Below are 235,612 nucleotides of genomic sequence, written 5' to 3'. Positions count from 1 at the left end.
CTAAATTTCCAAGACCTCTTTCTGTGTTAAAGATACAAAAACGGACTCCTGCACATGTACATTCCAAGTCCAGACATTCAGAATCCTCCCTTCAGGGCCATTTAATTTAACCTTAAATAGATGAACGGATTTTAAAATATGTGCATTGAACCTGCCAACAAGTTATGAGCTGTAAGTGTTTAAATATAAAGGTCAAACTCACACAGCACAGCAAGACTTTTTCTGCCACTTTATCTTTTAATATGTTTTCCTTATGCCTCAATTTTCCCTTCTGAAGAGATAACAGACTGTAAAAGTCGTTACACTCTATGCTAAAGTGAAGCATTAATTGGGATTTAAGCAAAGGTAAAATGACCTGAAAGAGAGTAACAGGTTTAACCCCAAGCACAAGGGAGGTGTGAGGGGCAGAAAAGGCCTGTGCCCAATGACAAAAATTAACTCCACCACAGCCCAAAGTGGCACATTTCCTTTAATAATATTTAAAAATAAATCCATTATTTGTAATGCAAATGCCCATCTGACAACCAGATTTCTTTTAACCAGTGTAACAGTGTGGATTTGGCATTTTCAGTGTACCTGAAATTTCTGTAGTGCAACATTTCATTAATAAAGTGCATTCAAAATCTTCACAAGACACAGGAATTAGGATTAAATTATTTCACTGTAAGGTTTAACCACTTAAACAGATAAGACTTCCACCCAAACCTTTTCCCACCTTCCCCTTGGCTTTCCTTCGCGTCTGGATGAGAAGCCTTTTCCATCAGAGCCTCGTAAGTCTTTTGTGCTCGAACGATTTCCTTCTCTGGGCTGAAATGCACCATCTGCCTGCTCAGGATGGGGACGACCAGGTTGAAGTTGTCAACTCTCTTGTTTAGTTTCCTGATGTCTTCCATGAACTGCTCGCAGATGCGATTCCACTGCTTCTGCTCCAGCGGCGTCATGGGCTCCCTCAGCTTCCTCCTCGAGGCCACCACGCTCTTCCTCAGCCGCTCGATGGTCTCCCGGATCTCCTTCTGCAGCAGGATCCACTCGGGCTGGTACCCGTTGTCAATCAGGATCCTGTTGAGGTTGTGGGTCATGGGGTCGATGTGGGGACAGTCCGAGAATTTCTGCAGAGGTTTTCCTTTGCCCCTGAGGTTGTCGAAGTCTCCTTTGGCCATGGACTCCTGGATGAGGTCCTCCACCAGCCGTTCCACCGCTTGAGTTATTTTCACCTTCTTGCTCTCCCTCACATCTTTGGCTCTCATCAGGTCAGTCCCAGCAGAGCTGCTCTCCAGCCTGTGCTGCCGGTACTCCAGCACCTGCTCCGTGGCGCGGTCCACCCGGAACTGCCTGTACTGCTTTTCCCTCTGGCTCGGCGTTCCGATGCCGACCCCTTCGAAACTCAAGTAGTGCCTGTGCTGCAGGGATTTCACTTTGAACTGGTCCTCCTCCTCTTCGCCGCTCTCGCCGGGTTTCTGCTTGGCTGCCACGTCGCTGAGCACAACCCTGTAGGCCTCCTCCACCCTGATGAAGGCGGCGGGGTCGGCCGTGCCGGAGCTGCTGTCGGGGTGGTACTTCTTGGCGAGGGTTCGGTACGAGTTCCTGACCTCATCGAGGGAACATCCTTCCTCGAGCTCCAGGATTTTGTAGGAGTCCTTGACATCGCCTGTGGGTTTGTAAGCCGACAACATCCTGCAGAGAAACGGCTTCAGCTTTCTCGGGATCATGGCTCCCTGTGCCCAGGAAACGGTGCCCCATGGTGTTGGTCAGCACGGCACAAAGACACGGGGTATTTCTTCAGGTTACATTATAAACAGCCTACAAACACATTTGTGTTTGAACTGTGTTAAATATGCTTCTCTAAAGAACTCCCAGGATTTAAGTCTTATCTTTATCATATCATAGAATCATGGAATCACAGCACTTGGGTTAAAAAGGACCTTAAAAATCATCTCATCCCACCCCGCTCATTAAAACTACCACAAATGTAAATGAAAATTAATTCGCACTATAGTTTTCTTCTACAATGGCAGCACTGATTTGTTTTGCAGTGCAGAATTCCCACAAAGCATTTTTATTGCCTTTCATTTTTTGATTAATTATTTTATTGCCTATCAGCCAACTCAGAGCAGGGTAAACCAGAAATAGCCTCTATGCTGAGTGGTAACTGCTGAAACAAATCCTTCCCTCTTCCCCTCTGTACCCGCATTCAGCATTAACTGAATTTCCCACTCCTGTGGATCCCAGTGCCTCAACATGTACAACCTGGAACATTCCCAAAGGATGTCAGCACAGCACATTTTTGGTACTTCCCAGGAACGTCTGTAGCAGTGTTGAGGTTATACATTCATTTAGACCGGCTCTTGTACCCCAGCAGGGGCCAAACTCCTTCGCTGGTTCCAGGTAAGGCTGGAAACCTGGAAATGAGAACAGATCAATAGCGGTCAGTATTTCCCTCCGTCAGCAATTCCAATGCTTCGGGATTATTTGGGAAAAGAGCAAAAGGAACAGCTTATAAATCAGGTCTTTATGTAGGATCAAAGTAGAAGAATGTAACACAAACTGCACTCACCATTTAAACATAGCTAACTCCTCCTTTATTCACAGAAATAAACCCTAAGGGAAACGCTGGATCACTGGTGCTAAAGACTCGGGGAGGGCAACATCCCCTTTGCTGACTCAATTTCCAAACAAAAAACTAGGTCAAATCGAGGTTAATTAAGGACTGAACAGTACTTCTGTGTCCTGTCTATAAAAAACTGCCCTTTTGCCCCAATCCAGAGAAGGAAAAGGGGGAGTTCTTGGGAATGGATCAATCCTAAATGCTTTCAGCTGATTTTGATCTATGTCACTTGTTGAATCATCAGCTTCTGATAATGGACTTCATTAACAAGTGGGTTTTTTAATTTATGATATAGAGTAGCGATTTCTTTCGTTCTAAGTGTCAGACAAAGATAATAATTGAGTTTTATATAACCATATAAACCTGCGTCACTACTACTTAAACGGAGAGAACAGTGACTACATTCTTTAAATCAATTACTGATCAGCGACCTTCTCGCAGCTCTGCAGCTATTACTTTAATATATCTGCGCTTAAAGAACCGTGCGTGGAACCCCCGTTCCACCCAAAGGGAGGTTATCCCCGGCGGGGACCGGGAAGGGGAACCGGGCTGAGCCTCCCAGGACCCCCATCCTTCCCTCCCTCCCGGTCCCGCAGGGCGGGGGGGTCTCCCCGCAGCGCCCCCGCACCTGAGACCCCCGAGCCCCCTCGGCCTCACCTGAGACCCCCGAGCCCCCCCGGCCTCACCTGGAGCCGCCGCCCGGCCCGGGGCGAACAGGCCGCTAACGGCGGCGGGCAGGAGGAGGAGGAGGAGGAGGACGAGGAGCAGCAGCAGGAACGGCGCTGCCGCTCTCACCCCGCGCTCAAGGACGGGAGGGAGGACGGGAGGGAAAGGGGCGGGAACGGGGAGGGACGCAGGGAGGGAACGAGGGGGAAGGAGAGGAGACGGGGAAGGATAGAAGAGGCAGGGAAGGAGGAAAGAAGGGGGAAGGAAAGGACGAAGTAGAAAAGGAGGGAGGAAGGGAGGGAAGAATGGCGGGGGAGTGACAAGGAGGGCGGCGGGAGAGGGAACAGGAGAAGAGGAGCGGGAGGCAGAGGATCCCCCGCTGCCCCCGTTCCCCGCCGGGGGCCGCCCGAGAGCCGCGGGCAGGGCCGAGAGGGGCGGGCGCTGTGAGGGGACGGGCGGGCCGGGAGGGTGCCCGCGCTCGGGTCTATACACGTCCACTCCCACAGACAGACCCCAACCCCTTTTTAGGCTTTGTCCTCCCGAGGGTGTTCCACCTGAGCGGGGGAAGGATTCGCTGCCTCGTCCCGGGCTCGTAAAACAGCTTTGCCCGCACTGCGGGGCACGGTTCTCCACAGCCCTCGCCCCATAAGGCTTCCAGCTGCTGCGAGGGGCTCTGAGAGTCCATCAGGCAGCGACAGATGGAATATGGGGAAGAAATCCTTCCCTGTCAGGGTGGGGAGCCCCTGGCAGAGGTCGCCCAGAGAAGGTGTAGATGCCCCATCCCTGGAAGCATTCAAGCTGGGAACCTCTGGACCAAGGGAAGAGGGACTGGGATAAAAGGCAAACCTCTCCAGGCTCACCCTGCTCTCTGGAATTGAAGTGTGTGAGCAGTGAGGAAACGGCTCAGCCCCACCAAGCTGAACATCTTTCTGCAAGGAGGGTTTTGATACCCAGCAGAGACTTGTCAAAAATTAAAGCTGTTCCTCCCATTTTAGTCTCTCAGGTCCTGCTTTTTATTGCTGTGTGTGAAGCCAGGGGGTGATAAAAGTCAGCCTGGGCTGCACACAGAGGTGTGGCCTGAGCCTGCCCTGGCACAGCTCCTGTCCCTGTCCCAGCCAGCAGAGATGGGGGCCGGAGGGAAGAGAGACTCATCTCCAGATTTCCTGACCCTGTCTGCCCCTTGTCCAGCACCTCTCAGGAACGGGACAGCACCCAGGGAAACGGTAAAAGCCCTGGATTTCTTCTTGCCTCATTTCCCTGGCGCAACCACAATCTCCTGTGTGTCCAACACTGCCCGGCCCAAACCCGGCAGGGCCCCCGTGGTGACCGAGGCTGGACCTGCCCAATTCCTCACCCACGGGGACACCTTTGAAGCACTTTGGCCTAACTGGAAAATGTTCGGGAGTAGAATTATTTCACCCGGTGTGTCTGAGGAAACAAGATGTTCACAGCAACTGAAAGAAGGCGACCTTGTCTTAGGAGAAACAGTGTGGCCTGATGCGTAATGATTCATTATTGCAAAGGCTTTGAAAAACCAAAAGCAGCAACTTCCCAGTACGAATATTTTACTGAGGAAGAGTTCAATGGGATGTAAATGGACAATACATTCATTCTTAATTCCTTCTCAGCAACTTGAGGACAGGAATAGGGGAATTCTGCACAAGCTTTTCCCAGCGCCAAAGCCTTCCTGGAAAACCTGGCGCAGGTTCTGTGGCTGCGCCTGGACCCCTGGAAGTGGCCAAGGCCAGGTTGGACAGGGCTGGGAGCACCCTGTGCTGGTGGAAGGTGTCCCTGCCCATGGCAGGGGTGGCACTGGACGCGCACGGGGGGGGTGGGACCCGCCCCGGGGTCTGAGAGTCTGAGGGTGTGGGGAGCGGGTTTGGGCATGCAAGGAAACGTTCCAGAGAAGGGATGGCTCATTTAAAAGGAATTGGATCAGGAACAGGACAGAGCAAGGATGTCCAGGAAAGAAAGGGAAAGATGAAAAGCACTTTGTCTGGACTAGACCTCTTAAGTCCTCTTTCTGTTTTCAAGCCTCCTTTCTTGCCTTCTCTCTTCTTTTTCTCTGCTTTTGTTCCCGCAGGTGGTGGTAATTTGGGCTTCTAAATTTGTAAAACACTGAGGTTTAATACTGGTTTGAGAAATGCAAAGGTGGTGTGGGATAAAGGATTGTGCCAGTGCTTATTTGCTGCCTGAAATAAAAGCTCTCAGAAATGTTTCTGGTCTGAATTCAGTTTAGCCCTTATCATTGGTTTGAAACCAAGGGAATGTTCACCCGCAAAGTGAAAACTTGAGAGGCTCAGCTTTGAAAAACTGGTTGGTTTGAAATAATCTTGATGAAAATTTAAACTGCATCACTTTTTTGTTGGTTTATGGGAGTCCCATCTGGAGCCTTTCCAGTCTGGGCTATCTGTCTGGCTTGGTCAGATGAAGAGCTCTGTACTGGGACACAGAACTCCATCTTCATCTACTCCTCTGGAATTCTTTCTCCCCAGCCTGAAACTGCACTCTCTCGAGTGAACGTTGCACAACTTCTGAGCTGGACCTGCAGCAAGGGAATGATGTCGTGGGGGAAACGCCAGGGTGAGTTATAGAACAAATGCATGAGATCAGGAGGACTTCTGAGGCAGAACAGGGCCATGTGTGCAGGTTTAAGTGGAGTGTTTCTGTTGAGCTGGACACCAGAAAGCTGTGTTTTATCTTCATCCCTGAGTTCCTTTACCTGCCAGAGCACATGCAATTGCTCTCCCATGGGATCTGAGTGATAAACTCAGCTTTGTGACACCAAACTGGAGCTGTTTTTTCCTTTTTTCCCCCTAGCATTGAATCCTATTTACAGGGTGTTGGAGAGGGGCTGTTTGTGCTGTGAATGAAAGAAAATGAAGAGAGAGGAGGAGGAGGATCCACGTTGCCGAGGCTGTGGGGAGGACTCGAAGGGTGGGAGGCACTGAGGGATCCTGCTGGGGATCCTCCTGGAGGTGGGAGGATCCAGGGGCACAGGACGCAGGTGTGGCTGCTTCCTTCACTCACTCCCTCTCATCCTTGGCTTTAGGAGGTCAGCAATCACTTGCATCTGCAGCAGGAACTCAAGGAAGACCTCAAATCCTTCTGAAGGACTCCTCAGCCTTTTGTGTGGACAAACAGCAGAGTGTGAGGTGGTAAGAGAAAATAATCCAGGGATTCGTCCCTCTCCACAGCCTTTCCTCTGGACCAGCTGTCTCTCTGGCTTTCTTTTCTCCCAGCATTTTCTGCCCCTCTCTCCAGCATTTCCTCTGGACCAGCTGTCTCTCCAGCTTTCTTTTCTTCCAGCTTTTGCTTTGCTTTGCAAAAAGCATCCTCAGTGTCCTCGCTCTGATGTGGGATGGGAATGGGAGTTTTTCCAAGGGACTGGAGGCACTGCCTGGTTTCACTCTCTACCCAGTTAGGAACTTAAATTCAGGGACTTGAGAAATTAAGGGGGGAAATTGCTTTTTATGAGTAGCAGTTGTAGCGTACTGGAGCTTTGCAGACAATGCCTGCATTAGAGGCAGAGCAGTTGTAACCCTTTGCTTTTAAATTCACAGCAACTTCCAGCAATTATTTGTCAAACAGTGACAAGAGCAAGGACAAAGCCTGAAACAGTGGTTTAGTTACACAAGATAAAGTGTATATATTAGATATATTAGAAAATTAAGATTATAAATTAAATTAATAATAAAATATTATAAAATATAAGAAATTAAATAACCCCCGGAAGTCTTCAGTCCAATGTACTTGGGCAGTTCAAGAATGATGAAAGCTATGGAGTTAAATCTGATTTTGTGTTGGGGTAAGCTGTTGTAAAACTGTCTGAGGAGCTCCAGAGATGCCTCTTGATTTGTCACAGTTCTCTGAGCATCTTTGCTGGAACATCATCCCTCGGTGTTGCCATTCAGCTGCCTTTGGGAGCTGTGCGATGAATTTCCCAGTGGCTGATTCCCTGGGAGAGCAGAGCGGGCAGTGCCTGCCAAGCTGGGCTTTATGGGCCCTGGGATTTACGATCCCTGTCCTGGGCAGGGACTGGTGCATCCACCAGCATCTCCCTCAAAGGCCACGTTCGGGGGGGCTCTGCCTGACATTTGCCCGCGGTCAGCACATGCAGAAAATGGAGTTTGCAGATGTGACCTGTGATAACATTGCTGAAATAAAGCCCAGCTCATTTGCCAAGGAACGTTCTGAGGAGCTGCTTTAAATGTCACTGTGGCAGTGAGATGAACAGTGGTGATTTTATGGAGCTGCTGCTCTGCTGGGGTTTCTTCTCAGCAACTGTCAGGGTGTAAAATCTGCCCTGAAATCCCTCTGCCATTCATTCCCAGGATGCTTGCACTCTTCAGATCTCCAGGGTTGACCCCAGTGGTCAGATTGAAATAGATTTATTAAATATTAAGTGGAGTTATAAATGATACATTTCTTTACTGTGTATTTCTTTATTTATAATTTCTTTATTATATATTTATTGATTCTGTATTTATGTATTCTATATTTATTATAAAATAGTATAAAAATATGTAATAAATGTATTTATTAGAGCTTTTGCACTCTTAAAAGCTCCTAGGCTGATCCTAGTGTTCACATTGAAATAGACTTATGAATATATCTCACCTAAAAAATCCAATGCGCAGGCTGGAAGGTGGAAAGACTTCTACATTTCTTTGTCGCGTATAGACTATGCTACATTTATTAATTCTATATATAATTCTTATTTATTTGTGTAGGAATTTATAATAAATGTATTTGTTAGAGCATTTGTAGGACACTTTTAGTCCTGTCCGGTGTAGTTGTGCAGAGGACTTGATGAGACCTACTGATGGCAAGATAATGTCCAGCCTGGGGACACTGAAGAGATGAAATCTTGACTATGTTAGAACAAGAGGGGAAAAATTCCCAGTGGTTTTGTTGACAGTTTTTAAACCAGATGTGCCCGATGTGTCCACCCAGTGGCACTGCTGGTCAGTGCCTTTTGGGATCGATGGCCAACAGGTGCCTCTCTAACTCCAACTGAGTTGATATCGCTTCAAAATCCCAACTGGGAGGTCCAATCCATAGACTGGGGGGTTTTTACCTGAGTTTGTACAATAAATAGTGATGTCACTGAACAGTTGTGGTCACACAGGTTGATGGAGGTGATGGTTGTGTCCCACAGTTGATGGAGGTGATGGTTGTGTCCCACAGGTTGATGGCCCATCGGGTGCTGGTGATCGGCAGTGGGGGCAGAGAACACGCCCTGGCCTGGAAGTTGGCGCAGTCCCCGCACGTTAAACACGTGTTTGTGGCTCCAGGGAATGCGGGCACGGCCAATGATGGAAAAATCTCCAACTCAGGTAATAGGGGGGATATCAAATAAAATCTTGTGCCAGGCCACCAGTGCTGCTGGTGCAGGAACTGAATCAAAGCTGCCCACAGTGGTCTTGAGGTGGTGTGAGGTAACAGTTACTCTTTCCTTTTACTGGTGCCACAGATTATTTACAGGCCCATATTTATTTTTTTCAGCGCTTTTTTTTCTGGAAAACCCTGGAATAGAGGGCTGAAAGCTCTAAATTCTGCATAGAAACTCCCCTGGTGTTTGCCCAGGCTGCCCAGCTGAATTCAGCTCCTGCCCTGGCTTTGAGTAAACCTTGGCTCAGATGTTGACATGGAATTTCCTTCTGAACTTTTATTTTTCAATGCTGTTATTGCTATGATAAGCAGCTTTTAAAAGTTTATCTTGATTACATGTGACAAATAAATAAAATAGATTTAATAAGTTAGCAATGTGTATTAAAAACTGCAATGCAAAGTGGAAATGTTCACCGTTCCTTTTGGACTCTAATTATTAAATTGTTGTTTTATTTTGCCTTTCATGGGCTGTTTCATTATTTTAATCACACTTTTAGGGAGATGGAACAAAGGTATTCTCAGCTCCTATCTCTTATTTAGGCTTTACAGTGATCATTTCATTATATTCCCTTTTCCTTTTCAGCTGTCTTGGTGAGCAATCACACAATTGTCACCCAGTTCTGCAAAGATCACAACATTGGACTCGTGTTGGTTGGAGAGGAAGCTCTGCTGGCAGCTGGTAAGGCTGAATAAATTCGTTTGACACAACAAATCAGTACCCTAAATTCTGGCTTGGAATGGGGGGGTAACTGTGGCAGTGCTTGGTAACGTACAGAGCTAAAGACCTCTTAAACTGCGCCACAAAGCGGGTCATGGGCGTTCAGAGCCTCATTTTAAGGATTAATTAATTATTTGAGACAAGGAAAAGTGTACCAGAGCTGGAATGATGGTGGGAGTTTCCTTTTGTCAAGTGACTTCATGTTTGCAAGGGCTCCCCTTGGCTCCTGTGCTGTTTTTGCTGCTTAGGGATTGTTGATGACTTGAGGGCAGCAGGAGTTCGGTGTTTTGGCCCGTCTGCCAAGGCGGCCCAGCTGGCATCCAACACCAGTCTGACTAAAGCCTTTCTGGAGCGGCACGGGATCCCAACAGCGCGATGGAAAGCCTTCAGCAACGCCCAGGAAGCCTGCAGGTTTATCATCAGGTGAGTTTGGGCCACTGGAAGCTCCTCTGACAAGTTCTCTGTGCGTCTGGCCTTCACTGGGGTGGTGGAAGGCCCTGCAAGTGTCCCAGGCCAGGATGGACGGGCTTGGAGCAGCCTGGGCGAGTGGAGGGTGTCCCTGCCCATGGCAGGGGGTGGAGCTGGATGATCTTTAGGGTCCCTCCAAACCCAAACCAGTCTGTGACTTTATGATTCTGTGAACTGAAGCAGGTTGGTTTTGTGTTCACAGATCCCAGATCTACTTCCCTTCCATCAGCTCCTTCAGGATGCTTAACAAGCCATTTAAAAGACAAAAAAATTACATTTTTCTGATATGTTCTTGTTCTTCAAGCACTTGGGGGGGAAAAAAGTAAGGCTATGGGAGGCACTGAGGTGCAAAATGAGGGTCTCTCTGGATGCAGAAGCGGTGCCTGAACCTCCCTTTGCTTTCCTAAAGCACGGACTTCCCTGCGCGAGTGGTGCGGGCGAGGGGCCCTGCGGCCAGGAAGGAGGTGACTGTCACAGCCAGCAAGGAGGAAGCCTGCAGAGCTGCCCAGGAGATCATGCAGGTGGATGAATCCCCAGTTAACCACCGGGAATCCAAGTCAGGATGTTCTGTAGTCTGTGAGTTTGTCATTCCAGCTACAGGAGGCAAATACTTTGGGGAGGAACCTGCCCATTTGAGAATCTCTCTGGGTGTCCTCCTCAGATTCCTCCTGTGTGCTCCAGACAGGGCTTGGAGATTTTGGGACTGAACTCCTGCTCCAGTCCCGAGTCCCACTGCCCTGCTCCTCCAAATTTGAGTCTTTCCTTGGCTCCCAGGGCCTGCCAAAGTGCATTTCAGTGTGGCTTCCTTGTCTCTCAGTGAAATGCCATTGGCTTTGCCCAACACAAATGGGGACTTCTAAGATACCCTGTTTTTTCTGTTGAAAAGAAACTGAAGAGAGAATTTGGCCAATGGATTCATGTTTGCTAACTGGGCATTTGTTTGGTTTTGGTTTGTTTTTTGTAGGACAGAATGTTTGGAGAGATGGTTGTTATCGAAGAACTTCTTCAAGGGGAAGAACTTTCTGTATGTGATCGATGGGGTGATGTTGTGCTTTTTTTTTTTTTCATCATTGCTCTGCTCCTGCATAAACACATGAGTTTTTTGTTTCAAATAGTTGGTCTTTTGTTTTATTTGCACTTTGAGAAATATATACATGCATACATTGCTTAGATTGCATGTTATATGTATGCAGTGTGGTGTCATACTAATCAATGCACGCTGTCCTAGGTTTCTCTTCTACATTAACCATAAAATGGCAAGTATAGCGATAATTTTCAGTGGGAAATGATCTTTTTTTTTTCCCCTAAAGAAACCTAAAATATGTTTGTGTGGACTTTGTCTTGGTAATTGGAACAACTTGGAGCAGCCTGGTGTAGTGGAAGATGTCCCTGCTCGTGGCAGGGAATGGAACAAGATGAGCTCTAAGGTCCTGTCAACCCAAACCAGTGTGGGGTGCTGTGATTGCTGCTTTCCCAGCAGCACTGAGCTCCAGGCTGTGAGCAGCAGTGGGTGTGGCTCAGGCCAGGACACTGTCACAGTTGCTGTTGTGTTTCTCCTCGCAGTGCTCGTGTTTCACAGACGGCGTCACCATCGCTCCCATGCCCCCGGCACAGGCCCACAAGCGGCTGCTGGATGGGGACCAGGGCCCCAACACTGGAGGGATGGGAGCCTATTGTCCAGTGCCTCAGGTAGGGCCCTGCTCCTGCTCAGCCTGTGCTCCAGGGGTTTCCTTTAGGCCCCAATCTTACAATCACCGAATGTCCTGAGCTGAGGGGGGCCCTAAGGATCATCCAGTCCAAGCCCTGACCCTGCCCAGGACACCCCAACAATCCCCCCTGTCCCTGAGAGCATTGTTGAAACGCTCCTGGAGCTTTGGGGCTGTGCCCACTGTCCTGGGGAGCCTGTTCCAGTTCTTGTTTCTATGCAGATTTCTTCTGGGATTGATTACAGGGCTCAAACATTAATAATTATTCTTTAGGATTTAATTAATGTAGCCAGTGTCCTGTGGAATGGCCTCTCTTCTACCTCTTCCAATATTCCCAGCCTTGGTGTTTCTCTGCTCCCGTTTGCATCACTTCAAAAATTCCTGCCAACTTCCTTGTGTGCCCAGGGTCTCTGTGGACATAACCTCGGGGTTCTTGGTGCTTCCCAAGGCTTTGCAGCCTTGCTCTAAGAACGCTGCTCGCACACATTGTTGGTGTGGCTTTCTCCAAGCCTTCCTGTGTACAGCCCAGATTGCCAGTCTCAAAGCTCCTTAAGAACCAACCACCAAACCTTGGGAGGCAGAGGATTGGTGTGTCCATCCTTCAGGCAGCAGCAGCCTGAGGGAAGGAGCTCACAGTTCGGGGTGGGACAGCAGCAAACAGGCCGTTCTTCCCCTCAGTCCTTCCAGGACTGAGCAAGTCCAGCCGATGTCACCACTGTCCCAACCAGTTTGATGTTGTTTTCAGGTTCCAGAAGATCTTCTCGAGCAGATCAGGGGTGCAATCCTCCAGCACGTCGTTGATAGCATGAGGCAAGAAGGAACAGCCTATGTGGGTGAGTAACCACTCAGCTGAAAACCAAGGTAAATCCCACCCAGGTAAGTTCCGTTGTCAGAGGTTGCTTCTGAACTCCAAATAATATTGGTTTAGAAACCAAACCAGTAGCAGTTCATTTTTCATGCACTATTAAACCTCGCTCATTTGGTTTATAACTCTTCCTTTGGAGAGAAGAACCTTGGTCTTTTCTCCATGAAACGCACTAAATTTTATTGAATATTTTTAATTAAAACATATTTGTGGTTCAGGACATAACATATACTTAAGTTCAGTCATACTGTTCACTCCAGTGTACATTTTCTTCACATCTTTATGTGAAAGTTGCTCTGACAAAGGCAGGTGATTCCCACAGAGGTCACTCAGTGCCTTGCTCCTAATTCCTTATGATTTGATTTGATTTTAATTTATGATAAATTATGATTATTAATTTATGAACTTAATCCCACATTCCAAAATACTGTGTTGCATTCCAAGGAGTCCTTGAAAACAATAAATATTTCAATCCCTTTGCTTGGCTGTGTTCCCTCTATCCAGGTGTGCTGCAAACAAGTTTAATGCTGACCAAAGAGGGGGTGAAGATTTTAAACTTCAAGTGTCAGTTTGGGGATCCCCAGTGCCAGGTAAGTGGAACATACCGGAAAATTAAAGATGCTTCACACTTTTATCTCTGCCTGTTGTGACATCTCTAGGGAAAGACCTCAATACAAACATCTTAGACGATGTATGAGATAACTTTAAATTTTGGCCGATCAGCTCCTGTGAATTATTAGTTAAAGGCTTTAAGTTAAAGAACTGTTCCTCAAATTTTTGTTTTTCTGAGTAGAAGCAGAATGGGAGAGGCCTAAATTCATGTTCCTTCGGCACAAGTTCGCATCTCATGTGTCCAAACTTATGGTGCCAAAAGGTGCTGCAAATCAAACGCTCACCCGGTTTCCCTGGTTCTGCTGGTTCGGCACACGCAGATTTTATTCCACTGACTGAATTTCCCCTAAGCTGAACTTCGGCAAGTCGGCAAAGTAAAACTTTGAAAATAAAAATAAAACTGTGAAAATTTTCAACAGGTAATTCTTCCTCTGCTCAAAAACGATCTTTACGAGGTGATTCAAGCAGCGATTGATGGCAGACTGTGCAGCTTCACGCCAGCCTGGTCCGAGAGCAGCACGGCCGTGTGCGTGGTCATGGCCAGCGCGGGATACCCCGGGGATTGCGACAGGGGCAGGGAGGTCACAGGTAACCCTGGCAGGGCGTTCGGTACTGGGGGGAAAAACGTCACATTTGGGGTGTGGGGCTGGTTGGGAGGGCGAAAGGGCAGATTTCGGAGGCTGAGGCAGGTTTGGGGGTGAAAAGGCGGATTGGGGGGGGGGGAACTTTGGAGTCAGAAGTGTGGGTTTTGGCGATCTGGGGCAGATTTTAGGGGGAGAAGAGCAGATCTGGGGGTGGGAGGAAATCCTGAAGTAAAAGGGGCAGATTTGGAGGTGAAAAAGGCAGGTTTGCAAAGGGAATCCTGAGGTAAAAACCAATGCAAATTTTAGAGTGTGGGGGCAGATTTTGGGGTGCAAAATGCTTATTTGGGGGGTCTGAGGTGGATTTGGGGTGAGAGGCAGATTTTGGGGTGTTACGAGACATTCGTGAGGTAAAAGAATTCAGATTTGGGGCTGAAAAGGGGAGGTGTGAAGGGTGAGGAAATCCTGAAGTAAATGGGTCAACTTTAGGGGTAAAAAGGGTAAATTTGGCAATGTGGGGGGACCTTTCTGAGATAAAAATGCAGATTTTGGGGTGTTGAGGCAGATTTGTGGGTGAAAGGGGCAGATTTTGGAGTGTGGAAAGACATTTCTGAGGTAAAAAATTCCAGTTTTGGGGTCTGTGGCAGATTTTGGGTGGAAGAGGCTGATTCTGGGGAGTGGAAGGAAGTCCTGAGGTAAAAGGGGCTTATTTTGTGGTAAAAAAGGCAAATTTGGGATGTGGGGGACACTTTTGAGGTAAAAAAAGATTTTTAAGTGAGAAGAACAAAACTGGGGGGTGGGGACATTTCTGTGGTGAAAGGGCAGATTTGGGGAGGTGAGAGGAAATTCTGAGGTAAAAGGGGCAGATTTTTGGGTTAAAAAAGACAAATTGGGGGTTTTGGTGACCCTCCTGAGGTAAAAAATTCAGATTTTGGGGTGTGGGGCAAATTTAGAGTGGAAAAAGGCAGATTTTGGGGAGTTAGAGGAAATTCTGGGGTAAAAGGGGCAGATTTGGGGGTAAAAGAGGCAAAATTTAGGGGTGTGTGGGACATTCCTGAGGTAAAAATTTCAGATTTTGGGGTCTGTGGCAGATGTTGGACTGGGAAAGGCTGATTTTGGGGGTGGGAGGAAATCCTGAGGTAAAAGGGGCAGAGTTTTTGATAAAAAATCAGATGTTGGGGTGCTGCAGCAGGTTTGGAGTTGAAAGGGGCAGATTTCAGGGTGTGGAGAGACATTTCTGAGATAAGAAATTCCCATTTTGGGATCTGGGACAGATTTTGGGGTGAAAGAGACTGGGGAAGCTGGAGGGATATTTTGAGGTGGAAAAGGCAAACGTGGGGTGAAAATAGCAGGTTTTGATGTCTGGGTGGAGGTTTGGGGTTGAAAGGGGAAGATTTTGGGGTGCGAAGGGCAGATTTTTGTGCCTGGAGGGAGATTTTGAGGTAAAACAGGCAAATATTGTGGTGAAAAAGGTGGATTTGGGGTGAAAATGGCATGTTTTGGGGTCTGGCAGGAGATTCGTGACTAAAAAAGTTGACTTTGATGCCTGGAAGGAGATCTTGGGACAAAAATAGGCAAATTTGAGGCAAAAAGAGTCAGATTTGGGTTAAAAAAGGCAAAATTAGGGAGAAAAGAAGCAGATTTGGGCTGAAAAGGGGCTGATTAGGTGTAAAAATGGCATTACTGGGGTGAAAAGGGCAGATTTTGGGGTCTGGAGTCAGATTTGGGATTTAAAAGGCTGATTTTGATGTCTGGAGGGAGATTTTGGTGGTGAAAATTTCAGATTTGAGGGTGAAAAAGGCCAAGTTGGGGTGACAGAGACCGATTTGCTATTCATACAACTATTCAATATAACTATTCAATATTCCTATAGATATCCAATATTCATTTGCTCTGTTAAAATTCTGGTGGTTCAGCATCTCATGAAGATTATTAAGAAGTTTAAAAGCTGTTGCAGAACTCCTGCCTTGCCAGTCCCACAATATCCTTGTGAAAGGATCTTCTGTCAAGGCCACCTGCTTTTTGGCAGCACAGCAGTGACCCTCGGTGCTCCTGGGAGAAGGTTGTTGTGTCCATTTTCCCTGTCAGGATTCCTGCTGCCACCTTCTCCTCCCTCACTCTCCTTCTCTCCCAGGTCCCTCACTGTTTCCTTTGGTTTGTCAGTGAAATCCTGGGGAATTCTGCATTTCTGTGACTGTAAAATCCAAGCCACAGACCCGAATGAATCCTGCTGTTCCCGAACTGCCTCCCACTGCTGGGGTGTCCTGTGCAAGGCCAGGACTTGGACGGGATGAGCATTCTTGTGGGTCCCTTGCAGCTCAGGGTATTCTGTGATTCTATGATTTTAATGGCTCGACAAACATTTTATTCTGGAGTATTCCATAAAAAAACAACGGGAAGGGGATGGATTTCCATTGCAGCAAGGCCAGCTGGGGCAGTGTCACACACTGTGCCTTCCCCAGGTATTTAAGGTCCTTTTTATTGCTTAGAGAATCTGTTGAGCTGTAGTGATGAGAAAACTGTGTTTGGTTTTGCTTTTTCCAGGTGATGGCAGCAGTTCCTCCTTTTCCTTTCTCCTCTCCTCAAAATAAGAATATAAAAACTCCCCTGTTTTGCTTTTTTGTCACAGAGCTGTGAGTGTCTGTGGAGCACCAGGGGTTGTAGGGATCTTGTGCAGTGGGTACCATTGCCACTGATGGTTTAATGCCAGGGAGAGGGGAGAATCCAGGCAGTAAATGGCTCTGGGTTGTGATTTCCTCCAGGCAAGCCCTGCTCCAGTTACTCACAATTCAACACACAGCACAGCTTTCCCTGGCACAGGGCAGGGATACGTCCTGAGGTGGCTCCTGGATCCCTCATTTCTGCTCCGGTGGGATCTGTGAGTCCCCAGCACAGGGAGCACAGGGAGCTGCTGGAGAGAGCCCAGAGGAGGCACCAAGAGGATCCCAGGGCTGGAGCAGCTCTGCTGGGAGGAAAGGCTGGCACAGCTGGGATTGTTCAACTGGACAAGAGAAGCTCTGGGGGGACCTGAGTGTGGCCTTGCAGGGCCTGAAGGAGCTCCAGGAAAGATGGAGAGAGACTATTTCCAAGGGCTGGAGGGACAGGACAAGGGAATGGCTTCCCACTGCCAGAGGGCAGGGACAGATGGGATATTGGGAAGGAATTGCTGGCTGGGAGGGTGGGCAGGCCCTGGCACAGGTTGAATCCCAGAGAAGCTGTGGCTGCCCCTGGGTCCCTGGAAGTGTCCCAGGCCTATTCAAATGTCTGCCCTGGATTTATTTATGGCCTCCAGCTGATTGTACAGCGTTTCCAGCATTCTTCTTAGGTTTAGGTCCAGTCAGCAGAACAGAATGAGTTTGGAATGTCTCCTTAGCAGTACAGGCAGGGCAGGTGTTGGAGGGGCTTTTTCTCAACAGAGCAAGACAGCTCAGTTAACTCTTTTAGGCCTTGCTCTCGATCCAGTAGAAGCTTTATTGTTGTCCTCCCCTGACTGAAAAAAGGACTTCAGTCATCACTGTTTTGCCCAAAGAAGGGCACTGGAGCTGGGAAAGGGGCTGGAGAACATGCCCTGTGAGGAGCAGCTGAGGGAGCTGGGGGGGTTTATCTGGAGCAGAGGAGGCTCAGGGGGGACCTCATTGCTCTCTGCAACTCCCTGACAGGAGGGGGCAGGGAGGGGGGGTCGGGCTCTGCTGCCACATCCCAAGGGAAAGGAGGAGAGGAAATGGCCTCAAAGTGCCCCAGGGCAGGGTCAGAGCAGAGATCAGAAACAATTTCTCCCTGCAGGAGTGGTCAGGGCTTGCAAGAAGTGTCCCAGGGAGGTGGTGGAGTCCCTGTGTGTGGGAGTGTCCCAGAGGTGTCTGCATGTGGCCCTTGGGGACGTGGATTAGGGGTGATCCTGGTGGTGCTGGGGTGGGACTGGGTGATCCCGAAGGGCTGTCCGAGCCTTGTTTCTGTGTTTCTGTCAGCAGAGTGTGTGATCTGAAATAGTCAGCGGGTTCCTCTTGTTTTGCAGGGCTGCTGCAGGCCGAGGCGCTGGGGCTGCAGGTGTTCCATGGTGGCACGGTGCTGAGGGACGGCAGGGTGCTGACGAGCGGTGGCAGGGTGCTCTCCATCACCGCTGTCAGGGAGGAGCTGCTGGAAGCCCTGGCAGAAGCCAACAGGGGTGCAGCCACCATACACTTCCAGGGAGCCACGTACAGGAGGGACGTTGGCCAGCGGGGCCTGCGGCTGCTCAGACAGCCCCTGTACGTGAGCAAAGGCCCTGGCACGGATGGGCCAGTGCAGATGTTGCTCTCTGCTGTTCTGGGGGGGATGGCCCTTGCAGAAAATGTCCCTGCTGCTGCCAGCACGTCCCTTGCTCCCCACAGGGCTCTGATGTACAAAGAGCGACGCGTGGAAGCCGCAGCCAGGGACGTTCTGTTTCCCCTGCCACAAACATCAGTTGGAAGTGGTACCAGATCAGGTAAGACTGGGAAGAATATTTGAATTTCCTCAGTATTTTGGATGAAACAACAATTTTTTTCTCCCCAGGAAGTGAGCAGTGCATTCGTGGCACTGAACTTGAGCTGGGGAAGCTGGGCTGGGGTCACCACAAAGACAGAAAAGTCTCATTTCTTTCTTGTCACTCCTCTTAGGATTAATTAAAAAATACTTGGCTTCCCATGGAGGTGATTGTGCTTTGTCAAGGTGCTAAATAGAAAAGAATAAAATAGAAATAACAGAATAAATAAATAAATAAATAATAGTTTTAAAAAAAAATGGAGCAAAGGAGGCTTAGGGGGACCTTCTGGCTCTGCAACTCTCTGACAGGAGGGGGGAGCCGGGGGGGGTCGGGCTCTGCTCCCAGGGAACAGGGACAGGAGGAGAGGGAACGGCCTCCAGCTGTGCCAGGGGAGGCTCAGGTTGGCCAGGAGGAGGAATTTGTTGCTGGCAAGGGTGGTCAGGCCTTGGCAGGGGCTGCCCAGGGAGGTTTGGAGTGCCCAGCCCTGGAGGTGTCCAAGGCAGGCCTGGCCGTGGCACTCAGTGCTCTGGGCTGGGGGACAAGGTGGGGATGGGGCACAGGGGGATCCATGGGCTGGGAGGGCTTTTCCAGCCCCAGTGACTCTGGGATTCTGTGCTAATTTGCAATTCTTGTCTTGATGAGGGTCTTGGGTCTTTTTATTTCCCGTGGAAATGATCTTGGTGTGTTTGTACTTGGCAGGCAGTCGCTCAGGACTGGGAGGCTTTGCTGGTTTCTTTGACTTGAAGGCATCTGGTTATGAGGATCCCATCCTGGTGTGCCAAACTAAAGGCCTTGGAGCTAAACTGCAGGTAACTTGTAACTCAGCCAGTCAGACAATCTGCACCCTCCTGAGCACCCTAAATACACCTGAGCCCACTGCAGTGGGCATCTGAACTTTGGAAGTGATCATTTGAGCAAGGCCTGTTCCTGAGAATGTGGATATTTGGTGATGAAATTCTGATAAACCAAACATTTAGCTGAGCATTTGAGGCTCTAAGAACCAGGATTTCTGTCCCTTGGCTTTGAGAGAGATCCGTTCAGGGAGGGTTGAAATGAGAGCTGCCAGACTCAGCTCAGCAAACTGTGTGTGGAGAGGGAGCACAGGTACCTCTGTCAGGGCACTGGGGAAAGAAAGGAGGGAGGAAATAAACATTAAAGGGGAATAGGAGCCCAGAGATGAAGAGTTTTAGTAACCCAAGGACACGTAGGATAAGTTGAACCAGGGATATATCTTTATATTGAGTCAGGATAAGCTGAGCCAGGGATATCTTTATGTATTGAACCAGAAGGTTTTCAGCCACCGGAAGAGTGGGGACTTGAAGCTGCTCTCACTGGTCAAGCCCAGCAGCATCACATGTTTGAAGTTGGTGTTTGTCCCTTTAGTAACAGGGTGATAAACAGCAGGAGACTGCAGGGAATCATCCAGAAGGTCTTTTGCAGTCTTACATCCCTGGACACCTCTGAGCATGAAAAAGGGATCAGTGCTGGCTCTTGTGAGTCTTTGTTCCAACTGCTTGGCAGAGAGACATTCCCAACTGTGTTTCCACAGGCTGTTCCCAAGATTCTTCCTTGACCAAAAAAAAAAGTTGGCCAATGGCTTTAGGAATTGTTCCTGGAGCAGTGGGAGGGAGGTGTTGTAATGTACCAAAGCATGAGTGGTTTCCATAGCACTCCTCCATCCAGCAGCCAGGGAGATCAACCAGGCCTCTCATCCCACCCCAGACTTTGTTCAGGGCCTGCTCTGTCACACTTTGAGCTCACTGATATTTATGTGTGTCTTCCCCGTGTCCATCTTCCTGCACAGGGGAAACCAGCTTTCCTGAGGGAAATGTTTGTGCTTTGTGCAAGACCTTCCAGTGCCCAAAGGGGCTCCAGGAGAGCTGGAGAGGGACTTTGGATGAGGGCCTGTGGGGACAGGACACAGGGAATGGCTTCCCACTGCCACAGGGCAGGGACAGATGGGATATTGGGAAGGAATCCTGGAAGTGTCCAAGGCCAGGTTGGACGGGGCTTGGAGCAACCTGGGCTGGTGGAAGGTGTCCCTGCCCATGGCAGGGGGTGGAAGGAGATGAGCTTTAAGGCCCCTCCCAAACCAAACCATTCTGTATAACCATCTAATATATGATAATATTCCAAAAAGCAAACAAAAAACCCCAACCCAAAATGATGATTTCTGGGTAGCTGGAGCCAGAATTTGAACCAATGTTTAAAATAGCAAAACAGGTTTTCCTTTTTGTCTGCAAGAAATGGAGCAGTTTTCTCTTGAGGAGCGGTTTTCTCTTGATTTCAAGTGGTGATGCACCAGGCTCTGCCCTGCACTGGTGTTCTGTGGTGGCTCCTCTCAGGCACAGGAAGGTTTGTGCTGCTTTGCCTGGTTAATACGTGAGTTCTGCCTGTTCCTCCTTCCTGTGTTTTGCAGATGGCACAAGCCTGTCAGAGACACAGCACCCTGGGGCAGGACCTGGTGGCTCTGTGTGTCAATGCCCTGCTGGCCCGGGGAGCAGAGCCCCTCTTCTTCCTCAGTTATTTCACCTGTGGCAAACTCGATGCTGAAGTGACTGAAACGATCCAGGAAGGAATAGCTGAAGCCTGCAGGAGTGCGGGATGTGCTTTCCTGGGTAAGAACACTCCTCTCCTTTGGGATTTGAAGGTTGGGGTTGAAATTATCACCAGAGAAATGGACTCTGGAGGCAGAGGTAGCACATGGCACTGGAATTGTTGGGTTGTGTTTGGTGCAAAACCAGCTTTTGTGCTTAAATTCTTTCTTATTTGTAAAAAGGGTCAGTGCAGAGGGATGGTTTTCACTATTTGTGCATTTGGACCCCAGTTCTTGCTCCTTTATCCTTGTAAAAAGCAGAACAGAACTGGAGGCTTCCCATTCTTCAAGTGTTAATGTTCTCATTCCCTCTCTGATACTCAGTCCTAACCAGGAGGTGCCACATAAGTACATGAAATAATAATTTTAAAAAAATGTTTCTTCTTTCCTGGAGCTTTGTTGGAGTCTTGAGGTGAAGTAAGAAATCAAGAAGGACTTTTAAAATTTTTCTGAAAGTGCTTCTTTGGCTGCGTGTCCTGTGGCTCTCCTGGATATCCTGGTGCTTTAGGAGGTGCCATAAATTTAAAATGGTCTTAAAATAATGGCCTTAAGCTGAAGGAGGGCAGGGTTAGATGGGATATTAGGAAGGAATTCTTCCTGTGAGGGTGGTGAGGGACTGGAATGGGATTCCCAGAGAAGCTGTGGCTGCCCCTGGATCCCTGGAAGTGTCCCAGGCCAGGTTGGACGGGGCTTGGAGCACCCTGTGCTGGTGGAAGGTGTCCCTGCCCATGGCAGGGGTGGCACTGGGTGGCTTTCAGGTCCCTGCCAGCCCAAACCCTTGGTGGTTCTCTGAGTGGGAGATGAACCCCCTCCTTGCAGGCAGTGCTGATGCCTCTCCCCGCAGGCCTGGAGGTGTCTGAGCTGCCGGGCTCGTTTTCCACGGGGGACTCGGACCTGGCCGGCTTCGTGGTGGGCGCGGTGGAGCGAGGGCAGGTGGCCCTGGGGCTGCAGAGAGCAGAGGAGGACGATGTGCTCCTTGGAGTGGCCTCCCCCGGGATCCACGGCCGTGGCTTCGGCGCCGTCCGGAAGGTTCTCCTCGCGTCCTCCCTGCGCTGCTCGGCCCCCGCCCCTGGCGGCTGCGGGGACACCACACTGGGTACGGGGGGTGTTCCACGGCCAGAGGGGTTTCACAGCAGGGGCTGATCGGTCCGTGGGGCTGGCACGGGGGTTGTGTCTGGCTTTGGAAGTGGGCCAGCACTTTTTTCTACTGCCCAGCTTTGTCTACCACAAGGACTGGGAGAGAACCTGGGCAGGGGAGCACTTCCAAAAAACACGTTGTGACCCTTCAGATAAATGGACTGAGTTCAGCCTGGAGAAGAGAAGGCTCTGGGAAGATCTTAGAGCCCCTTCCAGAGCCTAAAGGGGATTATAAAAAGGAGGGAGAAGGGACTGTTTATATGGCCAGAGAGAGACGGGATGAGGGGGAATGGCTTCCTACTGCCAGAGGGCAGGGATAGGTGGGATATTGGGAAGAAATTCTTCCCTGTGAGGGTGGGGAAGCCCTGGCACAGGTTGGGCAGAGAAGCTGTGGCTGCCCCTGGATCCCTGGAAGTTTCCAAGGCCAGGTTGGATGGGGCTTGGAGCACCCTGGGCTGGTGGAAGGTGTCCCTGCCCATGGCAGGGGTGGCACTGGGTGGGCTTTGAGGTCCCTCCCAACCAAAGTGTTCCATGACTGATTCCATCCAGCTGCAGACCTTTCAGACCAAGGCACTGAGCTGGCACTGTTGTCTGCAGGAGAGGCCCTGCTGAGCCCAGCCAGGCTGTACAGCCCAGCCCTGCTGCCCGTGCTGCGCTCGGGCCACGTGAAGGCCTTTGCCCCCATCGCTGAGGAGGGGCTGCTGGGAGGCATCTCCAGGATCCTGCCGGAGCACGTCAGCGCTGTGCTGGGTACGTGTTGGAGCTCAGCGCTGTGCTGGGTACGTGTTGGAGCTCAGCGCTGTGCTGGGTACGTGTTGGAGCTCAGGGCTGTGCTGGGTACGTGTTGGAGCTCAGCGCTGTGCTGGGTACGTGTTGGAGCTCAGCGCTGTGCTGGGTACGTGGAGGAGCTCAGCGCTGTGCTGGGTACGTGGCAGAGCTCAGGGCTGTGCTGGGTACGTGGCAGAGCTCAGGGCTGTGCTGGGTACGTGGCAGAGCTCAGCGCTGTGCTGGGTACGTGTTGGAGCTCAGGGCTGTGCTGGGTACGTGGCAGAGCTCAGGGCTGTGCTGGGTACGTGGCAGAGCTCAGTGAGCCTGCTTGGCAGAACTCAGCCTTGGCTCCCCAGCTTCCCTCCTACAGACACTCAGAAACGGCGCTGTCTGAAGAGCTGCGGGTGGGATGACCCCAAGTCAGTGCCCTTCCAAAGGTCCCACCAAATCCATTCCCATTTCAAGTGCCATCAGCTTGTGAGCACAGCTCTTGCTGGAGAGGGGAAATTCCTGAGGAGTTTGAAGGCAGCCTATCTGTAGGACAAGGGGTGTTGGGGAAGATGGTGCTCCACAGGACACTCCACCCTGAACGCTGTGACCAGAGAGGCTTGTGGAGAGCGTTCATTTGCACCACTTGCTCCATGGTACTTGTGCTCACACACGTTTGGTGCAGGTTTTGGGGAGGCAGCACCTCCCACAACAGCCTCTGACATCCCTAAGTAAGGCAGAACTTCTTCTGTTGAAGCCAAAATTGGGCAAAGTATTCAGAAGTTCAAAACAGTAAAGAAAACCATGTTCATGTGAGTCCAGAAATACTGTGGGGATGGGCAGGGGGAGGGAAGGTGTCTGTACATCTGACTGGATCTCTCTAGAATGAAATGAGAATTTTCAAGGCCAGGTTGGACGGGGCTTGGAGCAACCTGGGCTGGTGGAAGGTGTCCCTGCCCAGGGCAGGGGTGGCACTGGATGGGCTTTGGCGTCCCTTCCAACCCAAACCATTCAGATTGGACACCAGGAAGAATTTTTCCATGGAAAGGGTGGTCAGGCCTTGGGAGGGGCTGCCCAGGGAGGTTTGGAGTGCCCAGCCCTGGAGGTGTCCAAGGCAGGCCTGGCCGTGGCACTCAGTGCTCTGGGCTGGGGGACAAGGTGGGGATGGGGCACAGGGGGATCCATGGGCTGGGAGGGCTTTTCCAGCCTTGGGGATTCTGTTCCAGCAAGAATGAGTCTCTCAGCTCTTGTAACACCCCACTATCCTGGCAGATAATAAATAATAGCTCGTGGCAGATATTTGTGCTGCTGACACACAAATTTCACTCATTTTCAGACGCTCTCAGCTGGAAGATCCCTGAAATCTTCTGCTGGCTTTACAAGGAGGGGAACCTCTCTGCAGAGGAGATGGCCCAGAGCTTTCCCTGCGGGCTGGGGGCGGTGCTGGTGGTGCAGCAGGACCTGGCCCAGCACGTGCTCGGGGCCCTCCGGCGGCGTGAGGAGGCCTGGCTCATCGGGAAGGTGGTTGCCCCTTGTCACACAGGTTAGCAGGGGCCAAGTGGGAAGTGAAGCCCCAGAAACGACCCAGAGCATGGTTTGCTCTCACTTCAGAGGGGTTTGCACTTTGGGAGGTGTCATTTGGTTTCAGAGTGGTGAGTTGTTTTGAGGGTGGTTCTGGGAAGTGCTGAGTGAATTGCCCTGGGAGGCATCAGGAGTCTGCAGCTCTGGAGGCCCTGGGACTCCCTGCTGCAAAAGCTGTGTGGTTCACATCTCCTTCCCGTTGTTTCACCAGGCTGGAGGCTCTTTGACACCTCCACATCCACATTTCCTTACCAAATAGTGAGGGGTGAGTGTTGCTTCAGAGTGACAGCACCTGGGTAAGAGGTTACCCAGGTACCTTCTGGAGGCTCCAGAAAACCCCTCACATGTTAGTTGATATTTTACCACAGTCCTGGTAATCAATTAATTTCCTTCCCAACCCACACAGATCCATGTAAAGGTTGAGGATCTGTGTGTCTGATGAGCTGTGTGTGGTCTGTGTGACAGCAGCTCTGAAGACTGAATTCTGGTGTGTCCACTGGCTGACATCCAGCATGGTGTGAGCCAAAATCCCTCTGGAAACCATTTGGGCAGCCAAAATGTCACCTCAGCTCCACCAGCATGGGTTTTAGTGCTACATGAGGGGAAGATGGGAATAGCAGATGGGGCCAAGCCTTGAGAGGACCAGGCCATGCCCAGGCCCTTTGAACAGCTCTGGGAGTGAGTAACACAAAAGGGATCAGCACAACCCCTGTGAGCTGGGCTGGCCAAGCAGTGAAAGCCTTTGTAGTTCCAGCAGTGCCAGCAGAAATTCACTGCTGATACACCTTCTTGTCCTTGAAACTTATTGTTAATAAACCCTATTCAAGGTTATATTCAACAGGGTGAACTCAGGCTGCAAAGTCAAGCCTAACTCTTTGCTCCTGTGTTAGGAGGAGGTTCCCACATCCAAGTGGAGAACCTGGTGCAGGCCCTGCAGCTGGGCAGCCCCCAGGGCCTGCTGGGGGACACCACAGTGCACACTCAGCACCAGCCCAGGAAGGAGAAGGTGAAAGTCGCAGTTCTCGTCTCTGGAACAGGTGAGCTCCCATCTTCTGACACAGGAGAGCTTGGGCTCAGCCCTGACCCAGGTGCACCCACCTTGGCTTGCCTTCGGTAGAGCCTCCAGACCTTGTAGAACCAGGGTTGCTCTTTGGCTGGAGTGCAGGGTGTGTGTTGTGCTGCTTCCATGAGCTGTGTCAGTGCTGCAGTTCCTTTGTGCTGCCTGGACAGTTGGGAAAACCACAGTTCTGTTGGCTGAGCGGGCTGGGAGCTCGTCCCAGTGCCTGGGGGCTCACGTGTGTCCCCCCTGTCTGCTCTGTGTGTCTGAGGCACGGCCCTCCCTGCGCTCATCGCTTACACCAGGGAGCCAGGCAGCTGTGCCCAGCTTGTCCTCGTCATCTCCAACAAGTCTGGTGTGGAGGAACTCCGGAATGCAGCCCGGGCTGGAATTCCCACCAGGGTAAAGACACCCCACCCTTTTCCTTTTCCTTTTCCTTTTCCTTTTCCTTTTCCTTTTCCTTTTCCTTTTCCTTTTCCTTTTCCCTCTACCACCCCTGCCATGGGCAGGGACACCTTCCACCAGCACAGGGTGCTCCAAGCCCCGTCCAACCTGGCCTTGAACACTTCCAGGGATCCAGGGGCAGCCACAGCCTCTCTGCCCAACCTGTGCCAGGGCCTGCCCACCCTCCCAGCCAGCAATTCCTTCCCAATCTCCCATCCCACCCTGCCCTCTGGCAGTGGGAAGCCATTCCCCTTGTCCTGTCCCTCCAGGCCCTTGTCCAAAGTCCACCAAAGTGCCTCTCCAGCTCTCCTGGAACCCCTTCAGACACTGGAAGGGGCTCTGAGGTCTCCCCAGAGCCTTCTCTTCTCCAGGATGAAAACCTGTGTCTCATGTTGTGCTGAATAATCCCAGAATCACCAAGGTTGGGAGAACCCTTCACTGTGATTCACCCAGCACCACCAGGATCCCCCCTAATCCATGTCCCCAAGGGCCACATCCAGACACCTCTGGGACACTCCCACACACAGGGACTCCACCACCTCCCTGGGACACTTCTTGCAAGGCCTGACCACTCCTGCAGGGAGAAATTGTTTCTGACCTCTGCTCTGACCCTGCCCTGGGGCACTTTGAGGCCATTTCCTCTCCTCCTTTCCCTTGGGATGTGGCAGCAGAGCCCGACCCCCACCCTCACTGCAAGCCCTTTTTAAATCCTGGAGTGCCTGGAATGGATCCAGTTTGTTTCTCTTGGCTGCCCAGGTTGTTCTCTCAGTCCCACCAGTCCCTCCCCTCATGGTTTTGCTCTGGGCTGTTCCAGGTGATTGACCACAAGTTATACGGGAGCCGCTCGGAGTTCGACGGCACCATCGACCAAGTGCTGCAGGAGTTCGCTGTGGAGCTGATCTGTCTCTCAGGGTTTAGGAGGATTTTGTCCAGCCCTTTTCTTCGGAAATGGAGAGGTAAGAAAGTGTAAGTGTAGAAGAGAAACTAAGCCAGGGATGGGGGTTCTCCCCAGGACTGCCCTGCCACAGTTCTGTCCTTTGGTTAATCCCTCGGCCTTGCTGGCACTGAGGGCATTCCCTGTGCTTCCATTCCTGCTGGCAGTGGGATTGTGGCTCTGGATTGGCACAGAACCCCCTTGTGCTGCAGCAGGAGTGACAGAGGGGCAGAGTCAGGGCATGGAGTGGCTCTGCTGCCTCCCCTGGGAAGGGCTTTGATCCCATCCTTTGCCAAGGAGCTGTGCTGGGGGGGTCCTTCTGAACTCACTCCCTGCAGTTCCCCCTCAGAAAAAATGGGAGAGGGACTGATTTTCCCTGGAAAAGCAGGATTCCCTCAGACCAGACCAGAGGTGACTGAGTACTTTATCTCATCTCGCTTATATTTTTTAAGGAAATTCAATTCAAATTATAATTTTTTCTCTTTTTCTTCTTTTTTCTCCTCTCTGATGTCCAGGGAAAATTTTGAATGCTTCTCCATCCCTTTTCCCACTCATCAAGGATGGAAATGCCCCTCAGGAGCCCCCACAGAGTGGATTCAAGGTCACAGGCTGCACCGTGCATTTTGTCCTGGTGAGTGTCCTTAGGGAAAGGACTTGGCTTTTTCCCTTTCTGCTGCAGGCAGAGGTGGCAGGAACAGCTGGAAACCTCAGCGTGGGTACCACTGGAAGATGTGGGTTGTGTTGTAGTTGGGGTTTCTTCCTTTGTATTTTGGGGTGATTTTTGCAGTTTCTCCCGCTCTCAGCACTGCCCAGAGTCTCCAGCCACGTCTCTCCCTGTCCCGCTGCAGGAGGAGCCGGGCCCCAGGGCCGTGATCCACCAGGAGCCCATCGCGGTGCGTGCCGAGGAGCCGGAGCAGTCGCTGTGGGAGCGGCGGAGGGAGGCCGAGAGCCGGGCCCTGCCCGTGGCCCTGCAGCTCGTGGCCAGCGGGGCCGTGAGCCTGGCAGCCGATGGGAGAACCTCCTGGAAGCGGGAGAGCCGAGGTCTGGGAGTGCCCGGGGACAAGGGAGACCGCACGTCCTCCCTCGTGGCTCCGGAGCCTCCGGAACGCGGCGGGGAGTAGGCAGGGCACGAGGGGCTCGTTCCTGCTCACCTTCCCTCCTCCCTCCTGCTCCTGAGCTTCTCTCTGATGTATCCACCTCTCAGGTCTCCTCTCCCAACCTTTTCCCTCAGCTCACAGCTTTCCTTACACTCCTCTTGCAAAACCGGTGGTGGAAGCCAAGCTGAGTTTTCAGATCTGGAATTTCTTGGTTGTGTTCTCTGGTCTGTGAAGGACAGGACGAGTCACAGGGAGGGCTCTGGCTGTGAAACTGCTCCGCTGCTTCCCAGGGAAACTCCTTCTTCCAAGGGATCCGCTTTTGTGGCTGCAGCACCCAGCAGAGCCCAGGGGGCTTCACAGAACAGCCCCAGACAGGGACTGCTGCTCTGAGAGCAGGAGAGAGATGTGGAGCTGCTGGAGAAAGTCCAGAGGAGGCCAGAGTTGATCCCAGAGCTGGATTCCTCTGCTCTGGGACACACAGGGAGAGCTGGGGGGGCTCACCTGGAGAAGGGAAGGATCCAGGGAGACCTGAGAGCCCCTTGCAGGGCCTAAAGGAGAGCTGGAGAGGGACTGGGGACAAGGCATGGAGGGACAGGACACAGAGAATGGCTTCCACTGCCAGAGGGTAGGGTTAGATGGGATACTGGGAAGGAATTCCTGACTGTGAGGGCAGGGAGACCCTGGCACAGGTTGCCCAGAGAAGCTGTGCTTGCCCCAACCCAAACCATTCCATGATTGTCGGTGTATCTGCCAGAATTGTGACCTTCATGCAGGTAGCAAATCAGGAGGAAAGCCAGAAAAGCCAAAACAGAAATGAAGTAGCCAGAGCTGAATTTCCAGAGGAGTCATTTGATGCAGTGGGAAGGATACATTCCTGTTGTGGTGGTGTGTCCTGGCAGGGCCCTGCTGTGCCTGTGCTCGTGGCTGTGTGGGAGCAGCATCAGCTCCAGTTCCAAAGGCTGAATTTTCCCTTTTAATTCTATGTTGTGGCTTTACTGTGCCACGTGGGGTTTGATCCTCGGGGAGGGCAGGAATTCAGGTCCCTCCTGTCAACTGCCATTCCTGGGCAGAAAGCTGGATTTGTCCCTTGCACTGCAACCACTGGAGCGAGGAAGGGGCGTTTTTCAGGATGTGGGAGAAATAGGAAGAGCTGCACCCAGGCAAGGTTATGAAATGTTTGGTATAGAGGTAACTTTGCTCATCAAAGCACTGCTTGGTTTGTGTTTGGTCTGTTGTGACTGTGGAGGAGCTTCCTGCTGTATTGACGGGACTGCATGGCTGTTCCCAAGCACAAATAAAATGCTAAAGGAAGAGGGTGCTGGTTGTGCTCTGCTGGGTCTGCAGCTGATCCCAGGGCTGAACAGCTGGGATTCCTGTGCTCCTGGCTCCCCTGGGGTGGGTCTGGTGAGACTTCACTTAACAGTTTGTTCTTTTTCTGCATTTGTAGAAATACAGAGAGGTCAGAGGGGCTTGGGACAAGGGATGGAGGGACAGGACACAGGGAATGGCTTCAAACTGCCAGAGGGCAGGGATAGATGGGATATTGGGAAGGAATTGCTGGCTGGGAGGGTGGGCAGGCCCTGGCACAGGGTGCCCAGAGAAGCTGTGGCTGCCCCTGGATCCCTGGAAGTGTCCAAGGCCAGGTTGGACAGGGCTTGGAGCAGCCTGTGCTGGTGGAAGGTGTCCCTGCCCATGGCAGGGGTGGCACTGGATGGGCTTTGAGGTCCCTCCCAACCCAGACCAGTCTGGGATTCCCTGAAATCCCATTTGCCATCGGCCTTAGGTGGCAAAATATCTGTGTGGATCAATGTGCCTGTGAGGCAGTGGAGTGTTGGACTGGGGGTGGTGGATTTGGGGGTGATGCAGTGGGGTGATGGATTTGGAGCCTGTGTATGTCTTGCCTTTCTGGCAGTGATCAAACACCTTTGATCAATAATGTGATGCTGGTTTAAGGTGATATTTATTCACTGCACAGGCAGTGATTTCAGCCCTCCAAGCCTTTGTTTCTCCTGACTCCCCTCCCTGCCTGGAGCAGGCCTGATGCTGTGTGACCTCCCCTGCCCTGCTCTCCAGCAACATCCCCTTTCCCAAACTCCTCCAGCTTCCTGGTAAAGGAATTCCAAGCAAATATTTCTGGATTGATTTTTTTTTTCCCTTTATTAGACCTTATTTTAAATCCAAAGGAGATTATGCCAACATGGAAGTACCATCAGGACATGAGAGCCCAGACTAAAATCAGCTTTCTCTGTACTAAGGGGGAGCTCTAAAGCACATCCTCAGCTCCCTCTGCTGTGGGAGGGAAGGCTGGTTCCTTTAGTGAGTACATTAAAATGGTTCCAGAACTGCACTAAATGTGGAAAGAAAACCACAGGGGTTGAGCTGCCCCAAAACCCAGACTGTTTTCCAGTGGTCACAGTCACCTCCTGGAACAGCCTCAGCAGTCCCATGTGTGGCTTTCTCTGGATTTGATTTGAATTTGATTTGAACTGGGTGTCCATCAGTGTTACTCCAGGTGAAAGCACTGCTCCAAGAATAAAGGCATTTCGGAATTCCTGAGGAATGTCTCACAAACCAAGGAGAGGTTTTTGTGTCAGGTCTTTCTGCTCATTTTAGAAACCCAGAAACCCGAGTGGTTTGGTGCTGGGCAAATCTCTGAGGGGAATTCCTGGGCCTTCCCGTGGGAATGCAGAGGGAAAAGGGGCAGCAGACACTGAATCCCATTGGCATCTGACTGACAGCAGTGCTTGGAATTCCGGGATGTATCAAAGAGCTGGGCCAGACAAGATCTCCCACCATCAAACCCAGAACTAGGTGTAAGGAACCCAAGAGCTGGTGTTTTGGGGGGTCGGTTTTTCTTGGTTTGCCCGAGGTTTTTAGGAGTGAAAGTTTCTGCCTTTCCCTTCCATTGTACTTTTCCCCCAAACACTGCCCAGCAGAGCCCAGGAGAGCCCCTGGCCCAGGCTGTGGCTCTGCCAGGGCAGCCCTGCTGTCCCCACGTCAGTGCCAGAGGGCTCAGCTCTCCCTGGAACCACTGGGGGGGTTTGGTTTGTTAGGAAAGCAACGGAGACCTGAAATGTTGGCCAAGGAAGTGATTAAAATGAGGAAGCACCAGAGCCATTGCTGCACCTCCTGGAACAGCCTCAGCAGTCCCATGTGTGGCTTTCTCTGGATTTGATTTGAATCTTTACCCTGGTGAGTGAAGGGAACGCTGTCCGTGCTGTGGGTCGCTCAGGGCCCCCAGGACATCCCTGGACGTGCTGCTGCTCCTACTTCCAGGAGATCTTGCCCGCCTCCCCCACGCTGACAGCCCCGCTGGCCACGAGCTGCAGGGCGGCGGGGAAGGCCCTGTGCTCTGCCTCCTTCACCCGCTCCGCCAGCGTCTGCTCCGTGTCCCCCACCTTCACCGGCACCGCCTCCTGGAAGATGATGGCTCCGGCATCCACCTCCTCCTGCGGGAACAGCCACGCAGGGCACGGGCTGTCACGGGGGTGACACGCACTGGGGTGATGGCAGGGGGAGGAGAAGGTGCTGGAGCCCATTTGGGCCTGGGAAGGGTCCAAGGGAAAGGAGGAGGGAGCGGAACCCCAGGAACAACAGCTGTGCTCCAGAACCCCCAAAGGCCTGTCAAGCAGGGACACGAGGGGCTGGAGTGGGCAGGATGGTGGCATTTCAATCCACAAGGGGAAGGAGCCAGGCCCTGGCACAGAGCTGGGAAGGATCCAGCAGATCCTGGGGGAAGATCCCTGCGGGTCAGGGATTGTTCCTCAGGGCGCTGCCACGCACAGAAACCCCAGGCCATGGCCCGGAGAAAGGGATGCAGTTTTCCCTTCCAGCTGGAAAAATAACTCAGGCCTCTTTTACCCAGAGAAAGGAAAAGTCCTGAGGAGAGATTCCAGCAGCAGTGGAAGAGGGAGCAGGAGGGGGGAACCGAGTTCCCCTGAACCCTGAGCTGAACAGGGTGGAACAAAAGCTCCCCTGCCTGAGAAAAACGTGTCTGAAGCTGAGACATCTCTGGGCTTGGTTTGATGAAGTTCTGACCCACAGAAAGTGTCAAGTTTTCCAGCTTCTCACAACGTTTCCAGTGGGGTTTTTTGGGGGGTTTATTTTGGGAGGTTTTCTTTTGTGGTGTTTTGGTTTTTGTTTGTGGGGTTTGTTTGTTTGGGGTTTTTGTTTTGTTTGTTATAGTTTCTCTTTTTTTTTTTTTGAAAGCAACAACCAAGGCAGGTTGTAGGAGAAAATCCAAGCAGTTGGGGCTGTGTTCTGTAAAGACTCTGGCTTAGCCAAGGCCTTACATGAATTAGTCCCCCCACTCCACAGGGTGGAGGGGAGCAGTGGGAAGCTCAGGGAAGAGTTCCCTTGGGGAGAGCTTAAACTCCCAGCCAGCCTCTTCCCTTCCAGTCCCTTCTGCAGGGCCAGCAAACCAAAGCACTGCCCTGCTCTCTGAATCGCTGTCAGACAGAGCTACAACACCCTGGGGGAACAGAGGGGTGAGGGGCGTCACACTCGGGGGCTGAGGGGGCTCCAGGCAGGCCCTGAGGGGCCCTGGTGGGTGGGTGGGCTCAGGGAGGGGTACTCTGAGGGTCCCTGGCAGGGGTGGGCTCAGGGGGGGGTACTCTGAGGGTCCCTGGGGGGTGGGCTCAGGGGGGGTACTCACAGCCACGAAGTGCACGGTGCAGCCGGTGACGCGCACCCCCGCCTGCAGCACCAGCCGGTGCGCGTTGGCCCCCTTGAAGGACGGCAGCAGGGACGGGTGGATGTTCAGGATCTTCCCTGCAAGAGCACGGGGGGTTTTACTGGCCCTGAGCACTGACCAGGGTGTGCAAAGCCCCATAAACCACAGAGGGGTCAAATCAGGCCAGGTTCTGATATCCCAAACTGCAGTGCTGCCCAGTTGGGTGGGTTTACGCAGACCCAAGGCAGCTCCTCTGTCAGGAAGGGATTCCCAGGGGCTGGAAGATCACCTCTCCCCAGCCAACACCTGCCCTGCACCTCGTGTTTGCAGAGCTCTAAAGTCTTCACAGCCTTCTTTTAAATACTTTCTGATAAATCGAGGACTACAAGACCTTACAAGATGGAAGGGTCTCATTTCATGGGATCACAGAAGGGTTTGGGTTGGGAGGGACCCCGAAGATCATCTTGTTTCCTGCACACCCAGACCTAATCCGGTCCCCTCTCTGTATTTATCTGATGATAAAATGGCGTTGTTGAAGTGCCCCAGCCCCCAGCTGTGCTCACCTTCCCACTTCTTGACGAAGGGGCCCGACAGGATCCTCATGAAGCCGGCCAGGCAGACGAGCTCCACGGAGAACTCGCGCAGCGCGGCGTCGATGGCGCTGTCGAAGTCGCAGCGGGTGGGGAAGGCCGTGTGCTCGATCACCTGCCGACCAACACAGCACCTGGATGGGCAGCTCCACAGCAGGAGCAGATCCTGAACGCTCCCAGCTGCCACAAACATTCCCTCCTGGCTCCCAGGGGACCCCTGGAGTGAACAGAGCTCGGCCAGGGCAGCGGCCCCAGCGCTGGGGGCTCCTCAGAGCTCAGGGGGGAGCTGTAAATACTGAACCTTGGCAACAACTGAACCACAAACCTCCAGGAAAGGGCTAATCCCACACTCCTAAAGCAGCCCCAGTGCAGATCCAGGGAGTCACAGAGTCCTGGGAGGGGCTGTGCAGCTGGGTTTGGGTTGGGAGGGACCTCAAAGCCCATCCAGTGCCACCCCTGCCATGGGCAGGGACACCTTCCACCAGCCCAGGGTGCTCCAAGCCCCGTCCAACCTGGCCTTGGACACTGCCAGGGATCCAGGGGCAGCCACAGCTTCTCTGGGAATTTTATCCCAGCCCCTCCCCACCCTCCCAGCCAGCAATTCCTTCCCAATCTCCCATCTATCCCTGCCCTCTGGCAGTGGGAAGCCATTCCCTGTGTTCTGTCCCTCCATCCCTTGTCCCCAGTCCCTCTCCAGCTCTCCTGGAGCCCCTTTAGGCCCTGGCAAGGGGCTCTCAGGTCTCCCTGGATCCTTCTCTTCTCCAGGTGAACCCCTCAGCTGTCCCAGCCTGAGTTCTGTGTTTTCCATGCAGGATGAATCCCTAATTTAGGCAGGAGAAAGGCAGTACTAACTCACTGAAAGCATCCACTCCCTTAAATAAAGGGACCTGTGAATCCCCAGCAGGGTTACCAGCACTGCTCAGGGGCCCATCAGCTCCCCCACACTCCAATCTTTTTCCTCATAAAAGCCTGAGGGTGGCACTGGATGAGCTTTAAGTTCCCTCCCAACCCAGAGCAGTCTGTGACTGTGGCTCTGTTTGCTCTTGCCCTGCACACCATGGACATGTTTCACTCGGGACTTTTGTGTCCTCCCAAACAAGAGCCAGATCCCCAAGCTCAGAGCAGAATTAAAGTTATTAGCAAATTATTACAGTTACAGCAACGCTTTGGGCCCCAATTTCCCAGTGAAAAAGGACTGTAAAATGCTTCTACATCAGAACAGGAGCATTTCAGGTCTGGAATACGAGAGACAAGGCAGCCCTGGATCCATGGACACCCAGGGAATGAACCCTGGGGAGCCTGAAGCAGTGTCAGGGAGTCAGTGGAAGGTCCCACTGCTGTCACCTCTCTGCTTCATTCAGTGGAACCACCACGTCATTTTAAAGCTCAATTCAGATAAAACAGGTTGTTCCTTCAGTGTCAGTGCACTCAAGTTAAATAAATGGCAAAGCTGAAGCTGTGGCTGGGAATGTTTTGTGCTGGTTTAACACAAAACTGCTCCCCAAAGCCCCAGGATTGCTGGCAGAGCAGGAGAAAAGCAGGCATTGTGAGTTTGCCCGAGGGCACAAGTTCCTGACAGACCAGGAGAGAAAAGCCAAGAAAGACTCCCTGTCCACCCCCCTCCTATCCCATCAGACCCACAGCACCCTCCTGCTGGAGTCAGAGCTGCTGGGGGCTGATTTTCCAAGAGGGAATCCTCACCCTTGTAGGAATGCCAGCTCTCTCAGCCTTCCTCAGCCCCTCCACACCAGCCTTGTTGGAAACCACCAGAACAATCTGCGCGAAACTCGTGGGTTTCTTGGTGCTCTCGATCAGGGCCTCCAGGTTTGTGCCTGGGGGGGAAAGAATTCAGGGATAGCAAGTCTCTCCTGGACAACAAACACACTGACAGCTGGGAGAGGCTTTAACTAAGCAGCAACGTGGGGGAGACCAAAGCAAACAGCTCTGATGTAACATTAATCCTGCTTTAATTGATCTCCCTGATCTTCACTGCCACAGCTGAAGGCTCCAGGGCCTTTCCTGGCAACTGCCCTTGGAAAGTGGAATTTACAGCACTGGAATGATGGTGTGAGTAATGGGAATACTGGAAACACACATGGCAGGAAGAGATTCTGCTCTGTCTGTGAAATGAGGGTGCTGTTCTACGGGGTGTTTGGGGCTGGACACGGGCAGGGATTTGGGTTAAACTGAGCACAGCTGCAATTCCTGGTTTGCAGCAGAGGGTAAAAATCCTCCTCTTTGTGACTCAAACTAATCCAAGGGCAAAATCTCTCCTGCCTGTTGGAAGCCTCTCAGATCTGTCCAGGCAGAACTCCGAGGGCTTTGAAGCTGAGCTGAATTCCTTCTCAACAGTCTGGATTACAGCGTGGTAAGAGTGTCATCCTCACCTGTTCCCGAGATCAGCACAGCCACCTTCACCTTGCCAGGCTGCACCCTGCCCTGGATGTGGCTGTGCACACACAGGGACCTGTTGGCCTGCAGGGCTCGCTGCAGGTTGTGGACTGTGACGCTGTCAGAGCCTGAGCGAGGACGAGAGAACACCCAAAACCAACAAAACGTGTAAATAAGGACAAGAGAACACCCCAAACCAACAAAACAACGTGTAAATACAGGAACAAGCAGAGAGGGGAGGAAAGCACCCCTGAGAGGGGTGAATGAAAGGAAATGTCACTTAACACATCCCGAGACAAAAGTCAGGGAGGTGCCAGATCTGCAGCTGATCCCCTGGAACACTCCCCGCAGGGGGAATTCAGCTCTGCTTTTTTGATTTTTCCAAGGAAAAAAAAAAAAGTTGAATAACCTTTTTGCAGGGGGACAACCTTCCCAATGAGCCAGGCTGTCTCGTGCCTCTGGACATCCTGCAGGACCTGCTGAGCCATCTCCTTCTGCACCACCAGCACGGCGCCGACGCCGCAGTTGAACGTGCGGGCCATCTCCTCCTCCGACAGGTTCCCTTCCTTGTGGAGCCAGCAGAAGATCTCAGGGATCTTCCACGTCAGAGCATCTGCAGGGAATTGGAAACACAGGCCAAGAGCGGAAATCACCACCAATGGACAAACAGTACAATTGTTGGGGTATCAGGAGGTAAAATCTGTCCCAAGAGCCTCCCATTGCCCCCAGTTCCAGCCGGGTGAGGATGATTCCCAGCAGCACAAAAATGCTGCTGGACAAGGCACTGGGGAGGAACTCCAAGGACAGGAGCTTTGTTTCTTGTCATGTTCTCTTTAAAATGGTTCTATTCCATTTCTACAGGGTATGAAATCATGAAATGGTTTGGGTGGGAGGGACCTTAAAGCCCACCCAGTGCCACCCCTGCCATGGGCAGGGACACCTTCCACCAGCCCAGGGTGCTCCAAGCCCTGTCCAACATGGCCTGGGACACTTCCAGGGATCCAGGGGCAGCCACAGCTTCTCTGGACAACCTGTGCCAGGGCCTGCCCACCCTCCCAGCCAGGAATTCCTTCCCAATATCCCATCTATCCCTGCCCTCTGGCAGTGGGAAGCCATTCCCTGTGTCCTGTCCCTCCATCCCTTGTCCCCAGTCCCTCTCCAGCTCTCCTGGAGCCCCTTTAGGCCCTGGGAGGGGCTCTCAGGTCTCCCTGGATCCTCCTCTTCTCCAGGTGAGCCCCCCCAGCTCTCCCAGAGCAGAGGTGTGAATACACACACACACATATATATACATATATATACACACAAGATCTATATTAGTGTCACTGGGGACAAGTGGCAGAATGATTTACATGCAGTTCTGGAGTTCAAAACTCAGTCTCAGCTTCCTTATTTTACTCTCCAATCCCCAGAACTCTCACGACCTGTAGTGAGTCATTTCCCTCTCCATATCCCAGCTTCTCCCCCAGGGAAAATCTCTTCCCAGCACACCTGAGCAGGTGCTGGTGAGGGTGAATGATGCTGAGCAGCAGGAGATGTCCCTGAGCTCAGAACCCCCTGTGAATGCCATCTGAACACCCCATGAGTTATCAATTAACCAGCAGTAACTTCGTAGGTGATTGCAAATGGCAAGAGCTCACTTGGGATTGCTTTTAGGGTTGTTTTCTTTCTGGAAGGGTCCTGAGAAGTCCAATCACAAGCAGCACCAGGGAAGGGAATGCAGTGGGGAGCAGCCCTCCCACTGCAGTGTTTTGCCTGGCCCTGGCTCAGGCACAAGGACAAACTCAGCCATTTCTGGACAGGCACGTCCAGATCCTCCAGCACCCACAGACCCCCCAGCAGCAGCAGGGCCCTCCCTGAGCTGCCTTTTCCTCTCACCTAGAACGACACCGCAGCAGTCTGGGAGCACCCTGGGGATGTTCTCCAGCAGCCCCCCGCCGGTGATGTGGGCGTAGGCCTTGACGTGGCCCGAGCGCAGCACGGGCAGCAGGGTCTTGCTGTACAGCTTGGTTGGGGTCAGCAGGAGCTCTCCTGGAAGAGCAGGGGAGAAGCCCAGTGACAGCACAGGAAGAAAAGGCCCATCAGCATAAAGTGGGGGAAATGAATGCCCACTGTGCCACAGGGAGAAACCCAGCGTGCTGCCTCTCTCAGCACACGAGTGGCTGTTTATCCCCCTCCCTTATCTCCTGTCCGTGGGACTCACAGGAGACAAAAAAAAAAGATGAAACCACTTTAAAGATGGAACATCTTATTTTTTTGGTGCCTTTGAAAAGCTACAAAAGCAAAGGCACAGCCAAAACAGTTGTGTGAGGTGTCGGTCAGCTCAGGTTCCGCCGGTACCTAAAGTCTGGTCCCCGGAGACGCCCACGGGAGAGGAGAAGTCCAAGGAGGACTTTTCCACGATCTTCCTGACGAGGCTGTAGCCGTTGCTGTGGACCCCAGAGGATGCCACCCCGATGACCACGTCCCCCTCAGAGATCCTGTCCAGCTGGGGCAGCATCTGCCCCCTCTCCACGGCCCCCACGGCGAAGCCGGCCAGGTCGTACTCGCCGGGCGGGTACATCCCCGGCATCTCGGCCGTCTCTCCTCCTGCAGCCAAAAACACACAAGGGGGGTTGAAGAGCCACAGAAATGCGATTTTCCCAAGTTTGAAGCTCAGGAGGCATTCACAGAGTAGCTTTTTGAATTATAGAACCACAGAATCCCAGACTGGTCTGGGTCGGGAGGGACCTTAAAGCTCATCCTGTCCCACCTTCCACTAGACCAGGGTGCCCCAGGCCCTGCCCAACACTCAACCCCACATTTAATGAACTTTGTGCACATCCAGGCAGCAGAGAAACTCTCAACAAGCTCAGGTTTGTGGAGCTGAATGTTCAGCTGCTGCAGAAAGGCCTTTGGAGTGGGAATTCTGCAGCTGGAATCAGGCCTTGCAGGGCTCCATCCCAGCAGCTCCCACAGCGGCACCAGGAACGCTCTGGGTGTGTTTGATAAACACACAGAACACCTCAAAACAAACAACAGCCTGAGCAAGAGTTCATCCAGCAAAAAACTAAACCAGGGCATAAAGGACCTCCTGTTCAAAGCTGGTGAACGGCCCCAAAGCCACACATTCCCACTGAGAGAGGGCTCTGTTCCCAACTTTCTTAAGGAATTGGAAAAAAAGGACTGAATTACTTCATTACCAACTACAAGGTGTTACCTAAAGACATTTGAACTGTCATTTTTTTGTCTCAAAGGTCTTTTTTGAAACATCAGGGTCATTCTACCTGTCTGATTTTATAAAAAAAGAAGGAAAAGCAAAAAGCTTTGTGAGAAAACAGAACTTTCTGGGTTCCACTGCTTTAAAATTTAACCCTGCCTTGAAGTCCTTTCATAAGAATTATACAAAAGAATGTGGGTTTCACTGACCTAGAAATACTCTCCTTGAGCTGAGCAGTGACAAGGGTGCATTTTTAATGATTCAAGAGGGGAAATATTGCCTTGTGTCCGTGGTTAACCAGGTCACTGAACAGCACAGCATGCACACAGCTCAGCACTAAAATACTGCATGGACTTGTGTTCTAGGGCTGAAAAAAAACATCTAAATTTGAGTCTTAACACCTTGGAATATGTTCATCTTGGGGAAATCATCGTGGTTGGAAGCTGATCAGAGGGATGGAGCAGCTCTGCTGGGAGGCAAGGCTGGGAGAGGGAAATGTTTGTGCTTTGTGCAAGACCTTCCAGTGCCCCAAGGGGCTCCAGGAGAGCTGGAGAGGGACTTTGGATGAGAGCCTGTAGGGACAGGACACAGGGAATGGCTTCCCACTGCCACAGGGCAGGGACAGATGGGATATTGGGAAGGAATTCTTCCCTGGGAGGGTGGGCAGGCCCTGGCACAGGTTGCCCAGAGAAGCTGTGGCTGCCCCTGGATCCCTGGAAGTGTCCCAGGCCAGGTTGGATGGGGCTTGGAGCACCCTGGGCTGGTGGAAGGTGTCCCTGCCCATGGCAGGGGTGGCACTGGATGGTTTTTAAGGTTCCTCCCAACCCAAACCTTCTGGGATTCTTTCTTTTGACTGCTCTAAGATTCTTCAATAGAGCAGAAAAACCACCACACTAAAACCAGCTGTAAAGCTCCTGCATCAGCTCTTGCACCCCCTCCAGAGGGGCTGTCCCTACCCAGCAGAGCAACCCTCCAGAGGGGCTGTCCCTACCCAGCAGAGCACCCCTCCAGAGGGGCTGTCCCTACCCAGCAGAGCACCCTTCCAGAGGGGCTGTCCCTACCCAGCAGAGCACCCCTCCAGAGGGGCTGTCCCTACCCAGCAGAGCACCCCTCCAGAGGGGCTGTCCCTACCCAGCAGAGCACAGCCAGCCTTCTTGCAGGCATCAGCAATGCCCGCGATGACCCCTCGAGCCACGTCCACGTCCAGTTTGCCGCAGGCGAAGTAGTCGAGGAAGAAGAGGGGCTCTGCTCCCTGGGCCAGGATGTCGTTGACACACATGGCCACCAGGTCCTGCCCGATGGTGTCGTGTTTGTGACACTCCTGTGCGATCTGCAAGACACACAAAGAGAGAGAGAGAACCTCTGGGGCGGCCTGGGGACCTGGAACACGGGTGGGAGGCTGGGCCGGGCCAAGAGCACCAACGGCCCCACGTCCCTCCCGCCCTCCAGGGGCTGCTTGAGGGGCAGCCCCATCTGTCCCCATCCCTCATCACCCCCTCTCCAGGGCTTATCCCTGTCCCCCTGGCTCGTCCAACACACACTCAGGAGGGGACTGAGCTGCAAGGGGTTTCCTTGCCGTGGCCCAAACACACCAGGACTGTGGGGTAAATGGTTTTCCCTGTAAGTGATTTCTGGAGGGTGGAGATTCTGCCCTCACGAAACAGAGCTCCTGATGGCATAATTAATATTTAAAACCCACCTATCTCAGGCATCATATCAACTTCTGGCTATTTACAGGCCACAAGTGAGATGTGTGTTCAGTTCTTTTGCCTGAAAAAGGGCAATTTCAGCCTTCATCCCCTTTTTTTGAAAGACAAATAGGTATTTTTACCAGACAACTGATAATTTCTGTTCAAACACTTTCCCTTCTGTGCTATTTTTCCGTCCTTTACATGGCTTTTCCCCTTACCTTGAGTTTTGTGCCAACCCCATCAGTTCCAGACACCAAGATGGGATCTCTGTAACCGGCTGCTTTCAGGTCAAAGAGCCCAGCAAAGCCCCCGAGTTCTGCATTGCAGCCTGGCAGGAAAGAGGAGCAAACAGCCCAGCTGTACTTCCAGGGGCCTCTCCAGCACCTCCAACACAAATTCTCTCCAAGAGTTGGCAACACAACTTTGCTCTGTCACCAGGAAACTTTTCTGTGCCATTTACAGCCTCTTCCCAGGGGCACAGGAGCTCCTCATCTGCTTGGGTTGGCTTTGTCTCTAATTCATCATTACCTTAAGCCTAAAAATCCCAGACCTGGTGATGGCACAGTCACTAATTACTGTGACTGACATGATTCACCCTTGCTCTGAGTGTTTTCCGAAAAACAGAGGAGGAATTGTGGCAACAGACTGTTACTGGTTGTACTGGTGTGTGGATCTCTGTTTTTCTACCTGTGTACATCTGACTTTATCAGGAGGTTCTCAGCTACTCTGAAGTAAAAGGGCTTTTTAGTATATATTTTTTATAATTTATACCTATCCAAAGAATTACAAGGACTTGCTAGAGCAAAAAAAAAAAGGGACAAATTGATGCTGTTTTAACCAAGCAAGAGATGTGTCTTCCACACCTGTCTGAGGAATTGTAACCTTTCTACACATTCATCCCCCAAATTACATGGTTCACTTTGCAAGAAATAACAACCCATGTAATCAAACCCAGCAGGAAATGGTGGGATTTTTGCTGGCATTTGGCCAGTGCTCTCTAACACCCCTGGCATCCAGGAGACGTAGTTTAGAGTCATTTGGGGATGAAAATCCATCTGCCTGGAGGAAATCCCAGGCATTTGCTTCCCACCCATATTTGCTGGGTCATCTGGAAACACCCAGGACACACAAACAGGAGGGTGAGATCAAGACCAAATGACCACCCCCATTCCATGGCACAGGAGCAGGAGGTCCATGTCTTACCTGACCTGGACGTGGCTGCAGCCAAGGGCTTGATTTTCTGAACCAAAGTGTTCCCTGCTGCAATGTCCACCCCACTGTTCTTGTAGGTCAGGCCTCTGGAAATAGGGAAAAGAGGTTATGGGAGTGACTGATTGATTGGGGAATCACAACCATCTGTGCCCAAACAGGACTGGACTGGGGAATCACAACCATCTGTGTCCAAAGACAATTCCCTTCTCCCCGTCACCAAGGGGATCAGCCCTTTGGGATCCCCCCCTGCCCTCCCACACCACTGTTTCCCCCTGACAGGGACTGTTCCTGGGACTCACTGCAGGCAGGTTCAGCAGCTCAAGCAGCAAACCCCCCCAGCAAGGCAAACCAGGCAGAAATAAAGCAATAACCTCGATACTCCTGAGTTTTACAGCTCAAGGGTGGCCTCTCCTTCTCCCCTGGAATCCCACCACACAACCAGCCCTTTTCAACTAAATGGACTTCCTAAATGGACAATACAACCAAACAACTGAAACTCATTTAAAATCGACTCAACTGAACAAAAAAATACAGTTAATTCCCAAAACCCGTCACAGGAACCAGGTTGAGAATTCACTAAATATTGAAAACCAGTAAGAGACAGACACAAAAGCCTAAAATTGCATAAAGTGGAGCAAATATTTTTGTACTCTGACTATTAAATCTAATTTTAAGATGTGGGAATTCTTTTTAGTGTCTAGGACACAGTTTCTCCCGTGAAGATCATTGCTGGAATACCTGGCACTGACCAAGGCAGACTAAAATCCCAGAACAACTGGCCCAAGAGTGGTGCTACCAGGAAAACAGCGAGGTGCCTGCACTGCCAGCACAGCCCTGTCAGAAGCTGGCATGAGGAAAACAATTATCCCGAGCAGCTGTGAGGGGGACCTGAGGAACACTGGCCTGCAACAACCAGGGAGCAAAGTCAAGCCCTGTCCTGATAAACACTCACCAGATTTTCACCTCGTTTTTAAAAGTATTCTAATTTTTTAATATATTTTTTTTTTATCTCCTTTGATCCTTTAAACGAATCTCTAATTATTTAGAATTATTTATCTTCTGAAACACTAAGTAACTGTCCTGGCTATTTTCCTGAAGTGAAATGCCTTGGGACTGAATCCTCCTGGTAAGGCCCCAACTTTCCAGGCCAACCTTTCCCCTTCCTTCTCTGTGGGCAGCAGAATCCAATGGGAAAGGGCCTGGAGCAACCTGATCTGCTGGGAGGTGCCCCTGCCCATGGCAGGGGTGGCACTGGATGATCCCTAAGGTCCCTTCCAAGCCAAACCAGTCTGGGACCGTGGGATTGACACATTCCCGACTGTTCTGCCAGTGCAGGAGCAGGCCCTGGGGCAGAGTGCAGGGCACTGGAACCTGCACAGAGCTCCCAGGAGGCTCCTTGACAAGCCAGGGATCCTCCCAGCCAGGCATTCCAGGCAGGAATCTTGCTGGCTGTGGCCCCTGAACTCGGCGCTGCAGGAACTGCTCGTTAAAAGCCTCCTCTTGCCTCACACACCGACCTCGTTATTCCCTCCTACCAACACGAACCCCCACTCCACCCCCACTCCACGGGGCCACAGCCACTTCCCAAGGCATGCCGAGCACTTGGGAGAGAAAGAAGAGTAAACACCACCCCCCTTGCTCATTCAGGAAGTTTACTGACCACCGTTCTACAAACTCCTCACAGGACCCCCTGTCAGCACCGCTGGAAGTCCCTGATGTGCCCCCAGGCTACAGAATGACCCATCAGCCACAGGGGAGTTTGGAGCTAACTGGGGACAGGCAGAGCTGCTTCACACCAGGGAAAGAGGAGTCTAAAAACCTGCAAGGGGCTTTCAGAGACATGGGAGAGACAACTGCTGTAAACAAAAACCCCACGCCCACCTGACCTCCAGACTGTTCAAACTAAACACTGGGAAAATTAAAGGAATAAGGATGAAAAGGAAGGATAAACCCCATCATGTTGCTGGCCAGCTATTCCAGTAAAATGTGTATCCCAGCAAGGGGGAGGTTTCAGGATAACTTTAACCCTTTCTAAAAACTGGAAAATGAACCAACAGATCAGCTCAAACTTTGTTCATATTTAGAATCCTGGAACGTCCCGAGTGGGAAGGGACCCACGAGGATCATCCAGTCCAACCCCCGGCCCTGACCGGGACACCCCAGCAATCCCACCCTGTCTCCTGGGGCTGTGGCCGCATTTCCTGATACTAATATTGACATCAGACTTCTGGACAACGCAAATCCAGAGCAAAAGCTGTGCTTTCAGGCCCAAGAACCAGAAGTTCACCTTCCCCAAAGCGGCTCTAACAGCCAGGAGCAGCACAGATGATTCCCGTGCAGTTTAACTGATTAGTTTAACTGGTATTTGGGAATAAGAACATGGAAGAGAGTCCTGCAAAAGCCTGTTCCTCCCCGGGTGGCCTTGCTGAGGTTGAGCACAAGGGCAGTGGTTAAAGCTTGCCGAGAGAGGCACGGACCATCCCCCCCGTCGTGAATGCGGAGCAGGGTGTGCTCCCAGTTTGCACTGGGAGCGTTTGGAGCACCTACCTGGATTGCCTGAGGAACGCTATGGCCCGGGAGCCGATGTCCTTCCTGTAAATGGCGCCCTGGAAGTGGATGGAGGCCACGCCGCCGTTGGCCTGGCGCAGGGCGGCGGGCAGGTCGCTGCCCAGCGCGGTGACGGTCAGCACGCGGCCCCCGCTGGTCACCACGCGGCCGTCCCGCAGCGCCGTGCCCGCGTGGAACACCTGCAGCCCCAGCTGCCGGGCCTTGGCCAGCCCTGCCAGGGGCACGGGAGAGAGGCACAGAGAGCTGGGGGTTAGGACGTGCTCAGAGAACACATGTTCAGAAAGCACGCTCTGGGAAACGGGAACGCATTTAGAAAACCCCTCGGAGGAGACGAGTCCATCTGCGTGCTCAGGGAAGGGGAATCACCTGACACACCTCATCCAACGTCTAATTCCAGCTGGCTTTTGTGCCCCAGTGCCACACAGACCACAAACAGCAGCATCAGTGTGAGGAGCAGTGAGCAGAACCCCCTGACTGCAGCAGATATTCAGTGGCACTGTGCCGGTGTTAAATAAAGGTGGAAGTGGAAAACACAACAAACCCACAGGGGTGACAATGCAGCTGCTCCTTGCTGCCCATAACCACAGCCGGTGTGAGCCTCACCTAGGGATTCCCTCCCTCCAGAAAAGAGAGAACAGCAGAGGAATGGAGCCTCCTGGGGTTCCCCCTGCTGCAGTTACCTGTTATTTCCAAGCCCTTGGGATATGTCCCCGGATAGCCCTGGCTGGCCATGACCACGGTCACAGCCGCCCTGTCCTCCAGCCAGACTGGCAGGGAGCTGGAGAGCCTTTTGTCGACCACTGCCTGCATGACCTCGTACAGATCACTCTTCAGCAGGGGCAGAATCACCTGCAAACACACAGAGCAGCAGGTCAGACCCAGCACTGCTCTGTTCCCTTCCCTGGCCTTTCAGGAGACACTAATGCAGCTGTAAGAATAACATGAAATATTTCACACATACTGGGCATGACCTGGGCATTAAAAATATTAAAAATACCCTCCCCTGGAGGTAATTCCTCTGGGTAAAACAAAAGAATTGTTACATCTGGAGGGGAAAAGGTACAGGACACAGAACCCTATTTATTCTGGAGAATAGAAATTAGGAGAGGTTTTTCCGCTTTTGAAGTGGGAGTGGGGAAAAGAAGTGTTGGCTTCTTTTATAAATTTAAAAAAAAATCCAACTCCATCCCAGAAAAGATAGGGAAGTGCTGAATTCCACTCAAGCTGGCCCCTGTGAAGGCCAGATTTGAGTCCAGCCTGCTGAAACCTTCTCTGGAATGGACCAATTTCCGAACAGATCTTCTGTCCTGGATAAATAACCCAAATATTTTAAGTCTTGGTGCAATTAGCTAATTATTCCCCCCAAAGCTGGTTAACAACAGTGGTAAAGGGTCACAGATTTTTCCCCCTAATGCCAAACTGTATCTACCCCCAAAACAACTCACCTGACACTCTGGGTCACCAAATCTGCAGTTAAACTCCAGAACTTTAGGCCCATCTTTGGTGAGCATTAACCCAGCATAAAGCACACCTAGGACAGAAAATGATAGGAAAAACTCGCCTCAGCAACTGCCCAGCTCATTTGTTTTGAGTCTGTTGATAACAGGGTTTAGAAGGAAGTCCCCTGTGCTCTCTGAACTGGAGAAATGTAACAATAAATCAGGCAGAAACAGCTGTGGTTACAATTTTGCTGTTCCTTGCTGCTCTTCCTCGCTTGACAGTCATCCCCCATTAATGAAATGACACCTCCTGATTTCCACGGACTCTGAACCGAGCCACTGACACCAAACCCAGCTGCCAAACAAATCAAAGCTACCTCCCTTAACTTCCAGGCTGAGTTAGGCCTTCAAAGAGGAAAAAGCAAGATAAAAGGTCTTTCTCCTTATGATGAAAAATCCCAGACTTCTGTACCTACCCGAATAGGGGACCCCTTCTTTCCTCATGCCATCAACAGTCTTCTGAAGCACAGTGTCTCTGATCTGCTGCAGCAAATCTTTGGAAATCTAAGAAAACAGGAGCAGAAAACAGGGTTTGTGAAACGGGAGGGCACGATTTTGTGTTTTTAACACAGAGCACTTGGATGGTCCCCTGCTCACTCCAAGACATTTCATCCAATGGAAAGCTAATAATTCTTCTCCCTCTATTTTTGCAGATAGAAGTTCCTTGTCAAACAGACACCAAACTAAGGCACAGCAGAAATTCATCACCAGCTTTGTGTGGCACACAGTAAAAGTGGGGCTTTCAAGCACTTGGTGCTAACGATCAGCACTTCAGAACACTGACAAGCCAGGCTCCAGAAACAACACTTCCACCTTTCAAATTCAAAGGAACTCAGGAGAAATGTCCTCCTCTTCGGGGAAATTTACCAAGTAATGGACTTTACTCGGCCTTGGATGTTTCAGGCAGCTCTTTCCATCCACAGGAGCCCATTCCCTCCTGTTCATCCTGGTGGAACTAAACATTCCCCGTGCTCTCAGTACAGCTGCAGTGGAACATCTCCTCATCCATCCATTGTTCCCTTCCCTGCCATCCCATTTTTACCTGAGGAGCTGGACAATAAGCTCCCATCCCTCCGGTGTTGGGCCCCTCGTCCCCATCCATCAGCCTCTTGTGGTCCTGGGCCGGAGGCATCGGAGCGACGGTGACGCCGTCGGTGAAACACAGGCACTGGAAAAGATGGGATGGTTGGAATTGCAGCCTGGGGGTGCAGTGAAACACAGGCACTGGAAAAGATGGGATGGTTGGAATTGCAGCCTGGGGGTGCGGTGAAACACAGGCACTGGGAAACATGGGATGGTTGGAATTGCAGCCTGGGGGTGCGGTGAAACACAGGCACTGGAAAAGATGGGATGGTTGGAATTGCAGCCTGGGGGTGCAGGTGAAACACAGGCACTGGAAAAGATGGGATGGTTGGAATTGCAGCCTGGGGGTGCGGTGAAACACAGGCACTGGAAAAGATGGGATGGTTGGAATTGCAGCCTGGGGGTGCAGTGAAACACAGGCACTGGAAAAGATGGGATGGTTGGAATTGCAGCCTGGGGGTGCAGGTGAAACACAGGCACTGGAAAAGATGGGATGGTTGGAATTGCAGCCTGGGGTGCGGTGAAACACAGGCACTGGAAAAGATGGGATGGTTGGAATTGCAGCCTGGGGGTGCAGTGAAACACAGGCACTGGAAAAGATGGGATGGTTGGAATTGCAGCCTGGGGGTGCAGCTGAAGGCAGACAGTGTAGCTGATCTGCAGGGGACACTGAGGAGCAGTGACCCTGCCTCCCTCACACAGCAAACCATGAGGTCCCAAAGAGCTGCCCTGCCCTCGTTTTGTACGACCTTCCTCCAGAAAACACTTCACCAACACCTGTAAAAACGGCCCCCCCAGCACCTGCACCAAAAGCAAATACTCCAAAGTCTAAATAAAAAATGAAAAATTAAAATACAGCCCGCTGGAAATTCCTTCTCCCCTCCCCCCTGCCCCTGCCCCGGAAGGAAGGCATTCCATTGCTTCCAAGACTTCCTTCTCCTCACTGAGAAAGCTGCTTGCTTGTGAATTATTTATAAATTATTCACACAACAGCTGCTTTTATCCTCAATACCTTCATAATTACAGGCCTGCTGGCAGCTTCTGCAACAGGCTGATGTTGCCCACTGGAGCTGGGTAAGGTTGTTCAGTGAACAGCACTGAAAGCCATTTCATAATGCCCGTTATAAAAATGATAGATCAAGCAAGGATTCTGCTAATCAAAAAAAAAAAAAAAAAAAGCTAAAATATTAAGATATATTAAAAAATAAGTAATTTGTGGGAGGTGAGTTATCTTGCTGGGCAAGGAAAGCAGTGCATTTTCTTCACTGCTGTCAGTCAGCACACAAAAAAACCAACCTTAAAGTGGATTTTGTTTTATTGTGCTGTGTTAAGCAAGTCTGCTGGGTATTCCAGGTTCTAGTTTTTAAATGAAGGAGCTGAATCAGCTTAAAATGAAGGAAAAGTTCTCTCAGCCTCTGCTGAGTAAACCAACACTGTCAAATTAAGGATAGATTTCTTTCCATGTGGCAACAGCTGTTTGAGTTACTCTTATTTGATGTGATTTATTTTAACAGACCATAGGGAGTTGGGTTCTTAGCACAGCTGTCTCTAATTAATACCACTTTATTTATAACAGGTAACTGGTTTTAAACGGAACAGTAATCTTTTTAATTTATTAACTAACAAATGTCTCCACTTTGCAGGTGGAGTTGCTCCTCTAGTGTGTCCCAAGTGGTTCAGAGCAGGTGCAATCGAGGTGTTACCGTGGGATGCACTTACAGAAATCTCCTCTCCTTCAAGAAGCTCTTCAACAACAACGGTTTCCCCAGCTGTGCCAAAGCTCTTATCCTACAGGAAAACAAAATCTCTTCAGTCCTCTTTCCATTGTTTTAAGCTACCGAAAATGCAACAAAAAATAAATACTTTTAACACAGCCAAAAAAATTCAGCACAGGTTTGAGACTCTGAATCCCTTCTGCCCCTGGGGGGTGTCAGCAGTGGGAAATTCCTCGTTCCTCTTTTCTGTTTATTCTTAAATAAGTGCAGGTTTTCTTACTGGGTATTTTGAAATGGCAGGGGATATTTATGACTCCTGAGCCATTCCACAGGCTGAATAATTTTTGGGTCTATAAGACTCCCTGACACACAAATTTCTGTGCACGACACTGGACCACATGTCGACATTTATTGTCCAATAAAGACATTTACTGTCCAATAACCAATAACCAAAATGGGACTGCAGAGCCCATGTTGAAACCCCTGCTGAAATCCAGGTTTGTCAGATCTCCTCTCCTGTGGATCAGCAATGCTCCAGGAATTTCAGATTGCTCTTCTGCTGGCACCAGCTGAGGGCCTGACCTGGCAGCCTCAGCTCTGTGCTCCTCACTGCTCAGGTAAAATCACTTCATTTTGCCTCACTTCTGATTTTGATGCTCCCAATACATCTGTGGAATATCCCACCTCATTGTATACCTCACTTGGAATAATTCCACTAGAATTTTACAGCACATTTCAGTGCTGTGTGGTGAGTCCTAAAGCCAGTGGTGCTTGTAAAGATCCTCCCTCGATCCCACAGCTCCTGCTCCTGCACTGTGGGACCTGCTTGGCTGCAGCAGCCTCAAGTGGTGTCATAAAACCAGGAAATGCATGTACAAATAAGTGAAATCAGGGTGGGTTTTCATGAAGAATGGTTTTACTTGAGCCTACAGGAACTGTGCCCCCAGCAATAAACATAACAGAGCTGTAGCTGTCCCAGCCCTGGGTAGAAGGTTTGATGTCTCGCAGCCAAGCTCCTGGCACACAGAGATAAGGAGGATCTTTGAGGCTCTGAGAGGGTTCCCAGCCCGGTTTGTGTTCCCAGGTGAGTGTGTGACAGCCCTGCTCACCTGCATGATCTCAGTGACAGCTTTGCAGGCCTCTGCCTTGGTTGAGGCCACGATGACTCCTTTGCCAGCTGCCAGGCCACTGGCTTTCACCACCAGAGCGGGGAAGCTTGCACTGCAAAGGCACAGCACACAGTCAATACTAAACAATCTCAGCAAAGACACTCTGAGCATTTCAGGAGTTGAGAGATCAAAAGATCAGAATAATTCTGTGTTTTTGCAGCATCCTTATTGAGTAACACCCAAATCAAACCAGGCTCCTCCTGGCACGCTCTGCCTGAGAAGGGTTTGTGCTTCTTTGCCCCACCACTGAATTTCATGAGTGTTCATTCCTGCTTTCCATGCAGTAATTCCCTCCTGTATCATCTGGGGTCACCTGGGCTGTACCCTGATGAGCAGACCATCAGTTGCTGGGTAAGACTCCAAGTATATTCCTGGAGAAGAGCCCAAGCTCCAGAACAGATGGTTCTCAGGCTGCTCGCTGGGTCTCCACAGCAGGAGTTCGAAAAGAAATAAAACCTGTCCTACATTCTCCTGTAAACTGAACACTGAGCTGTAAATTCACCTTGGAGCAGTTGGTAAGAACCATTTTATCACCTGCTGCACTTTGACAGTGGTAGGTGATCCTTTAAAACCTTCCCAGATGCTCCATCACAAAGGCATTGATACATCAGCAATCACTTGACTGGTCTGGATATCCAGCACACTGCAAACAAAGTCTGATGCCTGAACTGGCCAGAGCTGTACCTGTTGATGAAGCTGCAGGCTGCCTTGGGGTCAGTGAAGGCTTTCCACCTGGCAGTTGGGATGCCATGACGGTCGAAGAAGGCCTTGGAAAAGCTCTTGCTGGACTCCAGCTGAGCTGCCTTTGCTGTGGGGCCAAAACACCTTATCCCAGCTGCTGTCAGGTCATCCACGACCCCTAAAAACAACACGAGCCACGTTATGAGCAGCAGATGATTTGTGGCAGGCAGGCCAAGCCCCCTGGGTGTCAGGGCTAAGGAGTCCCACGTGTCTCTGCAGTGCTCCCAGGATGTGGTGAGAGGTGACAACCCCCTTTGCTTGAGTGGATCTTTTAGCTCACCAGCCAACATCAGCCTTTTGGGAAGGTGCCAGTGACTGGACAGGTAAAAGGTTTAAACAGAAACATTACCAGCACCTTTATATGTATTTTGTTTTCACCAAGACTCAAATGATAATTATTTCAAAACATGAAAGCTCCACAGGAAAACCAAACCTGCTTTTATTGCTCACACAATATCCTTCAGAAACTCATTTTCACCTCAGCACAACCCTGAGTTTCAGGGAAAGTGTCCCAGAGGATCTGTTTCCATTCCCACTGGAGACACTCAGACAGTGCTGAGTGACGACAGAGGAGGACTAAAATTTCCCTTTCTTCCTAAAAGCGGAAGGCTGTGATTTTTAGCTTGTTTCTCTTACCAGCAGCAAGAGGGACCTCTGGACCGACCACCACCAGCCTGATGTCTTGATCTCTGCAGAACTGGGCAAGGGCAGCGTGGTCACTGACTGGAACAGCTGGGGAGACACAAAGTGGGGGAGATCCCATCAGGAGTGTTGGTCAGCACTGACTTCTCCCAGGATACAACCTTCTTTTCAGCCAGTCCCCTCCCTCTGCAGAGTCACCACGGAGCTTTACAGATGTAAGGCCAGGTTGGATGGGGCTTGGAGCAGCCTGGGCTGCTGGAAGGTGTCCCTGCCCATGGCAAGGGGTGGGGCTGGATGGGCTTTGAGGTCCCTTCCATCCCAAACCATTCCATGATCCTGTGATCTTAGGATATTCGTGCCAGCAGAGTGTGGGGAATAAAGCAAGTGGTTGGTGGTGGATTTCTAACTTACTATTTTCTTTTTTATCTTCTTTTTGTAGTGCAGCCAAAAACTGCTGCACTCAGTGAGACCAAGGGGAATCAGAACATTTTTGGGTTTACATTAAGCTGAACTTAATTAAGAAGGGCCAGTGCTGTGACTGTGGACAAGAGGAGGTGGGCTCAGGCTGCTACAGCCATTACCTTTCCATAAACAAACAATCCATGTGACCACACTTGGAATGCCCCAAACTGTGCAAACAGAAGGAGAGGCTGCCCCAAAGACAGTCATGACAAGGCTCCTGATAACAATGTTACGCAAAGGGCCTGCAATTCCACGGATTTATCTCAAACAAACAAAGCCAAGGTCTGAGAGGATGAGCCCTGAGAGCCAAGGAAGGGACAGCCTGGTGTGGATTGGCTGGTTGGGCTGGGAGGAGACAACACAACAGGGCACCACAGGCAAAGGGGGCACAGAATCCCAGTCATCAGGGCTGGCAGAGCCCTCCAGGCTCACCCAGTGCCACCCCAGCACCACCAGGATCACCCCAATCCATGTCCCCAAGGGCCACATCCAGACACCTCTGGGACACTCCCACACACAGGGACTCCACCACCTCCCTGGGACACTTCTTGCAAGGCCTGAGCACTCCTGCAGGGAGAAATTGTTTCTGATCTCTGCTCTGACCCTGCCCTGGGGCACTTTGAGGCCATTTCCTCTCATCTCTTCCCTTGGGATGTGGCAGAAGACTGGAAAACACACCAAGAGCTGATGGGCTGCCCTGAACAGTTTCTGGGAAGTGATGAGACAGGAGAGGACGAGATTTTGTGTCAGTGCCCACTGTGCTCCTGCCATCCTGGTTGGATAAATCCATAGAAACATGGAATCCCAGACTGGTTTGGCTTGGGAGGGACCTTAAACTCCATCCAATCCCATCCCTGCCATGGGCAGGGACACCTTCCACCAGCACAGGCTGCTCCAAGCCCCGTCCAGCCTGGCCTTGGACACTTCCAGGGATCCAGGGGCAGCCACAGCTTCTCTGCCCAACCTGTGCCAGGGCCTGCCCACCCTTCCAGCTGGGAATTCCTTCCCAATATCCCATCTATCCCTGCCCTCTGGCAGTGGGAAGCCATTCCCTGTGTCCTGTCCCTCCATCCCTTGTGCAAGGTGCCCCTCCAGGCAGGGAAAGGAAGAGCCTGGAATTCCCCCCAGACCACCTTGCTGCAGGTCTGATCTGCTCCTGGCACGAGCAGTGAACGTGGCCCAGGATTCCCAGCGTGTGGAAATGTCCTTCCAACACCCAGGAGGAGACAAATCCCGGTGTTTTAACTCAGGATGTTGAGTGAAAGGGGGCATTTTGGCAGCTTAAAACAACAGCTGAGCCTTCTCTGCAACCAGAGGGACCTTGGACCAAGGTTTTCAAAGCTCCAACTTACAGATTAGACCACAAGTCAAATGTAGATACCTCAAAGGGAGGTAAAATGTGACAGGAGGAGGTGTCAGGATGGTGAGGTCCCTTCACAGACACACAGATTTCTATCTCTGTGTTCACCAAGCCATTTAGATGCTTCTGGCACCAAAGCTGCCCCGATAATTCAATGTAAATCGAACATAAACCTCTATTTAGTCACTCAACCTAAATCCCTCTATTGACAGAAATGATTTCTGGCTCAGATTAACCATGACAACTTTTATTTTTGACTTGGATACTGGCTAGGTTTTAAACATTTAAGCTTAGTTATCATTTTAAGCTCACAGGGCAGGAGTTTCCCAGCACTGCTGCCCACCCCAGCGAACAGGGCTCATGTGCTCCTGGGAAGCTGTTTCCCATTTTCCCCCCCTGAGCTACAATCCAGTGACAGCACTGGAATTCCTGAGCTGAGACAAACTGTTCCTTAAAATCCACGAATTCTGGATTCCTCCTGGCTGGCTGAGTTTCCCTCCCAAAGTACAGGTGGTGCCACAGTCCAGGGTTAAAGGATTTGATTACACACGGGGGATTTCATGGGCCTGGCTCCAGCTCCACCACCTTCCACTGCTGCTGCAACGTTTTTTATGGAATAACAAGAGCAGAGAGCTTTGGAAATGACACAGCTTGCAAAGCTTTGAAATGGCACACCTTACCACATGTTCTGAAGTGCAAACTGAAGTCTTAGGTTGGTTCAAGCCCCCAGTTCAGGATTTGTTATATAAAGGACACAGGAATCTGAGTAATTCCTCCAAGGCTTTTTTTGGAATGCAGCCCCTAATTTTGGATGCTTAATTTGAAACATCTTAAGCTTGATTTCTCCAAACTAATATCTATGAAAAATTTCAATTACAGCCACTCAGAGCTTAATGTGTTCAGCCAAGAGCTCCAAACAGGCAGCCAGTACACAGAGAGAAGTACCTGAAAATAACCTGAATTTCTTAAGGTCCCTCAGACAAAGGAATTGATTTGTTTTCACGGTGACAGAGTGTTCTTGTCACAGGCTGTGGGGATCACAGGGCTTCAACACACTGCTGAGAACACAGGAGTGAATTTAGTGGCAACCACAGCAACTATCCTGGGCTGCATTCCCAGAGGAGCAGCTTTGGCTGAATCCTCCAGCCCCAAACCTAAAGAATTTGATATCACAGCTGAGCTCTCATAAAATGAACTACACAAGTTACACAAGGCTTCATCAGACACTTTTTGTCTTTGTAACTGCATCTGAAATCTACTCCACAGGCCCAAACCCTTCAAAAATAGTAACAGGAATAATAATAATAATAACAATAATAACAACAACTTCACATGACTCTGACTTCAGCTCGGGGATACAACAACTCACTGGTTGAGTTATGGAATTTAAAGCAGCACATTTTTCTTGGTTTTACCTGAGTTGGAGATTTTTCCATCGTCGGCCGTGCCCGCATTCCCTGGAGCCACAAACACGTGTTTCACCTGCGGGGACTGCGCCAACTTCCAGGCCAGGGCGTGTTCTCTGCCCCCACTGCCGATCACCAGCACCCGCTCAGCCATGGCTCTGCAGCACAGGGGACAGGGACAGTCAGTCAGCTGAACACAGAGCTCCAGGGACAGCCATGGCTCTGCAGCACAGGGGACAGGGACAGGCACAGTCAGTCAGAGCTCCAGGGACCATGAGGTGCTGCAGAACCTCATCAGAGGAGACACACCCGAAACACCAGAGACTGAACCACCCCAGAGCACAGCAGGAACCCCTGAGGAAACCCAGCCTGGGTTTCAGTGACAATGGAAACTGCTCCTGCTTTTAAAGAAGTCCAGGATAAAGGAAGAACCTTGATGATTCACAGCCTAGAGAATCCCAGATTGGCTTGGGTTGGGAGGGACCTTAAAGCCCATCCCATTCCACCCCTGCCATGGGCAGGGACACCTTCCACCAGCACAGGCTGCTCCAAGCCCCCTCCAACCTGGCCTTGGACACTTCCAGGGATCCAGGGGCAGCCACAGCTTCTCTGGGCACCCTGTGCCAGGGCCTGCCCACCCTCCCAGCCAGCAATTCCTTCCCAATATCCCATCTATCCCTGCCCTCTGGCAGTGGGAAGCCATTCCCTGTGTCCTGTCCCTCCAGGCCTTGTCCCCAGTCCCTCTCCAGCTCTCCTGGAGCCCCTTTAGGCCCTGGAAGGGACTCTCAGGTCTCCCTGGAGCCTCCTCTTCTCCAGGTGAGCCCCCCAGCTGTCCAGGCTGTCCCAGAGCAGAGGCTGCAGGAGCATTCCCAGGAGCAGGAACAGAGCCCAGATAAGAGGTTTGGGCAAGAGGAACACGCCGTGTCCCTGATGTAATCCCAGCACACGTCACCCCCGGCTCCCTCCCCTCACACAGGTCACCGACCTGCCCTCATGGCCAGGGCTCCAAGGTGAGCTCAGACACCCCCCTGGCAGGGACAGCAGAGGGGGACACACCAAATACACCTCAGGAAAGGCAAAAAACACAACCCAACCCAGCACATTTGTAAGGGAAAAGTAGAATGATCAAAAGCAGATTTTCAGATAGGACAGGGATGTCACGTCAGCTGCTACAGCTCGACCTGGATAAAGCTGCTCTGGTAAGGCAAAATGTCTGGATTAGGGAAAATACCCAGTCAGAATAAAGTCAAAATAGACATGAAGAGAAGGGTAAGATACAGAACATTACCACTGAGTCCTTCACTATCATAGAATATCATCATATCACATACCCATCACTGTTATATACCACATCATATCACATACCCATCACTGTTATATACCACATCACATCACTCTCATACCAGAGAGGAAATTCAACAGTGGGTTCATGCTGGGGGAGACCAACAGGTTTCTAATCAAGTCTTGCACAAAATATACACGTTGCAACATTGAGAAAGGTTTTAGCTCCAGAACTCCAGGATGACTTGCAATAAAAAAAAACCCACCCTGGGCTAAAAATGATCACTTATGGTGGAGATATTTGGGATGTTCTGCTTAACCTCTTGTATATTACAAATCAAGCAAAAATAAAAGAATAAGGGACACGGCAAAGGGATGAATTACAGAGAGTAACAGGAGTAATAAAGAACATTTATCAGCTGTCTCTTCCACTGAGGTTAAGCCAAATGTTGTCAGTGGTGTCCAGAGCCAGCTGCCATTAAACAGTAATATTTAAGGCAAATTTTTAGCAATAATAGGTTGAATTATACCCAACATAATTATGTGGGTAAAAAAAAAAAAATCAGAACTTTTAACTCTAAACCTTTTAAATTACAAAAAAACAAGCCCAGACTTACTGTGTCCTCCGTGCTGCACACCCAGAGCTCAAAAGGAAGGGGAGCAGCAGCAGCCCCTGGTTAAAATGTGGTGCCCTGGCCCAACATTCCCGCCCCACTGCTGACACTGCAGCAGCCAATGGCCAGGGAACTCCAGCCATTCCAGCTGGGAACAGGGGGCAGGAACCTGCCTACCAACCGTGCAGCAGTGAGAGGCAAAAGCTTGGCAGAGCAGAAGCTGCACATCCTGCTGCCTTGAAACAAGACAAATTCTGTCCCATCCCAGGTATTTTCCTGCAGTGAAAACTGTTCACCAGTTTGGGAACAGGCTCTTTTTATCTAAAACTGAGGCTCTGCATTGTGGCTGTAAATAAAAATGACCCTTGTACATGAACAGGATGAGAGAATAAGGGGTACAGTGCAAATTATCCCAGAAGGTTTGGGCTGGGAGAGACCCTTTAGTCCCTCCAGTGCCACTGCTGCCATGGGCAGGGACACCTTCCACCAGCCCAGGCTGCTCCAAGCCCCGTCCAACCCAGCCTGGGACACTTCCAGGGATCCAGGGGCAGCCACAGCTTCTCTGGGCACCCTTCCCTGCAGTGATATATTCTCATACCACTGTCAGCTGCAAGCTCATTAATGACACACAAAGCTTGATAGGGCAGCAGGAAGTAGAACCAGCCATGTTTCCTATGCCCAAACAATATTTAATCCTTTCAGAATAAAATGTGAATGAAAAGTAAGTCTCAGACATTTGTTCTGAAGCTCCATGTTATTGGTGCATCCCACTCTGGTATCCTAGCAGCTTTTCTGTAGGAATGTGGCTTGAGAAGAACTCCTGGTGGCAATCCCAGTTTAGGATTTAGCAGTGGCAGCTTCTTTTCCACACTGACACAGAAGGATGTCGTGGAGGCCCCTCTGCTGCCCACCAGGATCTGGCTTTAACAGTGACAATTCCAAGAGGCAACATTTCTTTTTATTTCTGTCACCAACCCAGGAGTCAAAAATTTGTTTTCAAGAGTCCTAAAGATAGAAAGGCAAGGTAGATATTCCCTACTGTCAGGACTATCACACACCCAGGATTTTTGGGAGCAATTCCTGAAAGGTTCCAAACCATGGGATGCAATTACCTTTGGCAGCCATCGTCTGCTTTGGCAAAGGAGGAAGGAGTGTTTGTTTAAAAGATGTTTGAAAATAAAGAGCAGTGACATTTCAGGAAAGGAGCTGTTAGTAGGTCCTTCTGTGAAGGGAGAACAGGGAAGAAGAAACTAATCCCTCCAAGGATCCAAGAGGGGAGGAGGCAAGGAGAGAGTGAAGAAGAGGTGATTCCCAGAGCTTATCCCAGAGGTTGCCAGGAGAAAGCCTGCAGGAGGAGCAGCAGCCCAGAGACCTTTATCCTCCAGGGCAGGTGGAGTCACCGCCAATCCAGGGAACTCTTCCACTCCAGCAGGGCCTGTGGGGCAGAGAAAATGCAGTGAAGAAGGAAATCCCAACGGTCCCGAGAGGTCTCAAACACTGGGAGCGCTGGGATGAGGCCACTCAGGAGCTGCCCTTTCCTGTGAACAGCAGGGACAGGAGCCCCCCACATTCCCGGCCTGGCCCTGTGCCCGAGGCTGTTAAACCCTGGCTGCATCTGTGGAGAGAGCTCTGGAAGGAAACACCAACTCCTGAAGCACTTCTTCCCAAGCTGCAGTTTCACAAGCGTGGTGCAAGCTACTTAATTAGGTTATCTCGACTGGGTGGAGTATTTTAATACTTATCACCTCGTCACCTCACCCTAATTGCAGCTATGAAAGGTGCAATTAAAATCAGACCTCTGCACTCCAGCACAAACACAAAGGGTCCCACTGCTGGCACCTCGCTGCTTCAGACAGTGATTTTTTGTTTTAATTAAGCTCCAGTGCTGTTGGTTTTCTCTGTGCTCCTTGATATCCTGGCTTTCCAACACTGGGAATCAGGAAACTTGATGCAGCATTCCAGTTTCTTCAGACCAAGGACACGGCTCTTGCCCAGTGTCTTAATCCAAGGCCAGGCTGGACGGGGCTCTGAGGAACTGGTCTAGTGGAAGGTGTCCCTGCCCATGGAATGGGTCCCTTCCAACCCCAACTAGTCTGGGATTCTATGAATTCCACCTTTCCTAGAGCACAGGCTGAAAAAGGACCCAGCAGTGACAGCAGTGACCCAAACACAGGGAACCCAAGCCCAGTGTCACCGTGAAGGTTCAAACCCACCAGCCCCAGCCCCTGGAGAGAAGCTCTAATCACCTGGCTTGGGACTAAAGGACAAGGTTCACTCCTCCCCTTGGAGTCAGGCAGGGGAAAAAAATAAATGAATTCTCCCAGGGACAGGAAAAGCCCCAAACTGGGAAGGCTGTGCAATTCCCAGCCCGTGCTGTGCTGTGTTTCTACCCTCAGCAGCCAGAGCTGTTTATGTGGTTTCTTTCATAGACCTCCCATGGGCTAAAACAAATCAAAAGAAGGGACTGGAGAAGAACCAGGACTTCCTCCTCCCAACTTCCACTCGCTCCCAGGATCTTGCCATCCTTTCCTTGGCTCCCAAGCTCGTGTGGTCCCAAACCCCACAGGCTGATCCCCGATCTCCTGCTCTCTGAATCAATCCATGGGCTGAGTCCCTCCTTTGGAGCCCCCTGCACACTCCCTGCTCTCTGAATCCATCCATGGGCTGAGTCCCTCCTTTGGAGCTCCCTGCACACTCCCAGCCCCCCAGAGCTGGGCACACACGGGGAGCTCCTCGTGGGATCTGTGCCAGGGGCTGGAGCCCGTTCAGGCTCGGACTGCACAAGGTTCAGCCCCTGTGGTTTCACAAGTGGCTCGTGCTGCCCTTGGCCGGAGCAGCTGCCCATTGGTCCCACCAACTTCTCCACCTCCAGGCTCTCCTTCCCCCTCCCTCCCACGCGTGCCAAGGGTCACTGGGATCAGCACTGTAACGCTGGAAAGCTGACACCACAACAGCAGCCAACGCAGCAAAGTAAATATGGATGTATGGATATATAAGGGAATCCCTGCGTTCCACCCCAGTGAGCTGAAGTGGCTGCCTGAGGGATGCAGGATCACGGGCAGGACAAGGGAAGCAGCAGCCAGGGCAGCCAGGGAGGGGCAGAAGAGCAAAGCCAGCCATGCCCTGCCCCCTGGGATCAGCGGGATTCATGGAGTGAATTCATGGACCACAACACATCCTGTGGCCAGGACTGCTGCAATTTACCTTCTCATTCCCATCTCCCACCCCAGCCTGTTCCTGATCGCAGGGAGAGATCTGGGAATTGGGCTGGGGAGGGGAAGAGCTCCACGTCTCTCCGTGGTTTTCTGCCCCGTGGCTCAGTTTCCAGAGGGAACTCCCTGTGCCAGGAGTGCAGGGACAGCAACAGCCACGGCAACTACACCTGCAAACCGGCCACAGGCCCACGGGGCAACTGCAAGGCTGGCCCAAGGCAGGACTGGGTCAGCCTGAAGGAAAACACGGCCCTTGAGAACTCTGCACTTCCTCAGGCTCCAGCACCGTCAGGAGTTGCTTAAGAAGCTCAGAGGCCTCCAGAACCCGGGGCAGTTCTGATTTGGAATTAGAGCTTTGGGTTTAAACCAGCTCCCTCTGCTCCTGGGGTTTATTTAGGACAAAGGGCTGGCTCTCGCCTGGCCACACAGAACCATGGAATTGGTTTGGGCTGGAAGGGATTAAAGATCATCTCATTCCAGGTGTGACTCTCCAAACAGCTGGACTGGGCACTTTCCGAGGCAAAACATGCACTCAGGTTTTGTTGCTAAAAATAAACAGGATCATAAAGTTTGACAACCACCCCCAAAGTACTAAATTTGACACTTCAAAGGACGTAGGATGCTGGAAGTGCTTGGTGTTTTCCACCACAGTGAGGGGGAGAAATGCCCTTGAAATGCCCTTTCTGTGTTACCATTTCAGTTACACACACAAAACAGTGAAGCAAGTATTAATTCTGCTCATTAATCCCAATTATCTAGTGGAGAAATTAAAATATAACAAAAGAGAGGGCCAATGTTCAAGTTGGTAAAGCCCCCAACTCTGCAAACAGCAGAAAAAGAGCCCAACTGAGTCAAAGTCCAAAAGGAGGGGTTTGAAGTTCAGTATTTACTTGAAGCAAATATTTCACCACTTTTTCAAAGCCAAACAGAGCAGAGAGGGGAAAAAAAAGCCACGTGCATTTTAAATACTTAAAAGTGCAGTAGAACTGAAAATGCTGCATGTTGAGTAACCCTGAGGAGACACAGAATTTGTGTGTATATATATATATATATAATGGGGGGGAGAGAAACATAGATAGACAGAAAGATAGATAGACACATTCATATAATGGCATATATATACATATTATGGTGTATTCATATGTATATATATATATATGTATGAATAAGCTGTTAAGGACCACATCTCCACATGCCCCTCCACTGTCATGGGTGGAGACATAGTTTGTGTATCTAGATTTATGTATACAAATTTATGTACATAAATATATATGTGTGTGTGCATGTGTATTAAAAACATGTGCATATATACACATATAATGGCACATGAAGGCATGCAATAGCTTAATCACATATACATATATATAAATACATACATATTCATATATACTCATGCATACAAAGTCATATATATAAGTATATATATAAATAAGCTGTTATTATATATTATATATATAATGTATATATATATTACGAATAAGCTGCCATTGGTGGAGACACATAGTTTTTGTGAATATAAATATATATATGTGTGTACGTATATATAGATGTATGTATATGTATGTGTGTATATACATGTGTGCATATATGAATATATATGTACATGTATATATATATGCAGACCCATAATGGATATACACACACACACATATAACAGCATATATATGCATATAATGGCTTATTCACATATAGAGATATGGATAAATAAGGCATTAGGAACCACGGGTCCACATGCCCCTCCACTGCCATCAGTGCAGACACATGGTTTGTGTGTTATGTATATATATTTATTTATATTATATATTTTTATATACAACAGCACATACACGCATAAAATGGCTTACTTATGTATATATGTGTATATATATGGATTAATAAGGCGTTAGGAACCACGTGTCCACACGGCCCTCCACTGCCATCAGTGCAGACCCACGTATATATACACACATACGACGGCGATATAGGTATGTATACACGCACATATAGCGGCATATTTGCATATAGCGACTTATTAATAGACAGATAGATAGATAGATAGACAGATAGATAGATAGATAGATAGATAGATAGCACGATCCATGGGTGTGGGTTTTGCCATGAGTGGATGCCGTGAGGGCCAAGCCGTGCGGGCCATGCCATGAGGGGAATGCCGTGAGGGGATGCCATGAGGGCCAAGCCGTGCGGGCCATGCCAGCAGGGGAATGCCGTGAGGGGATGCCATGAGGGCCATGCCGTGAGGGGGATGCCGTGAGGGGGACGCCGTGAGGGCCATGCCGTGAGGGGGATGCCGTGCGGGCCATGCCAGCAGGGGATGCCGTGATGGCCATGCCGTGAGGGCCAAGCCGTGAGGGGATGCCACGAGGGGATACCATGAGGGCCATGCCGTGATGGCCACGCCGTGAGCGCCGTCCCGCCCCCCGTGTCCCGGCGCGGGCTCCCCCGGCCCCGCCGGCCCCGCTCGCCCCCAGCGCGGCCCGGGGCGGGCGCAGGGCAGCCCCCGAGGGAGCCGCGGCCCCGGCATCACTTACTGCGCTCCAAGGGCACTCAGGAACGGGGAGCCATGGCCCGCCCGCCGGGAACTACAGCACCCAGCGAGCGCCGCGGCCGGGAGGAGCGAGCGGGGCGGGACACACCGCCTTCCCGCTCCAGGGCAACGCCGCCGGCTCCGCAGAAACGGCTCCGGCTCCACAGAGACAGCTCCGGCTCCACAGAGACAGCTCCGGCTCCCCGGTCCACAGAAACACCGGCGGCTCCCTGTGCCACGGTCACTGCTCCCCAGGCCCACGGGGTCACCGGCCCCGCTCCCCCGTGGGCCTGTGGGTGGCTGGGTTTATTTTCCCCATCAGCGGAGTCGCCTCAGAGGGCGATGCTCTGGGAGGGCTGTGCAAAGATGGGGTTTGTCTCGGATTTTGTCTCTGTATCCCTTTAAATACCGCATGGGAGCAACTGTTTAGTTCGTCCCACACTGAACTTTCTGCTTAATGAACCCAAAATGTATTGGGCAACGTTTGGTCCAATTGTGCAACAATACCGTTAATAAAAGCAGATTTGAGCCATAGTTTTCCTCCCTTCAAGAGCTACAATGTGAAAACCTTCCTGTTCTTTGTATATTATTAAATAACGTTTAATAAATATTGCATATTTAAGCCCACCTCGGACTCTGGTTTCAAAAGGAACAGTCACACGAATAAAGGCATCTAAGTAGGATTGATGATTGCAGCAGAACTGCTTTTAGTGAAGCCCCATAATGCTACAAATTGAACATTAACAGCAACAAATCGGTCCTGACAAGATGAAAGCAAAATATTTAATTAATCTGAAAACCACCTGACACTGAAACGTGTTTAAATAAAGGGAGTTTATTGAGCAGGCAGATATGGGAGGGCAAGAACAGTTATTTTCCTGTGAGGCTGTGGATCCTCATGTGTACAAGGAGGGACTTTTTGGAGTTAGCATCTTATGTTCATTTTTAAGAGTCAGAAGGAAACATGCAGCACACACTAAGATCCTTCTCTGGCCTTTTTTTGCCATCTTTCTTCATGATTTTCCGTGTATAGATCATTTGCATGTATAGGCCATTTGCATCAGAGGAATCTAAATATGTCTGAAATTGTTCAAGTGAAACACTTTCATTCTTTAGTTCATTAATACTAAAAATTACATACAATATTCTACTAGTAAATGTAAAATATATCAGTGTTGGTGGGGCATAAACAGGCAAAAGGACTTCTTAACCTAACTGGTTTCTATTTTAAATGTAATAAACCGAGTGTGACATAAAAGTAAACAAATTGATTCAAGTCTCTGATCCATTATTTTTTCAAAGTCAATATTAAGGCAGAGCAGCAGAACATGGTGAAGAATTACGCTGCTTTTAAAGGGCCTTGAAAGTGATTATCAAACAATATTGGAGGCTGACCTTGGAAATAGAGATCTCAGCAGCAATTAAAGAGTCTTGAAAGTGATTACTAAAAATTATTGGAGGCTGATTTGGAAATAAAACCCCAAAATAAAGAGTTATATCGGGATGTTTTGGGTTAGAAGGGACCTTAAAGCTCATATAGTGATCACTATGGGCAGGGATGCCACTCACCAGAGCAGGTTCTGTGGTATTTTACATTTATTTCATGTCAGCTAAGCCCCCTAAGTTCCTACTACAGAAACCGTGTGTGGGAAGAGTCTTCCAGCCGTAGGATTATTCACTTTTACAGGACTGAGGCTGCTTATACACGGATATAACTGAGAACTATTTCAGGGCAGCGCTAAGGGATCCTCACTCAGGGTGGTTGTTCTCCGGACAAACTCATTTCGCCGCCTTCCAGCACCTCCAGAGAAGCCCCGTCTTCGCAGGCGGGCAAAAGGCGCACTTTATTTCCCCCCCTCCCCGCGGATTTCCCTCTTTGTTCCTTTAATTTTCGCGGCCCCGGCGCCAGCCCCCGGAGCACATGTGCGTGTCACCGCCGGGCCGAGGGGGAGGGAGCGGCGGGCGGGCGCCTCTCGCATGGAGCCGGGGCTGAGGGCCCCGCGGTGATGCAGCAGCGGCAGCGGCAGCACCGCCCGCCCGCGGGCACGGCCCCCTGAGCGCCGCCGCCCGCCCGGAGCACACGCGGGGCTCGGCCCCGCTCCATGGGCACCGATGGCATCGCTGCCGCCCGCGCCCGCCGCCGCCGCGCCTCAGCCCGCCATGGCCCAGGCCGGGTGAGTGGAGCCGCCGCGGGGGACGGCACGGCACGGGACGGGCGGGGGGTGTGCGGGACGCGGCACCGGCGAGCGGGGGCGGCCGCGGCGCCCTTGGCTGCCCGGAGCGGGGCTCGGCCGCGCCGTACGGGACGCGAGAGGGGCCGCGAGCGGCGGCGGCGGGGGGGCCGTGTGTGTGTGCGCGGGGAAGGGGCTGTGCGGGGAGCTCTGGGGAGTGCGTTACACTGGTTTAGGCGGGGCGCGGGGACGCGCTCGGCGCGGCTCTGCCGGGGCTCAGCCGGGGCTCAGCCGCGGCTCTGCCGGCGGGCGCGCAGGGGGGGGTGGCGGCGGGAGCGCCACAACATGGCGGCGGCGGCTGAGGGGACACGAGACCTTCCTCCCCCCCCGCCGGAACCCGCCGCCGCTCTATGGCCCCCGCGCCGCGCCAGAGCGGCCGCCCGCGGCCCCGCGCCGCCTCGACCAATGGCGAGAGCTTACAGCGAGCGCGGCCAATGGCGGGGCGGCTTACAGCCGGGACGTCAGCGCGCGCCCGCGGGCGCGGTGCACTGTGGGATGCTGGAGGCCTCTCGTCCGGGCAGGAAGGAAGGGGGGGTGTCATGGCGACCAATATCGAGCAGATCCTTCGCTCTTTTGTGGTCAGCAAATTCCGGGAGATCCAGGGCGAGCAGCAGCAGCAGCACGGCGGGTAACGGGGCGGCGAGGGGCTCCGCGGAAGGGCGCGGGGCGGAGGGAGGCGGACCGCGGCCTGAGGGCCGTGTCGGCGGCAACATGGCGGGGCCGGGGGGGCCGCGGCCGAGCGGGCGCCGTGAGGGAGGCAGGGCCCGGGGGGGAGGAGGGACGGCGAGGGGACCCGCACTCTCAGGGCCAGGGCTGCCCTCACGGCCGCCCGCGCTGCTCATCCCACTTGCGGCTCAGCTCGCCGGGTTTATCGCGTGAAACAAGGAAAAGCTTGGGAAGAGCGCGGAAAAGCTGGAGGAGAGCGGGACGTGGGTGTTTGTGTGGCGGGGGGAGGCCCTGCAAGGTCGTACGAGCTCGGGGGATGGGGCGCATTCTGGACGTGGTTTTCGCCATCCTTGTGCGCCCGCGGCGTGCCCGGGCTGGATCAGTGGAGTTAATCCAGAGGCAGAGCTGCCCCGGGAGGCGGGAGCTGCTCGGAGGGGCTGGGGGTGATCCACGTGTGCGAGCGCCCAAACAGCGGCTCCGAACGGCCCGCACTGAGCCGCCGTTTCTCCCGGCAGGGGCAATGTGGAAGCCCAGCCCAACGGGGACACGGCCCCGGCAGAGCCAGCCCAGCCTTCCGACGCCTCCGGAGCTGCCGGCGGCTGTGCCGGCGATCAGATGGTGCAGAAAATCGAGGAGGTGCTCTCGGGAGCCCTCGGGACGGAGCTGCAGAGCAACCCAGGTAAGGGAACCCCCGCGGGCAGAATCGTCCTGCTGGTGCCTCGGATGGGATCCGGTGACAGGGCTGGAAAAGCCCCTCTTGGTGCTGCTGCTCTGGCAGGTTGGGCGTTTGTTGGGAGCTTCTGAAGTGCTTTACGTGTCTGCTGCCATTTACAGCCGTAGAAATGCATCACTTAAGAATTGAAGGGGTTGTTGCGTGAAAGTTACGTTAATTGGTGTGGGAAAAGGTGTTTTTGATGCTGAAACACACGAAATGTTGTTACATATAAATATGGTTTTCATCTGTATTTACATTAACTGTTTTGTTTTCCCTGTACCTCCTTCAGGGTCTCTCAGCAGTTCTTAGTAACAAAGCTGGTGCTGACAGAGGCAGTTCCTGGTTTGAATGGGGTTTAGATTGTTTCTAAAAGCCATTTATTAGGATTCAGATCTCTGATGAACTGACAGACGACTTGTTTTAAAATGAAATTTTAAAGCCTGGGTGCACTGCAGTCTCCCAAAGGTTAAGAAATTTTTACGTGTCAGTGTCAGAACTTCAGTAAATTGGTGGATTTGTTGTGCCAAAAGGTCACATCTGAGAGTCCCCTCTCATGGGACTGGTCCTTGCTGTAAAATTTCTTCCTCTGGAGCGTCACTGAGGTGCTGCAGGCTGGAATTATTGCATTTCCTCTTTTCTGGAGCTGCCACCCAGGCGGTGCAGTGTGCTGGGTGAGTACAGCTCCAGAGAGGGTTTTTAGGCGGCAGCACAGAAAACTGATAATTTCAGAGATTCTGTTGGCAGGGGTTTGGGATTGCTCTTTGTTTCCTTTTATGCTCAGTGGCTTGTGCACCTTGAGCATTTTCAAGTGTTTTAATTCCTGCTGTACAAACAGCGCTTTAGGCTGAAACTGGGGGTTTTGGTAGTGTGTTTTTTTGTTTTTTTTTTTTGTGGAAGAGTGAGATGAGGTCACACGGTAATAAATGAGAGCTGTTAAGTTGGAAGTTCACAAACTTATCCTGTGGTAAATGTTCCCAATGTCCATATCTAAAAAGGGGTTGGACAAGAGAGATTATCTCAGTCTAGAGAGATTATCTGAACCTAATGAATTATCTTTGTAGAAAAGGTCATTTCTAGAATCATGGAGTATCCTGAGCTGGGAGGGACCCCCAGGATCATCCAGTGCCACCCCAGTCCCTGCCCAGGACACCCCAGCACTCCCCCCTGTCCCTCAGAGCGTTGCCCAAACGCTCCTGGAGCTCTGGCAGCCTTGGGGCCGTGCCCACTGCCCTGGGGAGCCTGGGCAGTGCCAACCACCCTCTGGGGGAAGAACCTTGTGCTGAGCTCCAAGCTGAGCCTGCCCTGGCACAGCTCCAGCCCTTCCCTGGGTGCTGTCCCTGTCCCAGCCAGCAGAGGTGGGAGCTGCCCCTCGGGAGGAGCTGCAGCCCCCGCTGAGCTCTGCCCTCCTCTGCTCCAGCTGCACCAGCCCAGTGCCCTCAGCTGCTCCTCATGGCCCCTCCAGGCCCTTCCCCGTGTCCCTTGTTTGACTCTCTGAGAGCTTTGAAACTTCCTTCCACTGTGTCCCCCCAAACTGCCCCAATATCGAGGTGAGGCCGCCCCAGGGCAGAGCAGAGCGGGACAATCCCCTCCCTGTGCCCCCGGACAGGGGTGTCCCTCCTGGCTGCCAGGGCACTGCTGACCCAGGGCCAGTGGGCACCCACCGGGACCCCCAGGGCCCTTCCACAGCTGCTCTCCCCGTGTCAGTCCCCAGTTTGCACACACAGCCAGCATTGCCCCATGCCAGGGGCAGAACCCAGCACGTTCCCTTGTTGAAATTCCTAGGGTTGGTGATTCCCAGCCCTCTGGTCTGTGCAGGTGTCTCTGCAGGGAGTCACCAGCTCCTCCCAGTTCAGTGTCACAGACCCCTGCGGTCCCGTGTGCAGGTTGTTAGTGGAGATGTTGAGGAGCGCTGGGCCGAGGATGGAGCCTGCAGACCCCACTAGGGATGGTGCCAGCCTGGTGGCACCCTCGGTGCCAGTTGCTCATCCCTTGGGTAACCTGGTTATCCAGCTGTGGGCTGCACATCTGGCCCTTTCTCCCTGCATTCACAGCACTCTGTGAAGTACAACCTGCACCTGTGTGCCTTTATTGATATTCACAGAAGCAGCAGGAGCATGTTCTGTGTGGTGCTCAGGTTGGGGTTCAGGGAGGGGTTTTTAGGCAGAGCAGATTTCAGCACCCTGTGCCTCCCCCATCCCTGGCCCCACGGGAGGCAGCACCAGTGAAACCTTTCCCTTTGCACAGCTTGTACAACAGGAAGCTTGACCCAAGCCACACTTCTTGGGGCTTTCTCTGCCTTTTCCATGAGTTTGGAAGGGCTGATTTCCCAGGAGTTACAGACATTTACAATAAGGATTTTTAAAAGGATTTGTCTCAGCCTTTTTCCTTTAAACTTGTTGTCTGCTGAACTTTATTCTGCATTTGATTCCATAAAAATGTACCTGTTTATGGAATAACAAGTCACTTTGCCTTACAGAATTGCAATTACCAACAGTCCTTGAAGGGTTTTGCAGTGCTCACTGGAAGTACTGAGCTTTGGGATCACAGGTTCTAGTGGGAGGGTCTGTGTTGCTGCCCTGGCCTGTGCAGATACAATCACTGAAGGGAAGATGCCGACAGGCTCCAATGTACAGCTGACCTTCCACAGAAATTCCAATGAGTTCCCTTGAAAGAAGTGCCTTTCTCCTGGAAACAAGGCCCTGGGTCCCCAGAAGGGCAAGGACCCAACACAGCTTAAAGCCAGGGGGAAATGAGGGACAGGACTGAGGGGTGCTGGACACCTCAGCCTGCCTCTTGCCTTCCCCACCAGCGGTTGCTGCAGCGATGGTCAGGTCTCCACAGGCACTGGGATTTGTTCCTGCCCGTTGGAAGCAAATGTTCCAGCAGGGATTGCAGGTTTGCAATGACTCTGGCAGCTGCAGTCCAGCCCCAGCAGCTGTTCCAGCCTGCTGTGCCTTAGAGCTGCTCTGGGACTGGGGGAGCTGTTTCCCCAAATTTGTTAGGCCTTAGTGAGGAGCTTATTGGTCAGGGAACACACTGGGAATTCCCAGCACAGCAGCAGCTCTGGGCTCAGTCCTGGGTTAAAGCTCAGCAGGGCAGGTGGGCCAGGCCTGTTCTGTACACTGAGGCACCACAGAGGGCATTTGTCTGGAAAATGGGAATTCTTGTTTACCTTCCTTGTGCAGCTTGGGGAGTTTAAAATCACATCTGCAGCCTCCTGGGGTAATGCACTGCCCTGCAGAGCGTAGGTACATCCAACCCCTCTGCCCCTCAGGGGAGACCCCCCTGCAGAGCTGCTCCAGCCCTGGGAACAGCACAGGGAGCACAGGGAGCTGCTGGAGAGAGCCCAGAGGAGGCACCAAGAGGATCCCAGGGCTGGAGCAGCTCTGCTGGGAGGAAAGGCTGGCACAGCTGGGATTGTTCAGCTGGACAAGAGAAGCTTTGGGGGGACCTGAGTGTGGCCTTGCAGGGCCTGAAGGAGCTCCAGGAAAGATGGAGAGAGACTATTTCCAAGGGCTGGAGGGACAGGACAAGGGGGAATCATGGAGTGGTTTGGGTTGGAAGGGATCTTAAAGATCATCCAGTTCCAACCCCCCGCCCATGGGCAGGGACACCTGCTATCCCAGGTCAATCAGAGCCCCATCAAACCTGGACTTTAACACTTTCAGGGATGGGAAAACTTCCCTGGGCAACCTGTGCCAATGTCCACCACCCTCACAGGGAAGGATTTCTTCTTAATGTCTAATCTAAACCTACTCTCTTTCAATTTAAATCTGTTCCCTGTCTCCTGGCACTGCATCCCTTGGGGATAGTCTCCCTCCATCTTTCCTGGAGCCCCTTCAGGCCCTGCAAGGCCACACTCAGGTCTCCCCAAAGCTTCTCTTGTCCAGCTGAACAATCCCAGCTGTGCCAGCCTTTCCTCTCAGCAGAGCTGCTCCAGCCCTGGGATCCTCTTGGTGCCTCCTCTGGGCTCTCTCCAGCAGCTCCCTGTGCTCCCTGTGCTGTTCCCAGGGCTGGAGCAGCTCTGCAGGGGGGTCTCAGAGGGGCACAATCCCCCCTGCCCTGCTGCCCACGCTGGGGGATCAGCCCTGGGCACGGGGGGTTCTGGGCTGGGTCATGTCCAGCCTCTGCCCCACCAGCACCCCCAGGGCCTTCTCCCAGGGCTGCTCCATCTGCTCATGCCCAGCCTGGATTGATCCCAGGGTGCCCAGTCCAGGGGCAGCACCAGCACTCAGCCCTGTTAAAGCTGAGCAGATTCCCAAGGGCCGCTGCTGCAGCCTGGGCAGGTCCCTCTGGACGGTCCATCCTTCAGGGGTGTCCCTGCAGCCTCAGCCTGGGGTCACCTAAACCTGCTGAGGGTGCCCCTGAGCCCTGTGCGTGTCACTGGGGAGGGGATCAGATCCCACTGGGCCCAGTATGGAGCCCACTGGTCACCACTGGTCACCGATGGCCATCGGGACTCTGAGCCTTTGACCGTGACCCTCTGGATGGGGCCATCCACGTAATTCCTAATCCACTGAACAGTCCACCTGTCAAATCCATCACTCCAATTTGGAGAGAGGGGTGATGTGGGGTCCTGTGCCAAAGGCTTTACAAAGCCCAGAGAAATGACAGCTGTGGCTCTTTTCTTATCGCTGATGTAGTTACTCCATCAGAGAAGGCCCCTGGGTTGGTCAGACAGGATTTTCCCTGGGTGGAGCCGTGGTGGCTGTCCCAAATCACCTCCCTGTTCTCCACGTACTTCAGCAGAGCTGCTGGGAGGATCTGTGATCTTCCCACTCACACAGGGGAGGCTGACACGGTGGTCATTCCCAGGGTTTTCCTTCCTTCTGTTTTTAAGGGAGTGACTTCCCACTGACAGGGGCAGGGATAGATGGGATATTGAGAAGGAATTGCTGGCTGGGAGGGTGGGCAGGCCCTGGCACAGGTTGCCCAGAGAAGCTGTGGCTGCCCCTGGATCCCTGGGAGTGTCCAAGGCCAGGTTGGACGGGGCTTGGAGCAGCCTGGGCTGGTGGAAGGTGTCCCTGCCCGTGGCAGGGGTGGCACTGGGTGAGCTTTGAGGTCCCTCCCAACCCAAACCATCCTGTGATACTTCTTGGAAAGAGCCATGTTCCCACTAGAGCTGTGTTGTTCAACAAGAAGATTTGGATAGTTTTTTTGGAAGAGGAATAATTGTATTTACTTTAAGTGACTCCTGAGGGTAAGAGAAGAGACCTGGTAAAGGAGTGTGTTCTGTTGGTGTGTGGTGGATCAGGCAGGGTTTGCAAGTGTAAATGTTCTGTACCTCTGCCCGTGTTCTTCATCAGTAGTCTAAAAAAGTTTCAAAATGCAGTCTTTAAAATGTTTACAATGAAAATATCATTTTTTCTAGATGTAGACAAAAATACTGTGAAAAATAGTACTCAGTCTACAAAAAGAAGTTCCACGGGGGAAGATGAAATTCCTAGGAAAAAAGCAAAGAAGAACAAGAAGCACAAAAGCAAGAAGAAGAAGAAAAAGAAGAAGAAAAGGAAGAAAGAGAAAAAGCATAAAAAGCAGCCAAAGGAAGCCAAGCTGGGAGCGCGTCCCGGAGAAGCTGCGGACGTGCCACCGGCTCCTCACCTGCTGCTGGAGAAATCCGGCCCCCAAGTGAATGTCCAGCAGGGAGGGGTGGGAGACCCCAGCCTGGCTGGCCACCTGCAGCCACAGCTGTGCCCAGCAGCCAGTGAGGGGCTTGATAATCAAGCTTTAGGACTCGTTTCTCATCCGCTAACTGATTCCCAGCAGTCTGCAGAAAACCTTGGAAGTGGGGATGGGACTTTGTGTGCAGCAAATCCTCCATTTATTTTAGAAAGCAACCAGTGTAATATCCCAGAGAATAGCAGTATAACTCCCAGTACAGTTTGCACTAGTGAAGAACAAATTCAGCAGGCCCACGGAAATATTTATGCTGTAGCTATTAATGCCAGTGTTGTCGATACTGGAAACGATGCTTGGTCCAGCATCCCATCCGGAATTGCCAGTAAATCCGAGTTTCACAAAGATTCTGTAGAAGCACTGAGAGGTTCAGAAGTTGCTCTGAAATCTCCAGGCACTGGGGAGGTGAAGGCTTTGGATACAGCTCTGGAGCCCGAGGCCATGGAAGTGTTGCCTCATTCGGAAGCATCTCTGCAATCAGTGTCTCAGAGGGCAGCACAGGACTTGGGAACAGCTTCGGTAGCCGTGTCCTTGGCGAGTGGTGGGGCAGCAATTCCTGCATCTGCAGACTGGGCGGATCCCAGTGCTGTGACAGCAGCTCATGTGGCTGTGGCTGGACAGGGACTGAAAATTCCAGAAGCAACTGAGAAATGTCTGCACATGGGAAACGTGCAAAGTGTGCAGAGATCTTTGGAACTGGGGAGTGTGAGCAGAACTTTGGAGCCAGCCCAGCAGGCCTCTGTTATAGCTGGGAATTTGAGCACGACACTCCCCACGGGGAGTTCAAGTGTCTTGAGATCAAATGTAGCTTTGCAACATCCTTTTAAAATATCTGCAGTCACCCCTGTGGCCCAGGCAGAAATACAAAGTGCCAAAACGCCCCCAGGAGCGGGAACCGTCACAGAAATGAAGGATATTGAACCAGCTATGGAAAATGTGAAAGCTGCAGGAACAGCCGTGGAACCTGGGGGTGTTACAGCTCATGGAAGTCTGCAAGGCAAAGCTGGGGAAGGCAGCACAGCTGCAGCAGTGCTGGAGGCAGCAGGGCCATTCCTGCCACGTGGAGCGTGCACGGAAATGAGGGGCGTGGACAGAGCCCCGGGGCCGGCACTACCAGCGGGACTCGCAGGGGCCAGCGCGGCTGCAGAGCCAGGAGGTGTCAGAGCAGCCTCAGAACCCGCAGCCCCTGTGCAGACCTTGGCCCAGCAAACAGCTCCGCAGCTCCAGATGGCAGAGGGGCTTCAAAGTCTGCGAGCACCAGGTTCGGAAGGTGCTTCATTGCTGAGACCTGAGGGTGAATCAAACGTGAGAGCTTTGAGCACCTGCCCCGTTGTTGCAGAGGGAAGATGCGCACGGGCTGGGAGCAGCCCTGAGACCAGCGGCTTTCACAGCAGCTTCACTGTCCCTGCAAGGGGAAGGTGTGAAAGCTTCACAAGAAGCTGTGCATTGTGGGGCTGGTGCAAGTCCAGGACTTACCTTAGAAAGGACTCCTGAACCTGTGATTGCGCGTGAGAGCGTGGAACCAGTTAGAGAGGCGTTGTCAGGAGTGATGCCCTGGCAAACCACAGCAGGGACAGAACCTCTCAGTGCAAACCAAACACAGAGTTCCATCATTTCACAGACTCAGGTCGTGACACACACCAGAACCTCACAATCCGAGGTGGTTGGGGAGAGAAAGGATTCTGAACTTGCTCCAGAAGATCCAAGCAAAGCAGAGGCAAGGAGCAGAGAAGCAGTCCTAGAACCTGCACAAACTTTAGAAACCAGTTCCAAACCTGTTCAGGAACAAGTAGTAGGTCATTCAGCAGCAGTACTGGAGTCTTTGCCCAGAGTGGAAGAAAACAATGTGACAGAATTGACAGATGTGCAAACTCAGGGACCTACTGTAGAATATCTACTTGGAACAAGGACCAGCACACAAAGTGAGCTCTCAGAAACTGAGAAAGCGAAGTATTTGGGGCCAGCACCAGAAGCTGGAGAAGTGAGTTGGTTGGAGAGCATGAAAGAGTCTGCAGCAGTAGAGGTAAAAGATTCTGGAACAGATGGAGAGGTAGCCATGGATGATGCTTCAGCAACTGTTCCAGAATCTTTGCACACAGAAAAGCCAGAAGAGCTGCAGGGAGTTCTAGAAGTAAAACCTGCTGCAGAATGGAAGAGTTCAGAAGAGGCTCCAGAAGTCTTGGGTGCTGCTGGACTGAAGTCTCCTGAAGCAGTTTCAAAACCAGGGGACATGAAAGGTCTGGAAACAACACCGGAACACACAGTGACAACAGAGGTACAATCTGCAGAAGGAGTGCAGGGTCAACAGGTGGAGGATATGGTGATTGAGAAGGAAGATGCAGAGCAGACTCGACCATCTGAGCTTCTTGCAGAAACAGTTGTTAGTTCTTCACATGCTGCAGAGGAAAAAGACTCCACAGGGACTCCTGTGGCAGGAACGCAAGATTCGGAAGCTGCTCCTCAGACCGATGAAGAGCTGAAAGATGCAGCAGCTGTGGGGTTGGAGGCAGAGACAAAAGATTTGGAAGCAGCTCCAGTACCTGAGACTGAAGCAGAAGCAGCCCAGGCAGAAGTCATTCCAGAGGCTGAGGATGTCAAAGAAGCAACTCCAGAAGAGGACTCAGAGAAAAGAGACTCAGAAACATCTGATGTGCAACCTGATGTGGCAGCACGAATGAAGGAGACTCTCATGAGACTGGAGAACGTGGTTGAGAAAAGCAGCCATAGAAGCAGTGAGAAAAAACACGATTCAAAGAAGAAGAGGAGCCGCTCCAAGTCTCAGTCCAGGTCTAGGAAGCGGAAGAAGAAATCCAGGTCCCGCTCTACTTCCAGGCGCTTGACCTCCAAAAGAGCCCGTTCCAGGAGCAGAAACTATTCGGTTTCCAGAAAAAAGCATTCCAAATCCAGATCCCGATCTGTGGACAAGAGAGAGAGAAGAGTGTCGTCCCGGAGGTCCAGGCGCAGGCGTTCCAGGTCGTCTGACCGGTACAGGTCCAAATCCAGGTCAGCAGAGAAGAGGTTGTCCTCTGGGAGGTCCAGGCGGAGACGTTCCAGGTCGTCTGACCACTATAGGTCTAAATCCAGGTCCGTGGAGAAGCGACTGTCCTCGCGGAGGTCCAGACGCAGACGCTCCAGGTCCTCTGACCGCTACAGATCCAAGTCCAGGTCCGTGGAGAAGCGACTGTCCTCCCGAAGGTCTGGCCGCAGACGCTCCAGGTCTTCTGACCGCTACAGATCCAAATCCAGATCCGTTGAGAAGCGACTGTCCTCACGGAGATCAGGGCGCAGACGCTCCAGGTCCTCTGACCGCTACAGGTCCAAGTCCAGGTCCGTGGAGAAGCGACTGTCCTCCAGAAGGTCCGGGCGCAGACGCTCCAGGTCTTCTGACCGCTACAGATCCAAGTCCAGGTCAGTGGAGAAGAGACTGTCCTCTCGCAGGTCTGGGCGCAGACGCTCCAGGTCCTCTGACCGCTACAGGTCTAAGTCACGGTCAGTGGAGAAGAGGTTGTCGTCCTGGAGATCCCGCCGCAGACATTCCAGGTCCTCTGACCGTTCCAAGTCTAGATCCAGGTCTTCAGAAAAGGGAGGCGGCAAAGAATACTCCTGGAGGTTCAGGCACCGGTCTGGCTCCTCCGATCGCTCCAAATCCAGGTCCCGGTCTGTAGAGAAGAGAGGTCGGAAGGCGTCTGTGCGGAGGTCGAAGCGTCAGCGCTCCAAGTCCTCGGACCGCTACAAGTCGAGATCCAGGTCGGTAGAAAAGAGAGATCGGAAGCAATCGTCGCGCAAGTCAAAACGCCAGCGCTCCAAGTCCTCGGACCGCTACAAGTCGAGATCCAAATCAGTGGAAAAGAAGAAGGAATCCTCACGGAAATCCAAGCGCCGCCGCTCAAAATCCTCCGAACGTTACAAGTCCAGGTCCAGGTCTGTCGAAAAAAAGCGCAAGGAATCTTCCAAAAAATCCAAACGGAAACGTTCCAAGTCCTCTGACAGCGTTAAGTCAAGGTCCAAATCTGTAGAAAAAAGAGACAATAAGTCGTCATCATCAAAGTCCAGCAAACATGCAGAGTCGTCTGAACTTCAGGAGTCTACCAAAGGTGTTGAAAATGTTCCTGAGCCTTCTATTGGAAGTGAAGGCAAATCTTCCAATGGTCCCATGTCTTTGTCTGATCAGGGAATAAACGGCCCAGAGCTGCCGCCGTCATATGGAAGTGGTTTTTCCAAAACGTCTGATAACCTTGAGGAAAGCTTGTCTGTTGAAAAAACAGGAGATCTGCAGTCTTCTGCCATGTCTGAATTGGATACCTCCAAAACTCCAGATGACCGGCAATTGAGATCAATGTCTGTGGAAAAAACACAGGATTCAGAGCTTTCTATGACATCTGAAAATGGATCTGCTGAAAAAGCAGAGGCTCTGGAGTCTTCACCGCTACCTGAACTTCCATATTCCACACCCAAATCAAGATCTTCATCTGTTGAAAAAAGGAGAGATGCGGAAACTTCTTCAGCAGCAGAATTCCATGTCTCCACATCCCATGGAGACGTGTCCAGAACTCTCAGAGAAGTAGAAGGTCCAGAGCTTCCTCCGTCATTTCTAAGCGACTCCAAGACCATCTCCTCATCCTCTGGCAGAGTGGAAGTTCAGGGATCTTCTGTGCTGTCCGAAGGCACGCTCTCCAACTTGGCTGATGGTCCTGAATTGCGACATATCCCTGGTGAGCAAACAGAGCTCCCGCAGATTCTGCAAGTCCCTGAACATGGATCTTCCCAGCTGGCTGCCAGCCCTGGAGCAGGGGAAGCCCAGAGGCCTTCCCTGGCACCTGAAGGGACCCACCCTGCGATCCCTGATGGCTGTGAGTCTGGCCAGATCCAGGAGCCTTCTCTGGTTTCTGACAGCGGACCCTTCATGTCTCCTGATGGACATGGATTGGGGTCCAGCTTTGCTGCTCCAGTAGACCGGCCTTCATTGTCTGTAGGGGAGTCCTTCGAGTCCCCAGGTGGAAATGAACAAAGATACTTATCTGTTGAAAAAGTCAAGGCTGCAGATGTTTCCCTCACGTCTGTGCATGGTCCTGTTGAGAACTCTGATGACCTCGTCTCAGTGTCCTCCTTTAAAGTTCATGAGTCCAGATCATCTGTTGGCCAAGGTTTAGACGGCCCGACGCTTCCCCAAGTCCTCGAGGTTGACTGCTCGGGATCTTCGGAAACACACGAGTCGAGATACCTGCCTGCTGGGAAAATAGACGGTGCAGGATCTGTGGTGCTCTCCAAGAGCGGGATTCCCGTGTGCCACGATGGCCACAAAGCAAAGTACAATTCCTTTGAGAGCACAGAAGGTGCAGGACTGTCAGTGGCGTCTGAGCTCAGGTGCTCGGTGTTCCCCGAAGGCTACAAACTGGCACCTGCTGCAGTTGAGAAAGGGGAGATCCAGAAGTCTCCCCTCTCGCTGGAAAGTGGGTTCTCTGTGTCTGCTGATGGAGAAGCAGTGAGCACACCTGAAAAACTGCAGCCCCCAGGGACTGCTCTGACATCGGAAGGGGGGGTTGTCCTGATGCCCGACTGCCATGAACTGAGACCTGTCCCTGCTGAAAAAGTGGAGGTGCTGAATTCATCTGAGCTGAAAGTCCTTGCCTCCCCTGACGGCTACAGGCTGGGATCTGCCTACGCTGAAATACAGGTGCAGGAAAGCAGATGTTCGGTGTCCTCCGACGGTCACGAGGTGACATCCACCCCTTTGGAAAGAGCTGAGGTGGAGGAGCCTTCCCGAGTGTCCGACAGTGAACGCGCGATAGGGCTCGATGGCCCGGAGCTGACGTCGACCCCTGCTGAGAACACAGAGCTGCGCAGGCTTTACCAGATGTCTGAGGAGAGAAATTGGGTGTCTGCCGAGAGCCAGGAGCTGCAGGCACCCTCTGCTGAGAAGGCCCAGCTGCAAGAGCCTGCCCTGGGGTCTGACAGCGAGTACACCGTGTCCTGGCTGCCCCAGGAGTTGAGGTCCAGCTCTCCTGGAAGGGCAGAGGCGCAGGAGGCTGCTGTGGTGCCCCACAGTGACTATGCTGTGGTTGCTGAACACCACACGCTGCCATCTTCCCTGGCTGCAAAAGCAGAGGGGCAGGAGTGCTCTGTGAGTGCTGGAGTGTCTCCTGAAGGCCAGGTGGTGATGGCCAGCCCAGCTGAAAAAGAGGCACAGGAGCCCTGTCTGCCACCTGGCAGTGAATATTCCATCTTCCCTCAGGGCCTCTCTGGGAACGCGGCAGTGCAGGAGCCGTCACCCGTCCCAGCCAGCCAGTACGCTGCGTCTCCCGAGGGGCGGGAGCTGCTCCCTGCTTACACTGAGAAACCAGAGGTGCAGGAGTGTTCTTTGCTGTCTGAAAATGAGTACGATGTGTCCCCCGAGAGGCGAGATTTGAGATCCAGTCCTGCTGAGAAAGAAGAATTGGAGGAACCCTCTGAAGCATCTGAAAGTGAAAGTTCAATATCCACCGACAGCCAGGAGTTGCAGCCTGCAGCTGTTGGAAAAACAGAGGTGCAGGAGTTGTCTTTGTCTGAGGGTGAGTGTCCCATGTCCCCTGAAGGTCAGGAGCTGCAGTCTAGCCCCACTGAAAGAGTGGAGGCCAAGGAACCTTCTGTGACATCTGAAAACGAACACGCTCTGTCCCCCGAGGATTATGAACCGCGAGTGACTCCTGCTGAGAGAGCAGAGGATGCTGTGGCATCTGAACATGGCCATTTGTTTTTTGAGAGCCAGGAGGTGAGGTTCCCCCCTCCTCAGAAAGCAGATGAGCAGGAGCTCTCTCCAACACCTGACAATGACCATGGAGCATCTCCTGATGGGCGGGAGCTGAGATTCACCAGTGCTGGAAAAACAGACGGCCTTGAGCCTTTGGCACTGAACGACAGAGCCTCCATGTCCCCTGATGACAGGGACCATAAATCCATCCCTGCTGAGCAAATGGACCACGCGATGCCTTCTTTGTTGCCTGAAGGTGAGCGCTCCGTGTCTCCGGACGGCTACAGTGTGAGATCAGGCCCGGGAGAAGAAACGGGGGATCTGGAGCCCTCTTTGAGATCTGAGCGTAGATATTCCACGTCCTCCTATCAGGAGGGTCATGAGCTGAAATCTCCCATGGAGGAAGAGGGTCTGGAGTCCTCTTTGACTTCTGAACACAGGCGGTCTGTGTCCCCCGAGGGCCACGACCGGAAATCTCCCATAGATGAGGAAATGGAGGATGTGGAGAGACGTTCCAGCTCCCCTGAAGAGCAGGAGTCAAGCGCGGGTGAAGAAGCAGAGGATCTGGAGCAGCCTCTGACAACAGAACGTAGATGCTCCGTGTCTTCTGATGAGCACGAGTCAAGGTCAACCACCGGGGAGGAGGCAGAGGATGCAGAACCCTCCTTGACAGCTGAACGAAGAGACTCCATATCCTCTGACGAGCACGAGTCGAGGTCCACTGCTGGGGAGGATGGAGAGGATGGGGAGGCCTCTGTGACGGCTGAACGTAGACACTCCACGTCTTCTGATGACCGCGAGTCCACAGCTGGTGAAGAGACAGAGGACTTGACAGCCGAACACAGACGGTCTGTGTCTCCAGACGGACGCGAGTCGAGGTCAAGTGCTGGCGAAGAAGCAGAGGATCAGGAGCTCTCTTTGACAGCTGAACGCAGACACTCCACATCTTCTGATGAGCACGAGTCGAGGTCTACTGCTGGTGAGGATGCAGAGGATGTGGAACCCTCCTCGGCAGCCGAGCGAAGAGATTCCACGTCGTCGGATGAGCAGGAGTCAAGGTCTGAGGCTGGTGAAGAAGCAGAGGATGTGGAGCCCTCTCTGACAGCTGAGCACAGACGTTCTGCATCCCCTGACGGGGCTGAGTCCAGGTCTACCACCGGGGAAGAAGAAGGAGATGATGCAGAGCCCTCCTTGACAGCTGAACAAAGAGACTCCACGTCGTCAGAGGAGCACGAGTCAGAGTCTTCCAGTGGGGAAGAGGAGGGTGAGGATGCGGAGCCCTCTTTGGCAGATGAAGATAAGCAGGATTCCGTGCCTCTGGAGCAGTCGGAGGAACAGGACTTTGTCCCTGAAAGCAGACGTTCCGAGTCTTCTGAACGTGAAAAGTCTAGATCCAAATCTGTTGACAAAGTGTCTGACAAAGAGTCTCCCCAGAGATCAAAGTCTCCCACCCGCCAGAAGAGCCGATCCATGTCCGTCGAGAAAGCAGCGGACAAAGAGTCCACGCGGAGGTACCGACGGAGACGCTCCAGGTCCACCGCTCGCCAAAGGAGCCAGTCCATGTCCGTGGAGAAGGCGACGGACAAAGAGTCCACCCGCAGGTCCCGGCGTAGGCGCTCCAGGTCCACCGCTCGCCAAAGGAGCCAGTCCAAATCCGTGGAGAAGGCGGTGGACAAAGAGTCTTCACGCAGGTCCAGGAGCAGGCGCTCCAGGTCCTCTCAGCGCAGGTCCAAGAGATACGACACGGACTCTCGCTCCAGGCGGAATCGCTCCAGGTCAGCCACGCGGAGGAGAGCTTCGCGATCCAAATCCAACCGCCGCTCTCGCTCCAGCTCCTTGTCACGGTCCAGGCACAGGAGGAGGAGCAGGTCACGGTCAGCGTCCCGGAGGCGACGCTCCTTGTCCAGGGACAGGCGCAAGAGGTCTCAGAGAAACAGATCCAGGTCTGCCGAGAGAAGACGGAGGAGATCGGATTCCAGGGATCGGAGGATATCGCTCCGGTTGCGGAGCAGGAGTCGGACGCCTCTTCGGCAAAGGAGGTCGAGATCCAGAGGGAGGAGACGGAGCTCCAGCAGGTCCCCGATCCGACTGCGGCGCTCGAGGTCTTCAGGGCGAAGGAGGTACAGCAGGTCCCCCGACCGCCGCCGCTCCCGCTCCTCCGAGTTCTCCAGCAGGTCCCCGAAGCGTCTCACGGACCTGGGTGAGTGAGGCCTTGTTTTCAGTAAGGGGGGTTGGTCTGCACAGTCGAGCGCTCCCTGCAGCCTTCACAAGGAATTCCTTGGAAGTCGTTCTGCGTGTTACTTTTAGGCAGTGACTTCCAGTGGGACCTTCCATGTTGGAGCGGAATGGCCGCTCTGGGTTTGGGTGGAAGTGCCCGTGGAGCAGGGGGTACCCGGGCCCTGGAGCCCCTGGGCAAAGGCAGCAGCCTGGAGGAGCTCCCTGCCTGGTAGGAGCTGGTGAAGGCCGAGTGATTGGACATTAGAGACTTCGGAATTTCTAGTTTTCCTGGGAACAAGTTGGGCCTGAAAGGTCATTGAGGTTCCAACTGGAGAGTCCCAAGATCTGTTGTCACCTGTTCCCAGGACCCTGTCTTACCTCTTTCCCATGGTAAGAACTTCTAGGAAAGGGGGACTCGTTTCTAAAAATAATCTTAGACTCAGCAGATTGGAAAATCAGAGAAAAACCCTTAATGAGCTGCATCTTTTCTCTGTGCTGGAGGGAAGAGAGGCCATGGGGTTTCCTTGGGTAGTGAGTTAAGGAAGGAGAAAGAAGGTTTGAATTTGGAGCTGAGCTCTTGTACAGTGGCCTCCTGTGGTGGACTGGAGGTTCTGATCCTCCTAGTCCTGCCTCACAGTTACCCTGGGAGCCTACCAGTACCAGAAGGTGGTAACTCGTTTATTTGCAAGCTGGCAGGAGGCTTAGTTTAGTTCCATACCCTATTTCTTTGCCAGGGTCACAGGACTTCCTAATAAAGCCAAACACTGTTTCTTTAACAGTTTTGCACATATTTGTATTTTACACGAGCAGTGATTTTCACAGAACGTATTAAAAGCACAGTGTGGGTAAAATCTTGTTCAGTTTGCCAGAAATGCTTCTTCTTTATTAAAAGAGCAGCCTGTAAACAGTAATCACTCACTTTACCAAAATGCCTCTCCCCAGACAAGGCCCAGCTCCTCGAGATCGCCAAAGCCAACGCGGCCGCCATGTGTGCGAAGTCCGGGGTGCCCCTGCCCCCCAGCCTGATGCCCCTGCTGTCCCAGAAGAAGGACGACAAAGCCAACCAGAAATCCTCCCGGGACACGCTGAAGGAGCTCACGGAGGTGAGGGGGAGCAGCAGCTGAACCTGAGCATAACCCAGCTGGGCTCTGGGCAGGGGCAGGCAGTGCGGGCCTGTGTGCTCGGGGCACGTGTGAGCTGCTTTGGGTTTGCAGTCACAGAATTGTCCAGGTGGGAAAAGCCCTCCCAGCCCATGGATCCCCCTGTGCCCCATCCCCACCTTGTCCCCCAGCCCAGAGCACTGAGTGCCACGGCCAGGCCTGCCTTGGACACCTCCAGGGCTGGGCACTCCAAACCTCCCTGGGCAGCCCCTGCCAAGGCCTGACCACCCTTTTGAGCCCTCATTCTGGACACAGTTCTGGTTTAAGTCACTAAAACTGATGTTTTTAATTACATAGAAATGCATGAAATCCAATTATTTTGCCGTTTTTTATATACATTTTTTTTTCAGTTCTACTTCTGTTCCCATTTTTTCTGAATTGGTGTCTCTCCCTGCACTTCTGTCCATGAAACACAAAGCTTTCACTTCAAAAACATAATAGTTTTTGGCTCTGGTGTTGTTATGGAATCATAGAATGGTTTGGGTTGGGAGGGACCTCAAAGCCCACCCAGTGCCACCCCTGCCCTGGGCAGGGACACCTTCCACCAGCCCAGGCTGCTCCAAGCCCCGTCCAACCTGGCCTTGGACACTTCCCCCAGAAACTGGAGAGAATTTGGAACACAGAAGTGTTTTTATGTGTTTCTTTTAATTACATCAGCAGTGTGACAGTTCTGGAGATAACATCTGAGGTGAAGCAGTGTCCAAGTGCTGAGAAATCCTCTCCCAGTTGTCCCCGGGCCAGGGGCAGCAGAGGGACAGTCCAGGAGCTGAGGTGGTGCAGGTGCCCTGTGCCCACACCTGGAGTGGTTTTTCACGTCTCCTGACCAAGATCCAAAGTAGTTTGTGCTGATCTGGAAGCCCCAGACCTGCCCCTCCTTTCCCTTACAACTCTGGGAATCTACTGGATGTTGTCTGCCACAGAAACAATCCAGGTGCTGGGAAATCAGGAGAGAACCACAAAATTATGGCCTCTCTAGAAATTCTTTTTGTCTTTTGTCGTTTTTTTTTTCTCATTTCCTACCATGGAGGCTTCTCCTGATTTGACATGTGCCCAGCACCTCTGTGTTCTGTATTCAGTGAAAGGGGGGTGTCCTGCATCCCTGGCCAACCCCCCAGTATTCCAGAAGGAATGTGGGAGCTGTGGCTTCTGTCAAGGCCCTGAGCTGGCACCAAGGAGTGCCTGGCATTGGATAATTTGTGTGGCACATCCCAGGTCCATCTGCTGGTGCCCTTGCTGAAAGGTTTTCTTCTGTTCAGAAAAGAAAGGCGTTTTTTTGTTTAGAAGTGCTGTGGGTGTGCCTGGGTGCACAGTGCAGGTTTACTCAGCGCTGACGTTCCGTTTTCAGAAGTGCAAGAAGATTGCCCAGAGCACGGACGATGTGATCGTGAACAAACCCCACGTGTCGGACGAGGAGGAGGAGGAACGGCCCTTCTACAACCACCCATTCAAGCTCAGCGAGCCCAAACCTATTTTCTTCAATTTAAGTGTGAGTACCACTGGAGTCTGCAATGCTTTGGACCGTGGTTCTTTTCAAATAATGCCAGTTATTGGACAGAAGCACTGCAGGGGGTGATGGTCTTGGTGAAATCGGGAGTGTTTCTCTGTCAGTTTAATTCAGGTTAAATTCATAACCTTAGGGAAATTGGGAGTGTGTGTTGAAGTGCATCTGGGGCTTAAATGCTTTGAAGGATCAATTAGCATCAACTAACTAACTAGTTTAACTTCTCCTGGTTTGTCAGTTTTTGGGATTTTTTTAGGTGGTGGGTTTTTCCCAGTTTTAATTTTGGTGTTTTTTTTTTTTTTTTGTGCCCGTGGAAGTCTGTTCTGATTTTGCAGGGTATAAAGTAGTAGAAAAGTATTTAATATGCTCAGTGAAAATAGAAATAGCATTAGATTATTATATTAGAAATAAGGGTAGAAATAACATTCTTATTCTTGTGTATAAATACATGTATCTTGTGGTGTGCACAAAATAAGCAGTAATACATGTTTAGATGTGTAAGATAGAGATTTTAGATTGTATTGTTAGAAAGGGGTACAGTGAAACTCAAGAAACCTTCCAGGCTCCAGAGAGGGGTGTTCTCTGGTGGTGAGGGGCTGCTCTGCCTGTTGGCCACGCCTTTGACCCTTTCAGTGTTGTTCTTTCTCCAGTCCAGTCTGTCAGCCATTCCCATCCGTGTTCCTGGGAGTTTATCCACTGTTATCCCACCTGGGCTTGCCTTCTGGGAGGGATCCTGGCAGAGGTCTGTGCAGGCTCTGCAGAAATTGCCAGCACTGTCTGAGGAAAATAAGGTCCTAGACGGAATGTGCTTGGAAATTCCTGCTGGAAAAAATAACCCCAGATGGGCAGACCAGATGCTGACAAGTGCTCTGTCTGGCCATGCAGAGCTTTTGATCACAGCCAGTGCTTTGGCTGCCCAGGGCTTTTCCCTTGGAGCCTTCCCTACAAAATCCCTGTGGGGCAGATGAGGGCTGTTCTCTTTGTGCCAGGGTCAGCTGGGACAGGGAGGGTTGGGAGATTGGGGGCACTGAAGGTGATGTCAGTGAATTTTCACCTTCTGGCGCAGTGAATGTGTTGCTGACATGTGGGTTGGTTTGTTACAACGATTGTAGGTTCTTGTTACGGAATGAGGAGGGGGAGTGTTTGTGGAACTGAGCCCTGGGTGTTTGCAGCCCGTCCCTTTGGGGTCCTGCGTGTCTGCAGCTCTGAACTCTGCCATGTTCTTCCTTTCAGACTCCCAGCATAAAACCAGCACCACCCCCCCAACCAAAAAACCAGGTCAGCCTGTCCAAGGAATTCCCTGTGTCCTCGGGGTCCCAGCACAGGAAGAAGGAGGCAGACAGTGTCTATGGAGAGTGGGTTCCCGTTGACAAGGGGGGCAAGGACGACGGCAAGGACGATGTGTTCCCCAAACCAGCCATTGAGGTAAGGAAGGCAAGGAGAGCCTATCACATCAGAAAGCCAAAACCATTACCTGGGCAGGCTGGGACCAAAGTGCAGCCTGGCAAAACAAAAAAGGCACTTAAAAAGGTGGTACCTAAGAGCTGAGTGAGCTGGGGAGCTGAGCTCTGCAGCTGGGACGCTCCTGGGGCAGGGTGGGAGCAGCCTGTCCCACCCCTGGGCTCTGCTCAGCTGCTGGCTCCTTGGGCTCCAGGGAATTGAAACTTTAGCTGGAAAAGGAGATAAAAGTTCCTTGTTGAGTTTCCTGCAGAGGTTGATTAACACCTCGAGACTTTGACAGGAATGTATGTAATGCTACTAAAATTGTCCCCCTGATCTTAGAGTAGGAACATCCCACTGGAATGTGAGCCATTGGAAATTGTAAGTGGTTTTAAAACTGCCATCTCCTCAGGATGTATTTATTGATTTTTTTTAGCTTTCCAGGCAGGTTTTCTCACATGGCTGTTTTGCACTTGACCTTCCAAAGGACAATCTGATTGTGTGGATAATAAACTAAAAAAACCCAGAGCAAAAGTTTTTTCCCCCTTGAGATTTCTTCCAAAGAACATTTTGTGGGGGTTTTTGTAAATAGATAAATTAAATATTTAGGACAGATGTTAATTTCTTTAAGTTGCTGTTACCTCACTGCACCTGAAGCCTTGTTCTCACACCTTCCAAAGCCAAAACCAGACCCCTTCCACCCATTTCTGACAAAACCATCCCTTCACTTGGTGTGTTTTGTTTTCCAAGAACTTTCTGGTACTGTACAATTGAAGCACAGAAGGAATTTTCTTTCTGGGTGTTTTACAGCACCAAAAGCACAGGGAGTGTAACCTTCCCAACATTTTCCTGGGATACCTGGGAATTTGATGGCCAGAAACCCCATTCCTTGCTCCCTCAGTTTGGGCTCTCAGGCACCACTAGCGAGACAACCCCTGAGATGTTTGTGCAGAAGGTCATTCCCAGTTTCACTGGAGTAAATATATGGAACATAACTTTCCTTTCTGTCCTGTGTATGTTTATAAATGCCTGTAACTATGTTGTCTGCTTTTATATTTGTAAATAAATATTTTTATTTGCATTTACCTTAACTTGGTTTGTGTTAAGGGTGATTTCAGGGGCCGTTAGCTCAGAGTGTCCCATCCCTTGGGCTTGGCAAGGCTTAAGTGGGAAATAGGAGCAGAATTCCCGTGTGTTCCTGCAGGGAGTCTGACAGGTAACAGAGTTGCTTCTCTGCCTGATTTTTAAATATGTTTATGGGGACTCTGAGGTGGAAATGGCTCCCTTTGAGCAACGTGAGGCAGATCAGCTCTTTACCTGGGGGATCCTTAAAAAGTTTCACATATAATTTCCCTCCATTCGTTGTTCCTAATTCTAAAATACTGTGAGAGTTGTGATGCAAGCCTGGACTGACATGAAAACCCACACAGTTGGTTTCATTGCTCTGCTTTTACTTACTGCATTAGTCTGAAAGGAGCCTGCCAGGCACAGCTGGTTTTAGTAACCCTTTAGCTCTTACAGAGTTGTTTGTGGTGGTAGGAGCTGGAGGAAAAGGTCTGGAGCGATCTGGAGGCTCAGCAGGTGTGCAGAAGGCAGAGGAGCCTGTGAGAAGGAGCTGTGTTTGGAACTGTGGAGCTGAGTGTTGGATTTCAGGCTGGAGCCTCCCAGGTGACTTGGGCAGAGGTGCTGAAGTGGTGTAAAAATGCAGGAAATGCAGTCAGTGAACCTACAGAGCAGGTGAAAAACCTACTGTCCACTGGCAGCCACATCCCTCCTGCTGCAGGACTTGTGATCTGGGGGGAAGCTGTGGAAGATGAGGCTTGGCCAGGCAGAACTCGGGGGAGAATGGAACACTGCACTTCCACTGTTTGCCTCGACTCAATAATAACAACTTTTCGTACTTCAAGCAGAGATTTGTGTTGTTGTTGGAGATCCAAAGCTGCCCTGGAGGGTGTTGGCGCAGAGCCCTGATGGTGCCCACAGTGGTCCTGGCCATTTGGGAAGTGTTGGGCAGTTAAGTGACCAGGGAATGAGCTGAGAGCCCCAGCCCCCAAAGCACTAACACACAGGTTTGGCATGGCAGTGGTGCCAGGCTGCTTTCCTGGGCTGCTCCCATGCCTGTGTGTGTTGTGGAGTGAAGCTTTTGGTGAGTAGAACTCTTATCTATCTCCTGAACCAGTGTCACGAACGGATAATTCAACAATTACTCGAGCACGTGAGGGAAATTTATGGACTCAGCCAATGTGTGTTTTTAACAGGCATTTTTACATACCTGTGAGGGGATTTGAGATGATAGTTTGATTGTTCTTGTGCTTTGGTTGTACTCTGTGTGATAGTGATCTTCACCACAGAAACACCTGTGTCCTGAACTCTTAACAAAAAATCCCACCTCTTCAATCAGATTTAACAGAGCACAGAGCCAGTACTTGTGTTTGGTGCAGTTGTAGAAACCCATGTCTGCCTGTGACTGCTTTTCAGTACTGAGTTAATTGTTGACCTGGTTCCAGGGGCAGGGGGATATGGATGAACTCTCTGTTTAGTTCAGCTGAGTCTCAGTTTCTCCTCCTTTGTGCAGTGTGTGAGGCTGTGAGATGGTGACTGCCAAAGGCTTTTACAGAGCCAATTAAAATGAAGTCAAAATGCCCCTTCACCTCGAGGTGTGTGTGCCAGCTGCTGCTCTGACTGTTGGGTTTCTCCTGTCCTCAAACAGTCCCAGCCCTGCCACTGTCTGTCACAGCTCCAAGGAAATTCCATGTCTTCCCCTTCTCCTTCCCAGACAGACAGGTCCATAAAATGCACATCCTCTGAGGAGCAAGGCACAAGGATTTTAGAAAAGAGCTGTGCACCAGCCACAATTGGTTGTGTTTTCATCCCACAGAGGGGAGGTTTGCAGAGAGCTCCTTCACACACTCCATGTTCTCACCCAAGGGACTCCACAAGACAGATTCAGATTTACTTTTCTTTAAGTTTTGTTGTAGTTCAGCAGCACAGGTGGAAATAACTCTTTCCAGAACAGTGAATTTTATGAGCTCCCAACCTGCTTTTACAGAATCCCAGGATCCCTGGGGTTGGAAAAGCCCTCCCAGCCCATGGATCCCCCTGTGCCCCATCCCCACCTTGTCCCCCAGCCCAGAGCACTGAGTGCCACGGCCAGGCCTGCCTTGGACACCTCCAGGGCTGGGCACTCCAAACCTCCCTGGGCAGCCCCTGCCAAGGCCTGACCACCCTTGCCAGCAACAAATTCCTCCTCCTGGCCAACCTGAGCCTCCCCTGGCACAGCTGGAGGCCGTTCCCTCTCCTCCTGTCCCTTGTTTAATTCTGTTGGTGAAGAAGATGCCATTGAACACGAAAATGCTTCTCTGCAGATTTTTTTGTGGCCAGAATAGTTCTTAGAAAAAACCTCATTGGATATCTAGTGTGTACAGGTGATGTTACACTTGGAATTTGTGTTTCTTTAGGAAGGCCCATCTCATGTGGATTTTTGTAGCCCCGGGGTTTTTGTCGTGGTGCCCGTTTCTTTATCAAGCAGACTATTTGTTGTGGAAAACCACTTTGCAGTATTGGCAGCACTTACTCTCCAGCAGCTTTTCCCAGATCCAGAGGACACCGCTGTGCTGTGCTGTATCTTTACCAGTGCTCTCTCTCTCCCCAGTGTGTGGACATAACCACGGCCATGAACGACCGGGCGGTGGCCCAGAAAAGGCTCAACGAGAACTCCTTCGACCTGGAGGCCATGTGCATGTTGAACCGAGCACAGGAGCAGGTATGTCGGGCTGCCAGCAGCACCTGGGGCATCTGGGAGAAAATCTGGCCTTCCCTTCCATCCCAGCTGGTTGGGCTGGCCTCTTTAAGCAAACGTGTTTGGAAAGCAGTTGATGGGCTCGTAAAGTCCTGCCGTGGTTCGCGCTTCCCGACACCGAACTGTGGGATAAGGAACTCATGAAACCATGCACTTCCTAGCACTGAGTTTTGATTAGGGGACCATGAACTCACTAGACTTGGAGCTCAGGCTTCAGGGTGACCACTCAGGTGCTCAGCTTTCAGGAGCACCTGCTCACAGCTGTTAATGAACACGCTGAATGTAAATGAGGAATCGGCATGGAAAGCACTGAGGAACAACGGAGAGTCACAGAGGAGAAGGTGCAGATGTTTATTGTGGTCTCTCCTGTGCTTTTTCCTTTGCAGATTGATGCCTGGGCCCAGTCCAACTCCATCCCTGGCCAGTTCACGGGCAGCACTGGGGCACAGATCCTGTCCTCGGACGAGCTCACCAACAGCGGCCCCCAGGCCTGGATCCGAAAGGTAGAAGTTACCAGACACACCTGTGTCACCTGCACAGTCTGAAAAGCAGTGCAAGTTCTGGAAAGTGCCAGAAATGTGCCTTAGAGCCCTGTGGTCGTGCATGTGCCGAGTCCAGCAGGTTGGGTTAGATCTGTGTCTGCCCAGACCTCGGTGCTGCCGTGTGCCTTTGCTGTCACTGAGGTGTGTGACAGTGGGCACCTGGTGATCCACAGCCTGGCACTGCCCTGGCTGCAGTGGCAGATCCATCACTCCTTTCCTGGGACTGGGACAGCTCAGGCAAGGTTTGAACCTGATGTTGATGAAGTCAGGGAGTTTTGGCACCAGCTGCAGCGAACCAAGGCCCAAACCGCCGTTGTGTTTGCCTTGGTTCTCTCTGGTTGCTCCTTTGCCTCTGTCTGGATCACCAGGGTTTTCTGGGAGCCGCAGATTTGGAGGATTAAACCAGGAGTTGCAGCTGAGTCAATGTGTTAATATCATCCTGATACTGTTTGTGTGTACAGTGGAATAGTCCCTCTTGCTGCAGCTTCTCTCTGGCTGCTCTTGGGGTGTGGTGCATCCTGCACTCTGTGCTTTAGGAATTTGATTCCTCAGGCTTCATCTTTGCCAGTGAACAGTGAGCTGGGGCTCTGACAAGGAGCAGAACTGAGGAATTCCAGCAGTGTCCACCTTTCAGGCCAAAGGAATGATGAGATGTGCTGGTCGGTCTTGCAGGTGGTGCAGCTGGGTCTGTGCTGTATCAGCTTGTGTTCAGACACCTTCCAGGCTGGGAGCTCGCTTAGGAGGCTGAAGTGGAATTTTCCATAAAAGTCAGTGTGAACTGAACACAAAAGCCTGGAATTACCCTAAAAATAGAAACGTTTTTGCCAGGATTCACTACCCTGTTTTTCCACTTCACATGGCCAAGCAGTGCAGAGAGCCAGGGAGCTCAGATTCCAGTCACTGGCCAGATGGGAATCTTTGGGGATCTTGTCAGTGCTAAAGCAGGAGGCACCTGAGGAAGGCTGGTTTGAGGCTGTACCAAAAGGTTGCCTTTGATGAAGACAATCCCTGCCACAGGAACTTGGAACTATGAACACCCAGCAGGGACGTGCTGGTGAGGAGGGAGCTTTGGGAAAGGGATCAGCAGGTGTGTGAGGGAGGTTGTCCCTCTGCAGCCCCTGGAGGGGCTCCCAGGGCCGTGGGAAGGGAGCAGCTCTGCTCAGCTCTTGCCCAAACCTCCCCCTCGCTCGAGGTGCTGGGGGGTTCTGTGTGACAGGAATGGGGAGGGCAGCTGTGCTTTCCTGCTCCTTTAACTCTCTCTGGGATCTGCTTTAGAAAAAGCCAACTGAACAAACCCAAACGACCACCCAGAAAACCCAAACACCACCCAACGAAACACTTCCTGGGCAGAAAATGGGAGCAGAGCGTGGTCTGTGCTTGTGGACACGACTGCCCTGAGGAGCAGGAGGGTGTCGGAGCGTGGTGTTGGATCTGGAACTCGGGGTGAGCAGCAGCAGCTCTGCAGGGCCCTCCCCAGCAGCATCCCGGGACTGGGGCACAGAGGAGGAGCTGGTGGGTGAAGGAAGCAGGCCACAGTGCTGCTGCTGCCATGGCATCCTCAGCTGCTCTGCCAGGTTCCACACCCGCAGAGCCGGGAGCTGACAGCGCACGGAGGGCTCAGGGTGTGCCGAGGGTTCCTTCAGCTGGAGTCCCATCCTGGGGTTGAGGAGGATTCCACAGGAAGGGCTCCTGAATCCATGATCTCTGTCCCAGGGACTCGAATGCAAACCACCCATGAAATGCAAAGTCCAGGTTGTGTTATTGGGGCACTTGGAATGGTGTAACAATTATTAATTAATTGATCAGTGTAGCACTGAGGGGTGAGGCTTGGGCTCCCTTTTTGCCCTAAGAAAACACATTTTAACATAAACCTGGTTTTCATCACTAGGGCCAGGAGTTGGACTCTGATCCTGGTGGGTCACTTCCAACTCAGGGTGTTCTGTGTTTCTGTGATTTTTTATCTGCTGGCAGGGCTGTGGAGTTGTGTGTGTAAATTAATGCCCATTTCTGAGTGGAGCTGATTCCTGGAGGCGTTTCCTGGGGACTTTGCCGTGTCCAGTGGCTGGGGGAGGAGCTGTGGCTGTTCAGCAAAGGTGGAGCTGTGTCAGCCAGTTAATTGGGGCCTCATTAATACAGTGAGAGGATGCTCAGACACTGGGGGTGACAGATCCCCACAAAGCAGGGAGGTGGAACAGGAGAGCTGTGTCAGGAGCGGAGGACACCAAGGGGTTTGGGGGATTCGTTTGCTGAGCTCTGACTTCACTTTGCATTTCGTGGATTTAACTCCCTGGAGAGGTGATATGTCCTTAAACTGCCTGGAATTCCAGGTTGGATCTCAGTGTCTGGGGGACTGGGGTCCTGCAGTGGTTAACGTGGTGCACCAGTGGGGGACCCTGAGTGGGAGTGAGGCTCATCTTCTAATTCCTGTCCTGATTCTTGGTGTTCATGGGGAGGGTCCTGAGCAGGATCCATAAAGGCAGAAAACACTGTTAGGTGTGTGGTATCCCAAAGCAGTTATGAGCAGTGTCACCTTTCCCTTTGGAAAAGTGGGTTCTGTTTCTGTTGGTCACCATCAGTGTAATCAGTTCACAAACATGACTCTTCTTCTGAAGGCTTCTTTTATTTATTCCCTTCTTCCTTCCAAACACACCGAGCTGCTGAAGGAATGTCAGAGCAAGTGGTGCAATATTTTCTGCTTTTCCAAGCAAATTCTGTTGAGGTCTGTCCACTCCCCTTTCCCAGAGTCCCACTCCTGGATTTCCCAGCTCCCCTCCAGAGCCTGGAGCTGCCCTGCAGGGGCACTTTGTGCACACAGGGTGGCCCTGGGGCCCTGCTGGGCCACTCCCCTGGGCTCAGCCCTGGCCTGCAGCAGCTTCTGCAGAGTTCCAAGCCCTCCTTCCATTCCTGCCAGTCCCAGCAGAGCAGAACTCCTCGGAGGGGGAGGCAGGGCTGGGGCTGGGGCTCCCCTGGCAGGAGTGCTGAGCTTCCAGGCAGGGCACTCAGGGAATCCCTGTGTTCCATGGGAACAGAGCTGGCTGTGGGAATGGAGCAAACCAACCCTGTGCTCATCAGATCCTGGATATTGGAGGGTGGGCAGGCCCTGGCACAGGTTGCCCAGAGAAGCTGTGGCTGCCCCTGGATCCCTGGCAGTGTCCCAGGCCAGGTTGGACGGGGCTTGGAGCACCCTGGGCTGGTGGGAGGTGTCCCTGTCCATGGCAGGGGTGGCACTGGGTGGGCTTTGAGGTCCCTCCCAACCCCAACCAGTGTGGGATTCCATGCCATGTGAGTTGGATTGGACTGGCTCCCTCCTCCCTCCTCTCACTGCTGCTTTTCCCAGCTGTTCCAGCTGGAATTCTCCTGTGCAGCACAAACCCTGCAGGAGTTTGGGAACTCCAGGATTTGTGAGGCATTTGCTGGGATTCTCCAGCAAGGGATTCACCCCCGTGGGTGTGGGAAGGAATGGGGCTGGTGCTGAAAGGGCTGGAGCATCTTCAGGTCAGGACCAGCCCCAGATTCCCTCCTCAGGGAGATTCCAGATCCTGATCCAGAGCTCCAGGATCGATTGGACAATGCTCTCAGGGACAGAGGGGAGTGTTGGGGTGTCCTGGGCAGGCAGGGCTTGCACTGGATGATCCCTGGGGGTCCCTCCCAGCTCAGGATATTCCAGGATTTGATGGAAAATTCAGCAACTTGGCCCAAGTTTTTCCGAAGAGCTGCTCGTTCCTGGAACTTGAAGAAGTTCTTGGAGTTCAAGTGACCTTTAATCCCTGGGCTGTGCCTGAGCTGCCACCTCATACCTTCAGGGCTTTGGTTTTGCTTCCTAAATTCTTGCTCCAAAGAATCACCTGAAAAATCAGGAATAATGTCAATTAAACCCACTCCAAACCCTCGGAAGGGATCAGGTTTTACCTTCCCTTTAAAGAAGCAGGAACGTGACCCTCTGGTGTCTCCACGTGCTGGCAGAATGGAAGTGGGATTTCATGGAACTTAGGGCTCCAAACATGAGGAAAAAGGCATCAAATTGTCCTGCAGGCTCCCTCAAATTGAGATCAGTGAGGGAAGGAGAACTGATTTGTAAATAATCAGTTAATTCTGGCAGCAGTCACCAAGTGCTCAGAAACCTGGGGGTGGTTGTATCCCAGCCCCCTTAGCTTGGAATCTGCTCAGGAGCTTGGGGAGACTCAGCCTTTGATGGTTTTTAACATGAAAAGAAATGTGGATTTTGCTTCCCTGCTTTGGGGATTGTTTCTGTCACGGTTTATGTTTCAGATGAGTTCCAAACCCAGCACTAGTTTTCCCCCCACTCGTTAAATCCTGGGCTGAGGGAAGTGGTCTGTCAATAAATTATTAAAAAATACAATGGACAGGGGCCATCAGAGCTTTATTATTAAATTATCACCTATTAATAATAAATTATTATCACTTTATTATTAAAAGAAAAAAAGCAAACCAGAATGAGGAGGGAGGGAGGTTTTCCTCCCTGCAAACTTTGCTGCCTCAGTGACCTGAACCCACCTGGGCTTCTCCTGGCTCCTTTCCCACTGGACTCAGAATTCCTTCCTTTAGCCTTTTAGTGGGATGCAGAGGTATTGGTGTGTTCTGGATTGAATTATTATTGATAATTAGCAGTAGCTGTGCTCATGTCTGGCTCCCTGTTGGTCCCTGGGAGTCCCCGGGGTGCACAGAGCTCCTGCTGCAGCTCCCACCAGGATCCCAGTTCAGCCAGGGAACAGGTGTTGGGAATAAACTGCCCTTTGCAATTCAGAAGTTTTTCTTCCCAGTTTCTGGAGTCTGTTCAGGCTCTTTTTCCCTCGGTGGGAACCGAGGGCTGGGATTTTTCCCTCGGAACAGGATGCTTTGACTGTGCTCTCTCCTCCCCCTGCCCGGGCCAGGACAGGTGTGTGGGGAGCTGGTGACATCGCAGTGACCTCAGCAGGAGCTTGCTCTGTCCTTTGTGAACTGAACACACAGGGGGTGCTGCTGGAACAGGGGCTGATTTCCCAAATTCGGGCACTGCCAGGGAGCTGCAAACCCAGGATCAGGGCCGGGCTGTCCCGGGCTGGCTTTGTGTCCTTCTCTGGGGAGACATCCCTGGAACAGAGAGGGCAGGAGGGGAGTGGGAGTCAGGAGGGGCTTTGGAGGGCTCTTGTCAGAGGGACTGGTTGTTGTGCCCCAGCCAGAGCTCTGCTCCTCCATCCCACACGGATCCAGAGCAGAGCCAGGGCTTTACTGCTCGTGGGCAGGGACTGGGGAATTCCTGCCACAGTCTGCAGCACGTCCTTGGGATCCTTCTCCCAGCCTGCACGGGCCTGCACACCCACACTGGGGTGTGGGGAATCCCTGGAAAACAGGCTCTGCAACGGGAACGAAGGGGAACCAGGGACCTGAGAGTCCTGGGAAAACAGGGATCTGTGAATTTTGGGAAAACAGGGACATGTGACTTCTGGGAAAGCAGAGACTTGTGCGTCCTGGGAAACGAGGGATCCATCAGTCTTGGGAAAACAGGGATCCACCAATCCTGGGAAACCAGAGACCTGTGAGTGTTGGGAAACCAGGGATCCATCAATCCTGGGAAACCAGAGACCTATGAGTGTTGGACAACCAGTAAACTGCGAGTCTCCAGAAATCAGGGATCTGTCAATGCCAGGACACCGAGGAGCTGTGATTGTCAGGAGAGCAGGGATCCACCAGTGCTGGGCAAGAGTCTTTGGGAAGAGGCCTGTGGTGTGCAGGCAGCAGGGCTGTGTCTGCTGGGAAGGCAGCTCTGGGACGCTCCTCCCGTGCCAGCCCAGCCCCGGCAGGCCCGGCCGGGTCGCGTTCCGTGTCCGTTCCGTTGCCGTGTCCGTGTCCGTCCCGCCCGCGCTGCGCTGGAGCCGCTCGGTGCGGGGTGATGTGTCCGAGGCAGCAAGTCCGTGGGATGGAAACGCTTGACTTGCTTCCTGGGGCCGGCGGGGGGGCACGAGAGAGATGAAGGGTTCACAGAATACCCTGTGAACTTTCACCCCTCTATATGGAAACTTGTTTCAGGGTCAAATCCTTGTAGCCGCCTCCTTGCCACGGTCAGTGCCAGCCCTACTATTCCCAACACTGGTGCCAGCGAGGCCTAGGTACGTAACTTTTAAGGAGTTTTTACGGTTCTTTACATGAAAGCAGATGTTTAAACTTTCTGTTAAGCTTTCACCATTTAACAACCTGTATTAATGCTCATTTGAAAGAATGTGACAACTGCTCTGCTGCTAAACTGGGGGGCCCGGCGCCTTTTTCCGTTAAAAACCCCGAGGGAAACGAGGAAGCTCTTTGTTCCACGAGGATTTTCAGGGTAGAACTCGAATGTGCAATTGCCGTGTTACGAATACAATTTGGAGAGGTTTTTTTTTTTTTTTTAAGATTTAAATACACCTAAAGAGCCCTGAATGTCCTGCCTGAATGTGCTTGTGTTCTGTGGGTGAGGAGGAGCTCCTGGCACGGCCGTGCCGGGCACACGGAACACTTCCCGAGCCCAGGAGATCTCTGGGATCAAAGAGAGTGTTTAGAACCGGCTGGTTGTCGCTTGGTCAAACACATCTGTCTGGAACAGGTCACTGCCACTTTGGGATCACCTCAGAGTTTCCTGAAGTTGTTCCTTTTTGCCAAACATTGATTCGTGTCTCGCGTGTCCGTGTGAATTCCGGGTGCCACACACTGGTTTGGGCTGAAAAGTCCACAAAGCTCAGGTGGATTTTTTTTTAAAATTCAGTCCGTGAAAGGTTGTTAGAAACATTTTTTGGAAGCTCCCACTTGCTATTTCAAATCCCAGTGCTAACTCCAGGCCTTGTTTTACTTCTCTTTTTCTGGATAGGATCAGTTCTTAAGAGCAGCCCCCGTCACTGGAGGAATGGGAGCTCAGCTGATGAGGAAAATGGGCTGGAGAGAAGGAGAAGGGCTGGGGAAGAATAAGGAAGGCAGCGTGGAGCCCATCATGGTGGACTTCAAGACAGATCGAAAAGGTAAGTGCTGCTTCCCATCGTCCTGGGCTTCCAAAGCTGCCCTGGCTGGGATGGGCAGGATCACCTGGCTGGAGCAAGTGCTTCCTGGGTGTCCTCCCTGGAGAAGTGAACAGCTCCTGTTCTGGGTTAGGCTTTGTCCTTGTGCCTGTGACCTCTGCCAGGTGTCCTTTGCCTTCCCTGGCACAAAGGGCTTCCATCAGGGATGTGCTCCAGTGGGATGCACACAGAGGGCACTGGCAGGGAGATGGTCGTGGAAGAGCCATGGTGGCTGGTGTGGAGAAAGTGGCTGGAGCAGGAGCAGGGCAGGGTGGCAGGTGGATCAGTTTAACATGGGGTGAGAGCCCCCCAGACTGTCACACTCAGGGGCGGTCACACTGAGGGGCTGTGTCACACTCAGGGATGTCACACTCAGGGACTGTCACATTCAAGGACTGTCACACTCAAGGGCTGTCACACTCAGGGGCTGTGTCACACTCAGGGGCTGTGTCACACTCAGGGGCTGTGTCACACTCAGGGATGTCACACTCAGGGCTTGGGGCTTCCACGTGGATTTGGCTCCTTTTCTGTCCCTCGTGTCCCTGCTGTTCCATCTCTGCTCTGATCTGCTGGAGGCTCCTGTGCTCAGCCTCAGGGATGGTTCCAGAGGCAGCTTGAGCCATCTCCTCCCTTTCTCCATAAACCTCACCAGTTGTCCATGGTTTCCTGTCCCTGGCTGGAAAACCCACTGGATGCAGCAGGACCATGCAGATGATTCCAGGCAGTGGTGCTGCTCCTTCAGCTGGGCCAGGGTGGTTTGGGTGTGGATGGCAATTTTCCACCTGAAAACCCATCCAAGTTCTGACCATTTTCAATCCAGAATGCCGAATTCCAGCAGGCAGGATTTCTGCTGGAATTGTTCTGTTCTTCATGAACCATTAGTGTGTGGAATAGGTCACAACTGAAACCACGGCATGGGAATACTTGGAATTATTCCAAGGCCAGGTTGGACAGGGCTTGGAGCAGGAAGGTGTCCCTGGATGGGCTTTGAGGTCCCTCCCACCCAAACCAGTCTGGGGCTCTGGGATTTCAGGGCTTGGTTTTGCTTTTGTCGCTGCTCAGAACTGAGCTTGGAAGAAAACAAAGCAGGTTGGACTCCATGACCTTGGAGGTCTTTTCCAACTTCAGTGATTTTGGGATTCTGTGAATGACCAAACTCTTCCCATGGTTTTTTCTATACAGTCTTTCTTTGTCCAGGAATTCAGACCAAAAGGTGGCTGGTGACAGTGAGTGCCAGGGATTTCTCTTCTTGGCTGTGCCAGTCACCTGGAAAGAGGGATGACCTTAGGGCTTTGCTTTGGATTTCCTGGCTCTGAAATATTTGTGATCGTGTGGGCAGCCTTGTCTGACCATTCCCACAGAAGTTCTGCCTGGATGCAGAATCCTGTCTGCTGTTGAGCCACCAGCTGTGGGACGCAGGGAGATGAGGCAGCAGCTGTCCTGCACCAGGGGGAGGCAGCTGGACAGGGATTATCCATTTAGGACGAGCACTTCTTCAGACTTTACTGTTCTTGGATGGTTAAATGCTTGGAAAGGCCTTTTTTTTTTTTTAATTTCAGTGCAGAGTTTTAATGAAAAGTCAGGAATTTTTGAAAACAAATCTGACTTAATAAATATCCCACCCAGGTTTGTGTTGTAAGGGTTTTTAACACCTTTTTGAACTTACTGCTCAAATAAAATACAATTCCTAGTCCCAAGGGACGTGCCAAGGAGCGACTCAGGAGGCAGCAGCTCTTGGAAGTTCCTTGTTGAGGCCCCAGAGACAAGATGTGGAGTTGAGTGGCAGTGCCTTGGAGTGACAGGGAGAGTTTGAACGTGGAGAAAGAGTTCTCTGGTTGTCTGGGATGTAAAATTCTGTCTCTGATGGGTTCCTGCCCCTTGGAAGCTCCCCACTTGGGAGCTGCAGGAGTATTGGGATGAGTGTCTGGTAAGGAGGGAAGGACTTTCTTGTAAAGCAAAACAAACCCAAATGCCACCCAAAAAAAAAGCTGAAGGGGCAGGAAGACACTGGAAACAATTGCAGTTTCTCCCCATGTTCAGTGCCCAGAGCCACAACAGGAAAATTGAGGTAAGAAACAAAGGAAGGTGGAAGGGATGAAGGCTGAGAATGGTAAAATCCATGGGGAGAGACTTGGGGTTCTCTCACAGCTGGTCACTGGCATTTCTTGGAAGAGTTTCCAAGTTAAAATGTGGAGCTCTGGTGTTTGCCAGGGGCTCCGGGAGAGCCTGTGCTCCCTGCACCCACTCGGGGCTGCTCCCTGCTCCTCTGCCGCCTTATTTCCCAGGGGATGGAGGTGACAGTGCCCTGGCTGTGACCCTGCACGCACAGGACATTGGAATACAGGCAGCACGTGTGTGCCCCGACTCCATGGGCTCATTGCTGGCAGGAGGGGACACACAGGGACGTTTCCTGCTCCGTGGGAATCCTTCCGTTATCCCTGTGCTGGAGGCAGACTGAGGGACTCTTGGGCTGCACAGAACCCAGTTCTTCAGTTCCCCTCTTGTTCCTCCAGAGGGGCCGTGGAAAACCAGGTTTCCATGGAAAACCAGGGGGATTCTGGCCCGTGCAAAACTGCTCAAAGCTTTTTGTTCAGAGTCTTCCTGGAGCCTTTGGGAAAATCAGAGGGAAAAATGCTGGATGAAAGGGAGGCTTGAGACTCGTGTGGAGTCTCCAGGTGTTCCCAGGGATCCCTGTCCTTGCTTTGCTGCTGAGAGCACAGGAGTCAGGTGGGAATGAGGGATGTGAAGTGCACTGTGTTGTTCCCAGGGCTGGTTGCTGTGGGAGAGAAGGCCCAGAAGAGATCCGGCCATTACGTGGTGATGAAGGATCTTTCAGGTGAGAGTCTTCCCCAAATCCCGTGGTTGCCAAAGGCCGCTCCGATTCTGACGGCCGTGCTGTGTGTGCAGGGAAGCACCCGGTGTCTGCGCTGATGGAGATCTGCAACAAGAGGAGGTGGACACCGCCCGAGTTCGTGTTGGTGGACGACAGCGGGCCTGATCACCGCAAGCATTTCATCTTCAAGGTGGGTCTGGGCTGCCTCAGCTGCTGCTGATTCCGCTGTCCCAGGGCAGGGAATTCCTGTTCCTGTTGGGATGGAAACATCTCAGCCACCTCAGGGTGGCCGAGGATGGTGAGTTGGTCCCAGGGCTGGAGCCCCCTGCTCTGGAGCCAGGCTGGGAGAGCTGGGGGGGCTCACCTGGAGAAGGGAAGGATCCAGGGAGACCTGAGAGCCCCTTGCAGGGCCTAAAGGGGCTCCAGGAGAGCTGGAGAGGGACTGGGGACAAGGGATGGAGGGACAGGACATGGAGGGAGGGACAGGAATGGCTTCCCAGTGCCAGAGGGCAGGGACTAGATGGGATACTGGGAAGGAATTGCTGGCTGGGAGGGGCTGGGATAGAATTCCCAGAGAAGCTGTGGCTGCCCCTGGATCCCTGGATGTGTCCAGGCTGGGGCTTGGAGCAGCCTGTGCTGGTGGAAGGTGTCGCTGCCCATGGCAGGGGTGGGCTTTGGGGTCCCTCCAAGGCAGCTCCGCTGTGGGTGCCTGGAGGGGCTGTGGGGGCAGCTGTGGGTGGCTGTGGGTGCCTGAAGGGGCTGTGGGGGCAGCCGTGGGTGGCTGTGGGTGCCTGGAGGGGCCGTGTGGGTGGCTGTGGGTGCCTGGAGGGGCTGTCTGGGGGTGGCTGTGGGTGGCTGTGGGTGCCTGGAGGGGCTGTGGGGGTGGCTGTGGGTGCCTGGAGGGGCTGTGGGGGCAGCTGTGGGTGGCTGTGGGTGCCTGGAGGGGCTGTGGAGGTGGCTGTGGGTGCCTGGAGGGGCTGTGGGGGCAGCCGTGGGTGGCTGTGCCCCCTGTGAGGGGTTCCCCCAGCCCTGCGAGCCCTCCCAACGCCCGTGTCGCTGTCCCCAGGTGAGAGTGAACGGCAACGAGTACCGGCCCACCTTTGCCAGCCTTAACAAGAAGCACGCGAAGGCCACGGCGGCCACGGCGGCGCTGCAGGCGATGGGGCTCGTACCAAAGGAGAGCATGGTCAACACCACCATGTTCAGGAGTGCCTCCCACCGCTGAGCCCGGCCCGGCCCGCGCTGCTCCGCTCTCCGCGTCCGCCCCTCGGGTTGTAAATACGTCGGCAGTTCCCACCTTGTAAAAACTGTACAGACGCCCACAGGTTTTTTTTCTTTTGTACCATCCAAATGTATTTAAATCATACTTAGTTTTTGGTATGTTTATATTGTTTACATTAGTGATGTAATTATTTCTTAAACGACTAAATCGGAGGACAGGCTCTGGAGGCATCGGTGACCGAACTCTTGGCTAAAGCTCCCGCAGCTCCTCTCTCTTTGGAATGCTGATGCTTGGAGGTCCCTGGAGAGCACAACAGGATTGACCCCCTGGCCCTGCCCCGGGGGGCCCTCAGTGGCCACCTGCGCTCCGGGACAGCCGCACGAGCCACGAGAGGCTGCCAGGGGGACACGGAGGGGACTCCGGCGTGTCCCGGGACAGAGGGGCTGTCCCCAACCAGTGAACTCACTGTCTGATGCTGATTGTACGGATTTGTGGTTCATGTGAATTTTAAACTTTACCAGATTTACAACTGGACTGGGGGGGAGGGGTAGGATGACGCTTCAATTGTTGTACCCGACTTGGTCAATAAAGCAGCACAAGTTCATAATCTGCACCCCTGGTCAGCAGACGGTAATTCCAGCGGATGCCAAGCCAGGAATCGGGAATTGAAATATGCCAAAATGCCTCCTGGAAGAAACGCACACGGTGCAGAAGTGGCTTTGGGAGGATTCTCGACAGCCATGGGGCGGCAGGAGCAGGTCCGGTTATTTTTGTTGCTTTGACCTGTTACAAAATAACTCCTTGAACTTAACATTTCCATGAGGATCCTGTGCCCCCAAGGAGAGCCCTGCGCAGTTGGACGGCAGAGGATGTAGAAAGCTTTTCCTCCTCATTTATCTTTTATTTAAGAAGGATCAGTCCTTTGCCTGCGTGCCCTTGGAAGTGGGCAGGGCCCTGCACCCTTCCTGCCAGCTCTGAGCTGGGAGCAGAGTGCCAGGACTGCTGGACTGGGATAGTTCAGGTGCTCATTCAGAGAAGTTTTTTTGAGCTGTTGTATCCGAGCTGGGTCTGGGGCAGGAATTGCTGGTGCCTGGAGTCGTGTGTATCCCATCAGTGTCACAGAACAAGGTCTGTCCTTCCCTGAGGGGACAGGGGTTGGTGTCTCTTGTGCAGCAGAAATGGGGTTGGTTTGCAGACTAAAGAGCCCCTCTGAGTCTGTCCAAGCGCTCTGGAAATGCTTCAGTTGATCTTCATTTTCATGGACGTTGTTGTCTTGAATTAAACTTTTTTCCCTTTGGCTTCTCGCCTTCGGTCTCTCCCTGAGTGTTTGGAGCTCCTCCAGGCCGTGGCTGAACTGCTGGGAAGGTTCCTGGAAGGAAAGCTGGGAGTCTGCCTCAGCCCTTGTGTGCAGGATCCATCCCGGGGCTGGGAGCAGCTCCTGACCAGACCTGGGGCTTTGACAGAGCTGAGGCCTCGGAGCTGCTGAGGATCCTGTTCCTGTGGCAGCTCCAGGTTCACAGCAGGACACCATCCAGTTTGGGAATGTACAGTCTCCTGGACTTGTTCTGTTCCTTCTTTGGTGTCCCTGCTCCCTGGGTTAAGGTAAAGACCTGAGTTCTCTCCCAGCAGCAGAGAAATCCAGTCCCACTGGAGGCTCCATTTAAAAGATAGGTGAAAGGGGTGACAATAGTCATGGAACCATGGAAAATCCTGAGCTGGAAGGACCATCCAGTCCAAGCCCTGGCCCTGCCCAGGACACCCCAAGAGTCCCCCCCGTCCCTGAGGGCGTTGTCCAGCGTTCATCAATTGCTGCTGGATTTGTTATGGATAAGTGCAGGAAATAATGAAATGGGACTGTGCTGCCCTGCCCTCCCCAGAAAGAGGGACAGTCCCTGTTTAATGCTCCAAGGGCCTCTGGAGCGGGGTTGGAGTCAGTGACCCCCGAGGATGACAGGTCCCAGCAGTCCCTGTAGAGCCCCAGCCTAACTGCATCCCTGCGTGTTCCTGGGCCAGGACACTTCCTGTGCTGGGGATAAACAGCAGCTGGAGGCAGAGGAAGCTTTTCCTCTGCCATTGGAAAAGCCCTCCCAGCCCATGGATCCCCCTGTGCCCCATCCCCACCTTGTCCCCCAGCCCAGAGCACTGAGTGCCACGGCCAGGCCTGCCTTGGACACCTCCAGGGCTGGGCACTCCAAACCTCCCTGGGCAGCCCCTGCCAAGGCCTGACCACCCTTGCCAGGGAGCAATTCCCCCTGAGCAGGTGCTGCAGCCATTTAATCCCTCTCCCTTGTTGTGATCCAGGTGTAGTTTGCACAAAGGACTCCCTTTAACCCCGGGCTGGGGGTGGGACTGGGAGTTCTGCTGAGCAGCTCTGGGGAGTATCCACCTTAACTGGATCCAGCTGCAGCCACAACTCCAGGTTCCTGACCCCCATCCATCCCTGTGGAGCTCAGGGCCCACTCCAAGCCAAGGTACTGCACTCCTGGCTGGGTGCTGGGAGCAGCCTGGGAACAGGTGTTGCCAAGAATTCCACCCATCCATAGGATCCCAGAAGGCCTGGGTTGGAAGGCACTGTAAAGCTCATCTTGTTCCAAGCCCCTGCCAAGGGGGGTTCCAGTTCCAAACTGGTTACGAGTTCCCACCTGGAGCAGGAATTCCATACTTGGAACAGACGGTGCCTGTGCTGGGGGAGCCCAGACCTGCCTGCAAACCACACCCATAAAATGAAGAGTTTTATTTTAAAAAGACTTTCTAAAATACAAAAGGAGAAGCCCAAAGCCTCTCTCCGTTAAAAGTCCTTGGAAGATTCTGTGCAACAGGCGGTGCCTGGGATGTCCCTCCCTTCCTGCCCACACAGCCCTGAGCACGGCACACCTGGAACATCCTGCTCCAGGGAATGGAGCCTGCATTCCTAGGCCTTCCAGGTATACGCATAGTCCTTCATCTCCAGGAAGCGGATGGCAGATTTTCCCAGGGTTGGACACTGCCTCAGCTGATCCAGAGTCTTGGGAGGCAGTCCACATGCAGGGAGGTCCTGGTGTGATCCCTCATCCTCCTGTGGGAACGCACAGCAAGGACACACACATGGGACAGGCGTTTCTGTACTTCCAAACGTGCCCTTGGACACCCCTGGGGAGCTCCCTCTTCTGATTATCCCATTTCTGAGGGAGTGACAAGCCACAGGGGCTGCCAGTGGTGATCACAGGCTAAGGATTGTGTCCCAGCCCCGCTCCCAGGACAGGTGTTGGTGTCCCGGTTCCCTGCCCGTTCCCAGGACAGGTGTTGGTGTCCCAGTTCCCTGTTCGTTCCCAGGGCAGGTGTTGGTGTCCCAGTTTTGTGTCCCAGCCCCGCTCCCAGGGCAGGTGTTGGTGTCCCAGTTTTGTGTCCCAGCCCCGCTCCCAGGGCAGGTGTTGGTGTCCCAGCCCCGCTCCCAGGGCAGGTGTTGGTGTCCCAGCCCCGCTCCCAGGGCAGGTGTTGGTGTCCCAGCCCCGCTCCCAGGGCAGGTGTTGGTGTCCCAGCCCCACTCCCAGGGCAGGTGTTGGTGCCCCAGGTTTGTGTCCCAGCCCCACTCCCAGGGCAGGTGTTGGTGCCCCAGGGCAGGTGTTGGTGCCCCAGCCCCGCTCCCAGGGCAGCCCCTGCTCACCTGCAGCGGGCCGGGGCAGGCGTTGAAGGCTGCGCTGGGCTGGTGCGTGCTGAGCAGGGCGCGGAAGGCCCCGCGCTGGGCTGGGCCCAGCAGCCGTGTGAGCGCCCGCAGGGCGTGGGGCAGGACGGGCCCCAGCACCTCCAGGCTGAACGCGTCCTCCGAGCCCCCCGGCACCCGGGCACGGCCGCTGCGAGCCTGCGGGCACAGCAGGGATCAGCCCTGCCCTCACACGGCACGGCCAACCCCACCCACCCCCACCCACCGACACCGCGGGAAACCAAAACACCTCCCCACAGTGCCAATCCCCGCTCAGTGCACCGGGACTGGGATGGTTTCACTCCTAAAATGCAGCGCCTGGAGTGCAGAAATGCTGTAGGGAGTGTAGGAGGTGAAGTGCAAAGGACAGGATGAACTTCTCTGGTGGAACAAGCAGCTCCTCCTGTGCTAACTGGGCAGAAATTCCTGGCTGGGAGGGTGGGCAGGCCCTGTCACAGGGTGCCCAGAGAAGCTGTGGCTGCCCCTGGATCCATGGAAGTGTCCAAGGCCAGGCTGGACGGGGCTTGGAGCAGCCTGGGCTGGTGGAAGGTGTCCCTGCCCATGGCAGGGGTGGCACTGCATGGGCCTTAAGGTCCTTGCCAGCCCCAGTGTCCCCTTACAGGAACAGCTGGTGAGTGGTGGCTCAGAGGCTGCTCCTGTGCAAAGGGCCGGGGCAGTCTCAGACCCCACAAGAGCTCAGGAGGAACCTCTGAGCCACCCTTTTCCCCCAGGGCGGTTCTGTCAGCCTGTGGGGAGGGGCAGGAAGGGAACACGGGGGTGTCAGTGCAGCACAGGGACGTGTGGGGGTGGGGGGGCTTCAGGAACAGGCTGGACTGCACACAGGAGGCTGCCTCGGGCTCGAGCCCCAACACCTGCTGTGAGGTGTCTGAGGAGAGGCCCCCATGTCAGGAGTGAGGAGACACAGCCCTGTGGCAGGGCCAGGGCCCTCACCTTGAGCGTGTGCAGGGTGCCCCCCCGGAAGGCCACGGGGGACAGCAGGGTGGGGGGCAGCCCCGCCTGCGGCCCCGCCACGGCCACCAGGCTGCGGCAGTTGATGAGCAGGTTGAGCAGGGTCAGCGTGTCGCAGCCTCTCACCAGCGCCAGCGACTCGGGCCGGTGATCCACCCGCACCTCCTGCTTCTCCTTGCGGCTGCCAGCGGGAGTCACGGGAAAAGCTCGGCCAGGCGGGAGGGAGCCGCAGCAGAACCCCCCACCCCTCGGACCCAGCAAACAGCAAACCCCAAGAGCCAGAGCCCACCACTGATTTGCTCTCTGAATGTTAAGCAGCATCTTAACCCTGGCTTCAGATTCCCAGAATTGTGAATACGCTCAAGAAGACATGCACTGTCTCCTAACGTGCACGAATGTGAGGATTCCTATTTGGGAAACAGCTCTCAAAAGCCCTCAGAGAACTTAAATCTGGAGCACAGCACTGTAACAGCTGCAGGGTTTCCCAGTGTTGCACCGCTGGAGGTGCAAAGGAAGGATACAGTTGGATGGAAATAGCATCTGGTTTCTTCACCTCGTCTTGGACTCCCATCTCCTCAAGCCAAGAGAAGCTTTCCTCATCATCATCATCATCGCTCAGAGCCGGTTCCCTGGAAGGCACAGGATCACTGTCAGCAGGGCAGCACCTCCGAGGAGGGTTTTCCAAACGGGCTGTGCAGGAGCCTGGAGATGCCCCTGAACTGCGGCACTGCACGGGGTTGTTACCTACCCTTCATCCTCCGCACTGCTGCCCCCTCGGAGGCCGCCAGGCCCGTCTGTTCCCAGACTGCCCTCAGAGCCTTTCTGTCTCCTGGCTCTTTCTTCCAGGAAAGGCAAGGAGAACTCTATGCCTGGAGCAGAGGAGAGCAGTGAGCGGTTCTGAGGCACAGCCCGCGCCCCGTGTGAGCCCCGCCCGGCCCGGCAGGAGGGGCTGCACTTGCCTTCGCTCCTCAGGGCCTCCCTGAAGCCGCGGGTGGTGGGGGCGATGGCGGCGGTGGGGACGGCGCTGCCCCCCAGCCCCGCGGCGCGGAACAGCACCGAGAACTGCGGGCAGCACACGTAGAAATAGGGACAGAGCCCCGCCTTGAGCAGCCGGTACAGCGAGGAGAAGCTCACACACCTGGAACGAGCGGCAGCAGCTGTCACAGCACGCACCTCTGGGCTGCTGACACTGCCCAGGGACCTGGGACAAGGCATGGAGGGACAGGACACGGGGAATGGCTTCCCACTGCCAGAGGGCAGGGACAGATGGGATACTGGGAAGGAATTGCTGGCTGGGAGGGTGGGCAGGCCCTGGCACAGGTTGAATCCCAGAGAAGCTGTGGCTGCCCCTGGATCCCTGGAAGTGTCCCAGGCCAGGCTGGACGGGGCTTGGAGCAGCCTGGGCTGGTGGAAGGTATCCCTGCCCATGGCAGGGGGTGGAACAAGAAGATCCTTAAAATCCCTCCCATCCCAAACCATCCCGTGATTCTGTGATTAATTAAAATCCCATTGTCTTAATCTTACCAAATACATCCCTAATTGGGTTCCACTCACCAGTCGCTCCTGAGCACTTGCTGCAAGGCCTCATCCTGTGCCCAAGGACAAGCCTTTCCAGCTATTTTCCTGTCTGCCCCAATCCGAGGGAACAGCGGCAGCCACGGCAGGGATGGGTGGAGCCAGTACACGAGGCTCTGCTGAAAGGCACAACGCAGCTCCGTGGACAGCTGGGGATCCTGGAGATCCAAGAGGGTTTGAGGAGGACAGGAAAGCTGCCAGACACAAAGCTGGAGCTCCAGCCACACTCCCAGCTCTCACCTGCACACTCGGGGGCAAGGTGGTTTCTGTAGCTCTGCAGTGCTGAGCAAGTCCCTGAGCTTCCTCTTGTGCTTTTAGATGTTCCGTCCAGGTGAAAGGTTGGGAAGACATGAATAGAATCCGTGTTTTAATACTCCAGTCTGCAGGGAAGTCCTGCCTTGGTGAGGAGGGAACCTTGGGTACAGCAGTAGGTAAATGAAGATCCTGTCCAAAAAGAAACAGCATCAGTCCACTCGCAGAAAATTAAACCTGTTCACAGGTGGAAACAAAGGCACACTTTAGACTCAGCTGTTTATTTCAGTCAGTACCAGACTCTAATAGAAATAATCCATTCTATTGCTTATAGAACCACACAAGAGGGTTTTCATTCACAGGAGTCTGTCTAGCAATGATAAACAGGAACAGATCAAAAGATAAATTATTCCAAAAAAAAAAAAAAGAGAGAAAACAGCTAAAATCTTCCCAGCACTGTGTGCTGTTTCATACCTTGGTTAGGGCGAGGATGTCGGCTCCTGCAGCGGGCTCTGCTCTCCCGGGGGGCTTCTCTTCACAGGCAGGCTCTAAAAACTGAACGAAAGAGCAGCGTGAGGCCCAAAGGAGCGCAGGAAGCACCGGGCATTGAAAACCGCCCTGCCTGAGGGTGATGGCACCGAGGGCCAGGGCTGGTGGCGAGGGCGCCGAGTCCCCTCCCCGCCTCTCCCCTCCCCTCTCCTGTGCCGGGGCTCGGTCCCACCTGCCAGAAGGGCGCTGCCGATGGATCCCCGCCCGCCGGGGCCGGGGGCTGAGGCGTCGCCGCCCGCTGAGCCGCGTGGTTCGGGCTGGAGAAGGGGTTGTTCGGGCTGGAGGAGGGGTTGTTCGGGCTGGAGAAGGGGTTGTTCGGGCTGGAGAAGGGGTTGTTCGGGCTGGAGGAGGGGTTGTTCGGGCTGCAGAAGGGGTTGTTCGGGCTGCAGAAGGGGTTGTTCGGGGTGGAGGAGGGGTTGCGGCGGGCGGGCGCGGAGCGGCCCAGCGGGGCCGGGGCGGCAGAGGCGGCGGGGGTGGAGGGTTCGCTCCTCCGCGGGCGTTTGCGCTTCAGCCGCAGCATCGCCGGCGGCCTCTGGAAGCCGGGCGGGTCGGCGGGCTCGGCAGGGGCAGCCATGGCCGAGCGGACCCCGCAGCAGCCCCGGGCCCGTCTCGGCGCCAAAGGCCGCCCGCTCCGCCCCTGGGCGGTGCTGAGGGAGCGGCGCCGCCATTGCTGCGCCCTCAGGGCCTGAGGGGACAGCGGCTCCCGCCAGCCCCGCTGCGGTCCCGGCACACACAGAGAAAGGGGCCACAACTGCTGCTCAGCGACACAAAGGGACTTCCCAAGCCCTTCGCAAACCAGCCCCGAGCGCGGGGGGCGGCTCTGTCAAAGTCACCACGCGGCTGCACCAGCGCCAAAAGCACCTGTGGAGACGCTGCCACCTGGTTCCAGCTGTGCCCCGTGTGACACCCAACACACACGGTTTAGTCCTCTATCCCAAACGGACCAAAAGCCTCCGTGTTTTATCCCTAGGTTTTTAGTCGATTTGGGAGAGAAGACTAATTTTTATTATCGCACTGGCCGGTTGTACATGGGGTTCAAAATGCACAATAAAGAAATAATAAATAAACCAGGGCTAAATTGGGAAAGGGGAATGGGTTTCATGGTCACTTCATGAGACATCCGATGTTCAGAGCGAAGAGTCCTTTCCCTGCTCCAGCGTGGGGTTCCTCTCACGGGACACAGCTCTCCATGAACTTCTCCTGCTCGAGTCCTTCCACAGGATCAGTCCTTAAGGCATCCATCCAGCGTGGGTCCCTTCCATGGGGTCAGTCCTTCAGGAACTGCTCCCCTGTGTATCCCCCGTGGGGTCACCAGTCCTGCCACCAAACCTGCTCCAGCGTGGGCTCCTCTCTGCACGGACCCACAGGTCCTGCCAGGCCCCTGCTGCAGGCTGGGCTTCCCCAGGCTCACGGCCTCCTTTGGACATCCCCCTGCTCCAGGGGGCTCCTCCGGGGGCTGCTTGATCGACATATCTACTGGCAAAAGATTTAATAAATGAAAAACTATATTGTAAGAAAAAAACACTTTTTTTTGCTGTTTTGCCAGTGGTTTTTCATGTTTTAAAATTGTTTTCTTGTTTCCTTTGGTTATTTTGCTCAAATGAGCAACAGCAGGAGAAAAGCAACAGTTGTGTCCAAAGAATCAGTGTGGTACTGAGGGTTCACACGCTTCAGATGTGTGTACACACGTGTGTAAAAGCATCTCTTCTTTTTCGGGCTGCATTACATCACACAGGCAGTGAAATCAGATTTCCTCCTGTTTTCATGCACTCCCTGTGCATCCTTTATCAGGAATCTGCTCCAAGTCCCGTGAGTGACAGAAGACAGATTAATTGTGGTTCCAGATGATTTCTTTGCACTTCTTTCCAGCTTCTTACACTGGAAGTGCCAGTGTCTGCTGTTTGAGCCATCCATGGGGAGAGACTTTTCACAAGCGCCTGGAGTGACAGGACAAGGGGAAATGGCTTCAAAGTGATGAAAAGCAGGGTTAGATGGGATATTGGGAAGAAATTCTTTCCTGGGAGGGTGGGCAGGCCCTGGCACAGGTTGCCCAGAGAAGCTGTGGCTGCCCTGGAAGTGTCCAAGGCCGGGTTGGACGGGGCTTGGAGAACCTGGGCTGGTGGAAGGTGTCCCTGCCCGTGTGTTCCGACCCCATTAGGGAGAGATGCCTCTGCCCAACTTAAGGTGTAAATGAGACCATTTGCTGACAACACTTGGATTTTATTGAATGCAAACTTTATTGAACTAGAAATGAGAACTAAAGAGCTAGATAGGGATCCTGGAAACTGAAGGGGATCTATAGGAATCTTCCTAATCTTCTATCTTGTCTTTTCTAATTCTCCTAGTGCAACTGCAGGATACCTATCTATCTATCCTATAAATGTGATACTTATGCTAACATGTAAATATAGTCTTCTCTACCTTAGCCAAGTCTATCTTCATAGTCTATTGAAAACAGTCTTCCTAAATACTATAAAAACTTATTGTAATAATTATTAACTGAATTCCCTACTTAAAGAGCTAAATGAATTAATCAAGTGAATGTCCTAAAGCCGTGTTTGGTTTGGTTCTGGAATAGTCGTGGTTGTGGCAGTCCTGCAGGGAGGTTGTGGGAGCAGCAGATCCTGTCTTTGCTCGTTCCCTGCAGGACTCGTCAAGATTGGCAGTAAATGTCGCAGGTCGGTGGTGGAGTCACTGTCTGTGGAAGGATTGCAGAGGTGTGTGGGCCCGGCCCGGCGCTGGAGCGGGGCCTAATCCTCAGGCTGTCCCCGTGTGCAGGAGCGGAAGAGCCGGTGCAGAGCCCCGAGCGCCCTCCTTAAACGACAGGGACGTTTCCTGGGGCCCTGGGTCTGTGCCCCCGCCTCTGCCACCTGCTTGTGCGAGGCAGGAGGAGCTGCAGCCCCTCGGGGGGCCTGGGCCTCCAGCTGGGCAGGGGAGGGGCTGGGGGGGCAGCAGGGGCTCTCTGGGGCAGGGCCCTGGCTCCGTGTCCCTGCCTGTGCCACCTGCTTGTCCAAGGCAGGAGGAGCTGCAGCCCCTCGGGGGGCCTGGGCCTCCAGCTGGGCAGGGCAGGCACAGACCGGCCCCGCTGGGCACGGGGCAGGCGCCCGGCGCTCAGCCCACGCCTCGCGAGGGACGGGCACTGGGAGCCCCTCTGCCGCAAGGATTGCCAGCCTGTGTTCCGTGCCTTCTCCCTGCGACAGCTCCAGGACGCTCAGTTCTTCCCACTCGTCCTCCTCTGGCCGCAAGGGCTTGACCTCCAAGCTGTGGACGGTCGTGTGTTCCCAGTCCAGCAGTGCCAGCTCCCTGTCGCTGTCGTCTTCCCAGCGGGACACCATGGAGGGGATGTAGTCTCCCCAGTCAGAAAACTCTTGGCCGAGGGAGTCTTCGTCTTCAGACAGCTCTTGGGCAATGGAGTCTTCCCAGTCGGACAGGAGTTCTTGGTAGGCACTGAATTTCCTTTGGAACTGCCCTTCCATGCTGGATTCTTCTGACTCGGTCAGTTCTGGGTAGCCACTGCTACTCCCTGGGGACTGCTCTTCCTCGCTGGATTCTTCCCGCTTGGATGGTCCTTGGGAGATCTTCTCTTCTCCGTGGGACAGCTCTTCTGTGCTGTCAGACAGCTCTTCCCAGTCAGCCAGTTCTTCACACTTCTTCACTTCTTGGGACTGCTCCTGCTCCAGGTTTTCTTCCCAGTCCGACACTTCCTGGTAGCTCTTCACTTCTGCTGGGGACTGCTCTTCCTCCGTGTAGTCTTCCCAGTCGGACACTTCTTGGAAGCTTCTCACCTGTCCTTGGCGCTGCTCTTGCTCCAGGTTTTCTTCCCAGTCCGACACTTCCTGGTAGCTCTTGGCTCCTCCGTGGGACAGCTCTTCCTCACTGGAGTCTTCCCAGTCGGATACATCTTGGCATCTCTTGGATTCTCCCTGGGACTGCTCTTGTTCCAGGTTTTCTTCCCAGTCGGACACCTCTTGGTAGCTCTTCACTCCTTCGTGGGGCAGTTTCTCCTCGCTGTGTTCTTCCCAGTCGGACACTTCTTGGCATCTCTTGGATTCTTCCTGGGACTGCGCTTGCTTGATGTTTTCTTCCCAGTCTGACACTTCCTGGTAGCTCTTCCCTTCTCCTTGGGGCTCCTCTTCCTCGCTGTATTCGTCCCAGTCGGACAGTTCCTGGTAGCTCTTGCCTGCTCCAGGGGACAGCTCCTGCTCCCTGCGCTCTTCCCCTTGGGACACTTCTTGGGAGGTTTTCGTTTCTTCTGGGGACAGCTCTTGGTCTCCCTCATCCTCCCACTGGGAAATCTCTTGGTCAATGTGGTATTTCCAGTCTTGGCCCTCCATGGCCCCCTCCTCGGTGTCTTGCCCTGACAGGAATGACCCCCTCTCTGCCTCCTCCTGCTGCTCCCTGAGAGCCTGGCCTTCCAGGCTGGGAGCTGAGGAGCTGGGGGGCTGCAGGGGCTCTGTGGGGCAGGGACCGGGCTCCCTTCCCCATCTGCTGTAAATGCTGTTCCTGTTTCTGTGGCTGTGCTTTGCTCCTCGTCTCCCTGTTCCATCCAGCTGCTGCTCAGATCCCTGGATCACAGGCTCAGTCTCACTCAGGATCTCAGTGGTGATGAGCTCTGTGTCCAGCATGACCTGGCTGCCCTCTGAGGGGCTCTGTGGGGCAGGGACCGGGCTCTCTCTCCATCTTGCTGTTTCTTGTGTTTCTGCATCTGGGCTTTCTTCTTGGTTTCCCTGTTCCATCACCTGCTGCTCAGGTGCCTGGATATCAAGCTCAGCCTTCCTCAGGATCTCATTAGTGATGAGCTCGGCCATGTCCAGCAGGGCCTGGCTTCCCTTTGCGGGGCTCTGTGGGGCAGGGACCGGGCTCTCTGTCCCTCCTGCTGTGCCTTGCATTTCTGCATCTGTGCTTTGTTCCAGGTCTCCCTGTTCCTCCAGCTGCTGCTCAGATCCCTGGATCTCAAGCTCAGCCTCGCTCAGGATCTCAGTGGGGATTTGCTGCTCTGTGTCCAGCAGGGCCTGGCTGCCCTCTGAGGGGCTCTGTGGGGCAGGGACCGGGCTCTGTGTCCCTGCTGATGGCACCAGCTCCCCTGGGGCTGCAGAACCTTCTGCCTTGGGCTCCTCAGGAGCGAGAGGCCCCTGGGGCTCCTCCTCCTCAGCAGCTCCGGCCGGGGCAGCAGCTGCCGGCTCGGCCTCCGTGGGACTCAGCGGGGCAGGAGCTGGGCTGGGCAGCTCACGGGCTGCCTCTGCTGCCACCTGTGTGCCCACGCTGCTGGGAGAGCTGGGCCCCTCCTGGGCAACAGCCTGGGGGTCCTCCTGCTCTCCTGGGCCCAGGGCCTCGTCAGAGAGATTGGAGGGGATGTCCTCTTCCCACTGGGACAGCTCTGGCTCTTTGACCTCTTCCCCTTGTTTAGGGAATGGTTTCCACTCTTTTTCCTCCCCAGCCAAGGTCCCCTCCTCAGTCTCTTGCAGTGACAGCAGTGACAGCACTGACCTCCCCTCTGTGTCCTCCTGCTGCTCACTGGCCACCAGGACTTCCAGGCTGGAAGCCAAGGGGCTGGCAGTGGAGCAGGGGCTGTGTGGGGCAGACACCAGGCTCTCTCTGCTTTCTTCTGCTGGAACTGTTCCCAAATCTGCAGCTGTGCTTTGTTCCAGGTTTCCCTGTTCCTCCAGCTCCTGGCTGGATCTCTGGATCTCAAGCTCAGCCTTTCTCAAGATCTCAGTAGTGATGAGCTCGGCCATGTCCACCACGGCCTGGCTGCCCTCTGAGGGGCTCTGTGGGGCAGGGACTGGGCTCTCTGTCCCTCCTGCTGTTTCTTGCATTTCTGAAGCCCTGGTTTGTTCCTGGTCTCCCTGTTCCATCAGCTGCTGCTCAGGTGCCTGGATCACAGGCTCAGTCTCACTGAGGATCTCAGTGGTGATGTCTCAGTGTCCAGCAGGGCCTGGCTGCCCTCTGAGGGGCTCTGTGGGGCAGGGACCGGGCTCTCTGTCCCTCCTTCTGTTTCTTGCATTTCTGCATCTGGGCTTTCTTCTTGGTTTCCCTGTTCCATCATCTGCTGCTCAGATCCCTGGATATCAAGCTCAGCCTTCCTCAGGATCTCATTTGTGATGAGCTCGGCCATGTCCAGCAGGGCCTGGCTGCTCTCTGAGGGGCTCTGTGGAGCAGGGAGTGGGCTCTCTGTCCCTCCTACTCTTTCTTCCATTTCTGCATTTGTGCTTTCTTCTTGGTCTCCCTGTTCCATCAGCTGCTGCTCAGGTGCCTGGATCACAGGCTCAGTCTCACTGAGGATCTCAGTGGTGATAAACAGCACAGCCTGGCTCCCCTCTGAGGGGCTCTGTGGGGCAGGGACTGGACTCTCTGTCCCCTCTGCTGTTTCTTGAATTTCTGCATCCTTGCTTTGTTCCAGGTCTCCTTGTTCCATCAGCTGCATCTCAGATTCCTGGATCTCAAGCTCAGCCTCGCTCAGGATGTCAGCGGTGATGTCCTGCTCTGTGTCCAGCAGGGCCTGGCTGCCCTCTGAGGGGCTCTGTGGGGCAGGGACCGGGCTCTGTGTCCCTGCTGATGGCACCAGCTCCCCAGAGGCTGCAGAACCTTCTGCCTTTGGCTCCTCAGGAGCGAGAGGCCCCTGGGGCTTCTCCTCCTCAGCAGCTCTGGCCGGGGCAGCAGCTGCCGGCTCGGCCTCCGTGGGACTCAGCGAGGCAGGAGCTGGGCTGGGCAGCTCACGGGCTGCCTCTGCTGCCACCTGTGTGCCCACGCTGCTGGGAGAGCTGGGCCCCTCCTGGGCAACAGCCTGGGGGTCCCCAGCAGTCACTGGGCTCAAGGGTTTGTCCCAAATGCTGGGACCCACATCAGCTGCCCCCTGAGACAGCTTTTTGTCACTCCTGTCTTCCCTTGGGGGCAGCTCTTGGGCACTGTACTCTTCTTCCTGTGCTTGCTCCTTGTCTGTCTCGTCTCCCACTTGGGAGAGCTCTGGATCTCTCTTGTCTTCCCATTGGTACAGTCCATGGACTCCCACATCTTCTTCCTGCTGAGGCAGGTCATGGCATCTCTGACCTTTCTGCTGGGACAGTTCTTGGACTCCCAGATCTTCCCATTGGGACAGGTCTTGATATGTCTCTTCTTGTTCCCTTTGGGGCAGCTCTCGGATTGTCACATGTTCTTCCCATTGGGTCAGCTCGTGGTATCTCACACCACCTTCTTCCCATTCGTGCAGCTCCTGGCGTCTCACACTTTCTTCCCATTGGTACAGCTCTGGCTGTCTCCCCTCACACCGCTGGGAAAGTTCTTGGACTCTCACATGTTTTTCAAATGGGTCGTCTTCTTGGGGTCTCCTGGCTCCCTGTTGGGAGCATTCTTGAACTCTCACTTCTTCCCAGTTGGTAGAGTTCTTCGTAGAGTGTCTCATCTTCTGTCTCATCTTCAGTCTCCTCTTCTTCCCATTCGGTAACATCTCCGAATTGGGAAAGGTCTCGATCGGTGTCGTCATTCCAGTCGGCATCGCCATGGCCAAAGGACCCCTCCTCCATCTCTGACAGTGGGAGGCCTGACTCGCCCACTGCCCCCAGCCACTGCTCACCGAGTGACTCGTCTTCCAGCCAGCTGGGCAAGGGGCTGGGGGGCTGGGAGTTGGGGTTCCCTTTGTCCTCATCCATCTCCGTTCTCCTCTGCAGCAGAGGGACCCAGGCAGCTGCTGCCTCCTTGCAGAGGGGCTCTCCTGGTTGTGGGCACCCCAGGGCTCTGTTGTCCCTCCAACACCTGGGCAGGGCAGGGGCTGGGATGTCACAAGGGTCTCCGGGCACCCCCATGGCCGCGTCACAAAGGGCCCTGGAAGGCGCCCGTGTCACAAAGGGCCACCCCCGGCCCCCCATGGACAGCGGGACCGCCCGGACCCGGCCCGGGGCAGCCCCGGCACTCGTGGCCTTGCAGCCCCTGCTGTGCCCGGAGCCCGGGCAGGGGCTGCTCCGCTGGGGAATGTCCTTCCAGCGTAAAGTGCCGGCAGAGAGCACAGGGCAAATCAGTCTCTCCATCCCGGCACTGCTTCTCTCTCTCGAGTGTTCCAAGCAAATAAAGCGGTCGCTGAACAAGTGGCAGGAAAGGCACTGCCCGCAGCCGGTGCTGCCAGCCCAGCACCCCATCCCTGCGGGGCACCCGCCAAGGGGCCCTGGCTGGGCCGGGCACGGGGCACGCACAGCACTCGGGGGAGCCTTGGAACATTGTCCAAAGTGTACTGTGGAGCTCTGGTGTTTGCCAGGGGCTCCGGGAGAGCCTGTGCTCTCTGCACCCACTCGGGGCTGCTCCCTGCTCCTCTGCCGCCTTATTTCCCAGGGGGATGGAGGTGACAGTGCCCTGGCTGTGACCCTGCACGCACAGGACATTGGAATACAGGCAGCACGTGTGTGCCCCGACTCCATGGGCTCATTGCTGGCAGGAGGGGACACACAGGGACGTTCCCCGGGCTCGGCCGTGGCCGAGCGGACCCCGCAGCAGCCCCGGGCCCGTCTCGGCTCCAAAGGCCGCCCGCTCCGCCCCTGGGCGGTGCTGAGGGAGCGGCGCCGCCATTGCTGCGCCCTCAGGGCCTGAGGGGACAGCGGCTCCCGCCAGCCCCGCTGCGGTCCCGGCACACACAGAGAAAGGGGCCACAACTGCTGCTCAGCGACACAAAGGGACTTCCCAAGCCCTTCGCAAACCAGCCCCGAGCGCGGGGGGCGGCTCTGTCAAAGTCACCACGCGGCTGCACCAGCGCCAAAAGCACCTGTGGAGACGCTGCCACCTGGTTCCAGCTGTGCCCCGTGTGACACCCAACACACACGGTTTAGTCTTTTTACCCCAAATGCACTAAAAACCTAGGGGATTTTATCCCAGATAAACGAGGCTTTTGGTCTCTCTGGGATAGAAACCTAGTTTTGCTCCCAGCAGTCTGTGGTACATGGGGTTCAAATAGCGTAATAAATAATAAATAAATAAGCAAATAATAAATAAATGACTGCTGAATAATATAAATGGAGTTCCGAATGCGTTTCAAAACGTGCCGCAGTGTTGCTGGTCGGGTGGATGAAATTCAGGGTAAAAATGACCTGTGGAGATAGCGGGACCAGCTGGGTGAGAGGTGCCAATAAACCCTCGGGGTTCTGTCTCTTTGGGATAAAACCCCAAGTTCTTCACTCTGTTTGGAATAGAAACTAGTTCTGATAGCACTAGTCTGCTGTACCTGGGGTTCAAAAGGCATAATAAATAATAAAAATAAATAATTATAAATACATGTGGTTCAAAAAGCACAAAGAGGTACTTAGGATCAACATAACTACTGGCTAAGATTTAATAAAAAAAAATCTATACTATAAAAAAAAAAATCTTTCTTTTAATTTTGTCAGTGGTTGCTCTTCTGAAACTTTTAAATTTCTTGTTTCCTGTGGTCTGCTTTATCTTGCAAACATTTAGGCTCAAATGAGCAACATCAGATAAAAATCAAGAGTTGGGTACAACGTTTCAGAATAACTGTGGAACTAAGGGAGGCTTCACACGCTTCAGACGTGTAAAAGCATCACTTCTTTTCGGGGCTGCATTACATCACACAGGCAGTGAAATCAGACTTCCTCCTGTTTTCATACACTTCCCGTGCATCATTTATCAGGAACCTGCTCCAAGTCCAGTGAGTGACAGAAGACAGATTAATTGTGGTTCCAGATGACTTTTTTTTTCCTTTTAATTTCTTACAGTTGAAAACCAACAGCAATTGGGTTTGCCTGACGTTTGTAACTGGGGCAGGGCAGACAAGATCTGTGCAGACAAGATCTGCAGGTCAAGGCTGCTTCTGTGGAAGCTGCTGATGGGAACATTCTGCTCATGTGGATTAAAACCCCCTGAAGTCGCAGGAGCTTCGAGACCATTTGTGCTGAGGTACAAAGGATGTTTAAATTCTGGTTACAGAACTGTCTGAAAGTGTACGCTGATTCACTCCACAAATAGATTACGTTTCTTTGTCTCCCCTGGGCTCTGAAATCAGGAGACTGCCTGTCAGAACTGGATGACTTGTCTTTTTCTGGCTTGATTCTTCTGAACAATTTCCATGGAAACCTTGGCCTCGTACAGTGGGATCGGTTCATCCAGCTGAGGCCTAAAGTGGAAGAGGACAAGTGCCTGCTGAGCACACTCAGATCAACGGGGATATCACAGGACAGCCTTTGCTTGCACTGTGTAAACCTCACTCCTTAAACAAAGTAAAAGTTCTACAGCTTTGCCCAAGTGCACAGAAGGAGGGCAAAGCCCTAAAAGCAAACAGAATTTAATGAAAGTATATCCTTAGAGGGGGGAAAAAAGGGGTGGTGGTGAGGGTTTTGCTCAACAGCAACAGTTATCCTGCTTTGAGGGAAGGGATCCCACCTTATTCCAGCAGCGTCCCTGTCTCCTGAAGCTCTTCTTGGAGTGTTAGTGCTGGCAAGAGTTTTCTGCTTCTAATGCTGAAGTAAAAAAAAAAAACCACAAACCCCGAGATCTCTCACCTGAAAACACCACTTGATAATTTCTCCATGACATCTTCCAGGATGGGTATCCAAGAGGACTGTCAAGGAACAACACAGCTGGAGAGAAATCCCTAAATAGTCACGTTTGCTGGTCAGAGCCCTGTACTGACACAAGCCCAGCAGGATCCAGGCAAAAGGAAAATGAATCTCAATGCCAATCTTTAGATCAGATATTTGCATTTGTTTCTGTATCAGAAACTTCTCCTGCAATAGGGTGAAGAAATGAAATATGGAATATTTCAATTCTTTCAATATGAATTTCAACATGAAATAGAAAAATATTCAGTATGAAATACAAGTGCAGCCTGCACTACTACAATATTAATCAATTATTAATCAATTAATCAATGGCATTTTCCATGCAGGATGAAGAGGACAGACTCTGGGACAAGGGAACTGCCCTGACTATTCATATAGGCACCCAAAATAAATCAAAATAAAACTGGGAGCATAGGAGAGCCTGGGAATTCTTGGAGCAGAGCTGCCATCTGTGAGTTGATGAGTAACATCCAGGACAGCACAACAGATGGGGCTGTATTTAGGCTTTATAGGAAATTCAGAAAATAAGGTTCATCCTTCATTTTAAGAGCAATTTGGTTGTTATTTGAAACTCAAGTCCTTTAAAAAGCCATCAGTTTGTGATTTCTTCAGACATTAATGCCAGGTGCTCAAGAATTTCACAAGACACAGGGGTCCTTAAATCCAAACCCACACAAACCTTCCAGGATGGGAAATGTGATGCTCAGGGAGCTCAGTCCAGCTGCTCCAGCCCAAATTTAGAAGGCATTCCTTTTCCCACCTTGCCTCCATACACTCTGGGTACATAACAAATGAGTACTTCTATGCACATTGCAAACAAGGGAATGGCAAGAAGCCCAAATATTTGCCCTTCTGCAGTGAACCTGGCTGCATTAAGATCACAGATGATGCATCTGATGCCCAAAAGAACATCACAAATCATTCCAAAGCTTCACTTGCATTACATAAAAAACTTAGAGAATTAAATCTTCAATTAATTGCTTCAATCTTGAACCAAAATATTGCCTTTTTTTTTTTTTTCCCAGAAAAGGTGTTTTCTATTGCAGCAGAGCTTGGGCAGGCATTTTCAAGGCCAGAATTCCCAACGCCCACCAAAAGGATATAGAGATACTTCCCTTGCTGCACATTGGACAAGTTCCAGATCTCATCGTTCAGGAAGGACACCGTGGCTCCTTTGAGGAACAAGGAATGGCAGTCTGGAGGATCCAGCTTAAGCACATGGAGGAGAAATGTTATTTAGTTACATTTTCCTCTACAAAAATAAAGGTTAAACTGTTATTTATACAGATGGTTAAAACAAACAAAAAAGCATCCCTTGCCCATTCTTCAAACTGAGGAAACTGGTAATATTTACAGGTTCAAGTGATAGTTGTCTGTGTATATATCCATATATTCTCTGTACAAGCTCCTTGCTGCCACAGGTGCCTTTACCTGAAGGTTTTTTTCCGTGGTTATCCAGTGTCCCCCAACCCCAAGCAGAGTGATGATGTCGTGCTTGTGAGGCAGCAGCTGGGATTTTGAAGCTGATTCATCCTCAGCACTATATAATTTCACTGGGGAGGAAGAATAAATTCACTTGAGCTCAGCAAAGGAAAATTTAGCAAATCCAATACATATCTATTTCCACACAATTCAGCAGAACTCTAAGCAATTCTTCAGTTATTTCAGTTAAAAATAGTTGAAAATTATTTATTTATACTCTGAATATTTTGTATGCTTTCTATACTTTATGTTTTATATACTTGATTCAGAGTCATCTCTTATATTACTCTGAATAGTAACTTCAGAGCTTTCAACTGTTAGAGTTGGTTCAGAGTACAGGTTGCCAGTGCTGGCAGTTTTGGGTGATTTTTGTATTAAAACAAGGCAGCAAACCCAGTGATGTCACAGCTCTAGCCTTTGAACACATTTTTTCATTTTCCCTTTTGAACAGGGAAGATTTCAGAGCAGCTCCCACTAGAGGGTGACACAAGGAGGGCTCCGGAACGAAGACAGAACAGCAGAAGGATCCCAGCCTGGGAAGCGATGCAGCTTCCAGCCCCAGTCCTCGACACCAAGGCTGTTGTGAGTGTGCAGTGTGGGGAGAGGAGCAGCTTTCCCCCCGGGAATACCTCCAGCATCCAGCACGATGTCCACTCCCAGCCCTCCCGTCTCCTCCAGGCAGCTTTCGGCCACGTCCATCTTGCCGTGGGACACGTCCATCACCCGGGCTGGAAAGGGGACATGGGGCTGACTCCAGGGAAAATGCAGAGTCTACACTCACACTCCAACTGGAGCCCTCTGGGCTCTCCAAGGAACCAGCTCACAGTTCAGTAAAAAACAATAAATCAAAAACCCCGGCCCATGGCTCTTTTCCCTTTCTGCAGCACAGTGCAAACCCACACCAAAACCAGGGATGCAGAGGTCAGACTCCCAGATCTGCTGGGCCCAAAAGGACAACACGAGGTGCTCTAGGAAGGAGTCAGAAATCCTTCTGTAAGTTCATTCTTTGCTATTCTTCTTGTCCCTTCAAAACTACCAAGTCCTGGAGTGCCCACCTGTGTCAGTGAAGCCAAGAGTGGCCAAAAGATAAAGAGTTTTTTTATTTCACACTATCTCTGAAAGAACCACAGCAGCAAAGCTTTGGGGAGCTCCCCCAGCACAGCTTCCCTTTCCCTACAGAACCATCCTCACAGCAGGGATGAACTTACATTCCTTGTTTGCCTGATGGTTTTAACCTGGCAATGACTGTCCAGGTCATTAATTAAACATTTAGATGAAGGTATTTCCCTGTGCTCCTGATCTATTTCTGAACTAAAAGTCACTAATGCACTTTCTCATTTAGCTGTGATGCCACGTTCAGGGTTGGTTATAAAGATAAGCCACAGAACCAGGAACGAGAGAATCGTGGAATGGCTTGGGTTGGAAGGGACCTCCAAGATCATCCAATGACCAGGTTGCTCCAAGCTCCCAGAGAGGGAGCAGGCACAGATTTTAGTGTTGTTTCATCATTCTGGGGCAGAACAAACGTTTAGAAACTCAGCAGGCCAAAGCCTTCTCACCCAGCTGAGAATGGAAAAGCATCACATGAACATTCCAGAGGGCAGTGGCCTCACCTGGGGCTGGACTCACCTCCCCTCTGCAATGTGAGCACAGGGCTGGGGAGGGAGGAGAGAAGAAAAACTGCTTGGAAACGGTCAGTAAGAACATTACAGATTGCTCAGTTAATGCTCTGAGGTTTGGTTCTTTCTGCCCCTTCCAACCCCCAGTCAAACCCCAGGATACATCCAATCCTTGGGTCAGTCATTCCATTTTAATCACTGCAGTCAAATGAGGCAGCTAAAGAGAACATGTGGTCATAGTGTAATAAAGATGGCTTATTAATTAATCAATTAATTAATGGTAGCCACATTCCCCATGTGCAAACAAACCCCCATAATATCCTTCTCACTTTCTGGAAAGGTTTTTCTTATCCCAGCAATTTGACAAGGTATAAAAACTGCAAAGTTTAAAAGCTGTCACCCAAAGCATGTGCTGGGGGTTTATTGACCGTGCTCAGGGGAGCCAGACAGGCCCCCCTGAAAGCTCAAAGTTGGTGTTACAGAAAAAAAATCATACAAACCAAACTGAAAAAAAGGAATGGGGTACCCCAGGGGACAGAAGAAATATCTGTGTATGTACAGATTCTTCTTTTCCTGTGTTTCTAAAAGGAACTCATCACATTATTAATGGAATATTCTGTCTCGAGCCTCAAACATGGGGCATTAAAATGTCAAAATTTTATACTTATAATCCCCTCCTTCATCCTATTATTATATTTACTGCAGACATAAAAAGCCCCATCCTGTTGGTCTAAATACAAATCCTTAAACATTACCAGGAACTTCTACTTCAGGCACCGGGATCAGATTTATTAAAAACAAACCCCAAAAGCCCAAACACAAACCCCGAGGCTTTTTTCTTTCACACTCAAAACTGTTTCTCTCTTTAAAGCTGTACCCAAGTTCTATTTCTTTATTTGAAGTTGCAATTATAATTTCCTCCCCCCCCAACCATTCCATGGAGCAGCTTGTTATGCCCAACACAAACTGCTGCTCACTGAAAACCGAGGGACTCTTGCTAAAAACTCCCCAAAAACCCCACTAAACCAGCACAAAACTGAAAAATTTCCACCCACAGACACGAGGAGCCACTTAGAGCCTTTATTTGATATTAACATTAAAACTTAAAACTCTTGAACTTCATCTGAACTCAAAACTGCTGTAAAAAGCAGCTCTGCCAGAGTCAGACTGGAATGTGCTGGCAGGGCTGGGAGAATAAAATTGCCAAGTCCTTCCTTAGCTCATGAATTTTTCATATCATTAGCAAAATATACCCATAAAATATTGCAAAGGGAAGATTTGGGTGTTTTGTCTTTGACCCTGGTGCAACAAACCTCTGCATTCCCACTCAGCATTCCCAAAAATCCTTCAGTTCTGATGTCTGCCATGTCTATGAGTGCAGTAAAAGAGGCTTCTGGAACAAGGAAAAATAGGGCTTTTGTTGTCTAGTTGCAAAAAAATAGAGGTAATATAAAAATAAATAAAAACTCCAGAGAAATGAGTCTGCCAGGTCCTGCATTCCCAACAAAAAGCTTTGCAGTTCCCTGTGGAGGACCATTCAGGTCAGGCAGCAGAAATGCTCTTGTGTAACACCAGGCTCTGCTTCCTGCAGCTTTCTGAGCCTCCAGAGCCTCTGGAAGAGCTCCCTGGACACTCCCCCCGGCCCTGCAGATGTGTGGAGGGCACACTGGGCTGTCTGTGCTCCGGGAGGCCATGGAATTTGGCAGGAACTCCGTGTCTGAGGAGCAGCTCCAGCTCCTTTGAGCCCTGTGCTCACACAGTGTCCCCGAGCCAGTGCCCCGTGCACCTGCAGAGCACCAGTGCCCGAGCTGGGGAGGCACTGGATCCACAGGACCTTGGGAACGCCGCTCCACTTCTCCGCTTGGGAAGCCAGGAGTGCTGACAGCGACAGGGGGGGAGAGCAGCGGGACTGAACTCAGCCGTTAATCGGATCTCACCCTAACCTGCAGGTTTGGGCTGATGCGCTTTTGGTGAGTGGCTACACGAGGCACTTTGTGCACCTGCCTTTCTGCAAACTTCTTAGGATGCCAACCGGAATCATCCGCTGACAACTAAACACGGGGACTGAACGGCAGCGCCCGTGCTTCGAGGAGGAAAAGGCACCAGTTCTGTCCTCCTTTCACTGCCCTGCAACCCAACCACACCTGGCAGTGCCACCCTGCCCTTTAAAACTGTCTGAGCAAAGAGATAGTCCACCTTCCTCCACAGTGCAACAAGGAAACAAGAACAAGCTTGATCAGAAGAGACTCCAGGAGCTCCTACATGGAGTATTTTCCCCTAGTCCCATCCCCAAAACTGAGGTATCAAAGGAAAGAAGTCAGGGAATAACACAAGGATGGTGTGTAAGGCCAAGCTCCTTTAGAAAGGAGGAAAAGGCAGAGCCTGGAGTGTCCAGCTCTGGGTGTGGCAGCCCCTGAGCCTGAGCTCAGCACAGCCTGGGAAGGTCCTCCTGGGAGTCAGCTGGGGCTGAGGAGCACTGGATGTCAGGTGTGTGGTCACACCTGACCTCTGGCTCAGGAACCTGGATCCCACACTGGGATCCTGCTCAGTTAGGAACCCTTCCTTGTGCTCACAGCAACCGCTGTATCAGATGAAAAGCCCTCCTCAGCATTTGGCCAAGAAACAGCACTGGAGCACTGCAGGAAGGCCCTGACAGCCACTACAATTTAAATGGAGAACAAAAATGCCACAAAATACACCTAAACCAGAAATTAAACACCTATGGACTACAGAAGGAATTTGAGAACTATTTAATTACACTATTTACCAATTTGTATTTCAGTTTTCAGCTACTGAAATAAGTCTCTAGACTAGACTGAAAAAACTATTTTGAGACGTTCTTTAGGATAAACTGAAGGATCAAACTCACCCACAGGAGGCCTGAGCCTCTCCAGGAACTGCTTGTCCTCCAGGCTGTGGGCAGTGCAGATGACCTTGGCCCCTCTGTGCTGGGCCAACTGAACGGCGATGGTGCCGAACGGCTGCAGAGGGGAAAGGCAGGTTAATTCACTAATTCATTCATTTATTTACCTACAGCAACAATCTGATGCCCTTTAGGAGCAATGAGATCACATTCAGGAGAAGTCAGGGGAGTATCCAGAAATGAACTTCTGCAATAAAACACAGCTGAACCAAGAACTGAACATTCACAGATTCTGCCCTAAGTGAGGCAAAAAAAAGTCTTTTCAGTGACTGGGATGCTCTGAGCAAACTTTTAGTCATTAACCGGTCCTCCTCTTCAGCAAAATAGCTCAGATTCTACTTTAATTACCACAGCCACCTTCCCTGCAATTGGAACTTGGAGCTTGGGGACTTGCTGGAGCAAGAAATGCTCCAAGGAAAAGCCCCAGCCGTGTTTCCATTCCAGGCCTGGAAGCTCCACGTCTCCATTAGCAACAAGAATTGCAGGGACGCAGATCAAATGATTTACACCCAAGGAAAGTTAAAAAGCAGAGGTGGGAAAGGAATAAAAAATAAGGCATTTCCCTGAAGTTACACCTGAGGGCTCAGGGTGAAACTGTGTCACTGTACCACAGCAAACAACCCTCCCCACCCATTCCTGGCTCGGGATCTGCCGTGGGAATGCCATGGGTCCATTCAGCTCAGGGCAGTGCCGGCAGCCCCGGGAAGGGCAGGTGTCCGCAGTGCTGAGCTCGGTGCTCAGTCAGCCCCTGCTCAGGGCACAGGCTGTGGTGTCCCTGCAGCCCCTGCCAGCGGGTACCTACACTGGCTGCGTCCAGCACCAGCACCGTTGCCGCGGGAGCCGCCTGGGCCAGGTAGTGCAGGGCTGTGTAGGCGCGGAGCCCGTCCCGCACCGTCCCGGCTGCTGCAGCCCAGCACACCTTCTCTGGCTTCTGCACTGGGGGAACACACAAACAAACAATCACAACGTGCAAAACCACCAGAAACAACCCTGCCTGCCGCGGCTGGGCAGCAGGGCTCCATCTGCAAACAGCTCAGCGGCAGCAACACGTGTTTCCTGCTCATATATTAAAAACACCAAGCAGAGGATGTTTTACTGTATTTTACAGTAAAAGCAGGGATTTAATTTTGGTATAACCAAGTTTAAAGGGGTCACCTCTTAACTACACAGCTGGAATTCACGGGCACCCACAGAAACACAGTGCAAGCTGATTTACAGGCACGGAGTCCCAGAGTGGTTTGGGGTGGGAGAGACCTTAAAGATCATCCATCCCCCCCCTGCCACGGGCAGGGACACCTTCCACCAGCCCAGAGTGCTCCCAGCCCCGTCCAACCTGGCCTGGGACACTTCCAGGGATCCAGGGGCAGCCACAGCTTCAATGGGCAGAACAAAATCTGAGCAGAAGAGCAGTTTGCTCAATAACAAACTGTGGGGAGAAGCACAGACACTCCCAAATTTAGTCTCCTACTCATTAAAGCAAATTATGCCCAGAAAGGGAAAACTGGAAATTCACAATAATTGAAGGGAATGATTCCATACTAGGCTTTCCCTAATCCTCATTCCCTGAAAATTCCTTTCTCCAGCTTCTAGACTGTTCGTTTCAACCCATCTGTTAATCTGTGATGTTCATGGATTGAGTCAAAGTGAGGAAAAGCAAATTTCTCAGTAAGTTTTGTGACAGATGAGGTGAGGAAGAAGTGTAACAACAATGCAGCAAAAAAAGAGGAAAGTTAGAGGGGGGAAAAAAAAAAGAAAAAGGAAAAAACCAAAGTCAACTTGTGTGATTTGGGCCAAACATGAACCCTTAAACAGCAAAGGAAAAGCCCTTGGGAGCTCTGAGAGTTCAAACCTCTGTGACCAGGTGGAACAGCTGGAATGCTGGAATGTTGGAATGGAAGGAGGGTGCCCAGAGGTCCAGGGTAACGAGGTCCCTGTTAGAAAAGCTAAACCAAAGTCTGAAGATACAGTAAATATAAATAGTAGCAAGATATATGATCTACGTACCCAAATAATGCTCGTGAACCAGGATAACTTCACAGAGGCCAGACTCCTCAGAATCCAGAGGCAAAATTCCTGAAAGGAAAGGAACACAGACCTTGGATTTCACACCAGCATCAGTTCTAACCAGACCAGCTCCCAAGGAAACCCCTGAGCCCTCTTGGTGGGGCTTCAGTCACCTCTTGGCACGTTTGTGACAGGCAAGAAAACCTGGCCCCTGCAGTGCCCACGGGCTCCAGGCAGCTCCAGAGGGGCCTCAAACTGCATTTTGGGATTGGGGACACAGGGAATGGGACAGCAGTGAGTGGGCTTTGCTCCTGGCACACTCACTTCTTGTCAGTGATGTCTGAACTCATTTCACACTGAGTGCTCCCAGCCCCCAGAGGAGGGACCAGGAACAGGAAATTCTGGCATCCAATCAATCTCCTCAGTGAATGTCCCCTCCACCAGGGAAAACCATTCTCCTCTCCTCCAAATCTTACACTCCAGGAGACCTTAAACCCTCAGCAAATTTGGCTGCTACTCCCAGTCTTTCCTAATTCCCAGTAAACATGGCCACCCTACAGTGCTTGTAGACACCTGCAGCTCTCTCCAGGGCTCATCCATGGAACTGTCAGGCTACAGGAGCTGCCCACAGCAGTTCCTGTGCAATGAGGAAATGAAGCAGGAAGGGCCACAGTCCCCAAACACACATTCTTACTGCCCACTCTGTCCTAATCCTTTAATTTAGCACACCAAATACAGATAGGTCTGAAAGGGTGTCCCTAAGAGACATCTCCTCTCTCCTAAGGCACCATTCACATTTTGGTGGTTAACACAATTAATTAGTTAATCCTACTTTGAATTCTCATTTGGAAGAGTTTATATTCACGTGACACCAGTTCAATCTCAGAAGACACGTGTCAGATTTAGCTCTAACAACTCTTGTAACCTCAGCCAGTCACTGTGAAAAGAGTTCTGGTTGAGTCAGGTGATGAGGCCAACGGGCATTGACTTACCCACCACTTCATCTTCGGGCTGGAAAAAGGTCACCTTGCTCCCAACTCACCGGGAGGGGGAAAGGAGGGAAGGAGAGAAATGTTTACAGTGAAATGGAACGTGCACTTGAAAGCTCTGCTTCTCACTGGCTCACAGAACTGAAAATGCACACTGCCAGGGAAAATAAACCATTTATTGATTACACCCTCCCACCCCCAAATGTTGCATCCCCTAAACTCTGGCACCTCCTCCACAGCCAGTCCCGTGCAGGGACACGGGGGCAGTCTGGGAGAGCCAGGCTGGAACTCCAGCCCAGGTGGATCCCCAGGGCTGCAGATGCACTGTGAGAGAACCCCCTGCCATAGAGGGGTCCTGGACAGACAGGGTTTATTTGTTCTGGATGGCCAGACCCCATTGCTGCTCCCCCTGCCCAGACAATGCCACTGACTCACCTTCCAGCACCACTCCAGAAATCTCTCGCCCCACAGGTACAAGGTCCTTCTTCAGTTTGATTTCTGACAGAAGCTAAATTAAAACAGTGGTTAAAACACTTGCTGAGGCTCTAAATGTGCATATTTATTATCATCTTACAGTGTTTGGCCATCCCAGGAAGGAGGCTGGGCCATTCCCAGAAGGTTATCCAGGGAAAAAAGGACCCGCTTTCCTCAGTTCACATTAAGCTTTGGCACTCATTTTCTGCACTGAATTTTAGAAGCATTTAAACAATAACCCCCCAGAGGTATTACCAGGCAAGGCAACCTGGCCTCGGGAGTGCAGGGAAGGCAGAGGGGCTGCTGCAGGAGAGCTCCCACTGCCAAAGGATCCGTGCCCATGACGGGGTGCTGGATGTGGGGACGTGCAGGAGCTCCCCATCATCACTGCTGGGCCTCTCCACAGCCCCAGAGCACAGAGGGACCTGGGACAGCCCCAGCCACGGCCCAGCAGAGCACAAACACCCCCAGCTTCCCCAGGGAAACAAATACCTTCGTGTCCAGCCAGCTCAGGGCACAGGCCCTCACCTGCACCTTCACCTCGTGGTCCCCGGGGGGAGGGAGCTGTTCCTAGGACACATTTACAGGTGTTACATTTACAGGGAGCAGCAGGGTGCTCCCAGGAGCCCCCCCAGACTGTCCCACAGCCCATGCTCAGCCTGCTCTGCAGGCAGGACAAGGATGCTTCCTCAGTGAAACCTCCCCATGTGCATCACTATTATTAATTATTATTATTACTGTTCCATTACTGCAATTCTCACTATGACATTATATTATTATCACTGTTATATTCCCACTGTCATTGCAAACTGCCCACCAGACCTCACCAAACCTCTGCAGACACTGACATTATTTTTCTGTTGGGTTTTTCCCCCCTTCTTTGGGACTCATATGCTGACAAACCCACTGGGGTCAATATTCCAACAGTCCCAATGATGCCAAAGAAACAGTCCCAGAAATGGTGGCTTCCTCCCATGCAAAAGTGTTCAACTAATGAGGCCTCCCTTTCCTACTTCACCCTCCGGGTTTGATACCAGAAATGCTCTGAAGGAGTTCAGTGCTGCTCCTTTCAAGTCTTCCATGAGCCCTGCTGAGTTCTGTGGCTCCAGAGAGCTCCTGCAGAGCTGTCCCAGGCACTGCAGCACAATCCTGCCCTTCCATGGTGGGGGTGTGATGGAATTGTGATCCCAGTCCCCACTGAGAGCCAGGAACTCCCAGGAGGAAAGGAAACACCAGCAGCAACACCCCAAACCTGATCATCCTCTCAAGCTCTGTTCCTGCTTTTCCAGGGACCAGAAAATCCAGCCAGGGGTTGGGTGGCTCCCAGGTGGGGCCAGGGTGCATTTTTCAGGCCTGCAAAGCTCGTTTTCAAAGTCTGGGCGGAGAAATCCAGCGCTTGGCAAGTGCAGCCTGATGGCCAAACACCCCTCCCCTCCCTCCAGTGCCCTGTGTGTGTGTGCAGGGGTTCTGCCAGCTCCTTTTCCAGCCTCCAGGAGGTGGAAGTGCTTGGATTCCCTGGTGGCATCCAGCCCAACTCCCCCCTCCCTCTGCCTGTTCACGGGGCTGCTGTGATGGGAACTCACTCTCTCCTGGAACACAAAAGTCATCTCCTCTCCAGGGGAGCTCTGCTGCCCAAACAAGGCCTTCATAGCGACCTGAACAAACACAGAGGCCAAACTGTGAGGTCTGAAGGGCCAGAGAGCAAACAGGGCATTAAAGCCTCATTAAATTAAATCACTCCAACCACCCCACAGGAACAACAGCAACTGCTGGCAGGCAATTGGAGTCCCTGCCATTCAGAAGTTCTAACCCAGATCGGCACAGGAGGCAACACGTGGGGTCACCTGCAACAGGTTTTGTGGAATAACAAAGTAACAAAAACCCTCAGGGCTGAGGATCCCAGAATGTCAGACTGGTTTGGGTTGGGAGGGACCTGAAAGCCCACCCAGCCCCACCCCTGCCATGGGCAGGGACACCTTCCACCAGCCCAGGGTGCTCCAAGCCCCGTCCAACCTGGCCTGGGACACTTCCAGGGATCCAGGGGCAGCCACAGCTTCTCTGGGCAACCTGTGCCAGGGCCTGCCCACCCTCCCAGGGAAGGATTCCTTCCCAATCTCCCATCGGGATGTCCCCTCTCTCAGTGGGCAGCCATTCCCCCCGTGCTGTCCCCGCAGCCCCCTCCATCTCTCCTGGAGGCTCCCTCAGGTCTGAAGGCGGTCCGTGGCACACAGGAATGCCCGCTGGGTGCCCCCGGCAGTCGATGGGCTCTCTGCCACCCGAATCAGCCCCGGGCGCTGCAAAGGCCAACACAGCCCGAGCAGGACCGAGGGGACCCCTCCGTGTGACCGCACCGCCAACCACGGCCCCTGGGCCGCTCTGCCAGCGCGGCGTGGAGCGTGCTCAGCGCACAGGAGCCCTGGGAAAGGACAGAGCCCGCAGTGACCCCGCGTTCCCAAGGACAGGCCCCGGGGCCGCCCCTCAGGGTGCGGGACCCCCGCAGCCCGCACAGCCCGCGGTTGCCATGACACGGCGTCACTTCCGCCTCGCGCCCAGGTCCCGCCCCCCGCCCAATCACGGCCACAGGCGGCCCCACGGGCGATCTCCGATTGGCTGCGGCGGCCGCGGTTCGGCGCGAGCGCCTTGTCGCGATTGGCCAGCGTGGCTGTCGCTCATCCCGAGGGAGGATGCGGGAGGCGCCCGGCGGTGCCGCCTGCGCGGCCTCAGGGGCAGCGCTGTGGAGAGGGAGAGACCTGGGATTACGTCAGGAGTTACCGCCGTGTGCAAAGTGAAGGTGCCGCCCGCAGCCGGCCAGGTGGGGCCCGGCCGCTCCCTCAGCTCCCCGAGCGCTGCTCCCTCAGTCTGCCAGAGCCGTGATTGGCCGGAGGAGGCGAGGCTCTGTGGCTTTTCCGGCCTTTGATTGGCTGCGCACCCCGTCCGTCACTCCGGGGGCGTGGTCGGAGGACCTATCAGAGCCCCGATTGGCCGCAGGGGGCGGAACCATTCTACTCTACCGCTCTTGGATTGGACATCGCGCCTGCCCGTCACGCGTGGGGGCGGGCGGCAGACCTAGCGCCGCCATTGGCCAAGGGGGCGGGACTGCCGCGATCCCCCGCTCGTGATTGGCCCCGCACCCTGCCCGTCATGCGGGGCGGGGCGCGCGCGTCAGTACGGCGGCCGCGCGGGGCCGTCCCGCTCAGACGGGCCGAGGGCGGCGATGGCGCGTCCGGCGGGGGCGGCTCCGGCCCCTCCGGCCCCTCCGGCCCCGCGGGCCCCGCGAGCAGCGCCCGCACAGACCTGAGGTACGGCCCGGCCCGGCCGAAGGGGCGGCGGGGTTCGCTCCGGGCCGGCGGGGCGGCGGGGTTCGCTCCGCGCCGGCGGGGGGGCAGCGCCGCCGCAGCCCCGCTCGGGGCCGGGCCGGGCCCTCCCGCCGCTCCAGGGGCACTCCGGGGTGGGCACCGCGGGCGGGAGCGCCGGCCCCGGTCACCCTCACTGCGCTCCCGGCGCCACGAGCCGGGCAACGGCAGGGCCGGCCAGTGGGAGTGCCGGGCACTGGGAGTGCCATTGATTGGGAATGCCTGCCGTTGGGAATGCTGTCCATTGGGAATGCCCCTGGGAGTGCCATTGACTGGGAATGCTGTCCTTTGGGAATGCCGGCCACTGGGAATGCTATCCCCTTGGAGTGCCATCCATTGGGAGTGGCATCAGTTGGGATTGCTGCCCCTTGGGAATGCCGTCCCTGAGCAGTGCCATTCCTTAGGAACGCCATCCCTTTGGAGTGCCATTCATTGGGAATCCCGTCCCTTTGCAGTGCTACTGGGAATGCTGTCCCCTTGCAGTGCCATCCTTTAGGAATGTTATCCCTTAGAAGTGCCATCCATTGGGAATGCCGTCCTTGAGGAGTGCCATTCTAAGAAATGGCATCTCTGAGGATTGCCATGGCTTGGGAAAGGGCACCAGGGAAAGGAGGGAATGCTGTCAGGGAATGTTGCTGGGAAAAGGGAGCCAGTGCATGATTGTGTCCCTGTGCTGAGCAGACAGGTTTGTGGATGACATTCCCTGGGGATGGATGTCTTCTGTTCTGGTCCAGCTGCTGCTTCAGCTGGGGAGAGACGTGGGGTCTGAGTGTAGGAAAACAATGTTTTCTGTGAATTCTGCCTTTCCCTGAGGAGTGAAGGGAAAACACTGCCATGGATCACCAGGGAGCATTGTTTGTAAATAATTCCTGTTTGACAACCAGCAGCGTTCCGGGTCAGGCTGGAGCTCAGCACAAGGTTCTTCCCCCAGAGGGTGGTTGGCACTGCCCAGGCTCCCCAGGGCAGTGGGCACGGCCCCAAGGCTGCCAGAGCTCCAGGAGCGTTTGGGCAACGCTCTGAGGGACAGGGGGGAGTGTTGGGGTGTCCTGGGCAGGGACTGGGGTGGCACTGGGTGATCCTGGGGGTCCCTCCCAGCTGGGGACGCTCCAGGGTTCTGTGACACTTTGTAACCCCCCAGTGGGTTGACACCAGAGTCTCACCTGAGGCTCCCCCAGTGCCCCAGCCCGGTGTGGGGGTTTGGGGGGCACAGGGGTGTCCCCTGTCCCTGCACTGCCCTCCCAGGAGCAGGGGTGGGACTGCCCCGGCTCTGGGCAGGTTCCTGATCCCATCCCAGCGTGCAGGCACAGGGAAGAGCTGCACTGTTGTGTTCCCTGTGCCCCAGCCGTGTGTGAATCCCGGCATTCCCACCATCCCAGCATTCCCACCACCCCAGCCCCGTGTGCTCCTGGTCCTGGCAGCCTGACAGGGGTCACAGACGAGCTGTTCCCGAACAGTTTCCCCAGTGTGTGAGGCTCACAGTTCCCGGGAGCTGAGTGGGCAGCTCTCTCTGCTCTCGTGCTCCGCAGACCACACTCAATTCTTTCAGCTCCTGGGTTCCCTCTATAATGTCCCAGTGTCTTTCATTCCAGATGAGATCCTCTCACACAAGCTGGGCTTGCGTGATGATTTTCCTTTGTGTGCTGGTTCTCAGATGAAGGGAGAACTGGAGTCTCAGAGCCACGACCTGCAGGGCCTGTTCTGGCTCTTGCTGCTGTTGGGGGCCCTTTCCTTAATCCTTCTAATCATCCAGTTAGGAGAGATTTGGGTTCTGGAAAGAATGTGAATCCAGCAATGAAATAATTCTTAAATTATGATGCTGCATGGCCTTTTCTGGCCTGTCTTTGTCCTGTAGTCAGGGATTGTGATTGTAGCTCTTATTGGATAGCAGCAGGGAAAGGAGGAATGGAAATGTTTGGAGGATAAAAGGAAAAACAAAAGTTAAGGGAAACACAAGCAATGGGTTGAGGAGTGGGGAGACCAACATGAGGGGACTTTTCTGTCAGAAATCCTTCCCTGGGAGGGTGGGCAGGCCCTGGCACAGGGTGCCCAGAGAAGCTGTGGCTGCCCCTGGATCCCTGGAAGTGTCCCAGGCCAGGTTGGACAGGGCTTGGAGCACCCTGGGCTGGTGGAAGGTGTCCCTGCCCATGGCAGGGGTGGGGCTGGATGGACTTTGAGGTCCCTCCCAACCCATTTATGATTCTTTGCTGATGGAGCAGGACACAGCAGCAGCAGGCTTGGTTTGGGGCTGGCTCAGCACTGACCTGCTTGGAAGCAGAGAGAGCTGGGATTTCTGCCTGCTCTTTGCCACAGAAATGGCCCCGGATTCCCGAGCCCCCGGTGAGTGCTGGGAGCTCTGGCTGCCCCTGGCTGTTGTTTCCCAGCTGCTGAACTTGGGATGGCCCCTCCACGGCAACTTGGCTTTGTTTTTACTTGCCGAGCATGAAATTGGGGGGTGTGGTGGGCAGTCAGAACGGGGGCCAGGCTGGGAGCTGCTGATAAATGGCTCATGCACTGAAAACCTCGCTGGGACTGCTGGACCCTCTGTCTGATCTGTGGCACGAGGAGCCGCCCTCTTTGAAAAGAGCACTTGGCAAAGTTTGGAAGCAGCATACCAGATCCCCCTGGTTATTTTTGGCTGGCATTGTCACTACAGGCATGTCCTGGTGTGTTTCACTGCAGATGGAAGTATTTATAGCAGTGTTGGCCGGTCCTTCGTGCAGCCAGCACGAGCTGTGTGGCTCTGGAGGGCACGGGGAGGTGAATCCACCTGTCTGGAATGAATCTCAGCTCTGTGTGTGTGGCAGGGCTGCAGGTGGGCAGGTTCCTGATGGAGGAATTGCAGTTTTAGTTGTAGAAAAGCATTTAGGATCAGGAGTTAGGAACTAATCCCTCCCGTGCAAACGGTGCGTGGTCTGTCTCCTTCGGAGCATCAGCTTCCTGAGCAGAACAGAAAACTTGATTTAACAGAAATTAAATAACTCTGTGTGAGGAGCAGTGAAGAGAGGTCTCCTCAGTCATCCTCAGGAAGGAAGGGTTTGTTGGTTTTTTTTTTTTTAATTCTGTTTTTGATGCAAAACGTGCATTTTCCCAACAGTCCCTTCATTGCACTCAGGCAAAGTGCAGAAAACTTGACTGACACAGTGCCTTCCTGGGCTGCCTTTCTCTTACCAAATGTACTGAACTCCTGTGAGCTGGGTGTTCTGATTGCCTTTTCCACGTGTGGTTTCTAAGGCGATGGAGTGAATTGGTGGCAGCACTTCCTGCCATGGTCTGGTTGTCAGGGTGGTGGTGGGTCAAGGGTTGGACTGGATGGTCTCAGGGGGCTTTTCCAGCCTAACTGATTCTGGGATCCTGTGACTGTTCATAGCTGGGCAGGGGGTCATCCTTGCACCACCTCAGGATGTGGTTTGACTTGCTCCATATAAATGCACAGTTTGTAGGAAATAGTTATTATACACTTTCAAAGTACACAGAGTAGCTGTGGCTCCTGGAGGAGGGTTCCTGGGGAGACCCCTGGAATGGGGGGGACCTCTCTGGAGGACTCAGAGTGAGCCTCCTCTGGAGCACGTGGCTTTCTGTGCTTCACACAGAGCTGGGAATATTATCACAGCAGTTAAATACGCCTGTGAAACAGTCCAAACTGCCAGAGGGCAGGGTCAGGTGGGATATTGGGCAGGAATTCCTGGCTGGGAGGGTGGGCAGGCCCTGGCACAGGTTGGGCAGAGAAGCTGTGGCTGCCCCTGGATCCCTGGAAGTGTCCCAGGCCAGGGTGGACGGGGCTTGGAGCAACCTGGGATCATGGAAGGTGTCCCTGCCCATGGCAGGGGTGGGATGAAATGATCCTTAAAATCCCTTCTGACCCAAATCATTCCATGATTCCCACTGGGTCACACCTGCTGTTTGTGTAGTTCAGGTTTTCCAACATCCTTGGAACATCCCTGTGTTCCTGTGAGATCCAAAGGGTGCCCTGGCAGAGCTGCCCTGGGGACACAAGAACTTCCAGTCGATTCTGACAGTGCTTTCGGGTCTCTCTGGGCACTTAGAACCAGTCTATGAGAAGAAGACTGAACTGATGTCTGTTGTCTGTTTACAAAAGAGCAACCACCCATCGTGGGGGGAAGGAAAAAAGGCATCTCTTGTTCTCCTGCCAAGTGCACATGGACTTTTTGTTCGCTGCCCTCCCAGCTGAGCTGTCAGGGAGCAGCAGTGCAGCCCTGGCTGCTGGCAGGGGAGTTCAGCTGTGCCCGTGCAGGCTGGAGCAGCCTGGGGTGCCCTGGAGCTGCAGCTCTGCAGAGACAGCTGCTCCCTGAGCTCCCAAAGGTCAAGGTGAGCTGGGATGGCAGTCTGGGCATGGCAATCCTCAGCTTGTGTTACCATTGAACTCCCAGGGCTGTGTTCTGGAAGCTCACTGCCTGGGTCTTAAATATGCTCACACCACTGGTCTGACAAGTGAAGGGAAGATCTTCACAAGTGAATCCCAGGTTAAACACAGAGCTGTGTTAATCCTCCTCTCTTCATGGTGATGAAGCCTCTTGTTCTAACTGTAAAAATGCATTTTTTTTTATTTATATCCCAATTTCAGCTTCCCTAGCAGCAGAGTGTGGGCTGGGCTGTGAGCAAGGTGCAGTATTTACTGGGCTTTAAGGCAGTTGTGCAGGTGGCCTTCAGTGTGGACAGATCCTGCAGGACTCCTGCCTGTGTGCCGAGGAGCTCAGTTACCCAGGGCAGGTCTAATAACCTCCATCAATCTGCTGGCTGTTTGGGGGAAGTCTGGCTAATTCTCCCAGAGGATCACAAAAGCTGACAGCCCCCGGGCTGTGTTCTGTAATAAATGCCAGTAATCTGATCGTGAAGGGGATGATGTAATCGCTTGATTTCTTGAGCAAAACGCTGACATTTCCCTTGGAGTCCTGGGTGAGTCCCAGCTGGATGAACTCTGCTCCCTGGCTGTCTCAGGCAGACACACAGGCTCCTGTGACACTCAGGTTTGCTTGGTTGGTTGCTTCTGCAGGGACATCTGGTGTAATTGGATTTTTAGAAGGCAATTCTCTGCACTGGTGCTTCAGTGCAGCTGCTGCCTGTGCCGTGGTTGCTCTCTCAGCTCCCTGCCTTCACCAAGCCACGTTTCTCCCATTCTTTTTTGTTTGGTTTTGTGGTTTTTTTTCCTCTCCTGGAGCTGTGTTTCTTCATTTTAGAGGTGTGATGAATTGCAGCATTACCTGCAGCTGGCAGGTGTTCCCTCCCTCCCTCCCGACCTTTGTGTTGAGTGTTCCCTGCTTTTGTCCTGGGGATGATTGTCAGGGCCAGTCCCAGCCAGGAGAGCTCTGTGAGTGCAGTGGGGTTTTGGAGTGACCTGAAATGCTTTGAACACTTTCTCCCAAAGCAGCATTCCCTGGTAACACCTCTGCTCTTCACTGTGGGATCAAACTGCAAACAGCACAAGAGACAACAAAGACAAGAGAGATATTTTTTTGTTAGAATAAAGTAATATGGCATGAAGTTGCTGTGGGTGTTCAGGCAGGTACTGAATTTAAAAGCAGACCATGTAACAAGGTTTTCTTCTATTCTTTTCCACCTGTTCCTTATAGTTTTCTGGTTTGTTTGTTTTTGTTTGTTTGTTTTATTCTAGTTTATAAAATTTCAATTCAGACCAAAAGTTCAAAGCATAAAGGTGTTAAAACATGTTTTCACATAAGGTCTACTTAAGTAGATGACATAATGCATTTTATGGTAAAGTTTAATGACAAAGTTTGGGGAAAAAACCCTTATCCAGTTTAGAAACTTGTGCCTGTTCTGCTATTCTGTTCTTACTCTACTTCAACCCCCCCTAATTAATATAATGTGCTCATTAAAGAGCAAACAGCAACCTGCTGTTGAACACAGTGTGGGAATTTTAGGGGATATGATCTGAATCAGGTTTTTGTGGATATTGCCTGCCAGAAATGAGACTGCTTCAAGGAAGTGGTGCCAGCTGGTGATGCCATAGACAAGAGGCAAATGCCTTTATCGTTTGGGTGGTGTGGCACTGTGTGCAGTGCTGGCATCGCTGCTCAGGTCCAGCTGGCTGTGCCCACGGATGGCACTGGGGTCAGTGAGTGTCTCAGTGCTGAGAATTCCCTATCCCAGAACAGTCTCAGTGCAGCTGGAGCTCGTGCAGCGTTTCCACCTCCCCAGTTCCGTGCTCCCAGTGGATCAGGTGTCACCCTCTGTGCAGAGGCAGAAGCTGTGGGTGCTGTGTGGCTCCCAGAGCTCGGTGTGGTAACGGGAAACCCCTGGAGCCACAGGGGTAGGAGATTCTCCAGCTGCAGTCCTGGCTTGGACGTGCCAGATGCAGCAAAGGATTGCTTGGTGCTGCTCTTCAGACTCAGCATCTGAATCTGAGGGTGTTGCTTCAGACTTCGTCTGTGCATGATGCAAGCAGATTAATTTTGCTTTCTGGGGTTTTCTTTTGGGAGGAGGGTAAAAAATGCTTCCTTTAGAGCCATGGGAGATGGTGGGATTGTTGGGGTGTCCTGTGCAGGGCCAGGAGTTGGACTGGATGATCCTTGGGGGGCCCTTCCAACTCCTGATGTTCCATGATTCCATGATTTTAGGAAGTCAGGCTGAGTTTTATGTTAATGTCTGTGTTACCAGAGACTTTCCAGGTGATGGTGTGCAGAAGATGCTGCTGGAGGCTGTGGACTCGTTTGTATGGGAGGTTAAATGGGATTTAAAAGCTACCTTTGCCTGGGAATCCTGCTGTCCAGATCCAAGTGGTGGGGTTTGGCACACTGGGTGAATAGGAGGACATAAAGGAGAGTGGGATTAAGGAAAGCATCCCGGTCCCTGTGTGTGTGGGATGAGCCATTGGGGCATCCCATCCTCTCAGTGCCCCAGAGCAGAGCTGCTGGAGCTGGGGGGCAGCTGCAGGACTGCAGAGGGCAGGGGTCTGAAGGGCTGTTTGCCCTGCCTGGGCTCCCCCCTCGCTGGGAGCCGGCATGGGGGATCTGGAGCCGGCATGGGGGATCTGGAGCCGGCATGGGGGATCTGGAGCCGGCATGGGGGATCTGGAGCCAGGCATGGGGGATCTGGAGCCAGGATGGGGGATCTGGAGCCGTGGCCTCCTGGAGCTGGGCCGTTCCAGGATGGCACCTTGGCTGGGATTCTGTCCTGCTGGGGCTGAGGAACAGCCCTTGTGCCCCCTGTGGGTGTGGGGTGCAGTTCTGGGCAGTTTTGGGGAAGGAAGGAAGGAAGGAAGGAGGGAGGAGATCCCAGGGGGTGTGGTGGGATTACCCAGTGGCTGCAGTGGGGAATCCCTGAAGCTTCAGCAATGATGTTGCAGTTTTTCCCTGCTCTATGGGCTTCAACCAGGAAAATGTTACTCTGTAGCTCCAAGGAAATCAGGAGTCCCTGCTGGAGTTGCTCAATTCCTGGAGTTTCTAGAATTCCTTGTGGCAGTGCCAAGTTCCGGCTTTCCCTGGATTACCTTGATGCAATCCTGGATTAAACCACCTGGGGTTTGTTAGGAAAAGCAGAGCACAGGCTGGGCAGGGCAACAGCTACATTAAAATAACTCTCCTGAGTGTGCAGGCAATATAATCACGTTGAATCTCTTAAATTACATTAATTAGATTAAACATTGAAAGTTGCCGTCCTGCCTGGGGAGCTCAAACCAGGGACTGAAACTCAGTCCTTGTGTTTAAAACACCCCCCTCCAAATCCTGCCAGCATTTTGAATGAGAAATGCTGACTCAGTTCAACTTCCTGCCCAGGAAACCTGAGCACTGAAGTTCTGGTGACATTTCATTTCCTTTTGTGGGGAGGATCATTGTGCTTTATCATCCTTTTCCCAGCTGTAGAAAAAAAGTAAAAAAAAAAAAAGGGGGGGGGGAGGGGAGAAATAAATAAATAAATGATTATTTATTAAATGAAACTTCCTGAATCCTCCACACAAAAGGAAATGACGGTCCTTCCCCACCCAAACCAGTCTGGGATTCCATCATTTTGAACATGTACTTGTTGAGTTCATTGTCATCCCTGTACTATTTTATGAAACCAGATGAATACATTCTATCAGTAATTCCATCTGGTATTAACTTGGCTTTGTCTCTCATGAAAGATTAAAGACTTTATTCTGTGAAGATTTAAATAGAAAGAAAGCCTTGTTGTGATAAAAGGAAGCAGAGGTGTTACCTACTTAGGTGGCTTCCACCTTCCTTTTGATCTGTAGGCTTCTGAAATGTGCACTTGGGTGATGTGTACAAACCTAATATTAGGCTGATTTTTCTTGGTTATTTTTGCAAGTTCCCCAGAGGTTTCCAGTGATTTGTCTGTGAGCTGAGGGAGACCATGCCCTGGAATTCTCACATCCTCTCGTTCCTGGTGTGCTGAGGAGAGGCTGGAGCTGAGGTGTTTGTGGGCCCAGGGCAGGGAGGGTGGGCATCCCCTGGCTCTGCAGGTCAGGAGACTTGGAGCTTTCACCTGAGCATGGGACAACCAAATCACTGCTTCGTTTGGAGAGCTTACAGGACCCAGATTGCATACACAGAATCCCAGGATCCCTGAGGCTGGAAAAGCCCTCCCAGCCCATGGATCCCCCTGTGCCCCATCCCCACCTTGTCCCCCAGCCCAGAGCACTGAGTGCCACGGCCAGGCCTGCCTTGGACACCTCCAGGGCTGGGCACTCCAAACCTCCCTGGGCAGCCCCTGCCAAGGCCTGACCACCCTTGCCAGCAACAAATTCCTCCTCCTGGCCAACCTGAGCCTCCCCTGGCACAGCTGGAGGCCGTTCCCTCTCCTCCTGTCCCTGTTCCCTGGGAGCAGAGCCCGACCACCCCTGGCTGCCCCTCCTGTCAGGGATTGCAGAGCCAGAAGGTCCCCCCTGAGCCTCCTTTTCTCCAGGCTGAGCCCCCCCAGCTCCCTCAGCCCCTCCTGCTGCTCCAGCCCCTTCCCAGCTCCCTTCCCTTCCCTGCACACGCTCCAGCCCCTCAGTGTCTGCCTTGCAGTGATCCACGTGCAGCTGCCATGTTATGGGACTGTTTGCTCTAAATCCCCAGAAGATTCCCTGATAAACTCTTCCAGAGGACATGGAAATATTAGTGAAGTTGGCCTGGTGGTGGTGGGAGTGTAGCCACTGTGGAAAAGTCTCCTGGAGACGCTGCTGGAGTGATGTTGGTCCTGGCAGGGTGACAGCAAGCTGCACACCTGGGTGTGTGTTTACCTGCTCCTGGTTATGCAGGTGGGTTAAATATCCCTGGGTTTGTAAAGAACTCGGACTCACACTGTGTTGTGGATCACAGCAGTGAACACACTTCGCTCCTCCCACTAGGGACAGGCTAAATGTGCTGGGAAACAATTTGGCAGTTTATCCGGTTGGTTCTGTTTAAAAAGTGTCTCCACAGCTGGTTGCTGTAGAACCATTATATTCCTTCCAGACTGGGGTGGTTGGTGTTGGATTCAGGGGGAAGTTCTTGGCGAGGCAGCTGAACAAACTGTGTGAAGGGCTCTGTCCCGGTGCCTCCGGGCAGGATCCCTGGTGCCTGGGGATGCTCTGCCCTCTGGCTCTGCTTGCTCAGGCTCTGGCAGCCTCTTACATTTCAGTGGAATGCCTCATCTTCCCCCCTCACATCTCTCTGTGTATCAGTGCACTTGGAATGCCAGCCTAGGGAGCAGCATTGAAAAATTAGCTTTGTCTGAGTTTGTTGCAGCTCCCAAACACTGAACTTTGCATTCAAACCAAATTAAATCCCTCTTGCAACTGTGAGATCACACTTGGAACATCTGTGATTCGTCATGAAGCTTTTTGGTTTTTTCCTGTGTGGTTTTTACTTCCTAGAGCTCAGTTCTCACATGATTTCTGTGTGTTACTGGGGCTTGGTCCTCTGCAGCTGCTGTTGAGAGCAGATCAATTCTCCTGTCACACAGACTATCCACTGGATTGCCATAGGCAGTCCCCTGGAATATCAGATCTAAAGGCTTTGCCAGTGTAATCAGGTCTTTTTATTACTCAGAGAAGCACGGGCTGTGGGCAGGGTGGTTCCTGCCCTTCCTCATGGATCTGGGCAGGATTTCTTAGGAATGTTGTCCCCAGGGCTTGGGCTGAGCCACGTGTGCTGTCTGCCTGTTCAGACAGGTGTGTTTAGATCTCTCTCAGTATTCCACAGGGTTTATTTAGAAGCAGCCTGGCAGCTTCCTTAACTGTCAGGAATGGCATGAATTGCCCAGGGAGACCCATGGAGGACTCTGCAGATTTTGAGGCAGGTGAGTGAAACACAAAGCTCCCTGCTGTGTAGCTTGGTGGGCTGCTGGGCCAGGCTGGCAGGGAGTTGGGGCTGTCCCAGGCCAGGCTGGACGGGGTTTGGAGCACCCTGGGCTGGTGGGAGGTGTCCCTGCCCACGGCAGGGCTGGCACTGGGTGGGCTTGGAGGTCCCTCCCAACCCAAAGCTGTGATTCCATGAGTTGTGGCTGCAGCTCTGCCGTGCTGATCCCTGCTCAGGAAGCTTTGCCTCCCTCTCCCCTGGCAGTGGTTGGACAGGAGGGTTCCTCCCAGGTGCCAGGGCAGGTTGTCCTGAGGAGGTGCAGTTCCCCCTGGGCCTGCAGGGTTTACTCTGTTCCCCACTTCCTTTGCCTCTGTCTCAACTTGATTTTCACACTGTGCTTGGACACTGTCCTGGCTGCTGCCAGCCAGGATTTGGGAGGCCCCCCAGGCCTTTCTTTGGGGCTCCTAAACAAACAGGGACTTCTCAGAAGGCTCAAGGAGTGACAGCAGGGTTGGAAGATGCTGATTTTTCTGCTGGGCCTAATTCAAAATTCCTTCTCCTTTGTTCCTATCCCGAAGGAACTGGAGGTGCTGGTGGTTTTTTTTTCCTTCCTACTTGTCAGGCATTCCAATTCCCAGCTGTCCAAGCAGTGATTAAAAGAGCCACAGACAAATGGATATCCCAGACAGTTGTGTAATTTACCCTCACATTTAAAAACCAATAGTCAAAATAATTAGTGAGATTTTTCAGCAGGTCTGGGAGCTGTTGCCATATAGAATTCCTGGAGCTTCCAACAGTTGTCATGGCCATGATTTGCTGGAGAATTACAAATAAAAAGGGAGTGTTGAGGAAAAGGCCTGTTCAGCGTGGAGTGTCAGTGCATCTCGTGGCTGTGTTTGCTGGGGGCCTTTAGTGAGGATTATTTGCTGCTGCTTTTTTCTCTCCTTTAAAGATGAAGTGGGATTTTTTTTTCTTACTGGATTTTTGTTTCCTTGCGTAATTTGGGGTTTCCTGTTAGAAGTTGCACCAGCCCAGCATTTGGAGGAGTGTTTTCAGTGTTCAGCTTCTCCAGCTTGAGCAGATGAGAACTGAGGCATGGCCATGTGATTTTACCTCTGGGGGGACTTTATTGCTCATTTCTGGGAGAAGGTGAAGTGGATGTGAGGTGTGGATGTGTGAGATGGATGCTGGCGCTGCTCTGGAAGCTTTACCAGTGATGGAAAGCGCTGCTGGAGTGTTGAGGAAGGTGAGTTCCCGTCACTGGGGTCCCAGAGGAAGGGAACAATCCCACTCTTGCTGTGTCCCACACTTGTGTAGTGAGTGCTCCACAGGGCCTGCTCTGGCTGGGCACAGCTTGGGAATTACGGCATGGGAAGAGCTGTGGATCATCCTGGACGTGTCCAGTGCCTCCCTTGGCTCAGGACCAGCAAAGTGCTGGTGCTGCCCCTGGACTGGGCACCCTGGGATCAATCCAGGCTGGGCATGAGCAGATGGAGCAGCCCTGGGAGAAGGCCCTGGGGGTGCTGGTGGGGCAGAGGCTGGACATGAACCAGCCCAGAACCCCCCGTGCCCTGGGCTGATCCCCCAGCGTGGGCAGCAGGGCAGGGGGGATTGTGCCCCTCTGAGACCCCCCTGCAGAGCTGCTCCAGCCCTGGGAACAGCCCAGGGAGCACAGGGAGCTGCTGGAGAGAGCCCAGAGGAGGCTCCAAGAGGATCCCAGGGCTGGAGCAGCTCTGCTGGGAGGAAAGGCTGGCACAGCTGGATTGTTCAGCTGGACAAGAGAAGCTTTGGGGGGACCTGAGTGTGGCCTTGCAGGGCCTGAAGGAGCTCCAGGAAAGATGGAGAGAGACTATTTCCAAGGGCTGGAGGGACAGGACAAGGGGAATGGCTTCAAACTGCCAGAGGGCAGGGATAGATGGGATATTGGGAAGGAATTGCTGGCTGGGAGGGTGGGCAGGCCCTGGCACAGGTTGAATCCCAGAGAAGCTGTGGCTGCCCCTGGATCCCTGGAAGTGTCCCAGGCCAGGTTGGACAGGGCTTGGAGCACCCTGGGCCTGTGGCAGGGGGTGGAACTGGGTGGGCTTTGAGGTCTCTTCCAACCCATTCCATGATTCATTCCATGATTCAATGTGTTCATTGTCCTGGTGCCAAATGGTGGTTGGTTTTTTACCACTTTTTCCTTTCCACAAAGTGGGACAAGTTCATTTTGAGGCAAAAGTTCAGATTCTTTCTTCTGCAAGGAGCCAACTCTTCTTCCCAGGGAGTTCATTTTGGGGTTTGCCTTTCACTCCAAGTGCCAGTAAATGCCTTGTGTGTTTTTCAGGAGAACTGAAAACCACACTGTTGCATTTGAGAGAGACTTTTTTTGCCTCCTGAAGGTTTGATTGGAAGTGCTTCAGTATAGAGGGGTTTTAAATAGCTGAAATATTGACAACTTAGTTTTTCCTCTAAAATATCTTGGTGCTGCCCTCCTGCAGCCCAGTGACACCATCAAATCCTGCTGTGTGTGGTGGAGGGGTGGCTGCATCATCATAATGCCAGGGTTCATTTTCTGCTCCTAGCTCTGAAGGTAAATAATCAGAAGTGTATTTTTAGGATGCAGGGTTTATTTCTGAGCTTTGGCAGTTGCCAGCTCTCGGGGTGTGCTGGGCTGTGCTGGAGCCAGGAGTGGGAGCTGAAGAATTCCTGCTGACTGTGCTGCCAAGGGGAGGGAGAGCCTCTGCTGCTCTGCTTCCTGCCCAGCTGGGCCTCTGTCAGGGGGACTGTGCTGCAGCAAGTGGCCCTCCAGACATCTCCTGGGGCAGTCATGGGACTGCACTGCCAGGGGAAATGGTCCCTAATTTTAACAAGCCAGATGGAGAAACAAAGGAATCCTGATTCAGGAGTGAAAGTACCTTCAGAGTGACAGCAGCTTCTGCATGAATGGGGATCATCATCATCATCAAAAATGAATACTATTAATTAATTCTATTATTATTATTTTATTATTATTAACATTGTTTTACTGTTATATTAATACTGAGTGCCTGTTTGAGTGACCAGAAAGTGGAGAATCTTGAACAACCGGTGTTAGATCCTGAATCTGGTGTTTTGGTAGAAATCTGATTAGGGAACTGTTTCAGTTGGTCAGAAGGGATAAGTGAATTGGGAATGACACAAGTGTGCCATGGATACTGCAGGCTGGGAGTCTGTGCCTTAGGAGGAGGGCTTAGTCCAATTCCATGAGCAGATTACAGTCACCTGAGCAGGTGGAAAACACGAGTGTCCTGTGGGTAAAGTGCAGTTTTAAGATGAGCCCAAAGCTGGTCAACCAGGGTACCAAAAACTCCCTTAGGAAAAGGCAGAAGAGTTAGTTAAATTCACTGGTGGGAATTGGAGCAGGATTAAAACAGCTGTAAGGAGTGCCCAGGACAACTGAACTGCCTCAGACACCTCCATGCTGGTGGCACACACAGCATCCCTCTGTTACCCGGACTCCCAGGGTTCCAAAATCTTACTGCACGTGCCTGCACGTGTATTTGGGGGCTGTTTCACAGGGGGCTTTATCCTGAGCTCAGGATCAGCACAGAGGAGAAGGAGCTGCCTTGAGGTTGGGCTTAAGGACTAGACAGAATTGTTCGTGTCAGTAAACTGGCCACTCTCAGTGTGTGTCTCTGGTCCTGACAGTCTGAAAGCCATGAGGGAGAATCCTCTGCTGAAGATGCACAGGTCTAAGCAGCTTTTCAGGAGCTTGGGCTGGAATTGTTGGCAGAGCCTGGGAAATAAGATCCTGCCGTTTCTCATACGTTGTGACTGAGACCAAAACGGGAGAGGAGGTTGACAGCTCCCAGCCTCGGGATCGATGGAGCTGAAACACCACAGGCTGTGTTCTCTTCTGTGGTCATTTCTCTTTTTGGAAGATTAGATTGGCAGGTGCAGAATTCTCTGTTTTGGTGAGAATGATGTCAATGCCTTGCCTTGGCCCAGGATTTCCCTCGGTAGCTGTTGAGGTCGATACTGAGGAGGCAGCTCCGGGTGATTCCCTGCCAATCGTGGCCTTGCATTGACAGGCACTGACTGTCAGTGACCCAGAGAGAGCCCGTGGGGACACATGGACCAAGAGAAAATGGTCTGGGTGAGATGCAGAGCTGATGATTCCATAGGAATTTAAGGGCCATGTGTTTAAGAGGATGGCTGGATATCTGTGTCCTACAACAACCTCGCCCTGTGCTGGCACCTCCAGGGCTGTGTCCAGTTCTGGGACCTCCTGGAAGAGACACTGAGGGGCTGGAGCGTGTGCAGGGAAGGGAAGGGAGCTGGGAAGGGGCTGGAGCAGCAGGAGGGGCTGAGGGAGCTGGGGGGGCTCAGCCTGGAGAAAAGGAGGCTCAGGGGGGACCTTCTGGCTCTGCAATCCCTGCCAGGAGGGGGGAGCCGGGGGGGGTCGGGCTCTGCTCCCAGGGAACAGGGACAGGAGGAGAGGGAACGGCCTCCAGCTGTGCCAGGGGAGGCTCAGGTTGGCCAGGAGGAGGAATTTGTTGCTGGCAAGGGTGGTGAGACCTTGGCAGGGGCTGCCCAGGGAGGTTTGGAGTGCCCAGCCCTGGAGGTGTCCAAGGCAGGCCTGGCCGTGGCACTCAGTGCTCTGGGCTGGGGGACAAGGTGGGGATGGGGCACAGGGGGATCCATGGGCTGGGAGGGCTTTTCCAGCCCCAGGGATCCTGGGATTCTGTCTGGGGGATGCAGGTTTGGATGCACAGTAGGCACCCTGCTGCCAGCAGAGCTGTGAACGTGGATCCCAGGGCTGTCCCAGCAGAGCTGGGTGTGGGTGTCCTCGGGCACCGATCAACAGCAGCACCTTCAAGGGAGTTCAGTGGGTTTCTTTTCATAGCTCTCTTGGCTTTCTCGTTGAATCAAACTTGAAAGGTTTTTAGCTCTATTCTGCTGGGAAATCAGAGCACTGTGTTACAGTTCTGCAATTGGAGTTTTTTCCTAGTCAAAGGCAGCCCCACAACCAGAATGGGACTTGTAGCAAATTTTTCCTGATTACAGGGAACTGCAAACCAGTTGGCTTTTGAAGTGCCCACAGGGGAGACATTTGTAAGCTACAGTAAACAAACCTCCCCACGCTGCAGATTTGTGCCTTACAGTAAATAAACCATTAGCACTAACAATAACCTGAATGTTCTCACCCTCGTGCAGGAAAGGAATTTTTATCCTGGAAAGAGGTATTAAAGCCTTGCAGTGCAGTTAATAACTGCTCTTTGCAGTTATTAACCATGCAGACTTCCTGGGTCATTTACAGGAGGACCATAACAAAGATTTCCACATCCAGCCTGGAAAATGTCTGTGCACGTGGTGCCTCCCCTGGAAGGTCCTTCAGAGCAGCTCTGGGTGTTTTATACTGAGGAGGGGAACCCCTTCCCTCACTGCCTGATGGATCTTAAAGCCCTGTCTTCCATATCCAGCCTTTTCCCTGGAGCTGGTTGGTTTGTGTGCTTGTCCTGGTTCTCTCTTGCACGGGCTTGAAATAATTGCCAGCCCTTGGCAGGAGTGCAGGGTCACTGGGGTGTGGTGGCACCTGCTGGGGTGTGGTGGCATGGTCCCTGGAAGGTCAGCAGTGCTCCTGGGGGATCCAGAACCCGCCTGGCTGGAGCTCCTCTCCCAATAAACCCTCGACTGGACCTGTAGCTTTTTGTAGAGACAAACCTGCCCCTCACTGTCTGCTCTGGGGGGGGGTCTGTGCTCCAGAAATCCAGGCACCTCAGCTCGAGTGGGATCACGTGGGAATTGTCCCTGGGTCTGTGTGCCTGTTGTGCTCCTTTCTGTGCTGTTACTGCCAGGGGTTGTGTCCAGCAGTATCCTGACATTTGGAGAGAGCAGGGATAGATGGGATGTTGGGAAGGAATTGCTGGCTGGGAGGGTGGGCAGGCCCTGGCACAGGTTGCCCAGAGAAGCTGTGGCTGCCCCTGGATCCCTGGAAGTGTCCCAGGCCAGGTTGGATGGGGCTTGGAGCAGCCTGGGCTGGTGGAAGGTGTCCCTGCCCAGGGCAGGAGTGGCACTGGGTGGGCTTTGAGGTCTCTCCCAACCTAAACCAGTGTGTGATTCTTTGACCCCAGCCAGGGATTGGAACTTTTACAGTCACTGAGATGCAGGACAGCTTTCTGAGGAACTGGTGGAGGCCACTCTTGGCATCTGGAAAGGAAAGGTGGCACGTGCCCTTCCAGGATGTTCTGTACCATTCAGCTGCACTGGCAGACAATCAGCAATTCTGCTTAACACAGGAATAGGATTCAGAAACTGGGTTGAGCTTTTAGAATGTGCATGTAGAATATATTTGTATATATTCTCTGTGTATTCACCATTTTACCTTGCAAACCATTCTTTTCTTCCCCTTCTCCCACTGTGTGTATCAGTGGCCTGGTTTTGTGGTCACACCTGAAAGGGTTTTGCTCTTGTGTGAAAACTGTTTGTAAGCATTTTGGAGAGGAATTGATGGGATGGAAGCAGGAAGCCCTTGTTTTGGGATACACCCTGCCTCGTGCAGGGTTCATCTCCTCAGTGAGTGCTGGAGCATTTTGAAATAGGAGGCAGGAGCTCCAGCAGTGGAGCTGTGACATGTTTAATTCCTTGTTTAAGCTTTGTGCAACCTCTGCATTGCCAGGTCAGAGAGCCTGTGCCCCTCCCTCTGAACTGGTGTCTGCTCAGCACGGCTTGTGGTGCAAGGAAATCCCTTCATTTCCCAAATGCTCCAGGGCCTGGCTTGGCCCTGGGAAAAACAACCCGGGAAGTTTCCCCATCTGCTCCTCCCTTTCTCCCCAGTAACGCTGCTGTTTCAAGTGTTGGTTTGCCCTTTCCTTGTCTTCTTGGCCACCTGTGCTGGAGCAGCGGGGTTAAGTGTGGCCAGGAGGAAGGGCAGTAACAAATCCTTGTGTAAGTGGCCCGATTTAAGGCTGTTCTCATGTCCTGCAGGAGAAATGCAGAGCTGAGTGTCCCTGGGTGGGAGGCAGGAGCTGTTCAGCTGGGGTGACTGTGCTGACACAACCCTGAGGTGCTGATGAGGTTTGGGGGACTCTGAATAATCGCTCTATTAAATCTCTCCTTTGAAAATCTGCTTCCCAGCGAGCCCCCAGAGCCCTGAGCTGGGGGGAGTGCCGGTCCCTGAGGAGCTGGGGGTCACTCTGACCCTCTGGAGTCCTGCAGAGCCATCTGGGCCTTCAGTTTGTCACCATCTCAGCCCCTCCCTGCCCTGCCAGACCTTTTTATCTGCTGCTTTTGCCTCGGAGGAGGGGAGAGGGGATGGACTTGCACATCCTGAACTCTCTTGACTTGGCACTAGTGCTGACTCCGGGCTTTCCCTTCCCTCTTCCCCTTCCCCTTCCCCAGCAGGGCTGTTGCTCAGGGGCAGAGATGGAGAAGGTGAAGTGAAACAACTCAAGAACATCTGATTTTGATTTTTTTTTATATTGTCCCCATTTCAGAGCTCTAAAGTTGAGACCAAAAAAGCAAAGGGGCTCATTGCTGCACCTGTGTAAGTAAAAGTAACTTTAAAAATAAATAAAATAGTGCTAAGAAACTCCTGGAATTCCTGCTTTACAGGTGGTTCAGAATGAAGCCAACAACTATTAAAGTGAAAATAAACCAGATAGCGTATTTCTTGATAAGGGTTTTACAGTTAAGTGTATGCAGTGGCTTCTCACTGTGTTAAATGTTTTAAAATTAAAGTCAGTCATGTCTTGAAAAAGGTGCTCTAATTCAGTCACAGTTCAGCTGGGACTGGAATTACTGGGTGAAATGTTGTCAGGATTAAAACCAGCCCATGTGTGTTCATATCACAGAATCCCAGGATCCCTGAGGTTGGAAAAGCCCTCCCAGCCCATGGATCCCCCTGTGCCCCATCCCCACCTTGTCCCCCAGCCCAGAGCACTGAGTGCCACGGCCAGGCCTGCCTTGGACACCTCCAGGGCTGGGCACTCCAAACCTCCCTGGGCAGCCCCTGCCAAGGCCTGACCACCCTTGCCAGCAACAAATTCCTCCTCCTGGCCAACCTGAGCCTCCCCTGGCACAGCTGGAGGCCGTTCCCTCTCCTCCTGTCCCTGTTCCCTGGGAGCAGAGCCCGACCCCCCCCGGCTCCCCCCTCCTGGCAGGGAGTTGATCTTCCAGCTCTCTCCCAACCCGACCCATTCCATGATTCTGTGATCCAGCAGTTTGGTTGTTGCCACAGGTGTTGAGAAGCCTCTGCAGTGGGAGTTGCTTTGTCAGCCTCATTTGGCTGCCTGGCAAAAACCCACAAGAATCGGTGGAAGTTGACATTTGTGAAGGTTTTGTGAAGGTTTTTGCAGTTTGAAGCTGTTCCTGCAAAGGGCAGAAACTCTGGAGGGTTTGGCAGACTGGTGCCTGTGTTAGAGACCTGATCTCCAAAGAGCAGGAGCCAAACTTCCAGGAATGTCTCAGGCTGCTTTTGTCTCCCAACATGGATCTAAAGTTGCCAGGCTGTGCTGGAGCTCTGGAGCCCTCTGACTGATCCTGCTCTAAGGGAGGGCTCACAGGCAGACCCCTCAGCCTGGGACACTCCCAGGACATCCTGCCTGGGGATCGTGTCCTTTAGAACTCTTGAAGGATGTGGGGGTTCATCTGCTTGGGTTTGTTCCTCCTTTTCCTGCAGGAGGAGGAAGGTGGCTGATAAGTGGCCTCAGGAATTCTGGATTTGAATGGCAGAATTATCTCACAAGGAGTTATTTAGAAACACAAACACTGCGTTGCATTTTAAGGAAAACAAAAATATGATCTTTTCCATGTGGAACTTGTGTGTGTAAAGACACACAGCACTGAAATAGCTCAATTATTGTTAATTTATACCTCCTGTGGTGTTATTGCAGTTGTATGTACACATGGCCTCAGCAGAGCACAGGCAGCTAGGAATAGAAACCATAACAAAGTTTGGAGCCGTGTTTTGGGGCTGACAAAGGGACAGGGCTCACAGCCCATGTCCCTTCAGCTGCTCAGAGCACAGTGACCCTGGGCAGGGGGAAATCCCACAGAGCAGCTGGGGAGGTCCTGTGGGCATTGGCAAATTATGGATCTCCTGGAACATCAGCTGTGTCTTGTGCTGCTCCAGAGCCGGGGGGGGTCGGGCTCTGCTCCCAGGGAACAGGGACAGGAGTAGAGGAAACGGCCTCCAGCTGTGCCAGGGGAGGCTCAGGTTGGCCAGGAGGAGGAATTTGTTGCTGGCAAGGGTGGTGAGGCCTTGGCAGGGGCTGCCCAGGGAGGTTTGGAGTGCCCAGCCCTGGAGGTGTCCAAGGCAGGCCTGGCCGTGGCACTCAGTGCTCTGGGCTGGGGGACAAGGTGGGGATGGGGCACAGGGGGATCCATGGGCTGGGAGGGCTTTTCCAGCCCCAGGGATCCTGGGATTCTGTGACCTTGGTGGGGAGAGGCCCTGTGGGGTGGCTGGGGTTGGTACCGCTCTGGGCATGGGAAAGCTGGGCTGATCCTTTCCTGGGCAGTTGGGAAGTGCAGAGCCCGTGACTGACCCCGGTGTTGGGGGTTTGTTGTGTGCAGATGAGATGTGGATCTCTTGTTTAGGGATGAAGGGATTTGTGTTGGAAGGACATGTTTAATGTTGGACCTGTTTTTCCAATCCCAGGGTGGGAGCAGCTTGAAGTCCTCTGTGCAGTGAGATGAGCTCAGTTCTTTCTAAAAGCAGGAGAAAGGAGCTGTTGCATCTTCCAGTTCTTGTGGGAAGGAATCCACTGGATGGAGTTTTCCCAGTTCATTCCTGGCCAGTTTTGCTGATGCAGTTCTGGGCTGGCTTCCCAAGGAAATGGAGTGTGTGAGGGACCGATGGGGCAGTTGTGCTTCCCCTTCTTGTCTCCTCTTCTTCCTGTTTGAGCAGTTCCTGAATTTCTGAACTCCTTGGTCCCTGTCAGTTGAGTTTGTCAGAGTTCCTACAGATACAAATGGCAGTACTTAGGGAGGAATCCCTGCTTTCCTGAAGGGGGGGAAGGCCCAGAGCTCAGCTTACCCACCCTGGATTTCCCTCAGGTCTCTGGGTGGTGGATTCTCCATCTTTTTTGGTTTGTCCCAGTGCCTTTGGGGTGCTGGGGGGAGCAGGGAAGGCAGAGGAGTGGAGTTGCTGCTGCTGTGGAACTGGTAGGGCTTGGGCAGGTCCTCACAACCCTCCTGCAAAGCCAGAACTGGAGTGCTGTGAAACTCCTGGTCCCCGTCCGCCTTCATTTTCCTGCATAACACCCCATTCCAGCTGCTGGAATCAGTTGTCCACAGCTGCAGATTTATTCCTGTGCAATCAGGGCTGCTGGTGTCCCCTCAGCCATGTGGAATGAAGCCTGTGCTTGTGCAAGCTGGGTTTTCATGGGCAGTAACTCCCTCAGAGGGGTTTGTGTCTCTCTCCATTTCCTTCCCGGGGTATCTCTGCCCACAGTCCATTTTAGTTTCAGTCTCTCAACTTTAAATGCACTTTTCTGCTCCTTCTCTCCATTTTATTTCATCTGGATTTGTTTTTTTTCTCTCTTTCTTTTTTTTTTCCCCCCTCTGGAAGCTCTTTGGAATGGCTTCTGCTTTCCTTGGCATCCAGCACCGGGCTGGGCTTCAGACCTCCCACCCCCTCCCCTCTTTGTGCTGTGTCCAAGGTAGAGGGGAATGCACTGCCCTTCCTTTGGGGTACTGGCAGTGTGGGAGGGTGTCCTCCCTGCAGCACTGGGGCTGCTCTGCTGCTCCTGCTCCTGTTAAACAGGAAAATATTATATGGCAACTGCCCGGGCTGGGGGAGGGGGAGGGCAGAGGGCTCTGCTTTTGGCTTTCCTTCTTTCTTTCTTTTTTCTTTCTACTTTTTTTTTTTTTTAACTTCTTTTTCTTCCTCCTTTGCCCACATCCCCCTCTCCATTTATCCTTCTCCTTTTTTTCTCCTTTTTATCTCCTCTCTTTCCTTCCTCCTTTTTCCTCCTTTTTTTTACTCCTCCTTTTTTTCCCTCTTTTTCCCTCTTCCTTTTTCCTCCCCTTTTTTCCTCCTCCTTTTTCCTTCTTCTTTTTTCCTCCTCTGTTTTTCTCCTCTTTTTTCCCTCAATCTTTTTTCTCTTCTTTTTTCCTCCTCCTTTTTCTTCCTGTTTTCCCCTCCTTTTTTCCTCCTCTTTTTTTCCTCCTTCTTCTTTTTTTCCTCCTTCTTCTTTTTTTCCTCCTTCTTCTTTTTTTCCTCCTTCTTCTTTTTTCCTCCTTCTTCTTTTTTTCCTCCTTCTTCTTTTTTCCTCCTTCTTCTTTCCTCCTTCTTTTTTTTCCTCCTCTTTTTTTCCTCCTTCTTCTTTTTTTCCTCCTTCTTCTTTTTTTCCTCCTTCTTCTTTTTTTCCTCCTTCTTCTTTTTTTCCTCCTTCTTCTTTTTTTCCTCTTCTTCTCCTCCTTTCTTCCTCCTGCTTTTCTCCTCCTCTTTCCCCCAGGCTCTCCTTGCAGTCCCAAACCCCACCAGCCTTGCAGTTCTTACCCACAGCTGAGTACCACAAGAAACCAGAGGTCAAACTCAAAGTGCTGATCCCTGAGCACCTCAGAAAAGCTCCTGGCAGAACCCCCCATCTCAGGGAGCTCGTTCTGAGCACTCTGGATCCCCGAGCCTGGGATTGGAGCCTTTGGAGGGGAGGTTGCTGTGCCTGGAGCAGCCTCAGCTGCGTTACCTGGCCCTGGGAGAAGGTTTGGAGTCCTGTGGTTGGCCCATCCTTCCCGTTCCAGCTGCTGCAGCCTGGCTGGCAGCAGGGCCAGAGGTTCTGCAGGGCCACCAGGGAGGGGATCCGGGAGAGGTTCCCAAGTTGGGAGCCAGAAGAGAACGTGGGAAGTGTGGGAGGGGGGTGGGGAGGAGAGCAAAGAGGAATTCAGACAAAAGGAAGTTGTTGGTGCGAGTGAATGGCCTTTCTGGGTGATATTGATAAATATCTGCTGCTGCTGGGGCAGCCTCAGTTATTCTCCTCCTGATCCCGTTCCCTTTTGCCTTTCTGCTGTTGCCTGGAAAACACGAGTGGAATCCGGGAGGACAAGAGGCCGCCCCTCATTGTGGAGCGGCCCCGGTGCTGGGCATTGTCCCCTGGCCCAGGCAGCTCCTGTCAGCCTTTGTGTGCTGCAAGAAAAATGGTTCTCCTTCTCCTGCAGATGAGGTTTGGAGCTGTGGAGGCTGCTTTGTGTGCAGGGCAGAGCAGCTCCCACCCGGGGATTGCTGGGCCGTGGCACCTCTGGCTGCCTGAGCTGGGGGCAGAGCGGGCTGCAAGTGGAGCTGCGTTTTCTGAGTGTGTTTTGTTTCAAACTCGGAGCAGGGCAGGGCCTTTGCTGCCAGCAATGAAAACCAGATCGCTGGAGGGGTTGTGTTTAACAGCTGGAAATGGAGCCAGTTCTCCTCTGGAGCAGGAGCAGGGCTTGGAACATCAGGAGAGGCACGGAGCCCTGGGCAGAGTCACTGGGATCTCGCTGAGCTCTGTCCTTCACTCCATCACTGATGATTAAATCACTGAGTAAATTAATTAATTAAATTCTAAAGATTGAGTTTGAGGATATTCTTGGAGCAGAACTGAAATGTAGGAAAATATCCTCCTGGATGCACAGGGTAGTGCAAGAATGAGACACTGAGCTCTGCCAGTCACAGTTCCTGTGGGCAGGAGTGACACAATCCTGCTTCTTCACTGCCTTTTTTTTTTGCTTAGTAATTAATCAGACAAAAATGTATGGAAAATGGAAGATACTGTAACTGTTTGAATATCTCTTTATGTTTTTTTTTTTCTTTTCCAGGCATCTCTTAACAAGCTAAAAGTGACAGAACCATGGCTCAGTTTCCAACACCTTTTGGGGGTAAGTGCTTTCTGCTGTTTGAATTATTCCCATATGCCAAAACTGAGAGCATAAATGTGTCCCTTTGTGAGTGTTTTCTCCCTGGGGTGTTTGTGGGGAGTGTGGTGGTTTCAGGCACATCCCAGCAATGGCAGAGTGGGCAGGATCCCTGCCCTGCATCGATCCCCCCAGCCCCACAGTGTGTCCCTGCAGGGCACAGCCAGCCCCTGGCAGGAGGGCATCACCTCCTTCTGTTCCACTTGTGCCTGAGGGAGGATTCCTGGGCTTTTTAATTGCTGAAAAGCCCAGCAGATGCCTTTGGATGTGGCCACTGGCAGTTTCTGTCCTTGCTGTCCCACAGCCCTGTTTAGATGAGACCAAAAGTGACGCATTTTTAGCTTTCCATTTTTCTCAGGGAAGTTGTAGCACCTGGAATTGCAATGAAAAATCCAGGATGGGCCCTGACAGTGCAATAGGGACATTATTTTTGCTGTTCACATGAAACCAAACAATTACAGAGTGGCTTGGGTTGGGAGGGACCTCAAAGCCCACCCAGTGCCACCCCTGCCATGGGCAGGGACACCTTCCACCAGCCCAGGCTGCTCCAAGCCCCGTCCAGCCTGGCCTGGGACACTTGCAGGGATCCAGGGGCAGCCACAGCTTCTCTGGGTAACCTGTGCCAGGGCCTGCCCACCCTCCCAGCCAGCAATTCCTTCCCAATATCTCACCTAAATTTCCCCTCTTTCACTTTGAATCCATCACTCCTTGTCCTGTCACTGCAGTTCCTGATCCAGAGTCCTGCTCTGGCTTCCTTGTGGGCCCCCTCAGACACTGGGGACACATTTTTAGTTCAGTTTTGCAGCTGATCTGCAGAAAGATTATGAAGATACATTTCAGTGTAACTGCTCTGGTTCCACTTCGAGGTTGCATCTCTTTGGGGCTTTTCTCTGGGCAGGGATAGATGGGATATTGGGAAGGAATTGCTGGCTGGGAGGATGGGCAGGCCCTGGCACAGGGTGCCCAGAGAAGCTGTGGCTGCTCCTGGATCCCTGGAAGTGTCCAAGGCCAGGTTGGAGCACTCTGGGTTGGTGGAAGGTGTCCCTGATTTCAGTTTGTTCTTTTTGGGAGGCAAAGGATCCCCCAGCCCGGGCTCCTCTCAGAGGTGCAGAGTGAGTTGAGATGATTACACTCAGAATAAAAAGAGGGTGTTTTATAGATGATGTTTCTTACTGACATTCCTGCCTCTCTTTTCCACCAGGCAACCTGGATATCTGGGCTATTACTGTGGAGGAGAGAGCAAAACATGATCAGCAGTTCCACAGCCTGAAACCAACAGCTGGATTTATCACTGGTAAAGAAGGAGTTTTCTTTCCAATTCCATTTAATTAAATCTTAACTGGTGAGCTGAAATATGTGCAGAGTTTCCTGGGAGACATATGGGCATGAGAACTAAAAAAATTGATGAGATATTTCTCATTTTATATATCCCACTTTTCATGTGCCTTCTGATGTTTTCTGCCATTTTCCCTTCCCTATCCTGCTGGGAAGAGGGGATTCAGTGGGTGACTGAGTTCTGTCTGGGGTCAGCCCACCTAGGCCAAGATACTCCGAGATTAAAGTGTGATTAAACAAAGATGAACTGAAGTGCAGTCTGGTCTAGGAGCTCTCTGGGTAAAGCAGTGGGATGAGCTCTGCAGGAGATCTGAAATGCACTGGGAAGCAAAGCTGCAAGTCAGGGAGTTGCCCTGATCCTGCTGAATTTTCATGGGCACCACTAATTACTTTGGTGTCAAAGGCAGCAGGAGGCCTCCTCTTTGCTTTCTTGCTGCATTTGATTTGCTTTAGTGCTGTGTAAATGAGCAGCACAGTCACAGAGGGTGGGGCTGGGAGGGACCTCCAAGCCCACCCAGTGCCACCCTGCCATGGGCAGGGACACCTTCCACCAGCCCAGGGTGCTCCAAGCCCTGTCCAGCCTGGCCTGGGACACTTCGCAGGATCCAGGGGCAGCCACAGCTTCTCTGGGATTCAGCCTGTGCCAGGGCCTGCCCACCCTCCCAGCCAGCAATTCCTTCCCAATATCTCACCTAAATTTCCCCTCTTTCACTTTGAATCCCTCACTCCTTGTCCTGTCACTGCAGTTCCTGATCCAGAGTCCTGCTCTGGCTTCCTTGTGGGCCCCTCAGACACTGGGGACACATTTTTAGTTCAGTTTTGCAGCTGATCTGCAGAAAGATTATGAAGATACATTTCAGTGTAACTGCTCTGGTTCCACTTCGAGGTTGCATCTCTTTGGGGCTTTTCTCTGGGCAGGGTTAGATGGGATACTGGGAAGGAATTGCTGGCTGGGAGGATGGGCAGGCCCTGGCACAGGGTGCCCAGAGAAGCTGTGGCTGCTCCTGATCCCTGGAAGTGTCCAAGGCCAGGTTGGAGCACTCTGGGTTGGTGGAAGGTGTCCCTGATTTCAGTTTGTTCTTTTTGGGAGGCAAAGGATCCCCCAGCCCGGGCTCCTCTCAGAGGTGCAGAGTGAGTTGAGATGATTACACTCAGAATAAAAAGAGGGTGTTTTATAGATGATGTTTCTTACTGACATTCCTGCCTCTCTTTTCCACCAGGCAACCTGGATATCTGGGCTATTACTGTGGAGGAGAGAGCAAAACATGATCAGCAGTTCCACAGCCTGAAACCAACAGCTGGATTTATCACTGGTAAAGAAGGAGTTTTCTTTCCAATTCCATTTAATTAAATCTTAACTGGTGAGCTGAAATATGTGCAGAGTTTCCTGGGAGACATATGGGCATGAGAACTAAAAAAATTGATGAGATATTTCTCATTTTATATATCCCACTTTTCATGTGCCTTCTGATGTTTTCTGCCATTTTCCCTTCCCTATCCTGCTGGGAAGAGGGGATTCAGTGGGTGACTGAGTTCTGTCTGGGGTCAGCCCACCTAGGCCAAGATACTCCGAGATTAAAGTGTGATTAAACAAAGATGAACTGAAGTGCAGTCTGGTCTAGGAGCTCTCTGGGTAAAGCAGTGGGATGAGCTCTGCAGGAGATCTGAAATGCACTGGGAAGCAAAGCTGCAAGTCAGGGAGTTGCCCTGATCCTGCTGAATTTTCATGGGCACCACTAATTACTTTGGTGTCAAAGGCAGCAGGAGGCCTCCTCTTTGCTTTCTTGCTGCATTTGATTTGCTTTAGTGCTGTGTAAATGAGCAGCACAGTCACAGAGGGTGGGGCTGGGAGGGACCTCCAAGCCCACCCAGTGCCACCCCTGCCATGGGCAGGGACACCTTCCACCAGCCCAGGGTGCTCCAAGCCCTGTCCAACCTGGCCTGGGACACTTCCAGAGGATCCAGGGGCAGCCACAGCTTCTCTGGGCAACCTGTGCCAGGGCCTGCCCACCCTGCCAGCCAGGAATTCCTTCCCAATATCCCATCTCTCCCTGCCCTCTGGCAGTGGGAGCCATTCCCCTTGTCCTGTCCCTCCAGCCCTTGTCCAACCTCCCTCTCCAGTGATGCTCAGTTGAAATTAAAGATACAGAAGGGTGTTGCTTTCCTGCTCTCTGATCCATCAAGATTTCCAGAGTGGGAAATCAGGATCACATCCTCAGGGGAGTTTCCTCACATCCACCCTCACCTGGGTGTCCAACTGCACGATTTTTGTTCCTGGCCCATGACAGATATGGTACAAAATCCTACCAGGTCGATTGACCTCCTTTGATGATTTCTCCTGTTTCTGATCTGTTTGCAACTTTCCTTTACAGGCCACGGCATGCCCCAGTGCCCAATCCCTCAGTAATTGTTTTGCTATCCATACTTTCCATTGGTAGTTGGGAAATGGCTTTGAAATACAGCATAACTTACTTTGTTACCGGCCTATCACGTTATTTGATTTTACTTACCACTTGATTTGGTTTGTGCTGTCTGACTGGCACTGCACTTCCAAAGAATCCAGGCTAGAGTTTATGTTGGTACAGACTTCCCTGGAAGGAGAACTTTCCTTGTTTTCACAAGGCATCTGATTCCACTCGAGCCTTTAACCCGGACTGGGAGCCAGGAGTTGCCCTAAATGCCCATTCCCAGGTGACTCTGTGTGGTGCTGCCTGTTGGAAATACGTGGTGGGTTTACAAATCCCCAAATATGTTTCAGTCTCACACTCTGATATGTAGGTGTGGCATTAACTATTTATGGTTTTCCTGTTGCTCCTCTTACAGATATTTTTGACTCCTGATCTCCCCTCCCCTTTTGCCAGGTATTTATAGATGTCCTATTTATTTTCCAGGTGATCAAGCCAGGAACTTTTTTTTTCAGTCTGGGTTACCTCAGCCGGTGTTAGCACAGATATGGTGAGTATGGGATGGGGTGGGACAAGGGCAGCTGCAGCAGAGTGGTATTTACTGGGACAGACTGGGACAGGGACTGGGGGGGTGGGAATGGACCCAAATCCACTTGGGTTCCCCAGGGCTGGGGCCAGTGCTGTGCAATGTCTGTACTGATGGTCTGGATGAGGGGCCAAAGGCACCCTCAGCTCGTGGGTGACACAAACTGGGTGGGAGTGGGTGCTGCAGGGCAGGAGGGCTCTGCACAGGGATCTGGACAGGCTGGATCTGGGGAGGGACAGGCTGGATCTGGGGATGGACAGGCTGGATCTGGGGATGGACAGGCTGGATCTGGGGATGGACAGGCTGGATCTGGGGATGGACAGGCTGGATCTGGGGATGGACAGGCTGGATCTGGGGAGGGACAGGCTGGATCTGGGGAAGGACAGGCTGGATCTGGGGAGGGACAGGCTGGATCAGGGGATGGACAGGCTGGATCTGGGGAAGGACAGGCTGGATCTGGGGATGGACAGGCTGGATAAGGGGAGGGACAGGCTGAATCTGGAGAGGGACAGGCTGGATCTGGGGAGGGACAGGCTGGATAAGGGGAGGGACAGGCTGGATAAGGGGATGGACAGGCTGGATAAGGGGATGGACAGGCTGGATAAGGGGATGGACAGGCTGGATAAGGGGATGGACAGGCTGGATCCGGGGATGGACAGGCTGGATAAGGGGATGGACAGGCTGGATCTGGGAAGGGACAGGCCAGCACTGTGGGGGACAGCAAGGCCCAGTACTGGGTCCTGCCCTTGGGTCACACCAAACCCCTGGAACAGTCCAGGCTGGGGAAAGGGTGGTGGGAAAGCTGGAAAAGGCCCTGGGAGTGCTGGTGAGAGCAGCTGGACATGAGCCCAGCTGGGCCCAGGGCACCTGGTTTGGATCAGGAATAGCGTGGGCACAGCCCAGGGCAGGGATTGTCCCCTGTGCTGGCACTGCTGAGGGACCCCCAGGGCTGTGTCCAGTTCTGGAACCTCCTGGAAGAGACACTGAGGGGCTGGAGCGTGTGCAGGGAAGGGAAGGGAGCTGGGAAGGGGCTGGAGCAGCAGGAGGGGCTGAGGGAGCTGGGGGGGCTCAGCCTGGAGAAAAGGAGGCTCAGGGGGGACCTTCTGGCTCTGCAATCCCTGCCAGGAGGGGGGAGCCGGGGGGGGGTCGGGCTCTGCTCCCAGGGAACAGGGACAGGAGGAGAGGGAACGGCCTCCAGCTGTGCCAGGGGAGGCTCAGGTTGGCCAGGAGGAGGAATTTGTTGCTGGCAAGGGTGGTCAGGCCTTGGCAGGGGCTGCCCAGGGAGGTTTGGAGTGCCTGTGTCTGGGAGTGTCCCAGAGGTGTCTGGATGTGGCCCTTGGGGACGTGGATTGGGGGTGACTGTGGAGGTGCTGGGGTGGCACTGGGTGATCCTGGAGGGCTGTGCCAGCCCTGATGACTGTGGGGCTCTGTGGTACCACTGATCTCCCACGTGCTTTCCAAAGGCAGGGCTGCAGTGCTGGGCTGAGTGTTGTGGTGCCCAGCTCTGCCCCTGGCAGCAGGGACCTTTGCAGTTGGCATGTGTAAATGTGGCACTTTCAAACCCTCACTTCAGATGACTGAATCTTTCCAGCTTTATTGAAACTGCACCAATACAACTGCTGGGCACAGTGATCAGTGTTGAAAATGTTCTGATGGGAGGGCCTGGGCAAGGCTTGATTTGTTGCAGAGGCTCAGACTGGCAGGGACTGTCTCCAGTGGAGCTGGAGGCACAGCCTGCCAGCTGACAAGTGTCCCTCCTGCCTGGGCAGCTCAGCAGGTGAAGGTGTGCATGCTGTGTGTGGCACAGCACCAGTGTTTCCACACTGCCAGCTTCTCCTGCAGCACTGGAGGTGTTTCTGCTCCACACTGACCTGCCAGACTCAGAGCTGCTGGTGTAGTGCCAGGACACAGGGAATGGCTTCCCACTGCCAGAGGGCAGGGATAGATGGGATATTGGGAAGGAATTGCTGGCTGGGAGGGTGGGCAGGCCCTGGCACAGGTTGCCCAGAGAAGCTGTGGCTGCTCCTGGATCCCTGGAAGTGTCCAAGGAGAAATATTTTTCCCCTTTGGAAACCTGCATGCCCAGATTCACAGGGCTTTTAAATAAAGGGCTTCTTTTCTAATTATCTTCATCTTACAAATATCAAAGCTGGTCTGGTTTTCTTATTTGCTGAAGACTCAGTGAAAGTTCAGAAGTCCCTTTGGAACTTCTCTGGCCTCTGAATGAAACAAGGAAAGAAGTTCTGTATAAACAAGACATCCTTTCTCCAAAGATCTTCCAGAGGCATTGCCTTTACAGAGGTGTTCACAGAACTGAACAGTTGTAAATAGTCTGACTGAGGATCTCTTCCTCTCTGAATTATTCAGTTTTCCAGGCTCTTGAGAGGAAGGGAATCATTCCACTCCCTCTGGAGTTGTCATAGAGACAAGACCTGAACTTGCACATTTTTATTAATGAAGCTGAACTAAAACTTATTCAAGCTGCCTTTGTAAATCATAAAGCAGCATTTTAACATTCCTTTCTCTCTGTCTCTCTTGTTTTTTGAATCAACTCTGAATTAAGAGAAGTAAATGTTTAAGTCACAATCTGTGTACAGATCCAGGAGCACTTGAGAGGGGCAGTTCTGGACTAATAAGCCCAAAATGTCAGAGAGATCCGAGCTGCATAAAACTGCTTCTCCATCAGCATTTACTTCTGGGATAGGGGGTTTGGGGGTTGTAGATGGCAGAGATTGTTAGAGGGAGAGAAGGGGAGGTACAGGAGTCCTTGAGGAAGGAAAGTTGTTGTTCTGAGTTGGAGCAACTTGTAAAACTCCTGAATCAATTTTCTAATCCAAGAAATCACAGAATCCCAATCCCAGGAGGGTTTGGGTTGGAAGGGGCATTAAAGCCCACCCAGTGCCACCCCTGCCATGGGCAGGGACACCTTCCAGCAGCACAGGCTGCTCCAAGCCCTGTCCAGCCTGGCCTGGGACACTCCAGGGATGGGGAGCCCACATGGAAGTGTCTGTGTGTGTCTGTATGTTGTGTTTTGGAAGAGTTTTCCTGTTCTTAGTTATTCGACTTATTTTAAATAGTTGATTGTGATAAACTGATAAAAGCCTGGCTGTTGTTTCCTAAAGGATCACTTGGATCTGGATGGACACACACAGGAATATATCTGGAATATACCTGACAAATCTGTCATTTCTGCTGTTGATAAAAGCTTTTCTGAAGCTTTTCCAGTCCTTAAAAACAGAAGCTCCCTGGTTTTTAGCACTGAGAATTCCTGTGTCCCTTCTGCTCATTCCTTTAAGATAAAATAAGTCTCTGGCACCTCAGTGGAGCAGATGAGTGGGAGTATTATGGTCTGTGCTGACACCTTCTGCACTGATCTACCCTTTACCAGCCTTGGGCTCCTCCCAGCTGGTGATCAATTAAGAGGCCTCTAATTAGGCTTTGGGCTGGGCCTGGGAGGTAACTGTGCCTAAGCAGCCATAATCTGCAATTCTTTAGAACCACTAAAGAATGGGAATGGGGGCCTCCAAAAGCACCTTGTGGGTGTCCCATCCCTCTGGAATGAAAGGACTCCAATAATGCCACGGTTTGTCCAGGCACTTGGAGTTACTTATTTGTCCAGGGCAGAGCAAAGCCACTGGGCACTTCCCTGTTTCTGACACCTGCTTCCCTCCCACCCTTCCCCACCTGGTGTCCAGGTGGGAATTCTGGCAGTTGGAGCTTATCCCACCCGGATCCAGGGTGTGGCTGATGGCACAGCCCTCAGTTCCCCTCTCTGTTTGGGGCTGAGTTTTACAGCACAGCAGGGGTTGTGTGAGCCAGTATGGGAGTGCAGTGCTAAACAAATCCAGGCTGGGGAACTGCAGGGGGATTTCCTTCTTCTGACACCGGGCTGTTTTCGTGGAGAGCTGGTTTGTGTGTTAATTATGAGCATATTGGATGGGAGAACTGCACGTGTTCAGTTTCTGTGCCTCAGAAATGCAAAAATAATCAAGTTGTCTTTGCATTCTGCAGGAAAGGTGAGAGAAAGGAGCAGGGACAGATCCACAGGGGAAGGATTTGTCAGCCCCTGAGCCCTGGGATGGTGCTGAGCCCTTGTCATTAGAAACAAACTCGGGGCTGGTCTCTATAAAATCTGATAAATATTTAGTCAGGGTTTAATCCATTTACTGCCCTGCTCTGGATCCGGCCAGACCTTAAACCAAACCAATTTAAGGGCACCACACTATTCCAAATGTCCTTGGCAGCAGAGCAGTGGAATGAGGAGCTGTTTGCTGCATCCTGGTGATGATTGTTCTGCACAATCTGAGTCTGACCCCGAGTTCTGTGATTAGAAATGAAAATCTGTCCTATTTTTGCATGAAGATTTTGCCAGAAGGTGGTTCTTGTTAGGGTGTGAGTTCTGGGCTTTGCACAGAATCCTTTGCAGTGCAGCCTGTGCTGTAATTTCAGCAGGGAAGCTGGTGCTGTAAATGAGTGCACAGAAGGTCAGACGTTGAGTGAGGAGCTACTGATGGTTCTGTGAATTGGAGCTCAATGAAAGCAATGAACCTGGTGCACATCAAAGTGCCTGATCACTGGCCAGCTGGTGTTCCTCGTGCAGAATGCAGACACTTTCCCAGCAGGAAATTGGGCCTGGAGAGTGGAGGTTCCCACGGAGTGGTCTTTGCTCTTCCTGCATTGTCGTGGCCATGGGTGGAACCCACTGAGGGCCTCTGCCTGTGCTTGTTCTGGGAAAGGTTTATATCTTATAAATTATGAATTTCCAGGTGTAGAACCCACTGAGGTTGAACAGATAAGCTGATTATGTGACAGGCTGGGAGAGCTGGGGGGGGTTCACCTGGAGAAGAGAAGGATCCAGGGAGACCTGAGAGCCCCTTGCAGAGCCTAAAGGGGCTCCAGGAGAGCTGCAGAGGGACTGGGGACAAGGGATGGAGGGACAGGACACAGGGAATGGCTTCCAACTGCCAGAGGGCAGGGATAGATGGGATATTGGGAAGGAATTGCTGGCTGGGAGAGTGGGGGAAGCTGTGGCTGCCCCTGGATCCCTGGAAGTGTCCCAGGCCAGGTTGGACAGGGCTTGGAGCACCCTGGGCTGGTGGAAGGTGTCCCTGCCCATGGGATGATCTCTAAGGCCCCTCCCAACCCAAACCATTCCATGATTCACCATCTGTCAGGCACTGCTGCAGCACATACTTTTTAAGGATATAAATATTTGAGCCTTCAGTGTTGACAGTGTCCTCTCCAGACTTTCTGGAAGTGCTGCTCCCAGATTTCCATGGCTGTTACTCAGGCCCAGGACATCAGAACTGGTAGGTTAAGAACAGCTACAGCTCAGGCAGTGCTGTCTTAGGAGAGCTGGGAAGGTTGGGAGTGTCTCCAGTGCTGCTGGTGATCTAAACCAGAGATGGCCTTTGGAACCCCAGCTGGGATCTGCCTCTTTCAAGGTTTTGGAATTTTTTGGGAGTTGGAGTGTTTCCATTTTACCTGGCTGTCTCCTTGGATAAGCAGCTGTCAGTTCACTGTGGTACTTTCTGGTTAACTTTTCACACACTTGCATGAAAACTTTCTTGGGAGGGATTTGATCAGAAATAAAGCTCCAGTCCAGCCAGACTGTCCCTGACGTGTAAATATGTGCATGAACTTGAATTCTCCATTATCCCAGTACCAAAGGCTGTACTTAATTCTTCGAGCAGAGCAATAAGCATAATGTTTAAAGCTGAGTTCACAGCTGATTCCATTATTAACGTGCATTCACTCTGGGTTTCTCTGGTGTGCAGTGGCAGGAATTGACATTCTTCTTCCTGCTTCTCCCCCCAGGCTCCCACCCCTATTCCCTGCTGGGCTTGGTTTGCTTCACTAGCAGGGGAAGGAACAAAAAGCAGACTGTTTAAGTCAGACTCCTTCCCTTGAAAGCCTATTCAAGGCCCAGGCTCAATGTTTCATCTCGAGTGCTATTGTTTAATTGAAAACACATTTGCACACTCATGGATGGGATGAAGGGGGTGAAGCTCATGGATTTAAGGAGTGTTTTATTTTAAGTGTTGCTGAAGTACAGATCTGCAGACTCAGGGATTTGCTTTCTGTGCTGCTGCTTGAGGACGGTGCAGACTCACTGGTGTCATTTTGCAGAGTTTTTGTACAACTCCACTGGTCCCTCTCTCGATGCCTCATTTTAATTCCTTGAAGAGTTGAAAAACCACTTGAAAAATATTATCCACCCTAGGAAAGAAATCAAGGAGCTCTCAGCTTAAATAGTGTCTTGTTTCATGATCATTTTTAGCCTGGCACGATTATTTTGAGTGGGAATTAGTCAGAATCCCAGGATCCCTGAGGTTGGAAAAGCCCTCCCAGCCCATGGATCCCCCTGTGCCCCATCCCCACCCTGTCCCCCAGCCCAGAGCACTGAGTGCCACGGCCAGGCCTGCCTTGGACACCTCCAGGGCTGGGCACTCCAAACCTCCCTGGGCAGCCCCTGCCAAGGCCTGACCACCCTTGCCAGCAACAAATTCCTCCTCCTGGCCAACCTGAGCCTCCCCTGGCACAGCTGGAGGCCGTTCCCTCTCCTCCTGTCCCTGTTCCCTGGGAGCAGAGCCCGACCCCCCCAGCTCCCCCCTCCTGTCAGGGATTGCAGAGCCAGAAGGTCCCCCCTGAGCCTCCTTTTCTCCAGGCTGAGCCCCCCCAGCTCCCTCAGGCCCTCCTGCTGCTCCAGCCCCTTCCCAGCTCCGTCTCCTTCCTCAGCCTGGAATGTCCATCCCTGTGTGCTGCCGCTCGGGGCAGGTCCTGCAGTTCCTAATTGCAGGATGTGCTGTGTGTTGTGCAGGGCTCTAGCTGACATGAACAATGATGGCAGGATGGATCCCTTGGAGTTCTCCATAGCCATGAAGCTCATCAAGCTGAAGCTCCAGGGCTACCAGCTCCCCTCTGCTCTGCCCCCCGTCATGAAGCAGCCGCCGCTCGCCCTGCCCGGCGCCCCAGGATTTGGTAAGCTCCCTGCTCCTCCTCCTTGCCTTGCCTTGCAGCACCCCCTTTGAACTGGGCTGACAGGTTGCAGTTTCTGAAGGAAAATCTTAGGAAAAAGTGCTTCCAAAGGGCATGGACTCGAAGGCAGATGCTGCACGTGCCCCCCAAAATTGCACTGGGCTTTGAGCCCAGTAACGTGAGCTGAGGTCCTGCTTGCTGCAGGCCTGACACTGCTCCAGACAAAAGGTGGCTCAGCTAGCAGGGCTGGTGCGTCCCAGAGTGCTGGAGCTGAGATTCCAGCTTGGCCTTACGGCATCTCCAGCTTCAGCAAGATGAGCTCTGTTTTCCTTGAGTTCTTACAAGCACCTTCTGCTTTTATTTTAAGAATGCTCTGGCATGAGCTGCTGGTTCAGTCCTGGGAGTTAAGTGGTGCCAAAGTCACCACCACTTCAAGGAAGAGTAGGGAAATGGGATGGGGAGAGGAAGAGAAGTGAAGGTGAACCTCATGCTCGACATGCTGATGCACTCCTGTGTCCTGCAGTGACAGGTTCTTTACCTTTCTGGGTTAGTCATTGCTGTGGCTCAGGTTTATTGGTGCTTGAGAATCCCAGACTGGTTTGGGTTGGGAGGGACCTCAAAGCCCATCCAGTGTCACCCCTGCCATGGGCAGGGACACCTTCCACCAGCACAGGCTGCTCCAAGCCCCGTCCAACCTGGCCTGGGACACTTCCAGGGATCCAGGGGCAGCCATAGCTTCTCTGCCCAACCTGTGCCAGGGCCTGCCCACCCTCCCAGCCAGCAATTCCTTCCCAATCTCCCATCTAAATGTCCTAGGAAAAGGGAGCAGTGCCTCTGATAGCTGCCTGCAGCAATGGGGTTTGATCTGCTGCCACTCACACAAGTTTTACAGTCACAAATAAAACTGTAAGGAAACAGTGAAACTGGACAGAGCAAATACAGGTTTAAGTCAGAAAAGGCAGAATAAATTTAACCCCCCACAAAAATCAGCAAAATCTGTGATTCCCTTTCTCTCAGTCGCTGTACACTTGATCCCAACTGTTTGCTTGTTCTTCCCACTGGCTTGACTGGCCCTTTTTAACCTCCATGTTCTCCCTGTAACTGTGCTCACCACTAAACACTCATTACTGTGCTGCCCCCATTAGCTTTGCCCTGTTCCATCCCAACAATAGCTGGGATCGCTGATCCTGCAGCTCCTCGTGCAGGCTGAGGGCTCATTCCTGCCTGGAGCTCCCAGTGCTGCTCTTCCTTTGGTTCCGGGCAAACAATTCCTTTCTTAGCAAATGCTGGTGGATTTTTGGGGCAGTGCTGCACCCAGGCAGGTGTTGTTCCCTGTGCCCTGGGTGTGTGTGTTCCCACGGAGCTGCAGCCGTTGTCTCCCGTCTCAACCAGCACAACTCTCTCCTTTCTCGCCCGTAGGTCTCGGGGGCATTGCCAACATGCCCTCCCTCAGCTCTGTGGCCCCCATGGCATCCATGCCGGTGGTGGGGATGTCCCCACCGTTAGTGTCCTCAGTTCCTGCCGTCCCTCCCCTGGCTAACGGAGCTCCTGCTGTCATCCAGCCTCTGCCTGCTTTCGCTCACCCCGGTACGCTCAGCTCCGCCTCTGCTCTTAACCCTGACCACTGCCCCGAGCCCGAGGGCAGCACTGCTGGGATTAACCTTTCCAGGGGTGCCTCTGGGAAGGACTGGGCTGGGCTTGAGCCCAGTGGCTCTGGGAGAAGAGTTAAAGGAGTGTGGACATGTCCCACTGCAGGAGTCTGTCATGGTGAGAAATCAAGTGGTGCCAAGAAATTGGGCCTCTCCTGTCTCTTTATAACTGTTAAGTACTGCTGTTTGGGAGGGCTTTGAAATACTGGACTACATATCCTTTATCCCAGTGTAATTTGATATCAGCAGGGTGTGCATGAAACTGTGAAAGTAAACAAAGCACGAGGGAAGAGCCCTTGTGTTTCCTCCTGCTCTGTTGGCCTTCCTTTCCTTCATGTTGTTGAAGAGATCCCAGCAGACCCAGAGTGCCTGTGCCGTGTTAGGAACTGACTGAATGGCATGCAAGTTCTACAGCTTGAAGTGCCAGCACTAATTAATGCCTGCTTTCTCCTTCACAGCCACATTGCCAAAGAGTTCTTCCTTCAGCAGATCCGGCCCAGGAGCTCAGCTCAATGCAAAGCTGCAGAAGGCACAGTCCTTCGACGTGCCCAGGTGGGTCAGGGGGTGGGCACTGGGTGGAGGTGGGCATTTGGGTCCCCCACACTTGGAAAAAATCCCTTCTCTGTCACGAAGTTGTTTTCTGAAATAATGTTTCCTGCAGAAACCAATCCCTGCTGATTTCAGCACTTCACAGGATGCTGTGGTTTTACAGGGAATGCTCCAGGAGCAGGGCATCATGGAAGTACAATAATTAACTATTAACAGTGTTGACACTGTTTTCAAGCTCTTGAAAACTTAATTTTTAGAAAAGCCTTTGCTCCTGTAAACACAACATGTGTTGTGCAGTCCTGCACAGACACTCCTGGTAGTGTGACAACACAACACAACAACTAATGTAATATTTAAAATTGGCAACTCCAGGGTTATTTTTGAAAGCAAAATATTTAATAACTCTCATATTTTAAATGCACTCCACGTAATAGTTTCTTCTACGCTCTTCAAGTTCTGAGTGAAGAACCACCTTTTTAGATGTAGGGCTTTTAGATTATTTCAAGGCTCAGAGTCCCGATGGCCATCGGTGACCAGTGGTGACCAGTGGGCTCCATCCTGGGCCCAGTGGGATCTGATCCCCTCCCCAGTGACACGCACAGGGCTCAGGGGCACCCTCAGCAGGTTTAGGTGACCCCAGGCTGAGGCTGCAGGGACACCCCTGAAGGATGGACCGTCCAGAGGGACCTGCCCAGGCTGCAGCAGCGACCCTTGGGAATCTGCTCAGCTTTAACAGGGCTGAGTGCTGGTGCTGCCCCTGGACTGGGCACCCTGGGATCAATCCAGGCTGGGCATGAGCAGATGGAGCAGCCCTGGGAGAAGGCCCTGGGGGTGCTGGTGGGGCAGAGGCTGGACATGAACCAGCCCAGAACCCCCCGTGCCCTGGGCTGATCCCCCAGCGTGGGCAGCAGGGCAGGGGGGATTGTGCCCCTCTGAGACCCCCCTGCAGTGGAGGTTCATCTCATCCCACCCCTGCCATGGGCAGGGACACCTTCCACCAGCCCAGGGTGCTCCAAGCCCCATCCAACCTGGCCTGGGACACTCCCAGGGATCCAGGGGCAGCCACAGCTTCTCTGGGCACCCTGTGCCAGGGCCTGCCCACCCTCCCAGCCAGCAATTCCTTCCCAATACTGGGGAAAAGAACCTTTTCAGGTGTAAAACTTGATTTCTATGCAGCACTTTACCTCCTTGTGAGGCTGCTGAGGCCCTGGCACAGGTTGGGCAGAGAAGCTGTGGCTGCCCCTGGATCCCTGGAAGTGTCCCAGGCCAGGTTGGACGGGGCTTGGAGCACCCTGTGCTGGTGGAAGGTGTCTCTGCCCATGGCAGGGGTGGGATGGGATGATCTTTAAGGCCCCTCCCAACCCAACCCTTCTGATACTCTGTGACTGAAGCGCTGATGTTCCCACTGACACCCTGTGCTGTGGTTGCAGTGCTCCCCCCGTGGCAGAGTGGGCTGTCCCTCAGTCCTCACGGCTCAAGTACCGGCAGCTCTTCAACAGCCACGACAAAACCATGAGTGGACACTTGACAGGTACTGGAACAATTTTTGTTGTCTCCCTTTTTCAAGCTGTAAAAGGCCAATTTTAGTCTCACTGAGGCTGCTGTTCACATGGTAAGAGACTCATCAATATTTTTCTGTGTCACTCTCCCAAGTGCTTAATGGTCTTGTTTAGAGGTGAATATTTGTCATAGCTGGGATCATTCTATCACCATCTCTCCTTTATTTTCTGAAAAATAAATTGACCCTGGGAAATCATTCTGGAAAAGGGCACAGTGGGTTCTGGGAGAACTTGTGCAGCCATTTCCAGTGTTCAGTTCACCCACTGCTGGGAGCACCTGGCCAGTTCCAGGAAGGACCTGGGCTGGTTCCCTGGCTCAGCTTTCCCAGTTCCGGTGCATCTCTTTGTGTTTCGGAGCTCTTTGTTTTTAAATCTGAATGATTTGGTTGCCCAGAGAAGCTGTGGCTGCCCCTGGATCCCTGGAAGTGTCCAAGGCCAGGTTGGATGGGGCTTGGAGCACCCTGGGCTGGTGGAAGGTGTCCCTGCCCATGGCAGGGGTGGCACTGGGTGGGCTTTGAGGTCCCTCCCAACCCCAACCAGTCTGGGATTCCATGATAATTGGGCAGAAGGAAAGGATAATATATTTGTTATTTGGGGAGCCAAATAACATCTGTTATAACAAATAACAGATGCTGATCACATGTCAGCAGTGTTGCTTGTTTGTTTGTTAATATTTGTTTCATTTTCAGGTCCCCAAGCAAGAACAATCCTCATGCAGTCCAGTTTGCCCCAGGCTCAGCTGGCCACAATATGGTAAAAATAAATCCATTCATTTCCCTCCAAACACAAGCTGTTCTTAAACCTCTGCACTGGGTTCTGTGGGGTTTTCTCCATTTTCAGTCTTTGATAAATCACGTTCCTCGTTTTCATGTATTACTTTATAAAACAAAACCTGCACCTGTGTGCCTTTATTGATATTCACAGAAGCAGCAGGAGCATGTTCTGTGTGGTGCTCAGGTTGGGGTTCAGGGAGGGGTTTTTAGGCAGAGCAGATTTCAGCACCCTGTGCCTCCCCCATCCCTGGCCCCACGGGAGGCAGCACCAGTGAAACCTTTCCCTTTGCACAGCTTGTACAACAGGAAGCTTGACCCAAGCCACACTTCCTTGGGGCTTTCTCTGCCTTTTCCATGAGTTTGGAAGGGCTGATTTCCATGGGACTGGAGTTAGAGACGTTCCAATAAGGGATTTTAAAAGGATTTGTCTCAGCCTCTCTTTCTCCTTTCAACTTGTCGTTTGCTGAACTTTATTATATTCTTATTGCCACATGGGAAATTGTTCCTAATTAATTTCTCTCCTTTATGAGTTCTTTGCTTGCAAACCATTGGAGCTCACCCACCTGAACTGCACTTGTTCTCTTTTCAAAGCCCTGATAGTTTCGTTATATATTAAAAACCACTCTTCCTTCTCTGTTCCGTAACAAAGGGATAAAAATAAATCAGCCCAATCATCCAGCAGATGATTTTCCAAAAAATACTCGGCTTGTTGCCAGCCTTGAAGTAGATTGTGTGGACAGGGGTCAGCCCCCAGTGAACTCCAGGAGTTCTACACAGAGCTCATTCCATTCTGGCCACCCAAACTGCCAAGTCCATGGAGATAAGAGTGGATGTTACAGCTCCTGTTGTCCTAGGAGTGGCTCCCTTTCCTGGGCCAGTGGGGCTGCAGGTGCTGTTCTCTGGCAGAGCAGAAGGTTTCTCAGGCTGTGCTGGGGCTGAGCTCACTGGCTCAGACACACAGAGGCAAGTGCAGCCTCTCAGCTGCCCTGGGAGCTCCTAATGACACGTGGACCCAGACTGCTGGAATAGCTGATCACTTATTTCTTTGCACCCCAGATTTTCATTCTCCTGGCTCGTTCTTGCCTCCAGCCTGAGGAGTCAGTGACACAAGTTGGGGATCAAACGAGGCTGGAATTGTCTTCCAAATTTAAATCCCCATCAACAAAGTCCTGTGCCTCGGGACATCAAAATAATATATCCCTTCCTTGCCTTTGATTGTCACGTTACCATGGGAGATTTTCCTGCTTGATTAGAGTGCAGCAGGCTGGAGAAACAAATCCTGAGGTGGAAGGGACCCCCAGGGATCATCCAGTCCAACTCCTGCCCAGGACACCCCAACACTCCCCCCTGTCCCTCAGAGCGTTGCCCAAACGCTCCTGGAGCTCTGGCAGCCTTGGGGCCGTGCCCACTGCCCTGGGGAGCCTGGGCAGTGCCAACCACCCTCTGGGGGAAGAACCTTGTGCTGAGCTCCAAGCTGAGCCTGCCCTGGCACAGCTCCAGCCCTTCCCTGGGGGCTGTCCCTGGACAAAGTTCAGGCTGTTAATTTTGTCCAGTGCCACCTTAACACAAGCAAAAGCATTTTGTGCCTGGGCTGGAGCTCTGGTTTGGGGTGTTACTCCATAACTTTTATTATGTGCATAATGCCAGAGTGGTTTTGTGCTTGTCAGGACTGGAACATTGATGGCTTGGATTTCAGTGCCAGTGGGAACTCTGGAATGTGAGGTGGGAGCCTCCAGGGAAGAGGGAAACCAAACCAAAAAGTTCTGCCGAACATCTGAGCTGGTTCTTTTCTGGGTGATGCTGGGCAGTGGATGTTCACAAGGTGTTCAGGAAAACTCCCCTGGTTCATGTCCCTCCTCCAGCACATGGTCCAGGCAGCGCTCAGAGCAGGAGGAGGAGCAGCATGGCTACAAGGCTGGTTTCAAGGCACACATCCATGAGAAGTGTGGGAAGTAGGGGAGCATTTGGGTTTCGCTTTTCATTTGTTTTGAAAAAAAAGTAGCGTGGAAAAAGTGGAAAAAAATGAATTAATTTGGAACTGACTGTGTGAAAATGATGCTTTTGAACAGTGATTTTTAATATTTACTCAATTGCCTTACTTTGCCCCTTCCCTTCAAAAGGAATCTTTCTGATATCGACCAGGATGGGAAGCTGACAGCTGAGGAGTTTATTCTGGCTATGCACCTCATTGATGTAGCTATGTCTGGGCAGCCACTGCCCCCTGCACTGCCTCCAGAGTATATCCCACCTTCCTTTAGGTAACACTTGGGGATCTCACTCCTGAATTTGTATTCCATTTGGGAAAGCTGTCCTGTGAGTGTAAATTAGCACAGCAGACTGAGCAGTGACCCCTGCCCTTCTTGTCCTGTCAGAACAGTTTGGGGGATGCTTTATGCTGACACACCTGCCACAGCTTGCTTAGTCTGGCCATAGAAATCCAAAGCTTATAGTTCCTTACAGCAAATGGAACATATTGGAACTCCAGACACGTTATGGATCTACAGTTTACCCCCTTGGTACAGCTGCATCTGTGACAACTGCGGTCACTCATCACTCCTTTCTCTATTTCACTTTTATTTTGGTGGAGAAATGGGTGGGAAGACAGTCCATTATAATGGAAATAGATGTTGGCATGCTGCACTCTTCAGGTATCCTCCTGGAGATTCCCATTGTTTTGTGTATTCCACCTGGGACCTTGCTTTTGGCCTGACTGTACTGAGCTCTTCCTCTGTCTCTGCTGCTTGTGCTGTAGCTTAAAAACCAGCTCCAGACTGGGCACCTGTGAGAGATTTTGGGGACAGGGCTGGACATATTGGGAAGTTTCATGGAGAACTTGGAATGGGGCTTCTCAGGTCACCAGGGAGAGCTGGTGGGAGTCTGGGGAATGATGTCAGTCCTAAGGGGATGCCTGAGTAAAACCCTCTGAAAGAACATTAAACATCGTGAAATGTTACACCAGTGCATTGAATTTGGTTTCCTCATTAATCCTGAGTAATTTGGGCAGGCTCAGGTTGTCCTAAGCACCTGAAATCCCTGTTTTCTTGGCAGAAGAATCCGCTCTGGCAGTGGGATATCTGCTGCCAGCTCAGTGTCTGTAGACCAAAGGTTACCAGAAGAACCAGCATTAGAGGAAGAGCAGCAGCAACTGGAAAAGAAATTACCAGGTGAGCAGGTGAAAAGAGGGATATTTTGTGTTCCCAGAGGGATGTTTCATGTTCCCAGAGGGATGTTTCGTGTTCCCAGAGGGATATTTCGTGTTCCCAGAGGGATGTTCCGTGTTCCCAGAGGGATGTTTCGTGTTCCCAGAGGGATGTTCCGTGTTCCCAGAGGGATGTTTCGTGTTCCCAGAGGGATGTTCCCGTGTTCCCCCTGCTGGGGGGTTGCACAGCCTGCCTGAGCAGTTGGTGATGTGTGAGAGGCATCACCAAGACACTGCTGGGTCCGGCTCGTTCCTGATCCTTTGTGCTGGGACTCTGGAGGTGGGCACAGCCTCCAGGCTGCTGCTCTCCTGCACTCCCACGGGCAGCACTTTGCACCCCTCTCACAGGATTGCCAGGAGAACTCCTTGCTGCCTTCATCCTCTGGGTGGGGGCTCTGTGGAAGATCCCAGCATTCCCACAGAGCCCCGATTCCTCACAGCCTGTGTAACAGTGGGAGGGCTGTCCAAGTTTCAGCAGCTCTGGGAAAGGAACAAAAGGGAGAGAAAAGGGAACTGGCAACAGGAAAGGGGGACAGACTTGAAAAGACAAGAATTCAGCTGGTTCAGCAGCTGTTGGGCTGATGTGTCCAACAGTGTGTGCACACCTGGGAGGAAATAGGAGCTGTCTCTTGCCTTGCATCCCAAAAATGTCCATGTTGGGCATGCAGGGAGAGAAATGTGGACTGTGGGGGGTAGGAATGGGACACAGAGGGTATGGAAAGGAACAGAAGGTGAAGTGGGAAGAATGATATGGAGGGAGGACAATCCCTGGTGCTGCAGAGGGATGTCAGGGAACCTGTGCTGGACCAGAGGTCACTTTTAGGGCAGCGGTGAGGATGTGGATGTGCAGGAATCCAGATTCCCTGGGCTCAGCTGCTCCAGAACTTAAGCCATTTCTTTCCTGGCAGTAATGAGTGGTCTGGGGAGAATATCAAGTTTAAAGTCATTGTGGTGGTTTGCATGCTGGCTTTTTGATGATGTCACCAGCTGAATCCTTGGCCTTGCTCTGATGGAAGTGCTGGCTCTGGGGCTGCTGCAGTAATCCACTGGTCCTGTGTCCTCCCAGAGGATCACCTGGAGATTTTTTGGCCTAAATCACCCCCACTTGTTGGACTTGCAAACCTGGAAGGAAGCCTGAGGAGCGGGGATGGAACCCCACCCCTTGTTTTCCTGAGGCTGTGGGTTTGAGGGGAGCAGCAGTGTAAATGCTGACCCCAGAATGACCCTTAGGGCTCCATGATCCACGTTACCCTCCCTGACCTGCTGCTGCTGGGAGGTTGTTCCCCCTGGGCTCGGCACACACGGGCTGATGTGAGCCAGTGACAGATCCCTGCCCCTCTCTGTGCTTTCCACCCCCAACAGTCACGTTCGAGGACAAGAAGCGGGAGAACTTCGAGCGGGGGAACCTGGAGCTGGAGAAGCGGCGCCAGGCGCTCCTGGAGCAGCAGCGCAAGGAGCAGGAGCGGCTGGCACAGCTGGAGCGGCAGGAGCAGGAGAGGAAGGAGCGGGAGCGGCAGGAGCAGGAGCGCAAGAGGCAGCTGGAGCTGGAGAAGCAGCTGGAGAAACAGCGGGAGCTGGAGCGGCAGAGGGAGGAGGAGAGGAGGAAGGAAATCGAGAGGAGGGAGGTGTGTGGAGCACAGGGGGCCGTGTCCTGGGCACAGGGGTGCTGAGAGCACAGGGCCTGGGCTGGCACTGGCACTGAGCAACACTGGGAACAGGAACACACATCTCGGGGGGTTGGAGGGAGGAAGGGTCAGCAATGCCTTCATTTTTCCTGTGGAGTGAACGGGGGAGACGTTTCGATGTAGGACAGTGCGCTCCCGACCTCTGACTTCTTTAAAAATTATGATTATTGTTATTTGATATAAAGAGATGCTTGAATGAATGAAGAAAAGCCTATGGTGTTCATGATTTCTGAGGGATGAGGGAATTTTGTAAGATCCCAGAACGGTTTGGATTGGAAGGGACCTTCAGTGTCATCCAGTCCCTACCCCTGCCAAGGGCAAGGACACCTTCCACTAGCCCAGGCTGCTCCCTCCAACCTGGCCTTTGATTTGTCAGAGGAAACACACCCTGGGTAACTTAAAAAGCTCTCGTTTTCTCCCACTGCCAAACAGTGATGAGTTCAGTGCAGAGCACTTGGCTATTCGTTGCAAAGCTGCAGGATGTCCAGGGGTGCAGGTTGGAGAGGGATTTGATACTTTTTCTGGAGAGTTTTCAAAGCCTCAATATGAAACAAGTTGGTAAATCAGAAAACTGGATCTGGAGAAACATGAAAATGAGATTCTCTCTTTAGTCTCCTCTGCTGTGCAGGAGAGCCCCATCTCAGTGAGCATTCAAAGCACTGAGCAATTTGTGTGCTTCGAGGCACAAGAGCAGCCTAGGAGTGTGTTTTTATTAATGCTGTAATCGCCCGTTAATTATATGAATTATAACAGCAATTACACGTGTTTAGCAATTATATCTATTTATTTTAAATTTACTTTTCAGTTATGTATCCTACATTTTATTGTGTGTAATTGTGTAAATGATCCACGTCCCTGTTTGTGTTTGGCTTTGGCCTGTCCCTGCCTGCCCAGGCTGCCAAGCGGGAGCTGGAGAGGCAGCGGCAGCTGGAGTGGGAGCGCAACCGTCGGCAGGAGCTGCTCAACCAGAGGAACAAGGAGCAGGAGGACATCGTTGTCCTGAAGGCAAAGAAGAAAACCTTGGAATTCGAGCTGGAGGCTCTGGTAAGTGATGGATCCCCAGGTCAAACATGCAGCGTGGCAGTGGCTGTGTGACGGTGACTGTGCCACGGCCGGGTTTATTTGCCAGGATTTCGCTTGTAGATTTGAAGTAAAAGTACTTTTTAGGTCCCTGACTTGCCTGACAAAACATTCAGGTAAAAATAAAACCAGAGATCCTTTTCTTTCCTTTTCAAGAACGACAAAAGGAACCAGCTGGAGGGAAAGCTTCAGGATATCAGGTGTCGGCTGTCGACCCAGAGACAAGAAATTGAAAGTACAAACAAATCCAGAGAGCTCAGAATTGCAGAAATCACCCATTTGCAGCAGCAGCTACAGGTGAGCAAACCTCCTCTAATTTTATTCTTAGCCTTGAATTTTGGCTTCCTCAGCTGCATTGATATCCTGAGCAAACCTGCCCCAGCATGGGGTGTGCTGTTCCTTGCCCTGAAAAAAATCACTGTAGATAGTTTGTCATTCCTGGAAACCAGTGTTCTTCAGACACATCTAGGAATTGTGCCTACACTAGAGGCTGTGTCTGTCACTTCATCCTCCTGGAATCCCGCTGTGGGGAGCAGGAAGGAAGTTGTTTGGCTGCAGGTGTTTGGGAGGCTGAGGAGAAGGGAGTTTTATGGCGTGGATTTTGCTGGCGGTGGTTGCAGTTTTGTGTGCTGGGAGAAAGACTTGACTTCAGTGAAATGGCTTGTTGATGATGGATTATTAATTGTGGCATAATGAACTTTCAAAGCTGCAGTTCCCAGTGAAGCCAGTTAGTTCAGGAACTAGCCCTGGCATTGTCCTTTCCTGCTGCTCCATCTGAAATTCTCTGTCAAATGGAAGTAGAACTGCATGAGTGCCTGATTTTAGGGAGAGAAAGTGCTTTGGGGTTTGTGAAGGTCCTCTAGGGGTTGTAGGATTTCATTTAGGGACTTTTCTCTTTATTACATATTTCATATTGCTTGAAATTAATTCTTGGCCTGTCATGGGGGGTCTCAGTGTATTTCTGCCTCTACAAAGAGAATCTCACCCTTAGCTTAGGAGGGCTCAGGTGTAAAACCTGACTTAAACCCCAATCCTACTGCTCCATTGCAGCCTCACTCTTGCCTTCCCTGGCAGCTCTTCTGGTGGATCTTTGGGTTTGGGGTGGTTTTGCAGCAATAGCTGTGGCTCTGTGTTAATACCTTCCCTCAGGTGCTCATTGATCTCCACCACTGATATTTCAGGCAGTGTCACATGAGGTGTTTTTGTCCCAGAACTGTCACTGCGTAGGAGAAAAGGCCAGATTTTATCTGGAGAGAACCTAAAAGCTTTTTCCTGAAAAAAACACCATTATTTTTTCAAATATCCTGTCAGTCTTTCTGTCTCATCTGTAGAGGACAGACTAAATCAGTGAGCTTTAGAAAAGGACATTTAATCATCCCATCTCTCCCATAGGTTAAAAAGTCAGCACTGGCATTATCTCTGCAGGCTGGTGCACCTTCCCCTGGAAAGAGTTTAGTTTAAAACACTTGAAACTCCCTGTGGAAAGATGAGTCAATTCGAAGGAGTAATTATTCCTCAACCTATTAATTAGTTTCAAGATGGTGTTTCATTAAGCTTGTGACAGAAACTGTGCACCACCTAATCCTGGGTGATGGGAGTTTGTGCTGGTTACCTGGATCTGTCTGGTCAAGTGGCATTTCCAGGGATGTTCAGAAGGATCCTCCCTTCCAAGCCCCTGACCTGGGACTTGCTTAGTACCTGCAGGGACCATTTGCCTCCTTGATGAATCCTTTGGCTCCCAAGGAATTGGCAGAGAACTTTGCCTTGTTCAAGGGGCAGGAGCTGGGATTTGATTTCACTGCCATGTGGGACATTACTCAGTTCTTGGACATTTCTTGTTGCATGAAACTTCAGAGTTAGTGATGCCATTGATGTCTCTCATCTGTTTCTCCAGTACAAGGGAAGGATGTGGAAAACCATCTGGTGGATGTTCTTGGATAGGTTCTTATTCCATGGTTGTCTGGGGTTTCAGGAAGCAGAATTTGACCTCCATGATCCCTTGGCATTCTCTGTCCTTACACACTCTCCAAACTATTCGGTGTGTTGAGTAATCTGGAGTTTGGAAGCGTTCTGGCCTTTAAAACAAAACACTGAGGTGGTGATCTCATTCCACCCTGAAATGCTGTCCTGGGGTACTTTCTGTGCTTGCAGCATTGTTTCTGTAAATGCTGTTTTGTTCTGACACCCATCCTGCTGTCTGGTTGATCTGCAGGGTTCTCAGTCGCAGACACACGGGCTGGTTGGGTTGGAAGGGACCTCAGAGGTGCCCTGGGCAGTGCAGCTGGACAGTGAGTGCCACGTGTGGCTCCAGCACTCAGCTCTGCCTTAGCTCATTTTGGCTCCTTTGTGGATTCATGCAGTCCTTGACTCTGCTCTGCTGTCTCGGGGTATTTGCTGGAACAGAAGGAGATTACAGGAGTCTGCAGTCGTTGCATAATCGTCAGATGTGAGCTGGGAACTGCAGAGCCCAGTCAAGGCCTGGCAGGAGGAAAGTGGGACAATCTGGAGCTGTGTCAGTGCAGCCAATCCCGTGGGCCTGGAACAAAAACTACAGCTTTCCATGGAACTCATGACTTGGGTTGGGAGGGACCTCAGAGCCCACCCAGTGCCACCCCTGCCCTGGGCAGGGACACCTTCCACCAGCCCAGGCTGCTCCAAGCCCTGTCCAACCTGGCCTGGGACACTTCCAGGGATGGGGAGTCCTCAACCTCTCTGGGACTCAGTCTGGCATTGAGCAGTCAGGTGACATTTGTTCTTAGGGTGGTGTGATGTCATCTGCAATCCCTCCTGACAGATTGAACCTGTCAGCTGGCTGAGGCCTCAGAAGCCTGCAATTCCAGGCAGCTGCTCCAAGGAATTGCTCTGTTTGTCTGAACGTTGGGATGTCCAGACCCAGGGGCCTTTGGTAAAATAAGCTGTTTCACCTCCTGCTGCTGTGACATGTTTTGAAGTTGGAGGTCAAGGCTTCTGAAAGGTGTGTGAAGCAGCTCTTCATCCTCCAGAAAGAGCAAGGACTCTTTACGAAACATAAATATAAATGTGTATATATATATATGACCCACCAAAGGAGGAATTTCTCATCTGCAGGGACCCCTGTAACATATCAGTTCACAGTCTTACAACTCTGTACTGAGTATGAGGAAGATCATAATCCCCTTCCACAAGCACCAAGTCCAGAGATTGAGGACTCAAGGATTCTCATGCCACAGAGCTCACGTTTCATGGCTTTTGGCCAGAATATATTCCTTTAGAAGGAAAGTCTTTATTTTCTCTTCTTCAGATAAAATGTAAATATTTGTCTTTCTATTCCTGATCAAAGTTGTTATTCATTAACAACATTATTAACGTATTCATTCACAAACACAATTGGAGGTTGTAACTGGGGGGTCAGGCTCTGCTCCCAGGGAACAGGGACAGGAGGAGAGGGAACGGCCTCCAGCTGTGCCAGGGGAGGCTCAGGTTGGCCAGGAGGAGGAATTTGTTGCTGGCAAGGGTGGTGAGGCCTTGGCAGGGGCTGCCCAGGGAGGTTTGGAGTGCCCAGCCCTGGAGGTGTCCAAGGCAGGCCTGGCCGTGGCACTCAGTGCTCTGGGCTGGGGACAAGTTGGGGATGGGGCACAGGGGGATCCAGGGGCTGGGAGGGCTTTTCCAGCCTCAGGGATTCTGGGATTCATTTATTAAAATGAGAATAAAACATTTAGGAAGTGCTTGTTTGAACCTTTCCTGAAATTTGTCCTTGTCTTTTTGCCCTCCATTTCGGGTAATCCCAAGCCAAGTTCCATATTCAAGGAGAATCAATTGGATTTGATACACTCAGTCCTTTGTATTGGCAGAGAACCATGTCCAGTGGGAATATCACACAGACAGCACTGGGAAGGAGCAATAGAACATCAGTTAGTGAGGGAGGAGGGGCAGGAGAAATGCAGTGAGGGGTGCTGTGGCTGAAGTGACCCCTCACTCACCCTGGGCCTGTCTCTGTTCTCGTTTTCCCTGTCCTGGATCCAGGAGTCTCAGCAGATGCTGGGGAGGTTGATCCCAGAAAAGCAGCTGCTCAATGATCAGCTCAAGCAAGTCCAGCAGAACAGTTTGCACAGTGAGTAGATTTTTGGGTGTGTCTCACCTCGGGTAGGACACATTCCCTCCTTCCAGTGTCCTCTGGAGTTGCTTTCCGTGGGTTGCAAGCTCCATATTGAAAAACGTTGCTTTCTATGACCTGCTGGGCTCCATACAGGAAATAATTGTTTGCCAATGTGTCTGAAACCAGGAGATTCTCTTCTTACCATCAAGAGAGCCCTGGAAGCCAAGGAACTGGCACGGCAGCAGCTCCGGGACCAGCTGGATGAAGTGGAGAAAGAAACCAGATCCAAACTGCAGGAGATCGATATTTTCAATAATCAGCTGAAGGTAACCCAGGACTCATTAATAACCCTTCCTTCTAAGTGTTCAGTGAATCATTCTCTAACTTGGTCGTGGAAAAAAGTAACTGAAGTGGTTGATTCAGATGGTCAGGTTTGGGAACATTCCCAAATCTGTCTTTTTGGGGTTTGATTTGGCTTTTATTTTATTTTTAAGAAAATGCTACTTAGCTTTCCAACTCAAGAGTTTGAATCACCCCAATCTGCAGAATCCCTTCAGGGATAAATTTGAGCTCTGACTCTGATTGCAAATCTGAAATTGCCCCTTCCTGTGCTTTGGCATCCAAGGAGTGCGAGGCTCTCGTGGGTCCAACCTGCTGGAATCAGGAGTTCAAACTGCAATCTTGAATAAAAGAGCCTTGATTTCCTCCTGCCACCAGCATTTCCCTGCTGTTCATTCTTTCCTGCTGTCCCTGAGTGTGGGTGTCTGGGGTTGTGGCTTCCTGCTTTGTTGCTCAGTCTGTTGTGAGACCTGTGTGGGTTTTGGGTATTTCTGTTCTTCAGAGAGAAGGTACAAATCAGTCTTTAGTGACAAGGCTCTAATAACACCTATTTATTCAATAAATATTCCAATGTTAAAGTACTTATCTGCCAGTTCCCCTGATGGGTTCTCCTGAGAGCTGAGCAAAAAAAAAACCCAGTTTCCTGCAAGGTGGCAGAAGCTGTGCTGTAAGTGCTCAGAAGGAAAATCACTGCAGTAGAGACATTAATGGTTCTGGATTGTTTTGGGATTAAATCTGAAGCTTTAGAATGGAAGATGAGTTTGAAGTGAAGCAACAAATAGCTCGTTTAATATTAAAGTTATTAATAACTGTAGAAAAATTAAAAGCTGACTCACTGAGGGAGGAAGGAAAGGGAGAAGCTCTGCAGAGTGAGACACAACACAAAATAGGCACAATTTACACCAAAAGAAAATAGAATGGAAACCTTACTTAATGAATCCTCCAGGTTCAAACCTCGCCTAATTTCTCTTTATATGTGGGTTTGGATATGTTGTGCTTTTTAGGTGTTATTTTTTTAATGGAGTCCTTCCAAAGTGTTTTGCAGATCAATAAGACCAAAGGATATTCATGCTAAAATTACGATCAATATTTGATCATAAATCACCCAAACAGAATAAATGGGCAGAGGGAAGAACACTCTTAGTACTGTGACAGTAGCAATGAAAAACCAACCCCAAACCAACCAAAATTCAGTCTAAGGGTTCAACTTATCAAATAACAAGTGAATGATAATTAAATATTGGAATTGTCTATTGAACAAAGATTTATCAGCTTGTCTGCCAAGACTGGTTTGGGTTGAGAAGGACCTTAAAGCTCACCCAGTGCCACCCCTGCCATGGGCAGGGACACCTTCCACCAGTCCAGGGTGCTCCAAGCCCCGTCCAACCTGGCCTGGGACACTTCCAGGGATCCAGGAGCAGCGACAGCTTCTCTGCCCAACCTGTGCCAGGGCCTGCCCACCCTCCCAGCCAGCAATTCCTTCCCAATATCCCATCTATCCCTGCCCTCCTGGCAGCTTGAGGCTTGTCCCCAAGGATCAAAGGATAATTTCCCCTGCCATGGAGAAGTGAGGGGTTTATTGCTGGTGTGTGGTGCTGCCCAGGGGAGGACAAGCAATAATTTGCTGCTGCTGAAATGTGTTGGTTTGCCAGGACTGTTTGCTGGGTGCCTGGAGGGGGCAGTGAGCCAGCAGAGCAGAGCTGTGCTGCTGCTCCCAGGGGTGCTGTGCAGTGTGCCAGGAGCCGTGGGTGCTGTGGGTGCTGTGCACAGTCCCGTGTGTGAGTGTGAGGAGCTGTGGGTGTGTGGGTGCTGTGCAGTGTGCCAGTCCTGTGTGTGTGTGGGTGTGAGCTGTGGGTGCTGTGTGTGAGTGTGAGGAGCTGTGGGTGCTGTGGAGTGTGCCAGGAGCTGTGGGTGCTGTGGGTGTGTGCCAGGAGCTGTGGGTGCTGTGTGTGAGTGTGAGGAGCTGTGGTGCTGTGTGAGGAACTGTGGGAGCTGTGTGTGTGTGGGTGCTGTGCAGTGTGCCAGTCCCGTGTGTGAGTGTGAGGAGCTGTGTGTGTGTGGGTGCTGTGCACTGTGCCAGTCCCGTGTGTGAGTGTGAGGAACTGTGGGTGCTGTGCACTGTGCCAGTCCCATGTGTGAGTGTGAGGAGCACAGTCCTGCTCTGGGTGCCTCTGACTGAGCATTTCTCTCTTCCAGTCCCTGGCAGTGGAGGAGGCAATGCTGCAGTGCCTGGTTCTGCTCCTGGGCTGTGTCCACTCCTTGCACTCCTTCCCAAAGGTCTCCAGGCCCTGCCCAGGCAGGACCCAGCTCCCTCTGAGGGAGGATCCTCCTCCAGTTTTGTGCTTCACGTGACAGATGAGTGTGCAGTGTTGCCCAAGAGCTGCCAGCACCAGGGCAAACCAGAGAGAAGGGTTCATGCATTGATTTCATCCAATCTCTGTGCCCAGATGAGCAGTGGGCCTTGAATGGCCACTTGGGAGAGGGATTAGTGAGCCATTTTTACCCTTTGCTGATCTGGAACGTCAGGATTTTAAGTCAGTTCCTTGCTTTGGCCGTGATGTTCAAGCACTTGGATGTGAAGTGTTCCCACACAGCACTGTCATTTGTGGTTCCAGTAGGAGAGAGGGCAACATCCTTGCTTTCTCCAATCCCCCAGAGCTATAGGGTGGGGAAGAGGGAGGAACTGTGTCTGCCAAGGCCAAAGCAGATGCTTTGGGATCTGGGAAAAGGACAGGAAGGGATTGGTGTGGAAAAGCTTCAGTGAGCACAGAACTGCAGGGCCCTTTCCTCTGGGATCAAATGCTCTGCTTGGCTCAAGGGGAGAAGATTTGATGGAATCCTTGTACTGTAATCCCTGAAGGATCCCAGGTTATGTTGCCTTCCTGTCAAAAAGGCAAAATCTTGGCTCAAACATTTGTAGCACTGAGGTTTTTGTGGCAATGACTTGTCTGCATATAGTGAATATTGCTCTGCTTTAATTCAAACCCAATATCCTGACTGTGGCTGTTGTAACACCTCCAATCCCTCCCTGCTTGTCTGGTTGTGAGTTCAGTGCCAAGCTAACAATTTCTCTCAGCTTCTAAGGGAAGACATTCCTTGTCCTGCCCCCCCAGGAACCAGCAGAGCCTTGTTGTGTCTTTGGAGTTCCAGTTGTACCTGTAGAGCTGGAAGTTGTGTCTGTCCAGGATGAGTGCAGGGCTCTGGGAACATCCAGCTGGAAAAGCTCCATTCCTTGGCTGTTGAAGTGTTCCCAGAGTTTTCTTCAGCTGGTTTCCTGTGGAACTCTCCTGAGGGAGATGCTGGTTCTTCCTGCCCTGTGCTCCCACTGGTGCCTGGCAGAGCAATGGAGCATCTCCATACCCACCAAATCCTTCCTGGCTAACCCAGAGAGGGACAGAAATTGCATTTTTTGACCTCCAGAAATGCTCCATCCAGTCCTAGGACTGTGAGCTGGGTCAGGTTGTGTCACTGGAAGGAAGGAATCCTGAGCCAGCAGGTGGTTGGGCTGGATGAGAACTGATTCTCTCCTCAAAGGTGTTGATTGCACTTCCATTGACTTGAAAATGGAGGGTCATTAGTGAAATGAGTCTGAGTGGGACAGGAGGATCAACTTCACTGTTTAAACTTTCATCCCTTAATCAAATGGGTTTGAATCACTTGATATTTAATTTTACTTTTTTTCTCTTATGCAACTTTCGACATTTTGGTCATTGCCTGAGGATTTTCACAGGAAACCTTCCTGTGGCTGGTTTGTGGATTGGGAATTTCTGAAAAACTGTCCAAGTTCTTTCAAGATTAACTGTTTCAGTTCCTGCCTGTACTGTATTTTCATTAAAACATATCAGTTTTTCAAAGTGAACTATTTTCAGAGAAAACCCTCAGTTGTCAGAGGTAAAGTTATCCTTTTGTTCCTTGGAATGCTGGGGAGTTCAAATGCAAAATCCCAGCATATTCCAGATAAAATTGGTATTTGTGTTAATGGAGAAAACAAATCTTGAGGAAAATATTATGGGTTTATTGTTATTTATGTTCCAAATTTTTCAGGCATGTCCTCCCAGTTAATTAAAGAAGAACTGACTTACAGATGAGTGAATACTCCCTGTACCACAACTCATCCCAAAGACGTTCCTTAAGGAACTCAATCTCCTGAGTATAAACCAGTCCTGAAGGTTCTTTAATAAATCACCATTCATTGGAAAATAAAACTGATTGAAGTCACCAGTTCATTGGAAAATAGAACTGATTAACTGTGTTGCTGTTGTGAGAACTCAGAAGGCAGATTTTTATATGGAAATTGATAAATGAATTCAACAAACCAGCAAACAAAATAAAACAAAACAGAAGTGACTTTTCAGATTGAGCTTTGTCTGCTTTTTAGAGTCCCATTTAAAGGCTTTCTTGTTTCTTAACCTTTTCATATCTCAGTTATATGGGTAAAAGTAGGAAAACAGTAAGTGGTTTATACACTTTAAATATCTGCCACTGCAGATAAGTTTGGACAGAGATCCCTAAGCATTTCCAGGTGTTGTTCCTTTTTAAGGGAATATTTGGGGCTATTAGTTCTGGTTCACACAGTGTGTGTTTACACATATTTTCCTTCTTTTTCTCCAGGAGCTGAGGGAAATCCATAACAAACAGCAGCTCCAGAAGCAGAAGAGCTTGGAAGCTGAGAGGTTGAAACAGAAGGAACAGGAAAGGAAGACAGTAGAGCTGGAAAAGCAGAAAGAAGCTCAGAGGTAACAAAAGGGTTTCATCTGAGCCCTTAATTGAAACCTTGACATCTCTGAGAAAATATTCCTGTCAGCTCAAAACTTCAGGGATTGAGATGAGATTTGTGCCCTCTGGTACCAACCTAATGCTTGGGAAGTGGGTTGGTTGGCCAGGAGGAGGAATTTGTTGCTGGCAAGGGTGGTGAGGCCTTGGCAGGGGCTGCCCAGGGAGGTTTGGAGTGCCCAGCCCTGGAGGTGTCCAAGGCAGGCCTGGCCGTGGCACTCAGTGCTCTGGGCTGGGGGACAAGGTGGGGATGGGGCACAGGGGGATCCATGGGCTGGGAGGGCTTTTCCAGCCCCAGGGATCCTGGAATGCTGTGAATTAAGTTTTTTCCTGTGAGGAGCAGCTTCTTCTCATGCATTTGTCCCTAATTTTGTAAATCAGAAGGAAGTCCAGAGGTGGAAAAGGTTGTGGAACAAACCAAAGCACACTGGGCATCTTTTATATCATCAGAGTTATCTCCACTGGGGCAAACTGTTTCTAGCAGAGCATATTTATTCTTTCTTCTGTTGTCTTGTGCTGTGTTGGAGGAAGGACGTGTTAGTTGTGGCAGCTGGAATGTGCAGTGCTCTGGACAGTTCTGCAGGAGTGTTGTGTGAAGCTTCCAAATGTGCTTCCTCCTTGCCCCTCAGGAGCAGGATAAGGAGTTTCACGTGTTCTGACTCCTGCTTTTCCCTTCTGATTGGGCTATTTTGGGTCTTACTCAGGGATGTTCGATGGCCTTGGGTTGGAAGGAGATGATATTTCAGGTCCCTTCCAAGCCAAAGCATTCCACGATTCTGTGATCCCACGAATAATTGTGTAAGGAGATGCTGGGGAGGGGTTGGTGGCTCATCAAAATCAAATTAGCTCTTACAGGGGAAGCAGAAAGCCCTGAAGAGGACACTTGGTGCTATAGGACACCCCAAAGCACAGCTGACTTGGGTGGTCTTTGGTTTGAGTGGCTTAAAAATCCCCCCCTGGTTTTCCAACAGGCGAATCCAGGAACGGGACAAGCAGCGGCTGGAGCGGGGGCAGCCAGAGGAGGAGCCTCAGTGGCCAAAAAAAGTTCAGGAAGAGGAAAAGCAAAAAAGGGAAGACATACCTAAGAAGAAGGAAAGTGAGGAGAAGGGGAAGCAGGAAATGCAAGAGAAGCTGAGTAAACTCTTCCAGCCCCACCAGGAGCCAGCCAAGCCAGTCCAGGCTCCCTGGTCCAGTGCAGGTAGGGTCAAACCCCAGGAATGCTGGAACAGAGCCTCGGGAACAGTTCTTTTCTCTTCTGGCTCCCCATTTAATACAGGAGGATGGTGTACTTCAGGGTTGGACTGCTGGTCTTAGTGAAGTAAATAATGGACAGATTGAGCTCCAGGCTCCACAGATTGTCCTTTTAGGCATCACCATTGTCCCTAAAGGTCTGGGGTTTAGCAGAGTGTAAAGCACAGGATGAGATTCCCAGTGCCAAGTGAGGAGAGATTCTGAGCTGGAAAGGGCTGGAAGATCCTGGTGCAGGGTGCCAGGAATTATTTCTGTGTTTTCTTGTTTTGGTGTGCAGTATGTGCCTTGGGATTTGTTAGAGCAGCACCAATATGTCCCAGGGTTACCCTTTTCCCTCTCCTGCCCTCCCCAGGAATGTTGTTCACTGATAAAATCACCTGAAATCTAAGATTTAACCCCTCTCTTTCTGCTCTGCACACAGTCCCTTTTTTTTTTTTTAATTTGTGCAGGGAGCAGAGGGCACTTTTATGACTAAACCCTGCCCAGAGGGGTTGTGGATTCCCCATCCCTGGGAGTGTCCCAGGCCAGGTTGGAGAGGGTTTGGAGCAGCCTGGGCTGGTGGAAGATGTCCCTGCCCAGGGCAGGGGTGGCACTGGATGAGCTTTAAAATCCTTTCCAACCCAAACCATTCTGTGTTTCTGTGATTTTTCCCTGATGTTTAGAGGATAAAATAGCAAGAAAATTGTCTTTAAATAATTAATTTTCATATATAGGGAATGAGATGCTTCCTACAGACCCTCCCAGCTCTGTCCATTTTTGTCACCACTTTCACCTCATTTTGCAAGTGTTTAAAAATAAAGGGGGTTGGTTATATTTTTTTCCTTGTGTGTTTCTTTCCTTTGCTCAGAAAAAGCTCCTCTGACCATTTCTGCTCAGGAGGATGTAAAAATAGTGTATTATAGAGCTCTGTATCCTTTTGAATCCAGAAGCCACGACGAGATCACCATCCAGCCCGGAGACATCGTCATGGTAAGGAGGGATTGGGATGTCCCTGCAGCAAAGCAGCTTTGCACAAGTGTGACTTAAATTATGTAAAGAAAGGAAGCTTCAAAACCTAAAAATCTGGTGGCAGGGGTGTTGATACGCAGTGATCTCCAATCTTTTTCCACTCTGTCGTGTCAAAGTCTAAAGCAATATTTGCTTTTGTCTCTCTAAAATTGGAGTTCTGTGGTTAAATGACTGCAGGAATTAAAGGGTTATTATTTAATTCAAAAACTTTATTAATATTAATAAATAATTGGTATGATCTTAACATGGAGAATGAAAACTCCTGAGGGAGCTCTTAAATGAGACTTTGTTCACTTGGGGGAAAATATATTTACAATAACATTCCACCCAACAAAATTGGTTTTGAAGAGCTTCTGCATTTTAGCTCATTTGTGGAGTGGATTTGGGGGAAAAAATACACTTTGCAGGCTGTGCTGAGCTGGAGGGATGAATTTTGTTTGAAAGCCCATGTCCTGGGGAGCTGAACCTTTGGGGGTGGGGTTGGGCATTCGTTAATTTGGTGTTTGGGACGCTGGAAGGGACTGGGAAAACACAAACAAAAATTTCCTGGGAAAGGGAGCGAGGCCCAGGCTTGTGGGCTGTTTACATTGAGGACCAGTGGTCAGGGAAAATAACATTGTCCCCCCAAAATAGGTGAATGTAAGGAGCACTGCACACGTTTTTAAACAGAGGTTTGCAGGGAAAATAATATTTTTGCCAAAAATATGTGATTTTAAGGAGCGCTTCACGTGTTTTAAATAGAGACTTTGAGGTCATCCAGATCTTTTTATGTGTTCCTTTTCGACTTGATTTTACTTTACTCTCCCACAGTGGGGTAACTACTCTCTGTTCTCTTTATTTAACTGATTTTTGACAATAATTAAACCTGATTCTTGGGAGATTTCTCTCCTGCTCCGCAGTAATGGCTTAACTGGGCTACTCTTAGATGAACTGATCTAAGTCAAATTGTGAACTGTGTTGTAATTGTGCCTTGCTTTGAATCTTTGCTTCCCTCTGGAGGTTAAAAGGGAATGGGTAAGTGCTGCCTGACTCCAGGAAGGCTCTGGAATTGCTCCTTTTCCATGAGCACACATGAGTTTGTTCCTGTGTAGTTTTGAATTCCCCAAGGGTCCAATTACCAAACTCCTTCACTTTATCAAAAGTAATTCAACTGCACCAACCCAGAGCTTACTTTTGATGCTGCTTTTGTGCTCCTTGACCCTCAGTCCTTCCGTGTCTGTCGTGTCCTGTGGTTCTCCCGGGCCCAGGGGGTGACTTTCTTGGGAAAGTAACCATTTACAAGCTCACATGTTAAAGTGGCTCTGCCTGGTGGGTAAATGCAGCTCTGGAGTTGAGCAGCTCTGCAGCTGGGAGTGTCCTGGTGCCACAAAACCACCCCTCCTTGGAATAACCGGGCACTGGCACGGGCAAATCGAGCTCTTCACCATTGGAACCTGAGTTTGGGCCCATTTTAACCCCAAATTTTGACCCATTTTCAACAAATGCCATGTCCTGATTTCCATCTGGACAGGAGGTACCACCCGGACTGGGACTGAGCAAGGAGCTGGACCCAGATCTGGGAGCAGGCTGGAATCCTGGCGGGGGCTGGACTGCAGAATTCCTCGTGGCAGGAGGACTTTAATGGATGTGGAGCTTGTAGATCCCCTCTACAGCAGTGTAAAGCACTTTTACACTGGGCATGAACCCTGGGACCTGTCTGGGTGCAAATGAGGGAGAAGGACGAGGGTTTGTTGGGAAGGAGGATGATTTTCCAGCCTGAGGAGGGCTCTGCTCTCCCAGCTCCCTGGGATATGGCAGTGACCTGGATCTGGCATCATGCACTGGACAATCACTGGGTTGTGGACTCTGGTTTTTAATTCTCCCACTTTGTACTTACAGGATTTTGTGGTTTTTCTTGGATTTTGGCTTTCTCTGTTTCTTATCTTTCAATGCACTTTAAATGTCTTTCACTGTGAGCTTAGACTGATTTTAATCCTGTCTGTAACTCAACCAAGCTTCTGTGTGGGGACAGATATTATTTAAAACAAACTCCTAATGACAGCTTCTCCTCAGTTTTGTTACTTATTCATTGCTGGAGTTGGAAAGAGTCTTCTGTGTCTGAGACATGTGAGGAGTTCTCAGCTGTGGCTTAAAGTACAGTTGAACAAGTAAAAACTAACCCCCCACACTATAATTCACTGTTCAGGTGTACATTTAAACTCCAGTTGTATTTTGGAAATAAATATTCTGGGATTGTTTGTTGTAGGGACTTGGGGATGGTGGGTGTAAAAATCTAAGGAAATTGGAAGAAATTAAAAAGGTTCAAAGGGATTTGTTTAACATTGCAGTACTGTGCTGCAAAACCAGATGTGACTGGTATCTTATATGAATGAGTAAGAAACCAGTTTTGTTATGAATGATGAAGTTTAAATTACCCTTCCAAGTGCCTTTTCCTGAGTGTTCATGGAGAACTGAATGGGGCTGGATAAGCAGAAATCTGACTGTCCTCACAGCTGCTTTAGGAGTTCCTGTAGCTTCAAACCCTCTCAGAAGAGAGACTCAGTTAGTTGGCTTTAAAACCTTTTTGTTGTTGGGGTTTTTTTTCCCTTATTTCTGAAAACTTATTTCTGTGTGACTGTGATTGGTGTCAGAGATGCTCTTTTTAGAGCATCCCCAGAACAGGAATGTGACTTTTCTGTGTGTTGGGGGTGGTGCTTCCTCCCTGTCCCACCGAGTGAGTCCCCCCTGGGTGAGTGTTCTTAGTGCTCAGATGATTCAGCTTGGCCTGGGGTGCTGATAATCCCTTTCTCCCAGGGTGTGACCTTCCCTCCCCCTGCTGCTGCTCCCTCCATCCCAGGCTCTGCTGCAGTGGAAATTTTGCTCTGCACTGCAGTAAAAGCACATGGAACTGGTCAAGCACAAAGTGCCTTTATTTCTGGTTTGCTTTGAGCTGACAGGGACTGAGCCACGAGGAGGGCCCCAAAATTAGAAATAATGGGTGGGTTTGCACCAAAAGAGGGGGGTGAGACATTACAGTGAGAGGGAAAAAGTCAACAATGAGCCTGAGGCAAAGGAGTCTGTCAGGAGCTCAGTGGAGTATTCCAGGGACAGAAATCCATCCATGGGCTGGGCTGATCCCAGAAATCCATCCATGGGCTGGGCTGATCCCCCAGCGTGGGCATGAGGGCAGGGGGGATTGTGCCCCTCTGAGACCCCCCTGCAGAGCTGCTCCAGCCCTGGGAACAGCACAGGGAGCACAGGGAGCTGCTGGAGAGAGCCCAGAGGAGGCACCAAGAGGATCCCAGGGCTGGAGCAGCTCTGCTGGGAGGAAAGGCTGGCACAGCTGGGATTGTTCAGCTGGACAAGAGAAGGATCCAGGGAGAGCCCCTTGCAGGGCCTGAAGGGGCTCCAGGAGAGCTGGAGAGGGACTGGGGACAAGGGCTGGAGGGACAGGACACAGGGAATGGCTTCCCACTGCCAGAGGGCAGGGATAGATGGGATATTGGGAAGGAATTGGTGGCTGGGAGGGTGGGCAGGTCCTGGCCCAGGTTACCCAGAGAAGCTGTGGCCGCCCCTGGATCCCTGGGAGTGTCCAAGGCCAGGTTGGACGGGGCTTGGAGCAGCCTGTGCTGGTGGAAGGTGTCCCTGTCCATGGCAGAGGTGGCACTAGATGGGCTTTAAGGTCCCTTCCAGCCCAAGAAATTCCATGATTCCAGGGTGGTACTGTGACTGTTCTGTTACTGCCACAGCCAACTCCTGAGTGACACTGGGGTTTGCAGCTCTTACATACTTTGAGACACTGTTGGCTCCTGACCTGAACAGAGGAGGGAAACTCTGATCAAAAACCAGCCACTGTGGGGAGTTGGTCCCCCAGAGGGTGGTTGGCACTGCCCAGGCTCCCCAGGGCAGTGGGCACGGCCCCAAGGCTGCCAGAGCTCCAGGAGCGTTTGGGCAACGCTCTGAGGGACAGGGGGGAGTGCTGGGGTATCCTGGGCAGGGCAGGGCTTGCACTGGATGATCCTTGGGGGTTCTTCCCAGCTCAGGATATTCCAGGATTTTATGGTCATCTTTGTTGCATCCAGGCCTTGATGACCTGGCAAAGGGAGCAGAGTGAGGGGCCTGCAAATTTCCATAGGAAACCTTCCCGTGGAATTGTTCTACATAAATACATTCCCACATTTGTGGATTGGTTTGGAACTGTTCAGTGGGTGTTGGTTGCAATATGCTGTGGGGTTTTTTGGTTCTATTTTGTGCTAAGGAATTGAGGAGAACCTGTAGAAAACTGCATTTTGTGTTAGATCAGAAATAGCAAAACTTCAGGGATTCCCCTGGAGCTCACTGCTCCCAAGTCTGCTGTGCTGGGACGGACTTTAAGCAGCTGATGCTTCATTTATGCAGTAGAAGTGAAACAAATTTTTTTTACCTCATCACCAAGAAACCCTTTTGAACACCTGGAGGTGTCCAAGGGCAGCTTGGAGCAGCCTGTGCTGGTGGAAGGTGTCCCTGCCCACGGCAGGGGGTGGAACTGGATGGGCTTTAAGGTCCCTTTCTGGGATTCTGGGATTTTGGCTCGGGTGAAAAAGAAAATAGAAGACAAAAAGGCTTCTAGGTCTGTACTGCATTGCAGGGAGTGAGTTCCTGGGAGGAGAGGGGTTGTTTGCAGGAAAAGTGGCATTTACGTGGGGTGTTTCTTAACTCTCTTGCCTTGCTGTGTCTGCAGGTGGATGAAAGCCAGACTGGAGAGCCGGGGTGGCTCGGGGGGGAACTGAAGGGCAAGACTGGCTGGTTCCCTGCCAACTACGCCGAGAGGATCCCCGACAGCGAAGTGCCCGGCGCGGCCCGGCCGGCGGGGGAGGCTGCGGCCCCCAAGGTGTCCGTGCAGGACAGCAGCACCCCCCTGGCAGCTCCTGCCCCCCCCGAGGCTCCTGCCACCACCAACAACTGGGCAGACTTCAGCTCCACGTAGGTGTGGGGGGTGAGGAGCGCTCCTGACCTGCGGCTGTGGCTGTGGTGGCACCGAGCAGGGAGCCAGGCTGCACAGGCTGCCAGGGAACACACCTTCTGGGAGGGAGCTTCTCGGGAGGGAATTGTCAAAATCACGGCCTTGTGGGGTTGCAGCTGCCCCCAGCAGACCTGCTGAGCAGTGCCCAGGGCACAGCACACACAGGGGACAGGCCTAAGTGAGGATGTGGCACGGTGGAAACGCCAAGGTGTTCACTCCCCTCAGCATGGGGGAATCCCAGACTGGGCTGGGTTGGGAGGGACCTCAAAGCCCACCCAGTGCCACCCCTGCCATGGGCAGGGACACCTTCCACCAGCACAGGGTGCTCCAAGCCCTGTCCAACCTGGCCTTGGACACTTCCAGGGATCCAGGGGCAGCCACAGCTTCTCTGGGCAACCTGTGCCAGGGCCTGCCCACCCTCCCAGGGGACAATTTCTTCCCTATGTCCAACCTAAGTTTCTCTTCTTTCAGCTTGAGCCCATTGATCCTTGTCCTGTCACTGCAGTTCCTGATGAACAGTCCCTCTCTGACTTCCCTGTAGGCCCCTTCAGGCCCCTTCTCCTTCTCCTACATCAGTTGCCACCAATCCTTATTTAAGGTTCCCAGCGTGGATTATGCAAAATACAGAGATAACATGAAAAGATGATTTGTTAATTCCTGATGACAACATTAACAAGACTGATGGAAGTAGAACACGTGCCCTTCCCTACACGTCTTAACTCAGTGCTCTGGGCAGTGTCACCAACTGTAATTGCCTTCTCTTTTGGCCTTGTATCCATATTTATAAATTAAAATATAAATATGAGGCCCCTGGCACAGGTTGCCCAGAGAAGCTGTGGCTGCCCCTGGATCCCTGGAAGTGTCCAAGGCCAGGTTGGATGGGAATTGGAGCACCCTGTGCTGGTGGAAGGTGTCCCTGCCCATGGCAGGGGTGGGATGGGATGACTTTTAAGATTCTTTCCAACCCAAACCATTCTGGGATTCTGTGTCTAAGTGAAAGGGATGTATGACGTCAGTGCCAGGCTGGTAGGAAAGTTTTGGAAAGAGTGAAGAATTATTTTAATGATTTAATTATTTTCATTTCTCTTCCCACTGTGTGTAACACAGCCCACGCTGCCTGAACTTCTGGTGTGTTGGGAACAGCTGAAAAACGAAAGTAAAAACCTGCCCTTAGGTATTAAGGACAAGCAAGTGGCTTTGGAGTTGCCTTTGGAGATAAACTCCTGGTTAGCCCAGGTTTGATGGCAGTGTTGCAGTCCTGGTGCTCAGGGATTAGTCAGTTAAAACAAATCAACGGGGAATGGAGACATTTCTGTTCTGCAGGAGTGTTTTTCTCCGGCTGAAAGCAGTAGGAGTTCCACCATTCTCTGTTTTCCAGGTGGCCAAGCAACCCCAGTGAGAAGGCCGAGAGTGACAACTGGGACGCCTGGGCAGCCCAGCCCTCCCTGACGGTGCCCAGCGCGGGGCAGCTGCGGCAGCGCTCGGCGTTCACCCCCGCCACCGTCACCGGCTCCTCCCCGTCCCCCGTGCTGGGCCAGGTGAGCTCTGCAGCCTCTGCAGCTGCTGGGAAGGGTCTGCAAGGCAAAGTGGGAACCTTGACCGTGAATTAAACCTGGCACCTGAGCGGGCTGAGCCCTTCCAGTCTGGAGGGACAACAGGGAGGGTCCCCCCCCTGCAGAGCTGCTCCAGCCCTGGGAACAGCACAGGGAGCACAGGGAGCTGCTGGAGAGAGCCCAGAGGAGGCACCAAGAGGATCCCAGGGCTGGAGCAGCTCTGCTGGGAGGAAAGGCTGGCACAGCTGGGATTGTTCAGCTGGACAAGAAGATTTGGGGTGACCTGACTGTGGCCTTGCAGGAACCAACAAGAAGGATGGAGAGAGACTATTTCCAAGGGCTGGAGGGACAGGACAAGGGGAATGGCTTCAAACTGCCAGAGGGCAGGGATAGATGGGATATTGGGAAGGAATTGCTGGCTGGGAGGGTGGGCAGGCCCTGGCACAGGTTGCCCAGAGAAGCTGTGGCTGCCCCTGAATCCCTGGGAGTGTCCAAGGCCAGGTTGGATGAACTTGGAGCAGCCTGGGCTGGTGGAAGGTGTCCCTGCCCATGGCAGCGGTGGCACTGGATGGGCTTTAAGGTGCCTCCCAACCCATCCCACTCCATGATTCTGTGATCCACTGGCAGCATCTGGGGCAGGGTTTAACACAAAGCAGTTGCTGTTCTGCTGTTCTGGGCTGGCTGTTTGGGATTTGGTGGTCATGGGTTGGGTCACTTCCTTGGGGATTTCTTGATTCCCAGGACAACAACCTTCACTCCCAGGTGGATTGTGTGGTTAAGTGGAGTAGCAGTGGCAAACTTAATATTGATTATGTGTCAGGAGGCAGAAATGCAGGAGGGCTGTAGACATTTCTGGAGTTCCTTAGGGAGTTCAGCTGGCATTGCTGTCACTGAGGGAGTGGCTGTGTGTTGTTGCTCTATAAGCAGCCTGAGAATATAATTCCTTAAGCAGCTTTCTGGTGAAAGGAGGGGCCTGACTGACTTCTGTCTCCTTTTATTTTTCAGGGTGAAAAAGTGGAGGGGCTCCAAGCACAGGCTTTGTATCCTTGGAGAGCCAAAAAGGACAACCACCTTAATTTCAACAAGAATGATGTCATCACAGTCCTGGAGCAGCAGGACATGTGGTGGTTTGGAGAGGTCCAGGGACAAAAGGGGTGGTTCCCCAAGTCCTACGTGAAGCTCATTTCAGGCCCCATTAGGAAGTCAACCAGGTATTTGTTTGCTTTGCCTGTACTGGAACAGATAGATAAATAAATAGGAAGAGTTGCACAGTTGGATTTTAAAGCTGAGAATCTACTCTGTGGAAGTGCCTTTTCTTATCTGACCCTTCTGGAGAGTTTGGACTTCCAACCTTGGAAATTCGTGTGGGCAATAAAACTGACCCCAGCTCTCCTTGGGTCTTGCCTCACCAACAAAAGATTAGTGGGCTTTCTTAATTTTAGGTGATTTGCAACTAAAAAATGAGTCTGTTGGATTTTATGAATTGCACCTGTGTAAGTCACAGCTTATCTTTCCCCAAAATTAAAAGAGATTCCTCAAATCTAAATCACTTCTCATTATTCTTGGAGGAATTTAAATTCTGTGTAATGTGAAGGCAACATTAACATTAGCAATACAAATGAGGAGGATCTTAGATCATTTTTTTTTTTGCTGGGGAAGAGGAGGAGATGCAGAAAATTCTCTATTTAAGGCATCTGCCTCAGTGAAACCACAGCTGGACTTCAGAGCTTTATTTTGCACATTTACTGCTCTTTTAAAACACGGGGAATTGCTTGGGGGTGCATTTGCATTTTTGAGTTTGAAATATAACGCTAATTTTTCTGAAGAGATTGAATTTCTTATATAACCATTCTTTTCTCCTCAAGCATGGATTCTGGGTCCTCAGAAAGCCCTGCTAGTCTGAAAAGAGTTGCATCCCCAGCAGCAAAGGCCACGATGTCAGGGGAAGGTAAGGACTTCAAGCCATGGCACTGAGAGGATCTTACTGGGATTCACCACCACGGCTCTGCTTGTTCCCCAAATCACCCTTAGAGCCACTCTGGGGGGTTGCAGGTGAAGTGCACATCAATCTGCCTCTGCAATGATTTGAAGTCGCTATAGTAGGAATTTGTGTGTGTTGTGTACGTAGAAGAAATAATTTAACATGTCACGAGATATCTTTTGTATTTTGTATTTTCATTTTTTTAACTAATATTTTGGTAACAATTTCTGGTCTGGAAGGGGGTTATGCCAAATAAACACCCCTGTCCATGCACTCCATGATGTCAGGAATTGGGAATAAATGTCTCAGTATCCCCCAAAGATAATTTCCAATGTTTCATTAAGCTCTTAATTAAAGCAGTGACAGTGAGTTAGAGAATATTGGGATCCTCCTGCTCAGGGCTCCCCCTCAGTTTTACAGGTGGAGCCTGGGGCACAGACAGAGAAAGATCAGATCAGATTAAAAGGGGAATTCCTGAGTGGAGGGGACAGACAAAGATCCACCCACAAGGAAGGGGAGATCCAGTTATTTCAAAATACAGCTGGTCTGGCTCACTCTGTATTTCATGTTATCAGAGAGTGGGTTGAGTTGGAAGGGCCCTAAAGATCATCTTGTTCTGGTTTTCCTCATATTATTAGCAACAAGGCATGCTGAGCCTCCTTACATATCTGTATATATTTATAGATTTATATCAGGTTATATGTTTGTATTAAAAAGGAACTCAACTTTTGGGAAAACATTTCCAAAAAGCTGTATTTTTAAGGGAATAATAAAGCCTTTTAAGTAATAAGCTTCTTAAATCATAGAGCTTTTTTAAAGACATAAAAAGGTTGGATTTAGCACCTTCCATTCCTTGGGAACAGGAATTTGGTTGGAATTCTTGCCAGAACAGGTTCAGACCCCTCTGTGGGCAGGAGGGCAGCAAAGAATTCCTGGTAGGCCTGGGCCAACAGCAGCTGTGAGGCAGGGCTGGATCCAAAATTCTGGATACTGGGACTTCCCAGCCCTAGCACTGACGGTTCCAGGCACCAGCACAAACCAGGAACCACTGGGAGATGTGTTTTCAGAGGGATCTAAATGATCTGTGCATGTTTTAATTATAAAGCAGATCATATAAAATCCCCCTGAGGCAGCCCCTCGATCCACTGTGTTTAGTTCTGATAGGTACCATTTCATGCATTAATTATCGAGCTCTCTGTGAGCACTAAACAAGAAATTGGTCTCCCATCGAGCCTGTGAATAAACTACTGACATTTCTTGGCTTTTTCCCGTGGTGATGAAGCAGTGTGTGAAGTGTTTTCCCTGTTTTTCTCGTGTCCCTCCCCCAGAGTACATTGCCATGTACACCTACGAGAGCTCGGAGCAAGGAGACCTCACTTTCCAACAAGGTGACATGATTCTGGTGACAAAGAAAGATGGTGACTGGTGGACGGGCACGCTGGGTGATAAATCAGGAGTTTTCCCATCTAATTATGTGAGACTCAAAGATTCTGAGGTAGAGAAACGTTGAAATGTTCTCAACTGGAGCTGAGGGTGTTTCGTGTGGGGTTCTCGTAGCTGGAAGTCGCTGGGTCAGAAGGGAAACAAAAATCTGGTGGAGTTTTACTGAGTGGGAGCTTGGAAAGGAGGAACAGCAGTGACAGCAGTAACAGTTGTGTTTTACCACACAACATCACAAATGACTTATGGGCCATGTGTTAAAATAAACCCTGCCTGTGTCAGTGGTTTGCATGGCACTTGGGCAGAGGCAAAGCAGAACAGCCATGATTATTTGATTCCCCAGGTAAGGTTTTAATGGCTGAGCTGGATCTTGCTGCCATTATTTAAAAAAAAAAAAAAAGTAATATTTCAACCTATTGTATTTGTTCCCTATTGACATTTTCTTGCAATTAAGGGTAACAAATTTGGCAACAAAACTTAGCCAAAACTACTGCATTTATTTGAAAGGTCTTGTCTGAATAATAGAGGTTCTGTTCCATCTATTTTTATCCTGAAATAATTCCATAAAACATGTCCATGTGATTTTTTTTCTTTTTTTTTTTTTAGGCATCCTAAAAAGATGTTTTCTCATTTATATTGTTTAGGGGGATAATTTATTTAGTACTAGGAATTAGCTTTGTGTCAGAGTTGAATGCACTTGATGAGAAGGAGCTCTAGTTTATATTTCTGGAATAATGGGGGGTGAAAAGGTAAATAGGTACAAACCAGTGGATTTTGTGGATTTGGATGGAGAGGCTTTTTCACAAGTCTGTCTGCTGGAATTGTGTGTGTGTGTGACACAACTCAGTGAAAGACTCTGCAACCCTGAGCAAAGTGGCTCCTGAAAATCCTTCTGCTGGTGGAAAAGCCACGGAATAAAACCTGCAGTGGAATGTGCAGCTGTAGGAACTCCTTACAGGGGAAATTTAGAGACAGTCCAGAAATCCCAGCAACACCCTCTAGGACAGGATTGCAAAAGCTTGGGAGTTAATGCCACTTAGTCCTGCAGTCCCTGGGAGGGGTGTTGGGGAGTTGTTGGCACATCCTTGTGGAGAGCTCAGGTGTTTGCAGGTGGACACTGCTCTTGTCAGGAAGGTCAATGGGATGTCTCTCTGACCTTGGCTTGCCTGGGCTGAGCCATCCCAGTGCACCTCACCCCAGAGTGCCCCAACTGCCCTTCTTGCTGCTGAAAATCCCCACCTGCAGCTACAGTCGTGATGAGAGAGGGAGGAAAGAGCTGAGAGCTCGTGGAGACCTCGGTGTCCACATTCCCTGCAGGGATTCCTGTGCCTGCAGGACACAGTTCCGTGTCCAAGTGGGTAATTTGGATTACATGGCAGAGTTTTGCTCTTCAGCTTGTTCACAGAGCCAGCTTTTACAGAGGCTTTCAGAGTCCTGGCTGTGTCAACTCTGATCTCTGCTGTGCTTGGACAGCTGCCTGCTGGGGGAAAATGGTCCTAAAAGAGGGAATTAATTTCATGTGTCCTGCACTGTTGACTCAGACCCAAAGACAAACAGTGGTGATCTTTCAGCAACAAGTGCAGAGTTTATAGAAATTCCTGTAAACCTCAAAGCTTCAGTGGTTTCCACACCAGAAGAATTTTTTAATTTGTTCTTCTGCCCAGGCTGCCCATTCACCCCAAGGTGATAAATTAAACTATTCCCTGTTCCAATAATATATAATAATAAGTTCCAACTTATTAACAGGGTGGGAAAGCCTTTGTTCTCCAAAGGAACAATGACACCACTCCGTGGTCCATGCCCAAGTTTTCATTAGGCTGAGGTAGATGGAAACAGATCTGAAACGGGGTGTTGTCCTTGAGAGTGGTGGTAATTCCTCTGAGGGGATGGAGCTCAGGGGGCAGCTTGGAAACCAGCAGTTTGGATGGCTCTGGTTCCAAAACTTTGCTTAAATGTTCAGGACATAACCCTGGTGGGAATGTGCAGGGTCCTGCTGCAGCACAGTGTTTAATGAGGCTGCTGGGTCTCACTGACAGAGCAAGTTCTGCTCTTCTGTTCCAGAGCCTTGATCCCTTCCACAGAACCCCCTGCAGTGCTCAGGGGGTGTCTCAGCTGGGCAGAAGGGAAGCACAACAGGGTCTGTCCTCTCCCTGTGTTTCCTCTACAGAGGGAATTGGAACTATTTCTCCACCTCCTGAATGGAGCAGAAATTGGGTCCATCTCAGGTTCACTGTTGGTTAATTTAGTTATTTACTGAAGTGCTGTAGGACTTCCCTGTGTGTTTATTTTGCTTCTTCACCAAGGATTCAGAGCGCCCTCCAACACAGCTCAAAGTCAGCCTGGCCCAGGTGACTGTGAGGTTTCTGCCACGCAGTAACCCCTCTGTGTTTCAGAGCTGTGTGTAGGACAGTGTCCCCCCCGAGGGATGTGCTTCCAGTCCAGCAGTGTGGATGGGAGTTTGTTGGGGTGTGTGCTCTGAAAGTCCAAACCCTTGGCTTTCACTGAGGGTGTTTCTCTGCAAGAAACGCTTTCCAAGGCAGAATTAATTCCTGATGTTCCCCTTTCAGCCTGAGCTGTTGCTCACCATTTAATCCTCCCCCCGTGGGACTGTCGAGCCCACCTTGTCACTTGTCCCCAGACCTAAACCCAGGCTTTGTGTCTGAGCTCTGGGTGATGCTTTCCTCGCTCACTCTTTATGTCACACAGGTCCCAGTGGTTGTAGAGCAAGGTGGGGACCTGAGGAGAATCAAAGGGCTCAGGGAGGGAAGGAAGGTTTGCTGCCCTTGTGGGTGTGAGTGCAGTCAGGGCCTGACAGGGACAGGAGAGGACAGGGTGGGGTTTGTAAGGAGCATCCTGAAGGTGAAGGAGAAGGAGGGTGGAAGTGTTGAAGGCAAGAGGATATTCATGGTGACCCAACAGTTCTGATCAAAGTTCAGTTCAGGTTTATGTTGATGTTATCCATCTGAAACCTTTTCACAGCAGGAGATAAGAGGGTTAGTGGACCAGGAGAAAACAGAAGGAATTATTTAGGGAGCAGGAACTGCACTAATTCCAGGGTTTACTGGTTTTTTTGTGGCTGTTCAAAGGCTTTTCTTGCAAATCCCTTGGCCTGGAGGATGATGATGAGGATGATGATGACGTTCATCCCTCATCCCACCCTGTCTGGCTGCAGTGAGTTTCTCAGGAATATTTACAATCCAACTGTTTGTAAACAATTCCTGTTGGTGTAACTCAGCTCGGCAGAATTCCCACTGTGTAGATTCCCAGATATACAACTCCAGGGTGGTGTCATTTGGATTCACACTGATATTTGCAGTCCATGAAGGGGAGGAAGAGCTCAGGAGAGAATTCTGCATTTTTGCACTGAGTCATCCCCTTGCACACACTGCTTGGGGTTTATTCCCAGGCATTTACTGCCATCAGAAACAGGAAGGATTTCTGTAAAAACACAATCTTCCTGGGAGGTTTTCACTTCCATGCTTGGGGAGTGGGTTAAATTTAATGTGTAAGGAGAGAAATTAATCTGAGTGCTAAACTTGCATCTTGTTTCCTGTTTCCAGGCTCCAGGAGCAGCTGGAAAAACGGGAAGCCTAGGGAAGAAACCTGGTGAGTCCTGTGTTGTGACAGCACCTTCTGTTTGTTCTTAAGTGTTTAAGTTCAATGGCACCAAAATCTTTCCCATGGAAATAAAGGATGTTTGGCTTGGTCATTTTGTAGTAGTTTGCACTGATGGAAACAACTGTAATAAATGCAGTTAATAAATAATGTAACTAATGAAATAATGCATCATCTCTAGTCATTCTAACATGTCAGGCATAAGTAGCAGGTAGCCAGAGAATAAAAATCTGCTCAAAAATGAATGTAAACTTCCTGCTGAACAGAACAGTGGAAGCCATTCCCCCTCACCCTGTCCCTCCATCCCTTATCCAAAGTCCCCTCCCAGCTCTCTTGGACCCCCTTGAAGCCTCCCTGCAAGGGGCTGTAAAGTCTCTTCTCGGTAATCCAATATTCAAACAAACAAAATGAAAAGGTTCTTCATGGAAGAGAAGCTGTTTCTGGGTTGGGTTTTTTTGAACTTTTTTTTCTGGACACTTTTCTCTGAATTTCTTTCTCCCTGTGAGGGGCAAGGGCTGAATGTTGGACCTGTACTTTGTGTTGTGACTCCTTTAACACAGAGACCCTGGTGCAAGTCCTTAATGCTGCTGGGTGGGGGCAGGGGATGGCTCACGCCTTGGGAACCACCTGTTGTGGGTAGGAATGAGCAATTCTGGTTCTGGGAGGGGTAAGGAGGGGAAGATCTTTGCTCTCCCGTTGTGATCTGAACGTGGCAACTGCTGGGGTAGCGAGGGGGGTTGTCCTGATCTGGAGAAACTCCCACCACTCATTTGCTTGCTGGGGTTCATTTTGCCTCCTGAATGGCTTTAGGATGGAGGGATTAATGGAATTCTGTGGGAAACCCTGCAAATGCAGGGGCCTGCAGACTTTCAGCAGGAGACATTGTTTGCAGTGACCTGGGACTGCTCATCCCTCTGCTTCCCCACCCTCCCCGTGCCTCACATGCTTCCCTGACCATTCCTAATTCCCCCAGTCATCCTTTTCTCCTCAGTTTGGAGTCAGCACTGATGATTTTCCTGCCAGGCCCCAGCTCCCTGTGTTTGTTCCCTGCAGCCCAGCCCCGGGAGCTGCCGGGCGGTTCCCCTGGCACGGCTGCCCTGCTGCTTCCATGGGGACCACACCTGTTCTGTGGCTCTGCCAGGCACTGCAACCCAACCCCAACTCTGGCTCTGGAGGCACTGCAAACCACCCCAAACTCTGTCTCTGCCAGGCACTGCAACCCAACCCCAGCTCTGGCTCTGCCAGGCACTGCAACCCAACCCCAGCTCTGGCTCTGCCAGGCACTGCAAACCAACCCAAACTCTGGCTCTGGAGGCACTGCAAACCAACCCCAACTCTGGCTCTGCCCTGGGGATCTGCAGAGGGATTGGTGAGCTCAGGGCTCCTGTGCCCCTCCGGGCTGGCAGGGGGTCACATGGGGCACCTGCTCCGTGCTGGTGGCCATGGAATGAGCATTCCCAAAGAAATGCTCTTTGGTACCCTTTGAAAACATTCATTTGGGGTCTGGTGGGGAAAGATCAATTCATTTGCACCTCTCAGAGCAACTTCATTATGTTGTCATTGGTGTGGCTCCTCCTTTTAGGGAGCTTAGTCCAAAACTGGACTTGACTAAATGGAATTTTAGAGAGTTGTATTTACTGGAAAACACTATTATGAAACTGCATTTTAAGAGCTGTACAGTTGTTGTTGTTATTATTGTTGTTGTTGTTATTCTATATTTCAGATACTTTTATCTCCTACCCATAGAGCTGTTGCACCTCTGGTTTATTGTTTATTTACTCCTGCAGTGCCCTGAACTTCTCATTCCTTTTGTAATTCCCACGTGTACCCCTGGAAATACACAAATGCATCCCGATTTTATGGAGAGAAAGGCCACGGTGATGGTAGCAGGAATAATGTTGGATAGAATGTGTTCAGGCTTTTCCAAACTAACCTTCTCTTCCCCTTGTGCTCCCCCAGAAATTGCCCAAGTTATTGCCTCTTACACAGCCACGGGCCCAGAACAGCTCACTCTGGCTCCTGGGCAGCTCATCCTCATCAGGAAGAAGAATCCAGGTGGTTGGTGGGAAGGAGAGCTCCAAGTTAGTGCCTTTTTTATGGTAATCAAATTCCATGGTAAAAAAAAAGGGGGATTTTTTTTTAGCGGTTCCGAACGCCGAAGGTGTCAGTCAGAAATCCCTGGAGAACGTGGTGCAGTTCAGCTTTTGAAGATAAAATACCCTAAAAAAACATGCCCTGGGGCCATCCCTGAGGGGTTTTGGGGCCATCCCACTGAGGGGGTTTGGGGTTTGGCCTTTGAGCAGGTGAAGAAATGTCAAGGGTTTATTTGCAGTGCAGAGGCTCCAGAAGGAATTCAGTTATTTTTTCCCTGTTACCACCTGCCCTTTTTGCCTTTTCTGGGGATATTTTTTCATCTTTTTGTGGAGAAATCACCTCCCAGGATTCCTCTGGGCTTTGTTCTCACTGACCTTTCTGCTGCTGGTAACTTTTGCCTTTACAAAGTCTCCATTAAATGGATTTTGAGACAGAAAAGAAGCTTCCCTGGGCAAGATCTGCCACAATTCTCCCTGAGCAGCTGCTGGGAGGTCCTAAAACCATTAATTTTTGGTTGTGTAAATATTCAGTGTGACTTTAGATACTTTAATGTGATACAATTGTTTTTTGTTTCATTATCACTCCCTTGTCTATTCTATAAATATTCTATTTATTCTCCTCTTCCACACTTGGGGGTCAGAGTGGAGGGAAAATAAAGCCAATGTTTTAAGCTGGTTTAATGCAGCATCCAAAAATAGCTTAAAATTAATGCTCCAGATACTCTTTAGATCAAGTGCTTTCTTTTTTAATAAAGATTTTAAGAGGGGACAAAGTAGTCAGAGAATAGTAAATCTGTTAGATGACCTTTTTTTTTTAACCAAATTTAGCATTAATTCATTTTTAAAGGCAAAATTCTCCCTGCCCAAAATGCCAACTTTGTTCTAACAACACAAAGAGGGAATAAAGAGTTAAAATAATTCCCAACACAGATTTAGAGGCTGAGCTGGGATTCAGTTTTGGAATAACCTTTCTGACAGGCAGGATTTTTTCTTGTATTGGGTTTCAATGACCAAGGCAGTTGGGGAAGTGCCAGGGGGAGGTTTCTGTCCTGCTCTGGTGGCACAAGGTGTTGAAAGAAAGAGGTAATTTGGATCCTTGATCTCTGCTTGAACTGTCACAGTCAGGTATCTATTTAAATGCATTTCTTCAAGCAGTTAAATGCTAGCAGAAGTGTTGCAATATTCAACTATTGCCAAAAATAGCCCTTTTTTTCCTTATAAAATGCAGTTTTTTGCTGCTCTGAAGCGCTGTGGCTGCAAACAGTTCAAACATTGGCCCAGGGGTGCCCTGCTGTGCTCCCTCCTCCTCCTCCAAGCCCTGTTCTCTCCCCAGGCCAGGGGGAAGAAGCGCCAGATCGGGTGGTTTCCTGCCAACTACGTGAAGCTGCTGAGCCCAGGGACCAGCAAAAGCACCCCCACCGAGCTGCCCAGGGCACCAGTGCCTGCAGGTGAGCCTGGCCTGGCCTGGCCTGGCCTGTCCTGTCCCTGTCCTTCCCTGCCCTGCCCTGTCCTACCTGCCCTGTCCTGCCCTGTCCTGTCCTGTCCTGTCCTACCTGCCCTGTCCTGCCCTGTCCTGTCCTGTCCTGCCCTGTCCTTCCCTGCCCTGTCCTGCCTTGCCCTGCCCTGTCCTTCCCTGCCCTGTCCTTCCCTGTCCTACCTGTCCTTCCCTGTCCTTCCCTGTCCTGTCCTTCCCTGTCCTGTCCTTCCCTGTCCTGTCCTGCCCTGTCCTGCCTGTCCTGTCCTGCCCTGTCCTTCCCTGTCCTGCCCTGTCCTTCCCTGTCCTGCCCTGTCCTTCCCTTCCCTCTCCTGTCCTGCCCTGCCCTGTCCTACCTGCCCTGTCCTTCCCTGTCCTGTCCTTCCCTGTCCTTCCCTCTCCTGTCCTTCCCTGCCTGCCCTGCCCTGCCCTGTCCTGTCCTGCCCTGCCCTCCTGCAGCCCCCTTGCTCCGGTCCCTGCTGTGCTCCTGCCCAGCTCAGGTGCTGCTGGGGAGCCTTTCCCTGCCCTGAGCTCTGCCTGCCCCTCTGGGGAGCTCCATTTGCCAGGTGGCATCTCCAGCTCTCCAAGGGGCACAGTTCTCTGTGCTCACTGGAGTAGAGTGGTTCTTAGAGCTGTAGAGGGGGTGGTTTTAGGGTTTTTAGAGGTTTTTTGGCACCTCTCCCACAGGGCCTTCCCAGTTTCCTCGGGGCAGTGGGAAGTGCTCCGTGGAGATGGAGCTTTTGTCTGTGTTTTGAGGTTTAGGAAACGACACAAGAGCAACAGACCATGAGATTTTTTCATGGACTTGTGGAATGGTTGAGTTGGGAAAGGACCCTAAGGATCATATTCCATGATTCTGTGTTCCTCTAACTGGTGCTCACTGGCTCCTCTGACAGAAATCTAAAGATGCAGAAAATCAGTCTTCCCCAAACCTTCACAAATTTGGGGTTAAAATGGTAAATCAGCATTGAGACTCAAACATTTACAAGGCAACATGATGGGAATTTATAGGCATTTTTGAAATTATTTCAGGTTTGACAGTCTGGGACTTTTCCCACGTGGTAAATTTTACAGAGCGAGGTTTGAAACCCTTTTTTCATTGCCTGCAGAACATCAAAATCTTGATTAAATCAGAATTAAAAAAAAAGAGAGAGAGAAGCTTTTTGGCAGATAAATATAAGTTTCTGGCCGAGTACAAGAGTGAAAATAAAAGCAAATTTTAGGATTAATCTAATGGAGAGAACCTGCCAGAAAGGCTCAGTAATAGAAGTCTTATGTCTGGTGGGAAAACAGCAGCAGTCCTGTGGCTTGGCCAGAGAAAACAGAGAGAAACAGAGGAAATTGTTTCTCTCCATGAAAGTCCTGGTGCTTCAGAGAACCAGGGAAGGTGCTCTCTTGGGATGGAGCAGGAGCAGCTGAAGGGCAGCTGGGATGGCCTGGGAGGCTTCCTGTTCCTCTCATGTTCTCCAAGATTTTTGTGTGCCAGACACTACAGGGGCATCACCAGGGGCTTTCTCTTGGATTAGGGAGCTTCAGATACTGGAATTTCAAATGTTTCCCAGATTTTCCACCCACCACTCCTGGTGGGATGTCCCAGGCCAGGTTGGACGGGGCTTGGAGCAGCCTGGGCTGGTGGAAGGTGTCCCTGCCCAGGGCAGGGGTGGCACTGGGTGATCTTTGAGGTCCCTCCCAACCCAAACCATTCTGGGATTCTGCTTTTCACAACAGGTTGTTGAAGATGCAAAATGCAGTTCTTTATAAATGGATGCTTTTGTAGAAAAAACCATATATTTATAAAGCAAAAGAGAGCTGTCAATAGAAGGCCAATGTCCTTCAAGGGTTTGACTTTCTCCTAAATATTTTTTCAATCTTCTTCCACTATTGGGCATTTCCAAACAAAGTTCCTGAGTGGAGCCAGGCTGGGAGAGCTGGGGGGGCTCACCTGGAGAAGAGAAGGATCCAGGGAGACTTGAGAGCCCCTTGCAGGGCCTAAAGGGGCTCCAGGAGAGCTGGAGAGGGACTGGGGACAAGGGATGGAGGGACAGGACACAGGGAATGGCTTCAAACTGCCAGAGGGCAGGGAGAGATGGGAGATTGGGAAGGAATTGCTGGCTGGGAGGGTGGGCAGGCCCTGGCACAGGTTGGGCAGAGCTCTAAGATTAGCTTTAAGGTCCCTCCCAACCCCATCCAGTGTATTCCATGAAACTCTTTGGGTCTTTCAATCCCCTGGAGCCAGTGTGGTGAGGGCTGAGCTGAGCACCAGGAGGGGCACAGGAGGGGGGCAGGCTGGGCTGGGTCAGGGCGGTGTCTCGGGGCTGTGCTGAGCCAAGTGCAGAGTTTGTGGCTGTTTTGTGCCCCAGGGCAGGCTCAGCTTGGAGCTCAGCACAAGGTTCTTCCCCCAGAGGGTGGTTGGCACTGCCCAGGCTCCCCAGGGCAGTGGGCACGGCCCCAAGGCTGCCAGAGCTCCAGGAGCGTTTGGGCAACGCTCTGAGGGACAGGGGGAGTGTTGGGGTGTCCTGGGCAGGGCAGGGGGTGGTCACTGGGTGGTGTGGGGGTGCCTGGGCCGCAGGAGCGTGCTGAGCGTGCTGTGTTCAGTGTGCCAGGTGATCGGCATGTACGACTACGCGGCGCAGAACGACGACGAGCTGGCCTTCAGCAAGGGCCAGATCATCACCGTGCTCAGCAGGGACGACCCCGACTGGTGGAAGGGCGAGGTCAACGGCCACGTGGGGCTCTTCCCGTCCAACTACGTGAAGCTGACCACGGACACGGACCCCAGCCAGCAGTGTGAGTGCCCCTGTGTGTGTCTCAGGTCAAACATGCAGCATTGCCGGCTCCGAGGCTCGCAGGCCCCGCCGCCCCTCTGTGCCCTCGGCCGAGTCTCTTTGAAGACCTTCCTAGCGCAGCCCTTTGTGTTGGTTTATTTTCAGTTCCCATCCCCCCCCATGCCCCCCCCACTCCCGGCATGTTTTCCTCCCCCTCCCTCCCCTCCCCAGTCATTTTTGCTCCATGCCCTCGACACGCCTGACTCATTTTCCTTGCTTGAATTTGCTCATTGTTTTGTTTTGCTTATGTGTTGTTTTCCTCCTTTTTCTAGGAATCATATGTTGTCCATCCCCCACTCAGGCTTGAAAGTCCTCAAAGAGACCCACTATCCCATAACAGTGCCCAGAGGGATGATGGGAGATGCAGCCTTGATCATGTGGCTTCCAGCATGATCATCTACTGCCTTCTGAGTAGAAGAACACACTGCAGAGCAGTTTTACCTCATTTTTCCATTAGTTGCATGGAATCGCAATGGTTGAGCTCATGACCTGCAGATAGATGCAAAAATTAATTATTAAAAAAAAAAAAAAAAAGAACCAAAAACAAAAACAAAAACAAACACACACACACACACGAAAAAATAAAATTTAAAAAAAAAAATAAAAAAATAAAAATCAGAGGATAGTGGGTCCTTTTGTGGCTTTCAGAGTTACCAAACTAATGTTTCCACCTTTGCACAGGTGCTTTGGGTAGTTTTAAAACAACTATTTTTTAAAGATATATTTTAGCCTTTGGAAGGAAAAGTATAAATTAAATTTCTTCATTGCAATTTTTTTGGTTGTGCAAAAAGACCCACTATCAAGGAATGCTGCATGTGCTATTAAAATTGTTCCAAATGTCCATGAATTGGAGACTTTATGTATCTTCCTTTTTTTTATTGTTCACTTGTCCAGTGTTGTCAATATGTCTCTTTTTTTTTTTTTTCCGGGTTGTTTGTTTTGTTGTTTTTTTTTTTTTGTTAATGACAAAAGACCAGAAGGAGTTCCAATGAGTTCCATGTGCCCAGGGGCAGGTGTTTTGGCGTGGTTATTGTACTGTGTGTGTCAGGTGTTGCCTGTTGAGTGTGTAACCCGTGGGGGAGAGCAGGAATCCCTGCCCGCGCACGAGAGCCGAGCTCGCGAGATGTTCCACCCGCTCGTGTCGATTTTATTTTGCACATTTCCTGTAGCTGCAAACAGTCAGAAGCCCCTGGTTTGTGCCGTGCCCTTTGGCTGGCTGCATTTCGGTGCCAGCAGGACCCTCCTGGGCACTGGGGCAGCTCCCGGGGTCGCTTTGCTGGGGAACGGCACGTTTGGAACGAGCCCTTTTCCTGACAACAAAGAATGTATAGAACTATCTCCCTGCAATTAATTTCCAATGTTTACATTTTTTTAAACTAGACTGTGGAATTTATACGAATTAATATGAAATGGAGCTTACAGTGGAGTTGCTGTAGATGTGCTGTAGCTAAGCCGTGTTAGTTCCTGGTGGAATTCCTGGTGCTGTCAGTGCTCTCCTCCCGATGCCTCAAGCACAATGTAGCCCTTTACTAATGATTTGCCCTTTAGTTATGCCCTGGTTCTGTGTTTCATTTACTCCTGAACCCCCTGCTGGCAGCATTCCCACCCCGACCCGTCCTGCGGTGCAAGGGACAAGTGAAGCTCCTCATTCAATTGCACTTCAGTATTTCATCACTATGAATGTAAATTATATAAATATATAAAAACCTGCAGCTTTAACAACTGTAATACAGCCTTTCAAATTAGTTCCATGTATAGAGAATTAAATCCTTGGTATAAAAGACAGACCCGCATGTGTTTGTTGTCTCGTTGCTGCATTGGAGCGTGGATGGACTTGCCACCAGAACAGCCTGGAAAGCCCTTTTCACTTTTTCACTGTGACACTCTGAATTTTATTTAAATATATTTAAATATAACTAATCAAAAATTCTCTGCAAGCTTACTGCTCACGATGGGATTGTTGGGGTGTCCTGGGCAGGGCCAGGGGCTGGGCTCCATGATCCCAGGGGGTCCTCCCAGCTCAGGAGATCCTGGGATTCTGTGATTCCCTGTTCCAGGGTCTCTACATGGTACAAATCCCTTGAGTTTTATTTTGCTGTGCTATGCAGGTAGATAAATGAGATATCCTTCCTCGTTCTCCCATGGGTTTACCTGGATCTGGGCTCGGTGTTTTAGTCTGAAAACTTGCACAGTTGGACTGATCCTCCTCCTTTTTAGAGCAGAATTTAACACCACAAACTTTTCATTAGGATAGCATTTAACAGGCACAAATTTTTCATTCCTACCATAAAAAAAAATTAATTCTTCTCCATGGTGCTGCAGAAATGTAACAGCACCTCATATTTGTGATTCTCAGGGCCCGTTGCTTTGCTCACTGAGGAGGATGGAGCCAGATTGGACCCCCCTCTGCCACTCTTTTGTGCATTAAATGTCACTGGAATGACAGGATGTCTCTGTTCTCCCACACTGAGCTGTGGGGTTGAAAAATTCACTTGACTGAAAGCATTTCTCCTGAGGGACTTTTTGGGTTTTCTGGCTTCAGCCCAGAAATATGCAGTGAGCAGACAGTGAATAAATGAGGACTGTGGAGTGAACAGGCAGTGAATATACAGGGAAATGTTTGCAAAACTTCAGCTGGGGGGGGATTCAGGTGCTGCTTTTTTCTTTCTCATTACTTCAAGTGAGAAGGAAAATAAAGCTCTTACAGCCTCCTGCAGGATGATGTTTTGAAGATGTTTTGAAGATGTTTCTCCCAGCCCATGGATCCCCCTGTGCCCCATCCCCACCTTGTCCCCCAGCCCAGAGCACTGAGTGCCACGGCCAGGCCTGCCTTGGACACCTCCAGGGCTGGGCACTCCAAACCTCCCTGGGCAGCCCCTGCCAAGGCCTGACCACCCTTGCCAGCAACAAATTCCTCCTGATGTCCAGCCTGAGGCACAGGAGCCACTGGGGTGGGTTGTGCCAGGACTCCTCAGGCAGAAGGGTGTAAAGTTCCATCACTGAACACGTCCCAGCCAAAGATGCTCAGCTGTGATTTACAGTGACATTGTTGGAATGCCTGTAATGTTCATCCATGATTCCAGTTCCAGCTGTGCTCCTAGAGCTTGGCAGGGGAGTGTTCCATCGTCCTCACTCTCAGGGATTTCCCTGAGCCGTAGGGAACAAGACACTGCCCTGACTCCTTTGCCTTTCTGGATCTTCTGTGTATATGTACACATATATAGATATAAATATGAGATAAAGGGAGTATGAAAGTAATTCCCAGAGAAGCTGTGGCTGCCCCTGGATCCCTAGCAAGAGTCCAAGGCCAGGTTGGACAGGGCTTGGAGCACCCTGGGCTGGTGGAAGGTGTCCCTGCCCGTGGCAGGGGTGGCACTGGGTGGGCTTTGAGGTCCCTCCCAACCCAAACCATCCTGGGACTCTGTGAATTCATTCTTTAAATTCACTGCCAAGTCCTGGGCACAGGAGCTGCCACTGGAGGGATGAGGAGCCTGGATTTACAGACCACTCCCAGTGCTGGGGGATTTTGCTCTTCCCATTTTTTTCTGTATTCAACTGCTGAAAACAAATTCCCATGGATGTTCTTTCAGGGAATTCGTTCATATCTCTTTCAATACTTGAAACCTGTCCAGAACAACTCAGAGTCTGAAATTTGTGGTTTGTCAAGAACATTTTGCTTTATATTCGGGCTCAGTTTTATTTAAACCTCAATCATTTTGGAGCTTCAGTGGCATCACTTTCTGTCCCCATGAGCTCACTGAACACCTGGTGTTACCATAACCTAAATAATTCTGGGGCTCTGGTTCTAAAGCCCTTTGCAGAGCTCTGTGCTGACTGGCTCTGGCTGTTGGGTTTCTTGTCAAGCAGCAGCCCCTGTGCAGTCTCTCCTGATGACAGTGAGTGCCTTATTTCAAACTTTATGTTTGACAACTCCACCAAATTCAGGGGCAACACTCCTCAAATATTATTGAATCAGATGAATTGACACCAACAGCAAATAACAAACTGCTCCTTGGCTGAGCAGGGAGTGCTGAGGACACCCCAACACTCCCCCCTGTCCCTCAGAGCGTTGCCCAAACGCTCCTGGAGCTCTGGCAGCCTTGGGGCCGTGCCCACTGCCCTGGGGAGCCTGGGCAGTGCCAACCACCCTCTGGGGGAAGAACCTTGTGCTGAGCTCCAAGCTGAGCCTGCCCTGGCACAGCTCCAGCCCTTCCCTGGTCCTGTCCCTGCTCCAGGTGATGGCTGGAGGGCTGCCCAGGAAAGGGAAAACCAATAAAATACTGTTTGATAAAAGGTTTGAACACTTGATTTAGCTTCCACGTTCCCCATTCCAAGGGAAGAGCCTGCACAGCCCCTCGATTTTCACGGCAGACCCTCTGGAATTGGGCTGGGCACTTCCCTGGCTCTGTGGCTGCTGCTCGAGGCTCATTTGCTGGTTCTGCCCATCAGTGCTCAGGGCTCCTAATTCAGAGGTGAGGTTTAAAGTGATGTGGGAGGAACCAAGCCAGGACAGGGTTAACTCTGCTGGTTTATATTTCTGTGCCCTCACACGTAGGATTTTATTCTCCCCAAGCAGAGAAAGATCTGGAAAGGGATCAGTAGAAACATGGAATCATGGACTCGTGAAGGTTGGAAAAGACCCTTAGGATGACATCAAGTCCCACCCTCAGCCCACCACCACCACCATGGTCACCATCAAAACACATCCCCAAGTGCCACATCCACTCGTGTTCTGAACACTTGCAGAGGGGGTGATGCCACCAGGCTGGGAGGTGTGTGCAGATGGAGTTGTGCTGGTGATTCCAACTTATCAGTTGTCATTTCCCAGCCTTTCCTGACCCTGATTGTAGCCAAGAACTGCCCAGAGAAGCTGTGGCTGCCCCTGGATCCCTGCAAGTGTCCAAGGCCAGGTTGGACGGGGCTTGGAGCACCCTGGGCTGCTGGAAGGTGTCCCTGCCCATGGCAGGGGTGGCACTGGGTCCCTTCCCCTTAAAGGTCCCTTCCAACCCAAACCATTCCATGATTCTTTGATCAGTGGGATTCAGATGTTCATGGAAGTCCTTTGGCATCCATGAAGAATGAGCCCTGACATTTCCACTTGGAAAGGAACCCAGTTTTTCTCCAGTGTTTTTATTCCAAAGACAAGGAAAATCTCTGTACTTGTGCACCTCAGGAAGAAAGTCCTTCATCAGGGAACTCTCCTGCACATTCTGCTCAGATTTGGGCCATCTCCCCCAAATATTTCTTGTCCAAGAGGAGACCATTTGTTGCAGTTCAGAACAGCCCATTCACATCCCAGCTGTCAAACGAGCTGCTAAAATATTTCCCTGTTCAGAATGTCACTGCTTCCTCTGAAAGGCTGGTGGTTGAAAACAGCCCTTCAAGCCAAGGCCATCGGATTCTTTGAACAGTAAATTCCAGAGGGAAAAATAATTAAACACTTGGCTCGCTTTTCATGAAGCCAACAGTGCAAGGGGAGAACTGGTCCTGCTCCTCAAACCTCTGCTTTTCCTGATACCAAAGAAACTGCTCTGAAATCAGGCATTTATTAAACAGAAACAAAACTTGTGGCTTCTGCAACGGGCCAAAATTTGTTTATTTTGGCATAGAAATGATAATTCTCCAGAGCTGCTTTTTATTTCTAGCCAAGTTTCAAATCAGTTTCAGTTGTCAAGGGCTGTGAGGTCCCGAATCTCAAGGGATCATCATCAACATGTGCTGCCACTCTGATCCCTCCCCAGCTTCAGAATCAGAGAGGAAACAACCTCGAGTGTCTGTATCTACTTTTCTGGGTTTGTCTGGTTTGATTTCGGGGTTTTTTGTTAATTTTTAAGTCAAATCTCCCTTTTCAGGAGCACAGATGAGTTAAAGCAGCCAGTGATGGCATTCCATGAAAATAAGGGGGCTACACGAGGGCCTTTTTAGTGGCACAGTCTGAGCTCCTGAGTTACATTCAGGAAGCTAAAAAATGCAGTAAATACTCCCTAAATATTAACTTTATATGCAAAGAACTGGAAGAGTTGTCCAGGGTCTCATGTTTCCAGAAGGAAGGTTTGTTTCCTTGGGGAATATACTCAATTTACCCAGACTTTGGTGAGGGGTGAGGGAAAGAATTAAACTGCAGAATTTTTGGTGGTGTAAAAATAGTTGAAATAAATCATTTATACAGGAAACCCTTTTCCCCCTGTTTGAAATCACCTTTGCTTTTTTGAAATGTGTTGTATTTTCTGCCAAAAAGCAGTAAAAATAGTCAAAACTGGAAGACAACACTCTGTGTTCTCAGAAGAATTGCATTAAACTCACCTGAAAAGTAACAGCCTAGAGGAAAAAAAAAAAAAAAGGGATTAAATGTTGGGTCTAATTCAGCATAGAAAATAAAACTTGAGATTGTGGAATTTGTACAAAAAGTCTCCCAGCTACACAGGAGGTGATTTACAGCAGTTAAAACTGATGGAAGTGAGTTCTTAGTGACAGCCTTTTCCTGTGCTTCCAAAGGAGAAAAAACTCGACCCCTTTGCCTCGGCCTGGAAATTCGGGAAATGTGAGGGGTCTCCAAAGACCTTCCTGGGTCTTCAGATACTTAGTCCTTCAAACATTCAGAAGCAGTTTTTAATTGGTTAATTTTTAAATTTAATTTTTGAGTGGGAAGAGGTAAATAAGCTCTGCAGCCCCTTCTGGAGGGGGATTTCCCTGACTGGAAGGCTGAAGGAGACCCTGGAATTCGGAGTATCCATGAGCGGAGGGTCCCCGGTCATTCCAAAGTGCCATGGGAGCGTTGTGCCCACTGCAGCTCTTCCCTAACCCTCTCCCCTTTGGGGATGTCTCTGCAGTTTCTTCCCACCACAGGAGGTTCTTGCCCCCGTTTTTGTTCCCAGCCATCCACGTGGGATTGCTTTGGGCTCCGTGGAATGACACAGCTCAGGGGATGGCGAGGGGGAAAATGGGCAGGTGGCCCTCAGGGGGGTTTAAAGCTTGGTCAGCAGGGAAAAGTTCACTCTTAGAGAAGGCCTTTGATCAGAAAAGGTGTCAAACCAGTGCTGGGAGTGGCCAGAGGGAAGCACCGCTGAGGTTGTGCCCTCACCTGTGAATGAGCAGCGTTCCTGGGCAGCGTTGCTGCAGCTGCTCCAGACTGAGTCAGTTCATCAGGAACCATCGGTAAACCCCGGGATCCTGTTGTGTTTTCCAGGGTGTGCAGACCTGCACCTGCTGGACATGCTGACTCCTACGGAGAGGAAGAGGCAGGGCTACATCCACGAGCTCATCGTCACCGAGGAGAACTACGTCAACGACCTGCAGCTGGTCACCGAGGTGAGGCAGAGACCCCAACCCTCCCCCTGAGCTGAACCAGCCACTTCACCCTGCCCCCTTCCTGGCTGCCCCTGCCCTTCAGGGGTATCTGTTCCTTCAGGGATCCTTCAGGGATCCTTCAGGGATCCTTCAGGGATCCAGGTGTGCGGGTGCAGCTCATGCTGAGCCCTGCTGTGACCGTCACCGAAGTGCTGATGTGTGGAGTGTCATTTGAGCAAAGCTCCCAACTCTCAGTGGGGATTTTTCGTGTACAAGTCCTTAAACTGAAGTGGCTGTCCTGACAGGAAGCCCATTTTCCACGCTCACAGTGGCCCTTGGTTATCACTTGCTGTGGTGCTTTACGTGTTCCAAGGGACATCCCTGACGTAGGAAACAATGGAATTGGCACAGACAATTCTTTTGGCACTGAAGCAAAGCCCTGTTTTGGAGAAGAGGTCAAGATATGCAAACCTGAGACACTCTGGGAGAAATCAGAACTTCCATAAGAGTCCAAAGGAAAACATATTTGAGGTGTATTGTCTAAGAAATCCTGAGACCTTTTGCAGGAGACCCCTCTCTGAAATTCCCGGGTTTCAAACAGATTATCCAGATCAGAACTAACATTCCCAAGTTTCAAACAGATTCTCCAGGTCTGAGTGACCACCACCAGCACCACAAATTCAGAGTATTCCCTGTTAAAGCCACATGGCCCTCACATCTCTGAGGTCTCCCCTTAGTCCCACCCATTCTCAGGGAACACAGGGGATGTCTGGGACACAGAGCAGGGTGGAATTCTGTCCCCCTGAGGGACAGATGCTGCCCTGATGGCAAGTTGTCTCCCCTCCTCACTAAGGAGAAGGGCCCAGTCAGCCTCAGTCACCTGGGTTATACATGTACATTCTAAATGGCTTCATTTTCTGACCCTGCAGATCTTCCAGAAGCCACTCATGGAATCTGAGCTGCTCACAGAGAAAGAAGTCGCCATGATTTTTGTTAATTGGAAGGAGCTGATTATGTGCAATATAAAACTACTGAAGTAAGTTGGGTTTTTCCCCCATACTTGGCAATAACAGGACCCTGGGCCTCTGCCCTGCCCCTCCTTCCAGCTGCAGGAAAACATTTGCCACGTACACAACTCACAACCACCAGGGCCACCTGTTTCTCCTTGTGGGAAAAAGCAAAATATGAACAGTGTTTGCTGTGACTTTGTTGTTGTTGTTGTTGTGGTGGAAAACCCAGCAGTTCTCTGCTGAGTAAATATTTGCACTTACTTTCTTCTTGTCCCTGTGCTCCAGAGGGCAAACCCTGCTCTCCCCTGAGAAGCAGCATCTGCCAAGGCCTCCCACAGCCCTGGCACAGGCTTTGGCCTCCTCTGTGCCAGCCCACACCACTTCCAGTGCCCTTATCCATGACTGCAAACCAAGGCACAGCAACCTCTGTTACAGCTCTTAGTCCGAGCTGGCACCTGCATTCCATTAATTAGCGTGGCCTTTAATTAGTGTAGGGTTATAGCACCTGAATGTGCTGACTGGGGAGGAGCAGGAATTCTTCCTGGCCTCTGAGGGATCCAGTCTGGATCAGGACACAGGGATGCTGTGGCTGGTTTGCAGGCTGCTCACCTGCTCACTGCCAGAGAACCTGAGCGGGGAGGGAGTTAAACCTGTACCCTGATAAGCAAAAGGATTAATAAAGTTCTTTTTTTCCCCTGATGAGCTGCTAATTTTCATTGAACTTACAGGGATTTTATACCTCTGTGATATCTCCTGTTTTTTGTAAAACCTTCTGAAAATGGCCCACAAGTTGAAGAGTTTTGGCAGTGCCAGGACAAATGACAATAAACCTCCTTCCCTTGGGAAACCAGGCTAAAGCCTGGAGAAGTGGCTTTGAGCTCACGGACGATTTTTATCCCTCCCTCTCTCACACGTCAGTTCTTCTCTTTCTAAACTAACAGAAAAGGAAATTACCTTCCTTTTTATATCAGATCTGGTCTGGCTTTGCATTAAAGGAGTGTCCAGCAGCGGCTGGAGGGGGCTCTGAGAGGACAAGGTGCTGGCTGGGGGTGCAGCCTCCACTGTTGTGTTCCTGCCATGTGTCCTCCAAGCCTGGGGGCTGGGCTGCTCGTGTGACCCCCTGTGCCCCCCTGTGCCCCCTTGTGACCCCCCTGTGCCCCCTGTGACCCTTAATGACCCCCGTGACCCCTGTGCCCCCCTGTGCCCCTTTATGACCCCCCGTGCCCCTGCCCGCGCAGGGCCCTGCGGGTGCGGAAGAAAATGTCCGGGGAGAAGATGCCGGTGAAGATGATCGGGGACATCCTGACGGCCCAGCTGCCCCACATGCAGCCCTACATCAGGTTCTGCAGCTGCCAGCTCAACGGGGCCGCCCTCATCCAGCAGAAGACGGACGAGGTGCCCGAGTTCAAGGAGTTCGTCAAGGTGAGAGCGGGAGCGGATGATCCCGGGGGGTTCCGCGCTCCGGGCTTTGCCTCTGGCTGAGCGGGGTCACACCTGCACTGGGGTGCTCAGCTTTGGGCTCCTCGCTTGAGAAGGGAGCTGGGAAGGGGCTGGAGCAGCAGGAGGGGCTGAGGGAGCTGGGGGGGCTCAGCCTGGAGAAAAGGAGGCTCAGGGGGGACCTTCTGGCTCTGCAACTCCCTGACAGGGAGTGGTCAGGCCTTGCAAGAAGTGTCCCAGGGAGGTGGTGGAGTCCCTGTGTCTGGGAGTGTCCCAGAGGTGTCTGGATGTGGCCCTTGGGGACGTGGATCAGGGGTGACTGTGGTGGTGCTGGGTGAGGGGGGAACTGGGATTCCTACACAGACAAGGCAGGTGAAGATCTGCTGCAAAAGCAGGAGGAGTTCACTCCCCTGTGAGCTCAGCCCAGCTTTAGCCAGGGATGGGTGCTCGTTTACTGCCTTTTCCTTTCTTGGAGGATCTCTTTTTCCCGGGTTTACACCAAGTGACTAACCAGGTTTTACCTCTCCGATGTTTCAGAGGTTGGCAATGGATCCTCGCTGTAAAGGAATGCCACTCTCCAGTTTTCTACTAAAGCCTATGCAACGGGTAACCAGATACCCACTAATCATTAAAAACGTACGTCCTGTGCACAGCCCGGGTTTGCTCTGCTTGGCTTAGAGCTTCATCAGGGCCACTGTCCCTGTTTGTGTCGAGCTCTGTCACTGTGGGATGGCAGATGTGCTGGGGAATGGGGGGTGTCCTTTGATCCAGCTACAGAAAATGGGGTCATTCCTTGGCCTTCAGCAGAACTTGGCATTTCCATTTGAAACAGAGGTGGGACTTGCACCCAAAGAACCACAGGGCAGTGAATGCTGAAGGAAAACTTCAAATTCTGGTAGCAGGAGTCAAGCTTGTGCTCTTATTTCCCTTTTCCACAGTGTCATTCCCTCCCCACAGGCTGGGAAATGACACGGTGGGGAAGCCTGGAAGCCAAATTCCTGCAGGTTCCCATCCTTTGACTCCGCTGGATAACTTACAACCCTCTCCTAACTCATTTGCTGCCTAACACTGACCACCCCAAATAATGCCACTGAACGTGGCCCAAGGCTTTCCAAGGAAAGGGCTACGGATTGGATGTTGGCATTTCAGAGATTCCTTCAAGAGTCGTGGCCATGATTTCTGTGTTTGGCTGGAATGTGTGTCCCTGTGTCAGAGGAGTCAGCAGTGTCCTGGTGCAAAGGCTGTGCAGCCAGGGATTCATTCCAGCTCTTCCCAAGTAGTGTTTGTCTCCTGTTTCTCACCTGTCGGGGAGGAAGAATATTTGGAAGGTGTTGTCTGGCTCTGACGGAAATAAAGCACTAGAACGGAATTGTGGGGTCGGCAGTGCAAATCCAGCTGAACTGCAGTGACAGAGCAGCCTGACAAGGTGCTTTGTGTCTCTGCAGATAATAGAGAACACTCCTGAGAACCACCCTGACCACAGCCACCTGAAGCACGCCCTGGAGAAGGCCGAGGAGCTTTGCTCCCAGGTCAACGAGGGCGTGCGCGAGAAGGAGAACTCGGACAGGCTGGAGTGGATCCAGGCCCACGTGCAGTGTGAGGGCCTCTCCGAGGTAAACCAGGGCTCCCCAGGGACCTGCAGGCGTGGGCAGCCTCGGGAACAACCCCCAGCTCCCTCATGGCACTGCATCCAGGCCAAAGAGCGGGACTGAGCCAGTCTCACAATCCCCAGCCCTTCGTTTTCCCCTTTCCTTGTCTCCCTCTCGCTCCCGCACGTGACCCTTTTTGCTGCTCGTGTTCTTGCCTTCCCCCTGGTAGACCCTGCTTTGTTGCCTGGCTCTGGACTAATCCCAGGTTCAGTGCTGCAGTTTTCAACCACAACTCTCCACTTTCACAGTTCTTTATAGCACGGTGGTTGTGGAACTGCTGTGTCCCACCCCGAGCTATTCCTGCCCACTCTGGAGTGCTTTAAAGGTCATCACAGGACAGATTTTCTGTGGTAAAGCTTTGTGTACTTTTGAAAACTCAAGAATACTGATCAGGTCTCTCTGGAGACTTTACAGAGAGAGTCCCTGCCTCCCATTCCGTGTTATTTTTTCAGGTAACATGCTAATTTTCACTAGAAACTATATTGAAAACATTGTGCCTGTGTGTCCTGCAAAATGAGGGGGGAAAGTTTTGATGGCTTTCCTTTGTTGGTGATGATAACAGAGGCAGACAGATCACAACTTGGTTTTCAAAGTATGCACCCAGTTCTCAGTTCTAGAAGGTAAAAAAATAACAAGCACTGGTTGGTTTACAAACTGGAAAAACATCGTATTTCACCCCCAGAAATCTGACTGTTTGGGGAGAAAGATGAGTGTGACAAGGTCAGGAGGGTCAAAGACATTCAGCTGTGGGACAACCACTGCCTGTGGAAGGTGGCTGCTTTTATCTTTTGTGGGTGATGTCTGGCCCTAGAGCACCAAACCTACAACCTGAAAGACCCTCTGGCTGCTTTTATCTGCCGCAGTAACTGCAGCAGCACAGCCTCAGCTGCGTGGAAGGAGCAATCCAACCTTCCCTGATTCTGTCCGAGGGGTTCCCAACCTGTCCAAGGAGCCAGCCCTGCTCCAGCCGCCCAGGCAATGTGGGTGGTAAGAACTGTTCCACCCCCTGCTGAAAATAAACCTGGAAACGGCGCCTTAGGGAAGGGCCAGACCCTGCTGGTGTGGGAACAGCCCCTGGGTGGGGCTGCCCTTCCGCCACTCCCGGTGTCAGCAGCTGCCCTGGAGTTCCTTTGGGGTGCTTCAGGGGCTAAAATTCAAGCACAGTTCGAAGTCCAGACCTTGTTAAGGATGCCCAGGTTCCAGAGAGGCTGATGGCAGAGGTGCTGCTGCTCCTCCAGGGCAGGTCCTCGTGGGCTCAGCTCCACTCCCACCGGTGCATGTGCGTGGGGAGGGGGCACAGACGCTTTTGGCTTCTCCCTGAGTGCCCAGGCCGTGCCTGTGTGATGATGGGCCGCCCTAAAGCCACTTTTCATGCAGCCTTTTCTGACCTGCACTGCTTGTCCCGCTCCTCGTCCTGTGCCCCGGATCAGGCCCAGCGCCAGGACTCACAACTGTGTCTGGTCTCTTTCAGGGGGACCCCGATTGTTTCACTTTATACAGTGCGTTGTTGTTCTTCTTCTACTTTTCGCAGCAACTCGTATTTAACTCAGTCACAAACTGCCTGGGACCACGCAAGTTCCTGCACAGCGGGAAGCTCTATAAAGCCAAGAGTAACAAGGAGCTCTATGGTTTTCTGTTCAACGACTTCCTCCTGCTCACTCAGATCATAAAACCCCTTGGCTCCTCGGGCACGGACAAGGTGTTCAGCCCCAAGTCCAACCTGCAGTACAAAATGTACAAAACTGTGAGTACCTCTCTGAAAGGGGGGCGGTGACAGGCCAGGGGTGTAGGGCAGCAGCTCCCTGCGGGGGCGTGGGCAAGACCCTCCCAGAGGGAAGCTTCGAAAGCTTTGGGATATGCTGGGCCTTCCAGGGACTGATGGGGAGAAAGTTTGCGTGCTTTAGTGGGAAAACAAAACATGTTCTGCTGGAACAAACCTCTCCAACAAAGCGTCGCTTGCGTCAGGCAGCGATGGGGAGGGCGGAGTTCGCTGCTCTCTGTGGGGAAGGAGGGATTGCTGTGCTCCAGGAGCCTGCTGGCTTCCTCCAGGACAAGTGTTTCCAGACTCTGGAGGCACCTCTGTCTTTGCCCAGTTTTAAAATGTTCTCATTACCAGGCCTGAGGAAAGATGGGAGGCAGAAGGGCAGAGGCACTTCAGATAAAGCTGTTGTCACTTGCTGTGTGTTGAAAGCACCTGCTCAGACGTTGTGCAGTACAACTCTGGCTTTGCCTGATGTTTTACAGCCCATTTTTCTAAACGAGGTACTGGTAAAATTACCCACAGACCCTTCTGGAGATGAGCCCATCTTCCACATCTCCCACATTGACAGAGTCTACACCCTCCGGGCTGAAAGCATCAATGAGAGGTAGGAGTCTCCAAAGGCCACGCTGGGGGGGGATTTGGGAAATCTGGTGCAAATGGAGGATGGGAATGGTTATGGTGGAAACTTGCAGAGCGGTTCTCCAAGCAGTTTTCTTTTACAAGACTGGAAAATTCCTTCTTCTTGAGAATATGGTGATATATGAAAAGCAGGGAGAAATAGTGATGTTTCCTGAATTCCAGCAAGAATGAGATGTCTGGGAGGGTGGGTATTTAGGCCGTATTTCACAGCATTTTATGTTCATGTGAAGAAGCCCAAAGATGCAGTTGTGTCTTCTGTTACCAGCTCTGTGTCTGTGTGCAGTGACAGCATTTGTGTGGCTGTTGAAGGGATCAGGTCAGGATTAGAATTTGAAGCAAAACCTACCAAACTAAACCCAGTGAGTTGATCTTGTTCAGTTCAGACTGAAAAAGTCAAGGGAAAGGCAATCTTAAAACCTGAGCTGATGGGTTGTATCTCTGGTGAGTTTACAGAGAGAAGCCTACACTGATTTCTACTGAAAAGGTTTCTCTTCCCCAGCATAAGGTCTTGAAAGGTAACTTTTGTTAAAAACTGAAAGCTGGAAGTGCAGCAATGCCCTCCCCATAGTGCAGACATTGTGCTGTGCCAGCTGGGAAATGTCTGGCCCCGAAACATTCTCGGGCACAAAATGTATGAAACATCTTGAGGCCGTGGCTGGGGCCAAGGGCTGGACTCAGTGATCCTCGTGGGTCCCTTCCCACTCAGGGCATCCTGTACTTCTGATTCTTAGGGATGAAAGGATTCCCCAGAAGGGCCCATAAGACACTGTGCCCATTCACCATCCGTGCACCCCCCAAGTTATGTTTTAAATGTCCCAAGGGCCAAAGGATTTTAGGATGAAACCTCAGGGATCAAGGAGAGGGGCCACCTCTGCAACCCAGGTGTCTTGCACCTACTGGCTGCAAGAAGTTCATTATAATAAAGCAAAGGGCTTGCTGAAGGCAAACCTGTTCTTTCCACCTTTTGGGTTCTCACCAGGTGGCTCCTGCTTGTGGTTCTGTTGAGCTTGCTTTGTGTGGTGGGGTCTGCCGGCTTGGGATGATTCCGTTCCTGCAGGTGCCATAAATTCCAGGAAGATCTCCTTCCAGGCAGAGAGCTCTGGGACAGCAGAGGCTGGGATGGGGCCGGAGCCTTGGCTGGGAAGGAGGGGCAGCTTTAGTTTTCTGTCTGCTGTGCTCCAGCAAGGGACAATGGAAATGGCATTTTGCAACTTTGTTTTCTCCTTTCCTCCCGAAGGACCGCCTGGGTTCAGAAGATCAAAGCTGCTTCAGAACTTTACATAGAGACTGAAAAGAAGAAGAGGGAAAAGGCCTACTTAGGTACAGCATAGGATGAGGGGGTCTCCTCTTTCGTGGAGAAGTCCATGGGCAGGGAAATGCGTTGATGACTTTTCCCTCTCTTCTGTTTCACCGCAGTTCGCTCGCAAAGGGCAACCGGCATCGGGAGGCTGATGGTGAATGTGGTGGAGGGCATCGAGCTCAAACCCTGCAGGTCCCACGGTGAGTGCTGGGGTTTCTCAGAACATGCTCCCTCGAAGGGACATTCCCACTTGTCAGCCTGACTCTGGGGGAGCTGCTTCCCAAACACACCTGTGTTCAGTGACGTGGGTCTAACCCAGTAAAATACGAGCAGTGACTTTGTACAGCTCAGCTGTTGTCCCGCAGTTGTCCTGCATCAGGCATTTGGTTCAGGCTGACTTGGTTCCCACCACATCAGCCACATCCCAAGGGGTCACAAGGCACAAAGTCCTGCAGGGGAGCAGTGTGTTCATTGTGATGTTCATGGAGTTCACCCCAAGGGCAGTGAAGCCGAGGTCTTTCCCTCCTCGGTTGGCTGTAGGAGTGGAAGGAGATTGAGGACGAGGATCACACTGTTCTGTTTGTCCCAGGAAAGAGTAACCCCTACTGTGAGGTGACCATGGGCTCCCAGTGCCACATCACCAAGACCATACAGGACACCCTGAACCCCAAGTGGAATTCCAACTGCCAGTTCTTCATCAAGGACCTGGAGCAGGACGTGCTCTGCATCACGGTGTTCGAGCGGGACCAGTTCTCCCCGGACGGTGCGTAGGGGCTGCCAGAGGGATTGTCCAACCTCCTGCTTTGAGGAGGTGCATTTCCATGAGGGAAGTCATAGGGAATGGGTTGGGTTGAAAGATGGTTTTTAAAGATAGCCAAATTTGAACCCCTTTGCATACTGGGAGATGGCTCCACCCTTGCTCCCTGGTGGAGTTGTGCCGGTATCAGTGCAAAAAGAATCTGTCTCTCTCTGGTTTTTGGGAGTTTCTTTTTTTGTGCAACTTGGCAACAACTGAAGTGTGATTTGTAACTCTGCTAAGTCTCAAAAAAACCCTGGATGCTGTTTGCAAACAGATTGATTCCTGCAGGAGGAAGATAAATGCCTCCAGGTTCCTGTTATGTGCAGTAACAGTGGCAAAGATGAACCCAGGATTCCAAACCCAGTAGAATCATGGGATGGTTTGGGTTGGAAGGGACCTTAAAGATCACCTAGTTCGACCACCTGCCCTGGGCAGGGACACCTTCCACCAGCCCAGGTTGCTCCAAGCCCTGTCCAACCTGGCCTTGGACACTTCCAGGGATGGGGAGTCCACAGCCTCTCTCAGTCTAATTTCCTAACTGGGATAAGCATGTGGAGCATCAGTGAGTGTATTTTGGAGCCGCAATCTCCCAGGCAGTGCTTGGATAGGACCAGCACTGCCATGGCCAGCACCACTTGGCCGGGTGACCTTGTTGCTGTTGTGAGGCACTGCTTGGCTCTGCCATCTCCAGAGGGTTCACACTCAGGATTAACTGTGCAGCAGCTTTCAGCCTTTTTCTAACACGTCATAAAACCCAGAGGTCACTGGAGTGAGGCAGCTGTGAATTCCGTAGGGGGGTTTCCACATGTTTATTTTGAATGCTGCTGCTGTGTGACATGGTCTGGCTAAACCCTCCTCTTGGAGCCTGGCAGCCTTTGGCCCTTGTCACTGAAGACTTGTGTCTTCCTTTTGTTGTGTGGGGGTGGAACTTTAGTCCCTCCTCCCAACTCCGGTCGTGCTGTTCCTGAGCGTTCCCTCTTTTTGCCTCCCAGACTTCCTGGGCAGGACGGAGATCCGCGTGGCCGACATCAAGAAGGATCAGGGTTCCAAGGGGCCGGTCACGAAGTGTCTCCTCCTGCACGAGGTGCCGACGGGCGAGATCGTTGTGCGGCTGGACCTGCAGCTGTTCGACGAGCCGTAGGAGGGGCTCTTGGGGTCCAGTCGAGTCCGCTGCGATCCGTCGGTGTCCGCGGGAGCTGCCGCAAAGTCCTGGCCGGCGCGGCAGGAAACCACTGCTCGCCCTTCGCGCCTCAGAGGGTTATCAAAGCAAACAGGAGCATCTTTGTGCCTTGATAATTCTCACTGACAACATGAATCCCCGGTTTGGCGAGGAGATCTCCCTCAATCTCTCCGTGTGGGACTTGGCGCTGGTCTCCCGGGTGGATGAAACGACCCTGTTTGTTCCTTGTAGCTCCGGTGGGAACGGCTGGCAAACCACAGAGGTGGCTGCGCTTGCTCCAGTTGCCCTACTCTTGAATTTCCATGGAGAAGGCAATGTTGGGGTGTTTGGGAGGCTTTCTGCAGGGCTTTCCCATGAAGGAATTCTGTGCCTACTGCTCAGCAAAGTGGGGTGTAAATCGGACGTGAGTGGAAGGAGCGGTTTTGCAGCAAGAAGGTCTTTGAAGATCTTCGTGATGGTACTGAAAAGACTTAGAAAATAAATAGTCTATATCTATAAACAGAGAAGATTCTATTAACAAACCACTTCATGACTTGCATTGCCCCTGAAAATAAATGATGTCCAGGCCTCCTGCACAGAGATGAATTGCACTCCAGAAGAGTCCGCCCCCTCGGTACCTTTGGAAGCAGCTGTTGGCCACAGGACGGTAAATGTTGGCACAGGGAGCCAAGGGTTAAGCACAGAGCCCTGCTGCGTGTCCTGCTGTACCACTCGGATACTCCTTTACTGCTGCTGCCCAGGCGGGTGATCTGTCACCTGCAGTGGGGAAGAAAAAACAATCACGGCTCCAGCTCAGGAAGGGAATTCCCAGCCCACAGAGTGTGGTTTCAAAGCAATCAGTGGTGTCCAGGTACTGGCTTGTGCTGGGCTCACCCGTGTGGGACAAGGTGTGATGGGAGCGGGGCAGCAGCTCCCAGCGGTTGGTGGCCGTGCTGGATGTGACCAGAGCTTGGGACGGTGCAGAGTGGGGAACCCCAAAGCCCTGTGACCCCGGGGAGCGCCAGGGCTTCCCTGTCCATCCGGCTCCATGGACACACCCGTCCAGGCCCACAGCCCTGCTCGCAGAGCACCAGTTCCGAGCGGGCTCTTCCGTCTGGTGTCCCCGGAGCACCCGCGGGAGGGCTTTGCTGAGTCTGGACTCGAGAGGGAAAAGAGCCCCCAGAGTCAAATTCCTCTTTGTTCTGCTTGGATTCATTCTGTCCATGCCCTGCCCACACATCCACTGGTATTTTTGTAAGGACTTCATTCCGGATGGGAGGTGCCAGCCCGTGTCATTCGCATGTGAACGTTCTCGTGGAGCCTGTCGTTGGGTTTTGGTGTTCCTTGCATGTCCTTCAGTCCTGGTTCCCACCTCTCCTGTGTTGGTGGTGTTCTCTAGCACTACAAGTCTTATTGGTTTCCATTAGGAAATTAGGATATATCCATAACAGGTAGGTAGATCCGTATGGTAATAAGTGTAAACTGTGCTGGGAAGTGTCTGTGTATTATAATTTCCTAAAAGACCACTGTAATGTTTCAAGCAATGGGAAAAAAAAAAAAAAAAAAGTATGTTGGAGGGACAACAAAGTTTACATTTCATACTTTTCAGAATCGCTTTATTATTTATTTATTGAAAATAGTGTAGAATTTTGTATCAGAAATGACAGACATACTTATGTATTTTTTGAAACAAAACAGAGATACACACTTTAGTTAGAAACTTTCAACTGACCACGTTTTAGAGGGAGTGTAACTTCCTAGGCATGCATTTGTTTACCACTAACTGGCTGAAAACACGATTAAGAGAATTTAAGTTTCTATTTTTCAATGTTGTTAAGAAAATTGTTTCAATTAAAATATGTAAATAGTACTAAACCCATGCTTTCCTAATTCCATATCAAGACATTTTATGAAATATAATGTATATGAAAATACACATTGTTGTGGTAGGATGAAAGAAAAAGTGATAAAATCTATTACTGGAGTAACATTAAATGTCATTGTCTAACCTTTGATCGCTGTCCTAATTTTACTCAACTGCCAACATGGAGAACATTCATTTCAGGGTTTCAAAAAGTGGCATCGCTTTCCGATGGGATCATTTCACCAGCACCAATGACAGTAACATCTAAGTAGACAAAGGAGACACAAAGCCCGTGGCTGTAACACAGAAACCCTGGGCAGGTTCTTGGAAGGAGGCCCAAGGAGCTGCACCTGCCGAGGCTCAGCTGGAGCTGGAAGGGGGGACCCTTCCCTGCAGGCTGTGACCCCTGACACGGGCCTAAATCCCAGAATCCCAGCCTAAATCCCAGCATCCCGGGCTGGTTTGGTTTAGAGAGAAGGATGTCTAGGAAACAGGCATTTTGAAACTAGTTTTTTTTTATTTTTAGCTGGCCACTCCCCTGAGACCAAGGAACCTCCAGACTCGCTCCCCACACCCTCAGGACTGCCACTCGAGGCTGAGAAGGGAAACGTTAAACTGCTCACTGAACCCCACGAGTGTTTGTGTCAAACCACCTTGAGTGTTTCTCGGAGCACGATTAAAAACTCCCACTCCCTGAGGAGAAAGGGATGTCCCCCTGCAGGGCATTTTAAGATGTGCAGCCAGAGTAAATCCCTTCCCTGGAAAACCACAGAGCCTCGGGCAGGGACACGCAGGGGCACCCAGTGCACCCTCAGCACGGGCACAGGGGACAGGCAGCTGAGCGGGGCAGGGACACCACGCAAGGACGGGGCCACCCAGAGCCACCTGGACAAGCTGGACAAGGGGCTCCACCACAGCCTCAGCAGCTTCCACAAGGCCAGGGGCCAGCTCTGCCCCTGGCTCGGGGCAATGCCAAGACTCACGGAATCCTGAGGGAAGAGCCCTCCAGGAGGATCCTCCGGTCCCACCCTCACCCAGCACCACCACAGTCACCCCTCATCCATGTCCCCAAAGGCCACATCTCTGTGTGCAGCCCAGGCTGACTTTTATCACCCCCTGGCCTTCCCAGCTGCTCTGTCCCTCCCCTTCCCAGCCCGACAGGGGAGAGAGTACAGTAGAAAACCACTTGTGGGTTGGGATAAGACACTTTATTTACACAAACAATAAACAAAGCAGAAGCGAAACATGGCAGGGTTCGTTCTCTGCTTCCATGAGCAGCCATAGGCGGCACTGACGGGAAGTAGCTTCAGCTGTGGGACGGTTCTCAACATCTCCTACCTACCCAGGCCAAGCACAGCACTGGGAGGGCTCCTGTGGGGAAATGAAGTCCAGCTCATCCTCCTTCTTCTCCTTCTTCATCTTCTCCTTCTTCTTCCCCTTCTTTTTCTTTATCCTTTCTTCTTGTTCTTCCTCTTCTTCTTTTCTTCTTCTTCTTCTCTTCTTCTTCATCTTCTTCATCATCTTCTTCTTCTTCTCTTCTTCTTCTTCTCCTCTTCTTCATCTTCTTCTTCTTCTTCCCTTCTTCTTCTCCTTCTTCTTCATCTTCTTCATCATCTTCTTCTTCTTCTTCATCTTCTTCTTCTTCTCTTCTTCTTCATCTTCTTCATCATCTTCTTCTTCTTCTCTTCTTCTTCTTCTCCTTCTTCATCTTCTTCTTCTTCTTCATCTTCTTCTTCTTCTTCTTCTTCATCTTCTTCTTCTTCTCTTCTTCTTCTTCATCTTCTTCTCTTCTTCTTCTTCTTCTTCTTCATCTTCTTCTTCTTTTCTTCTTCTTCTTCTTCTTCATCTTCTTCTTCTTCTTCTTCTTCTTCTTCTTCATCTTCTTCTTCTCTTCTTCTTCTTCTTCTTCTTCTTCTTCTTCTTCTCTTCTTCTTCTTCTTCTTCTTCTTCTTCTTCTTCTTCTTCTTCTTCTTCTTCCTTTCTTCTTCTTCTTCTTCCTTTCTTCTTCTTCCTCTTCTTTTCTTCTTCTTCTTCCTTTCTTCCTCTTCTTTTCTTCTTCCCCTCTTCTTCTTCTTCTTCTTCTTCCTCTTCTTTTCTTCTTCCCCTCTTCTTCTTCTTCCTCTTCTTTTCTTCTTCTTCTTCCTATCTTCTTCCTTTATTCTTCTTCTTTTTTCTTCATTTCTTCTTCTTCCTCTTCTTCTTCTCCTCCTTCTTATTTGTCTCCTTCTTCCTCTTCTTCTCTTTCTTCTTCTTCTCCATCTTCATCTTCTTCTCCTTGTTTTCTCCTTCTTCTCCTTCTTCTCCTTCTTCTTGTTCTCCTCCTCCTCCTCCTCCTCCTCCTCCTCCTCCTTTTCCTCCTCCTCCTCCTCCTCCTTTTCCTCCTCCTCCTCCTCCTCCTCCTCCTCCTCCTCCTCCTCCTCCTTCTCCTCCTCCTCCTCCTCCTCCTCCTTCTCCTCCTCCTCCTCCTCCTCCTCCTCCTTCTCCTCCTCCTCCTCCTCCTCCTCCTCCTCCTCCTCCTCCTCCTCCTCCTCCTCCTCCTCCTCCTCCTTCCTCCTCCTCCTCCTCCTCCTCCTCCTCCTCCTTCTCCTCCTCCTTCTCCTCCTCCTTCTCCTTCTCCTTCTCCTTTATCAAATCATCATCTTCCCGTTCTTCTTCCCACTTCTGCTGTAAATGCTCCATTCCCTGCGGGAGCTTCCGCCACTTGAGACACCGTCCCACGGGCCTCACGGCTGCTCTGGCTGCTTCCTAGGAGGGAAAACCAGCAGAGTTTGCACATGAAAGGCTCCTTCTCAGCACTGAGTGCAAACCAACAACAACTCCAGGTTGGGAAGGCCTTTGCTCTCCCTGTGCTTGGCACTCACTGCATCTCCTCAACTGGCAGAGCCAAGGCACATTCCTCCTTCTTCCTCCTCTGCAGCTCCTTGCACTCATCCCTGAGCTGCTCTCCCAGTGCCGCTCTGGTGAGTCTAAAAGGATAAGGCTTTGTCTTGCATCTTCCTTTTTTTTTTTTTTTTTGCTTTTTTAAACCTGTAGAAAAGAGGAATTGTGTGAAGTCAGGTTTGTCAGCCAAAAAATTACTGGAAATGCCCACTGGAGAACAAAGAGTGAAATCCAGAGCGTTCCATTCCGAAATGCTGACCCTGGAGGTTGCACACCCTGATGGTGCCTCACCAGTTCAGCCCAACGAGGGAAGAAAAGCAAAGCCCAAAGCCAGCAGCCAAGGCAGCCCCTGGCCCTGGGTTTGGCTGTTTTTGACCCCCAGCTGAAGGTTGAGGAGCACTCGGAGCCGCCGTCCAACTGCTGCAGGGAGGCTGCAAACCCAGGGGCAGGCGAGGGCGGGGAAATCTCCCCTCTGCTCAAAGGAACAGCCCAGGCCCAGCCAGGGGCATTCGTGGCTGCATTTGTGTCCTGCTCAGGGCTCCTGGGGCAGCTCAGTGAGCAGCAGAGCTGGCACACCCGGGAGGGACAGGGGAGGCAGAACAACAAGCCCCACGGGGCAGGGGGAGGTCAAGGCTGCCCCTCGGCAGGGTGTGCAGTTCCCCTCAGAGCAACCGAGGGCTGAGCAACCCGGTCAGTCCCTCCCTGCCCGGCTTCGTCCAAGCCCTGCAGCCCCCAGGACTGCACCAACACCAGAGGCTGTGCAGAGAACTGGGCTGGCCCAGAGGGGAGGGATCCAGAGCCACTCTGACCCCACTCAGGGCTTTCTGTGCCGGGAAAAGGAAGCAGCACAAGGGCAGAGAGGAGCAGGGGTGGGATCACAGGCCTCTTCTGGGGAGGCAGGAGGTGCAGGACACCTCCCAGTGCTCAGCAAGTGACAGCATCGGGTCCACGTTGCTGTTCTGGGCTGGCAAGTTACCTTGTAAAGCCTGTTGGAATCCAGGCTTGCTCATGGTCACAACTGCAGGCAGAGCTATCTTATCTCCTAAAGGGAAAGGAACCTCTCTGCTAACTGTAGAAAGAAAAGAGAGATCAGTCCAAACCCACCCAGTATTGACAGAGAAACAGAAGAGGCCCATTATCATTTCCCACAGTACCTTCTCTTATCAACACTCCAAAGCATTGCAGCTGAGTCTCCCTTTGCTCTCAGTTGCCAACTGAAAGTAAAGACAATCAGAACAATAAGAATTCGCTTTAGCTCCACTCATGGGCACTACAGAGAGGCTGAAGAGTGCAGGGGAAGGTCAATGGGAAGGCTGAGAGAAAGGATCCAAGGAAACCGGGAGATCAAAGTTCAGTGACAAAGCTGTGTGGAAGTTCCCGGAGCGTTTGTCTGCTCTGGAGTCTGGCATGGGCAATCACTGCCCTTCGGGAATGTTGAGTTTCTGAGCCAGATGAGGGAATTACAGCTGACAAAAGGGAATCAGCTGAGCACTAACAGAAGGAGGGGCTGGAATTCCTGCAGGAAGGGGTTCTCCACCTTAGCATTTTGGGCAGCTGCTCCAACTTCATCCCGTTGCCATCATCAGGGAACGTCAGGCTGATGTGGTCGTGGATGAGCGTCTCGTCAATCCAGATCTGTTCTGTACTCACATCCGGGTCATGGCATTATCTGCAGGAAAAGAAGGGAACAGGCTGGGGTACTGGAAGCAGAACTGGAACAGCTGAAGTGGGAACATATTTGGAAGCGCTTCAGCTGCCAGAGAGCACGTGTTCCACACTGACTTCAGCCCAGTGTGACGATGGAGTAGCTGCATCCCGACCTGGTGACCCTCACCCAAACCCAGCCCCCAATTCCACACTCTTGTGGGTTGATTGTTATTCCAACCCCACAAAAGCAAAACCTGTAGGTGGGGGCGAGTGGCTGAGCCCTGGGAATTGAAAATGAAACCAAGACAAAGCTGAAGGAAACACAAACAAGGGCATGGGTTGGTGCTCTGCGAGCACACCCAGCCACACCAGGAGGCCAAAGAAAGGAACCCTAAAGGAAGCTGTTTTGTCCAGCACTACAAAAGGCTGTAGTTTAAGTTACTTTTAGGGACTGGCACAGGGACACCTCATCAAGGGACTGCTCATACAGCTCTTGGGGGTGACACTCAGCACGGTCTCTTACCATCCTCTGAGAATGGATGACGCCTCCATCCTGTCAAGGGTCAGTCTGGTATCCAGTGTCAATCCAGCTGAAGGGATGTCCAGGCTCCTGGGCTTGCTGGGGGTGCCTTTTCAGGGTTCCCCCGGCAGCTGGCCTTCTGTCTTCTGTGCAAACTGGTTGAGTTCTCTGGAAATGGGTCTGAGGTCTGGGGGTCTTTGGGGGTCCTGATCCCCCTGCAGTCCGTGGCCACTTCTTGGCCTCATTGGGCGCTCGTGCTGTCCCGGGCCGGGCTGATCTGCGGGAGATGTCGGTCCCGCCAAAGCGCTGCCCGAGCGGCGCTGTCTGGGCCGGGCCTGGCGCTGGAGCGGGGCCTAATCCTGTGGTGCCCTGTGGGGCAAGCGGAACAGCCCGTACACAGCGTGGAGCATCTGACTGAAGAGGGAGGGACGTTTCCTGGAGAGAGCCCTCTGCGCTTCCCCGTCGTGCTCCGACAGCTCAGCGGCGCTGCCCTCTGGCCCTGGGGACGCGCCTGGCTCTCTCCTGCCTGGCTCCGGGTTCTGCTCTTGGCTGCTGTCCTTCCCCTCAGCCAAGGCTCCCTGCACCTCCAGCATGGCCTGGCTCAGGACCTCGTGGATGAGGTGCTGGACTGCGTTCCGCAGGGCTTGGCCTTTCCCTGAGGGGCTCCGGGACCCTGCTGGCGTCTGCTCCTCACTGGAGGATGGAGAAGTGTCCACCTTTGACTCCTCAGAAGAGAGAGGCCGCTGGGGCTTGGCCGGGAGGCAGAGAGAGCTGGGCTCCGACGGCGCAGCGGCGCTGCCCTCTGGCCCTGGGGACGCGCCTGGCTCTCTCCTGCCTGGCTCCAGGGACTGCTCTTGGCTGCTGTCCTTCCCCTCAGCCAAGGCTCCCTGCACCTCCAGCATGGCCTGGCTCAGGACCTCGTGGATGAGGTGCTGGACTGCGTTCCGCAGGGCTTGGCCTTTCCCTGAGGGGCTCCGGGACCCTGCTGGCGTCTGCTCCTCACTGGAGGATGGAGAAGTGTCCACCTTTGACTCCTCGGAAGAGAGAGGCCGCTGGGGCTTGGCTGGGAGGCAGAGAGAGCTGGGCCCCTCCAGGGGGTCATCGTCCCCCTGGGCCAGCCCTTGGGCTCCCTTGTCTCCCCCTTGGGGAAGCTCCTTGGCCTGGTCGTTCTCCCCCGGCCCTCGGCACGGCCGTTTCTCTTTCTCTGTCTTCTCCTGGGGAAGTCCTTGGGTGTTGGACTTCTCCCCGTGGGACAGCACCTGGGGCCTGCGCCTCTGCACCTGTGCGTCCCTGCTGAGCGGGCAGTAAGAACTGCGGCGCAGAAAGTCTTCCATCCAGTCTGTCCTGCCCTCATACTTCTCCCTGTACTCCCGTTCCTTTTGCTCGGCTTTCTGTCGCAACAGCTCTTCCCACTTCCGCTTTCTCTCTTCGTCGATGTTGTAATTGCAGGCCAGGTGGTCTTCCAGCCACTTCTCCACCCGCTGCCTCTTCCTGTTTTCCTCCTCCTCTTTCTTCTTCCGTGGATTGCGGAACCAGTCCCTTATCCTGTGCATCCCTCTCTTCAGGGCACTCCTGGGCCGCCTCCGCGGGAGCTCCAAATGCGACTCCACGTCCGGCTCCTTCCCAGGCCCGCGGTGCTCCGGCTGTGACGTGTCAGTGGGGCTGCACGGGACAGGCTTTTCTTCTGCTGGGGACACTGGTTTGACAGTGCCCTCTTCCACTGGGGACACTGGTTTGACAGTGTCCTCCTCCACTGGGGACACTGGTTTGACAGTGTCCTCCTCCACTGGGGACACTGGTTTGACAGTGTCCTTCTCCACTGAGAACACTGGTTTGACAGTGTCCTCCTCCACTGGGGACTGTTGTTTGCCAATGTCCTCTTCCGGTAGGGAAAGTTCTTTTCCAATGTGCTCTTCCCCTGGGGACAGTTGTTTGCCACTGTCCTCTTCTGCTGGGCACAGTGGTTTGACAGTGTCCTCTTGCAGCTGGGAGAGCTCTTGAACATTGGATTCCCCTTCCAACTGGACACTGGATTCCCTTTCTAACGGGACATTGGACTCCCCTTCTGACTGGGAGTTGGACTCCCCTTCCGACTGGCCATCTTCCCCTTGGGACACTTGTTGGTCAAGGCCATCTGTCCCTTGGCATGGCTCTTTGTCCTCTTCCTCCTGGGACTGTCCTCGGCTTGCAGTGCCCCCCAGGAGCCTCGGGCTGGCTGCTGGGACTGGGGCCTCCGTGGGGCCAGCACAGAGCAGGCCCCTGCTGTTCAGCTCCTGCAGCAGCTCCGTGTCCGGCACGAGGCTCAGCGCTCTGCCAGCACGGAGCAGGCCCCTCCTGTGCAGCTCCTGCAGCAGCTCCGTGTCCGACACGAGGCTCAGCTCTGTGCCAGCCTCGTGCCGCAGCGGTGCCGTGCCTGGGAGGCTGCTCTGGCTGGCAGGAGCAGCCGAGGGAGCTGCCGGCACAGGAGGAGGCTCCTGGCTGGCACTGGCAGCGAGCGCAGGCTGGGTTGTGGCCTCCTGTGCCCCCGTGCTGGGGGGTGAGAGCAGCCCGGGCAGGGGGCTCTGGGGCTGCGGGGGCAGCTGGGGAGAGACGCTGCGGGCCTGTGGCCCCGCCTGCCCCGCGCTGCCCAACTCTGTGCCCCGGCTCCCAGGGGCCCTGGGGATCTCTGGGCAGGGCTCCGCTGGCAGCAGGGGCTGCTGTGGCACCGGTGGCAGCGCTGGCTGCTGGGGCAGTGACAGCAGCTGTGGCAGCTGAGGCTCCTGTGCCAGCGGTGGCAGCTGTGGCAGCCCGGGCTGTGGTGGAAGCGCTGGTGGTTGTTGCTTCCGTGGCTGACATGGCAGTGGTGACAGCGGTGGCAGCCACGGCTTATCCGTCTCCGCCATCTTGTTGTCAGCCCTCTCCATCTTCCTCTCCTCCTCAAGAAACTTCATCTTCCTTGTCCTCTTTGGCTGCCGTGGCAGCGGGGACAGCACTGACAGTGTTGGCAGTATCAGCTGCCGTGGTGGTGGTGGCCGTGGTGGCAGCACTGGCTGCTTTGGCTGTTTTGGCAGCGATGGCAGTACTAGCTGCTTTGGCTGCCGTGACGGTGGTGGCAGCAGTGGCAGCACTGGCAGGTTTGGCTGCCGTGCCAGTGGTGGTGGCAGCAGTGGCAGCAGTGGCACCAGTGGCTGCTTTGGTAGCTCTGACAAAGGTGGCAGCACTGGCAGCAGGAGCTGCCTTGGCTGCCGTGGCAGAGATGGCAGCGTTGGCTCCCTGTCCCTCACCCTGGGCAGGCTTGGAGCTCGCCCCGGGCTGGGCTGGGAGTTGGGCTTGTCCATCTCCATCTTAATCTCCTCCAAAAACTCCTCTCGTCCTCTCTCGCAGAGAGATCCAGGGAGCTGCTTCCTCCTGAGAGAGCGACTCTCCTGGTTGTGGGCACCCCAGGGTTCTGTTGTCCCTCCAACACCCGCGGGCAGGGCAGGGGCTGGGATGTCACAAAGGTCTCCGGGCACCCCCATGGCCGTGTCACAAAGGGCCCTGGAAGGCGCCCGTGTCACAAAGGGCCACCCCCGGCCCCCCATGGACAGCGGGACCGCCCGGACCCGGCCCGGGGCAGCCCCGGCACTCGTGGCCTTGCAGTGCCCGGACCGGTTTGGGTTAGGATGGCACGAAATAGGCATTTTGAAACAATTGTTTTTATTTTTAGCTGGCCGCTCCCCTGAGCCCCGGGAACCCTCACCCAGCACCACCACAGTCACCCCTAATCCATGTCCACAAGGGCCATATCCAGACACCTCTGGGACACTTCCAGAGACAGTGACTGCATCAGCTCCCTGGGAGGTGATGCACACTTATGGCAAGGCCTGACCACTCTGGCAGGGAAAAATTGGTTTTAATATCTGAGGTGAACTTCCTCTGGTAGAACTCCAGGCCATTTCCTGTCATCATTTCCCCTGGGACGCGTCAGAACCGACCAACCCCCCGAGTTTTCTGTGGATCGTGGAAGACCCTCTGCAGCACTGACCCCCTTTATCAGCTCCCACTTGAACCACGGTTTCAAGCCCTGTCACAGAGTGTTCTGCGAGAACTACGTGAATTTCCACTGCAGCTTCAGCATCCTCCTCCCTCAGGGCTGTTTCCCAAATCAAAACACGTGGCACCATCTGCTCGAGAAGGAAGAATTTTATTGTCTCCATCAGCCAGGTTTCCTTGGGAATGGCCAGGACAGTTCTCTAGACAGTCTCTCTCATGATCTTGGTGAGCTTCTGAATTTTGGACCTCGTTGACATGTCCACGTACTTCTCCCCGATGTTGACAATCATGCCCCCGAGGATTGACGGGTCAGTCTAAACAGGGAACGTTGAACAGAAAGTCTATGAGCTCAAGTTTCTTAGCCTAGGATACAACTCTGCCACTAGCAAAGTAAAGAATAAAGCTCTTCAAAGAGCCTTTTTTGAGATAACTTTGTAGTCATTGCATTCCAAAGTTAGGAATTTAGGAATGAAAGCATCATCACGTCTACAAAAAGCACGGAACTACGTAACAGCAACGGGATTCAGTGAAATCTTTAAGGTCATTTCTTAAGCCCTTAACATGAACTTGATGGAACTGATTTATAAGTTCAAACTCCACACCTTGGTCTCCAGCTTTAAGACCTCTCCCTTAGCCAGGAATCCATTCAGAGCACTTTTTAGTTCAGTCAGGTTGGCCTCATCCAAGGGCTGAAAAACAGGAGCAGAAGAGAAGGAAAATGGAGGACTTGAAAATATTCAAATGACAGAACAAGGACCCAAATATCCTACTCAGCTCCTCTGGCAGACAGACACTAGTGCCAGGAACGCAGATTATGCGGTGTTCTGAAACGGGGACACCCAAAGGGCACCACAGGAACAACCCCCTCCTTGGTGCCCTATGTGCAGACCAGGCTGTTTTACCACCCCCTGGCTTCACACACAGGAAGGAAACACATGACCTGCGAGGCTGAAATGGGAGGAACAGCTTTAATTCCTGACAAGTCTCTGCTGGGTATCAAAACCCTCATCGCAGAAAGATGCTCAGCTCGGCTGAGCCGTTTCCCCCTGCTCACACACTCCAATCCCAGAGAGCAGGGTGATCCTGGAGGGGTTTGCTGCTCCCCCTGGCTGCAGAGGTGCCAGCCCACCTGAGCCGTGGTGACGGTGCACAGCACCTCCCCTCGCACCGCGCTCATCATCTTGCCGAAGGCGGCCACGATGTCCGGGGTGTGGCGCAGGCGCCCGTTCTCGGCCAGCAGGTCTGCAAAACAGCACAGCCCCGAGGGCTGAGGGCACAGCTGGGCGGCCCAGAGCCGGGACAAACGGGTGGCACGGCCGGGGTGTCCTCCCAGAGCCCAGCAGGGGTCACTCACTCATCAGGTTGACAGTGATGGGGGACATCTTCTCCCTCGCCAAGGCGTCGCTCACGGCTTTCTGCTTCACCGTGCTCTTGGTGTGAGGG

The 235,612-nt window shown here is 51.9% G+C and overlaps 9 protein-coding genes and 1 long non-coding RNA gene across 23 annotated transcripts in view; 3 read left to right on the top strand and 7 right to left on the bottom strand.

The window, feature by feature from the left end:
- Positions 1-453: 453 nt before the first annotated feature.
- DNAJC28 (DnaJ heat shock protein family (Hsp40) member C28) lies at positions 454-3,580 on the bottom strand. Its single transcript, XM_050332863.1, has 3 exons — positions 3,292-3,580; positions 2,248-2,399; positions 454-1,800 (listed from the first exon to the last, which is right to left on the bottom strand). The coding sequence occupies exon 3, from the start codon at positions 1,707-1,709 to the stop codon at positions 654-656; it is 1,056 nt and encodes a 351-aa protein (XP_050188820.1). The 5' UTR covers positions 1,710-1,800; positions 2,248-2,399; positions 3,292-3,580; the 3' UTR covers positions 454-653.
- Positions 3,581-8,465: 4,885 nt separating this feature from the next.
- Positions 8,466-27,742, top strand: LOC126648767 (trifunctional purine biosynthetic protein adenosine-3-like). Its single transcript, XM_050332207.1, has 21 exons — positions 8,466-8,610; positions 9,249-9,344; positions 9,632-9,806; positions 10,261-10,372; positions 10,816-10,875; positions 11,415-11,540; positions 12,303-12,390; positions 12,927-13,012; positions 13,454-13,622; positions 17,628-17,859; positions 17,983-18,077; positions 18,816-18,925; positions 20,536-20,734; positions 21,557-21,808; positions 22,447-22,599; positions 23,942-24,148; positions 25,080-25,223; positions 25,515-25,645; positions 26,502-26,643; positions 27,137-27,252; positions 27,470-27,742. Exons 1-21 carry the CDS (start codon positions 8,466-8,468, stop codon positions 27,740-27,742), a joined length of 3,111 nt encoding a protein of 1,036 aa, XP_050188164.1.
- A 2,098-nt stretch (positions 27,743-29,840) lies between these two features.
- Positions 29,841-56,159, bottom strand: GART (phosphoribosylglycinamide formyltransferase, phosphoribosylglycinamide synthetase, phosphoribosylaminoimidazole synthetase). 2 transcript variants are annotated; one of them, XR_007630956.1, is made up of 23 exons: positions 56,014-56,159; positions 54,125-54,273; positions 50,882-50,977; positions 50,189-50,363; positions 49,445-49,556; positions 48,340-48,408; positions 46,580-46,705; positions 45,954-46,041; positions 45,484-45,569; positions 44,719-44,887; positions 44,018-44,249; positions 41,462-41,556; positions 40,477-40,586; positions 39,699-39,897; positions 37,709-37,957; positions 37,247-37,399; positions 35,781-35,984; positions 35,368-35,499; positions 34,682-34,812; positions 32,954-33,095; positions 32,373-32,488; positions 30,206-31,167; positions 29,841-30,138 (listed from the first exon to the last, which is right to left on the bottom strand). XR_007630956.1 is itself a non-coding variant. In XM_050332785.1 (22 exons), exons 1-22 carry the CDS (start codon positions 56,151-56,153, stop codon positions 30,985-30,987), a joined length of 3,156 nt encoding a protein of 1,051 aa, XP_050188742.1. In that variant the 5' UTR covers positions 56,154-56,159; the 3' UTR covers positions 29,842-30,984. The 2 variants fall into 2 exon arrangements, 1 of the variants encoding a protein (XP_050188742.1); XM_050332785.1 differs by having other exon boundaries at positions 29,842-31,167.
- Positions 56,160-63,681: 7,522 nt separating this feature from the next.
- On the top strand, positions 63,682-100,803 carry SON (SON DNA and RNA binding protein). Of its 5 annotated transcripts, none has more exons than XM_050332753.1 (11): positions 72,441-74,148; positions 74,311-79,961; positions 80,921-81,081; positions 82,484-82,624; positions 83,873-84,064; positions 87,732-87,842; positions 88,265-88,381; positions 95,259-95,406; positions 98,210-98,278; positions 98,350-98,465; positions 99,342-100,803. In XM_050332753.1, the coding sequence occupies exons 1-11, from the start codon at positions 72,584-72,586 to the stop codon at positions 99,498-99,500; spliced, it is 8,430 nt and encodes a 2,809-aa protein (XP_050188710.1). In that variant the 5' UTR covers positions 72,441-72,583; the 3' UTR covers positions 99,501-100,803. The 5 variants fall into 5 exon arrangements, 4 of the variants coding, with proteins under 4 accessions (XP_050188712.1, XP_050188711.1, XP_050188710.1 ...); XM_050332752.1 differs by having other exon boundaries at positions 72,441-74,199; positions 74,362-79,961; XR_007630954.1 differs by lacking the exons at positions 98,350-98,465; positions 99,342-100,803 and adding an exon at positions 94,448-94,527 and having other exon boundaries at positions 72,441-79,961.
- A 1,413-nt stretch (positions 100,804-102,216) lies between these two features.
- On the bottom strand, positions 102,217-107,130 carry DONSON (DNA replication fork stabilization factor DONSON). Its single transcript, XM_050332824.1, has 10 exons — positions 106,694-107,130; positions 106,447-106,527; positions 105,961-106,164; positions 105,700-105,878; positions 105,105-105,283; positions 104,894-105,014; positions 104,667-104,774; positions 104,128-104,326; positions 103,141-103,335; positions 102,217-102,552 (listed from the first exon to the last, which is right to left on the bottom strand). The coding sequence occupies exons 1-10, from the start codon at positions 107,093-107,095 to the stop codon at positions 102,409-102,411; spliced, it is 1,812 nt and encodes a 603-aa protein (XP_050188781.1). The 5' UTR covers positions 107,096-107,130; the 3' UTR covers positions 102,217-102,408.
- A 1,485-nt stretch (positions 107,131-108,615) lies between these two features.
- LOC126648997 (neurofilament heavy polypeptide-like) lies at positions 108,616-112,764 on the bottom strand. The gene is given in 5 exon segments (XM_050332789.1): positions 108,616-110,959; positions 110,962-111,058; positions 111,261-111,599; positions 112,137-112,427; positions 112,430-112,764. Coding segments are annotated over 5 exon segments (2,742 nt in total). The 5' UTR covers positions 112,757-112,764; the 3' UTR covers positions 108,616-109,271.
- Positions 112,765-116,187: 3,423 nt separating this feature from the next.
- On the bottom strand, positions 116,188-129,435 carry CRYZL1 (crystallin zeta like 1). Of its 2 annotated transcripts, none has more exons than XM_050332866.1 (13): positions 129,338-129,435; positions 128,149-128,220; positions 127,058-127,135; positions 126,527-126,599; positions 126,095-126,139; positions 125,103-125,171; positions 123,901-124,034; positions 123,045-123,156; positions 119,186-119,284; positions 118,506-118,627; positions 118,178-118,283; positions 117,015-117,060; positions 116,188-116,629 (listed from the first exon to the last, which is right to left on the bottom strand). In XM_050332866.1, the coding sequence occupies exons 2-13, from the start codon at positions 128,212-128,214 to the stop codon at positions 116,530-116,532; spliced, it is 1,050 nt and encodes a 349-aa protein (XP_050188823.1). In that variant the 5' UTR covers positions 128,215-128,220; positions 129,338-129,435; the 3' UTR covers positions 116,188-116,529. The 2 variants fall into 2 exon arrangements, with proteins under 2 accessions (XP_050188823.1, XP_050188822.1); XM_050332865.1 differs by having other exon boundaries at positions 129,316-129,434.
- Positions 129,436-129,730: 295 nt separating this feature from the next.
- Positions 129,731-225,260, top strand: ITSN1 (intersectin 1). Of its 7 annotated transcripts, none has more exons than XM_050332775.1 (39): positions 129,731-129,864; positions 152,904-152,963; positions 155,555-155,647; positions 157,226-157,289; positions 164,146-164,306; positions 165,723-165,890; positions 166,411-166,504; positions 167,932-168,032; positions 168,750-168,813; positions 170,954-171,091; positions 171,882-171,997; positions 173,395-173,657; positions 174,612-174,761; positions 174,954-175,094; positions 178,800-178,887; positions 179,059-179,198; positions 183,823-183,947; positions 184,956-185,182; positions 186,083-186,204; positions 190,943-191,184; positions 192,603-192,762; positions 193,783-193,988; positions 194,643-194,725; positions 196,087-196,253; positions 199,759-199,804; positions 201,773-201,894; positions 203,240-203,354; positions 205,976-206,167; positions 213,392-213,513; positions 214,422-214,528; positions 215,741-215,924; positions 216,477-216,575; positions 217,385-217,552; positions 219,120-219,332; positions 219,833-219,954; positions 221,227-221,309; positions 221,406-221,489; positions 221,879-222,052; positions 223,081-225,260. In XM_050332775.1, the coding sequence occupies exons 2-39, from the start codon at positions 152,936-152,938 to the stop codon at positions 223,227-223,229; spliced, it is 5,121 nt and encodes a 1,706-aa protein (XP_050188732.1). In that variant the 5' UTR covers positions 129,731-129,864; positions 152,904-152,935; the 3' UTR covers positions 223,230-225,260. The 7 variants fall into 7 exon arrangements, with proteins under 7 accessions (XP_050188732.1, XP_050188727.1, XP_050188728.1 ...); XM_050332770.1 differs by having other exon boundaries at positions 219,060-219,332; XM_050332771.1 differs by lacking the exon at positions 155,555-155,647 and adding an exon at positions 154,201-154,293 and having other exon boundaries at positions 216,477-216,545; positions 219,060-219,332.
- Positions 225,261-227,712: 2,452 nt separating this feature from the next.
- LOC126649076 (uncharacterized) lies at positions 227,713-231,022 on the bottom strand. Of its 2 annotated transcripts, XR_007630961.1 has the most exons (5): positions 230,162-231,022; positions 229,529-229,660; positions 229,146-229,205; positions 228,968-229,060; positions 227,713-228,138 (listed from the first exon to the last, which is right to left on the bottom strand). It is a non-coding gene; the product is annotated as an uncharacterized LOC126649076 (long non-coding RNA). The 2 variants fall into 2 exon arrangements; XR_007630960.1 differs by lacking the exon at positions 227,713-228,138 and having other exon boundaries at positions 228,868-229,060; positions 230,162-231,019.
- Positions 231,023-234,304: 3,282 nt separating this feature from the next.
- The window catches only part of ATP5PO (ATP synthase peripheral stalk subunit OSCP), a 2,462-nt gene continuing 1,154 nt past the window's right edge, over positions 234,305-235,612 (bottom strand). The window contains exons 4-7 of the mRNA XM_050332887.1: positions 235,524-235,612; positions 235,299-235,411; positions 234,772-234,858; positions 234,305-234,483 (exon numbers count right to left, since the gene is read on the bottom strand). The exon at positions 235,524-235,612 is cut by the window's right edge and continues 41 nt beyond it. Of these exons, the coding sequence (XP_050188844.1) occupies positions 234,370-234,483; positions 234,772-234,858; positions 235,299-235,411; positions 235,524-235,612 (403 nt within the window). The 3' untranslated portion in view covers positions 234,305-234,369. The remainder of the gene's footprint in view (positions 234,484-234,771; positions 234,859-235,298; positions 235,412-235,523) is intronic.

This window comes from Myiozetetes cayanensis, unplaced genomic scaffold (genome assembly GCF_022539395.1).
Source record: "Myiozetetes cayanensis isolate MyiCay16 unplaced genomic scaffold, myiCay2020 scf5-8, whole genome shotgun sequence".
In the NCBI taxonomy this organism is placed as follows: domain Eukaryota; kingdom Metazoa; phylum Chordata; class Aves; order Passeriformes; family Tyrannidae; genus Myiozetetes; species Myiozetetes cayanensis.
This window is presented reverse-complemented; position numbering and strand designations above follow the sequence as displayed.

Bases quoted from the DNA above. Each gene is read 5' to 3' on its own strand.
- DNAJC28 (XM_050332863.1), bottom strand. From the start codon at position 1,709: ATGATCCCGAGAAAGCTGAAGCCGTTTCTCTGCAGGATGTTGTCGGCT.
- LOC126648767 (XM_050332207.1), top strand. From the start codon at position 8,466: ATGGCCCATCGGGTGCTGGTGATCGGCAGTGGGGGCAGAGAACACGCC. The intron at 24,149-25,079 runs GTTAGCAGGGGC...CTGTGTTAGGAG, and splicing joins GGTTGCCCCTTGTCACACAG to GAGGTTCCCACATCCAAGTG. The intron at 25,224-25,514 runs GTGAGCTCCCAT...TGTGTGTCTGAG, and splicing joins AGTTCTCGTCTCTGGAACAG to GCACGGCCCTCCCTGCGCTC.
- GART (XM_050332785.1), bottom strand. From the start codon at position 56,153: ATGGCTGGAGTTCCCTGGCCATTGGCTGCTGCAGTGTCAGCAGTGGGG. The intron at 50,978-54,124 runs GTAAAACCAAGA...GTGTCTCCCCAG, and splicing joins TGGAAAAATCTCCAACTCAG to CTGTTCCAGTCAGTGACCAC. The intron at 37,958-39,698 runs GTAGGGACAGCC...TTTTGGCTGCAG, and splicing joins GGCTGGCTGTGCTCTGCTGG to GAGGAGAGACGGCCGAGATG.
- SON (XM_050332753.1), top strand. From the start codon at position 72,584: ATGCCCTGGCAAACCACAGCAGGGACAGAACCTCTCAGTGCAAACCAA. The intron at 79,962-80,920 runs GTGAGTGAGGCC...GCCTCTCCCCAG, and splicing joins GAAGCGTCTCACGGACCTGG to ACAAGGCCCAGCTCCTCGAG. The intron at 98,279-98,349 runs GTGAGAGTCTTC...CTGTGTGTGCAG, and splicing joins GGTGATGAAGGATCTTTCAG to GGAAGCACCCGGTGTCTGCG.
- DONSON (XM_050332824.1), bottom strand. From the start codon at position 107,095: ATGGCTGCCCCTGCCGAGCCCGCCGACCCGCCCGGCTTCCAGAGGCCG. The intron at 105,015-105,104 runs GCAAGTGCAGCC...CCTCTGCTCCAG, and splicing joins GGAGGCCCTGAGGAGCGAAG to GCATAGAGTTCTCCTTGCCT. The intron at 104,327-104,666 runs GTATCCTTCCTT...TCCCGCTGGCAG, and splicing joins GATGCTATTTCCATCCAACT to CCGCAAGGAGAAGCAGGAGG.
- CRYZL1 (XM_050332866.1), bottom strand. From the start codon at position 128,214: ATGAAGGCCTTGTTTGGGCAGCAGAGCTCCCCTGGAGAGGAGATGACT. The intron at 123,157-123,900 runs GTAGGTACCCGC...TCCCCTCTGCAG, and splicing joins TGGTGCTGGACGCAGCCAGT to CCGTTCGGCACCATCGCCGT. The intron at 118,284-118,505 runs GTAAAGGCACCT...CATGTGCTTAAG, and splicing joins CCACGGAAAAAAACCTTCAG to CTGGATCCTCCAGACTGCCA.
- ITSN1 (XM_050332770.1), top strand. From the start codon at position 152,936: ATGGCTCAGTTTCCAACACCTTTTGGGG. The intron at 173,658-174,611 runs GTGTGTGGAGCA...CTGCCTGCCCAG, and splicing joins AGGAAATCGAGAGGAGGGAG to GCTGCCAAGCGGGAGCTGGA. The intron at 192,763-193,782 runs GTGAGCTCTGCA...TTTATTTTTCAG, and splicing joins CGTCCCCCGTGCTGGGCCAG to GGTGAAAAAGTGGAGGGGCT.